The sequence below is a fragment of the Myotis daubentonii genome, chromosome 5 (assembly GCF_963259705.1).
Source record: "Myotis daubentonii chromosome 5, mMyoDau2.1, whole genome shotgun sequence".
Lineage (NCBI taxonomy): Eukaryota > Metazoa > Chordata > Mammalia > Chiroptera > Vespertilionidae > Myotis > Myotis daubentonii.
In genome coordinates, this window is record NC_081844.1 from 97,913,938 (window position 1) to 98,202,295 (window position 288,358).

Consider the following 288,358-nt stretch of genomic DNA (forward strand, 5'->3'; position numbering starts at 1 on the left):
GCAGCCATTTGATGATTTTCTCTCATCATTGATGTTTCTATCTCTTCCTCTTTGAAATCAATAAAAATATATTTTATTAAAAAAACAACAACCTCATACAGTTCATACCAAAAAACCAAACAATGCAATTAAAACGTGAGCAGAGGACCTGAATAGACACTTCTCCAAAGAGGGCTTCTAGATGGTCAATAGACATATGAAAAGATGCTCCACCTCACCAATCATCAGAGAAATGCAAATTAAAACCACAATGCGATATTACCTCACACCTGTCAGAATGGCTGTCATCAGTGAAGCAACAAACAACAAGAGTTGGCTAGGATGTGGAGAAAAGGAAGCCCTTAGTCACCATTGATGGGAATGTAGATTGGTGCAGCCACTGTGGAAAACAATGGAGGTTCCTCAAAACATTAAACATGGAACTGCCTTATGACCCAGTGATTCCACTTCTGGGTATATATTTGAAGAAACCCAAAATACTAATTTGAAAGAATAATGCATACCTATGTTCACTGCAGCATTATTTGCAATAGCCAAGATATGGAAAGTAACCCAAATGCCTATCAATGGAGGAGTGGGTAAAAAAGTGATACAAATATACAATTGAATTGCTTGACCATGAGAAAGAATGAAATCTTACCATTTGGGACAGCATGCATGGACCTAGAAGGTATTGTGCTAAGTGAAATAAGTCAGAGAAAAAGACAAATACCCTGTGATTTCACTTAAATGTGGAATCTAAAGAACAAAAACAAACAAACAAAGCAGACTCATAAACACAGAGATGGTTACCAGAGGGGGGGCGGGGGGTTGGTGAGACTGGCGAAAAAGATGAAAAGAAGTGCAATTTGGTAGTTGGAAAATAGTCATGGGGACATAAAGTATGGCAGAGGGAATATAATCAATAATCTTGTAGTAGCTATGCATGGTACCAGGTGGGTACTTGAAATATCGGGGATCACTATAAAGCATATGATGGTTTAACCACTGTGGGGTACACCCAAAACTCATACAAAATAATACTGCTTGTAAACTGTAGTTGGAAAATAAAATAAGTTATCTATAATAGAAGTTCAAACAAACCCTTTGGGAGGCCAGCAAGGTGAGCAACAAATATCTTCTGGGAAGGTCAGGAAAGGCTAACTCTGCCTGGAAGCAGAAATCTGGGAACTGCTATTTTCTGGCCGTGGGTAAATTTCCAGGGTCTGAGGGAGGTTTTATTTATCTTGTCTGGGCATCTTCATTTGCAGTGCACATTCCACCGGCCTCCTAAATCCTTCCCAGTTTGGGGAAAAGAGCAGCAAAGGGCCCTCATGAAAGCAGTTACTAAATTGTGTGACCTTGGGCAAGTCACCCACCCTGGTGGGAGATAAAATTCCTGTATCAGCCAAATGGAGATCATAATACTCGCTACCTGACACGCTTGCTGTGGGATTAGGAAAGACCTTGCCTGTGAAACAAGTAGCAGAGTGCCTGGCCCAGAGTAAGTGCCCATTCAAATGTAGCTACAGTGGGGCCTTGACTTACGAGTGTCCCGACTAACGAGTTTTTTGAGATACCAGCTGCCTCTCAGCCGATTTTTTGCATTGAGTTGACAGAGTAATTGGAGTTAAGGAGCTCCTTAACGAGCTCGGTCTCGAATTAAACTCGTAAGTCAAGGCCCCCCTGTATTACTGTTATCATGAGCTGAGTGAGACACAAGGCTGCTTTGAATAGCCGCATTTTAGAGAAGAGCACTGGGAAGGAAATTTCTGCATCTCTCGCCTACCCTGGTCGGCGCTCGCTTCAAGCAGCTTGTGTACAGATCACAGCATCTGTGTGTTCACACGCGGAGCAGATCCAGGCCTCTTGGATCTGCAGCAAGAAAAAGGGCTTTCTGCCTGACCCTCACCCTTCCCCAAGGCCGATTCTTTTTAAAATTAAAAAAAAAAAACCCCACAATATATAGAAATGCATGCGCACATGCTATTTATTTATTTTTGGCGAACGTTACATTGAGGTTCTGACCGAAACTCGGCCTGCGCACACTTGAAAAGCCTCCAGGGTCGTTGGGCAGTGAACGCAGGTCTCGGGATTTCCCCGCGGGGCTGCGGAGAGTACAGACAGGAAGCCTGGGACCCAGCGCCTGACCAGAACTTCCTCGGGGGAGGCTGGAGCCCAGCGCGGGCATCCTGCCCAGAGCGCGCCAGAGCGCACGGGCCCGCGCAGACCTGTGCTCCCGGGGGCGCCCTGGGGGAGGGTCCCTGGTCTGACCCCTGTGTCCGCACCCGGCCGGCAGCCGGAGGGGGTGGGAGGCCTCCCCCAGGGAGACGCTGACACACTGTCAGGCTGGGACCTTCTATTTCGGTCCAGCCTCTCCCCTCCCCCTGCCCTCCCCGCCCCCCCCCCCCCCCCCTCGGTGCGCCCAGGAGGGAATTCAGAAGGGACTTTCCAGAGAGCGTTTGCGGGCAGGGTGTGGAAATGGAATAAAAGCGTATGCAAATAGGCCTTCGAGTGCCTTCCTCCGCCCCGTCGAGCTAGAGCCTGTCTCCAGAAGGATGCTCTTGCTCCAGACTCTTGACTGCTCTCCTTCCCTGGACGGCACCGCGGGCGGAGTGCGGTGGTAAAACCCCAAACCCGGGCAGGGAGCCATGCCAACGGGGTGGGCTGGATGGGCAGGAGGACGTAGCAGAACGAGGAGGGGAGGACTGCTGAGGCATTGGGAAAGACAAAGTAAAATGAAATTTTAGCAGCTCGCTGTGCGCATGAGCTGGGAAAAATAATCACTGCCGGCTGATTTATGATGCACTTATCGGAGAGGCAGCAGGCTTTTGTACAGCGGATTATTGCCGAGCAAATGGCACATTAAAGATATAGTCAAGATGTTTAAGGTGTATGAGTGAGTTAGAGTTAAAGGAGGTGAGAGGCTTGCCATGGGCTATACCTATAACAGTGTCAGTGGGTTGGAGATATTTTTAGTGCCTTAGTGGAGACCTGGCTCCATTTCCAAAAGGGAAATATTTTCAATCTCTTGTTATTTTCAGGGTGGGGCAGGGTGTGGCCAGGAAGTAGTGTAGAACATATACTGATGATAAAAAAATATGCTTTAAACCCTGGAGTTGTAGGCTGTGGCCTCTATTTAGCCAGTCGTAAACATTTTGCAGTGATGGGTGTATGAAAATATTGCACAGGACATATGGTGTAATCTGGGGGCTAGGGGTTGGGGATTATGGCTGTTTATTGTGTTTCTATTCTTGATCTCATCCAATCTTGTCTTTAAATATATGAGTTTTGTTGGTTTCTTTTGAAAATACCACCCCCCCCCCCTTTTGTTTTTTTTTACAAACTGAACTTGATTTGTATATCCATTGGGCAATAGCATAGCTTTTCTTTCTTGAAGACTTAATTATTGCATTTTCTTGTCATTCGGGATATTCATGTTCTATATCCATTATTTCATTGGCCTGCTGGGGGTGGGGGTGGGGGTGGGGGTAGGAGTGGGGGTGGGGGTGGGGGGTTCCAGTGGGTTTTGCCCCAAACCATTCCAATTGCAGCTCCTGCTGGTATTTGTCCCCAGGTTGCTAACAATGGCTTTGAGAACAGAATGGGTTTCTCTTCAGGTGTTTGTTTTCAATAAAAATCTCCTTGCTGTCCTGATGCATAGCACTCCTCGGAACAGATAAACAACAGGACGTGAGCTCACAGAGGGAGAAGAAGGTAGAAACCTTGGCTTGGGGTTTGCTGGGAGGGTTTGCAGCAGCCTGGATCCTTAGCGTGGGGTAGGTGCCGAGTCTTCTCTTCAGGAGCCACCAGGCCGGGCGTGGGAGGGGGCACTTGGTCATCTTCTTCTGTCTGAATTCCCATCACCCCACTTTCTCCATGGGCCCTGCGGACACCCAGGGTTCTCTTCTCAGTGTAACCTTAGGGCTAAATCTATAGCAAATATACGTTTTCTGTGGCAGCAATTTATAGTCTTGGGTGTGGTCCCTACAAACCAGCCTTTAGGCCCTTTTTGAGTTCAAATGGTGATTTTTCCCTATAGTTGTTCTATTTTCTGGCAAAATTTTCCTTATTTTGGTCTTGGCCTCAGTCTTAATAACAACTACTAGTCTTTTTTTTTTTTTTTTTAAACAATAACTAATGAAGTCTTTATACTATGATTTATAATTTTCAAGGCATTTTCATGGGCCATTTCATGTAATTCTTCCATAAAATTTGTGAGGCTTTTAGAGACTGTAGATTTGGCACATAATGGGAGCTTATTAAAAAGTTGTTGAATGAATAAATTATACCCATTTTACTGCTAAGGAAATTGAGATTCAAAGAGGTCAAGCGACCTACCCAAGGCCGCGCTGCCCAGGTGGGACTCAAACTCAGGTCTTCTGACTTTTTCCACTCCAGACCGGCTCTGATATAGGAGGGCTTTACATGGCTTTGGTTATCCTTCTCAAGGAAAGTGTCTTTGATTCCATAAAAAGAGATACTGGGAGCATGCAACCAGGTGGCTATGCTATCAAACGGGTGGCAGAGAGCATTGCCTAGCCCTTCCTATAGATTTTTCTTAGGTTCCTTACTCTATAAGAAATGTATATTCTTAGGACATGACTATTTGGATACATTCCTTATTGGAGATAGAAACGCAAGGTCATGCTGAAAAAAAAAACACAGGCTATCCTAATTTCTTTTTTAAAATCCTCACCTGAGGATATTTTCCCATTGATTTTCAGAGTGGAAGAGAGAGGGAAAGACAGAAATATCGATGTGAGAGAAACGTATCAATTGGTTGCCTCCTGCATGTGCTCCGGACCAGGGCCCATGGTCCAGGGCCCAGGGCCGGGGAGGAGCCTGCAGCCGAGGTATGTGTCCTTGGCCAGAATTGAACCTGGGATCCTTCGGTCCTCAGGCCAATGTCTGTCCACTGAGCCAAACTGGCTAGGGCTTGAATTTTTAATATTCCTTGGAGGTTTGGCCATAAAACTACATACATCTCAAGGGAAGCTAAATACCAGAGTTTTGGGTGTGGCGCTGAAAATTTTTCTCTAGCTCTGTCTCTTGAGGTACCAGAGAGAGCCACACGGTACCACCGTTTTGACAGGGGATGGGTGGCTGGTGCGCAGGGACCAGCAGCTGCCTGGCCGGCAATAGCTGCTCCCAGCTGCTCCCATCTCTGTAGGAAATGTCACGCAGGTCAGCTCAGATATGAAAATCACAAGAAAAGAGCCCCTTGTTCTTCCGCCAAGACTAGGCTCCAGGGCTGTACCGAGGCACCAATAACAGCATTCCCTCTGCCTGCCAGAGACTTCCTCATCCTGCCACACCAGGAACAGCGGGGAGGAAGGAGGAATTCCCTCCCCAATCTAAAGCTCATTAGAGAGGGCTGCCAATGGGACTCGGCCTAAGGCCCCTTCACTTTGACTTCTGTAATCCGAGAGTCAGAGAGTCGGAGCTTTGGCTGCGAGATTTCTCCAGAGGAAAGCTGCACAAACAATTCTGATTATTTCCTTCCTGACCCGATGCTCCTTCCCTCTTCCAAATGCAATCGTCTCGCCACCAACGTGGTCTCAGACCTGCCAGTCTTTCCCTTCCTGGCTTTTGTGCCTTGTTGAGAAAGGCCTTTCCCCAGTGAAGGTTATAAAGATCGTTTCTTACATTTACTTATGAAACTTCTGTAGTTTTACTTGTTATCACATTGTTTGCAGTTAGTCCTTTCGTTCACCTGAAGTTGTATTTTTTACGTGGTGCGAGGCAGATGTTATAATTTTTTTTACTCAACAGATGCCAGTCTTTCCCTCTGCTATTTTTAAAAACAAGCTTTTAATTTCAGGCTAGTTTTAAAAATATGTTTTTATTGTGTGTGTGTGTGTTTGTTTTCTAGAGAGAGAAGAAGGGAGAGGGAGAGAGAGAAATATCGATGTGAGAGAGTAACATTGACTGGTTGCCTCTCTTATGTACCTTGACCAGGGATCTAGCCCACAACCCAGGCATGTGCCCTGATAGGGAATTGAATCGGCGACCCTTCGGTGCATGGGACGAAGGATGCTCAACCAACTGAGCCACACCGGCCAGGGCCAAGCTAGCTTTAGACTTATAGAAGAGTTGCACAGATAGTACAGAGGGACCCTGTATCCCCCTCTCAGCTGCTTTATGATTTGGAAGGATAACTTCGCATGGCCCTACATTCCCACTTATACACAGATGTCTCTCTGGAATCACACTTCTCTTCTACCCATGGATTTGCTATTGTTGCCCCACTGTCATGTGTTTAATTGATTTTATTTAGGCCTCACAGGACTTTTCAGAGGTCCCATCCTGACTTCAGACAAGTAAAACATTATTAACCTTGTTTACGGGTATTGCTGCTGCTGAGGTGACTGGCCAAGAAGGGGCACAAGTATTGCTCCAGTTCATAGGGATGGAGGTCAGCATTGGTGACCTGCCTCTCATACAGAATGCCTATTCTCTGAGCACAATCTTTGGACACAATGGCAAGGATGAGGCTCTGGAGTAGACTCTCTCTTCCCAGTTCTATTGAGCCTTTGGGACTGATTAATTCTTTGCTGTGGGACTGCCCTGTGCCGTTATAAGATGTTTAGTAGCATCCCTGGCCTCTACCCCCTAGATGCCATTAGCACTCCTGACAACTCATGACAATCAAAATGATCTGCAAACATTGCAAATACCTGCTGGGGGTCAACTCATCCTCATTGAGGAACCCCCCACCCCCAACCTGCGATCTGGAGTCAAGCTACCTGAACGTGTCCCTGGCTCCACTGTTTAGTAGCTGTGTACCTCCATTTCCTCCTGTATAAAATGCAAATAAGGGTGCCTGTCTCCTAGGATGGTCCTGTTAAAGAACAAAATTCAACTGAGTGGATTTGAAGATGTAATTGGCTTTATTAAGTGATTTGTGAATCGGGCAGCATCCCATCTAGCAACTAGACGGGTGCTCCAAGGGGTTGTACCAAATGGAAGGTCTTTGTAGGAGGAAGGGTGGGCAGGGGAATTATTAGCAAAAAAAGAGAAAGGTTTATTTTTAGTCCAGGTCATCTTCTTTTGGAGGGAAGGGAATGGCAGGGGTTTTATCTAGCAGGTTCCCTCACTAGTATGGATCAGGAAGATTCTGGACTGATTGCTTTAACATTCTACTCTAGGGAAAGGCTAAAACTGTAATTAGGTTAGTTATTAAGTCTTGTCTTGGTGAGGTGGCTTAGCAAAAGTGACTTCATTTTGGCCTGTTGTTTATTTTTATTTTATTTTTTTAAAAATATGCTTTTATTGATTTCAGAGAGAGGAAGGGAGTGGGACAGAAAGAAACATCGATAAGAGAGAATCATTGATTGGCTGCCTCCTGCACACCCACTACTGGGGCTCGAGCCTGAAACCTGGGCATGTGCCCCTACCGGGAATTGAACTGTGACCTCCTGGTTCATTGGTGGACACTAACAACCACTGAGCCACACCGGCTGCTGTCGTGTGTTTTTTTTTTTAAACAGTCCTGAAGACCAAATGAGCAAATACACATGCACGAAACACTCAGAATAGACCCTGGTAGTTCAGACCTAGCTCAATTACTTTTACTAATTGTAATAATAGCTATTACTGTTATTTAAAAAATTCTTTAATTTGATATCACTCCTAATAAACACACAGCCCTCCCATTTTTTTGCTATCTCCATGTCTTCCCCAGCATGGAACAAATGTGTGTAAATCTTAACAATATTCACCAAAGAATTACATGTTCATGAAATGGAACTCTATATCCAGGGCTCCAGAACTGTTAATTAATCAGCTCCCACGATAAGCTCATCCAGGCTGTGTGTGAATTTTATTTGCGGCTACAGAAGAGCAACTCCACCTAGTTAACAGGCCTTTAAGTGACAGTCCAGCTCCATGGAGCCACAGAAAGGCCCAGACATGATTTTCACAGCAAGACGGTAGCGGCAGGGGGAAGATGGAAACCCGGGTAAGGAGAGACTGAGCATTTGCTGGATTCATTCAGTCGACAGCTTTGGGAACGCTGTGTTCATTTGCTGTGGACACAAGCCATCATCTTGCAGTGCAGAGGGGGTAGATGGAAGACTTGTCTCCCAACAATTCATGTTACTTAGTCACCCAGAAAAATTTTCCCCCTTTTGTAGCAGCAGCTTTTGCAAAAACAGTGTTTGCTATCAAGCTTGCCCAAGAGCCTCTCTGGTGCAGATGATGATCTTTTTTTCTTTTAATTGAATTTATTGGGGGTGACATTGGTTAATAAAAGTATATAGGTTTCATGAGTGTGTGTGGGGGGAGAGATTAACCAGTGAACTTATATGCATATATGCATAACCCATGGACACAGACAATAGTGTGATGAAGGCCTGGGGAGGTGATGGGAGAGGGGTGGAGGGGTTCAATGGGGGGCAAGGGGGGGATCTGTAATACTTTCCACAATAAAGATAAAATTTTTAAGAATTATATAGGTTTCAGGTGTACAATTCTATAATATATCATCTGTATATATTATGGGTTCACCATCCTAAATCAAGTCTCCTTCCGTCACCATGTATCCCCCCTTTACTCTCTTCTACCTCCCCTCCCCCTTTCCCTCTGTTCGCAGATGATGATTTTTAATAATATTATTGCATGTCCAAAGGGCTCGCTTCCTCCACTGAAACCAGAACTTGGTTTGAAGAGGAGCGCGCAGTGCCCTGGCCTGAGCTGGAGGGGCTGGAGGCTGGGCGGGGCTCCTTGGTTTGATGGCCTTGGTGAGGCTTGGGTGGTTAATTCACTTAGCCGGTGCAGTTAGGTGGTTTCGAGCCTGGGTTCAGGTTTAAATCTCAGTTCTCTAACTTGCTGGCCCTGTGGCCTTGGGCAAGTCACTTACCTGTTCTCATCTATAAAATCATGTTGCTGATAGTAACTACTTCATAGCCTTGGTGTGAAATTTAAGTGAGATAATTCACGTAGCCCAGTGGCTGGCACCTAGTAAGTACTTAGTACATCTTAGCTATCATGATCACTGTTATAATTATTGTTTTACTTCAGTGTCCTCCATTAGGGGCATTGTGCTAGAGGTGTGGTGGGGGGAGACGTTCAGGTCAAATATGACACTTTTGTGCCTCCAAAGGGAAATTAGAGTGTTTTGACAGGTGAGCATTGAAGGCTGTGGAAGTGGGAGAAGTCAGAGAAATCTCCAGAGACTGGTAGCTTAGTGACCACAAAAGGCATGGACCCTAGACCCAAGCAGAGCCTATGCACAGAGGGAGAGACAGTCAAGGCCGTGGACATAGGGCTGTGGAGCTTAGAATTTGTTTTCCCCAAATAGGAAGCCATTACCAAGTTTGAAGTGAATGAACTGGAAGACAGAGAGGAAAGTATGACCTACCTCTGCCAAGTGAATCCAGCTGTCACAGATTTTGCAGACTTTAAGCGTATTTTGTATTAGGCTCTGACTGATTGTTGGCCGACTGGGTCCCAGAGCCCAGAGATGCTGGGTGCCCGGTGCCTGGCTGCAATCATTTGTTTGGTGAGTTGTGTTTTATTAAGTCTCTTTTCTCCTTGCAAGACCCACTCATGGTTGCAAGGGGATTTTGTTTTACAAAAAGGGCTAGTGAAGTTCAACACCAAGATAACCCTGTAGTTTCTTACTGGCAAAGACTTGTTGACCCTGTGTCTTTAATGTCGCCATGTCTACTCCAGCCTTCCTCCTAAGGCAGAGATCTAAATGAGATAATTATTTAAAAGTTAAAAGAAAAATGAAGTGCTATGTAAGGGACTTAAAAATTTTTTTTATAGCAAGCATATAAAACAATTTGGATATATTTCCTTTACACCTTCTGGGAGTAAACTGGAAGACTAGGACTAATTTAGCTTTGAAAGGATTTTAGATTTGCAAATTTCTACTAAATTAGTAATTTTCCTAAAGGCCCTGCATACTAGAAACCCACTCTTTTATTCTAACTCCATATAGCAAGAGCAAAGTGCCGCAGTAATATTTTCTTTTGGCAAAAATCAGATTTATAATAACTTTTGGGTTAGTTTTTATTTCCCCCTCAAATGGTGGGAAAAATAAAAGAGAAGGGATGAACCGCTGGAAATAGAAATGAATAGCTTCATTATCATAATGCACCAAGACCAAATCAGGTGTGCTATTGCTTTTCAAAGAATAAATTATACATTTTCCCAACAGAGTTACACAATAGTATTGTCTTGAAAGAGAATTCAGCTTTTTATTGATTTAATCAGCCTGAGTTCCCCTGGGCTCTGCACTGGGAGATGCCAATAACGGATACAGCAGCAGTGTTGATAAATGTAAATGGTCAATGGGTAAAAGGCCTTCCTATGGTTCTTTTGTTTTCACGGTTTCTGAGGACAAATCTCATGAAGTTGACACAATGGTTCATAGCACCAAGTTCGTCCTGGTAAACAGAAAGTGATTGCTTTGCCGAGTTGCTCTGTCCTGTTCTCCATTCCGGCTGAGAAATGGTTCTGCCTGTGCAGCTTGAGTTCATTTGGACCTGACTGTTTCAGCCGCACAGCAGCGAACCACTCATTGGCAATGCAGACGGAGGAACCTGAGGTTGGAGGGTCTGGGTAACCAGGTACAGGTGGGGATTAGGTGCAGGGAGCAGACCACGATGGTGGAAACGGCCCACCATTCATATCCTCGTGGCCTCTGATGTCCCCTGTCCATGCCCTGTAGTGCAGAGAACTCATAAGGACCTCATTGGAAGTGATGGTGGTCTTTAGAACCAGACATGTCACGGGGCAGAGAGTGGGAGAGTAATTGTCTGAATCAGAGAAGGAAGAGGATCTTTCAGAGGGCGAAGGAAGGAGTGATTAATTATAAGAAGAGCATAGAATTATCGCAAAATAACTACTCAGAAACATTTCTTAATCATCTGCCATGTGCAGTGCACCGCTGTTATGGGGAGCGGGTCAAGAGGTTGAAAATATAGCTGCTTTGAGAATTTCACAGTCTCACATGACTTGAACTGATGGACTCAAGACCAGATCAATTGTCACGTTGTGTGACCAGATGATGGATACTTGGGACTATTTCTTACCCTCCTCCCACCACCCCCAGCCAGAAAATTTAAAAAATGCCATGGGGATCACATCCCTTCCCTGCTCCTTCTGTTTTCTGTTAAGGTCAACTCCAAATTTCTAGCAAGGCTGATGCGAACTGGCTTGTGGCTGCCTGAGCCTCCCTCACCTCTGTGCCAGCCCTGGTCTTGTCATGGACCTTACCAGCCCCTACTTGTGTGGCCAGCCACATCCTATTTCAGAGTGTTTGAACAGAGTCCTTTCTCCCTTTTGCCTGCTCCCGACCAGACCACAGCCTATTTATCTTTCAGGCTCTCTCCTGAAATGTATCCTCTTCCTAACCACCAGTGCTTCTCAGGGTCCTGTGCTCTTTCTTTGGTGGCACTTCTCACTCTTGAGCACACTTGTTTTGTGTGATTATCAATGAGATCTCGGTCTTCTCCTGTTACTTGGTGATCCCCCTGAAGATGACGGTAAGGGCCAAGGTTGTCTTATTCCCTGCTGTGTCCCCGGCATCTATCCCAGGCCTGACTCATGCTCTGTGAATGAGGGATGGCTGGTGAATGGATGGATGAATGAATGGATGTGGAAGGAGAGATTCCACTGAGTTGATGCAGTTGTCCCTTCAAAGCATCTCCTCCTACTAGGGCACTCGGTGTGTGGTACTAAGCATTCTGTTCGTCTACCCTCACCTTCCCATAAGCTTCTAGCGGGCAGGGGTTGGATCATAATAATCTTTTCATCTCCAGAGTTGGGCACACATAGAAACTCCATACAGGTCTGTGGGATGAAGAATGAATTGTGCAAGAATGGAGGGGCTTACCTGGATTTTAAATCATGCTTGGGGATGAGGGTGAAGAAAAAGCAAATTTAAGTATTCAAAACCGCAGTTAAGAGTTGGGATGCAAAACAAGATTAGGGTTAAAAAAAATAAAGAAAAGCTGAGAACCTGAATTAGAAAAATACCCGCTAGTCACCAGATACAGCTTGACAGGATGTACTCACACTACAGATGGGAGGGCTGGGCTGCGGAGGGCGCTTGGAATTTCCCCAGCTGAACTTAGTGTCTTGAATGATGTCTGTCTTTCAATGTGCTGTTCACCTCAGGAGTGTTGTGCATTCAATAAATATTTATTAAGCACTATTCCATAAATTCCCAATGTTGGGAATGATCATTAAAGGGCACAGAAATTGGCTCTTGGTGGTGAAAAAAAAATCTTACTCTTAAAAAAAATATTTTTATTGATTTCAGAGAGGATGCAAAAGGGAGAGAGAGATAGAAACATCAATGATGAGAAGCATCAGTCAGCTGCTTCATGTACCCACTGGGGATTGAGCCTGCAACCTGGCCATGTGCCCTGACCAGAAAGCAAACAGTGACCTCTTGGTTGATGCTCGATCACTGAGTCTCACCAGCTGAGCAAAAAAATCTTACTCTTTTTGTGTAAAGCACAGATATACATCTAATACATAAACAGGTGCATATATACCTATGGTATAACATTTCGTAGTGGAGGTGATTCGGGAAATGGGCGGGCTCTTTCAGGGGATGATAATGAAAAAAAGATTGAGAACCAACCTACACTATGTCAGGCACTATTCTGGTCAATTGCCCACCCCCATGGAGCTTTCATTTCTGTGAGGCAGATGGGCAATAAATAACCACAAGTGTCAAAGAATAAGAAATTTACCAAGAAAAGCAGGGCAAGGGGACAGAATGCATGGGGTCAAGTGTGGGGATATCTGTGATTATTTTACGGAGGGGTCAGGGGATACTTGAGAAGCATCTGGAAGAAGTGAGGGGTGAGTATTGCGGGGATGGGGGACTGAGACCTCAAGGAGACCACTTGAGCAGGATGCGTGAGGGAAGGATGGTAGGAAATGAGCCTGCAGACAGGACAGGGGCCAGATTGCACAGGCCTTGTAGGCTATGTAAGGGGGTTGGGTTTTGCTCTGAGTATGATGAAAACTGTTGGGGAATGACACGATCTGATTGACTTTGGATTAGATCCCTCTGGCTGCTGTTTGGAGGATGGACTGTAGAGGTGGGAGTGGAATCAGGGGACCAGCAAGGAGGCTGGTGCTGGGGTCTAAATGGGAAGTGATGGTGGCTTGGGGGATGGTGGCTTGGGGGAGGGGGAGGTTAGGCTCCTGTGTATGGTGAAGGTGGAGCTCGCAGGACTTGCAGAGGGGATTGGATGGAGGCTGTGAAAAGAGTCACTTATGCCCAGGTTTTAGTCGGGGCCAATGGGTTCAATTGAGACCTTGAGACGAAGTTGACAGTGGGAGGAACCTGCCTTCCCAGGGACCAATCCTAGAGTGACATTTTCCTCCTACCAGCTGCTGGCCTCTGTCGTTGACACCAGGCTTAGCATACATTTATTTTATACTAGAGGCCTGGTGCACGAATTTGTGCACTGGTGGGGTCCCTTGGCCCAGCCAGTGATCGGGGCTGATTTGGGCCAGCCGGCTGGGGGGAGGGCCTGCGGGAGGTTGGCTGGCCACAGGAGGTTGGCTTTGGAAGCACACTGACCACCAAGGGGCAGCTCCTGTGTTCAGCGTCTGCCCCCTGGTGGTCAGTGCATGCCATAGTGACCAGTCCTAATGGTTGTTTAGGCTTTTATACATATAGATTGCCTTCTTTTATTACTTATTTTTCTACCGTATCTAGTCTTTAAATGCATTTAGGAAAGAAACTATTTCTTTTTTAACTTTTACAAGAGACAGGCAATGGAGCAGAATGGTCAAAATTAGTTGTATGTGCTAGGGTGAGTGTTTTATTTATTAAATTTTTTTAGGGTAAGTATTTTAACTGCTTAACTTCTCCCCTTTCGCTTCGTCTTCATCCTCTCCATTCTCCTTTTTCTCCTTCCCCTCTTCCTTTTTCTTCTCCCCCTTCTCCTCCTCCTTAATTTAAGTCATTAAAGTTTCATTGTTTGGTCAAATGGAGATGGCAGCATTATCTTCTTCCTGTGGCTCTGTGAGAGCGAAGTGAGTTTTGCATGTAAAGTGCCTCTTGTGGGTCTGACAGGCTGTTGGCACTTGGTGATCTTTATGTGTGTGGCTCCCCTTGCTCCAGGCTACACTTAGTGGATGCATCACTTCTTGTCTAGGACTTTCAGTGGAAAGACTCAGAATTTTTATGAGTTGGGACTAGGTTAGTGCTCCCTTCCCTGTGTTGAACCAGAAAGTATCCGAATTGATGATGGAAATCAGCAACAATCTGAAAAATGAATTATGATGCCCCAGCACCTGGACCAGAAATTGGGTCACCTGTCACCTTTTACTGACTGGACTAATTTGACCTTGGGCCTCAATTATAACTCAAGGTCAAGCATTAGTTCTCTTTGCTGCTTCTAATACCTGATTGGACAGAGAGGTCTCTGATGTGCAGAGAGATTATGTGACCTGCCCAGTTCTCATAGCTGGTAAGAGGCAAGCTGGGACTAGAACCCAGTCTAACTTCTAGCTTCTTGTTTTTTTTTTTTTAAATATATTTTATTGATTTTTTACAGAGAGGAAGGGAGAGAGATAGAGAGTTAGAAACATTGATGAGAGAGAAATATCGATCAGCTGCCTCCTACACATCTCCTACTAGGGATGTGCCCGCAACCAAGGTACATGCCCTTGACCAGAATCGAACCTGGGACCCTTCAGTCCGCAGGCCGATGCTCTGTCCACTGAGCCAAACTGGTTTCGGCAAGCTTCTTGTTTTTATTATCTCATCATGCTGGCATCCAGAACTTAGTTCCTTGAGGCCAGGGAATGATGTCATGTAGCAGGTGTCCATGTGCCCAGGTTAAACTTTGGGGTTCCATTACTATAGAAGGAGGAACAGACAGATGTTGGGTGAACAGTTAGCAGTGTCTACCATAGATGGCCTCTCTGAGGAAGTGACATTGAAAGTGAGAACCTAAGGATGAGTAGATGTTAAAGAGAGAGAAGAGTTTTCTGGGCCGGGGGATAGCATGTGCAAGGGCCACGAGGTGGGAAAGACCAGCTCTGATGTTTAATGATGTTTCACGAGGCACGTGCCTACCATGCACATACCTCCAGGTGCTCAGGACTAGACCTGGCGCCAGGAGGCAACTGCTCTGGGCTCACCTGGCTTTTCTCTTGTATCTTGCAGGGCTGGGCCGGGCCTGGACTGCAAGGAGGGGGGCTTTGTGCTGACTCTGGAAGGCCTCTGTGTATCCTCAGCTTTGAGAACTGAATTCCATGGGTTGTGTCAGTGTCAGACCTGTGAAGTTCAGTTCTTCAGCTGGGATAGCTCTGTCATCGTGGACCCAAGGGACACTGGAGAGAGCAGCGGAAGAACTTGGAAGACTGGAGATGGAAGGGCCAAGCCTCGGCTATGAAGGAACAGGGGAGGGTGGGTTCAGGGGAAAAGCACTCAGCCAATTTCGAGAAGACTTGAATTCTATGCTAAGCAGGGCTCCAACTAGCTAAACTGATGCTCCTGGCGAGTCATTCTTACTGTTGCTGCTGTTCCAACTAGTTTACATTTATCGAGTTGTTGCAACGAGCCAGGTACTGTACTAACTGCTTTCCACGCTGTTGCAGGAGACTCCTGGGGGCGGAGACACCCAGCACTGCCATGCAGTGATTTTTCTCCTCTTCATGGGATTAGACGGGATTCGTGGAATGTGACCAGTGTTCTTTAGTATACATTGCTGAGGTTACTGGTTCCTTTTTAAGATGTGAAACATAGGTACATCCCTGTTATGGTCCCCTCTCATCCTTTATTTGAATCTCAACTTTCTTGCCTTCTATCAATACATTTGGGCTACTTTGCCAAACAAGGCAAAAGGATTGTCACTAGCTTTTACCCCACTTTCTCCCAGGGTTGTGACGGCCCCTCCATTTGCTGGCATGGTCAGCTGTGTGCTGTGGGTCAGGCCCTTCTGTTGTCCTCTGTCACCAAGTCAGCTGGGTCTGATCCGAGCCTGGGTCTTGCTGTGACGATGACGATTTCCACCTTTATAGGGTTGGGGGCTGTGTATGTGCTCTTTGGACTTCATTAGGCTTTAGCTTGGATGGGGAACTCATCTTTGATTCTGCACTATCTCTTGGTGCCCTGAAATGCCCATCTCATTATAGTCTACAGAGTGGAAGTGTGGCCTGCCCCAGAGACCCTCCAGCATGTGGATTCTCACTCTGCCTTCTCAGTGACATGTTTATTGAGTGGGTACTATATGCCGGGCACAGTGCTCAGGGCATTTTGTGAGTGATCACAGGGAATCCCACATCAAACCTCACCTGGGAAATGAGGATGGATTGGCAAAAGGATGTCCTGTAAAACAGTGTACCTACATTCTACTGATGCAAAGCGGTGCTTGGTCCTTCTGAGAGCCCCCAGCCTGGGTGTGGGATGTGGGTGTGCTCTCTGGGCTGTGCTGATCACATCACCGCCCCCACCCGTCTCACTCTGCCCACTTCCACCCTTTGCTTACTACACCCTTAGCCAGTGACTCATTCTAGAACCAGAACACCGGTGAGACTCAACCGAGACCGGAGATTAGTGCCATTAGTCCTAGGCCACTAGGGGAAGTTCAGAGTTTACACCAGAGGCTTCAACACTCTGTGTTTGGGACCATCTCTGCTCTGAACACTGACTTAGACCCAGAACTCTGACTTACTCCAAAAGACTCGTTCTTATTGCAGGCAAACTCTTCCTGAAGCAAGCCTGATAAGTGAGATGGGGGGTGTGCACACGTGTGCACATGTGTGCGTGCACACGCATACACACACACACACATACAATAACTCTGTGGATCTGTGGGGAGTCAGCAAAAATTCACGACATAAAAATAAGCTTCATTTCCTAAGAGGATTTGTGCTAAGATTCCACTAAGTAATGCATTTTCCGAGTATTTTTGAGGTTGTATGAGCTTTATCTAAACTTATTTTATACAAGTTTAAAAAATAGAATACAAACTAGTTTGGATTATACATAAAATTTATGGAAGTATATAGGATTATGTGCATTGAAAGATGTACATCAATTTATTAATGGGGATTGTCTCCAGGGCAGTGAAAATTGAGATGCCTTTTCCTTTCTTTGTATTTTTCTCTATTGTTTGATTCTTACGCTGAGCATATTTATTTAAAACAATAAAGTTATTGAAGGATGTTGTGTATACAATTGTGATGACTCTAGACAGTGTTGGTGCCATGTGTGGGTTAGAAGCTATGTTGTGGGGATGTGTTGTGGACGAGTGGGGGAGGTTCCTGGTGTGTTCGGTGAAGGAGGTAGGCATAGTGCAACATGCAGTGGAATCTTATTTTTTAAGAGGTGTGTGTGTGTGTGTGTGTGTGTGTTGGTCCAGTGGGTAGTGGGCGGTAAGGTAGCCGGTGATTTTTTCTCTCCTTTAGTTATACTTCTCTGCCTAAATAAGAAAGAAATAAAAAAAGAACCCTCAGTATATATGCTACTTTCCAAGAATTCATCCATTGTGTAAATCAGTGGTTTTCAAAGTGTGTTTCCTGGATGAACAACATCACTAGATGTTGCTCTAACGGGAACTTGTTAGAAATGTAAACTCTCAGGCTCCTCCCACGACCTGTTGAATAAGAAACACTGGGAGCGGGGCCCAGCAATTTGTTTGAACAAGCCCTCCGGCTGACGGAGGGCACAGTAAGGTTGTGGAATTGGTGTCAGTCACGGGACTGAAGTGTGACTGATGATATGGAAGAGGCCCGCCCTCTCTTAAGTGCATGGGCAGGTATTCTACAGCACTTAACTCTGAAATGCTGATGGACAGCAGGACCACAAAACCCCAAGCCAACAACCAGTGTCCATTTCCACCACTGAGCAGTGGGTCTCCACGCTTTTAAAGTGCAAACTTTAGGTGCATAGAGTCACCTGAAGAGGTTGTTGGTTATGGCAGACTCCTGAGCATCTCCGTCACCCCTAAGGATTCCCAGCAAGGAATTCTAAGACAACACTTTGAGGCTTTTTTAGACTTTCTTTTTTACCTGTAACCCCTTCCCTCCGTTTCTTCATCTTTCCTCCTCATCCTTTCCCTTCCTGCTTTGATTGATGAGGTCTCAGAAACAGGGACCTCATCATCCTTTTGGCTTTGTGCTTGGCAGAAGACAGGTCAGATGCTCCTGGAGAGGTGCCTTGAGAGTCGTCATCGTCATCATGATGGACGTATTGCTTTGCCATCTTCAGATAACTAGGGGAAGGCCATGGCTTATCAGCTCACATTGATGGGACACGGTGGGAAGTTGGACACACTACTCAATAGTCGCTGCCTATCCATGTTCGAGGCAGCTGAGAGTCAGTGACTTACGGGACACAGTGGCTTCCTAAGTTCTCCTAGCAGTCAAACCATTGTTAGGTGGAGAGTTCTGGGGTAGGGTTCTCTGGAGAAATGGAACTAAGAAAGAGAGAGAGAAAGAGAGAGAGAGAGAGAGAGAGAGAGAGAGAGAGAGAGAGAGAGAGAGAGAGAGATGATAGGGAATTGGCTCATGTGAATACGGAGTCCCACTGGACAAGTCCCAGGATCTGCAGGTGAGTTGTCTGGGTGGAGACCCAGGAGAGCTGATGTTTCACTTTGAATCCAAAAGCAGAGGAAAAATCAGTGTCCCAGCTCAATAGTCAGGAAAGAGGTGGCCCTCTTACCAGCAGGGGTCAGCCTTTTTGCTCTATTCATGCCTTCAGTTGGGTGCATGGGGCCCACCCACATTAGGGAGGGCAATCTGCTTTATTCAACCTACTGATTTAAATGTTAAACTCATCAAAAAGCATCCTCAGAGACACTCCCAAAATACTGTTTGACCAAATATCCAGGCACCTTGTGACCTAGTCAGGCTGACATGTAAAATTAGCCTTCACAATTATTATTTTTTATTGATTTCATTTATTTATTTTTAAATATTTTTATTGATTTCAGAGAGGAAGGGAGAGAGAGTGAGAGAGTTAGAAACAGCAACGAGAATCATTGATCTCATTGATTGGCTGCCTCCTGCAGAGCCCCCACGGGGGATCAAGCCCATAACCCTGGCATGTGCCCTTGACTGGAATTGAAACTGGGACTCTTCAGTCCACAGGCTAATGCTCTGTCCACTGACCCAACCAGCTAGGGCACAATTATTATTATTATTTTTAAATATATTTTTTATTGCTAGGCTCTCTTGCCCTCTTATTTTTATAGTAGAGGCCCGGTGCATGAAATTTGTGCACTTGGGGGGGGGTCCCTCAACCCGGATTGCGAGAGGGCAAAGGCCAGGCAAAGGGACCCCACCAGTGCATGATCATGGCTGGGGAGGGATGTAGGAGATTGGCCAGCTGGGAAGGGACTGCAAGAGGGCTCCCAGGCATGTCTGGCCTGTCTCGTCTTGCTCAGTTCTGATTGGCCGGACCCCAGCAGCAAGCTAACCTACCTGAGGGGCGTCTGCCCCCTGGTGGTCAGTGCACATCATAGCGAGCGGTTGAACGACCTTAGCATATCATTAGCATATTACTCTTTGGTTGAATGGATGACCGAATGACTGGACACTTAGCATATTAGCTTTTTATTATATAGGATTTCAGAGAGGCAGTTCAGAGCTTGGGTATCTGGGTGGTAGAGAGTCTGGAAAAATGCTTTGGGGTTGTGGGTAGGGAATTGGGCATTTTACCCACTTCCTGTTTGGTCTTCACGGAACTAAGGTGCTTTGGGGAACTGTTTTTTTTTTTTTTAATTTTTATCTATGTATATAAAAGGCTAATATGCAAAGTGTCCCCTCAGGAGTTTGACTGGGAGACCGGGAGTTCGATCGCTCAGTATGATGTGCACTGAATACCAGGGAATGGCACGGAATGAAGGAAGGCCCTGGCCGGCAGCTGGGGAAGGAAGGCCCTGATTGTCCCTGATCGCTGGGCAGGCCTAGGGACCCTACCCGTGCACGAATTTCATGCACCAGGCCTCTAGTTTAAGTATAGTTGGTATACAATCTTATATTGGTTATATTGGTTTCAGGTGTACAATATAGTGATTTGACATCTGTATATGTTACAGTGTGATCACCCCACTAATTCTAGTAATCATCTTTCACCGTATGAACTTATTGCAATATTATTGACTATATTCCCCTTTCCTTCTCACTCATCCTCTCTGTTTTTGAAGGAAAGTCCTGCTCCTCTCTCCTGGGGCAGCTCTTCCAAGTAGAAGAGCTAACTGGTTATTCCTGGGAAAGCACAGACAATATCATTACAACCTTCCTATATTAGGTGTTTACAGTGCTCCAGGTGTCTTATCTATAAGGAAAGATATTATCTCCATTTTCTGGATGAGGAAACTGAAGCTCAGGGAGGCTGTGTATACTTTGCTTAAATTTCACACACTATTAAGTGTCACAGCCGGGATGTTAATGGAGGTCGTCTAATCAGAGCCCGAGTTCTTCTCACTCCAAGTTTGCACTGGGCTTTAGTTAATAAAGCACTTTAACATACATTATTATATTTGCTGACCATAGCGTTCCCCAGTGAAGTAGGTGTTGTGACCGTCATTTTAGAGATGGGAAAATGGAGTTTTCAAAAGGTTATGCAGCTTGTCCTCAGTGTCATACAGCTAGTGACGGGTGAAGCTGAGCCTCAAACCCAAAACCTGTATAATAAAAAGAGAATTTCATCTAAAAACCTCATCGGATGTGCATACACTTAGAAGGAATGAAAGAAAAAAAATCCCGTCTTAGTTTCTCCAGTGTGTCTGAAAATGGAAGAATGGACATGGAGGCCCACTCGGACTTACTCTCCTGCCGGTGTCTTTGATAAGCCAGAGTGAGCCCTTATGTACAACCAAGGCCACCCTCTGGGGCACAGTCATACTATTAATAAAAAAATTTGGGTAATTTTACATTTTTTCCTCATTTATATGTTTCTGCATTTTTAAAATCCTTTGCAGTAAACCCATATTACTTATCTAAGAAAATAAGTTTGTAAAACAAGAACATACATTTGTTGTCCAGAGATAGATGCATCTGGCCAGTCTTAGTAGCATCACAAGACCCAGAGCAAAAATACATATGGTTTCTTAAAAGCTACCAATATTGCAATTTTAATGTATTTCAAGTCAGACTCTGCACCAGAGGGTGGTCTTTTATACAGATTTTGGGTTTGAGGCTTAGCTCTACCAGTCATTAGCTGTATGACACAAGAGACAGACAAGCTGCGTAAACGTTATTCTCCAAGTTCCCTCCCTGCGGGGCCTCCAACAGCTGGCTTCATCCAGAGGTTTCAGCTCAAGTAAGGTAGCCCTCTCCTCAGTTCTGTCTCCCCAATTCCTGTACGCCACTCCCTCAGCCCTGGCCGGTGTTCTCAGTGGTTAGAGCATCAGTGGTTAGTGGCAACCAATTGATGTGTCTCACTCACGTCAATATTTCTCTCTCTCTCTCTCTCTCTCTCTCTCTCTCTCTCTCTCTCTCTCTCTCTCTCTCTCTCTCCCCTAACCCCATCCAATCTCTCAGAACCCTTTACTCCCCTCAGCAGAATCCCACTCATGAATCATTGTGTTTTAATGACCACTACCAGCTGCAGACACAGCTGGGAAATGTTTCCAACCTCTGCAGTGTTAGTTGACTAGAAGAGAGGGATTTGGGAATGACTGTTGCGTCAGCCAACCGATACTTGCCAAGGTCAAGTGCTGGTCTGAATTTGACCCAGCCAGCCTGTTTCACACGGGGGCTAATACCCATCAGCTGGGAATTGCTGTTTCTCACATCTCTGGCTGAGACGAGAAGTGGCCTGGAGCCTGTCACACCTCATCTCTCATGGAATATAACACCATCTAACACATGCTAACATTTTTCATCAATATTAGTGTCACCGCAAAGTGCTATTGAAATAGAAGTGGTTTCATACATTATTTATCTGCAATGTGTCCACCGGGCCATTCTTCTGCTGGAGAGCACTTCCTTGGCATTTATAAACTGAGTGACAAATCTGCAGCTCCCTGGCTCCGTACCCTTAGGCCAGTGGTCGGCAAACTCATTAGTCAACAGAGCCAAATATCAACAGTACAACGATTGAAATTTCTTTTGAGAGCCAAATTTTTTAAACTTAAACTATATAGGTAGGTACATTGTTATTAACTTAATTAGGGTACTCCTAAGGCTTAGGAAGAGCCACACTCAAGGGACCAAAGAGCCGCATGTGGCTCGCAAGCCGCAGTTTGCAGACCACGGCCTTAGGCTGTGGCAGAGGGAGGGGAGGGTCGTCGAGCTGTTTGGGCTGAAACAAGTTGCTATATCTCAGCGGTTCTCAACCTGTGGGTCCCAACCTGTGGGTCGCGACCCCTTTGGGGGTCGAACGACCCTTTCACAGGGGTCGCCTAAGATCATCGGAAAACACATATATAATTATATATTGTTTTTGTGATTAATCACTATGCTTTAATTATGTTCAATTTGTAATAATGAAAATACATCCTGCATATCAGATATTTACATTACGATTCATAACAGTAGCAAAATTACAGTTATGAAGTAGCAACGAAAATAAGTTTATGGTTGGGGGTCACCACAACATGAGGAACTGTATTAAAGGGTCGCGGCATTAGGAAGGTTGGGAACCACTGCTGTATCTCCTCTTGGCCCTGAGCACATTCATTACATTCCTGGTTGCAGGTGAGCGGGGCTAGAAGCTGAGCAGTGGACATTCTGAAAATGATGGCTGTACCCCACTTCATGAAAATCTTCCATTAAGTAGGAGGGGCCCCAAATGATCCATCATTTATTAGCACCTTTCAATTGTGGTTACCTCCAGAGAAGAACTCTAACGTATCAATTCATAGGAGTATTTTGTTCAGGGCTGGGACTAGGGTGGGGTGAGGGGGAGACCTCGGATCCAAAATGCGAGGAGTTGTTCAATCTCATGGTTGTGAAGCTCTTGCATGGTTCTGTTTTTTATTAAACAATTTTTTAACACCATTTATTTATTTTTTAAAGTTTCCAGACATATATATTTTATTTAAAAAATTTTTAATTGAATTTATTGGGGTGACATTGGTTAAATTATATAGGTTTCAGGTGCACAAGTCTATAATACATCATCTGCATAGTGTATTGTGTGTTCGCCACCCAGGTCCTGGTTTTGTTTTGGAATATTTAAAAATTGGGATAAGTCAACGATTTTTTTCTAGTCACTATTCTAGTCACTGGGGATACAGTAATGAATAAAATAGTCAGTTCTGTTCTCATGATACTGACATTGTAGTAAAGGGGAGATTTCATATAAAAATCTAGACCTCAGCCCTATTCTCAATTGTTAGAGCGCCAGCCAAAGGATTGTGACAACCAATTGATGTGTCCCTCTTACACTGATGTTCCCCCCACCCCCCTCTCTCAAATTCAATGGAAAAAATCTCCTCAGGTGAGGATAAAAGAAAGAAATCTGGATGTCTAGCTTCCTGAAGTAACAGAGGAACAAGACTCTGGGCTGGGTTTTCTTCATGACAATTATCACTTGGGTCTGGGGAGCCTCTGCTTCCCTTTTAGATGTGGCATGAGCTCTGTAGTTCACCACACTCCCCACCACTCCCTATTGTCTCATTTGATCCTCAGGGGATCTCTGTGGAGTGCATTTATTATTATTATTGCCACTTTTCAAATGAAGAAACTGAGGCTCAAAAAGGTAAAATGACTGGCCTGAGGTCTTCTAGCTACAGAAGGGCGAGTGGGATATAAACCCAATTCTATGTGACTTCAGAAGCTGAGGTTTAGGTCATTGTGCAGAGCAGATTCAGGTGGCGGGCACACAGAAATGCCAGCGAGCAGAAACATTCAACCCATATAAGATCAAATTTGCGAGGCATATGAGCAGGAAACAGATGGCACCCTATTTACAAAGGTGTGGGCAGAGTGTAGGGGAACAGCAAGGCATAGTGCAGAACCCCAGATTAGTAATAATAAGGCTCCATTACCACCCCTAAGCCTTTCGGGGCAGTTGAGGGAGTAGGTTACAGGAATTGGGGAGACAACTGAGGAGAGGGCTGCCTTACTTGAGCTGAGACCTCTGGATGCAGCCAGCCCTTGGGGACCCCACAGGGAGGGAACTTGGAGAATAAATACCCCAACCTCACCAAGTTCTCTCTATTCCTTCCTATTGATCTCCTGCCAGTGCCCAACCCACCTAGAAGTCAGAGGGCCAGGACCCACTGATACATTTCTACAAGCTCTGGGGGGCACAAAGCAGGGAGAAGAATGGAGAGCATCTCACTGGGGGCAAATAAAGGCATCTAGCACAAGAGGCAAGTCAAAGCCAAGGGCATTTTAGGGGACCGACAGATTGTGATGATGGATAGGGGAAGAAATTAAAATAATGGTGAATTCAAGGTCCAGCTTTTTAAAAAAATATATTTTTATTGAGAGAGAGAGAGGGAGAGGGATAGAGAGATAGAAACATCGATGAGAGAGGAACATCATTGATCAGCTACCTCCTGCATGTCCCCTACTAGGGATTGAACCCACAACCCACACATGTGCCCTGACCAGGACTTGAACCGGCGAACTCTTGGTTCCTGATCAATGGTCAACTGCTGAGCCACAAAGGCCAGGCCAAGGTCCAGCTTTGATGGGGCTGGGGAAGCACGTCTCTCCCTGGCAGACACATTTGGCCACCTCATCTACCAGAAAAATCATTGATTCTATATCAGAGATTCCTCATATTTGTAACATGGGGCTTGAAATCTATGTCGTGATGAGTTTGCAAGTGGACAAAAGGCTGACATGTATAGGGTAATACTTTCTTCCAGTTTTTTCAGAGGAGCGGCAGAGTGCATTAAACCCCATCTCTAGAAATTTGTATTTTAAACATCTAAGACAGGTCTATTTTTTTCTTTTAATTGAAGCATTATTGACATATACATTTGTTTCAGGTGTGTAACATAATGATTCAATATTTATGTATACTATGAAATGATTATCACAATAAGTCTAGTTACCATCTGTCACCATACAGAGTTACAAAATTTTTTTCTTCTGGTAAGAACTTTCAAGATTTACTCTCTTACCAACTTACGATACAATATTATTGACTATAGTCGCCATGCTGTATATTACATTCCTATGACTTATTTGTTTTATAACGGGAAGTTTGTGCTTCTTGATCCCATTCACCCATTTTGCCCAGCCCTATACCCCACCTCCCCTCTGGCAGCCACCAATTTGTTCTCTTTATCTATGAGTTTTGTTTTTTTTGTTAATTTCTTTTTGTGTTTTATATTCCACATATAAGTTAAATCACATGGTATTTGTCTTTCCCCTGTCTGACTTATTTCACTTGTTAAAATACTCTCACGGTCCATCAAGGTTGTCACCATGGCAGGATTTCATTATTTCTTTTTATGGCTGCGTAGTATTCCATTGTATATATGTGCCACACTCTCTTTATCCCTTCACCCACTGATGTTTAAGTTGGTAGTTTGTTTCCATATCTTGGATATTGTACATAATGCTGCATATATCTTTTCAAATTAGTGTTTTTGTTTTCTTCAAATAAATGAACAGAAGTGGAATTGCTGGATCATGTGGTAGTTCTGTTCTCAATCTTTTGAGGAACCTCCATACTGTTTTCCACAGTGGCTGCACCAGTGGCTGCACATTTACACCAACAGTGCACAAGGGTTCCCCTTTCTCCACATCCTTGCCAACAGTTGTTGTTTCTTGTCTTTTTGATAATAGCCATTCTGACAGGTGAGGTGGTATCTCATTGTAGTTTTGATTTGTATTTTCTTGATGATTAGTGATTGAGCATCTTTTCATGTGACTGTTGGCCATCTGCATGTCTTCTCTGGAAAAATGTCTATTCAGATCCTCTGCCCATTGGTTTTTATTTGTTATTGAGATGTATGAGTTCTTTATATATATCAGGCATTAACCCCTTATCTTTAGTTTGATGTAGTCCCACTTATTTTTATTTTTGCTTTAGTTGCCCTTGCCTGTGGAGTCATATCCAAGAAATCATTGCTAAGACTGATTTCCAGGGGCTTACCACCTACGTTTTCTTTGAGGAGTTTTACGGTTTTGGTTCTTACATTGAAGTCTTTGACCAATTTTGAGTTAATGTTAGCAGGGGTGTGGAATGCAGTTCTGACTAATAGGATGTGAGAAGTCCACCAGGGATGTTTGTAGAACAGGTTCTCTTGCTGCTAAAAAGAGTCCCATAGGAAGAAATAGCTGTCTCTCCTTTCGCTGGACAGTATCCTAGCAGCTTGTGATGCCTTGAATGGTGACAGCCAGGTAACAATGTGAAGGAAGCCAAGTCTCATGCTGAGGATGGGAGAGAACAAGAATGCTTTAGGATGTCATAATTCAGTTAACCACTGACTTAACCAACCCAAGTGCCTCAGTTGTCTCATCCCAAAAAAAAGGGGATAATAAAAACTCACCTCTTAAAGTCGTTGTGAGGGATAGAAATAATGTAGTGAAACATCCACCACCAGAATGGCTGTTCACTAAGTGACAGGGATTGTTCTAGAAAAGGAACCGCCTCCATGGGCTAGTTTAACTATCTTTGATTGTCCTCACTGTGGACACAATGGACAGATATACATGTGTACTCAGTACTCAAAATAATGTCTTGAAGTTATTAAGCAATTATCCACCAAATGGTACAAAGTAGGTGCATGGGAAACTTAATTTAAGTTCACCTTGTTTCAATCCTGTAAAAAGAGTAAACAGTTAACCTCCATTCATGGGCAGATGCCTACAGACAGAGTTTGAGCAATTCATCAAATAGGCTGGAAAAAGACCTCATTTAATCATAGAAGATCTCCATAGGCTGGAGTGATGGGCTAAAGTAAACAAGGTAAAGTTTATTAGGGAAAAATGTAAAATTTAACTGTTTGGCTCCTTTTCTTTCCTTTTTTGCACAATATAGAATAGGAGAGGTGTGATGTAACAGCACGCATGAGAAAGGCTTGGGGGTTTTCTGTGGCTGATGGTCCATGTGAAGCCATAAGGTGCTCTAGCTGTCAAAGAAGTGAGTGTAACTTAGTCCTCATAGAGAGAAGCTGGGATTCAGAATGAGGACGGTGATGCCTCCACTTTGTTTGTCCTCATCAGCCCACATGCTCTAACATGAAGATGGCAAGTACCGGCATGCAGGCTGAGGATTCTTATTTGCTTACCCATGGCAGATATCCTTAGTTAATCATATTCCATGGAGATTAGATGTAGTCTCTGAATCCCCTTCTCAACACAGTCTTTAAAGTAGCCAGTGTCCTTTGAATGGAGTTGGCATGCAAGCTGAAACCTACCGGTAGCCAATGGACTGCCTGCTCTTCCTGTGACCTCTTTCTAATGGGGCAGCTCAAGCTTATATCATGTGGCCCAGCCTTTTACCAGCTGCCAAAGATTGGCTATAGGCCCAAGGGCTACCGATCTACAGGTTGCTTTGAAGAGCGTTATCCAAACAGGAATAAGCTCGCTCACTCTGATTCTCTCTTTGGGGTGAGGGTGGGAGTGGGGTTGAAGAGCAATTCAGGTAGTTGGTGGCAGGCCCAGAAGCTGAAATGTTCATGGAGAGAGGCCATGCTATTGGAGAGGCCAAGAGAGAACATAAGGAACATAAGAAAACAGAATCAAGAATGAGGAAGCAGAAGCTATGGGGTAGAGAACATGAACAAGAGGAGAGGGTTTAAGGAATTGGTGGTGGCAGCAGAAATAGTGGACAGAGAGGCAGAGAGCACTGAGAAGAAATGTCACATGGCTGCTAAAGGACTTGCAAGATCTCTCGTCCTCTGGGTAGATATTCAACTACATTGTCATCTGTACTGTTCCCAAGAGGCCTCATCAGCCCAGCGTCCAATCAGGCAGGCCATGAACTTGAGGTTCCTTTTTTCTTAAGTCCACAATCAACACTTCCTATCCCTTGTGGTACTTGAGGTAGCCTGAGGGAATCTTTGTTCCTGGTAACCCAAACCGTCTACTTAAGGTTCTTTGTCTAGTTCTGGCCACCACATTGGTAAACGGGAGCAGGTCCCAAGGAGAGAGGCCAGAATGGGAAGGAAGCCTGGGAACTTCCCACAGAAGGAATTTTCAAAGGAATGAGGAGGGTTGATCTAGGGCAGTGATGGCGAACCTTTTGAGCCCGGCGTGTCAGCATTTTGAAAAACCCTAACTTAACTCTGGTGCCGTGTCACATATAGAAATTTTTTGATATTTGCAACCACAGTAAAACAAAGACTTATATTTTTGATATTTATTTTATACATGTAAATGCCATTTAACAAAGAAAAATCAACCAAAAAAATGAGTTCGCGTGTCACCTCTGACACGCGTGTCATAGGTTTGCCATCACTGATCTAGAGCAAAGGTTCTCATGGTTTGAGCTCCAAGTAGCAGCAGTAGCAGTGGCCACTGAGAGATGTAAATTTCTGCCCCTCCCCTGCAACCTACTGAATCAGAAAGTCTGTGGTTTAGCCAGGTCTCCACTTGTGATGCACCCTCAACTCCGAGAACCACAGGCCTGGAGGAGACCTAGGCAGAACACAAGCACCATCTCCAGTTATTTGAGGGGCTGTCAGGGGGAGGTGTGAGCTAGAGCTTGACCAAACTGGGGAGACAGATTTCAGGACAAGAGAAGGGAGTCTTTGCAAGCAGTCAAGGTGGTTTGGGCCTGGTGGATAGGGAGCTGCCTGTCCCAGTTGGTGGATATTATAAAGGGTTGTGAGGTCCACAGGAGAGAGAAGAGGAGATCGAAAGGGGAAGTGTGCATTAGGAAGACTGTAAATCCGGAGCAATGATTGAGGACTGGCATCCTAGGTCCCTCGTTGCCATGGTGACAGTGGGGGTGGGGAAGTAACAAGCTAATGGTGTGTATAGGAGCCTCAAGTGGGGCTATTAGAGGCAGATTCACCATTCTGGCCTCTGCTCATATCTTTATCTCTACATACCCCTCATTAAACTGGTGGAGGCAATCTGATCATACCCCAGCCACTTGGGACAGGAAGCTGCATGTGGAATAATGAATACTAATGTCAAACTGACATACTGTGTCTAATGGGTAGAAGTGTTGGCTGCAGACTCAGCAGGCCAGGTGTGTGATTGCATGAGCTTGAAAAAGTTAATCCTCTCTGCTTTATGTATGCATGTATGTATGTATGTCTCTTAAAATGAGGTGTATACCAGTTGCTATCTGATGGGATTGTTTTAGGATTGAGATAATAGTACTGTGCCCAGTCCATATTTTGAACTATTATCATTGCTATTATTATTGGGTCTCATCAAACTCCTGATGAGTTTATTAGGGTGGGCTTTATTACCCCATTTTAAGGCTCTAGGAATGAGGCAAAGGACGGTGAGACCCAGGCTGGCATCACAATGCTTCCGTAGTATTGGCCAAATGGAACTGGGACTGTGTCTTCCAGACTTCAAGTGGCCAGGACAGAGGGCAGATTCAGTATGTGTGCCCTGGAAAGAGGAAATCTTTTTTTTCAAAGACAACTTATGCGTGTGAGGAAAAGTCTACAAAAAGGTGTATGGGGGGAAAAATAAGTCCCCTTCCTATCTCCTGGAGTCCTTCCGTGGATGGATTCTGGGCCTCCGTCAGGAGCCGTTTTATGTGTGTACAATCCTAGTGTGTGTAGATGCCCGAACACACGCTGCTCCTGGCCCTGGTCCAGGCTTGTGTGTGTGTGTGTGTGAATGCCCATGTACGTGCAAGGCAGGTAGGGCTGACTTTACGAGGACGGATGGTGGTGGTTTGGGATCTAAGCTTGCCCTCGGAAAGAGAGGCCAATGGGTCATAGGTGGTGCCAATGTAGGCCAAGGCCAGCGCTGGGTGGCCACTTTTCGCCTCCCTCAGGGCTGGGGGCCTTGGAGTTCCTGACTCTGTTCAGGAAGACTCAGGAGGGGTGCTGATGGGGACTTCTAGGCCCCATGTTGCTAAATCGTCAGGCCTAGGCACAGGGCAGGGGTGGGGACTCAGGTCATGGAGGTGCAGGTCACAGGCCCAGGGCCCCCATCTCTTTGGATCTTCCCCTTTCTCCTGGGGCCTCTCTGCTCACCCAGCTTCTGGGGGAAATGTCAGACTCATTCCATTTTAAAAATCCTACCACTTTCCCAGCTTAGAGGAACAATCATTGTGTATATTGTTATTATTACTATTATTTTTAACTTTCAGAAGGTGTTCTTTGACAAATACTGAATGGTCTTTGCTGTCTGCCATTTTGCTCAGGAGACAAGGCTGGAACCACCCAAGATTGCAAACCCTTTCTGGGGTGAGTGGGGGCTAGCAGGGAAAGGATGGTGAGAGGAGACCATCCAGGACAGACAGACGGACAGTCTAGTCCCCACAAGCATTTAGGCGTCACAGCAGGTTTCCCGGCCTCCTGGTTGCTGGTTCTCTCCAGCTTCAGTTTCTGGTTTCCCTTTCCCAGGTCTGGGGTCTGAAAGGTCCCGATGAAGGAGATGAGGCCGTGGTGGCACGTCTCTGATACTCGTTGGCAGGGTCCTGCCTCTCTGATGCTGGAACTATGTAAAAACATCCCTGTCAGTCAGCCCCTGGCCGGCCTGTCCTGGATTCTGTTCAGTCATGGGGAGCTCACCACTTCACGAACTCTCCATTTCATTCTCAGGTGGTTCTGGAAAGAAGAGCAGAACTGGAGTTTGTGGCTAGACCTGTTTAATTTGGCAGCTACTGTGCTCATACCCTCAAATTCCTCTCATTTAAAAATCCCATGAGCTTGCCCTGGCCAGGTACTCAGTGGTTAGAGCACTGTCCCGATACACCAAGATTGTGGGTTCAGTCCCCAGTCAGGGCACATTCAAGAATCAACCAATGAATAATAAATAAGTGGAACAACAACTCTCTCTCTCGCTCTCAAATCAATAGAAAAAAATCCTCTGGGCTCTTGCTCTCAGGGTCTCTAGGTCTTGTAACATTTCTCTTAGGGCCAGGTTTCCAGTAGCCCATCTAAAACTTGGGTGGACTGGGCCTATTGTTCATGGGAAGGGTGTAAATGTAGGAAAAATCCATCTGACACAAGAGCAAATCGAGTAGGGGATGGACAAAGGGGCTTTTAAGGCGTCGTCCTTATGCATCGGGGCTCCATACTCTCTTATTCTATGAAGAAACCAGAGCCTGCGATTTTGGGGCCTTATCCTCAGAGGCAGGTGAACGGGTTGGAGAAGTTACAGTGTCCTGGGCTGAGCCCAGCAGCTTTCTTCCTTTCCTCTCTTTGCCTCTCTCCTTCCCCCCATCATTTCCTGCCTGGGGCGGTACCGCCAGCAGCCAGAGCTCCTGAGCCCTGTTATTTAAAATTCAGCCGTCACCATGGCAACCTGCATCCTGCTCCATTTCAACCAGAGATACAAAGAAGCAGTGAAAGGGAAAGTTTAATGAGATTTATTTTTTATTTTTTTTTTTATGAATCGTACTGACAGTGTCTGTCTTTTTGGGAAATAGCAATGTTCCATTTTCGTGGCGTTATCGAAATTACCATTCATTGTATGCCCAAGGCTTCCAGAGGGTCAGGGTTCACTGCTGCCTTCCAGGGCTGCTGATGTCACCCCTTCTTTCCCTTCAGGATGGGTGAGGGCTCTTAGTTGGCATTTAGGCCTTTTGAAAGGGTGCAGGGCCGGGCTAATGCTAGAGCATGTCCATGGCTTTCTTCTCACTTCCATTCCCCTGGCATCAAATCAGAGTCATATCAGCATATTCCATAGTGCTGTGTGCTGTGTGTGTGTGTGTGTGTGTGTGTGTGTGTGTCCAGCAACTATTCCCCCGCATTCTGAGAGTGCCCCCCGGTCACCGGTGCTTGGCCTATTTCCGTGTGTACATGTGATTCAGGTGGAGCCCAGAACTTCCTTTGACCACAGCATCTGGCTCATGGATGAGCATGTGGCCCCAAAGGCATCGATGGGGCAGTCCGGGGCTTTTGTCTGATCCTGTTGTGAGAAAGCCCCTCCATTTTTCTGTTGGAGGGGCGGGGGGTGAAAGCCTGGAGCTGCTGGAGACTCCGCTGACAAGGACATGCCCACATGGGGACTAACACGGTGGGAAACAGAGCTGAGGGGTGAAGTGCAATCAGGGGCAGGTGATGTGACTTGATCTCCTGGAGGGAGTCAACCCCAAATCCATGGCTTCTTAGTTTCACGAGCAGATATGTGTCCCCCTTTTACCAAAGGCAGTTTAAGCTGGGTTTTCTGGCACCTGACAACCAGTGGCTCCGATGTTACATACTCCAAGGTCTGATTTTACAAATGGGGCGACGGAGGGCCAGTGCAGGGGGCTCCACCCAGGGCGACAGAGAGAGGCAGCCCTGGAGGTCAGGCTGCAGCCTGCCTGTCCTTCAGTTCTCAGGCAGTTTCCTACCAGGCAGGGATGAAAGCAGAGCCTGTGGAGGCTGACTGTCAAAAAGTGTAGTTATGGCAAGGACACTTGCCCAACTACCCACCCTGAGGGCCATGGAGAGCATTTGGGGTGGTATTCAAGGGCGGTCTCCACCCTGAGAAGATTTTTGACTCGGCCACAGTGGGTGCTGCACTGCCCTGAAGTCTCCAGTGGCAGTTCACCTGCTTGATCTGTTGGATGAGATGTTTTTTAGTTCTCTAAACTGATGTGATTCAGTCATTCAACTGACACTTGTGATTTTATTAATTCCACTGAAAAGTATTGATTGAGGGCTTCCTGGATGCTAATGACCTTTAGGGACACAGATTCAGTAGTCAACAACGCAGCCTCGGAGCCTGCCCTATAGGAGCTTACGTTTTAGTGTGAAAATAACCAGAGAAGCAGAGAATCAGAGACTGTGGAAATCTCATGAAGGGCAAGTACTGGGTGCCATGCGAGCATGTGATGAGGGCCAGTCTTATCTGCTGAGACAAGGGAGGCTCAAGCTGAGCTGGCCAGAGGACCAGGAGTTAGCTGAGAAAGAGTGGGAACCAGTGCTTTGAACATTGGGCACAGCCTGTGCAGAGTTGGGGGGCAGAAGTTTGAATTCATCGATGCTAGCGGTTTGTTGGGCAACATATGCCAGCATCCCCTGTTTTGCAATTTTAGGTTGACCTGTGCCTGCTCCCATCTGATTCTCAGAGCCCATTTGTCCCACGAGTCCCTGAGGCAGCTATATAATTTATTTTCAACCCAGGATCCTTGATACTCTAGCCTCACCTCTCCGCAGGTTCAAATCTGCGGCGGGCTAATGTCTATTTAGTTGCATTTTTTTGGTGTGAGATTAAAATATTTCCCATTATAACCAAGCCTATTGTTATAGAGAAGGATGCGGGTTGCCTCTATCCCTCTTCAAGAGTCTCTTCCTATTTCGCTTTCATTTGTCTGTAGATGAATTGCTGCAGTAAAGTGTTCTGCCACTAGGGGGCAGGAGCGCCAAGGCAAAGGACTAAAGCCCGCAGTTAACACGCAAGGCAGTCCCATAGGGCTTGCGCTGGTGTAGGTCAAATTCCCAAGCCCAAATCCTTCGAGTCTCGATTCGGATACATAAATCTATTTACAATGATGATCCCATTCTTCACACTACTGACGGCTACAGATGCTAGAAGATACATTTTAAAAGAGGGCTTTTGGTGGAAGAGGTTCTTATTGTCTGTAAAGCAAAGGAACGGGGTCCTGGATTAGAATATAACTGTCCGGAGTCCTTCAGAATGTGCAAAGGAGCCAGGGGGCCCCGGTCCGGGTCCGCAGTGTGCTGCTGTGTGACCTTGCTTAAGAGACATAACCCCTCTGGGCCTCACTGCTCCTCCATGAAAAGATGGGATGATGTGACAAGTCCCTTCTGGTTCAAAGAATCCAAGCGGTGAGCACAGTCGAGCCTGGAGGATGGTCTGCATGGATGCCTGCTAGTGTGATTTTTAATTTGGGGGCTCTTTCATAGGAGGGGACTTTGTTTTCCTGTTTCAGACCTCCTTTCATTTGAGCGGGTGAATATATTTAACACGAAGGAATGAAGAGCTACGGGTGGTTTTGGCAAGTGGTGAGAGAGAGAGATACTCGTGGCTCTTTCAAATCACACCATGACAGTCAGACCCTCTTCGCCTTTGTGGGCTAGACTTTTGGATCTGATATGGGAGACTGACTGGGTAGATATTTTCGAGAAGCAAGTCTCGTCCTGAGACTCAAGTGAAACCCTTTGTTATCCTGGAACTCGGCTTTATTGAGCAAGCTCGCCAGGCCGCCCCCTGGAGAACAGCGTGGGAGCAGGCCTGCTCTGGGGTTGAGGGGTGACCTTTCCGGCCCCTTTCTGCCGTGTCATTCTAGAACTAGGAGACTTATGCCCAGATAAGACGGTCTCTAGGAGGCTGGTTCCCACTGCCGTCTTGTTGGAAGAGGAGCCCCCAGGGACTGGGTTCCTGAGGACCTGAGGTCCCCTCTGCGCACCCCCTGCTGGCTCAGGCTGGGGGAAGATGGTGGATTGAGCTCTCCCTTCGAGTTCTTTATTATGAAACATCACAGAGACAAAAACAAAACAAAACAAAAACCCAAACTAGCAACCACAAAACCCCTGTATAAAAACCTCTTTTGCCTCAGCCGGCTGGCTCAGTTGGTTGGAGCGTGGTCTCATATTCCAATAGGTTGCGGGTTTGACTCCAGGTCAGGACACATACCTAGGTTGTGGGTTTGATCCCCGATGGGGCATGTAGAGGAGGCAACCTATTGATGCTTCTCTCTTACATTGTTTCCTTCTCTTTCTCCCCCTTCCTCTTCCTCTAGAAAAAACATATCCTTGAGTAAAAATTAGAAAAAACAAAACTATTTTCTCTGGCAGCATCAGTTTCTGGGATTCACATTCCCAGACAAGTTAGTCCCAAAATACAGAGTGAGCGGGGCCAGCAGAGGTGAGGCTCCGCCCCATTTGGGGGTCTCCTCTTGAGAACCTTCTCAGCCCCTTCCACCTTCGATGATCACTTTCTTCCATCCCACCGCTGCCTGACTGACAATAGATAGCATCTTCACGCCATGTACAATAGTCTCACTCAGGAAGATATTATAAGTACCGTCAGTCTCAATTAATATAGATTAGCACCATCACTTTTTTCTTAAAGATTATTTTAATTTTGAGATACATTTTAATGGAAGTTTGTTTTTTTTGTAGGGTGGCATCAGCATCACAATTAAATTTTTTTAAATTTATTGATTTGCGAGAGAGAGATGTCAATTTGTTGTTACACTTATTTATGCATTCATTAGTTGATTCTCTCTTTTTTAAATCCTCACCTGAGGATACATATCTATTGATTTTAGAGAGAGAGGAAAGGAGAGAGCGAAACATTGATCAGTTGCCTTCCACCTGGGATGGAAACCACAACCTAGGTATGTGCCCTGACCAGAATTGAACCTGCAACCTATTGGTGTATAGGACGACGCTCCAACCAACCGAGCCACTTGGCCAGGGCCCAGCATTACAATTTTTAAAGATTGCAGAATATTCCATTATGATTGCCCCATGGTTTTTAACCAGCAGGTTCCCACCCACCCCACCCATTCTACATCCCATGGGTGGCCTGGCTTTAGCTTGTCATGGCTGAATGACAGCATCTCAGGGATCATCCTCTCTGTTACGTTACTGGCAGAGAGGTGGCTTCTAGCTGATGGCAGACGAGGACTAGAAGTCGGTTTTCTGACTTTCTGAGCTGCCAGGCTTACCCAGGGCTGCCGTGAAGAGCAGAGGAAGGACCCTGCACTCCTGTGCTTGGCAAGCTACAGCTTGTTAGGAAAAATATTCCCTCTCACACATCTTTACATTCTCTCCCATGTTTTTATAAGATAAGTGTCCAGCTGATGGTTAATTGGACAGATTTGGTCTGATCTTGTTTCCTGTGCCCCAAAGTGGCATTTTTTAAATTTTAATTTTTATTATTGATTTTAGAGCGTGAGAGGGGGAGAAGGAGAAAGAAAAGGAGAGGGAGGGAGGGAGCGGGAGAAAGGGAGAGAGAGATACATCGATGTGAGGGAGAAACATCAATCAGTTGCCCCGGACCAGGGATTGAACCTGAAACCTGGGTATGTGCCCTGAAGGGGGATTGAACCCGCAATGTTTTGGTGTACAGAACAAAGCTCCAACCAACTGAAACACTTGGCCAGGGCCCGAAGCAGCATTCTAAAGCCCCTCTTACCCTCTCCCTGGTCTGTCCCACCTCTGCATCCCCCAGGATTGAATTTCCCAAGGACAGTCATCACATGGAGCCTGCAACCCAGTCACAGGATGGCTAAATATAAACTGTGCAGACTGCAAATAACCTCCGAGCTCATCTGCTCCTTTGTGTAACTTATCAGCCTCTCACATCACACTGGCAAGAAGGCACGCGCTGCGTCCGTGCTGGGCAGGACCTGGTGGGTGCTCATGTCCCACAGGCCTGGCCAAACAATCCCCACTTTGCTGGGAGCCACCTCATTCTTTCTCCAGCAGAGCAGGGCCCGCTTTTCAGATAAAGCCGACAATCTCCAGGCTGTGATTTCCAAAGCAAATCACTGCGAATCACATCACTATTGGGAACAGATGAAACTGTCTGGCTGAGGGCTTTGTGTAGCCAGTCGGCCAGAGACGTGGAACCGGGGACAGAGACATGGTGTGGCGTGGAATGTGTCTCACGTCTGTCTCCTCTGTTGTCTTACCTGCCTCGGGGGAGGGTGGAGAATGGCGTAAATGAGGTGGGCGGGGGATCCAGGGTTCTGGGCTGTCTGACCATCCTGGAACACATGTGGAGACAGTGACCACAGAAGCACATGTTTTTAGGTGGAGACTTCTCATCGATTAGAGATGTTTGATGTGACTCAGGTGTGCTGGGTGTTGGTAGGCATGCTGCGTATTAGCCATCTGGGAGCTAGAGGAAACCCAATCTCAGTTTTTGGATTTCTTAGCATGTAGGGTGAAGTGGGGCCTCCAGGAAATTACAGGCATAGCCGAAGCCCCAAACTGTTCTATTGAAACAGCCATGCTAGTCAGGACCCTAGGGACCGTAGGTTTTCCCAGAGATTTGAGGTCTGTTTTGAATGTTGCATGGTAATGGGGGCAAGGAACAGGAAAGAACCTATCTTGGGAAGAGACCTAGAGTTCAATCTCTATCAAGAAAGGGCACCAATGACCTCTGTTACTAATCTAATGAATATTTATGAGTCTTAAGTTAATCCTTATCAGCACTTGGTTCTAGTGATCATTTCTTCCTTCTCGGATTGTGCTCTACCCTAGGTGTAAAACACGATTCTGCTTTTCCTTCTGTCTCTCTGGTCTCTCCTTGGTTTCTCTCTCTCTCTCTCTTTAAAAAAAAAAAATTTTTTTTTATTGATTTTTTACAGAGAGGAAGGGAGAGGGATAGAGAGTCAGAAACATCAATGAGAGAGAAACATTGATTAACTGTCTCCTGCACATCCCCTACTAGGGATGTGCCACAACCAAGGTACATGCCCTTGACCGGAATCGAACCTGGGCCCCTTCATTCTGCAGGCCGACGCTCTATCCACTGAGCCAAACCGGTTAGGGCTCCTTGGTTTCTCTTGAGGTTCATCCTCCTCTGCATTCAGTATTATGCTTATTGATATTATGAAATATTAAGAGTCATCCCAAGCTCACTTCTTTGCCCATCCCATATTTTCTCCCTTTGTGATTTCATACTAGACGATTACTTCGATTCCCACCTTCATGGATACATTGAACATTTTATATCCCCTCAGCTCCGATGGCCTATTTGACATTTCTAACTTGGATGTCTGAAAACATTTGATGCCCATGATAAAATGAGTACAGAAATGGTAAGTAAGCATTTAGAAACTTCTAAAGCAACTTGACTTTGCTGTCTCATCCAAGTGTATAATTTCTGTATTTTATCAAGTATTGATCAGTAATGGATTAAAAATAAAAATAAAACCTGGCCCTTTACCAGAGATAGTTAGAGAAGCATTGACCCAGAGGACTGTAGTGACCCCATTAGTTCCTGTTGAAGAATTTGAAATGCCCTGGACTTGGGGAGCTTATGGATGCAGCCAGAGGCCTCATTAACTGAGTAGAGGTGTTTGCCAGCTTTCCTCCTCTTGCTTGGCAGAAGAATTAAGATAATAACTACTCAGAGATTGCCAGAAATGCCTTCCTGGCCTTCTCTGCCCATTTCTACTTTCCATTTATTCCATAAAGGCTTTGCTCACATTGATTTCTTCCAGTCAGTGGAGAGGCAGCGAGGCCAGCAAAATTGTTATGTCATTGAAGGGACTGGAGGGAGATCAGAGAGACAGCCTGCATGGCCACTGGGGTCATTCATTCATTCACTGATTCATCTATCCATCCATTCATTTCCCTATTTATGCATTTTTACTCATTCATTCTGTAATCCAACAGCTCTTGGTGGAACATCCACTATGAGAGTACAGTGCCAGGTACTGGGGATATAATGGTGACCAGAATAGGTAAGTTCTTTTACTTTTGTGAAATGGACAGTCTGAGAGGGGAGACAGACAGCAAATCAACAATGTATGCAAGTTGTGATGAAAATCCTGGTAGGTGCTTTGGTAGGGAAGCATTGATTGCACTGAGAATATCGAGCAGTTGTGCTATCTATAAGTCAGGGCTTCTTGGAAGGTCCCTAAGGAAGTGAGATGTCTGCCTGTATGGTTGGACCATGACAGGTGACTGTAGAGAAAAAGAGGCAACTTGAGATGATTCTGGAGAGGTGGGCAAGGGATAGATGGTACAAGGTCTTGCAGACCACAATAAGAGTTTGCACTAGCTCCCAAGAGCAGTAGGGAGCTGGTCTCTGCACTTAAGAGGTCATCAGCCTTGTCGGGGAGAAAGATACCTAAGCAACTAGATACAACATGATCTGGGTTACATAGGGGAATACACACAGGTGGGAAATGATGGGGCTTGGAGACTGGAATGGATTAACAGATAAAATTTGACCCTGTCATTCTCCTGCTGTAAACTTTTCTAGTTGCCTGTTGTTCTTAGGATACAGACAAAATTTTTTCATATCATCCCATATGATTCAGTAGCTCCCTCCCTCCTCAGACCATTCTGAAGTTCTCTCTTTTCTGCTTTCTGCACTCCCAGCATTCTTCCCCATCTTTCTTTAGGTGCCCAGATACCATACACTTTCTTCCTATTGTGTGGCCTTTTGGTTGGGATACGCTCCCTGTGCCCCCACCCTACCCTTGCAGGCCTCATTAATTCTGTAATTTTTTAGATGTCAGCTTAAATATCCCTGACTTCTCAGAGGACCTGAAGTTCTCTCTCCTAATGCTTATGACAAGTGGAGTTCTTTACTTCTATGATTAGTTTTTAAAATGTCTGTCTCCTCTGATTCAGCAAGCACTCTACATATCGAATAAATGCATGCATGCATGAATGAATGAGGTTAGAGGATGGCTGGCCTGGCCTGAGGGGATAGCAGCTTTGGTGTGAGACAGTGGTCATGGGGTGTGGATTTGTGCCGAGCTAAGAGGAGTGGGCACGACCCATCCCAGAACATAGCCATTTCTTCTCTGTTGGTTTTTATTTCTCCCAAGCATGTGTGAAATAAGTCACATTATGGGACTCTCTGAATGTTCACATTCAAGAGATTATCAATGCCAATCCTTAGCTCTTTAGGAAAACCAAGGATACCAGGTTGATCAACTGTGCTTAGTCTCTCTATGAATTATAAGAAAACCCTTCAATCTTAAAATTGCTCTAGGCCAGTGGTCGGCAAACTGCGGCTCGTGAGCCACAGGCGGCTCTTTGGCCCCTTGAGTGTGGCTCTTCCACAAAATACCGACTTCTACGCATGGGCCACGAAGTTTCAATCGCACTGTATGTGCGTGCCTGCACGTGGTACTTTGTGGAATAACCACACTCAAGGGGCCAAAGAGCCGCATGTGGCTCGCGAGCCGCAGTTTGCTGACTACTGCTCTAGGCTAAAGAGCTTCTTTTGAGGTAAGTCACTCTGCAGAGTCACAGGCATGTTGGAAGGCTAGTGGCCGGGGCATAGCTAAGCCTTCGCTCTGTATTCCCATCGCTCCTGGCTGGATGAGCCCTTCCTGGCCTTAAGGTTTTGGTTCAAGAACCAGAAAGCCCAATATCTGTCAACTTTCCTGTAGCAGTCACCTCTTACTTATCCCCAAATTTTGTGGTTTAAGACCATGATTATTGTTTAATATCTCATGGTTTCTGTGGGTTGGGAATTCAGAACAAAGGACACATGGCTTGAGTCTGTTCCACCATGCACAGGGCCTCAGCTGGGGTGAGTCGAAGGCTGGGTGCTGGCATCACCTAAAGACGCATTCACTCATGAGTCTGGTGGTTGATGCTGGTGTTGGATGAGGGCCCAGCTGGGTCTATTGGCCGGGACACCCAAGTGTGGCTTTTCATGCACTTGGGCTTCCTCCCAACATGGTGGCTGGATTCCAAGGCCAAGCATCTCAAAAGAGAGAGCCAGGTAGAAGCTGAAGTCCTTTTAGAAGCTACTTCTGAAGTCACCAAAGTCACTTCTGCCACATTTTATTTGTTAGGAGAGAATCACTAAATCCTACCCATGTTCAAGGGAAAGGAAATTACACTCCACTTTTTTTTAATAGGCATATTTAAAAACCACCACATTTCCTTAAACAAAGGCCCAGAGAGGACTCTGGAATAGCAATATAAGCTCACTTGTAAAAGAATGGCCTTATAGCAAACACTTCATTTTGTGGGATTCTACACTTGGCAGTGTTTTGGCCCCCAACCCCGATCTCCCTTTAAGGCAGCGGTTCTCAACCTGTGAGTCGCGACCCCTTTGGGGTCGAACGACCCTTTCATAGGGGCCGCCCAAGACCATCGGAAAACACATATATAATTACATATTGTTTTTGTGATTAAGCACTATGCTTTAATTATGTTCAATTTGTAATAATGAAAATACATCCTGCATATCAGATATTTACATTACGATTCATAACAGTAGCAAAATTACAGTTATGAAGTAGCAACGAAAATAATTTTATGGTTGGGGGTCACCACAAAATGAGGAACTGTATTAAAGGGTTGAGGTATTAGGAAGGTTGAGAACCACTGCTTTAGGGAGATGCACTGGCTTGTGAGAAGCCTCTCTACTCTTGTTAAAAAAATGCAGGGCAATCAGATTTTATTGGGTGTGGTGGGGTACCATCCACTTTTCAACCTAAACACTGTAGGCTCTCTAGTCACTGTCCTGGGACACTGGGCAGCTTCTCAAAGTTCAGTAATAATTTGTGATATTTTAGAGCCACCCAAAGAGAAAATACATCAATAAGCCACACTAATCATGAAGAGTTATAGTTAAGGGAAGGTTCTTTGACTGAACTAGTTTAAATGTTAATTTTATTACTCAAGAGAGCACTTTGGAACTCCCTGTCATTATCAAACAATTAAACTGTAGTTCCTTATTAATTTTTACTGCCTTCCTAAGGTAATTAGTGGCACATAATGTGAATTGCATCCCATTAATGAATAGATTTTTGAATGTGAGTGGGCAGAGCCTTTTATTTGGCTCTCCAACAAGACCTATGAAAGGAGGGGTGGGTCCTTCCCAGAGCAGAGGGCCCCGGCACAGCTCCCTGAGTATTGGGCTCACCCTAGCGATGCCCGACATAAAACACACGGTCCTCAAACTTCCAGGAAGGACTGATGGTGCTGGTGCCTTCCCTGAACCTAAAGTTGCTAGTCAGAAAATGGACAATCCTTTTGCAACAAAGATCTGGAAGCCAAAACCAGGATTTTGAGATTCCTGAAGTCCCAAAGGATGACTCTTGTTTGAGAATTCATCTTTTTGGTTTGTCCAAGGGACCTTTTATGAAGCACTTTACTAGGCAACATGAGCAAATTATTTAATTCTCAACACTACTTCATGAGATGGCTGTTATTATTTCTATTTTATAGATAAGTAAAATTCATCTCAGGCTGAAAAACAGGGGACCATACAGTAAATGACAGATGTTGGACTGAAGCCTCGGTCTGGCCGAGTCTAGAGCCTGAATCTTATTGTCTGTTGGTGGGGCCATATCTTTATTCAGATCCTCAGTCCAGTTGCTCTGATTTATTTCAACCTTTTTCTTGTGTGTTGATTCTTTAACGACAAAATAGAATACCAGTGTTGAGAGGACCTTAGGTATGTTATGTTGTCTCTTCATCTTATGAATGAGGAAATTAAGGACCCCAGGAGGAGAAGGGACCATCTCAACCAGTGAGAGAGAAGTGAATCTTGCTCCCTGTGTAGCCTGGAAGCAGTGGGAGCCCAGTGGTTCCCCTGAATCCCACTCTGTTGGCATCATCCTCACATCCTAATAGGGAAGTCCAGCTCTGGCTTCCCAGGTAGGCTTCTTACCAGTGGTGTCACCTGCTCTGAAAAGCTAGATGGACCACACTCCTCTATATGAAGAACTGTAGCCAACTCTGCCTTGTCCATTTGCAAGTCAAATGTCACCAGCCTGGAAATACAAATTATGTTGGCACAAGCCCCCACCTGCTTGGCTGACAGCCTTACCCCCCCACCCCCCAAGTATTCCCTGGTGATTTCTGGGATCGCCAAGGCTTGCCTCGTGCTCCCAGAGCCAGTCTGTTCTCTGCACTGTCTGCACAGCCTCTCCTCTCCTCTCTTCTGCTCCCACTGCCTGGGGAGCTGCCTGCTGAAGCCCCCTGCTGCCCATCTTGAGGATTTGTTGGCTTTCCATGCCAGTGGTCTCTCTGGGTGCTCCCAGAGCTTCCAGTTTCTCATGGGCAGAGCTTTGCTGGGTTATGTGGTGGCCCAGCCTCATGCCCTGTTGTCACTGAGCTCTTGTGAACAGTTCCCTGAGCCCCTGGCCATCACCCCTTATCCCAAATATCACTAGTCTACTCATGACTTGTGGTACCATCAGTGTCTGGCCTTCACTCCCTGACTCATAGGAGCTCAAACCCATTCCAAGAATAGATGGGAAGCAGAGGTCATCTACTCCTTCCACCCTCCTCTATCCTACTCTTCAACTTTGCTCCTCAATCCACACTCCTCCCTTCATCCTCAGCTACAGAACAAAGGTGCTCATTGCTTCATTGAATATGTGCTTTCACGGAGCACTTGCTGTGCGCTGGGCCTTCTGCTCCGTGCTGAGTGTACAGTGTGACTGATGGTTATTTGCCAAACCCTCTTTTCTTCTTTTCTCATAGAACCTCGATTGGGGATGGGAGGGTAAAAATTTGACCCACTCCATTGATGACTTAATGACTGTTCTAAACTGATCAGGAGACTATCCATCCACCTACCTCCTTTTGCCCCATCTGCAGGCTGTGATCCTGAGCTGGAGAAGGCACAAGGGAAAGAATGGCTGCTTCTGGGGAAGGATCTGCTGCGCAGACAAGAAACGAAAGGGTTTCTGGTGGTGCCACCCCCTTTCCTGTTTCCCTGCCTTAAGTGGGGAGGTGATGGCTGGAGCTTGAGAGCCTGGAGCAATAAGGGTGGGTAGAAGGAGCCAACAGAATTTTGGCAGAGCAGAAAAATAGGGGGTAGGGCAGGTCCTGATGACTTGGTTGAGCTGTCTGTCAGACCAACTTGAGGCTGCCTTCCTCTGGGCTTCTCATTAGAAAACCATTAGTGCACAATGATAAAGAACTCTTAACCTCTTTATCAGCCCTACCAGCTATCAGCATGGTGAGTGACAGGACACAATCCCCACCCCGACAAAGCTTATACACAATCAACGAATGACAGAGATCCGGGAAGGGAGCAGACCAGGGCTGTCAACTCAGGCAATACCTGGGTGCCAACTCAGCCATTCTCTTGCTTATCAGAGGAGAAGAACAGCATCCCTTGCCTGCTGTGTCTTTGCTCACTGTAATTAAAGTCCCTCTCTATTTGCTTTTACTTCTAACTTGTAATTTCTCAGAGTAAATATGAGCCAGGAAGAGCTGATCAGAGAAGCAGCTGCTCCTAGGAGCCTGGCTGTCTGCAGGCGATGGTAGATTGTGAGCTCATTTATAGAGAAAACTGGATCGATAATGATTTCTGTTACACCAGAGGCAGCGTGTTTGAAGCCAGTGACTCTTGGAGGAGCGATGGTTGCATTCGGAGTCCCTGGGCAAAGGAGGAGTCTCTTTCCTTCTCGCCTCCTCTGCGCAGGGAGAAGCGACCTCTTGTTTTGGCCCTGGGGGTGCCAGGTCAGCCAGCCCTGGGATTTGGTGATTCACAGCTTGGCTTTTTCCTCTCACAGGTGGCAAATTCTGCCAAGGGAGAGGCTGTGGAGGGTGGCGGTTAGGAGCTCCAGGTCTGAGAATCCAGATTCAGTCTCTTTAGATGCTGTGTGACCTTGGGCAAGCTACTCAGCCTGGCTTAGCCTCGATTTCTTCATCAGGACCCTGTGGATAATCACAGTAGACAAGGCTTTCGTTGGCCCTCGCAGGCCTTTCACACATCTGAGAAGCAGGATCACCAAGGGCTGGAACGTGAGGAGGTGAATTTGCAGAATGCCTGGAAATGAAAACTTCCCAAACAGCTGGGGGTGTAGCATAAGTAAAGATGTAAAAACAGAACAACAAAAAATGAAAACACAAAACAATCCAAAATATATAGAGGGAGAGGCATGGGGGAGTTTCCCCAGAGCTGTCGGGAGGAGCTGTGTCTTTCCAATTCTTTGTCCACTGTATGGCCAGGACTCTGCCCTGTGAGAAGTGCCCCTGTTAGAAAAGAACGAAAACACACCCACCCCTAAACATGGCAGCCACAAATTTATATTTTTAATGGCACTTAAAGTGCTTGTATTTTATAACAGGATAATAGGCACCTTTATGCTGCTGTGGCTGCGTATGTTATTACAATATTTTAGGACAATTTGATATGAATCCAGAGCCCCCCAAAATGTTCATATCCTTTAGAAGGGGCTTGGTAATTCCATTTTTTCAGAAATTGATTCTATGGAGATAAAAATATGGTTATGGGAAAATTCAGTTAACATCCTCTTTACACAGCATGGTAAGAACAGAGAGGAACTGCTCAGTAATTTCTCAGGTTCTGCTGGTATGCGCAGTAGAATACCATGTTGCCCTTTGACAGATGTAGAACAGTATCGAGAACCTAAGAAGAGGTTCGAGACGGAGGAAGATGTGAAGCGTGAAGACTGGATTTATGGTCTTGGAGTTCAAACCTGCTCTCCCCTCCTCCATGAAATCAATAAAAAAATATTAAAATAATGTTTTCGTACTATTAGAAGAAAGAAACCACTTTGTATGTATAAACTATTCAGCAGCGACGCCCCTCCAGTCTGCTTTCCCCCAGGCTCAGTGCCATCCTCATTTCTTCCTCAGGCACTGAAACACATCGCCTGGACTCCAGATTGGGAGAGGCCTCTGGGAATGGATGGAGGTGGGGAGGGGGGAGTGGTGAGGGGGCTGTGATTCTCAGCTGCAATATCACAAAGGGGAGGTGGACAATTTATTTCTTGTCCAAATCATCTGCTTTTGTTTGAATGCACTCCAGGAGGACCTCTTTAACGGAGCATTCGTTTGCTTTCTTTTCCCTGCAAATTCTCCTGACCTTGAGCTTTATCCAGTGGCTCTGGTAATTGGTGCAGTTTCCAGAGTCATTTGTATGGATGCTGTGTAATGTGGAGGTAGGGGGAGAACTCTCCATAGTCATCCCGTGTTTGTATCAGGTGAATTTATATTTTATGGGTTTTGGTCAAAACTCAAATTGATTTTTGTGAAACACACTGAAATGTTTGCAAATATGAAAGTTCTTGTCGTGCTAGTCATTCGTTTGCATTCACAGGAAGAATATAAAGAAGGAAAAATAATTGCTCTCTCTGCCGACAAACTCCCTGGTTCCCAGGAGTGTGGTAGGGAAGGAGACGAAGGGCTTCTAACAGGAGAGAAAATTAGAGGCAGGGAGATCAAAGATCAGGGGGAAAGCTGCCAGGGAGGGCTGATCCACTCCAGGAATCATTGGCGGGTGTGGGCTGCAGGTTTTCAAGTACTGGGTAGGTCTCACCAAAATAACGGGTTAAGATAAACACAACTGCTTTGATTAAAGGCTTTAAAATACCTCAGCTCTTGTATGAATGGGCTTTGTGCTCCTGCCTTGAGCTCATTCTGGCCTGATCTTAGTACATAGATGCACAGAAAGATAACAGCCAACTTGGTTATATAATAACCAAGTTTTTAATGGTCTGAAAAACATATTTTCCCTAACCCCAAACTAAGCAAACCAAACCAAACAAGAATGCCTAACTTCTTGTATCAGTTGGTACTGATGCCTGAAATACTGTCAGTGTGGTATTTTGGTAAAGGTAGGCATAGTTGGTATGTAGCATGCATAGCATTCCTTCTTTCTTCTGAGCCCATGACAGGCATCACTAATCAATTGCAGTACTCTCTACCACTGAGGACAGATGTCAGCCTAAATATTCACACTGATAGTCTGGGGCAGAACTGTCTTTGGGGGTTGGTCTAAAGCAGTGGTCGGCAAACTCATTAGTCAACAGAGCCAAATATCAACAGTACAATGATTGAAATTTCTTTTGAGAGCCAAATTTTTTAAACTTAACTATATAGGTAGGTACATTGTTATTAACTTAATTAGGGTACTCCTAAGGCTTAGGAAGAGCCACACTCAAGGGGCCAAAGAGCCGCATGTGGCTTTCGAGCTGCAGTTTGCCGACCACGGGTCTAAAGCATAGAGTTGGTAGTTCCCCTAAGTAGCAGAAATTGTGAGACCTTCCCTACTCCACAGTACTTTTCCCATAAGCAACCTGGCTGCCTGAATTTCTTACCGTGGTACCCATCCCTTTTGGATAAAGTACAGTTAGCAAATCCAAAGCATCTACACTGTTGACCTTACTGCAGTTCCTCCCTGTTTTGTCCTTGACAGGCACCAATTATAAATCACAACACTCACAGGAGCTCAGGTGTGGCCTTAGGATCTTTCTCAACAGAATTCTCCTTGCAGCTTCTACCAACTGATGGGATTTGCATGGAAGAGCAAAGGTATGTGCCACACCTGGGTTTCTGAGAGTGAGGAGGCGAGGCATCTGCCACTGAGTGCTGTTTGTGAATTAGTTCATCAGGGTAGTGTCACTGAGAATGGAGGGTATGTAAGACCTTTTAGAGTTTGGCCTCAGTTTCTCTAATCAATAGCCTATGTCTGCTCAGAGAAGCCTTCCCACTTGCTCCCATACATCTGTCTTTTTCTTTTTATGGGGTAGGGTCTCTGTTCACTGTTGCCCCCACCTAGAACACCTTCTATCCTGAACGTCCAATTCTTATTTTTATTTCAGGCTTAGTTTATGGCTCATTTTTTTTTTTTAAATACTAGCAATGATTTCTTCGTGGTTTAAATTCCCATGGCTTTTCAATTCATTCAGCTTGCTTGGCATTGAACATTTCCCCCTGAAATGTCTGTTTCCTTTTACTGTCTATGTGCTTGAAATTTTAAACCACTGGACAGTAAACCTTGCAGCAGGGGCTGGGCCTTCACCATCCTTTGTGTTGTGTGTACGTGTTGGGCCCAGAGGTGATAGAGGAGGAGATGCTGATGGAGGGGAGTGGGCCCCACTTCCTCTGCTCTGTGCTCTAGTGCAAGCCCCACTCTGTTTCCATTTGAGGCCTCTTAAGTAGGATTCAAAACATAGACTAGATTGTGTGTGGGTTTTTCCATGAAAAGCTCATGCAGTCTTGAGAGAGATTTAAATGGAGGGCCTGCTCTACAGCAAACTGTCAACCCCTAGTAGTGTGAGATAGAGCACTTGCCTTTGGTTGTCCCACCCTGGTAGGAAGTTATGAAGACAACCCATCTTCAAAATTACTTCATCTTCAGTCCTGTCATTAGGCAAAAATTGCATCTAATCACAGCAGCCCATTTCACTGCCACTCTGCCCGGCTCAGGATCGGGTGTCAGAGCAAGTGGAGCTTATTTTCTGTATCTGAACTATTTCTTAGTAAGTTTTCAAGAATACAGCTTCAGTGCTACATAAAAATGGTATAAATTTCATTGCAGCACAGAGAAAGATTGCAGAAATCAGGCTTAAAAGTACTTGCTTTCAGAGCTTTTCCTGTGTATTTCCAAATTACAGAATGTTTTATTCAAAACTCTTTTCCTCAATTACAGTGCCAACATATTTTGTATTTTTATTTTACTTAGGGAATAAATGCCTAACAAATCCATGAATTCATAAAAATATCCAATGAAAAATTGGTGGAAGTCCCTGGGCATGTAAGTGACTTTCCTTTCATGGTAATGGATACTTTGGTAATGGATAACTTATTAAGAACAGAAAGTTCAATTGAAAAACCGAGACCCAAAGGGCAAGGGACTTGGCCAAAGCCCATGGTTTGTTAATACAACTTGAAAAACCGAGCCCAAATTTTCTTCCACATGCCTGTCTCTATATATCTTGTCTCCATAGCTAGTTGGTAAATTCCTTGGTATCAGAGATTCAGCTTCTAGCCCAGGCAGTCTGTCTCTGATGAACTGTGTGGCCTTGGACAATCAATTAGACCAGCCGTGGGCAAACTACGGCCCGCGGGCCAGACCCGGCCCGTTTGAAATGAATAAAACTAAAATAAAAAAAGACCGTACCCTTTTATGTAATGATGTTTACTTTGAATTTATATTAGTTCACACAAACACTCCATCCATGCTTTTGTTCTGGCCCTCGGGTCCAGTTTAAGAACCCATTGTGGCCCTCGAGTCAAAAAGTTTGCCCACCCCTGAATTAGACCATTAAGTCCCACAGTCCTCATCTGTAAGATGAAGAGGTTGAATGGGCTGTGGTTTTCAAACTGTGCTCCGCAGTGCCCTAGGGTTCCCTGGTTATGTCCCAGGGAAGGGCAGGTTTCCACTTACCAGCCTCTCCAATGAGAGCAGCTGTGTTTTTAATGACTGTTTTTTGGTGTTACAATTAAGTTTTGAGTTGGAAAAAATGGACTGGATGATATCTAAGTTACTGTTTAGCTTTAAAATATTCTAATTCTAGGTCCAATTTTTTATACTCAAGAAAGGGCTAGTTCCGTGAACACAAAGAGCTTAATACATTTTATTGACAGTTAGTTAACAGTACATGACTGAGGGAATAAGTGAATAGGCAAGTAAGTGAATAAATGAGTGTATAAATAAATGATTGTCATGTAAGTGTTAAGGTGGTCTAGGTCTAGTACCCACTGAGACTGTGTGCAAAATTTTGTGTATACATGGGTTTTCTGAAGAAGGGGTCTGACTTTCAGTAGAATATCATTGGGACATTTGACCCCAAAGTGCTTAAAACCACTGGTGTAGAGATAAAGACATTATGGGTGGACTAGAGGATTCCCTAGTGTTAGCCCTTGGCAAGTATTTCAAACAGATCAAATATAGTGAGTAGCAGACAACCTGACAAGATGACATATCACAATGTTTTTGTAAAATCAGAGAACTGGTGGACCTCAAGGACTCAAAGAAGTATGGTCAGTTGCCATACAGTAAACTTTGATTTCCTCTCTTGTTTGTCCACATGTGTTTTATTCTTATACTAGAGGCCCAGTGCACGAATTCGTGCACTGGTGGGGTCCCTCAGCCTGGCCTGTGCCCTCTCACAATCTGGGACCCCTCGGGGAATGTCGGACTGCCAGTTTCAGCCCAATCCCCACTGGCCTGTGGGGATTGGGCCGAAACTGGCAGCCAAACATCCCCTGAGGGATATAGTACTGTGCGAAATGGCAGGCAGCTGAGGAGGAGCTGGAGCCTGGGCCGGTCACCACGCTGCTCCTGCTCATCCTAGCCCCACTGCGCCAGCTGCCGTCACCACACAGTAGCACTGCCACAAAGGCAGGAGAGGCTTGAGTGGCCGCGGCTGTGCTTGCCAGCAGTAAGCCCAGCGTCTGGCACCTGTCGGTCAGCTGAGTGGCGCTCCCGCTGTGGGAGTGCACTGACCACCAGGGGGCAGCTCCTGCGTTGAGTGTCTTCCCCCTGGTGGTCAGTGTGCATCATAGTGACCGGTCAACAGGTTGATCTGTCGTTTGGTCGCTTAGGCTTTTATATATATAGATTTTGTAATCAACATTTTTTTCAGGTCTTTAACATTTTTATAGGCTTCCCCAAAACTCAATTATTGTGCCCAAGGCATCGATGGAGAGAATGGCTTTGCCCAACACCTATAGATTTGCCTTATTAAAAAACACACACGACAAGGACTGCTAAGTATCCCATTGTGTGGGTACATTACAACTTAATTACTTGTACCCAATGAATAAACTTTAAGTTGTTTGCATTGTCTTCCTTCTACATGCACAGCTTCATACATCAGGGCTTCCCATGTCAGCTACATGCTGGAATCACCTGTAGAGCTTTTCTATTCCTAGGCTTGGACCTCCCTCCTAGAGGTTCTGATTTTTTTGGTTTGAGTGCTGTTTAGGCCGGAGGCTTTTTAAAGGTCTTCAGACCGTTCTAACCAGCAGCCTGGGTGGGGGCCATTGTTCCACATGCACCTTTGACTGCTTGTGCCGTGTCTTGTTTGGGCAGGATATTCTTTTGAGATCTGATGCTAACCCAGGAGAAGGCTCACCATTATCTTTGTAAAAAACATTGAAATGATTCTCCCACAAGTCAAGACATGCCATATTGTTATAGCATCGGTGGTGGCAAAACTGTCCTACTGTTCACCTCTGCTCTGAAACTCGCACATGCACACGCACACCCTTCCCCAGCACAGATGCTTGTCTTTTAATTGCCTGGGAGAAGGGAAAAAGAGCATTAAAAAGACAAGCATCATTGAGGGGATCAGGATGGTGGTTCATTCTTTATCCTTAATAGAGTTTCTGCATTCGTTGTTTTCATTATTTAAATTCTTTGCATTGAAGAAGTATTCAGTGTAGAAACGTTAGGACAGATTAATAAGTGAAAAGAAAAATACGTAAGCATTCATTTTCTATTTAAAGAAGAATAATGAGAATCAAGTCTAATTTTAAAAATATATATTTTTATTGATTTCAGAGAGGAAGGGAGAGGGAGGGAGAGATAGAAACGTCAATGGATGAGAGAGAATTATTGATTGGCTGCCTCCTGCACGTCCCCCACTGGAGATAGAGCCCCACAACCTGGGCATGTGGCCTGACCTGAAATCGAACCGTGACCTCCTGATTCATAGGTCAATGCTCAACCACTGAGCCATACTGGCCGGGCAAGTCTATTCTTAACAGTAGTGTTTGGATGCAAGTGTTACATTTTGGGTTGGAAAAGATGAATGACTGGAAACAGATGCAGAGACTTTGAAGGTTAGGACAGGCACTTTTAAACATTTTTTTTTAAATTGATTTCAGAGAGGCAGGGAGATGTGAAGAGGGATAGAAATATCAGTGATGAGAGAGAATCATTGATTGGCTGCCTCCTGCACATTCCCCACTGAGGATTGAGCCTGCAACCCGGGCATGTGTCCTGACTGGGAATCAAACTGTGACCTTCTGGTTCATAGGTTGATGCTCAACCACTGAGCAACACCAGCTGGGCAGGACAGATACCTTATTAAGGAGAGTATGTGTGGATGTGTGTATGTGTATATGCATGAGACCTTAATCTCTTTTTTTTCTGTTTTTTTTTTTTTTTTGAGACCTAATCTCTTAATTGCCTTTACTCTTAGTATTGATTACGTTATAGTTTATAGCCTGAGCAGAAACCCTGTTGGAAAGGTTCCTTGGTGGATGGGACATAGGTAGGTCAGTGTTAATGGGTGAAGAGAAAATTCAGGGCCATGGGCTTCTGCCTGGGAGAAAAGGCCTCACTCGGGAGGTGACATCATTAGGGATGGGCGTGGAATGGGAAGAGGACTTGAAGATCAGTCTGGCATGCTTTTTAATTTTCCAAGTACTTACCTTTACCAGAGATCTGCAAGGAACTGTAGAGATCATTTCTTGTACCTGCCCCAATTTACGTCTGAGGAAACAGCCCAGAGAGGGACAGCGACTTGGCCAAGGCCACACAGTGATTGAATTTGGCAAGAACTTCGGTGTCAGAACTGGTTTTGAGGTCTGGCTCTGATCCTATTGAGGTGTGGGTCTCCTGGTACCCTTGAGACTTAAAGATCTCCACATCTGCAAAATGGGGAATAAGCTGCAAAAACGTTGAAACATGTGAAGGGATGTAAAGGTCCAAAATATGCCACTGTGGTATAAAAATTATTTTGAGTGAAGGCATTTGAGATTCTGAATCTATTATCTGCCTAAAAGTCTAAAAGTAGAATCTTCTGAAAGAACTCAAAATTACTCAGCTCTCCCTCTTGGGAGCACACCCTCCCTTTCCCCGTCCCTCTCTTCTTCCCCCAGGCGCCTTACTTTTCCCCTTCCCTCTCCTAAGCTCCCAGGGCTCTTCTGCCTCTGTAACTTGCTTCCAGAGCCCACGCAGCCCAGCTGGCTCACTTCTACTACCTATGTAACTTTCTAAATAAATTTTCTCTTATTAAACTTTAAAAATAAAAAACCCAAACCCAAACCCAAACCCAAACCCAAATGAACTCAGTTGTCATAAATCCCTTTCTTGGGAGCAACTCTAATTTCCTTGGAGATCCGAAGTCAGCACCACACCAACACAGACATTGTCAAAACACTGTCATCTCCATTTCCCTGGGAAGAACCTGAGGGACAGAGAAGTTAAGCAACTTGCCCAAGATCACACAGTAAGGAGAGCCTGGTTTTTCACCTTGGTGGTTTCCTTCAACTACCTCCCTCAGCCACTTAGAGACTGGGGTCACCTTGTACTTGCCACTGTGTTAGCAGATAAGAATTTAAAATGTAACCTCTCTACATCTACACAATGGAATACTATGCTGCTGTGAAAAAGAAGGAACTCTTACCATTTGCAACAGCATGGATGGAACTGGAGAGCCTTATGCTAAGTGAAATAAGCCAGTCAATGAAAGAAAAATACCACATGATCTCACTCATTTATGGATAATAAAGACCATTATAAACTGGTGAACAAAAATAGATACAGAGGCAGAGCAGCATCGAACAGATTGTCAAACTATAGCCGGAAGACTGGGGAGGGTTGGGGGGGTGGGTGGGTAGGGGGGTAAGAGATCAACCGAAGGACTTGTATGCATGCATATAAGCATAACCAATGGACACAAGACACTGGGGGGTAGTGGAGGCCAGGGGAATGTCAAGGGGGGGGGGAAGGAGACATATGTAATACTCTTTGTAATACTTTAAGCAATAAAACAAAATATTAAAAAAATAAAATAAAATGTAACCTCTCCACAAGCAGAATTAGAATTTTACTTCTGTGGATTCTCTTCCTGAGGAAGTCAATCCATTCTGTATGATTTAATTCATCTTTTATCTTCTCAGTAAAACTTGAACCCATCCATCTCATTTTCCTTTTTAATACCCAATGGACTGTAGGATACAAAGGATACATCTCTGAGAGGGATGTGGGAGGTGTTGTGGCAGTCCATGTATACACCCTGCGAGGCTTGATTCTCAGCTCCCTCACTTAGTAGCTAGAGAACATGGACTGATCTCTGAATTTATCCAAGCCTCAGTTTCCAAATCTATAAATGGGGATGATAATAAGATACTGCCTATCCTATAAAGATGAGCATAAAGACTGAAATAACAGACATAAAGCATGATGCCAGGCAGATGGCAAGTGCTCAATGTGAATTAAAGTGCAAATGCTCTTAGGAACTCTTTCCTATGGCCTTAACTAACAATGTAGAAAGTGGGAATTTGAATTGTCAACAATTTGGGTTGGAAAGGGAAGGGAGAAAACTCTTTTTCAAAAATTGTCTGGGAAACCGTGGCTGGATAGCTCAGTTGGTTAGAGTGTCGTCTGATTTGCCAAAGTTGTGGGTTTGATCCCCAGTTAGGGTACATACAAGAATTGACCAATGAAAGCATATACAAGTGGAACAAAAAAATCAATGTTTTTCTCTCTCTTCCTCTCTGTCTCTATAATCAATCAATAAAATAATAATAAAAAAACACATCACACATACACACACAAAACTGGGAAAAGAGCCCCGGTGGCTCAGCTGGTTAGAGCATCATTCTGATATGCCAAGGTTGTGGGTTCAATCTCTGGTCATTGCACATATAAGAAGGAACCAATGAATGCATAAATAAAGTGGAACAGCAAATCAATGTTTTTTAAAAAATGAGGAAGGTTAAGACTCAAAAAAAAAAGTTGACAAAAAATGGCATTTCTCCTTATCCACTCCACCACCACTCGTACCTCCCACCCCGTAAATGATTCACTTTTGAGATCCTCCGCAAAGATTACAAGAGAAAAAGACTGAAGACAACTTTATTTTTACTAATGGAATTGAACAATTGGTCTTTGTAAATCCCATTAAACACACAACACACTAAGGACTCCAAATCCTATTTTATGTGTCTTCTCTGGGTCATTGCACTTGAAATAAGTAAGCGACCCCTCTCCCTCCATAAATAGGCATCCACAGTAAGAACAATAGCGATGCCTAGCCTTTGTTGGTTGAAATAATAGCATATCAAGGGCCTTATCTTTTACTTGGGAACAAAGCACAAAAGAATAATTTAAATTTCCAATTTGACAAAAGAGATCTACACCCCATCACAGTTTATTTTCTGTCTCTGTGGTATCATTCAATCTAGCAGAGCTAGAGAATTTGGTACCAAGAGGGCAGAATGTTGGTTTAGTGGTGCCGCAGGGTCTGGGATCCCTGGGCGGCCAGATGGGAAGACCTCACAGCCATGGGAGGGCCTGTGAGACCCTGGGCACAGATGCAGAAGAGTAAAGTGAAGAAAGAAAGTTGTGGAAGTTCCTATCTGATTGCCTTTATTTCCTTACGATTTGGAGAAGCAAAGTCAAGAGCTGAAAATGGGGAAGGGGATTTGAGGTTTGCAATGATAGGATAAGGCATGGAAGAATCATTTGGGAGGGTGGGAGAGTGCATGGAGTCTGAGCTGCTTGAGGTTCATGGTCACGATTTCACAGTGACCAGTTGGTGTGGCTATGTTTTTCTTCAGTGCCTTTAAGCTCTCAGGGTGCAAGTGCAGAGCAGGCAGAGACTTGGTTTGAACTGAAAATGTGTGGGTTAGCCAAGTGAGTATGACAAGGTGAGAAGAGGCCAGGGGGTTGGGGGAGAGGGAGTGATGATAACAATGGACCAGGGAATCTGAGCTTCTGGTCTCTGTCTCTCCCTCTGTCTCCAGTGCCATATACTCACTTGGAGAGAAGGATGCTTGAAAGTGAGATTTTGGAGAGAATTCCCTCCTCTTCCCTTCTTGGGCTCTTATGGCTGGACTGATAATACTATGGACACATGGTCAGGTTAACAGAAGAATGAACAGTTGAGTGTGTGCACACGGGAGACCAGAGATGATACTCCCTGAAGTGATGAATCAGCCAACTTTTTATGTGTTTTAGACAAAGATAAAATACATTTCTGAAGAACTGACAGGATACTTGGACTTGGGTGCCCATGAGTAGGAATCTACACAAAGTTTGGGCTTGGGTAGTATATTAGTAACAAGGCTTATTTATGCCGACTTTGAGCCTGGATCCTTCACTCAGGTGAGAAGGGTGTCTATCTCAGCCTCCAGGGGCAGGGAAGGCACCTTTCATGTGGCAGATTTACCTCCTGCTTTCAGGGTGACAGATGGAGAGAGGTCAGATGGCAGTTTTGCATTGGCAGTTTTTAAAGTAACTCTAATTCACAGTAACCAGTATGTCATGGGGGGGGGGATATCTTGGGACAGCCTGCCCTGGGCCTCCATAGCAATGACAAGGTCTAGGTCTGGGGTGAAGTGGGATGGAGAACAAGCTCATTGGAGGCAGGAAAATCAAGGAGCTGAGGGAACAGGACATTGGAAGGGTCAAATGTAATATTCTGGATGTTGCTGACTGCATCCACTTGGCATTGTTTAACATGCTCTAGCTGTTTTTTGTATTTTCTATAAATTGGTAGTGATAGAGACTTGTTCAGATTAAGGTTTGATTTTTTTTTGTGGGGGAGGGGAGGTAACATCATAAGTGTTCCTTTTAAATTTTGAATCATGTGACTATATTGACTATTTAAAATAAATGAACATAAAAATTTTAACCCCCCCCTCCTCAAAAGAGTAGAACTTGAAATCACCAATAATGAAGACAGAACTACAATTAGAGAGAGGGACAGTGAGCCAGGAGATAAATATCCCAGAAGTGAAGTGTGGGAGGCTGGGAGTAGGACTGTAAGGGGAGGGATGGTGGTGGTGTAATCTGGTAGCATGAAGATTAAAAACTGCTGGCGTTTTACGGGGGAAGGAAGGAGAATGTTCTGGAGGAGAGGAAGAAGGATACTACCCTATCTCCAGGCCTAGTGGATGGGAGAGTGTACAGTCTTTACCTGATAGATCTTCAGGGAAAGTCTCATTCTCAGGACAGAGCCAGGATTCTGTTTAAAAGGCTGGGCAAGAGGGAGTGATGATAGCAATGGGCCAGGGAATCTGAGCTTCAGGTTAAGGCAGTGGTCGGCAAACTCATTAGTCAACAGAGCCAAATATCAACAGTACAACGATTGAAATTTCTTTTGGGAGCCAAATTTTTTAAACTTAAACTATATAGGTAGGTACATTGTTATTAACTTAATTAGGGTACTCCTAAGGCTTAGGAAGAGCCACACTCAAGGGGCCAAAGAGCCGCATGTGGCTTGAGAGCTGCAGTTTGCCGACCACTGGGTTAAGGGTATAGGGAGTGAAAAATAGAAACAATACAATGGAACAGGATACAGGTGCCACTGTGACTGCTCAGAGGAAGGCACTGGGGAGGACAATGGAGAGCAGGTGTTAGTCAATTTGAGTCTAACGGTGAGTAGAAAGAAGTTCTCTAAGCAGACAAGGAAGGAGGAAGGAGAAAGAAGAACGCTGACAAAGGCATGGTGATGGTTGGATTTGGAGAACTGAAAGTAGATGGGTGAGAACAGAGGAGGAAGAATGAGGGGCTGGAGAGTCCAAGGCAGGGGTCCCATTATCAAGGAACTGGAATGCCACATTATGGTTTGGACTTTTCCTTGAAGTGATTATGAGCCATCAAAGGGGTATAGGCAGGACAGTGGCTGGATTTTAAGAAAAGTATTGAACTCATTAAAACAACCATTCTGTGATTTGCATTTGTTCATTTATGTATGTGTCTATGAATGCAGATATCTATCTATCTATCTATCTATCTATCTATCTATCTATCTATCTATCTATCTATCTATCATCTATCGACAAATATGAAGCTGATTCCAGTTGTTCCAGCCCAGATTGTTGGCATCTGGGGTCCACAAAGTAAGGTTTAAGGCAGAGACAGAGCACTAAGAGGCTACAGCCCTCTAGTGATTAGGAGTCTTCAGGCAGATAGAGACATAAAATGGATTCCCAGGTTGTCACTTACCAGTTTATGGCCTAGGACAAATTACTTCATTTCTGACTCTCCTTATCAGCAACATGGGAATAGAAGTCCCTGCTAGAAAGATTCCTATGTGTATTAAATGGGATCATGCAGTAATTTACTCAGCAAAGTGAGTGTTTTATGGTAAGTGTTCAATAAATATTAGCTGTTATTTTCATGGCTATGAACTTCAAGCCTATATATGCTCGCCTACTTAGTTCCTCTCTGGTTTGGCTGCACATTGGAATCAGCTGGTCCCAGTTTTCAAAAACACTCATACCCTGGTCCCGCCCCCAGGGTTTTGGTCAGAGGTACGGCCTGGGTGTTTTCATAAACCTCAAGGTGATTCTAATATGCAATGAAGGTTGATTGTTATCGGTTCTCCAAGTGCTAGAGACCCTGAACCAGGAACATTAGCATCACCTGGGAATTATTTAAAAAGGCAAAATTTCCCTGATCCACTGAATCAGAAACTCAGGGTGAGTCAGCAACCTGTGTTTTAACAAGCTCCCCTGGTGATTCTAATGAACACTCAAGTTTCACAGGTACTGACCTAGGTGTAGCAATTCAAGGTGGCCATTTCAGATGTCGGAGTCTCCCATCTGAACCAAAGGATATCTCAGATCCTCCCACCCACCTCCTCCATGTGCCCCAGCTGCTCTCTCTCTCTCTCTCTCTCTCTCTCTCTCTGCCTTCAGGGGAAAATGGTTAGATTTAGAGTTGAGATTTCTTGTTCTTTGGATTACTTAATTTTATATATGTTCTTTTTCTTTTTTAAGGTGCTCTTCCATTCTCCCAACAAAATGTAGGTGCCAGATACTGGTTATTTAGAGCTGAATAAGAAAGACACAGCTTCTAATCCCACGAAATGCCCAGTGTGATATTGTGATTTATAATAACCACAGGGTGTCCCCCCAAAATGTACACACAATTTAACAGCTGATAGCTCAATTAATGTTTCGTTCTTTTCAGATTTAACCCATTGGAATTAATAATTGTTCAAAGTGTGTGTATATTTTTGGAGGACACCCTGTACATGTTTGGTTTTCTTCCGCATTTCTGGCACACAGCTCCTCAAACCCTTACATTTCCTGTGATGAAAACGATCAAGGCGTTTTTGTTATGTAAATGAGCGACCTTTGAAAAGCACCGAAGGCCAGGGGCTGATTGGCAGGAGAAACCACCTGGATTAGAGGCTGGAATTTTCAGGCCCACCTCCTCCCTGACCTCCGTGGAGGAGAAGGTGGGAGAGATTGAGCTCCTTCACCGATGGGCCAGTGATTTCATCCTTCACGCCTGTTGCGAAGCCTCCATAAAACCCCCACGGACGGGTTTCAGAGAGCTTCCGGGTCAGTGATCACGTGGACATTCGGGGACTGTTAGGTGCCCAGAGAGCATGGGACACTGCACCCCTGCCACCTGGCTGTTCCTGACCTCTAGCCTTTCATAACCAACCCGTGACCTAGTAAGTGAAATGTTTCTTTGAGTTTTGTGAGCTGCTCTAGCAAATTAACTGAGTTTAAGGAGGAGGTTGTTGGAACCTCTGATCTTAGCTGGACAGTCAGAAAACCTGGGCCTGCAACTGGCATCTGAAGTGGGGACACGGGGTGGGCCCTGATGTGGGACTGAGCCCTTAGCCTGTGGAATCCGATGCTACCTCTGGGTACATAGTGACAAACTGAGTTGAACTGTAGAATGCCAGGCCGGCGTGGAAGTGCTTGGTATGGGACAGAACCTAGCCCCAACCTCTCTTCCCCAACATTGGAAGTGCAGTCAAGAATTTTATCAGTGTTAAAGGAAAGAAAGCAGCTCACTGGGCCTGTCCTGGGCAGACATGTGAAGGGTGGCTTTTTGGTGACCCTCCTTTTGCCCAGTTCACATCCTCCTCTTCTTGTCATCTGATTTGCTCTGCTCTGCTCATGTGAAAACCTGCTCTCAGGTTTAAATCTGACCTCAGTCATTTGTAATTTAGTCTGAGTGTCAGTCATGAGTGCTGACCAGACTGTATGCACCTGAGGAAAGGGACTGTCTTTATTTCTTTGTATCCACACGCTTCTCCCAGTTTGGATTCCTGCTGCAACATGCCACTTGCATTTCTAAGTGGCATCGTGCTGAAAAGTGCAACTTGCTGGGTAACCTGGGGCAAGTCGGGGCACTTCTTGGCATCTCAGTTTTCTTATCTATAAAATGGGCTTAATGATTTTTTAATAAATTTTAAATTGTTTACTATAGTATTTTTTTACATAAAGAAAAAGTACAAATCAGTACAGAAAAACATGGGGCGCTTCACGAATTTGCATTTCATCCTTGCACAGGGACCATGCTAATCTCTGGATCGTTCCAATTTTAGTACATATATGTGCTGCCCAAACAAGCACTGGGCTTGATTTTTAACCTCATACCATTGTGAACACTATATGCGATAGTCTGAAAAGGGCTTAGGTCAGCACCCCACGTGGACTATAGAGGGCGCTTGTGAGTGGTTCTCGTTAATGATTGTTATTAACCTTCATTTCGTGCTATGGAAGGATAGGCTTTATCTTTTGAGCTGCTGGGAAGCTCTGGGGCAGGGCAGTCTTTTCCTAAGAGTTATATCTCCCACGCTGACGGCCTCCTTTCCAAGCAGCCTGACTGCAACTCACCTCTAGAAAGACCCCAAATGAGCTCTTACACTTTCCCGTGGTCTCCCCAACACTGCTTTGAGGACTTCCTAAATCTTCTCTTCAGGACGTTTAATACCTTGCAAAAGCCTCAGCCTATTTTAATTGAATTATTTCATTCCGTGTCAGGCTTAAAGAGCACCCTACAGGCTTTCAGCTCTGACTGAATGCATTCAAAAAAAATCAAATGGTTTAGATTATGGCCTAATCCTCGAGGGAGATATAAATAGAATCCCTTCTGCTCTCCTTTCATTTTCTTATGTTAGTTAAAAAACACTTATAGCATCTGCTTTTTCTTTTCCTCCCTGAATGCTCATTAGTTGCCTTAGTAGGAGAGAGAATAAAACTCAGACTATAACTAGATGTTGGGGAAGAATTTATCAGCTTAATTTTCAGGGCTGGAAGGGATTTTCAACTTTACCTGGTCTAACCTGCATAGTTTCCCTGCTGGGGGGCAGAGGTTTAGAGCAGGAGACGGCTTGGCCAAGGCCACAGGACTTGACCTCCAATGAGCGCAGCTTCCAAAGGACATGTTCTGCCCTGGCTGGTGTTGCTCAGTTGGTTGGGCATCATCCTATGCACCAAAAGGTTGTTTCAATTCCCAGTTAGGGCATATGCCTGGGTTGCAGGTTCGAACCCAGTAGGGGGCATGTGGAAGGCAGCCGATGGATGTGTTACTCTGAGGTAGATGTTTCTCTCCCTCCCTCTCTCTTTGTCTCTAAAAATCTCTCTCTATATATATGTATACATATATGCATATGTTTATATATATTTTTAGTCCTGGACAAGTATTGGGAGCCACAGTGAAATGTGGCAAGGGACATTCAAGTGCGTTTGGCCAGGGCGGTGGTTAAGTCTGGGCTCAGACTACCAGGTATTGAAGCCCGGGCCACATCACACCATCTGTCCCCGGACAAGTTTCTTAATATCGCTGGGGCTTCAGTTTCCTTACCTCAAACTAGGGATAGTCATAGTACCTGCCTCAGAGTGCTGTTGAGGCAGACTGCAATTCACTAAAAGCTGAGTACTACACCTGGCACTTAGTAAGTATTCAATAAATTTTAGCAATTATTGTTGTTACTGAAGAATTTTTTGAAAGGCTCGTATTGGGATGGTGATGGGAAAGCCCTTCGTCTTAGCAGTGGTTGTGTGTTCCCCATAAGGAGTGAATTTCTGGTCCTTCAAAAAGAAAGTCCCAGAGCTCCTTTATTTAAGGGCAGACCTGTCTTCTCATGCGAATAGAAGGGCAGGTGTTAAAGGATCAGTTCTATCAGAGAGGGATGGAAATGATACTGTCTGAGCCGCTGAGAGGTTCAAATACAAAGGAATTTAAGTGCTTAGAAAATGTGGGAGCTCAGAGAAAGGGAGGTGCTAGTAACAATAATAAAAACTACTATTTACCAAGTATATTAACATCCATGATCTCATTTGATTCTCAACATTATTTGTGAGTATATATTTTATGGATATTACATAGTAGGACAACAATAGCTTTGTTGGATAAACAAACTAATAGCTGGGTAGGCATTTTCATCTCACTTGAATGAGAAAATAGGGACTCAGTTAGCCTTTGCTATGTAACAAACAACCCCAAAGCTCAAGGCAACACGGCTCGTTCTTCATGCTTTTCTAGGTTTGCAAGGTGCATCTGCTGGTTTTGCCCGGACTCAGAATGCTGGATTCCGGTGGGTCATTGGATTGGAAGGTAGGAGAAGGCATCTTTTGTCTCTTTGGCATTTGATGCCAGATGCGGGCTCTGCCTTGCTTTTCCCTACGTGGCTTCTCGAGTCTTTGAGATTAGCTTTCTCACACTGTGGTCTCAGGGAAGCATTCCAAGAAGGTGGAGACAGAAGCCACAGAGCTTTGGGGACTTACACAATGTTGAGTCCGCTACATTCTATTAGTCAAAGCAGGTCACAGGCCAGCTAAGAGTCAAAGGTTGGAGAAGCTCCCCTATTGATGACAGACGCTGTGAAGAATTTGCAGCTACATTAATTTGCTCGGAGATCAGCAAGTATAGTTTTTTTTTTTTTTAAAATATATTTTTATTGATTTTTTACAGAGAGGAAGGGAGAGAGATAGAGAGCTAGAAACATCGATGAGAGAGAAACATCGATCAGCTGCCTCCTGCACATCTCCCACTGGGGATATGCCCGCAACCCAGGTACATGCCCTTGACCGGAATCGAACCTGGGACCTTTCAGTCCGCAGGCCGACGCTCTATCCACTGAGCCAAACCGGTTTCGGCAGCAAGTATAGTTTTTTACTAGCATTTGGCCGAGGTCCCAGAACCCATGCGAGTCAGGGTCAGGACTTGAACTTGATGCCTGTGATTCCAGGGATTGTGACCTTTCTTCTATAGCAAGACCACTTTGCGGCAAAGCTAAACTTAGCTCAGGATGAGGCAAAGGTTTTCCTGCCCTTTGACATCGGGGACATTGGGCACCAGGTGTGTCTGTTGAATAATGTCATGCTCTTGAGACACTGTGATTTAGATGTAACATAGTTTTTCATTTGTATATGAGAATTTCATTTTTTGGGTATTGTAATTCAGTGTTGATGCTTTAAAATGAGAACCTAACAATGGTTTCCCTTCCAGGAGAACCACTGTGCCCAGGTGTGTCTTAATTTAGGTGTCATCCTCTCAATTGTTCATGGAAACCCAGGCCTACGAAAATAAGCCCTTTACAAAAGGGGAGGTTTGAGTGATGGTCATGTGCTTTCCAAGCATTTGGCTGAGGCTTGAAAAGATGAAATAAGAAACACAAAGCAAAAAAAAAAAAAGATTAAATTTCAAGCAACAAGAGCCCCTTTAAAACCTTAGAAAGACAGAACAGTCTGTTGAATATAAAACCTGTAGGAGAAGGTGTCCAAATAGCTTCCCAAACTGTAGAGATCTTTTCTGGGCAACAGGAGGAGAAAGCGATTCAGAAAACCAGTTGCTGGTTTCCAGTGCTTGCGATGAACTTTAGAACTTTACTGTGGCCCGAAGATGTACTTAATGGAACTAAAAATGGTTTCTTACAAGGGAAAGTGAAGAACCAATATTCAGTCTCCCATTCTTGCCTGCTAAGGAGGAGGGGAATCACTTCAGAGCCACCAGCCTCTGTGGTGCTGACACAGGCAGCGGACGCAGCAGCGGATGGGGCAGGGGACCTGTAGAAAGTGTGAGGAGGTGGGCGCTCTGCGGGAGGCAGGGCCTGAGGTCACGGAGGAGAGAGGACTGGGGATGGGACACACCTGGAGGCTGCAGTGCACAGGACACCTCTGGGCGAAGGAGGGTGGCTGGCCAGGGAGGATTTTGGGGAGTTCATTGTTCTCTAGTTGTGATGTAGTTAACTCCCCTTTTGTGCATCTTTAAGACTACTTTTCTAAAGACTTGGTTACTCTTCGAGGCTTTTGGAGAATGATTTGTGTTTATTTTGAACCTGACCTTACTTCAGAGAGCAGCCACAAAGCAGGACTGGAAGACCTAGTTTTATTTGGGTTATCCTAGCTTTCTCCTAATCTTATTCTTTCCAGGAGATTTTGGCCTTTCCAACCACGAATCTTTTTCAGTTGGTGGGGTTTTATCCATTGCACAGATTTTAATTTTATTTCCTAATGAAGTTCATTTTGTTGTTAGGATGTTTTACTGGTGGTGAGTCGACAAGACTCTCGCTGAGAAGTGTTCCCTGGGCTGACAGTGAGATGTTAGGATATCGCTAACCCAAGAGCAGGCTCTTCCAGGTCCCAGCCCGGCTGCTTTGAGCTGTGTGTGCCTGCTGGCCTGCTTTCCTGAGCACAATTTTGCAAGTAATGTAGAAACCATGATGGTGCCCCAGAGCCACCCTGACATTGGAGCCAGCAGGTATTAAAGTCATGGCCATCGGTATTGCTCTGTGTACCTAGACAAGCTTTGTTACTCATATTAAGAGTCCACTGTCATCTTGTTCATTTCCCACTTCCCTTTTTATACTTTTTTTAATATAATTCTTTTCTTTCTTGATTAAGGTATTGTTTCCTTGCTATAGGCAAGTGATATTTGGATTAGGACAAGAAAATAGGGCATTTCCCTGGAGTACTAGTCAAAACCATGATAATGAGAATCAGAATATATATAAGCATGCACACATTCATAGGTTCATTGAGTTTTTTAACAACCTCAGGACTTAGGAGTATACATTTTGCAGAGGCTGGAAGAAATGAAACAATTAAGGTCATAGCTAGTAAGTGGCAAAGCTGAAATTCAGACCTACATCTCTGCGCATAAATTCTTTTTCTTTGTGTGTGTGTGTGTGTGTGTGTTTGTGTGTTTCTCACTTCTTAAAAAAATTTAAATTCTTTATTGTTTAAAGTATTACATAAGTCTCCCTTTCCCCCCATTGACCTCTCCACAGCCACTCCCACCCCCCAGCACTTGCTCTGCATAAATTCTTAACCCTCATGCTACAGTGTCCTTCCTAAGTGACAGACAGGAGGTCTGAGTTCTAACCAAAGCTGGCTGCTCTTGTACAAGTCCGTTCCCCTGCCCAGATCTCAGCTTTTTCATGGGTCAAGTGAAACATGGACCCGACCTGTAAAGTCCATTCCAACTGTGTGAATCTGGGATTCATGTATTTGCAGACACTTCCTGTGTGCTAGCATGTTACCTTATCATAGGAGGGAAGGCATGCTGCAGTCTGGGTGGGCAATGGAATGGGTCAGACGCTAACGGGAGAGAGAAGTACAGGAGTAAAGAAGTTTATACTGCACCTGGCACACACAGGTGATGCTCAAAAGAGTTAATAACTTGTTTGGTAATATAAACCAAAATATAAAATAATATGAAACTCCTTTTAGTCTACATACTATATATATTTAAAACTCTTTGGCAAATGATATAAGTTGTAGTGCATATCGTGGGTCAAATTACTCTAATTTCCAAATCACTTGTTGAGTTGTAGATTTCTTTTAGCTTTATCCTATCTAATAAAAGAGAAACATGGTAATTAGCATACAACCGCTACCCTTCCCATTGGCTAATCAGCAAGATATGCAAATTAACTGCCAGCCAAGATGGTGGCCAGCAGCCAGGCAGCTTAAACTGAACATGAGGCTTGCTTGCTTCAGTGACGGAGGACTCCAACATTCCCGCCTGCCTTGCCGGCCTCTGAGCCTGCAGTTTAAGAAACATTGTAACAAATATAGAAGCTAAACAAAACCCCAGAAACCAGCTTTCAGCCGGCCGGGATCTCAGAGCTGGAGTTGATACAGAGTTTCGATTATAGAACCCAAACAAACCAGATACCTGCTTTCAGCAGTGGAAGCCTCAGAGCTGGAGCCTCAGAGCTAAAGCTGGCCCAGAATAAAAAAAAAAAGAAAAAAAGGAGCAGTTGGGAGCTTCCGTCACCCGCCAGCCTGAAAACAGCCCTCAGCCCCTCACCCACACTGGCCAGGCACCCCAGTGGGGACCCCCACCCTGAAAGGGCTGTGACTAGCTGCAAACAGCCATCATCCCCTCATCCAGGCTGGCCAGGCACCCCAGTGGGGACCCCCACCCTGGTCCAGGACACCCTTCAGGGCAAACCAGCTAGCCCCCACCCATGCACCAGGCCTCTATTCTATATAGTAAAAGGGTAATATGCCTCCCAGCACCAGGATCAGTGGAGCCGCGAGGCCTCCCGGCACCGGGATCAGCGTGACAGAAGGCAGTGCCCAAACCCCCTGATTGCCCTGAGGCTCTGTGTGTGACAGGGGGCGGGGCCGCAACCTCCCTATCGGCCCTTCTCTGTTCCTGTCAGGGGAAGGCGCCCCAACCCCCTGATCGGCCCTGCTCTGTGCCTGATAGGGGCAGCTCCCCAACCCTCTGATTGTCCTGTGGCTCTGTGTGTGATAGGGTGCGGCGCCCCAACCCCCCCACCCCATGGGCCCTGCTCTGTGTGTGACGGGGTAGAGCCATAACCTCCCCATCGGCCCTGCCCTGAGTGTGAGAGTGGTGGCGCCCCAACCCCCTAATTGGCCCTGCTCTGTGGGTGATAGAGGGCGGCGCCCCAACCCCCTGATCCGCCCTGCTCTGTGTGTGACAGGGGGTGGTGCCCCAACTCCCCTATCGGCCCTACTCTGTGTGTGACAGGGGGGAGCTACCCAACCTCCTGATGGGCCCTGCTCTGTGTGTGACAGGGGGGAGCTCCCCAACCCCCTGATCGACCCTGCTCTGTGCATGACAGGGGGGAGCTCCCCAACCCCCCGATTGACCCTGCTCTGTGCGTGACAGGGGGGAGCTCCCCAACCCCCTGATCGGCCCTGCTCTGTGCGTGACAGGGTAAGGAGCCCCAACCCCCCTGATGGGCCCTGCTCTGTGCATGACAGGGGGCAGCGCCCCAACCCCCTGATTGGCCCTGCTCTGTGCGTGACAGGTGGTGGCGCCACAACCTCCCCATCGACCCTGCCTTGAGTGTGACAGGGGACGGTGCCCCAACCCCCCAATCGGCCCTACCCTGAGCGTGACTGAGGGTGGCATCACAACCTCCCGATCCACCCTGCTCTGTGCATGACAGGGGACGGCGCCCCAACTCCCCAATCGGCCCTGCTCTGAGCCTGACCAGGGGCTGCACCTAAGGATTAGGCCTGCCCTCTGCCACCCGGGAGCAGGCCTAAGCCAGCAGGTCGTTATCTCCCGAGGGGTCCCAGACTGCGAGAGGGCACAGGCCGGGCTGAGGGACCCCCGCCCTCCCCCCCAAGTGCACAAATATTTGTGTACCAGGCCTCTAGTTGAGCTATAATTGACATATAACATTGTGTAAGTTTAAGATGTACAGGGTGTTGACTTGCTATGCTTCTGTCTTGTGAAATGATTGCCACCATAAGGTTCCCAACACCTTCATCACGTCACATAATTACCATTTCATTTTTGTGATGAGAATGCTGAAGCTGTACTCTCGGCAACTTTCAAGTATATAAACCACAATATAAACTATAATCACTGTGCTGTACCTCAGATCCCTAGAACTTACTAATCTCATAACTGGAAGTTTATACTATTGGGTCTTATGTGTTCATGCAAATTTTATGGTTGTTTTTTCTGTTTCTGTGAACTATGCCATTGGAATTTTGATAGGGATGGCTTTGAACTGTAGATTGCTTTGGACACTGTGGACATTTTAACATTAATTAATTCTTCTCATCCATGAGCATGGGATATCTATTTTTTGCTTTCACTTTCTTTCATTAATGTCATAGTTTTCAGTGTGCAGATCTCTCAACTCCTTGCTTGAATTTATTCCTAAGTATTTGATTTTTTGATAATATATATGGGAAATTGTTTTCTTAATTTCTTTCTGATAATTTATTAGTGTATAGAAATGTACCTAAATTATATATCTTAATTTTGTATATTGCAACTTTATTGAGTTTGTTTATTCTAAGAGTTGTTTTTTTTTTTTTTTGGCAGAGTCTTTAAGGTTTCCTCTAATATCATGTTCTCTGCAAATAGAGACACTTTGACTTCTTTAAGATTAGGATGCCTTTTATTTCTATTGCTTACATAATTGCTCTGGCTTGGACTTCCAGTGCTATGTTAAACAGGAGTGCTGAAAGTGGGCATCCTTGTCTCATTCATATTAGAGAAAAAGCTTTCAGCATTTACCATTGAATATGATGTTAGCTGTGGGCTTGTCACATATGCCCTCTATTATGTTGAAGTACTTTCTCTCCATACTCAGTTACTGTAGTTGAGAGTTTTTATCATGAACAGATGTTGAATTTTGTCACATGTTCTCTCTTGGGGAGCACACACTATGTCTTTAAGAGAAATACAATGGTTATGAATGGTGTATGAATCCAGAATAATAATAAAAATTTGAAATAACCCCAAATAGCTGCTAACTTGCCCCAGATAGTAAAGGAGTGTTTTGGAGGGAGGCAGGTTCCAACAAGTCTGGATATTTCATATGGGAAGGAAGAGAAACTCTATATTCTTCCTTGGCCTCCCTCCACCTCACTTCTTCCCTCCTCTGCCCCAGCACAGCCTAGGAGGGACTTTAAGGGAACAGAGAGCTGATAGGGGAAGTAGAAGGGACTTCTGTGGAATGCATGATGTAATCTACTTCCATCCTCTTCCTCTGAGATCCACAGTCTCATCCACACTGTCCCCTGCCTGTGTGGTTGACTGTGGCCTTTTTTGGGAGGGCTTGAAGTGGAGGTTGAAGGAACAGCTCACAAAGTGTGGAAAAATATACTTCAAGTATTGACAGTGATTGTTTTGGGCAATAGGAATCTAACTTCTATTGTTTCTTTGTTGTATATATTAGCTTATATTAAAAAAACCTCTTTTTGTTGCTTGGGTAAATTCAGAAGAACTGATCAGCCTCTTTGGGGGTCTTCCATTGAGACAGGGTGTCCATGGGGCAGGGGAGGGTGGTTGGCTTAAGCCTAGTCCCCACATTGGTAGCCATAGGTATGGTTGCCTTTTGGCTGTCATTATGGGAGAGTCTATTCATATGCTCTGTTAAGTCTGGGATTTGGGGATTTGGATCCATGTCAGATTCTAAGGTTTTCATTTTTTACTCTGCAGTTCTACCTTAGAGAAATGAAAGCCAAGCCCTAGCACATTAAGTTTTTACAAACTCTGTTTCATTTATTTCTCATAACAGATCTTTTAACAGTTGAGAAAATTGAGGTTCAGAGAGATTAATGGCTTGTGGAAAATCACACAGTAGATTTGGGTTATCTAAAATCAGTCTGAGACTAAAGGTTTTTTTTTTTCTTCTTCATTTTATTTAAAGTATCTGGTTGGGACTATTTAACCTAGTGGGTAAAAAGTGTTTTACTTATAGAAAATGTCTACCAACCCCTATATTTTTTTTCTCTGAGCAGGAAATAAGAGGAAAGAGACAAAAACCACAGCTTGAGGGAATAAGGCTAGCGATTACTATAGAGAAAGAATCCTTGACAGGGATGACATTTCTTGGACACAGGAATTTGTTACTAAGTATTTACTTAATCACCCTGGGCTTTTTCTTAAATGTGATCTTATCTGTAAACTGCCCGAGAGGGCACAGTATAGACAAAATGATCTCAATAGCCCCTTGAAAGCAAGCTGTGTTTGGCAAAGAATATTCTAGAGACACATATGTCAAAATTGCCTGGGGTGTTCATTGGGGATTTGCATTTTTAAGAAGTTTCCTTTATCCATCATGGTCCCGTCAGAGAAACAGCAATAGAAGAGAGATTTAATGTAAGGAATTAGTTATTGCATCAGTTACCTGCTATGGGGTAACAAAACCCCCTAAAACTAAAAGCTTAAAAGAACAACTCTTTATTATTGCTTACCAGTCTATTAGCCACCTGGATTGTTTTTCTGGTCTTGGCTGGGCTCCTTCATGTATCTGTGGTGGGTGTGGCTCTGATTCTGGGGTCTGGCTGATGATTGGCTGGGGCAGTTGGCATTCCTTCATGAGGTCTCCCATGATTGACTGGGACCTTGGCTTTCCTCCATGAGGTCTTTCACGTTCCAGTGGGCTGGCCCGGGTTCATTGACATAGAAGCTCAGTGGGATTCCAAAAGGAAGCATGCAAGGTCTTTAGGTCTAGAATTGGAACTGGTACAACATTGCTTTGCTGCCATTTATTGGCTAAAGCAAGTCATCAGGCCAGCCCAGATTCAAGATGGGGAAATAGACTCTACCTTTTGATGGGAGGAGCTTTATAGTGACATCGCAAAGGGGAGTAGGTAGATTGAGGCCATTTTGCCAACACTATCCTAGTGATAATGGTGGAGTTAAAAGAAGAAGGGGTGTGCGAAGGACTAAACAGGATTGGGGAGTTCACTTGTGGAAGCTGCTGGACTGGAGCCCACACAGGCAATGCTGGGACCTCTGAGGGAGGTTTGCCAGGCTGCTGCTGCTGGATGCTATACAGGCACCACCTGTGCTCATGTGGGGACCAGGACGACTTCTCCTTTCTGCCTGCCAGGGACTCACATTGGCCAAACCTAAGCAAAAGTCTCTGGCAAGAGAATCTGGGAAATGCAGTGTGCAGGCTTCTAGGCCTTGCAGCATGGAGGAGGGAATAGAAGGGAGAGTGTGGGGTTGCCACAACCCTATGGAATTCTTATCCCATGAAAGTTTTTTTAAAAAAATATATTTTTATTGATTTTTGAGAGAGGAAGGGAGAGGAAGAGAGAGATTGAAACATCAGTGATGAGAGAGAATCATTGATTAGCTGCCTCCTGCACACCTCCCTACTGGGGATCGAGCTCACAACCCGGGCATGTGTCCTTGACTGGAATTGAACCCAGGACCCTTCAGTCTGCAAGCCGACGCTCTATCCATTGAGCCAAACTGAGTAGGGCCATGGAAGTTTTGAGACCTGTTCTCCTATGCTTTGAGCCCAGCCAAGACCAGAAAAACAATCCAGTTGGCTAATAGACTGGTAAGCAATAATAAAGAGTTGTTCTTTTAAGCTTTTAGTTTTAGGGGGTTTTGTTACCCCACAGTAGGGAAATATAAGCCCCGTTCCATAGGTGAACACTGGCCGAGTCAAGTGGGAACAGGTGAAGAATTCCCAGGGAATTACTCTTGCTGGTTTTGAGCGATAATGTGGCTGGAGATAGGGGTGTGGAAAAAATAATTAGCTTGAATGGGCAAGAAAGCCAGATTTCAGTCCCATTCATCAAAGGAAATGATCTGTCTAGAGCGTAATAGGTATAAAAATCTCGATGTTTGCCACTTGATTTGTTGCTTAGCCATCAGCACAGAGTATTTGCCTGCAGGTGTTCATGAGTTCAGAGAGGCAGGTGATCAGAATGAAAAAGTGCAAGAATATTAGTTACATGGAGATGATCAGGCAAAAAGTCAGTCTGTTACAGGGGTGTAAGAAGACACAACTCTGAATTCTTTAATGAAGAGATGGAATTTACAGAAAATGTTTCTAGAGAAATCTAGAAGCTTCCACTTAAGAGTCAGACAATAAGTACTATGGCTGTAGGGACATCCAAAAGATGGGGCAAGAGATGGGAAGGCAGAAGGCAGGGTGACAGAGTCCAAGGGTGACTGCTCCTGGGAGGTTTATAAACTTTCCACACTGAACACCTCAGAGGCTTAATTATGACATTTAAATATGCAATGGACTGATCTGGCACAAATGTGTTTTTAAATATGCATTACTTTCCTGTAAGAACTATTTAACAATGATTATTTATACGGGGCTTAATCAATTAGTGTTGGAAATTGGCCTGCAAATGTGAAAAAACATAACTGCATAATCTCAGCTCTTTAAGATGCTCTAGAAGTCATTTCTGCACTGACCGGTTTTTCTCAGTGGATAGACCATCGGTCTGTGGACTGAAGGGTCCTGGTTCGATTCTGGTCAAGGGCATGTACCTTGGTTGCGGGCACATCCCCAGTAGGGAGTGTGCAGGAGGCAGCTGAATTGATGTTTCTCTCTCATCGATGTTTCTAACTCTCTATCCCTCTCCCTTCCTCTCTGTAAAAAATCAATAAAATATTAAAAAAATATATTTATAAAAACAAAAAAGTCATTTCTTCCTTCTCCTATCATGGGCATCTAATGAAATGGGGCTCAGAGTGCGTAAGGGCCTTGCCTGAGGTCACACAGCAGATTAAAGATGAAATGAGGACTAGAACTCTAGTAGAGTGGGTTTCTATGCCCTTTACTATAAATTGAACCTTGTATTTTGACAGAGGCCAGGCCTGTATCTGAATGAAGCAGTGTTTCCTAAATTGACCAGAATCACCCATGGGTACTTTTTCAACATAGATCTGTCTGATGCCCAGCACAGAACTTCAGAGGCAGATTCTGGGGTGTCAGAACAAAGCCATGGGGTATGTATTTTCAGAAAGCTTCCTAATGCATTTCTGATGTCCTGCTCCCTTTTCCTTTGTCCAATCCTGTGTAAGAACATGGTTTTAGGTATTGATTGTCAGAAGAGTGAACTATTTCTAGATCTCCACACAATTCCAGTTAGGGAAGGCTTTTGCCTGAGGTCCCTGGACTGAGCGACTTCCTGCGGGGCTCATGTGCTGTACACCCTTGTTAGAAATTTCCATGGGCTGCCCAGCTGGTGTGGCTCAGTTGGTTGAGCATCATCTCATGCACTGGGAGGCCACCAGTTGATTCCTGGTCGGGGCACATCCCCAGGAGGGCTCGATCCCCAGTGGGCGTTGTACAGTCAATCAATGTTTCTCTCTCATCCATGTTTCTATCTCTCTCCCTTTCCCTTCCTCTCTCTGAAATCAATGAAAACATATTTTAAAAAAGAAATTTTCATGGGCCCATAATAATGATGAAAGTGTAGCATTAACTATTGTTTGGTTGGCTGCTCCAAGTACCTGTCATTCAGAAAATTGTAGGATGATGTCTTGTTCGGGCCACGTCAAATATTGATCCCCAGGCACCAGGCTGTTGGCTTGTTTACCCAGTGTTGAGTGTAAGTTCTAATTGGGGAGAGGAGGCAGGTCTAGGGATGAGTGAGCCTCTCTTGCCCAGTGTGGTATCTGCAGCTCCTCAAACAGCACCTGGCACGTGGTAGATGCTCACTAACTGTTTGTTGACTGACAATGAAAGGGAGCTGTTATTGGGTGCCAACTTGAAGTAGCTGTACTTAACATATCCCAAGTCACCCAGGGTCCTCTTTCCAGGGGTGTGGCTGGATCTGAGTGTCGTTGGGACTCATCCAGTGAAGCTCCACGGGGCCTAATGTATGATGATAAATCATAACCCTCCTAGGTGCTCGGAATCAATTTCACACCTCATCTGTTATCCTGAGCCGAATGCGTGAGAGCGTCCCCTCACCATGGTAATACATCAGCTCACAGAAATGAAAACGCCTGAAGATCAGAAGAGGGAACACTGTTATAGTCCATGGTGCTTCATCAGCTACCCAGACATTGATGGATTTCAGGGGATATTTACATCTGACTCATGGCATCCACAAGGTCTCAAGCAGAACCTAGAGTTACGGGCAGCATGGAGGAATGATTTTTAAAAAAATCATTTCTCATTATCTCTCGTCAGAAACTAGGTCTTTCTTTTTAGAAATATTCTCTAAAAAAAATAAGAGAAAACGGAGGACAGAGTACTGTCTAGAGCAGTGTTACGTTGGCCACCAGAGTCCTCACTGTGTCCATGACAGACGGTGCTAATCTACCACCTTGCATTTTCCTGTTGTGCCTGTTACAGTCTCGTTGCTTCTTAACCTGAGGCTCTAACAAGCCACTGCTTGTTGGTCAGAGATCTCATGTTAAACTGAAACTCACTGACCGGCACCTATCTGGAGTTTGTCTTTGACTGTGCTTTGTCTCGAAAGCTAGTATTAGTAAGTAAGAAGAGGATGAAGGGAAAAGAAATGAAATACCATAGGTTTGGAAGTCAGCTGGTATACTCCCTTCTAGGTATGGTAATATTCAAAGCCATTGGCCAGAGGTGATTTCCCTCAAGAGGGAAAGTACTTTGTACAAGGTCATTCAATGGGTTAATCTAGGATTTGAATCACAGCCCCCTTACACTTGACCACTTTCTCCACAAATAATGACGCCTAAAGTGTGACTGTGGAGATTCTCAAGTGAGTGGCCCATCAGGGGCTGGCTCCTGTCTGCCTGACCACCCCCTTTCCCAAAACTTCACCTCCCCATCTCATCCATAGCCTTGTATGAAAAACCATAAATCACAATTCTTCCTGAAATGGCTTCCTTTCCGCCGTTTGTATTTGTGTCCTGCTGCCTTGTTAATTTCGGTTTGGGAGTCGGAGACCTGGTGACAGTGGCTATTGTGCCAGGCTCCTTTGCTGTTCAATAAATGCTAATAAACCACAATCTGCAGTCTTAATAATTGCTGCTGCTCAGACCAAAATGCAAGGGCAAAGATTACTTTGGGCTGAATAGGATTTGAAAAGGCTGAGAGCACAGGCCTGGAGTGCGCAGTGGAAATGCCAGTTGAATGTTAATTGTAGTGGCCCTGCTGGCCAGCGGATGGTGCGCTGGTTTCCACCCCGAGAGCCGGAGAGGGAGGATGGAAGCCTGTGGAATCCAAGAGGATGGCTTCAAATGGTCCAGGAGCCTTGGGCGTTTTTCTGCAGCTCTTTCTATTTACTCCTCAGAATTGCCAGAATGACTGGCCAGGAGCTGTCTTAGGGGCAGGTTTTAATGAGTGGCTTGGGGATTCAGAGAGTGGCAGGGAGGTAGGTACCCCATTGATTTATTTCCCGTAGTCCAGGAATGGAATGCTCGGGTCTACAGTGATCCAGACACTGGATAATTACAACCATTCTCTGCACGCGGTAGGCATCTACACACAAACACTCAGAGCACTCATAGCATGGGGGCGGGGTGGGCAACCATAGAGGTTTGCTCACGGTCCTATTGAGCCAAAGGCAAGAGATCATCTCCATGTATCTCGACCCCTGGCAAACTCATGTGTACTGAATAATTTCCTACAGATTTAACTGCTCGATAGATTGTGTGACTAATTGTTTCTTTCCCTTAACAATGGGCGCCTCCTGGTAGACTGTATGTTTTGGTGTAATTATGTCGGCTCAGACCAGGGCCCAGGCCATTTTAGCAACCTGAGGAGTGTGCTAATTGTCCTGGAGTGTGCCTCATTGCTGTAGTGGTTTTAATGGAACTTCTAATTAAAAATAAGAAGAGAGGCAGGGCTGGGGGCATTCCTCCATGTCAGGGGTGCAGGCAGGGGCTTCTGAGCATGCTGATGTGAGCCTGCCCATGGTGGGAGCCAGCTGGGGCAGAAATTAATGTGTCTCTGCTATGGTTTGTCTACTAGGCATAGTGCAGGCTGTGGGAGCTGCAATTAGAGCTTGGCCAATGGCAACAGGCCTTTTAGGGTGCCAATCTTTCTCCCAGGCTCCATGCAGTGTTTGGAGGGTGTGCCTGTAGAGATGCTGGGAGGGAAGGAGGCTAGAACATTTAAGTTGCTGGAGGTACAGTTTGAAACCTTGAGGGAGGTCATGAGATAGGACTGTTCTGGAAAATCACAGGGACTGCTGCTTCCCAAAGACGAGGCTGTCCTGCTTGCTAATTACAGTGAGCTGGGAATTTGATCTGGGTTTGGAACACTGGTCTACCTCTTATGAATAGTGCATCTCTGGGTAAATTACTTTTCTGAGTCTCGGTTTGCGTACCTCTAAAATGGGGATAAAAAGAGTGTTGGAATTTTGATGGTATTTTCGTGGCATCATGGAGAACTCAGGCATGTCTACCCCATGTGGACAGTCACTTCTCCCCTCTCTGGGCCTCCACTTCCCCATTCTTCTGCTTCCCTCTGTCCAGACTAGTGCCATAAGAAACATTAGCAGAATGGGAAAATTGTTTTATTTATAACTGAGTCCAATGGTTCAAAGTAGAAGAGAGAAAAGTGAGCAAAAGAGAGGTTGGCTTCCTCCTGAGGTGAGTCTCAGCCTAGTTGTGGTGGCTGACCCATGGAAGGAAGAGATCTGAGATAGAGACAAGAGCACGGCATGCATGGAACCCTTTGAAGATAGGTTGTCAAGAACTAATGATGTTCCTGCAACTTGGCTCATTGGATCACCATCTGGTATCTGCCTATGGCAGCGGTTCTCAACCTATGGGTTGCGACCCCATTGACGGTCGAACAGCCCTTTCACATGGGTCGCCTAAGACCATCCTGCATATCAGATATTTACATTATCATAACAGTAGCAACATTACAGTTATGAAGTAGCAACGAAAATAATTTTATGGTTGGGTCACAACATGAGGAACTGTATTTAAAGGGCCAGAAGGTTGAGAACCACTGGCCTATGGGGAAGAAAAGTTGGGTGACTGAGGCAGAGACTTCCTGGTATAGGAAAGCAGAGGAAATGTTCCCACTTTTTTTCTTCTGGGTTTGTGGTCAGGACTAGATGAGAAAAAACACTCTTTGAGCCAGCCCGCTACTACCATTGGCCAAGGCTTGATTCTAGCCCAGGGTGACCTACAGGGGAATCAATCATTCATGGCCTGTGACTTCAGGTTCTAACATTCTAGGAGTGATTAAAAAAGAAAAAAGAAAAATAGATGAGTAACAAGCAGGCTCATGGGACAATTGAGAGTAGCAGAACCTCCTGCAACTTCATATCCCCTTTCTGGGTCTTGCATCTCCTCTCTGCTTTCTTCGCTCCTTAAAAAGAGGATGGCTTCACTTGAAGCCTAGCAAGCATTAAGCTGCCCAGGGTTCTTTTTTTAAAATTTCATTTTTCAGTTACAGTTGACGTACAATATTTTATTAGTTTCGGGTATACAACATAGTGATCAGACATTTATATAACTTACAAAGTGATCATCCCGCTAATTCTCATACCCATTTGGCACCATACATAGTTATTACAATATTATTATCTATATTCCCTATGCTGTATTTTATATCCCCATGACTATTTTTATATCTGGCAATTTGTACTTCTTAAACTCTTCTCCCTTTTCACCCATCTTCCCACCCCTTCCTATCTGGCAACCATCAATTTATTTTCGGTATCTGTGTTTGTTTCTGTTTTGTTTCTTCATTTATTTTTGTTTTTTAGATTCCACATATAAACGAAAACATATAGATTTTATCTTTCTGACTTATGTCACTTAGCATAATACCCTTTAGGTCCTTTCATGTTGTCATAAATAGCAAGGTTTTTAAAAAATTGTTTTATGGTTGAGTAATATTACATTATAAATATGTACCACATCTTCTTTATCTATTTTGTTTCTCAGTGGACACTTAGGTTACTTCCATATCTTGGCTATTGTAAATGATGTTGTAATGAATATAGGGGTGCATATATTTTAACCATTAGCATTGTAATTATAATGTGTTTTGGTTTGGGCCTCTTTGGGTTCATCTTGCTTGGGACTCTGTATCTGCTGGACTTATATTTCTATTAGCTTTACCCGGTTAGGGAAGTTTTCAGTCATTATTTCTTCAAATATGATTTCAATCCCTTGCTTGCTCTCTCCTCCTTCTGGTACCCCTATGATGTGAATGTTGGGATGCTTGATGTTATCCAGAAGGCCTCTTAACCTATCCTCATATTTTAAAATTCTTTTTTCTTTTTTACTGTCCCACTTGGGTGTTTTCTGCTACTTTGCTGAATCAATCTCTGCCTCATCTGGTCTGCTGTTGATTACCTCTAATGTATTCTTCTGTGTTCTTCATTTTAGTTAATATATTCTTCACTTATAATTAGTTCCTTTTTATGTTTTCTATCTCTGTGTTGAAGTTCTCACTGAGTTCATCTATTTTTCCCCTAAGTTCACTGAGCATTCTTCTAACCAGTGTTTTGAATTCTGTATCTGGTAGATTTCTTGCCTCCATTTCGTTTAGTTCTTTTTCTAGAGCTTTGTCCTGTTCTTTCATTTGAGGCATGTTTGTCTCTTCATTTTGGTTGTCTTCCTGTGTTTGTTTCTATGTAATAGGTAGATCTGCTATGTTCCTCACTCTTGGTAGAATGACATTATGTAGTAGGTGCCCTGTGAGGCCCCGTGGTGCAGTCTGCCTATTCATCTGAGCCAGGTGTTACAGGGGTGTCCCATGTGTGGGTTGTGTATGCTCTCCTGTTGCAGTTGAGCTTTGATTGCTGTTGGCATGTCAGTGGCTGGGATTGACCATCAGGTTGACTGGCTGTGAAGGCTGGATGTGACTACATTGGACAAGCTATTATTTGGGGGTTGACCCCATGGAGCTGGAGTCACTTAACTTTAGCAGGGCTCTGGTGTCAACAGAGTCTGCACTTTGGTTTGTCATTTGTGGAGCTGATTGGGTGGTGCCTGGTGTGATCTGAAGCTGGCCATTGGGTGTTTTTGTTCTGGAGTGTCTTGGGAGTGGCTCCTGTGCAGGCTAAGGTCATCGTTTCTTGTGCTGGGCTTAGTGGCACTTGGGAGAGGCTATGCTGAGAGTCAAGGCTGGCTTCCACTAGTGCTGGTCTTGGGACCTTTCGGTGGGCACCACATTGTGAGCTGAGGCCAGCTGCCATGCGTGCCTGGTTTGTGGCTGCTTAGTTGAAGCTATGTTCTAAGACAGTGATGGCGAACCTATGACACACGTGTCAGAGGTGACACGCAAACTCATTTTTTTGGTTGATTTTTCTTTGTTAAATGGCATTTAAATATATAAAATATCAAAAATATAAGTCTTTGTTTTATTATGGTTGCAAATATCAAAAAATTTCTATATGTGACACGGCACCAGAGTTAAGTTAGGGTTTTTCAAAGTGCTGACACGCCGAGCTCAAAAGGTTCGCCATTACTATTCTAAGACAACACTGGCTGCAGCTCATGCCAGGCTTGGTGCCACCAAGTTACAGAAAAAATTGGGACTGGTCTCTGCTTATGCTAGGCTTGGGGCTGCTTAACAAGAGGTATAGGGCACACTGAGGCCAGCTGCTCCTGGTTTGGGGTTTATGGGAAATTTTAGGAAAGTCCTCAGCATGAGCCGATGCATGCCACTTGTGTGGAAAAGCTGCTGGAAGTGGCCCACTGCCCAGGGTTCTTGTGCTCTCTTTTAGAAAAAGAACTCACTGTCCAACGTACCAGTCTGTTATAAATGGGGAAAGCAAATGTATGCTTCTGTTCACATTTTTGTCTTTTGTATCCAATAAAAGGGACAAATATGTATTATATATATATATGGTGTGTGTGTGTGTGTGTGTGTGTGTGTGTGTGTGTGTGTGAGAGAGAGAGAGAGAGAGAGAGAGAGAGAGAGAGAGAGAGAGAGAGAGAGAGATGAGTTATTTTAAAGGCAGGATTGGAGGCTCAGAAGTAGCAGTTGTTGGGGCTTCAAAATTCATTTTCACCTCTGCAGGTGGAGACTCTGAGAGGTGACTTCTTACTGGTATAGCCCCAGCCTCACCCGCAGGCTGCCCTTTGCAAAGAGGGTGACCTGAGGAGCTCTGGAAGCGCTCCATAGTCACACAGATCTCTGACTCACTTGCCATGTGGCCTATTTTAAAATGTTACCCATTTGTGTTAATCTTCTCATTTGTAAATGTCCACACAGCTCCGGGAATGATTACTAGTTCATCTCTGGCTGATGAGGTGGCTGAAGAGCCCTCACTGAGGGGTGTCATTCTAGACTCAGCTCTAAATCTAAATTATTGAGTGACCTTGAGCTCCTCTGCTTATCTCTTCTCTGAGTTTTGTCATCTTCAGGAATATCTTTCACCTCATCTTGTGGGAACATAGGTTAGTTGGGATGAGAAGGGCTCATACTACTGAAAAAACAAACAAACAAAAAACTCCAAAATCCCAACAATTTTTTTTCTAAAAATTCAGTCAGCTAGCCCTCCCTTTGGTGAACTGGGGTCTGAGGACAGGCTCTGAGAATACTGCTGGGTCCAGGTGGTCTTGGTTCCTGAGGTGCCTGGGCTTACCTATCCCCGGGTGTGACCTGCGTGGAGCTGCCCCTCTAGTAGACTGACTGGCATCTAATTGTGGGCACAGGAGGGGCTAGGGGAAGTGCTGTGCAGGGAGGGGAACTGGAGACTTGTCTCAGTGCTTTATTTAGGTGGTGAGCAGCTGTTCTTTTTGGGGGTGGTTGGAGATGTTGATGGAGATTGTAGGAGATTAAAGCTCCTCTTCCCCAACTCCTTACACAGTTTAGCACCTGGAATGAATCCAAGCCTGTGTCAGGGAAGGAGGCGTCCTAGCACCAGCTCCCTTTGACTGCTGGAGATGGGGCGCCCTGCCCTGCCTCTCTGTAGGTACTTAAACTCCTTAATATCTACTGATCTGAAAAAGGCAATCTGGGGCCTCCTAAAGGGGAGTTGGGGTCCATTATCTCCCCTGATGCGAGTACTGCCCTCCTGCCTTCTTATGCTTCTGCTGAGACCAGCCCCCATTTATGATTTTTCTTTTTAAAAAATATTTTTATTGATTTCAGAGAATAAGGGAGAGGAAGAGAGAGATAGAAACATCAATGATGAGGGAGAATCATCAATTGGCTGCATGCCCCCAATGGTGATTGAGCCCACAACTCGGGCATGTACCTTGACTGGAATTGAACTGTAATCTAGTTCATGGGTCAATGCTCAACCACTGAGCCACACGGGCCGGGCCCTATGATTTTTCTTTAACAGCAAGAACACAACCTTGTTGAGCACTGCAGTGAGCCCAGCACTGGGAACACAGCAGAGAACAGATGGCAGGTCCCTCCCTCATGGGATCTTCCACTGTGTGTGCGCGCACGTGTGTGTGTGTGTGTGTGTGTGTGTGTGTGTGTGTGTGTGTGTTTATGCACGCACGTGTGAGAATCTAACAATAAATTGATTTACTAGGGGTTATTCCTATACTGGAACCAGCCTCCCCAAAATAGCTTTCAGAACCACAGGATGTTAGAACAGCCCAGCTCCCACCTTGAGCATTTGGGGAAACTAGACCTCAGTTTGAAGTTGAAACCTGGTGAAGGGATTTGTCTAGTGTCACAGCAGAAACCCCGGGCTGAGCCAGACTTGAAATCTGGCCTGCTGACTCCTGGCTTGGTTCCCCCTGCCCTGATTCCCTGCTCTGGCTGCAGGAAGAGTCCTCAGGTGTCGCTGCTCCTCCACGGCGGCTAGGTGGCACCAGAACGCCTTTGAACAATAGGCTGCTGGTCTCAGCTCTTGTCTGAAAATGCTCCAATCCTTGCAGGAGTCCTGAAGTTTGACTGGGTGGTTCTTGTGCCCTCTAAGACCTACCTTGGGCATTACCCCAGCTCATGGTCCTCACTTTCTGGATCCCACCCCTCCATCCTCCTTTGGTTCTCTGGTTACCTGGGGGAATTCACTTCCATGGGATTGATTTATCCTTGGGCTGTGTGTGCAGAATGGAAAGTTCTGGCTGGGTGATCAGCTAACGGGAGATAGTGGCATTCCGGTTCTCCTGAGGCTGCTTTCTTCCTTACTTTCTGAAGCTTTTGTCTGGGTGAACAACCCAGCTGAACAGTGTGGGCTAGGTCACTGTGCCAGCCTGTGACAGAGTTGGGATGGAGTTCAGGCTAGCTAAGCACTGTGCTTACCTTGTCTCTCAAAGGAATATCGAGAAGACAAGCCCCTCTGGTGTCTGGCCCCTGTCTCACATTTGTGTAGCTCAGTGGCTAAGAGTATAGGCTCTGGTTTCAGACTTCTGGGGTTAGAATGCTGCCTCCCCACTTGTTCATGGTGTGACTGTGCCAAATTCATGTAATCTCTCTCTGCCTCAGTTTCTCCTTCTGTAAATGGGATGTGGTAGATAACAAATGGCCTCAAATTTCTTTGTAACGCCTCCCACTAAAGGTGCGGTATATTTTCCCACCCCTCTGTAACTGGGCTGGCCTTGCGGCTTGTTTTGAGAGAATGTGGTGGAAAGATGATGTGTGAGTTCTGAGCCTCAGTGTTAAGAGACTTTGCAGCTTCTGTTCTTACTTCCAGAACATTGCTGCCATGTGACAAGGCTGGCTGATGTCTTTGAGGATGGAGACCTTGTGGAGGGAGGTCCCAACCCAAATTGCCCGGGTACAGCATCGTGAGCACATGAATAATTGTGTTAATCTACTAAATCTTGGGGGTGGGTCATTATGTCACCAACGCTAAATGAAATAGGGGAGAATAATGGTACTGACTTGCTGGGTGGCTGTGAGGTTCTGTGGTGATGTGTGCTTAGATTGGCGCCTAGCCCACAGTAATCTCATGCAGTTACGATTACTAACATTGTTATGGGGCATTTCCTCCTGCTCACTGGATTCTAGTCACACTGACCTCTTTTCTCTCTTAACTTTTTGAATCCAGCAAACTGTGTTCCTTTTTCAGGGCTTTCATACTTAATTCTCTCATGGTTAAGGTGGCAGCTGGAACCTCTCCTTCTTGGAGCAGCCTTCTCTGATTGCCATGGGAACTACCTCCTCCCCTCCTCCCTGTCGCCCCTTCTAGACTGTAAATCCCTGGAGGTCAGGAGCTGAACCTCTCTTTGTCCCCTCTTTTATGCTTGCTGCCTGCCACAATGCTGTGGGTGGCAGGCACTGTGTGACATCTGCTGAATGAGTGAATGAGAAAGGGCGCCTAATCAACCTGGGTTTGAGGTTGGCGCAGGCTTCCAGGAGAGGGGAGTAGCTAGGGTAGAGTTTCAGAGAGAGAGGGGGCAGTGTGTGCTGCTTCTAATGCTTGTACCCAGTTTGGTTTGTGTCACACTCTTACATTGGATCAAATCTGTTTTGACACTCTATGCCCAACAAGGCTATGAGCTTCTTTAAGTCAGGGATGAGTTCCTTGCAGCTCCCAGCACATCACAGGCATCTAGCAGGGGCTTAATAGAAGTTTATTGGGTAGATAAGTGAATGGATGGGTGGATAAATGAATGAACAGATGAGTGAATGCAAAGAAGGATGGATAGATGAGAGAGGACTCAGAACTGCAAGAAATTCTGAAAAATCGTGTTTATTTTTTTTCTGCTAATAAAGGACAGCACATTTCCAGCCAATCAGTAAAAGGTCATAAAAGTATAAAAATGTATTAAGTACAATCATTAGGATTATGTCATAGGAAAAGAGCTGTTATAACTTTCCCCCTAAGGTGGCATGTTGGATAGTCACAGTTGATTTGGTTTACAAAGAAGGGCAGGAGTAGGTGACCAGTTGACCCAGGACTGAGTAGTTTCCCAGGATGTGGGGTTTTCAGTGCTAAAACTGGGAAAATCCCAGGCTAACTGGGCTGGTTGGTCATGCAAGAAAGAGAGCAGCATCACAGTGATGGGTATGGTTTGGCATTTAGGGGTCAAGATCAGACATTTCCTCAACTTCTCCATCACCTCTTTTCCTTTAAGCTCTGAAATAAATATCCCTGTGTTATTATTGAGGGTGTTAACAGCTTTCAAAGGGTTTTCTCTCCCTCACCTCCTATGTATGTAACTTCGACTTGTTCCTATGCCAAGCCTGGGAGGTAGGGCAGTTATACCCTAATTTGTAGGTGTGGCATCCTGCTTCAAGGTTTCTGGCTCTAGAAAACAAAGATCTATGCCTCGGATCTCCTGAGGCTAGCGGTCTTCCCACGCCTTTGTTCTTTTCGGAAGCATCCTTTCTCATCTGGCTTTCAGGACTGGGCAGGAATCATACAGAGAAAGGGACCCTGAAATCTGAGTTTTGGCTTAGTCCTCTTATTTGGGACAAAGTCATTACTTCTTTGCCTGCTGTGTTTCCCCTTTAGCAATCCTCTTGTAGAATTCCCCTGAATACCTACCAGCTGGCCAGTGCCCGTGTCGTTATGTGGCAGAGTCAGTGAATGAGACCTAGTATTTTGGCTCCAGGAAGGTGCTCCAAATGGCTTCTCCAGTTCAGGTTTGTCAGTAGGGTGGTCAGAGGACCAGCTCAGTCTGCCATTTGCCAACTTGAGATCTTTTGGGGGCTTTGTTGCTGAAGTTACTCAAATGAGGTGGCTATGACACCTAGGCTCAAAGACTTGTTGCATTCATTCCTAACCTATAAGGATTTTGCTTAATATATAGGTACTGCCTATATATTAAAATAAAATATAAGGCTTAGTAGCCCTCCCTGACTTATCTTAAAAGACTAGGGATAGGCTATCCTTGCCCATAGTAAACATAGTTTCTCCTGACAGCCTATTAAAATTCTATCATCCATTCTTTTATTTCAACAGTGTTTTTGAGCTCTTATATTTTTGGTATTTACTATCTCTAGGGGTAAGAAGCCTATGTAAACTTTCTTTTCCCTGTGAAGTGAGACTTCCTATGACTCTCCCTTTAATGGAAGCATGTGCCAGTATCCTCCCGGCAGCACTCCTCTCTGGGTTACGCTTAATGAACAGGATTTAACATTGGCCCTACCCTTGAAGATGTCATTGTTTGGGCTCAGAGTTGCTTGCATCATATGGGTCTATTCTGTGGGCAGGTTTGCTAAGATCTATTCATCTTAGAGTTTTCCTGTTCTGAGAGCTGAATATAAAAACAAATAAAATAAATAGCTTTTTAAAAAAGTAGGTTCCCCAGGCTGTGGGACATGTGGTCTGTCAGCGAAAGCATGGGGCTTCTGGTATACCCATTTCTCTTAGAATGCTTCTGTTCTTCCTGCCTCTTACACCAGCTGTGGCCCCACAACCCTCTGAAGTATCGGTGGCACTGAGTTCAAGTCTAGTTTTAATATTTAGATGTAGTTTTATTTGACTTAGAGACAAACAGCATCCTTACTCTTTGTGAGTGAAAGGGATGTTAACCCCCACATGGCCATCTCTGCAATACAATCAAGATGAAGCACCTACATGTCTGGGTCTCTTCTGAAATTTAAACTCTGGCACCCGTGCGGTGAAGTGACGGTGTGGCAAGACCAGAAACTTCCACAGCCTGAGGGATTGTCTGGGTTTATACATTTCTTGGAATCTTGGAAACGTATGTATTGGGTTGTAGGCTGTACTTATCTAGAGGATCAGAAGAATGTCTCTGAGGACTTGATGCCATAGAAACATAGCCTCTTTATGAAACTCTGTTTGCAAGATATGCTGCCTGGCAGCAGGAGAAAACTGGAGGTTGAGTGGTTTCCAGCCTTTTTTGGTCAACACCCTTAGGGCCAGTACTTCCTCTAAGGAAGTCAAGCCTGGCGGGGAGAAAAGAGTAAGACTGGCTCATTCTTTCCTCCATGGAGAGGGAGAGTCTTGGGTTAATTAGGCCGGCGATTGGGCGGCCTCCCCTAAGTTTGTACAGATTTCTGCAGGCCCCTCAGATGGTCAGTGAACTCTGGGATCGGCGATGGCTGCCCCTGCTCGAGCGCTGGTATTCATCAGTCTGCTCGCTGGGGTAGGCCCCGGATGCCATCCTGCTATTGGGCCCCAGAAGGAGGTGATCTTTGGATGAGAGTTTAGCTGAGGAGTCTGCTGAGCTTGGGTTGTCCCTCCTGTGGTCTCTGCTGCTTCTCTCTCCGTGCACCCCCTGGTTCTCTGTGCACTTCTGCTTGGGAGGGCGGGAGCTCTTTGGGGTGCTGGCTCTGAAGTCCTGTTCAGGGACAGGTGGCACTGGACGGTGGGTACGCTGAGCCTCTCCAGGGACCGGCATTTGTCTGCTTCTCCAACTCTGGATTTTCAGGTCTCTTTTGTCCTTGGGGAGTTTGTCAATTTTCTGAGCTTTTGCGATCAGGGACTCCCCATATGTCCCTTGTAGAGATAAGAAAAAGTACCTGGTGGGGAAGGAGAAACAACAATAAATCTTTTTTCTGATTTTTGTTGACGTCTTGAACTTTAGCATTGAAAGGGACCTTCGAATCCAACGCCCCACCCATGGCAAGATCCTTTTCACTGTGCTCCTGGCTGTGGTTATTAAATCTATGCCTGGGCACCTCTGGGATTTGGAAGTTCAATAACAATATGTAATAACTAACATTTATCATGAACCAGAACGTTTCTAATGCTTTAGTATTATTAACTCATCTTTCCCAACAATCCCATGTGGCTGGTACTTTTGCTTCCCCCATGTTCCACACGAGGAAACTGAGGCAGTGACTTGTCCAGAGCCACACAGTGGTCTTGCTGTGGTTAGAACCAAGCACTCTGGATCCCTATAATTTTCTCTTATCTACCATGTAAAGGGCAGTCCTTTCTCTTTCTGGGCTATTCTGATTTAGGCAAATTTACTTGCTTTGCAATATCAACCCTTTGTGGAACTTAAGTAGTTTCTAAATACATATTCTCTTGAATCTGTGGGCCATACTAATTTCCCAGCATTGCTGTATTTGCACCATTTTCCAGATGAAGAAACTGAGGCCCCAAGAGATGAGATAGGGTTTCCAAGGTCACCTGAGCAGTTGCTAGGTTTCCCTGATGGTTAACCCAGGGTTCCTTTCCCCGGCCAAGCCTGTACTGGACTCTGGGTATTGGAAGTCTCTACCTGTTCCTGGAGTCTTTTCTATTCCACATTTGGGGAAAGAATAGGAAGGTGAATACAATTGTGTGGTCTATGGAGAAAGCATATCCCATCTTGTGATACTGGGCTCTGGGTATCAATTTTTTTTTTTTTATCTAAAAAGTAGACATCCAGAATCTTTCTCCCAAATAATCCTTTTTAAAATGTTTATTTCTAAAGCCTTATAAGCAGAGACTCCCATCCTTCCACTGTGTCTGAAAGCTTTAGGCAGCCTCACAGTGCACAGGGGTTTCTGAAGACGCCCACGGCATCAGGTAAACTTTGCCCTATTCTTTCTCATCTCACCCAGAAAGGCAGTACAGGTGGGCATGTTTATTTCAGGAAAGACTCAACCTCCTGCCTGAAAGCTGGAATTTGCTCAGTTTAAACCTTTCCACCAAGATGCTACTTTCCTTCTCCATCCATTTATTCAACAGATACTTAACAAGTTTCTATACTGGGCCACTCCCCCGAGAGATTAACCTGAGAACAGGATAGACAGGGTCTTGCTTTCCTATGGCACCTGAACAGAGTTATAAGCAGAAGGAGCAGTGAGAGTGTCGGACACCTGATCTGGTATGAGACACCTTCCTTGAGGGAGAGACATGCAGAGGAGGTGAGAACCAAATCCATGCACAATGGCTGAAATGTAGAGAGCAGACAAGAGGGGAAATGACACAGAGGGGTTGGCAGGGCCAGAGCAGGCAAGGACGGAGAGCCGTGTTTTGTTTTTTGTGCTTTATTGTAAAAGCCTTGGGAAGCCCTGGTAGGGTAATAAGCATATGACATGATTACACTTTGACTCAGTGATAGTGGATTAGAGTGAAATCTAATTATTAAGATACTTTTGCAGTAATTTGGGAAGAAAGGATATAATCTATTCATGGTGGTGGCTGTAGATATGAAAATAGCAGATGGATTTGAGAAAGATAGAGCATATAGAATTGTCAGGTCTTGGTAATGAGCTAGATGTGGGCAAGGATAACTTGCAGGGGTCTGCCTTGGTCCTAATTGGATAGTATTTGATAGAAGAAACTCTGGAAGAGACCTAGGTATGTTAGATGGTGGTGGTGATAAGGGGAGGATTGTGACTTAAATCATAGATGTCTCCCAATTTCTTTGAACTTAGATGCCTCGTGGAAGTGGTGAATAGGTAGCTAGAAAGATGTATCTGGAATTCAGAAGAGAGGTCTGGGTTGGGAATTTGGAGATTCATATGTTCAAAATATCTATCTTCACACTAGTGGTTGCTATGTCTACGGAGAGACTATAAAGTTAGAAGACAAAAGAACCTAAGACCAAGGCTTGACCTACACCATGTCAAGGACATGCAGTAGGAGAAAAACTGACAGTGTCCAAAAATTGGTATCCTCTATTTAAGGTGCTAATTAAAGTGCTCATTATGTTTTAAGGTTTGTGTGTGCTAGCTTCTTTTGTTTTTATCTGCAAAACAATGTACATGTTCTTGGCTTTAAGAAACTCTGTACAGTTCTTTTGTACTGGTTGAATTAATTAGACCAAGATTAGTGAGGTCATGGTTAGGGGACTAATTATCACAAGGTTGGTGAGTGAAATCTACCTCCATCATGATAAATACAGCTTATAACCTTAAGTGAACAAATAGTTCTCTGCAGCAGACATTCTATCATGTAGATTTCTATAACAAACATTAATTTTTTCAAGGTTACAAGCCAACAGTCCTTGGAACTATTACAATAATCCTTTCTCAGAAGAAACCTCTTTGCTTTTCTTAGTAAACAGAATTAAACAGAAATTCAACCTTATGATGATAATGTAGAATAAGCAAAAAGATTTAACTTATGTGCTATGGTAACTAACAAGTAAATATTTGCTAAGTTGTTTCTGTTTAACAAGCTGTACTGTTCAGCACTGTCTATTCAAAGCATGTGTCAACAATCTTTTATTCTTTTCAAGTATTCTCATCAGGCTGGTAGCTTTTGGCTCCAAGTGTGTTTTCTAGCCAAGGGTACGACCAAGAATACGGGGCTGATAAATTTCTATTTCTACACCCCAAAAAAGACACAGAACAGAGGAGCTCAGTCCTTGGTCAGTAGTGATCACAACCGTGCTTAACCCCAAAACTGTGGACAAAAGTATTTAACACACATTCCAATCCTCATGGTCTCTCTCAGGGTCCATCTCTCAAGGGGTTGGGCTGCAGAAGGGCTGTGGTGGGAAATATATCCTCTGAGACTTGTGCTTATTCGAAATTTGTAAGGCTGGAGGACAGGAATTATCACTCCCATTTTACAGATGTCACAACTGAGGCCATGCCCGCTTTGGTGACTTGGCTCCTCTGTGGCATTTTTCTCCAAGTTCATTGTTCTTTCTGTCCTAGGACCCTATCTTTGAGATTATATCTTCAAGGATCCCAACCAGGAGTGAAATTACTGAGCCCCGGGCTATGAAAACGGCTCATCGAGGGGAGATTGGTAGTTCTAGGAAGAAAGGGCTCCTGTGCTCAAACCTTGGTAGAAGAGCTGCGACTGGTGTGAGGAGGCAGACGAGGTAGAAAGTGGGGTCTGAGAGCTGGACTTCCATCACCCTGTAGGGGTTGGTGGGACTGTTGCAGGTGACGCAGGTGGCGTTGTACACTAGGGATACCACAAAGTACATCAGGAAGCTGCCTACGAGAACCAGCCCGTGGATGATGGTCTGTGGAAGGGAAGAAATAAACACTGTTGAGGGTATAACTTTGTTTTAAGCTGCTGCTGCTTTTTTTTTTTTTGAAAATGCAACACAAAATTTGAACACACATACCCCAAGCACCCCTCAATCTTCTGTCTCAGCCTTGACTTTGGTGATAATTTCCAAGCTGTCTTAGGATGTTTTACCACCTTTCTCTGTTTCCCTATGCAGACTGTTTTTTGAAATGTTAGCAAATAGAATCATGTCTGGTGTGATGAATCCATCTTTTCCACATGTGGCTGTAGTTTGTTTTCAGAGTTCAGTGATGTTGTCTAATCTTGTTTTGTCCTGCCTGTCTCGTGCTGCTTTCTTTCCCTATTTGTATCCTTTTAAAAAACATATTGACTATTTTGCATAACTTTATTGCCACCCTTTACTAGTTTGAAAGTTATGTACTCCATTTCTATTCTTTCAGTGATGACTCAATAAATGATAATAAGCAATCTTAACTTACCGCAGTCTAAAGTTTAGAACTGCTTTCTCTCTTCCTGAATTATACAAGGGCTTTAGAGCACTTTACTCTAACCTCTTTTCCAACATATCTTATTGCTACTGCATATTTTAATTGTCTCATCTTTTTATTTATTTTTTTAAAGATATATTTTACGTTTTGATTTCAGAGAGGAAGGGAGAGGGAGAGAGATAGAAACATCAATGATGAGAGAGAATCAGATTGGTTGCCTCCTGCACGCCCCCTACTGGGGATGGAGGCCGCAACCCCGGCATATGCCCTTGATGGGAATCAAACCCACCACCCTTCAGTCTGTAGGCCGATGCTCTATCCACTGAGCCAAGCCGGCTAGTTCTGTCTCATCTTTTTAAAGCACACATGTCATTATAGTGTAATATGGTCAATATTCAGGTTTAGTTATGTTTCCCACTTTCTATGTCTTAATTCCTTCTCATGGAACTCCCATGAGAGATTTTTTTCCTCTATAAGTGCAGCCTTTAGTGGGAGTGAGCTGGTGAACTATTCTCTTAGGCTTTATTTCATTCTCATTTTTGATGGATATAGCATTCTTGTTGGAAGTTATTTTCATTCGGCATATCTGAGGTAACATTCCACCGTCTTCTGGCTTCCATTTTTGCTACTGAGAAGTTAACAACTCTTCACCTGTTGTTCCTTAGAAGGAAATCTGTCACTTCAAACCTGGCCTGCTTTTATCATTTTTATTTTGTCTTTAGTTACCTTATGATATAATAAGTGTGAATTTCTTTTTATCTTGTTTGGGTTTTGCTGACTTTCTTGAAACTCTGGATTGATGTATTTCATCACTTCTATAAAATTTTCAAGTTACTAAGAATTTGACCAAATGGATATTAGACCTTTTAAGATACCATCCTATTTTCTATATATTTAATACCTCTTCCATAATTTTCTTTTCCCCCACTCTGTTTTATATTCTGGATAATTTCTTTTGTCCACTAATTCTCCCCTTTAGCTGTATCTAATTTGCTGTTAAGCCAGCCATGAAAATAAATTGCATTTGTTGTATTTTTTTTATTTCTAAATGTTTTATTAGGTCTATTTTCCAGTCTGCTGGGTTGCTTTATATAGTTTACCAATCTGTAGATATTTTTAAAGCGTAGTCTTTATTTATTTAAATATAGTAAACATAGCTTTTCTATAATTTATATCCGGTAATACCATCTCTTGCAATATTGGTTTCTGACTTTTTTTTTTTTATCCTCACTAATGAGTTCTTGTTTCCTTGAGAGCTTGGTTATTTTTGAATACGTGGTGCTTATTGCCCTGGAAAAGTTAGTAGGGACAATTTGAGACTTAGTTTGAGATACTTTTCTCTCGAGTTTGGCTCACCAGGTGATACGAGCCTGGGCTGCAAATCTGTCCGAGGCAGCTGTTAGTTTCCTATGACAGGTCCTTTATCAACGTCCAGCTTTATCAATTTTAACCTTATGTAATATTTGTCTCAGATTTTTGTTGAAAGGTTACAGATTACAGATATAATCAAAGCATCCATATATCCCCTGTAAATGCTTTGTTTAATCTTGAACATAAATTCAGTGTTCATCATTCCAATGCGTATTTTATTCATACATGTTTGTGCAGCCACGTTTATGGTTGCTCTATTACTTTATCATGTATGGATATCCTTCTGTACCTTTTAAAACTACACATTATACTTTGGAGTTTTACTACATTGATAGATACAGCTCTAGTTTATTCATTTTAACTGTTCTATTGTATAAATATGCCACAATTTGGCATATTTTCCAGTCGATGAACATTTAGGCTCTTTGCTTTTTTTTTTTTTTGCTATTAAGAACAATGGTGTAATTCTTATACACGTCTCTGTATACACAGATGCAAGATTATTTCCAGGGTGCACACTTAGAAGTAGAACCGTGTCATAGTATATGAACATTAACTCCTGGCTATTTTCAGATTGTTCTCCAGAGTGCTGGTATCAGTTTATGATCTACTAAGAGGATATGAAAGTTCCTTGGTTGGCCTTTATTGTTTCTAACAAACTGCTGAGTTGCTTTGCCAGGAATTTATTTAGAATTTTTACTTCTATGTTCATTTAGTGAGACTGGTCTATAATTTTCTTTCCTCGATCTGTCCATCTTGATTTTGGTGTCAGGATTATGCTAGCCATGAAAAAATGCCGATTTTTTTCTAATCTGTGAAATAATTGGTATAAGGTAGAGATTATCTGCCCCGTATAAGTTTGATCACAGGATTATAAATTCAGGTTTGCTGAATGATTTTGACTATGTTTTGGTAAATTTTACATTTAAAAATATGTTTAAAAATTGATCATATCTACAATTACAGCCCCTTTTATTCTGAGTATCATTTCTGTGGTCTTTTTGTGTCTTCTCCTAGATGGGTTTTGCCAGAGATTAGTTTTCATTACATTTTCGGGAGCTCAATTTTGGTTTTATTGATTCTATTGTTTCCTTGATTTTTACCTTTGTTTTAAATAATAAAACTTTAGGTACTCTCACAAATTTGTATATATTTTTATAGTCATTTAGTAACAAGTATAATTTCCCTCATGAGTTATTTTGAAATGCATTTTAAATTTCCAAGCACGTTGAGTTTGGCTATATTTTATTGTTTATGATACTGTTTCTCTCAAATTCCCTAGTGATTCAGAATTTGGTCTTTTAAATTTTTGGTAAATGGTCTGTGTGTTTAAATAGATGCATGTTTGGAGCATGATTTTATATATTAGGTCAAGTGTGATAATTCAATGCTTCTATATCCCGTTTTTTCCCAAATGATCTAGTCTCTTTATGATGGAATTATATCAAAATCTCATAGTAGCATTGTGAACTTGTCCATTTCTCCTTATATTTTTCTGGATAAAAAAAATCTAGTCTGATAAATTTTGCTTTTAATAGGTAAATTGAATACTGATATATTTGGATTTATTTTGAACACATATGTAATACTTTCAACACTAAAGATTAAAAAAAACCCCACTTAACACATACATGTATTTATCCATCACTTTGTGATATATGTACGCCAAGTTATCACGCTGTACACTTAAACTTACACAATGCTGTAAGTCAGTTAAGTCTCAAAACAAAACCTACTGAACACAAAGGACTCTGGGAAGTTAAATGAGATACTACATTAAAAAATCATGTAGATAGGTACCTTTAGATAGGCATATAATTTTAAGAAGAACTTAATGAAAAAGCTGGCAGTGCCCTTTTAGATACTAAAGTGTGATATTTGGGCTTGAAATGTAGTTACGTAGAGGCAGTTTTCTAATCTTTTATCCTGAAATTAAATGAGGAGCATATCCCCTAACAGCATAGTTCTCCTTGCCTCTGAAAACACCCCTCAATTTTTTTATTAATATCTTTTTTTGCAACTAATTGTTTCATTGTTTTATATATGTTAGTTTTATCATCCTGGCTAGATGATAAGCAAGTTGAGGCCAGGAATTTTTTTCTTCTACACCTCTTTCATCCTTGCACAGGACAGACACAGGTAAAAGCTCAATATGTATTAATCGAGTAGGTCAGTGACATAAAGTACAACTCAGAAATCTGAATGTGGTCAATAATCAGGAACACAAATTTTAAGCCAAACAAGCACTTACCCAGGTCTTCATTTCCATTGCCTGGTGCAAGAGGATTGTGGCGAGGGAGATGGTGTTGATGGGTGTCCCAAAGGTGAAGACATCGATGTCAGAGTCCTTGTAGGTCTGCAGAGGAGGAACAAATAGGTACCCTCAGATGTGCCTGTGGACTCAAGGCCTTGGCTTTTTTTTTTTTTAAATAATTCTTTATTGTTGAAAGTATTACATATGTCCCCTTCCCCCTTCCCTGCCTTCAGCTGAGACCGTAAGGAGGAGTTAATCTCTTGAGGAGAGGGGAGGGAAGGCAGTCCAGCCAAAGGCCAGAACTGAGGGTGGATGTGGTGGGCTGTGGAACGTCAAATAGTTCTAGATGGTGGGTGTGTTGAGCTCAAAATAGGAGCAAATGATTCAGCAGGAAAGACTAGCAGAGGTCTGACCAGGGAGGGTATTGTAAGCTAGGAAATGAAAAGAAAGCATAAAATGCCTGCTTTATCGACCCTCGTGTTGATAACTGCAAAAGGATATGAGCCCCGAGGCTGTGTAGACACTACCATACCTGATAGCAGTTAACCCACATTATGGTTCCCTGTCCAGGAGAAATAGATACCCTTCACTATCTAAATTCTCACTCTCCACTGAGGAACCAGATTGAGGTGGGGCTGGTATCCTTGCTGTATGTATTCCTGCTTTTATTTCAGGTAATGTAGTATTCTTCATTATCAGAACTTGCTGCCTGAATGCTTGAAGCACAAATCTAAATGAAGGGTTGTAAATACAGATACGTTTAGTGCTCAAATAAGAAACAGTAAATGAGTGAAGAAGGCCTGGGATAAGACAAAAGGGAGTGGTGGGGACTATGGCAAACGAGAATATGGGCCCCATCTAAGCAGGGCTATGAGTCAATTTTGGACTTCTGCCATGAGGGAAAAATGATCCCATGTAATGATAGCTTTCAGTTTTCCAAAACCTGGCAGAAAGTAAAATGTTTGGGCAAAGCTTTCTGACTTGTCAAACACACTAGGTTGGAGGTAGTCACAGGCTACCTGTTTTGAGCCTCTGCTCTGAAGTGTCTAGAAAGACATTACTAGTCTAGGATTTCCTATAAACAGGACCAGTGTCACCCTGTGATTTGTATGGTTAGAATGGAATGATTGATATGACTTACCAGGTAAGGGATAAAGAAACAGATGAGGCTCTGGTAGAAAGCATCCATCATGGAAACCCAGAAAGTCATCAGGTTATAGCACTGCCAAGAAAGAATACACAAGCAGTTACCACCACCAGAATGGCTCTCATCAGTGAACCCACAAACAACGAGCTGTGGTGAGCACGTGGAGAAAAGGGAGCCCCCAGACACTGTTGTTAGGAATGCACATTGCTGCAGCCACTGTGGGAAAGAGTATGGAGGTTCCTCACAACATTAAAAATGGAACTGCCACGTGATCTAGAAATTCCACTTCTGGATATGATTTGAAGAAAACAAAACATTAATTTGAAAAGAAATATGTACCCCTATGTTGATTGTATATACCTGTACAGGGTATCCCAAAACATGTATACATTCTTTTAACAGCTGATAGCTCAATTGATATTTCTCTCTTTTCAGATTTAACCCATTGGAATTAATAATGGCAGCCAAAGGGTATATATTTTTGATAGATACATATATTACTAGTATATATATATATTAGAGTCCATGCTTTTGCAACATTAACTCTGAATGAGAGGTACCTATGGAATACATCATCCCGCCAGCGTGCCTGTGGGGAGGGGGCTGGTGGAGAGCCTAGGATGCACCTGCGCCATCGCATGTCCCCCTCGCCTGCGGTGCGGGGCTGCTGTGCTCTCCTGCCTTCGGGTTAGGACTGCACTTGCCTCTTCGCTGGCTGTCCACAATGTATCACCAGCCCTCAGGCACCTACCTGGCTGTGCTCTCCTCCCTCCCAGGTGCCAAGGATCCTTTTCCCAGAGCTCCTCCTGCATCCCACCTCCTGACCACCTGTCTTACTTCTCCAAATCAGTCAGGTGCCACTGTGGCCGCTCTGTGTCCTTTAAGAAACCATGCTGATGGTGCCCCAGGCCTTCTTTAGTCTACTTCATACCAGTAAGTTCTAGACCACCTGTAGTTGTAGTTTCGCCTTTCCTGACCTGTGGTGGAAGCCCTTGCCTCACCCGTGGATGAGTTAACTGTTTTTTACTCCCAGGGGTTCTGTGGAAGGCCTGAGAGGGGGGCTGGCTCAGGGGGATCTTTCTGCATGCCCTCTCCCTCTTCAACTCGGGCAGTCCCATAATGGGTGATATAATTAAGAAATATCTAAAAGAAACATACTGGTCTGGTTCGTCAAGTCATCCTCACAGCAAATGCTTGGCCACGTGGGAGGTGAGGGGCAGAGTGGTGACTGAATGCGGGGCTCCTGATCCCCAGCCCCGTGGTCATGCCCTGACACCTCCAGGGAGAAGCCGAGCCCCTTACCTCGGAGTCCTGGCCGCTCCTGTACAGCTCGGGCAGCGCCAGGAGTGTCTCCGCAGAGATGTCTTTATCGAGGATCCCGAAGACGAGAGGAGGCAGTGAGGTGAAGAAGAGATTGAAGAAGATCATCTGCCAGTAGTCGATCATGGTGGAGCCCGAGAAACCACAGAAGAACTGGTACCAGAAGAGCAGGTTGACGTAGCACTGCAGGTGGACAACGTGGGTTGGGTAAGGACTGGAGATACTCAAACCCTTAGAGCAGGGGCTCCTGACCCTATTATCACTACCTACTGCTGCTAACGACAGTAATGTCTTCAGGACCTTGTTAAGGTAAGTGTAGTTTGATGGTTAAGAACACAGGTTTTGGAGGCAGAGAGGGTTTTGAATCCCTAGTTCTGTCACTTACCAGCTGTGTGACCTTGGGCAAGTTGCTCAACCTTTCTGAACATGACCTTGCGACTTTTCAGATGAGGGTAGTAGTAGTACCTACACCAGCCGTGGGCAAACTATGGCCTGCGGGCCGGATCCGGCCCGTTTGAAATGAATAAAACTAAAAAAAAAAAAGACCGTACCCTTTTATGTAATGATGTTTACTTTGAATTTATGTTAGTTCACACAAACACTCCATCCATGCTTTTGTTCTGGCCCTCTGGTCCAGTTTAAGAACCCATTGTGGCCCTCGAGTCAAAAAGTTTGCCCACCCCTGACCTAGACTATGGTACCTGGCCTGAGAGGCAGCAGTTAGTAGTAGTAGGGTGGAAAGAGAAAGGGATGGCCCTGAGGCAGGCATGATGGAAAGACTGGACTGTGGGCAGGAAGCCTGGCAGGAAGAGGATTTCATGAGATGGTTCCTCTCTCACACTGTGCTAATGGTCACGCAGCTGAGAAGGGTGAAAGAGGAAATCTGCTTAACTGTTGCTTTCTGCTTTCTGAAGCTCTCTCACTCCAGTCCTCCCACCTGGGCTGGGCTCTTACTGCTTGAGAATAGTGATCCAGGTTGTGACGTGGTTTGGTGACCTGAGCAAGGTCATGTAAGTAAGCAGTTAGCCCTGGAGTTAGGACTGGACCTTCTCTGCTGTGTGTGGCTGAGGCCCCGAGGGGCAAAGAGTATTGTGAGAAATCGCTCAGCAGGTTGGAATTCTCATTCCCTAACTGCCATGCCAGGGTTATTTTGAAGAGCCTGGCTATGTATTATTATTATAATAATATAAACATGTTAATACTATAGACACATTAATACTATTAGTAATACCATTAATTGTTATTTGACCTTCTATTTGTGCAACATAGCATATGAGTACATTGTACATTATTAGATGTGATATACATTATAATTTGTCCCAACAACTTGGCAAGATTAATACTAGAGGCCCAGTGCACGAAATTCGTGCCTGGGGGCTGGGTGTGTGTCCCTCAGCCCAGCCTGCACCCTCTCCAATCTGGGACATCGCTCTCACAATCTGGGACTGCTGGCTCCCAACAGCTCGCCTGCCTGCCTGCCTGATTGCCCCTAACTGCTTCTGCCTGCCAGCCCTGTTGCCCCCAACTGTCCTCCCCTGCAGGCCATCTTGTGGTGGCCATCTTTGACCACACGGGGGCGGCCATCTTGTGTGTTGGAGTGATGGTCAATTTGTATATTACCTCTTTATTATATAGGATGTTAATAATATTCCTAGCCCCACTCTATAGATGAAGAATCAGAGGCTCTAAGATAATCGGTTACCCCTTGCCCAAGTTCAGAGCTAGAAAGTGCTACAACCAGCATGTGAGTTTTCAAAATTCTTTCTCATCAACCCCCCTCAAGCCTTCTCAGTCCACTTTTGGGTTATTCTTCCTGGTTTCTACCTGACCCTACACGTCACTCTCAACAGGGAGTTCACAGAGGTCAGGACACTAAATAAAATATCTAGTGACAAACATGTTTAGAGTAGGGGGTCATCTGGGTTTTGATCTTGCCCGACTCCAGCAGGCTGTGTGAATGTGGGAGAGTTACTAAACCTCTCTGAGCCTTGGCTTCTTTGTCTCCTAGAGATATGCCCATAGCACCCTGACCTTCCTCCAGGCAGATATTTTAAAAATTAACTTTTTTCCCCCTATACTAGTTCTTATCCATCTTTAAGGTTCGTAGGAATCATATTGGGATTGTATTAAAAATGCAGAATGCAGATTGAGTTAGCAGGCCTGGGGTGGACCTCAAGGATCGAGGATCTGCATTTCTAAAAGTGTCTAGGTAATGCTAATGCTGCTGGTCCCCAAACAATATCTCAAGAAGCAATGATTACTGAGACCAGGAGATGACAAGCCAATCCAACCACAAATGCCAGGACACAGCCACCTCAATTCATTTGCACAGTGTCTATAACTGCTTTCATGGGACCACAGAGGAGGTGAGCAGTTGTGACAGAGGCTAGGTGGTCCACAAAGCTGAAAATATTTATTACATGGCCCTTTGCAGAGTTAAGTTTGCTGAGCCCTGATTTAGACTGTAGGCATCTATACCACATGTCTCTATGCCCAGTGCCTGATATTGTTCCCCACATAGTAGGTGTTCGATAATGATTTGAATAATCATTTGCTTATCTTAGTTGTTCTTTTCTCCTAACACTCATGCTGGAGTTTTAACATTAAAGAGGGTTTTCTTCTTCTGAGGCCCTGGGAGGACCTTGCTTTTCTCCACTTCCTCTGTCAGGAGTCTTGGCACCTTGGAGGGAGTGCATTGAACCTGGTGATGGCGTCGCCAGATTGGGCGCCTGCCTTTCCTTCCCAGAAGCCAGGGTGAGGTAATTAATTCATTGTTCGCATTGCAGAGCAGGCTGGGCTTTAATCCCCTCTAAAATTGGTTTCGGATGTGGAACTCATAGTTCTCCACCCTCTAATTGCAAAGGGAGATAATGCGCGTCAGTATCTCCGTTTGTGAGCGAGGCATCGGGCTGGAAATAAATATCATTTAAGTTTTGAAAGCATGGCTGGCTGGCAAGGTTGCCTTTTCTATTTCACAAATTTATGCAGAGAAGAGATTGGGCTCATTCAGAAGAACTATTCCCTTAGAGGCCAAGAGGGAAAAAAAAATTAAACAGAGGTATGCTGAATTCTAACTAAACAGTCTTTCATGCACAAAGTGGGTTCAAGTCAACTTGTGACTTTGCATAAACTTGCTGAAATAGTACCATCCAGCTTATCAAATTAACATTTTTTTTGCCATTCTGTTGATATATTGAATTCTGCACAAAAATGCTCACTCCTGAGCAAGGGTAACTATGAGGGCGCTCACAAACAAGACTGGGGGATGGAGCAAGAGGGGGAAAATGCAATTTTGAGGCAGCTACTTGGCTAATGTTATTCTCTTCCATCCTCTTCTGGTCCCAGTCCTCTCTCTTCCCTTATGCAAACAGGAGTGGAATCTATTTGGACACTCTTGGGGATTAGTCAAAGGTCCTTGAACTAGATAATGAAAAACTCAGGCCCTTGCTTTCTCCCTATACCCCTTGTTAATCCAGGGCTTTTCAAACAAGGGCCTCCGACAGTTTTAATACCTCAGCTGGTGTGTGCCTGCTTTGGACCTTTATCAACAAGACAGAAATGAACATTTTTTTAGGAGAAACAAATTCTTGTATTTGTAAAGTGCTACGTGCATTCCAGAGCTCTGACACTAAAGCTGCTTGATAAGACTCCTAGGGACAGAGAGGGTGATAGTCTTCCTGTTATTGATGAGGAAACCAAGGCTCAGAGAGGTTAAGTGACTCTTCCACATTCACACAGCATGCTGGATCAGGCAAGACTGAAACTCAGATGACCTCCCTAGTCTAAACATTTTTTCCGATAGATATTTTATTTAGTGTCTTGACCTCTGTGAACCCCCTGTTGGGAAGTGACATTTGGGTCGGGTGGAAGTCACAGACTTCATCTTAAACCGTTACCTTGGCTCTTGCATTAGAGTGGCTCTATCTGGGGAGGAAATCTAAGAGAAAAGCCACACTAGTGAACCCAAATCCACAAATAATTCAGCCCACACTAGTTGTTCTTCAGATCCTTCTCTTCCTTGCAGTCAGAAAATAAATCTCTTTTATGGAGCCTGTCTGAGAGTAACAGCAGCAGCAACAATGATGAAAAATAATGGCTAACTCTACTGTGTAATTACTACATGCCAATCATTTTATACACAAGCTCTCGTTTAATCTACTGGGCAAATATATGAGAAAGGTACTTTTATCAGCCCCATTTTACAGATGGAAAAACTAAGGCATAGGGCCATTGCCAAATACAGGAGCCTAGACTTGAACCAATTATGTCTGACTCCATAGTCCATGTTTGTAACTACTCATGCTGCCTCCCAGGTACCAGATGCTTTAACCCATATTGTCAAAGACAAAACCGAGGCCCAGAGAAGTGCATTGTCTTGCCCAAGGTCACAGAGCTGGTAAGGGACTGTATCAGGATTCAAAATCCAGGTGAGCCTGACTCCTCCCCTCCTGCTGAGATGCTTTGTCTAATGTGGGGACAGCTGGTCCCCAGGCCCGGGTGGGAGGTTGCCGCAGGCCACTCACCACGTTCTTGTAGAAGTAGTACACCACCATCCTGGCCAGCCGGGAGTAGCACCAGTGGCCATGCACCAGCAGCAGCTTCTTGAGGTGTCTGAAGCGGGAGATGGCGAAGTCGCTGGACATGACGGCCTACAAGGGCAGAACAGAGACAGCGTGTCCATCATTGCTGCCCGTGCACCAAGAGGCTCCCCGAGGGCAGGCCTTTGCTCTAGGTCCATAGCTAGTAGAGTCTGAAAGGCCTTTTGGCCTCATGTGGTGCCCTTGGGTGGCTCTTTCTCACTAGAATCCAAAAAGGGCAGGGCAGAAGGGGCCAGGGGTCTAGTTTGGCCTTTTGTCTCCTTCTATTTGTTCAACAAGCGTTTATTATGGCCCAGTGTGTTTCGGGCACCATGCTAGGGGTTTGATGGTTACCCAGAGAGTAGGGGCTTCCAGGCAAATAATCCTCAAACCCCTGGCCACCTCCTGAGGCAGGCCATTCGCTCCAAGCTCAGATGGCATGTGTCTTCTGCCCTTGGGGTCACTCAGAACGAGACACAGTTCCTAGAACTCTTAAGACTGTGAGGTTTAGACAAGCTTAGTTATAATTCCTGGCATGAATCTAGGGAGGAAGCATGCAGTCAGAGGAAGGCTTACGCTTCTGAAACTGGGGGTCCTTATGACTGATTAAATTGAACTTTAAATTCTTACTCTAGAAACCTCTCTCTCTCCCCTAGCCTCTCTTCCAGAGATTCAGCAACCCCCAAGGCAGCGGAAGACAGTACCCCAGACCTGACTAACATGGCAGACTAATGATAACATCTTGACCTATTTATGTTTCAGTTCCTGAGCCCTAAGGTGGAAGGACCCCTTAACTCCTTTCCCATGAGACAGGACAGAGGGACCGGAAAAGATCTCAGAGCTGTCCTCAAGACCTGAAGAATGGATTCATCACCCTTGCTTCACCTCTGACAATCGGCTCCCAGCTGGACCCCTGAACCATGGTGTCTTGTGATTTTTCCCTGTACAGTCTGTAACCTATATGCTTTTTGGGAGTCCGGCTTTCACATTAGCTCTCTGTCCCTGGCCAATTCAGTATTACACTTTCTATACTGCAAACTCCTGCTGGTGCATATCTTTGGGCCCATGCATGCAGGCAGATGGACTTAAGGAAAAACATTAGGTTTTGGTGGTAATGCTTCCCTGAATGGTTGGGCACTATTTGGCTTTAGAACATAAGTATCACCAGCTGTTTGTAAAAAGCCAAGCATCCTTTGATCTCCTTTGTGTTCTGAAGGACTGGGCACGAGGGAGCTGATGATGGAGGCTTATGACACAGATGCCTCCTGACTTTCAAATGATAATTCTGCAAAATTCTCAGGGAGAAGGTCACCCAACTGCGAAGAATGCCCTAACTCTCCAACAGTGACCAAGGAGAGCAAGGAAGAAACAAGAACAGTTAATGGGAACAGTACCTGCATGCCTTCCTGTCCAGATATTCCAATCCCAATGTCAGCAGCTTGAATCATGCTTACGTCATTTGCTCCGTCACCTGAAAGAAGAGCGGTCATAAGGTATCTTTATTCCTGGTCTAACTGATGTGGGACACAGAAGGGTTTTTATACCAGTAGCTCTAAAGTGTTCCATTTGTACTTAATTGAATCCTTTTAACATTCTCTAGTTTTACAGGAAAAGTCAATTGCTATGGTGTTTGGCCTGAGAGATGTCTATTCTTCTTTGGACAAGAAGCCCTACTTTTTATCATTCAACAAATATTTGTGTCCTTTTTCTAGGCACAGTATTAGCTATTGGGAATACAATGGGGAGTGAGTGGGACTTGAACTGTGCTTATAGTTTACACAAAAGGCCTTCACAAATGTTACAATGGGCTTTACTGAAGAGCAAATGGAGAATTTGAGCAACTTAGGGACTTGGCAAGAGTAATGCAAGACAAGTGCTAGTGAAGACACTTAGGAAAATTGAGATCTTTCCAATTCCAAAGCTGGCATACCTTCCCGAATTCACTATGACATGAAATACTGGCCATATTAAGACAACTGGTATGTTTGGACAGCTAACTCATCAGATTGTCAATGGTATTCAAGGACCGGGACAGTGTTTAGTTTTGTTTTTGAATATAGACAAATGAGATCGACTACTTTTTTGGTTGAGGTACATTTAGTCACATTGAGTTCTCATTCAATGAAAATTCAGGAAACTGGAGGTTGTTAGGGCCTGTACTACCAAATAGATTTTTCTGTAATGATGGAAATGTCTTATGTCTTTACTGTCCAACATGGAAACCACTAGCCACATGGGACTATTGAAATGTGGCTCATGAAATTCTATTTAATTTTAATTTTAAATGTAAATAGCCACAAATAGCTAGGGGGCAACTGTCTTGGACAGCACAGCTCTACACATTGAGTTGTATAGATCATAAGCCTCTTCCTAATGCTTTATCTATTACAGGAGAGTTTAGCAAACTTTTTCTGTAAAGGGCCAGATAGTAAATATTTTAGGCTTTGTCAGCCAAGATGCAAAATTGAACAACTGTCCTTACATTTAGAAAAATAAAAACCATTCTCAGCATCCCTACATAAAAGCATGCAGTGGGCTGGATTCAGCCTGTGGGCCGTGGTTTGTACACTATACTGCCTTCACCTCCTGACCCTCTTTTCCCAGAAGGTTCTCATAATCTGCAATTAACTCTCTATTAGACATCATAGAAAATATGTCATTGGGGGAGAGAATTTTATTCCCCTAATTATGGGGCAACAAAATGTACTGATCTTAAAAATTTTATCATTATTAGTAGCCATTATTCTTATGATGATTTTTTTTTCCTTGATAGCAGAGCAGCACATAATTTTAATCTTCCCCCATGGCAGAACAAATCCACCCTTTCACCTCTTCCCGTAGCAAACCAGTGGGAGTGGAGGTGTATAATCATGCTCTTTCTCACCCTGCTGATGTTGTCTCTGTTGCTATGGGAATGAAGCCAATCTCATACTTCAGGGAATCAGTCTCAGGTGATTGCCTTGTGTGTGTCTAAAGTTTTGAAGAGGACAATTCAGGGGAATAAAATTAGAATGCAGTGGCTAACGCTATGCTCCCTATATTCTTTCCGCCCACTTCCTCTTTTTTTTTTTTTTTTTTTTTAGGGGGGTGTTGTTTTTACTTGAATACCAGGAGAAAAACAACAACATATAATAGGTTTCTTATTTGGAATGCCAGGAAGGACAATCTCTTCCCATGTCTGTGTAAGAAGAAGAGAACCTGGAACCGTTTTCAAGAATGTCCCTAAATAAATACAATATTTACTATTTGTATGGTATGTGCTGGGCTTGGGATGAAATGGTGGGTAAGAATGACATTGTCCCTCTACTCAGGGACTCATGGTCTCCCAAGCAGGCAGGCCATCATAGAAAGCATACCAGCAGTTTGGAGCTAGGAGGGCTGTGTGCCATGGGAGCTCCCAGAGAAAAGGGAAGTTAGGAGGGACTGGAAGCAGGAGGGTTTTACAGAGGAAATAGCTTGTGCAAAGGCATGGGAAAGGGAGGGGAAGAGAGAGAAAAGGGGTGAGGGAGAGTGTAGGAGAATGGAAGGGAGGGTGGGAGGGAGGGAGAGAAAGAGAGGATGAGGCTTTTGGGGAATGGGAAGTAGTTTCTCTTGATTGAAACCTAGAGTGCTGGGGAGAGGAAAGTGGCTGCAGAGAGGAAGGTGGCTGGAGGGCTAATGGAGACCAGTAAGATTCTTGTAAACCAGGATTGGTTGTTCCTGGAAGGTTTGAAGTAAGTACAAGCTTTACTTCTCTACCTCAACCTTGATTAGAGTGTAGTCTCCTATGAGGAATTCTTCATCAAACAACAAGCCAGCATTTAATTGAGTGTGTGCTTTGTGCTGGGTCTTGTATATAGCAAGGAACATACAAAATTAAATATGGGACAGGCCCAACTTTTAAATTTCCCCACCAGCCATCAGCACTCAACAGAGTATCAAATCCACAAACACCCGACGTTCATCGCATTGTGCCTCGTGTTAAGTATTGAAGGGGAAATGGTCTACATCCCAGAATTGAGTTGGCCTGGGTGTAGATGAGCTACCTGGATTTGAGGCCCCTCTTGGCTTTGGCCTCCATCCCAGTCCTGATTTTTCTGTTGCTGACTTTCTAATCCTGAGAACTTTGATTCACTCTCCATCTCGGCTTCATCTCCTGGCTTCCACATTTGTCACTTTGACCTCTCTCCCTTTAAGACAATGACCTTCAGCCTAAGCATGTTGACTTTGACACCTGACAACCCCCCCCTCCCCCAACCTGGTCCAGGCCTCTCATCAGATTAGCCCTATAAAACTGCCACCCACATCTCAGCATGATGGGTACCTATGGAAAGGGTCATGACGCTCAACTTGTCTCGCACCAGCTTGACGATCATGCTCTTCTGCAGCGGCGTGGAGCGGCAGCACAGGACAGACCGGCAGTACTGGGTCAACTCCAGAAATTTGTTCTCCAGCTTTCCCTGGAAAATGGCGTTCAGTGTCTTCCCATCGATGACCAATCCAACTGCTGGCACCGCGGCTCCTGAGGCGGGGGGAGGTGTCTCAGAAGGTAGGCGCAACCCAAAGAGCTTGCGCTCTGGCTTCCGGGGTCCATGAAATTGCTTCACTTCTTCCAGGGCACAGTTGAGGATGGATTCACAAGTTTCCTGTAAAGAGTCGGAATAACGCATTTGGTGTTAGTAAGCAACATTGGAAACGTGGGTTTAAAATCTCACTTTATCCTTCAGTAAAATAGTTACCAAACTCTACCACCATACAGATCGCTTACCTGAGAAACATTCTCTGATTTTTACATTGCCCTGCAATATTTCAAACAACATCAAAGCTATATTAATTTGGAATCAAAACGAATGGCCAAAATAGGAGATACTGCTCCGGAATGGGCATGGCAATAGTTCAGCAAGATCGGGACTGATATGGGGATGGTATGAGATACTAATGTGATGGTAAATAGGACAATATGTGCTAGAACAATGCTTTGTGTGTGTCAGTCATTTTAGCTCTCCTTTGTTCCTCAGAACAGTCCTGTGTGTAGGTAGGGTGGTTATTACCAATGTTAGTTTAGAGAAGAAGAAATAGAAACTGAAATTTTAGTAACTTGCTCAAGGTCATCCAATTTAGTAGTGGAGGCAGACCAATACTACTCAAATTGTGGCTTCCTAATTGAAAAAATACATGAACTGTGTGTTTATCTGTTGGTATGAATGTGTTGGTCACTGTACATGGATGTGAAAGTCTTATTGGTTTAAAGAAACTTATTTTTTCTGCCCTAAGTTTACCTTGAAACATAGTGAAGAAGTTTATTTCCTCTATCAATTCTTCTCCATTCCTTTTGGTTATGTCAGATTTTGGTTCTAAATATATTCTTCATCCTCTTTATGTTCCATGAACATCATTTTAAAATAAAGCTAGAGAAAAACTGTGGCAGTCAATTGTATTATCGATTTTAATAGCATTGTGCCGTTCACATGGTCTTTTCTTAGCAGTATTTTTCATTTACTGCTGTGCCAAAAATTTCTTCCAAAAATGAATTTAAAAATGCTCAAAGTGAGTCAATTTAAATGAAGTCATTAAATAAAAAATAGTACAGGCAATACGTGGATTTTTAAAAATTGTGGAAGTTGTTCTAAAATGACAGGTTTGGGAACCATTGATCTAGAAGCTTCTGAAAATGTTATAATTTTTCTGGAGGCAGTAGGACTGCAGCTCATTATTCCCGAGCCTTCCTTTAGGAAACACTAAAGAGGCAGTCAGTGTGCACAGACCCTAAAGCGCCACAGGAAGTAGTTCAAGGAGCTACTGGTTACACCTGAAATACTTGGGAAAGAGATCAAGATAGTCCTTGCTGGAAGTTGGGATTAGCATACATTTTAAAAATTCCTCCAGCATAGGACCGCAGCAAGTCATTGAATACGTAAGCTTCCAAGTAAAAACCCCAAATTTTGAATTTTCTATGTAATAATCCCAATAGTTACTGTTCATTTAACATTTGGTATGTCAGATACTGTGGTAGGCAGCCCCTTAGCTGGTTCTCAGTGATCTCCACCTCCCAGGATTCATGCCCTTGTGCAATCTCGTGAGGGCTAGGACTAAGTGACTCCTTTCTATCGAAGAGAATTCTGCAGAAGTGATGGGATGCCACTTCCAGGTTAGTTTGAAAGACTGGCTACCAATGCTGCATTCTTTCCCACTGTGCCCTGGATGGCTTGGCTTGCCTGGGGAAAGCCAGCGGTCAGGCTGCAGAGCACTCTGTGGAGATGCCCACACAGCAAGAACCAGGCCTGCTAACAATTATGGTCCATGAGCTTGGAAGAAGGACTCTCCTCCATCCCCAAACGACCCATCCCATTGAGCATCTAGCTGAACACACAACCCTGACTGACAGCTTGACTGAAACCTCAAGAGAGACCTTGAACCAGAGGTACATACCCAGCTAGGCCACTCCTGGACTCCTAACCCACAGAAACTGTGTGATAATAAATGTTTCTCCTCTTTTAGTGGCTAAGTTTTGATATAATTTGTTAACAAATACAAATCCTATGCTAATAAATATTTTCCTTCTATGATCTTAAATCTTTTCTAAATGAAGTTCAGAGTTATGGTATCTGCACAATATTAAGCTTTCAAATATGTAGTTAATAATAACAGCAATAGCTGCTATTATTAGTTTCCATTTAATACTATAGTCCCTTCTAAGATCCCTTAACAGATCAACACTTCCAGTGATGGGTTATTAATTCTCTCATCTTATGGCTGAAAACCCTGAGGTCTAGACAGGTCCCCTAACTTGCTTATGGCTTTAAGATGCATAACGAAGAAACAGTAGCTCTAAATCAATTTATAATGAATTAGGCAGATAAAAACCCTTGGAGAAAATATCCACTGAATATGTAATTACATTAAACGGGGGTTGAAATAAATCCGAGATTTAGAATGGATTTCCCCAGGGTCTCTCTTGACATATCCAGGCATCCACTCCTTTTCCCCAGACAAGAAGATGAGAAAGACTCGTAGGTTTAGCACATCCGGGGGTGTGGGTAGAAATTAACAACCAGGCATCATCATGGAAGGTCCCAGACAACTTTAAAGAGTTGATAGTGACTGAAAACATGGAGTGTGGCCCACTGCTCCTTTGGACCTTTCACTAATTAATCAGCAAACATCTGCTTCCTGCAGGGATGCATTGCATTTAACAGAACCCACAGACGCTGCCCCCTCAACCCCCAACACACACAGGCTGGCTCACAGGTCTGAGATGTTGTCAGGTCCTTTTAGAATCACCTTGAGTGAAATGATCTTTTCGAACATTTCCATTGTCAGCAGAGTAGGGTGACATCGACACGATTACAGGGATCAAGCACTCAAGCAAGCTGCAAATTACTTTCTCTCCTAAGCATCACCTTAATGCCAGATATTTCCCTGAGATTATTTTCATTTAGACAATTCTTTGGGGTTTCATCTAATCATAGCATCATCTGTGCACCTCACAAGAAAGTAAATGGGTTTTCCAACTCATCTCAAGAGCCTCAGGCACTTTCATAGTGTACACTACCTTTTTTTTTTTGTTGTTAAATATATTTTATTGATTTTTTTACAGAGAGGAAGGGAGAGGGATAGAGAGTTAGAAACATCGATGAGAGAGAAACATCAATCAGCTGCACACCCGCTACTGGGGATGTGCCCGCAACCAAGGTACATGCCCTTGACTGGAATCGGACCTGGGACACTTCAGTCCGCAGGCCGACACTCTATCCACCGAGCCAAACTGGTCAGGGCTGTACACTACCTTTAAAAAAGGTGCATATGTGGATTCTTCATGAAATAAATGACAAATTCGAACCTCACAAACATCTGGGTCCTGATCAGCTTCAGGCAACAATGAAAGTCCGAGATTCCATCCTCCTCCTGCCTTTTTCCTGTGGTCTTTCTTTCCCACCTCCCTCCCTCTGCTCCACCCTTCTCCCCGTGCCATGCTCTAGGTCTCCAGGTCCCCTGCACTCACCACCCCTGCAACACAGTGCTTTCCTTGTTAACACCCACATCTAATGCCATCCCTGCCTCCTTCTGATAGCGTACAAGTCAGCGCCCACATCCCATATTCCCAACAAGACTGGAAGTTCACTTTCTGCAGTTTGCGTTGTGAAAATAAACTTAAATATAAAATCGCATTACAACTTTGAATATTCTTCTTCAGACTGTACACAGCCCTCTCTCCAAACCTTGCTCTCTGCCACCCATAACCTGGTTGGGTTGGAAAAAAAAAATTCACAGTTTTAGAACTGTGCTTCTCTCTCTCCCCTAACCCATTAAAATGGACTCATCTCGTGTGTCATTCCCTCCAGGATGTATTCTGTGGCAAACCAAAGTGACTTACAGATTGGAGCTGAAATTGTAAACTCAGAATAATTTCAATTTAACTGAGGCTTTTTTCAATGGAGGGTTCATCCAAGGTATAACCAACCAACCACGGAGGCTCTGAGAGCAAACAGCATGGTGTCATGCAGTCCGCACTGGCCTGCAGGAGAGCAGCATTCTAGACTTACTCTGTCAGAACCACAAGGTGACCCTGGGCAGGTGACAGCCTCAGTGATCGTCAGTTTCTTCATCTGTAGAACGAGGAGGCTGGGCCAAGGGTAGAATTCAGGAGAGGTAGGACTTTTGCGTATGTGCTGTTAGACATACTGTAAATACACTGGCCCACCAGATGTGGGGATGAGGTTAGAGGACACTGGGCTGCTTGATGTCAGGGCCCTCAGAGCTCCAAGATGTTGGGAGAGTGGCTTCCTCAAATACCCCAGTACCACCCATAAGCCCGTCCTCTGTTGGGCCAAGCTACTCTGCACTTGGACATTGGGCCCTACTGTGGCCTCACCTGGCTTTCTGTGTTAATGGAGTAAACAGTGTCGGTCTGATCCAACAGTCTGCAGGAGTAGGCGATGTTGACCGCTGTTTCCTGCTTATCTCCAGTCAAGACCCAGAGCTGGATCCCAGCTTCCCGCAGAGCTGCGATTGTGTCTGGAACTCCTTCCTGCAGCCGGTCTTCGATCCCAGTGGCTCCTGGAGTGATTAGAGACAACGGAGATCACATTCACACGGAAAAGCAGCTGCCTGGTTTCCGTGAAGGCCTATCGAGCCAGGCAGTAATTATTACGTATCCTCCACATTCTAGGCTGTACTAAGCACCCAGGATTTAGTAGCGAAATACACAGAGCTGGCCCCTACCCTCCAAGCTCCAGGCCCTGCTGAATAAGGGTTTATAACTGAGCTATATGAGAAGCCCAGGATGAAACCTATGCCAGGAGACCCGAACTTCATCTGGAAGGTCAGAGAAGGCCTTGCTGAGAAAGTGTACTTTAAGCTCAGGCCTGGAAGATAAAGCCAAGGGGTGGAGGAGAAAATGAATTCCAAGCAGAAGGATCAGCATGTGTCAAGGCCCTGAGGCCAGAGTAAGAGAAGACACAGAAAAGAAGGCAGAGTGGGGTGAGAAATGAGGCCAGGAGATAGGCTTTGCTGAGCAGGGCATTAAAACATTGGGATTTATTTGGTAGCCGAGAAAACTATTAAACAGACTTAAGTTGGAAAGTGGCAGGATTAGTTTTGAGTTAGAAGAACATCATTCTAGAGAACGGATTGGAGTTTGCAGCAAGCCGCATGAATAATTTGGGGCTAACAGTTAGAAGCCAAGCAGGAGTGCAGACAGCTGCCGGCATAGTGGCAGTGGGAGTGGAGAGAAACAAAGAGGCTGAAATCTTGGCTATGCAACCGCTCCCAGCAGAATTCATAGAGACCCAGGTTTTTGCTCATTTTCTTGGAGAGAATTAAACATGCAGCTTCCATACATTTTGAATCATCTCCAGCTTTGCATCAACCTAAATATTGAATAACAGTGATTAAGCAAAAATAAACCGGCATTGAAATTGAGATGCATTTCAGAGCACAGGCCCATTTCACTCTGGGCAGGAGCAAGGCATTCATTTCTCTCAATGATTCCGAGTGACAACAGGCTGGCAAAGCAGCTAAGCTGGATGCATAGGGAAGAGATCGCCCTCCTCGGGGGCGAGCGAGCATGCCAGGCAGCTTCGCAAGGGCAGGGCGGTTTCTTGGGGGCCAGCTGAGCTCTCTGCCTGGCCCCAGCCCTCTCCTTCCCGAGCCGCCTGGAGGGAAGAAAAACAGCCTCGCTGTCAAGAAATGTGCCTGTTTGGTATCTGAGGCCCAAACAGCCAGGTAAACAACCCTGGGAAGAGTGATGGCCCCGCCTCAGCTTTCCCTCCCAGGGTCCGCTTGGAAGGTGGGCCTCTGAAGCTGATGGATGTTGTGGGGAGGCAGAGCGAAGGCGAGAGGAGGAAACACACATTTTTTTTTTTTTTGGTGTGTGTGAAAGAGAAAATGAAAGAGGAAGGCACGAAGGCCTTTCCCAGCCAAGGGGGCCGACGGGCCCTGGCAAGTGTGTTCTCTCTTGTGGAACCAGCCGGGTAGCGCTGCTCACCAACAGAGACCAGTGCTCCCGAAACAAGGAACCTCAGGGGCGAGGAGGGTCAGCGCCCTGGTGGGATGACCCTCCGGTGACCTTGTGTGGTGGGTGGAGCTGTCTGGCCTAGAGACCTCTGGCGCCTGTTGAAATGAGTTCTCGTGACCAGCTTTCAAGGGGGCCTTGGGAGGCAGCAAACAAAACACAGAAACGAAACACAGAAGCGAAAGGCTGGAGGAGGGGTGGAGCAGGATTCCGACCCGGCTGGCCACCCACCTGTCCAAATCCTGCTGCTGCTTTTATATAGAAAGGCTTCCTGCAGCAGCGCTGGGCCTTCCTGTGCCCTCGCACCTGGCCTGGCTGAGCAGCCTGGGGTGTGGGTTTTATCCAGAGAAGAAGCGAGGCTCGGAGGCTGTGGGGATGTGTCCCTGGGCACACAGCAAGGTCCGGCAGAGCCACGCCTTGGCCCTTGTGCCCAGGTCAGCATCGCCTTCTGAGGTGGAAGAAAGCGGCCCTGTGGCCCGTGTGTGTGCATGCTGGGCCCGCATGGCCTTTCCTAGATCTGACTCCTGAGCTGTGAGACGAATCCGGATAAATGAAGCCTCCCCTGCTCTCTCAGCAATGCTTTTCGTTCACCAGGAATCCATCGCTGGCTCTTAACTGTGGCCTCCATGCCGCTCCTCTTTCCCCCAGCGTACCAATCTCACTTCTGTGCAGAAAGCACAGGTCTGTCCCTGCTTTCCCTCCCGTCCCCTCTCCAAACGTTCAGCATGTGATGTGCAGGGCCCTTCCTAATCTGGGTCCTGCTGACCTCTCTCCCCCACACTCCATGGGCTAGCCATAGCAGACCTGAGTTACCAGCCGGCCCCTTCCTATTGCTGGAACACTCTCCCCCTTGGCCTGACCAAGTCCTCTTCTCCACTCAGTCCAGCCTTCCTGCACCTCCTTGGCCCCAGGCCAGGTTAGCACCTTTTACTCTGTGTTTCTATCCCATCTGGTAAGTCTTCCAGCTCAGCCCTCATCACACTGTTTAATTACTTGTTTAGTCCGTTTCCTCACTAGACTCTGGGAGCCCAGGTCCCTGTGGCTCTTATTCCCTGTTGTAGCCCCAATGCCTCGCATGCTACTTGATACACAGTAGGTGCTCAACAAACATTTGAACAAATAGAGGGAGAAGCAACCAGACTCCTAAGCCTCACCCAGCAGGGAGTGCAGGAATGCTCCCGGGCACCCTCAGGAGGCTGCATGTGGAATCTGGGTTGCATGTTGGCACAGTCTGTGCCAAATCTCTTGAAAGGCACCCCGGGGAAGGCTCCTAATTGAGACACATTTGTAGCAGTGTCAGAATCAGGGCCAAGAACTCCCTTTCCAGCTTGCAGCATTCCTATTTTTCATTTAATGAGGGCTTATTTTTAGCTACCCAGTAAGGTGAGTCGATTCTCCAGATGCTGGGCGGTCTCCATCAGAAGCTCATCTCTGTTGTCGAGGGATGCCTCGGCCTCATGCCGGAAACTGGCCCATCGCCGGAAGTCCTCTTCACTTAGGACCTACGGGATAGGAATAGGCTCGTTCACAACTCTCAGTGGATCCCTTCTCTTTCCCATGTGCCTGTTTGAGCTTCTCTACACAATTAGATGGGGCCTTCTCCTCAATGATTGCTTTCTTGAGTATACAAATCAATGGAGGATTGATCCTCATGTTCCATTATCACCAAACATCTGTTGAGCTCTTGCCCTGCTCTGGGCACTGAAGGTATAGCAATGATCAAGACAGACGAGATCCCTGCATGCCTGGGCTTATGTGCTACTGGAGGGTGAGAGACGTTGTCCAAGTAAATAATTTAAAATAATAGGTCATTTCAAGGAATTCTATGCAGAAATTAAAGAGTGTGATCTGAAGATGTGTGTGTGTGTGTGTGTGTGTGTGTGTGTGTGTGTGTGTGTGTGAGAGAGAGAGAGAGAGAGAGAGAGAGAGAGAGAGAGAGAGAGAGACTGAGACTGGGTAGAGGGATAGCTGTGGGAAGAAAGGCTATTTCATTTGAATCTTCAGGTCTCTTAGACAAGGCGACATACAAGTTGAGAGCCAATGAAGAGAAGGGTTCAGTCATGGGGAGGGGCAAGTGCAAAGGCTGTGAAAAAGCAATGAACTTGGTTTCATCTATTCCTTGTAAACACCAGTTGGCCGAAGGATGGAGAGTCAGGAAGAGAAGAGCCAGCAATGAGGCTGGACAGGTAAGCAGCATCCAGATCTCGCACAGCCTGGTAGAATTCTCCACCAGTTATTGGAGGTGGTACCCCAAAGCCGGAAGAATACAACTAGAGGACATATCTTCCTCCCTTGGAGTCCCATAGTACTTTAGACCCCAGTGCTGGAATTGCATGAATACAGCAATGAATAGTCCTAGATTTTCTCTCTGTGAATGGCACATAGGAAAAACCAAGGGGACATGAGTAGGTCTTTTGCTCTTGTGAAATTCACAGTTTTATTAGAGGAGACAAAATAGGCACAAATAATTTCAACGGAAAATAGAAGATAGTATAATTACAGCTATAGAGTAGTAAGCACTAGTTGCTGTCCCATGTATACATGTTAATCTTCATGACAACTGTATGAGGTAAGGAGCACTGACACCATTTCATAGATAAGAAAATCCAAAACTCTAAGAGATGAAGAAATTTGCCCAATGTCACTCAACAGATAAGTGGCGAGATTGAGACTTGTACCCAGGTAGGTCTGGCTTTAAAGTGGGTGCTCATAAACTCTTACATTTTTATGGTTGCCTAAGGACCATGAAAGAGATGAGCTCTGTGGATTTATGGAGAAATAAATCCAGCCATCTAGAAATATATGTCCACCATAGCTCCCTCCCTGATTTTAGGTGCTCTGGGACTCTTAACTCTCTGTCTGCCTCACCTGCAGGGGCTGCCAAGTTAAAGACCTGCAGGAGGTGAGGTAGGTAATCTACATGACTATAACTGGGCCAAGGGAAACAATAGGGAATAGTGGGGACTGTGGCCAACCACAACACAGCAGAATACATTTCTCCTCAGGGATCAGCTGCTATGTGGCTGTAGCTATTTGCTTCCATTCGAGAATGGAGACCCACTTTGACAGCTCCTCTAAAGTTTTGGGAGAAACCAGAAATCTAGACTTTTAGGTGATCACATAAAATCTCCCAAATTCCCAATCTAGGCAAATAATGCAGATTTTAAAAGAAGGCAAAATTATAACATTAAACATTATTTTATGAGTTAGAGGTAACCAATTACATATACAAATAGCCACACTGATAAGGAACCTTGCCATTCAGATTCTGCCCCAGCAAAACTGTCAAAAGTCCTGGGTCTTTGTGGTGAGTCAAAATAGCTAAGTTTGAAAATGTTAAAGCAACCCACATTAAGGGTCTTCTAAAAAGAAGTAGAAAAGATAAAATCAGGGTTGCGGCCCTGCACGTACTTAACGAGGAATCTGTTCTCACCTTCTTGGCGATGCACAGTGTTCGAAGACCATCTCTTGCATACAAGTCTAGATGCTTCTGTGTCCGGGCTCGGATTTTCCTCAGCTTCTTTTCCACATCAGTGTCAGTCACTGTGAAGGAGTCATTGTCCCGCATGAGGTCATATACAAATGCTCAGGGATCCCCATTCTTAACATCCTGGAATCTTTAGTGGAGAAATCCCCTCCCAGCCCTCCACAGAACCAGAGGGACTCTCCTGGCTGTCAGGGTGCCCAGGAAGGTGATCTCTGGGAGTCCTTCCATTGTCTGCTCTCTACAGCTGATCATCACAAGCTTGGCTGAGAAATGCACTACTTAGGAGGGTAGGTGGTCCAAGGTGTTCTTACCAAACACCTGTCTGCATCAGAATTATCTGAGAACATAAACAAAAAAGAGAGATTCCCAAGTCCAGTTGAAGCTCTGCTGAATCAGGGACCAGACAGTGGATCTTTATTGTGACCCCAGGTGCTTTCCTTGTAGCCACTTTAGCCCTGGATGACCAACGGTTTGCTAAGTGTTGGACATCCTATCCATCACCTTCTCTGTCATCTACTTCAGTCCTTATATCCAGTTAGGTTCCAAGACAGCTTTGGACTTGAATCTCATTGCTAAGTTCACCACACTGCAAGAAATGGTCTTAGAAAAAAAAATTGTTTGCATTTCCTACCAACATAGTGTTTAGAATGAAAAAGACTTCATTGTGTTGCTCAAAGTCCCCTTTATGAAGTCCTACATAATACATTTCTTTTAGAAAAAAATTAAACTTTTTCTCTTGAATTCTAGTACTTTTATCTACCAGATAAAAGGAATTTTTCATCCTGGGTTTGTGGGTATGGGGCAGGATTGATGCTATCGCCACTTACTTTATCGAAGATGTCCCAGACATCTCTAATCAATTGCAGCACTTTATAAAGTTAAGTTTGGAAAAAGCTTCAGTCATTTTTTTTAAACCAGGGCTACATTGAGATCTTCAGAGGCCCTAAGTAGTAAACAGGTTTCGGGCACCTCATCCATCCCTTCATATAATGCAAAATTAAAAATACAATGTTTAACAGTAAGATAAGTATAAGAAAGCACAATGAGCTCTGAATTCCCCCGTGATACTATTCTATGGCTGTTTTTATATACTGCAAAAATTCTTTCAAAGATTACTTTCTCTTTTTTCAGAAGGTGTGACTGTTTTCTTAGTGCCCGAAGCACAGTCTTTATGCATTGTCTTATTGAGCACTATTTGAAGTATTTTATTCTCAAAGACATCAGTTCCTAAGATTAAACCCTTTTGCCTTCTATCTGGTTACCTTCGAATTGACCTTTTTTTTGCTCAGGCTAACAGAAACCTCATGGTCAAATTGAACGTTCAAACACCATAAATATGTTACACCTAGGGTTAGTTCCCCCCTTCCTTTTCAAAGCTTTAGTCCTCAATTCTTAATAGTAACATTGCTCATGTGTCTTTTATTGGAAACATCTCTAATCCATTTTGCATTCAGGTGAGGAACAAATAAAAAACCATCTCCAGGGCAGCGTTGATGGCTGTTGCCCAGGGACAGAATACTGTGGCTCCCTTGACTCCAAAACACGGAATTCACTCCTCTGCCAGAGTCTGGGAATAAAGAAACCTAATCAGCTCCCTTCCCATTCTAAACGCTCATCCATCCTCATGAACCTCTTGGCTTTGATCCATAGCTGGTAATGCAGGAGGCACAGGGCTGCCTGGCAATTCTAAAGCTTGGCTGGAACCAGCTACCCTGAGAGAATCATAGCCCCATAACCATCTTCTCCTTGTTAGCCATCAAGAAGCGTCTGTGCACTAATTCATGCTGCTCCAAAACTAGACACTGATAGCTAGGGACCATGGAACATTTTTCTGGCTTGGTGCAAGTTTATGGAAATCCATTTGGGAGAGGCTGGGGGAAAGGATGATAAAGAGGGCCACCTGAGCCTTCCCAGGGTGCACTGAGCCTGGCAGGGAAGTCTGGCAGCATGGAAGGCCTCAGGGTACCCGGGCCGAGGATGTGTCACTGGTTACCTCACCTCCTCTCTGAGGTCACTTCCCTCTCTGGGTTCAGTTGGTCTCTCTCCAAAACTAAGAATGAGGACCACAGTATTTTCTAGGATATGTTAATGGATGTCCTGCTAAAATATAGTGTATGGATAATCCATGTTTAAATGAGTTTAGAAAACTAGAAATGGGGATAAAGGAGTTAAAGAGACTTGCTCTTTTAAGACCTCCCCAAGTCTAGCTCCCAAGCTCTGTCATTCTCCAGGTCGAGGGCACGTGGAATGAAAGAAGCGAGTGTTAGGAACCGCTGTGAGGAGAGCAGCTTGTGGCCCGTGTTCCTGGGGATCTGCTGGGCTGAGTGGCGCTGTAACTTGAACTCATCATTCCCCTCCCACGCTGCCTCCTAAACCACGGAGCCCTCTCTCCCTGGAGCCCTGGTGAGGGGGGACTCACCGCGGGCCGGGTCTTCCAGCAGGTCCATGATAACCGAGTCGGCGCCCTTGGTATAGAGGATGATCTCGCTCGTCAGCGGGTGCCTCACAATGACGGACATCCTCTTCCTGACAGAGTCAAAGCCCAGGGTGCAGAGGACATCGAAGGTGAGGCAGGTGCCCTGGGGCAAGCGCACAGTCACCTGCTCCGGCGTCCGGGACACCAGTGTGAAGCTGTAGGCATGGGCGGCGTGCACCAGGGCAGCCTCGTCGGGGCTCTCGGCCTCGTAGCAGAGCTCAGGGCTGGCCGGGCCGAGGGCCGGGTCCTCCAGCACCTCCTCCAAGGAAGTGCCCGACCCAGACGCCAGGGCCTCACCTTGGTCCCATGTGCTGCTCCTGTAGCCGCCGTCAGTATCAGTCGAGTAGCCTCCACTGCACACAGACGCGTCGTCTCTGTCTTCCGAGTCCGTGGTGGGCATGGTGGTCCCCAAACTGTCCCCCAGGTCGGTGTCGGAGGGCGCGGTGGAGGAGAATGATTGGCTGAGGCTGGAAAACTTCAACTTCTGGAAGAGCTGGTGGATCTTCTCCAGGGAGGTCCCCAGAGCCTTGGTCGAGGGTGGCATGGTGACCTTGGGATCGAAGGAGGGAAGAAGAACATTACTCTCAATATTGGGAAAAAAAGTCACGTGGTCTGTGGTAGAATCTACAGGTCATTTTGCAAGAAATGGATTACTTGGGCCCTCTGTGGTCATGGGCAAGTCATCTCCTCTAGGTGAGCCTCAATTTACCCACCTGTATAATGAGAGCATCAGGCCAGATGTTCCCTCTAGCCCTGACATGCCTGGGATTGGTAATGACCATCCCATTCTAATCAGAGATAAAGGAAAGAAAAGGAGACAAAAGCCAGACCCATAGTAAGAGTTCACATTCCCACACCCTTACCAGAGCCTTTATTTTGCACGCGTCATTTCATTTCATCTTCCCTAACTTTATAGGATACTATCATTATCCCAACTTATGGACGAGGAAACTGAGGCACAAAGAGGTTAAATAAATTGGCCATCACCACCCAGTGTATAGGGAGTACAGCTGGGCCTCAGGCCTGGTTCTCTCCGACTCCAGAGGTTGGAACCTCCAGCGGCCAGCCAGCTGAAGCCTCCCTGTTTACTTAAAGATTAAGAGGCAGATGCTGTCCTCCCCAGAATGGTGCTCCTTCCTCTTGAAAACAGAGTTCTCAGGTAACGCTACCTTCTCTCAAAGCTCCCTGAAGACTTCTGATAACCTGGTGGCTTTAAGATGGCTGAAGTGACTTCTCAGGGTGGTTTGGGATCAGGATATAAGAAAGGGGGGCTCTGAGTTGGTGCCTGGGTGAACCTTTTTCTTAATTTCATAGCCACAAATTATAACACCCAATTATTCTCATCAGGTACTCACAGGGGAGCCTGGGTGAGAGTCAGTGGATAATTAAAGACACAGCTAATTTCAGTACTAAAAAATAATTCAGAGTCTAATCTCCTATAAATGGCCATCCAGCTGCATTATCTCCCAATTGGCAGAACATCACACATGGCGGTATTTCTTCTAAACCCCATATAAAAGCAGAGGCCAGTGTAATATGCTGTTATGGAGTCATACAGATGGTTCTGTCATGTATTAACCATATATCTTTTGTTGAATTACTCAAGCTCTCTGAGCCTGTTCACTATTTTTTTTTTAACTTTGGTGGAATCTCTGTTATTCTTTCTTTTGTAAAAATATATTTTTATTGATTTCAAAGAGGAAGGGAGAGGGAGAGAGAAAGAAACATCAATGATGAGAAACTCATTGATTGGCTGCCTCCTACATGCCCCCTACTGGGGATTGAGCCTGCAACTCTGGCCTGTGCCCTTGACCGAATTGAACCTGGGACCCACTGAGCCAAACTGGCTAGCATTGTTTCTTCACTTGTTAAATGCAAAGCCAAACAGCGTAGGATTGTTGGATAATGAGGATTAAAAGATAACGTAGCCAAAGTGTTTGGCATGGAGCCTGGCATGTAGCAAGTGCTCAGTAAATATTAACTCTTTTTAAAAAATATATATATTTTATTGATTTTTTACAGAGAGGAAGAGAGAGGGATAGAGAGTTAGAAACATCGATGAGAGAGAAACATCGATCAGCTGCCTCCTGCACACCCCCTACTGGGGATGTCCCCGCAACCAAGGTACATGCCCTTGACCGGAATCAAACCTGGGACCCTTCAGTCTGCAGGCTGATGCTCTATCCATTGAGCCAAACCGGTTAGGGCGATATTAACTCTTACTATCTACCCTGCAGACAGATAGACACAAAATTTGAAAGCTACATTGAGAGTTCATATATAACTTTTTCTATTTTATTTAAAAATGAGGAAACTGAGGCCCAGAAAGGGTAAGAGTTCAAGGTCTCAGAGGGATGAAATGGCGATACTGTGGCTAGGGCCCAAGTGTCTTGTCTTCCTGTTCAGGGTGTCACCCCTTGCCCTTCCACTTCCCCCCCTCCCCTGCCACTCCCTCCGTCACCGATCCTTACCCTCTGCCTGGGCTCAGTGGTTGTGGAGACCATGACGGAGTTGCAGATGGTTAGGGCGAGGAAGAAGTCAGCGATGGAGGCGGTGGTGGAGAGGGGAGCCTTGGCAGGTCTGGAGTCCGGCAAGCTCTCCAGCCACAGGGCAGCATCTTGTGCCTTGGTCAGTAGGTTTTTATCTGGAGTCACATCTTTTTCCTGAGAGAGAAAGAACTTGGTGAGTCTTTCCTAAAGGGACTCGGAGGAAGCCTTCCCCCAAACCCCAAACACACCAGGTTCTTTGCATGCCTGGGGAGATGATAACAGTCTTCCCTGTACTCTTGAATCCAGACAACGCCCCCTCTGCCAGCCCAGTCACTACCGATTCTTATTTGGTTCCTCCCTCTCCCTCACCTTACATGTCCATCAGTTATGAGGTCTGGCAATTCTTTCATTACGTTGTCTCCCCACCATTTGTCCCTCAGTCCCGATGCTACCAACAGGCTCAGATCCTGTGGCCTCACTCCTGGATTTCTGCATCACCTCTAAGCTGATGTTGCTGCCTCTCACCTCTTTTCCTTCTAACCCTTCACATGTATCTCCCGCGCATCTTTCTAAACACCTTTTCCCTCAGGTACTCTTGAGCTCAGTAGACCTTCAGGAGATCTTCATCGCTGGCACAATCAACTTACTCTATCATCTAAATTTTTTTCGCAGTCTCTGTTCCCACCACTTCTCAACACAGACCATTAGCTTAGCCGGGAGGTGTGTTTGCTGTCTCCTGGATGAATACTCCCATTCTATGCCTGTGATCTTCCCTTGTTTGTAAGTCCCCTCCTGTCTACCAAATTTTACCTGGACTTCAGTAACCACGAAAAACACATGGATTGTTATGGTGAGCTTTTCCCAAATGCGACACATGCCGCAAGGGCGGGGAGGTGGGGATGGGGGTGGGGGGGACGGACCTCCATCGGCTAGCAAGAAGGGAGTTTTCCAACTCTTAGGAATAGGATCACTGCAGCCATGCGTCTCTAATAGGGACCCTGGGGGCCAAGGGAAGCACAGTTGAGATGGCCTTCATATGTCCCTGCCTGTGTGGTCACATCACTTTCAAAAGATTTTTCTGTGCTTGGCTGATTAAATCAGTACCTAGCCATCCAGCGTGTGTGTGTGTGTGTCGGGGGTGTGTGGCAGCGTGGGTATGTGGGCTGTCCACCCACAGGAACAGACTGGAGTGCTGCACCAGTCTCTTCCAAAGGAAAAAAGGAAAACCAAGACGAAGGACGAGGCAGAGGGCCAGGGTGTTCTTTCTGGAGGGGCTGCGCCCACAGAAGGGAGTGCTGATATGTTCGGAGACTGGACAGTCCCCAATGCAAATTTTATGACCAGGAAGATATTCTTTGGTCTGATGGTTCTGGAAAACTTTTGCAAGTGGCACCTTTAAACAAAGACTCTCTGCTCAAATCTTGGCTGCTTGCAGACCAAGAAAAAAAAAAAAAGGCATTTCATTTTCTATCTGCCAGTCTATTAAACACTGGCTCAGCCCTCACCCTGTCATAAGTGTGCTACCCCACCCTCAGACCACAGCTTTTATAGCAGCCTATTAGGCAAAAATGACCCATGCTTCCTTGTTCTTTGTAGTAAAAGAAAGAAGCCAGCTTTTGTTGTTAATGTTGATACTCATTTTGTTTTTGGTTTAGAGCCAAGAGCCAAGGAGACCAAGAATGGGCTCCTTTAGAATGTGGCCTGGTGCTCCATCACGACTTGGCACCCCGGGGGATTCAGAGGCAAGTTCTGATGGTGTTTACAAAGGGAAGTACAGACCTGGCGGTGCCAGGAGATGATGGGACCAGCTGACTGCCAGATGGGCAGGTGGCAGAGAGGCAAGTTCAGGAACCTGCCAAGAAGTGGGTGGGGGCAGGAACCAGGAGATCCTCTGGGGCTGCCCCCAACATGGTCCATGGACTCATTCCAGGATCTGCCACTCCAGCTACAGATATTTTACAGGTAGTTAGAGCCCTTGAAGGAAACATAAACCACCCTCTCAGCCAATGACTTCCAAGCTGGAGAAGGAGCCTATTTGAGATAAAGGTAGATGATTTCCTAGTGGGGGGCTGGTATGCTTACAGAGGTCCTCATCTTGGTTGCTCACTAGAACATCAGAAATAAAAATATGAGTGCTCGGGCCCTACCATAGACCAAATAGGCTAGCATCTCAGGGGAGAGGGCTCAGCATTGCATTTTACAAAGATGCCCATGTCCCCAGAGACGGGATCATTTGTCCAAAACAGAGAGCTTTCTTTCAGAAAGATGACTTAAAACTTCGATTAGTTACCTATCCATCTAGAATGCATGATTTGAATAATTAGATCATCCAAAGAAGCTCAAGAGGCAGAACAATGACGGGAATGTGGAGACTTCCAGCTGGGCAAGTTGACTGAAGCCACAGAGCTAATAATGGTAGAGCCGAGATGACCCCAAATGTGTCTGACTCGTAGCTGGAAGGGATCTTGCAGGTCAGCACCAACATTATGTTATTTGAGTTTTAGAACAGCTGGTGAGAGTTGTAAGTAAAGTATTTTCAGGTAATGAAAGGGATAGAAAGGGGTCTGACGTGTTGCTATGGTTACCCAGCAAGCCAGTAGCACAGCTGAAATGAGAACCTACGTTTCCTGACTCTTAGCCCAGTGCCTTTCCTTCCTGGGGATGCTATTGTCCCACTAACCCCAGATCTTCAAGCAAACAGAATGACACGTGGCAGTTCGTAAAGAGAACACGTCACCATCTGCATCTGCCTAGACAACAAGGATTTGCTGTTGATCTATGTGTCAATTTGCTTATTGCTCTGGAATGAACTTAGAATTGCCTTTAGAAGTGCCAGTGAGGGCGGAAGGTGACATCCAGGATCTGGATATAGCTCAGAGGTTAATGTGTCCCTTTCACTGACCAGCAAGCAGCGAAGGGCCCCGAATAGAAGTTAGACTGGGTTGGCTCAGGGCTGCAGTTTTTCTGGGTGACTGAGATTTGTCAGGTTGAACAGGGGGCAGTGAATCTGTGAGCCCCAACTGAGATCTACCAAGGAAAGGCTCCTTTCTCTCCCCCCGGGTCCTGGCGGAGACATTCTCAGGCACATGGGCCACCTGTGGTGTCTAGAAATGGAAAGTGCCAAAGACACACAAATGCAAGATCTACAACCCATGCCTAATGAGAATTCACTAATTCATGGTTCAAATATCTAGGTAAAGAGCTGGGGGAAAGGCATTCCATTCAGAGGGGACAGAATTAAATAAGAGAAAGACTTGGCAATATGTAAGTCCTGTTGTTATCTCATTTTGGGGGAAAAAAACCACAGGAAAAAAAACACACCAAATCAAAAGGCTTCCTAAAGGCGTCTATGGATCATTCGTCTTGGGAGTTTATGAACATCAGATGTCTTAACACATTGTTTTCATTTGATCCTTGCTAATGTTGCATGTCTGTGCATAATAACAACATAGAGTTAACTCAACTTTATTGATTTTAGAGAGAGAGAGAGGGGAAGAGAGAGAAACATTGATTTGTTGTTCCACTTATTTATGCATTCATTGGTTGCTTCTTGTATGTGCCCTGACCGAAAATCAAACCTACAACCTTGGTGTAGCAGGATGACGCTCAAACCAACTGAGCTTCCTGGCCAGGGCAGAGTTAACTCAATGTTGTACTCAGAGTTACAGAAGTAACAACCCAGAACACACAGACTTGCAGCGTTTTTTCCTTGTTGCAGTCAGAAAGCACAGTCCTGGGTTAGGAATCCAAGGCAGCAATATGGACAACGCTTCTGACATCTTGTCAGATCCAAAAAACCTAGAACCTATAATTATATGTATTATGATTGCAAAAATCTTAAATAGATGGAGTTATGCATGTGTATTAATGGGGGAAATAAAAGCTTGGAAGGAAATTCACCGAAAGGATCATTTTGAAATCGTATTTTCTAATTACGGAATACTAGCACTTCAGGTTCCTCTTTAAGTTTGTGACTTGTTCAAGACAAGCTGGAGCTCCCTGTGGCCTTTCTGTGAGAACAGAAGATTCTAGATCACGTGTCTCTTAGAGAAAGAGCAAGGTGCAGAGGAAAGCAGACAGGCAGGAGCCAGAGGCCCGGTTCTGGCTTTCACTCCCAGGGAATGTTGGAGATCTTGTAAAAGAAACTCAATTTCTTCACCCGCTCCCTGGACAGTTAGTGATGGGTGTCCCTGTGGATCAAATGTGAAGGGACCACATGCAGAAAGCTGCAGGGGTGCAGGACCACAGGGGCCAGGCAGTTGACCTAAGGGAGTGAATGTGCTGGGTAATTTTGACATTGATGTTTTTGCTTCATAACAATTGGAGACTCTCTTTGATGATCACAAAAAAGATATTCTCCCATTTTTCTTGAAATGCATAAGCCCATAGGCTTATCTTTTGTTTTTCCACTTTATAGAAACAGGGGGATGGCAAATGTTTCTCTTTCCTCTTAACTGTATTATTGTAAAAACAAGCATAATGGACATGCCTCTGGCCCTCGGCTCAGTGATGCAAGTGAGGCAAGGACTGTGATGAACTAGAGATTACATGCCCAGACTAAATGGCGTCGACTCTTTAACTCAAGCCAATTTCTTCCTCAGGGAAATGCTAGCTTAATGTGAAGGATTTTCCCAATTCCATTTTTAAAAAACAGAAGCCAGAAATCTATGTTTATGTGAAATCTCCTAATTTCTAAATACTAAACATCGGAAATGAACAAGAAGTGTGCATGCCCAATAAAACGCGTATGAAGATTGCATACAAGACCAAGGGCTGGCATTTGGAGAGCCCTTCAGGGTTTTTATTGTCTTTTGTCCCTCACACCCCAGAGCCCCCTCCCATCTCTCCCCAGTAGAGGCCACTTGCAATTCAAAGAGGAAAAGGCAGGGACTTACGATGGAGCTGCTGAAGGCCACAGAAGACTGTGTGTTTTCCCAGCGCCCCTCGGACCTCTGTCGGGAGTGGCCCTGGATGGGTACCCGGGCACTCTGGCATCTCCTCAGAGGCTGGACGCCTCCTGGGATCCTCACTGCTGCTGGGCCCTGGGCCCATCTGGCCGGGAAGGACAGGCACTGGTATTGGGTCCACTCTTCACTGTCTGAGTCCAGCTCCTTTGGGACCTCCAGTCGCTTGGCTGCGGGAAAGGAGTCGTTATTGCCCCCGTCATACCTGGGCTGGACTATGGCTGGGGAAATCCCAGACTCGGAGTGGGGGTGAAGAACACCGAAGAAGAACACTGTTGCTCTGGCAAGCAGGGAGCTGGCTACCCTGACTGGAGAAAGGGGTGCAACCAAGTGACACAAGGTGCAGATCCTGGCTCTACTACCTCCTCGGTATGTGGCTCTGAGCTTTGGCTAAACCTTGTGCCTCTATTTCCTTAGATAGGGGTTAAAAAAAGTACTGAACTCTATGGGTTGTTTGGGAGACTTAGAATACTCTAAGTACTGATGATGGTAGCTGCTTTTATTATTAAAAAGGATCAGAAGGAACCAGCCGGTGTGGCTTAGTTGAGTATTGACCTATGAACCAGGTGGTCATGGTTCAATTCCTGGTCAGGGCATATGCCCGGGGTTGTAGGCTCCATCCCCAGTGTTTCTATCTCTCTCTTCCTCTCCCTTCCTCTCTGAAATCAATAAAAAATATTTTTTTAAAAAGGATCAGAAGTTCCCACATAAATAGTTACCATCATGGTAAAGGGAATTGGGTTCCCTATATCACTTTCTTTCTCTTTCTCCATCCCTCCCATTTAAAAGAATGAATGCTGCTCTTTTGAGAGTTTCTTCTCTTAGTTAAAAAGTGTGTGTGTGTGTGTGTGGGGGTGGGGGGGTGGGGATGGGGTGTGGGGGGTAGGGGTGGGGAGGGGATGGAGCTGAGGGGATCAGGTCAGCTTTACAGGCCATCTTTAGTCCATTCAGGGTGACAGTCTGGGCACTTAATAGCCATATCTGCTAAGCTGAAGCTTTCAAGAGATCACGGAGCATGGAAGGCATTTCCCGGGTGTATCAAATCTGACCATGCGCCTAGACCTGGCCTGTCCTCTCTGGTAAGGTGACCCTGGGCACATCATTGGGACATGTCCCCAGGCCTCTCCTGACAGGTAAAAATGTTGTGTGTAAATGGCACAGGACAAAGCGGACTGGAGGGCAACACACAGATCACTGACAGCCTTGTGAACACATGAAGGTTCCCAGGTGATGAAAACAGCACTGCTCTGTGACCAGGAAGCCCCAGGGACACAGGAAACTACTTTCCACAAACCACACAGCCTCTGTGGGCAGCCAGCATGATGTCTTTAATCACCAGCCTCTAGGAGAGCAGGTGATTCTTTCAGGAAGAAAGGTGGGGGCTCCCGGGGGGCCTCGTACCGTTTTCTTGGTGTGAGTACTCGCTGCCCACGATGGTGCAGCGCCGAAACACCATCTTGTTCTCGGTCAGTGTCCCTGTCTTGTCGGAGAAGATGTACTGGATCTGGCCCAGGTCCTCCGTGATGTTGAGGGCTCGACATTGGATGGACAGATCGGTCTCCTCATCATACAGGTCGAGGTCGTTGTGCAGGAAGAAGACTTGCCCGAGCTTCACCAGCTCAATGGACACGTACAGGGAGATGGGGATCAGCACCTGCAAGAGACCGAGTCCCATGGAGTCAGAAGCCAGGCCGGTTCCCTGTGTCAGGACCCTCTCTCAGGACCCTCTCTGATGGGAGGCAAAGGCATTGAATGGAAAGCTGATGTCCGCTCGCGTGATGGGCTTTCTCTGGGAAATCAAAGGTCAGTGCCTCATGCCTCCCTTGACATTCTTAAAGGATATGCCTTCTTCAGGCAGGGGTGTCGGAATGAGGCAGGCACTCACCATTGGTTGTTCAATGCAGAGCGGGAAGTGGGTGAGGAACAGTCGTTCCTCTGTCTGGAGTCCCCCGAATCCCCCCGGATCTCGGTGCCATGGAGGATGGCCTCCCACTTTTACAGGTGTTCAGACCCATTGTTGATTACTGGCCACTGATTCAATATCTAATATCTATTGAGCGTTTTGTGTGAGTCACATATTATTCTAGGTCCTGGACATGGCAGTGAGCAGAACAGAATTCCTGGCCTTGAAGACCTCAAATTCCAACAAACAAATAAATATACACCGGGTAGTGGTAAGTCTCATAAAGAAAAAGTAAAGAAGGTAGAGGGTGATGGTTGGGAAGGGCTCTTATCAACCATGACCTTTGAGCAGACACCTGAAGACGGGGTGTGTCCTGAGGATATCTGTAGGAGGAGGAGCATTCCGAGCAGCTGCTGGGCAGTGGGAGTGGGCAGGGTGAGAGTAAGTATGTGAGTGAACAGGACAGGGAGGGTGTCAGGATCCAGATCATTGAGGGCTTGTTGGTGGCAGTAAGGACTTTGGACTTCACTTTGAGAGGATATGAAATCACTGGCGGGTCTGTGCAGAGCAGGGGTATGACCTGATTCACACGTAAAAAAGGATTACTCTGCTAAACAAATGAATGAACAAATGACTGATTCAAAAGAGTTCACCAGTAAAAGGACAATGAAACACCTTCAAGTAGTACAAGGAATTGAGTGTAGATGAAGCTGTGTCATCTTTTCATAGATTAGTTTCTTATAGAGCCTGCACATTTTTTCCTCCTTCTCTCATGTAGGTTCTCTGTGTTTTCATTTCTTTCTCCTTATAGGGTCAATAGCCTGCTCCCCACCACCTTGTGTTTTTAAATCTCAAGTGATAAAATACTAAAACACTAATCTGTGGTTTCTTCCTCTCAGTATTCAGGGTTTGACAGTTCTCTGTGCTAGTTTACCTTATTTTATACCCCAGTTATTAGGTTTCACCTGTTCAGTATCTGGCAAAGGGCCAGGCACACATGGGTCACTGCTGTAATCTTACTCTTATATAGAAAAGCCTAATAAATATTCTTCTCCACAATTATCTGGGAGGAGGGTCCCCTCACAAAGCAGGGCTGGTCCTGACGTGACCCCGAATGGGAATACTTTCAAAGGCCCCCACAAGAAAGCCACGAACATTTCCCCATCTCAGTCCAGTCAGTTCCTTCTTGGGACCAGCACTGAATTTTCCTTCACAGAGTGGTATGGTATTGGCCACAGGCCTTCTTAGCCATTAGTGAGAGAGGAGCTCCTACCTGGAGCAGGATGATCATTGTGAGGAACATGTAGAAGCCCCCAAGGGCAAGGGGAGGGAAGCTGCCCTTGGCATCCGGTACATCGAAGGGAGGGTGTTCCCTAAACGTCCCGTTCCAGAGGCTGTGACCTGAGAGGAGGCAAAGCCAGGATGAGACAGAAGCTCCACTTAATTTCAAGGTTGGTCAATTACATCAGCCCTTGACCTATTCCTGGACATGAGTATGCTTTGGAGGAGTCCACCCTTATCCTATATAATAAAAAGATAATATGCAAATTGACCCTAATGGTGGAATGATCAGAATGACTGCTTGACCAGTCACTATGAGGTGCACTGACCACCTCTTGGTCCCTTCCCCTGGCCATCAGGCTCTGATCGCCGATGGAGAACAGGGAACTGGGGGTTGGTGACAGTGGGGGATGGGGCTGGCAAGAGGGCAGAACGGTCAACCTCTTGGTTCCTCCCCGCAGCCGGCAGGCTCTGATCACCTGATGGCAAACAGGGAACTGGGGGTGGGTGGCAGTGGAGGATGAGGCTGACTGTGGGCAGCTGGGGAAGATAGCCCTGATCGCAGGCCAGGCCTAGAGACTGTACCCGCACATGAATTTCGTGTGCTAAGCCTCTAGTTCTATATAATATAGCTGTGTGTGTGTGTGTGTGTGTGTGTGTGCGCGCTGAAGTAGTCCTTCATACAGCCTATGTATCAGTCTCTTGGTAGGCATTAAGTCTGACCTGCCAGAGGAGAGTATCATGGGAATTGCTTACATTTTGATGAAATTCTGTGATATAGGGGTTGGAAATAGAGAAAGGGACACATGTTCTTTCCAGTTGTGTGATTGGAAGTGCATGGCTTGGGAGTCCTGACAACCTTTACCTACCCTCTATACTCCCCTCATGCATTCTGGGCTAAGAAAAAAGAGCCACTACCTTCACACAGTCCAAGTAAATGTGTGATAAAGAACCCGGAAGGGAGTTCGCTGAGAGCTTTCACCTCCTGCAGGGGCCCATCGCTGTGTGTGAGTCATTATTCTCAAAAAGAACAGGATTCTGCCCCTCCCATAACTCCCAATTTATGTATCATTTGGGCAATCTGCCAAGCTGATTCTGGCTTGCCTGCGCCTTATCTCCCTGTGTGACCTTTTAACCATTAACTTCCTTTCTCTGGGGACATAGTGAGATGATCTCAAATGTCCTTTCCAGTCCTGACATTCCTTAAACAAACCTGTCCTGAAGCAAAGGCAGCCAGCGGTTCCTGCAACTTAAACATTAGCCTGCTCAATTTAGTCAAACATTTAATGAACTCACCCCCAATGCCTTGGCAGGACCAGACCAAATGATTTCTTAGTCCCTATATGGCCTAAGGGCCAGTTCCCCACTCCTGGTAAACTAGTAAGTTCATGTTAATTTTCTGTGCACAGCCCTTCCTGAGAGGACAGACAGTCAGGGATCCTGTCCACGTGCTGGCTCCTTCCTGCTGGACCAGGAGCTGGGACGGGCTCGCCTTGTTATCCTTCACGCTCAGAGAGTATCTGACTCCTGACAGTATTTCTTGAACAAATAAATGATAGATGATATTTCTGATATTTTGCGTAATTAATACTTACAAGAGATTTCACATTGGCATCCTGTGATCATATAGGGGAGGCCTTAGTTTTTATGAACTCTATTTTACAGATGAGGAAACCGAGGCTCAGAGAGTTGAAGCAACTTGTCCAAAAAAAAAAGATTACTGTGGCACTGTGCATTGTTCTTTCCAGAACATTCCATACCTACAGCTCCGATGAGGCACATGAGGAAGAGGAGCCCGATGCAGAAGAAAATGTCCGTGTTCATGCGGCGCTCGATCTTGCTGCGTTTGTACCGCGGGCCGCTGTTGTTCAGCATGGCTTTTGTCTCGTGGCCTGCAAGCGAAAATGAGATTATCAGTCTCTTGTCCCCCGTTTGCCTCTGGTCTGGACCATAGCCTTGGCTCTGCTCACAGGAGCCCAGTAACAGAGGGGCCTCCTGCCCTCACCTGCCTCTGTCCTGCCTCAGGGAGGCTGCTGAGAACTGCTGGAGAGGCCTCTCACAATTGGTCAGCAGGTACTTATTGAGCATCCCCGACATGCCAGCCACTGGTGGGCATGGACAGAGCTACCATGCTCTGGTTGTGCCCTGCACAGACCTAGTGGTATCCCTCATTTTGTAGTTGTCATAGGTTTGTAAGTTTATTATGACACATTTCTGGCAAATGACAGTAAACTGTTTTGAGGGCTTTTTCTAATTTGCACAAAGGCACTGTTATGGGCTAGTGGTGGTATAATACACTGCTAAGACAGATGACTCACATGTTGGTGAAAATATACAAGGAAACAAATACATGAGATAACTGCAGTCAGTAATACGTCCCATGAAATAAACAATAAACAAAAGGCTAATAATAAGAGATGGTTTTGGAAAGCATAGTCAGGGAAGGCTTCTCAGAAGAGGTGACATTTAAGGAAGACTTGAAGGGAGAGAAGAGTTGGGAGAAGAAGGTTTTAGGCTGGGGGAATAGTGGGTGCCAAGGCCCTGGGGCAGGACACTGCTTGGGGCCAGTAATTTTCATATTTGTCTCTTGGTGACAAATATGTTGGTGTTGCTTGGGTAAGAGTGGTCAGGGCCAAAGGCCTCTACCCCAACATTAAATCTGTACAGCTCCACTCCTGTCTCAGAATTCTGTATGCATAATGTGTTGTTCAAAGAAAGGACAGCAAAATTTGAAAACTACTAATCTCACTCAACCACCCCTTTTTTTTAGTTGGAGAAAAGTAGAAGGGACCTGTCCGTAAAGAAAGAATAAATGACCGCCAGAGCCACACTGAGAACCCTGGATTCTAATTCCCAGCCTATTTCTCCTTCCAAGCAGCCCCGGGTAGTACCCAAACCACACAGCCAGCTGCTGAGTCAAGCTGAGACTCTGTCTTTGGGCAGAGCCTGTCCTCTAGGGCTGCTAACTTTTAACTACCATGCTGTACTCCTTAGCAGTCAAATTAAAAAACACCAATCACATGTTTTCTGTGCAAAATTAAAGAAAACGAATACATCAGCTCCAGCGGTGAATGGGCTTAATGCTGTTTAGCTAGTTGCCCTGTGGATTTAAAGTGGCAACAAAACAGCAGGACCGGCAAACTCTAGGCTTATTAAATTAGACTCAAGTCACTGCAGTTGTGAGGGCGTTTGTATGGCACAGCGAGCACAGCCTGACTGTGCTGATGACACTGCCTTCCTGACTTCCTTAGGGTCACCCCATACAAGGGGTCCCAGGACTACTCTCTTCAAATATCTGCTCCTCACCATTGAGATCCCTCTGTTCTTTTGGCAAGAGCTGAACTCAAGGGGGAAGGCTGCATGGTGTAGCAGTTAGAACGTGAGCTCTAGAGTCAGAGCTAGACTCTGCCGATGCTTGACCTTGGGTTACATACAATTAATACCAGGAGACAAGTGACCTTGAGTGAATGATTCCCTTTGCACTTCAATTCCTTGTCTGCAAAATGGGAGATAATGGTTGTGTATGCATTTGGGGCGAGGGAGTGGATTAATATACACAAAGTACCTCAACGCGTTCCTTGTACACAGTAGGGGTACACACCTCCACACTTGATCTCTTCCACTACAAAGCTCAGTTTGGCTTTTTGGGGCCTTAGATACTGAGGATACTCCTGTTTTGTCCATCCATATTGCCCAGGGAGAGACTCTAGACCAGTCGTTCTCAACCAGGGGGATTTTACTCCCCAGGTGACATTTGGCAATGGCTTGAGAAGGTGGTGCTAAGAGCATCTAGTACAGTGGTTCTCAACCTTCTGGCCCTTTAAATACAGTTCCTCATGTTGTGACCCAACCATAAAATTATTTTCGTTGCTACTTCATAACTGTAATGTTGCTACTATTATGAATTATAATGTAAATATCTGATATGCAGGATGGTCTTAGGCAACCCCTGTGAAAGGGTTGTTCGACTGCCAAAGGGGTCACGACCCACAGGTTGAGAACCGCTGATAGTGCGTAGAGGCCAGGGATGCTGCTCAACATCCCATAGGCAGCTCCCACCACCAACAGCCCGGACCTGTAAGTCAATCGTGCCAAGATTGAGCACCCGTGCTCTAGATGATAACACTCTTTTTGCTCACATTTTTTTGAGAACCTAATATGTGTTGGGCATTGTGCTAGCTAGCCCATTTCACAGGTCATTTCATTTGAACCTCATGCCCCTACAAGATAGAACTCTTAGTGCACCCATGTTGAAAGCTTAGCCAGCTAGCACTGGAATGTGCAGCTGGTGAGTGGATTTGAACCCAGGCAGCCTGACCCCCCAGAGCCACAGGGAGCTCTCTCTAAACCTGTCCCCTCATACAGCATTCCCATCATTCACATAGAGTTTTTTCTTTGTTTCTGGTCACTCAGAAAAGCAAACTCTAAGTCCATGAGGGTTTTCTTGCTGGGGCAGGGATTGCTACACAGCCCACCTTTAGTGGGTCTACCAGATGGCACTGAACTCATTACCAAAAACCCTTAAAAACAGTCACCTGAACTGACAAATACAACCTCCTTTCCCCCAAATTAGGGAAAGCTAGCTAGATTGTGTCATTATTTGTTTAAAAACCTGTTTTTGTGGGGTTTTTTTTGATAGTCCCAAAAAGTGAATCTTAGGGTAGATTGATGTTTAGAATGCTCTTCTATGCCCATCAAAAGTGGGTTTCTACTCAGACCAAAACAAATCAAACAAAACAAGCAAACAAAATACTACAAGGTATCCTAGTGAATACAAGACCCAGAGACATGTATTCTGGAGTCCTCCTGTGAGAGTAGACACCTCGGGGAGACCGTGTTTCCCCTACAGAGGAAGAAGTCTGCAGTTGTCAACGTTACAACCGATATTTATCGAGAACCCGTGGAGCACCAGGTTCTAGGTACCAGGGATACAGTAGTCGTAAGACTTTAGATTTCATTGTAAGATGTGTTGCTATCTTTTTAATTGGGAAGCAAAATGGCCGTGGCAAGGTCAGATACACCATCATAACTGCAGCCATAACATGAATAAAGATAAATAATAATAACTGCAAAACACAATGAAAAACCATCACATTTTTACGTGCTAGATGCAGTGCTTTTCATGTGTTGGGTCATTTGACCCTCACAAGTACAAAGGCAGATACAAATGTTTTCCCCAGTGGATAGATGAGGAAGCTGAGGCACAAAAGGTGAAGTTAGTACTTTTGGTGAGGTTATTCCTCAGGCTCAATAAGGTATACTTCATCTTGCCTATATAGTTAGTGTCACAAAACCATTGGAGGTAAAGGAGCAGGAATCTCCCTCCCTGTCTTGTTCAGTTGAGTGACAGGAAGTTGGAATCTAATTTATGTCTCCTGTGGACCGAGTGAGCAGCTGTGATTCCAGCCTCAGTTTGCTTAGCTGAGAAATGGGAAGTTACGTGACTCTACCCCTTAGAACTGATGTGAGTTTCCCCTGGTGGAGATGGATTTGGAGGAGGGGATAGAGGAGGGAAGGTAGGGAGGGACCAAAGTAACTGTCCAGGGACAATGACCTGCATAGATGACAATGCCAACAGCCACCTCGGTGTTTCTGATGGTGCAGCCTCGGAGCAAAAGACTCTCACTGCCAAAGCCGGTCCTGGTCTGGTCAGGATGCTCCCTGGGGATGAGGAAAGACAGGGAGTAGTTTGATGGCTTCTCCATGCCGTCACTAGGCACAATGGTATCTCCATGGCATCCCAGAACTAGAAGCAGTGAGTGAACATGATCCCTACCCTCCCTCTTTTTCAGAAGAGGGATATTAACTCAGAATCTACTCTCCATGTTCAAGTGCAACTCCTGATTGTCCTGGGAAGCTGGGCCCTGAGAGGGAAGGACCCACCCGAAGGAAATCCTCATCCCCCACCTGAAGGGGATCTGGCTTCTGGACCTACAGGGACGCATGTGTTCCCTCCAGGCTGTGGTCTCGTGCTTGCTGTCACCTGGCTGCAGGGACAGAACTGCACAAGCTGACCGTCCGAGTCCACAGCCAACACCAGGCAGTCCTGCCTCTTGGACGTGAGCCGGGTCAGGAAGGGCAGCTGGCGGGCTCCTCTCCTCCAGCTCCTTCTCTCGCTGGCCTCGCTCCTGTACCATCCTCCTCTGGCTGTGCCTCATAAAATAAACAGACCTCAAGGGAGGTGGGCAGGGGCCTTGGTGCGATGTAGGGGAGGTGACTTCTTAGAGCGGGATTGAGTTTTTTCTCCTCGCTCCAGGCTCAGGGAAATTGCACTTTTTTTGTTGCACACTAGAAAATTCTGAGTCCAACTAACACCAGCTTTTACCCCGTGTCTGGCCCTTCTTCCACCCTGATACCTTTCCTTTGGGAGTTTTCAGAAGTTTAAACATAACTTCCCCACAACATTGGGGTGAAGAAAAATAATAATCAGAACCTTTAGGGCTTTTTCTCCTTCTAGGTCTTCAATACTTCCTTTTCCAGGGCTGGTATATGTGTTTTTTTTTTTAATGTATTAACTCAATCATCATGACAGCCTTGTAAGATAGGATCATGTAATTGTACCCACTTTATAGATAGGGAAACTGAGGCAAGTTCAGAGAGATAGTAAGGGGCAGAGCAGGATTCAAACCCAGGAAGCCTGGCTCCAGAGTGCTCTATTGTAACTCAAAATATCTTTTAATACAAATTATTCCTTACTGTGTTTACAAACTGCATTGTCTGATGTTATTTTATTTGACTTTTCAAGGCTCTGGGAAGTAAGCAGGGTGGTCATCCTTCCTCGTGAAAAAGGTGAAGCTCAGAGAGGATGACAGAGTTTTCCAAAGCCACACACCTGGGACACAGGGCATCTTAGGACTTGGGAACCCGGGCCACAGACACCAAACCTCCTGTGGGTTTCACTCAGGTTTCTCTAGCTGTTCTTTGTGATAAAAAAGAAAGAAATTTCCTCAGGACCCGAATGCTGATTTGTTTGGCCATTTTAAGGAAAAAATGTTTCTTGCTGAAGAGGAGCTATTTACTAGCAGCACATGGGCATGAGATACTTACATGTAACCCTTAAATTTGTTGAGGCGGTTGTTGGGTTTCTCACACACGATGGTGTTGTGGAAGTGTTCTGGTTTGAACTGGGCCTCCTGTGAGAGAGAGGATGTCACAAGATTATTAAGAGGGATCTGCCGAAACTGGTTTGGCTCAGTGGATAGAGCGTCGGCCTGTGGACTGAAGGGTCCTAGGTTCGATTCCGGTCGAGGGCATGTACCTGGGTTGCGGGCACATCCCCAGTGGGAGATGTGCAGGAGGCGGCTGATCAATGTTTCTCTCCCATCGATGTTTCTAACTCTCTATCTCTCTCCCTTCCTCTCTGTAAAAAAATCATTAAAATATATTTAAAAAAATCTATAAAAAAAAGAGGGATCTACTTTTCATAGATCATTGGGGCGCTAATTGTTGCGAACAAGATAATCCCTGCTTTGTCGCAATGTGATAGTTGTCATGTATTAGAAGAAAAAGTTAAATCCTCATGAAAGAGGAAAACCTAGATGCAAATAAAATTTGGATTGACAGCAGAGAAAAGGGAGTGAATTTACGGCTGAAAGCTCCAAGGTACAGCTAGCTGTTCAAAGGGGCAAATTGATTAGAAGAAATGATAGCATTTTCTGGCTTGGTCCATTGGATCTGTGGAGGCATCGGCAGACTGTCTGGTGTTATTTGCACAGCACACTGTCCTGGTGAACATTCTTGGAGCCAAGTACTTGAAACACTTCCTTGACTCTCCACTTTTTCTCTTTCATGAGGTATTTTAGATATATAATCTTTTCTGGTCCAGTGGGGGTGGGGATACAACTAGGGGTGGGGAAATCTTGCTTTCTAATTCTAGGACTACTACTATGTTCAACTCCTGAGCCTCAGTTTCCCCATTGTAGAATGGGACTAGTGCCACCCCCCGTGTCCATCTCATTTGCGCCCCAAGAGACAGAATCCATGTGGGAGAGGAGTGAGAGCAGCGTGCTAAGCAAATGGAAGAAATGCTAGGGGCGGGACTGGAAACGGTTGCTTGGGTAGAGCTCTTAGCACAGGGAGCGAATTTATGGCTGAAAGCTCCAAGGTACAGCTGTTCAAAGGGGCAAATTGATTAGAAGAAATGATAGCATTTTCTGGCTTCGTGTAAATATACTGTCCATTGGATCTGTGGAGGCACCAGCATAAATAAACTCTCCAGTCACTTGAAATAAATTACCCATCCAGGAGTTTCTAAAAATATGGCCCTTTTCCCTCCAGGTATCGATTCTTTCAGGGACAAACACTTGCCGAGTTCTGAGATGATGACAAATCATGCTGTAATTTGTCAGCTGCTTTCGTGCCCTGATTAAGCTGTGTGCTTCACTCTGATCCATCCACTCGGCTCGCCGCTGGCTTTCTGAGTCCAAACACAGTTCAGGAAGGAGTGGCCTCAGAGTCTGAGAGCTAAAGATCTTGCTGCAGCGAGTCCCCGATGTCTGTTAAATGGGACCTGGTGGATCCCTGGTAATGGCCAAGTTTCCCTTTCTTGTCCCAGTGACCATCCTCTTAAAGTGCCCCTTGCTTTGCTTTGCTTCTGGGCCTTGGCCTTGGGTCCTCTGTCTGACTCCCTCTCCTCTTGGAGAAGTGACCTTACCCTTTCTAACCACCTGTCCCCTGGGCCACCTTCCTTCCCTCCCCAAGATGGGCTGTGGAGAGGAGTGTGTGGGCCCGGCTGCATCCAAAGACAACCCCTCAGGCCCTGCTTCCTTTGAAGCATTTGCCGAAACTTACTCTTGGGAGCTGTGAGGAGAGACCAAGGACAGGAGGGCATCGCCATGCCTTCCAACCCCGCCAGGCCCTTAATTGAATCAGGAGTTTGGATTGCCTTCTGATTCCCTGCCTCACAGCTTGTGGATGAAGCTCACCTAAGCAACTTCTCTTCCCACCCAGCCTTCTACCGAAGGCACTGACCCTGGTGGAAGTCTCCCTAACAGCAAAATGGCCAGGAAAAGACAAACTCTTCCCAGAAAGAAAAGCGCATGTCTCTGCATTCTCTGGGCCAAGCCTACCTACCTACCCTGAGCATGTAGTATGTTCCAGGAACCTGCCACTAAGTCCTCACAGCAGCCTTAAGAGGTTTTGACAGATGTGCAAATGGAGACTGAACTAAAGCCATTGCTTTACAGTTTGTAAGTGGCAGAGCCAGGATTGCAATGGATATGATTGGAATCCAAAGCCAACCGTGATCATACTCACTATCATCATCAATCATCATCATCATCGTCATCATATTTATTCCTCTTCCTTCTGTTAGTGTGATAACCATTGCTCTAGCATCTATTGGATGCTTATTTTGTGTCAAGAACCAACTATGTATTTTATACATGCTATTTCCTTTAATTCCCTGAAAAGGATCTAACTAGTCTCACTCATTCATTCATGCATGCAAGCTTTATTGAATGCTATCTGAACCAGAGTGAGGGAGAATCAGAGAGAAGAGGTGATTGACACAAATCAGTTATTGCAGCTGTAACACCACTCAAAGTTCCCAGTTCAACTTATGTATCAATATCGGTATCTATGAAAGTAGAGGAAAATCAGCCAAGGCCAAGGGTCAGTGTGTAATGACTCTCCAGGTGAACGTACTCCTCACTGACCTATGGCCCAGAAACAGCCAGCTGCCTCCTCCCAGCCCCACTGGGAAGGCCACGGGGAAGCAAACAGCCTGAAATATATACCAGTAACTGGAACAGGCCATTTCACTTGCACAAGTCTTAACTGTTACTTTTCTAGGCTGAGTTTCCACTATTCTTCACAGTTGAATTTCAAGTTGGTCTATACATATAATTGCATAAAGGCCTGAACGCTCTTTTGAAATACTTTGTAGTTTTCTGGTGATCACTGACCACTCTACTCCTCTCTCATGAAGAACCATTTAACTTCCTTATGGGAAACTATCTCCCCTCCATGGTTTCACAGTTTCAATGGGAATTAAGTCAAGATGCCCTGCCCCTTGACTCTCCCACTGTGGGACTTTTACTTGAGTGGAATGACGCAAGAAGGAAAAAACAAATGAGACGATTAAGTAATTGCTGCTACCCATCTATCCCACTGCACTGTTTCCTGGTTCTTGTTTCTGAGCCTGAGTCTTCAGCTTTCCTTTGATTCTGTGAGCTATATTGTGTGCTTCTTCCCGTCCATCCCATCCCCCACCACATTTTTTTTTTTTGCAATAATTCTGTTTTGCTTAGTTAGATCATTTCTGTTGCTTGCAGACCGAGAATCCTAACCAACACAGTGACCTACTCAGCTGCATGGGCATATCTGGGCCTTTAAAAGATAATGATGTTTATTAATTTGGTAATGTTACAGTTCAGAAAATGCTGCCTCTTACTTATTTGACATTATTTGATCTTCACAACTCTCCCGTGACATGTTCAGGACAGGTTATTCTGTTTTATTGAAGATAAAACGAAACGTTGATTACTCTCAAGTAATTTACCCAAGGTCTCACAGCTCATGAGCACAGAGGTTTGTCTGGTTCTAAAATATGCACTGTTCTTTGCTTGATTTAACTAATTAATGCTGTTTGCCAACAGAGCAAACCCTCTTGGCCCATTTCATGATTTCTTTGCAAGTTTTCCATATTGATAATTCACTTAAACTTTCATAGCCAAGCTCAAGAGTTACACCTCTTAAGGACCCTCTGTTCACCACATACCATTGCACTCTCTCCTTCCTTTGAACCTAGACAATTCTTAAATATCTATGCCACTCACTTTAAATTTGTCTTATACTTTTAAGTGGCAAATACCAAGCTGTTTCTATAAGCCTATCGGTAGATTAAATATGGCAACTGGTCCACAGATTTCCATATACACCCAAATGTCATCTGTAGACAGAGTAAAAATAAGTCTCACTTATACATGGTTTTCTAATTTCTACAAGAATTTCTGAAATCAATAAATTACAAATCCATTTTAAGAAGTCATCAAATTCATAGTAACTCTTTGTTATTCTTTTCCTAAATAAAGGACTCTGAAAGGACAACTACTTTCAGGAAGGAGAGCTTAGAGGGGGTGGGTTAAGATTTCAAAAAATTTTTGATAGACACAGGGATTTAAATTTAAAGAAAAATGGAGCCCTAGCTCTGAGAGTCTGTTACCCATACAACCCTCAGGTTAGAACCACCCCTACCACCCCACCACCCCCACACCACACAGGGGTTAGGGTGGCAAAGCAGCAGTGGTAACTCATTTGTAGTGCATGCCTGTGGACTCTGCAGGGACCAGGGTTACAGGGTACACAATCTTCACCAACCCTGGCAGCTATTAGAAGGAGGTACACTGCAATCTTGCAAGAATGCTATTTAAAGTTTTTTTTTTTTTTTTTTTGCATATTAGCTTGGATAAATTGTAGAAGCAAATGTTCTTCATGCCTCAGCTGCTGAGCCAGGTGACAGAGGTTTCCTTCCTGGCATACAAATTAACCCGCTGATTTCTGGGAATCCTCTTTGAAAACTAATGACAGTTACCAGCACTTGATAACCTTCTTGCTCCCTGGTGGGATAGAAGTCCTTTTCAAGATCAACCACCAAAGGCTGACTGGCAGCTACTGTCCCCTCTGATCTGGGTGAGGAAATGGTCTGCATATTCAATGACTCTGGGTCCCTCCTACAAAAGCACACAGATTGATTGATCTGGAGGGCTCTGCCTTATAGTCCATGTGCCCTTTTCTCAAGTGGACAAATGTTGACTAAATGTAATCTTGAAATCTTTTCTTTAAAAAATTATTTATTTTATTAATATTTTTAAAAATATATTTTTATTGATTTCAGAGAGGGAGGGAGAGGGAGAGATAGAAACCTCAATGATGAGAGAGAGCCACTGATCAGCTGCCTCCTGCGCTCCCCACGCTTGGAATGGAGCTCACAACCCGGGTACGTGCCTTAACCGGGTATTGAACCATGATCTCCTGGTTCATAGGTCAACACTCAACCACTGAGCCATAGCAGCTGGGCTTGAAATATTTCTTTTTAAATTGACTTAAAATTATATTAGTTTTAGGTGTCAACATAAGAGTACTGAGGTCATGGCAAAAGAAGTCAGGAGTCAATTTGAAGACGTTCCCACTGAGTGAGACAATCAACAAAGGTAATAACTGCACTGATTTGACATCCACCAATATGATTAAATCCACAAGTTCATACGGGTAATAAAAAGGAAAAAACCTCATCAGTCACCTCTGGAGGATGCTAGGGAGTCAGCTTATCTAACATTGACATAAACATGCACAGACACAAATCTAACCAGAATCCGATTTAGGCAGGAGATCTAACTACCAATGTTAGAAATACGTCGCACGGGGAAGCATGTTAAATGTCACCACAGGGAGACAGTGCAATCAGCAAAATGAAGACTATCGGAGATTTTACAGGACAAATAACCTGGTTTACTCAGAAACAAAAACGAAGTATGCAAGAAAAAAAAGCAGAATAGGCAATCTATAGAGCAAGAGGTTTAATAATCTAATCTCAATATTTGAATACTGATTCAGACAAATTAAAAATATCCAACACTGACCTGAAAGTTGTTATCAAGGAATTACCTTTAATATTTTAGGTATGACAATGATATAATGGTACATTTAAAAGATCATATTTTTAAGAGACAGATATTGAAATATTTATGGGTGAAATTATGCGATATGGAAGATTTCCTTCCAAACAGTTTGCAGAGAGAACAGGGAGGGAATAAAGATAAAACAGGATTGATCATGAGTTGATTATTGAAATTAGGTGGGTACCTAAAAATTATCATATTATTCTCTCTGCTTTTGTATATACTTGAACATTTCCATAATAAAAAGAAAAAAAGAAAGAAAGAAAAAAGGAACTCTGCCCAAGTTTAAATCTGAGTTCAGCCAATTGTGAAATGCGAATAACCAAAGTGCTAATCTCATAGAATTATCTCTGAGGAGTGGAAAGAGATGACAGGTATACAACACTTAGAAGAATTGTCTATCTATGCCTATTGTTTGTGCTCAATCAAGTTATTTAGTGATACTACTTATTATGATATATTATTATGTAGATCCTATATTAAAAGAACCCTAAACAACATGATCTCAGCTCAACATTTAAGCAGTTATCAACAGGTAAAATGACAGTATTCTTCTTTTTTTTTTTAAATATATTTTATTGATTTTTTACAGAGAGAAAGGGAGAGAGATAGAGAGGTAGAAACATCGATGAAAGAGAAACATCGATCAGCTGCCTCCTGCACATCTCCTACTGGGGATGTGCCCGCAACCCAGGTACATGCCCTTGACTGGAATCGAACCTGGGACCTTTCAGTCTGCAGGCCGACGCTCTATCCACTGAGCCAAACCGGTTTCGGCATATTCTTAACAGAAATATGGAACAGCCTGTTAGGGGCAGGAAAGAGGATTTTTCCCTGGTTCTCAAGGCAGGCGAGGTTGAGGTGACAGGCTGCCACCTTTTGCTTTACTTAAGGTGCAGCATCACTGAACTGGGATGGCCATAAATGACTCCTACCCCACCTCAAGTCTGTTAGAAAAGTGCTCCTCTGCCTAAATACAGGGTGGGCAAGAGCAGGTTTACGGTTGTTCGTATGGAAAGTAATATGATCATTAATTAATAATAGAAGAGTAAAGTTAGTGTTTCACGCACACACAACTGTAAACCTACTTTGGCCCACTCCTGTATGTTAGTCAGCACACTCTTGCAATGCAGAGGGTCCAAGCTACAATGGCTGTTCCCAATTGAGCAAATGGGTTAAAAACACTAACCATCGGTGGAATGCAAGCTAATTAAAAGGGAGAGCCAAGTAAGACTCTTAAACCTGGGCAATACACAGGTAAGCACAATTAGTGCAATAATCAATGAAGCCGAGGCCAGTGCTTCCAAACTTTAATGTGCACATAAATCACATGGGAATCTTGTTAAAATGCAGACTCTGGTTCTATTTGGGGGTAGGGCATGAGATTCTACATTTATCACAAACTCTCAAGTATGTTGAAGAGGCTAGTTCGCGTCTCACTTGGCGTCACAAATTCTTGGTTGGCACCAGGAAATAATCTGACACACGCTTCCATAAAAATTAGGATCTGATGATTTGAATGACAGGTACCAATTGGTCCAAAATGGCATCGCTCCTGCTAAAGCCCATGATACCAAACCTAGATTTAATACCTGACCTAATTGCTGTTTCAACCGTTCCCACTAATGCAACCTTAATCAACCAGTATAAAATTTTCTGGCCAACATCAATGAGGTAATCTATTATGTCGGGGTCTCTCCATTAATCCCCCCCCCCAACTAAAGGAAGAGGCAATCAGAACAATAAAAACCCTCACCACTCCTTTCTCTCCAAAAGATGTCATAGTCTAAAATTAACCTTTTTTTTCTTTTGTTAATAGCTCTCTTGCCAACACTTCTTCCTATAAAAACTTTCCACATTTTACAACTCCTCAGAGCGCCATTTTAGTTACTAGATGGGATTCCGCCTGATTTGTGAATCCCTTAATAAAGCCAATTACACCTTCAATTTACTCAGGAATGTGTTTGATGTGAAATACTAATTGGAAGAATTCATTTCTGATTCTTTGGTTTGATAACTGCCCAATTTCCCAAAATGAATGGCACACACTCATTTCCAGATGTTAAATGCCTAGTGTCCATCTTGGAAATCCTTTTAAAGAAGAAGAATTAGGTATCAGAATGTCACCAAAGAGAAAACTGTACATTTAATTCTCTAATGATGTTCTCTTAACATAATCCTAATTTTAGATTCCCTCCCTTTTGGCCTTTTTCCCAGCAATGGGATTTGGGAATAAATATTTCATGAAAAATCAATAGTTTTGTAAATTCAAAGATGGTTCACCACAATAAAAGTTCCAACTGAGAAAAAATTGGGCTAGGTTGAGTTACATTCTGAAAAGAGGATTTTGAAACCAACTCTTTGGCGACCTTGAGGATGACTTGCTATGTCATAGAAGGAAGACTCTTTTGAAAAGCTCTTTCATATCTTAGAATTTCATTTGAATTTCACTTCTCACCTGTTGTGATCATGGGTGTTCCACAGCCCAGCTTAACATTTTCCCTCAAATTTGCACAGGAATGTTAAAAATTATTGTGCTGAAAATGGTTCAGCGGTTAAATAAGTTTGGAAAGCTCAGAGTTAGGGAGTTGAACCAGCCTCTGGACTCCAATTCTTCTCAGAGACCTTAGTATGTTAATGTATATTGGAATGCCCAAGAGGACTCCATAGGACACAGGCTTCCCAATCAGATTTGATCATGAATCTTGCTTCTCAAGAATTATCTCTTAAGCTAAGGGCTTGGCAGATTCCACCTTGAGAAATACTGGTCGTAGGGGGCTGAAAAAAAGTTTGTTTTATTGACTTCAGATTAGCAGAATATAGTAATCTCTCATCATCTGTAAGATGGTGAAAATGGGTGTGGGTACATGTGTTGGGTGGGAGGTTTCCAGAAGTCTCAGTGGCTAGTAAAAACCCTTTTGGCAAGGTGAAGGTCTCATAGACATTAGGGATTGAGAGGGAAAACAGGCTAACAAAAACGATTAATACTTATTATTTAAGATATTAAATTTCTAAAAAAAAACTATATGTAGGTGTTCAAAATTTTCTCTGAGACAACTGATCAAATTTGCCCTTTCTGTACCTCAGCATTTTCATCTGTAAAATGGGAATAGTAATGTCCACCTCACACGGAGGTTGCAAGGACTAAAAGAGACAATGCATGGAAAAACACTAGTATAGGTGAGAAGCTCAAGATGGCAGCTTTGTTCTCATTGCTGTTAGGGTTTTGTTTTTTTTAAGTACTTGAGGTACATCTTCCCTTTGTTGTATAGCTTCTCAAGAAGATAGCCCTGCTGGCATGGTTCAGTGGTTGAGTATTGACCTATGAACCAGGAGGTCACGAGATGGGCAGGACACATGCTCAGGTTATAGGCTCAATCCCCAGTAGGGGGTGTGCAGGAGGCAGCTAATCAATGATTTTCTTATTATTGACTAGAGGCCAGGTGCAGGAATTCATGCACAGGTGGGGTCCCTCTGCCTGGCTGGCGATTGGGCCCATCTCGTCCAGTGGGGGGGGGGGGGGCGGCGGGGGGGGGACCATGGGAGGTTGACTGGCTGGGGGAGGTTGGCTGTGGGAGCGCACTGACCACCAGGGGGCAGCTCCGGCATTGAGTGTCTGCGTCCTGGTGGTCAGAGCATGTCATAGCTACCAGCCCGTAGTCCAGTTGTAATAGTCACTTAGGCTTTTATATATACAGAGATAGATAGATGTTTCTCTCTCTCTCTCTCTCTCTCTCTCTCTCTCTCTCTCTCTCTCTCTCTCTCTCTCTCTCCCCCCTTTTTCCAGTCCTCTCTGAAATTAATAAAAATATATTTAAAAAAGGTGGTGACAGGTTCATATAAAGATAATTTGGGGAAACATTTTAAAAATATGCATGTCCAGACCTGGGGCATGTACATTAAAAAACACACAAATCCCTGTAATGTAACTGGGGGCAAATCCTGAAATTGTAGTCTCACCTCTTTTGCAGTAGTCCTGGAATATGTTCCTTGGAATAAAAGGTTTCTGTGGTTAAATGTTTAAAAAGATTACACACTAGTAGCTGCCCCAGCAGTTTCCTGGGTTTTTTGGAAGTATCTGAGAAGTCCTTCAGTGCACAATATTTGCAAACTTTTCCTTCTGAATTTATCTGACTTTGCAACATGTATGTTTATTGCAACTCTCATCAATGTCTTTGTTCAATATATTTGAGAAAAACTATATAATACAGAGTTAAACAGAAGAGAATTCTACCCATTTCAGAAATCTTTTTATACTAAAGGCATAAGGGAAAATCAAGGTAACAAAGAGCAGCCAATTCCTCTTCCCCAGGCAGCTAAGCCTAGTTTTATTCCCACTGCTTATATGTGGAAAGATTATTGAAAACTAGAGGCCCGGTGAATGAATTTGCGCACGGATGGGGTCCCTTGGCCTGGCCGGCAATCAGGGCCGATTGGGACTGGTTGGCCGGGGGGAGGGACCGTGGGATGTTGGCTGTGGGAGTGCACTGACCACCAGGGGCAGCTCCTGTCTTGAGTGTCTGCCCCCTGGTAGTCAGTGTGTCATCATAGCGACTGGTCGACCAGTCGTTCAGTCGACTGATTGTAACGGTTGCTTAGGCTTTTATATACTATATAGAATGATAAATGGGTACTTTCAAGTAAGCATCTCTGGGTAACCTCAGGGTAATAAAGGGCCAGGGAGATGAGCTACTGAAAACCTCAAGAGCTGGGACAATGGGCAAACCTGGCTTTGAAATCTGGTTCTGATACTTCCCAGCTCAGTGACCTTGGGCAACTTACTTAACCTTCTATGCCTCGGTCTCATGTATATAATGGGGACAATAATAGCACCCATCTCACTGTTTTATTGCCAGGATAAATGAGGTAATCATGCAAAGCCCTTAGTAAGGGCTTAATAAAAGCATATTATTATTATTACTACTCTTATTACCCATAAAGGGAAAAAGATACACTTGAGCGAAGTCAGGGAGGGAGAATCAATAATTAAAACAGAAGAGGGAATGCTAAAAAACTTCAAGCTCAAGTAAACCTTCCTCCCTTCACAAATGAATTTACCTTTTTTGTAAGTCATTACGCCCAGTACCCTGTGAGGATTCAGGGTTAGAGTTTGAGAGATGTTATTAAATTGGCCGGTCTATGGCACTGGAGTGTGAATGACCCTTTCATCTGGCTCTTCACTCTAGTCAAATCCCACACTTCCTGACTAATTAATATACAAGAAACAGCTTGGGAGCTGCTGCCAAGACAGAGAGAAAAACAAAACTGCCTGGTGAAACTCAACAACACTGGCATAACTTCCCGAGAGAGAGTTAAAGAGGACTCCGAATTGTGATGAGGATGTTGGGGTGAGGAGGCCGACAGGGAGATTTGTAAGCAAATACAAGTTTCACTGTTCCCAGAACTTAAACAAAAAGAAATAGGATAGAAATTCTCAAAATGCTTTGCATGTAGCTCGAGTGAGGTGGCAGTTTTACACACTTACATATTCACACGTGTGTGTGCATGTGCACGCATGCGTGTATGTAATTGTCATGGTGGATTCATTCCAAGTGTAGTGACTGCAGCCAAGGTAGCAGCGATAGACCATTTACTGTGGGTCTACTTTGAATCAAACCCTGTATTTTCTTCTTTACTTTTTTTTATCTCATAGGAATCTCATGGCCAAATTATGGGACAGTTATCATTCCCATTGCCAGGACGAGAGAACAGACTTCTGAGGACGGGATTAATCATAGGAAAGGGCTTTGATGAAAACTGTTCATTCAGTACTTTGAGAGGCAGAGTGAGCGATGATGGGTGGTCTCTTCTCGAAAAGTTTCACTAGAGATAACTGAATGCGTGGGCATCTCTGAGGAGGGAAGCACCTGCCCTCTTTATCCTAAATCTCCTGCCTCATCCACTTTCTCCCCAGCCACAGACTGACAGAGTGAGGAAAAGAGACATAATTTTATTCTTTTCCATGGGCAGAGAAAGGTACCAGATTGGAAATCAACTCTTTCAAGGGGAATTTTATTTGAAAATTAGAATATCACACTCAATTTCAATCAATCACAACATTTATTGCCTATGAACATCATTGACATTTACTGCCAACTATTTACTGGCCTCTAACTACGTGCCTTTACCTTCATGTTAAATAATTCATGTACATATCATTTAGTCTTTAGAATTATCCTGTGGAGACGGTACTACTTTTCTACCCATTTTCCAGATGAGGGAATGAAGGTGTGAGAGCAGTAACTTGCCTAAGGTGAGGCAGCTAATAAACGGTGAGGTTGGGCTTACAGATGAGCTCTGGGCATTTAACCACCAAACAATAAAGACTTGGCCATGATGTCCGAAGTACCATATATGTAAGTGTGGGGATTAAACAAAAGTGTCAATGATTGCTCCCTGTCCTCAGAGAGGTTTCAGGACTGTCGAGAAGGTAAAACACACACAAATAGAAACAGTTAGCAATGCCTCACTGCAGTTCATGTTGGGGTCAAAGGGATGTGAGAGAAGATTCATGGAGGGAGAGGTTGCTGGAGCTGAGCTGGGCAGGATGAGCAGGGATTAGATAAACACAGCAAAGCAGGTTGGTCCCAGGGTAACTGAACAAATATTAGACTCCTGGGTTTAGAGCAGAGAGCATAGTGTCATCAGATGAACAGGGTGGGCCCCATTTAGGAATTCTGAGGCCTTCAGCAAGTTATTTAACATTCCTATGCCTCAGCTTCCTCATCTGTGGTAAGGGGAGAATACCCATTTCAGAGGGAAAAGGAGGCAGTCACTACCTTCCCCTCTACCCACCTGATTACGTTCAACTTTCCAGCAGAGTTGCCTTTGCCTGCAAAGAAGATGTTAGGAAGAGCCCTACCTGCTGAGAGAAGCCCTTCACCACACGCCTTTGCTTGAGGTTTGTCTCTCCGTCCAAGTTGGCAGTTTCCAGGTGACAGATCCCACTGGGGTCCGAGGAAAAGAGGAGGAGGATGTCGGCCGGGATGATCTCATTGCATCGCATCTGGATGAAGTCTCCCACACGCACATCCCTCCAGCGCTTCTGCACGTAGCTCTGCTCCTTTCTTGGGTGGGAGAAACACAGGGGTCAGCCTGAGTCCTGAGCTTCTCCAGAAACTTGATGAGTGAATGGAGGAAAGTTCTACTTGCACTGAAATATCTCCCAGGCAGCCTGTGACATGACTGCTCTGTATTTGACCTTGCCCCTAATGACTACCACCAGAATCTCTCTAGAAAAGCTAAGCATGATCTCTCAAATCCCACCAGTACAAGATCCATCCTTATAATCATCTAGAGTTTTCATTGACTGTTGTTTGTTGACTGGGGACTGTGCTCAGCTTTTGCTTCTGCCAAGGAAAGGAGAAGGTAACGCAGTCATATTAGCATATACTTTGAATATACATTTTTTCCCCAGAATAGCCAGCTATCACCGTATAACCCAGTTATCACCGGGTTGCAAGGAACTGGGGTGTAGGAAAGACCATTTTTGATTACAGGAAGAGAGTGGTCATAGGAAAGGTGAGGATATAGGCCTGTGTATGGGAAGATCTGAGTGGTTCTGAAATAGAGAACTCTGGGTCATTAGGGAAGTAGGAAGATGGCACCAGGAACTTTGATTGGATAGAACCCATGTGGTAATAAAATCAGAGGACTACAGAAATCTAAGGATATTATATACTTCCTTTTCCCATCCAATTTATCAAGCTCAGATAATAGCAGTGGCAGCAATAATAGCAAATTTAGCATTTCTACTGTGCCAAGTACTGGTGTTAATTAATGCTTCACTTACCTGCATAATAATCCAATGGAGTAGACACTACTGTATCCATTACACAAATGAGGAAATTGAGAGTCCAAGAAAAATTTCCCCAGGTCTTACCAAGACGGAGCTGGAACCTGAGCCTGGGTCCAACGTGACACCAAATCCCAGAGTTTGTACTGCTTGGACAGCCCCCTCCTCAAACACATGCCCCGTCTCCTCTCAGAGGAAGGGCAGCCTCAGCTGGTCCACCGCCAGCAAAAGGACTTGCTATTACCCAAGGCCACACACTCCACTTCAAGGAGCTCTCATATACCATTTTAAAAATAACTTAAGGTGTTCATATGCGTCCCATGAAGTCTTCTGGACATGTCAAGTTGAATTTAACTTCCCAAGGGCCCTCAATTTTTCTTTCAAGATCTGTCCTGCAGGTATGGGCTCTTCGGTCTCAGGCTGCGTTTAGAAAGTCCCTCTTTAAATGTGGGAGTTGGAAACAAACCACTAACCCACAAGGCCTTTTTAACGGAGCCCAGCTGGCCCGGAGAGGCAGGTTCTCCTTGCTGTTTTTCTCTCCTGACACCGAGCCCCTCGGGGCATGTTATTGCTCCTGTTTCTACTGGAATCCGGGCTGCCCTGGGCAGGACAAGTCCACTCTTCCAGAGAAAGAGGCATGACTGGAATTTCCCTTTTGACTTCACAAACATCCCGAGGAGGATAAGGGGTTTGATGTCTGCCTCCCTTTTCTGGGGGCCCTCTGGAGAACCCCAGGCAAGCCTTCCTAGGACCCCATTTTCCTTGTCATAAAAGACCGGCCCAGAGACTCTCTCAGTCCCCTGACGTGAATGTGCTTCCCTTCGGAAGTCCAAGGGGAGCTCTCATTAGAGTCTGGGAAGCAATTGGGGCCCTCGGAACTGGAGAGCAAGCAGCCTTGCAACTTTCAAGCCCCTCAGAATTCTGGGGAAGTACCCATGTTCCCAGAGAGCTCGGTGCTTAAGTCCACCCATGGATTTTGAGACCGCTTCTGAGGAGTGGGGGCAATGCTCCTGTAGCATTTTACTAAAAATTCTTTTTAGGGAAAAGCATGTCACAGGGTTTGAAGCACTCTCAGCCCATCAGCTTCTTTTATGCTTCCTCTCTTCCCCACATCATGTTTCCCTCCTGCATGAAGAACAGACAGTCACCCCAGATTTGTTTCTCAATATCATTTCAGAAATACATGCATCTGTTTATTGATGTATTTAGGGTGGATACGCCTCCATTGGGAGTGTCGGCGTTGCTGTCAAATAATCCATTTGGGGAAGGATCCAGGGAAATATTGGCCTCTCTTCAGATCAGCCCTAGGAGCACCTATTAAATGCCCAAATATAAGGCTGCTTAAAGGAACTGGAATGGGTTCATAGGGTAATGGAGTGATGGCTTTCTCTATTGCTTTTTTCCCCTTTTTGAGAGCATGCCTTAAGAAAGTAGTCTTAAATATTAACAGCAAAATTTCTCCAAGAAACAAAGATTTATCATTTGACTTTCTACCTTCTTCCTCACTTCCTCTCTTCACCATCTGTGTCCTATGGGATAAAGCCTTTGGGGATGCTGGGGTATCTGTTGATTGCTATAATCTCAGCATTCTGCCTGGCATTTGAAGTAGGATTTAAGGAGAACACTTTGACTCTGAGCAATCCCCTGATTGCCAGCGCTTTCAGAGCACACTGACACAGGTTTGCAAATGCTAGTTGGGAGTGCTGCATACATAGGCTTATCAAAGGCAAGTCCAACACACCTCTACCGATTAACACTGGATCTTACTCTTCTCCTTTCTTATAAAGGACTGATAGCTTATTATGGGATGTGGGCTACTAAGGTGATGGAAGATGGAAGGTTATGGAGATGAGCTTATGGTATACATTTTTTTTTTTTAATGAAGAGTCTCTTCTGCGAGTTGGGCTGTAGTGTTCTTTTGTCAATTGCCACCATGATGACAGGTATCGCGTGTCCATGGAGCCGCCCAAGAAGTTGTAAGTCAGACCAATCTCCGTCTTCTTTCCATTATTCTTTGGATCCCAGGGAGGTCACTGCGACACTGGTAACAGTCGCCTCTGTCCTTTCTTTAGACATAGGCCTCTCTCCTTTACGATGGTATGTGGTGGTGAAGAAACATGCTCATTGTAGGCTTCCCTCCCCAAGCCAGGGTGCCCATCTCCCGGATGTGCTTCTCCAACAGAGGCACGCATACCTCCAGGCACACAGCCCATTGTGCATGTCTAGGAGTCACGAAGGTATGAAATCAACATGATTTTGGGGTGTTAGTTCTTAAAAAAGAATTTTTTTGGTGGGGGATATGGCTTAGTAATTTAGCTGCCACATAATTTAAAGAATTATATGAACTCAAATATATTATGTTATGAAATCAGAGGATTTTTAGGGATAAAAAAAGGAGACATCAAGGACACTGCCTTCTTGCACTGAGCCACTCTGTGTCGTTCTCCTGAGCCTCTGGGTCCACTCTGTCTCTTCAACTGTCAGGAGCATGAACGTGGAAAAGGCAAGGATGCACAGCCCGTGGGGCTCCAGCCAGAGGAGGTGATGACTGGCTGAGTCCAGCTGAGGCGGAAAAGCGTGCTCCTGCATTGAGTGACAGCCAGATGCGGCCAGCTGCAGGCTGGCAGCCACCTGAGAAAGTCATTCCCTGGCTAATCCAGCCCATTTGGAACAGCTGACCCAGGTGGACAGGCCCACCCCCACCCCCCCTCCACTCAGTGAGTCCACACCTGGGAACTGACTGCTATTTTAATTTCATGGAATGTTCACTGATGTTTAAAAATGAGACAAATCAACAATGTGGCCTGGGACAAAGACTCCATCTGGCAGATTCTGCCTCCAGGAGAAATTAAGTGGCGTCATGTTAAATGGCTTTCCGAGAGGAGATAGGGCTTATTAAGAGGTAAATAAACAGCAAGAGAGATTTGTAACCAACCAGATGTCATGGGGAAGCAGATACAAGGGTGGGGAGGGATGGGGGAGAAGAGGATGCTTAAGGTTTCATTTCTCAAATACGTGGGTTTTAGAAAAAAGGGTTTCAAGGAACTGGAGTTGAGGGAATTTATCAGGAGGATTAGTTGTCTGTGGGACTTTTAATTTAACAGAGGATGATGCACGGGCCTGGGCTATCCTCCAGGAAGCTTGACAGTCAAGCCCAGAATGGCCAGTGCTGCTGCCCAGGGTAAAAGGAAATGTCAGGGAGAATGAGTGCAGGGCAGGGATTAAGAGCGGCTTGAATTCCAGCTTCACCGCCTACTCCCTGTGTGATCTTGGGCAAGTTACTTAACCGCTCGGTGCCTCTGTTTTGTTCTGTTTTTTTTTTTTTTTCAATTGAAGGTAATATATGCACTCGCCCCAGAAGGATGGGTGATGTGACAGGTAAAGTGCTGAGCTCAGGGTTTTGCACTTAGTGCTCAATAAATACAAGCTTCTGTTTTGATGATAAGGAGGACAAATGGCTGTTAGTGTTCTGGCAAAGGCTAAGCACTATGACGCCAGCCCCAGGGTGTTCTTCATGCTGTAGGGACAGCCATTTTAGGCCCTTGGTTACATTCTATGGCTTGGGCCCACGCACACAATGTACAAACACAAGGGACTCTAAAAATCCAAATCTTTTCTCTAAGCCCAGAAAAGAATGACCCAAACTCAGCAGATTGAAGGCTTAAGATGCTGGCTACTGAGACAAACTCCCAGAAAAGGGGACCCTTAAAACCAGGGATGCCTAGCAAGTCCTTTTGTGGACCCTGACACACTGATTCTAAAGTTTCTATGGAGAAGCAAAGGACCCAGGAGAGTCAACACACTATTGAAGGAGAAGAACAAAGCTGGAGGACTGACTTCAAGACTTACTATAAAGCTATAGCAATCAAGACAGTGTGGTATTGACAAAAGAACAGACAAATAAATAGATCGATGGCACAGATGAGAGAGCCAAGAAGCAAACCCACATAAATATAGTCAGCTGCTCCTAATTGCTTCATGTGCTTTCTATTTTCAAATGTATAAGAAGCTTGCTGAGAGCTGGGATGACCTTTAGCCATTTTAACATCTAGTCTATCTATTCTTGTTATGGCCTCACCAATAGAGACTTCCAACAATGATAATATATTATAATAGAATATACTATGATATAAGTAATATTATACATAATGTATATCTTATATAAATCTAATATAATAAATATAACGAGCTTATATCTATTGAGTGCCTGTAATGAACCCAGCACTTAACCTATATTACCACTTAGCTATCTAATAATGAAACAACTTTTGTTATTACCATTATATCTGTATTTCATAGATGAGAAACTTAGGCCCCAAAAGGTTATCTTGTAAGGTCAAGGTTATCTTTATAGCTGTGTCTATCAGGACGTATGAGTGACAGCTGTAAGAGCTTCATGGCTTGTTGGGGTCTCCTGGTTCTGTTTGGGAGGGAGGTGCAAAGCAGAGGAGGCCTCAGAAGGTGGTGTCATAGGCATCAAGGAGGCTGGCTTGAGGACAGAAGCCTCACCTTTCCATATTGTGAGCTCCTTAGTGGCAAACAGAGGCCATAAATCCTCATCTGCTGAAATACTCATCATGCTGACACAGTGCAGAGCTTTGGTGACGCTTGAGTTCTTGCTTTATGACTCTTCCACCCATTGAGTTTCAGGGAAGACCTCATGCACCCTATCCGGGAATGACAAGCTGAATTGGCCCAAATAGTTTATGGCCTTCTGTGAGCACAGGGCCCAGCAGTGGGAGGAGGGCAGGCACTTGCAAAATTAACGCTTCCCAAGAGGAGCTTAGTTTGCAGCTGACCTGTGGGATGGATGCACTGGTCTGCTGGTCCACAAACTCCAGCCAATGGTGCTTTTCACAGTCATGCTTCAAATGACTGATGTTCCTTTGTTGTCTGCATTTTTTAGATTCTTTCCCCAGGCCCATTTTACTATGTTATTTCAGCTTGCAGTCCGGTTCTATGGCAAAGAGTTTGTATTTTCTCCTCTGGTTCCAAGTCCCAGCCAATGGTCTTTCTTTCTTACTCCCCTAGCGTCAAGCTCATGATGACTGCTGGCTATCAAGGTTATAGAATCCTCCTTAGCAATATTTTAGCTAACATTTTCTGAGTGCTACTGAATGCCAGGTACTGTGCTAAGCATTTTACATGCATTATCTCATTTAATACCTGCAGCGACCCAAGATGTAATTTTAGGGGGAAAATGGATTTATGATTGTATTTAGATGTTAGAGTAGCCCTGGAAAAACCTAAATTCTTCCCTGTCCATCATCTCATTTCTTTGGGTTCCCCAGAGAGCTGCTATTTGGAAGAAATAATAGCAGCATGCGTCCAAACAGCTGCTTTATTAATAGCTGCTCAAGAAGGATATCCTAATACATACTCTATGTTAGATGTTGGCTTAAATGAAGTGGCTTAGGCTCTGGGCTAAATGAGAGCAACTACATCCCTCGCCTGAATCGAAATCTTGGTATGAATATACTCAGGTGTGGTGTAGTGTGGAAGGGGCAGGAGCAAGTGGGGAAGACAGGCCACAGAGGGATTTCCTGCATTCAGATTGCAAATTCTGCTCCTAGAATAGATGAGAAATGAGAGAACAGAGCACAGGATTTTGCTGTTAAAACATTGTAACCCTGCCCACTGGGAAATGTGGCTTTGTGAATCTATTTGATTTTTACTAATAAAATAAGCAATTCCTCTCTTGTGTGTGGGGGGGATGTAGCAAGAAAAATGAAGGCTCAGGCTGGGCCTGTCATTGATAAAATTAGAGTTGAAGTGCCTGGAATAAAAAAAAAAAATTACTTGGTGCTACTACTTAGGGTGCAGGCACTGAGTTAAATGGTTTATAAGGATTATCTCATTCAATACATAGATAGGTGCTAGTATTGTTCCCATTTTACAGATATTGAAATGGAGGCTCAAGTGATCTAGCAATTACATAGATCCACACATCGAGTTCTGACAATCCCAGGTCTGCTGCCAAAGTCCTTGATGCCAACCATACAGTAAGATGTCACATGTTAAATGTCATTGTTTAGACATTTAAAAGACTGCTTTACACTTTGCATTGTGTACTTTGCTTCTGCATGACTTTCAAGCCCTCTCGCATGTCACTTGTACACCTTTTCACAAATGTACCGTAGAGAGATTATGATCACCATTTAAAGACGAGACCAATGGGGCCCCAACTGCTTAAGCAGCCTCATCCAGGTCATGCGGTTAATTAGTGACAGACCCAGGAGCAGGACCTCTGCTTCCTCAAGCTCAGGCTTTCCAATGGGGGCACTGACACAGGAAATCAGGCCTGCACTCCTGCAGCACCTGCAATTATTTCTATGTAACAGCAGCCACCACGCTTATAGAAAATACAATCTCCACGTCTTGGTAAAGTGTCAGAATTTAAGAAATTTTCATCTGAGTCATTCCTCTCCTCGGTTTCTGACATTTCTCGATTCTGGTCCTTTTGATAGCAGCCTAGGCCACACACACAGCCTTTAGTTGACATGTGAACAGACTGTGACCCGAAAGGTGTTCCCTCTGCCTGGCTAAATGCTGCTCATCCTTCAATCCCTCTTGAAATGTCACCTCTTCAGGGAAGGCTTCCCTCGGCCTGGATGTTTGTCACATGAAGATGAGTCACCATATCCCCTGCGTGACCGTGGCCCTTTATACACAAGCTGCCAATGCACATGGTGCCTCCTGACCCCCGGACCACTGAGAGCCCCTCGAGGGCACCCAGGGCCCACGGTGGTGCATACACACTCAGTCCTGAATTAATATTTGCTAAACAGAGGAATAAATGGAGCACCTGCCCCCCTAAGCACTTTTGCTACATTATAATACACAAAATACAAAAACTGGCCTGCATTCTCTTGGTTCCCACTCCTGCCTCCTTACTGCATGTGTTCTAAATACAAATAAAAAATTTACTAAACTGGATGAAAAAAATCTCTTGCTGGGTACGGTCTCTGGATTCATTAAACTGAGCTCTGGGAGAAACAAAGCTAATCCAATTCCAAAGCTCATCTCTCCTTTAAGTCATTCCACGAATCTGATTAATGGGTCACCTTTAGACCACAAGCACAGTGGCTATATTAAAAGAAAATGCTCTAACAGGACTGTGAGTTTGTTAACAAGGCTGCTGGCGTTTGCGAGAAGATTCCCTCACAGCCTAAACATGTCTAGGCTGGATGATGCATGGGGTTAGGTTGAGCAAAAGTCGAAGGGCCCTAGAATTCAATTGCACAAAAATGAAAATAACTCCCCGCAAAAGGACATCAGTTTCTCAAATGTGTGAATCTGAGACAAAAGGGATAGAGCTAGTGCTTGATATATAATCTTTTCTGATGCTTCTCAGAAAAAAGAAATTATCCTCTCTGATCTTGCATTCCTTGCCTGACATCCTGCATCTACTTGAGAAAAGGAAGTGCCGTTGAGCATCCGTCAGTTAACATAATAACTAACACTACCTGGCATTTCCTTCTCTGGGGTCTTTCATAGAATGAAACTACTTCAGAGTTGGAAGAACTTTAGGGATATGCAGTCCACATTGTCCCAAAATGTATGTTCCAGTCTGTTAATATGTGGAAAGCAATTTATAGAGTCTAGGCTCAAAAGAATTTTAAGGTGATGAGAGCAATTTTAAGGACATGAAGGTGGCCTCTCTAACATCTGTTCCCCCTTCTCAGATACTATCTCATTTCCTCTCCACCCCCATTATGGTTTCCCATCTTCTCTGGGTAGCTCAGATGTTTTCAGGGAAGCAGACTGCATGTTGGAGTCTGTGGCTCAGATATAACCTAATTAGCGTAATCCTACCTCCTGCTCACAGGGATTGGTTTAGGGATGGGCATGTGACCCACTGTGGTCACTGACGTGTGAGGAGGGACTCAATCTTCCAAGAATGTTTTCAGAGTGCCCTTCTTTCTCCCTTTGTGAATTATCCTATGTAGATGTGAAGGCTGGAGCTGCTGCAGCCATCTTATTGCCATGAGGGGAGTTTGCCTAAGAATAATGATGATACAGGGGGACTCAATGAAAAGGACAGCTAAATGCAGGATATGGAATGCAGATTGAACTGTTTCTGATCACCTGCCCATCTCAGAATGTTTGTAGTGACTTAAACCAAGTCTCTTTGTCATCTAAACTTGTTTGAGTTGAGCTTTCTGCTGCTTGCAGCAGAAAACATTTCAACTGACACAACGGAGTCAAACAAAGTTGGTTAGGTTACTTAAGGAGAGTCCACTAGAAACTTTATCCTATATAATAAAAGGCTAATATGCAAATTGACCGAACAGCAGAATGACCAGTCACTATGATGCACACCACCAGGGGGCAGACGCTCAATGCAGGAGCTGCTCCCTGGTTGTCAGTGTGCTTACACAGGGGGAGTGCCGCTCAGCCAGAAGCTGGGCTCACAGCTGGTGAGCGCAGTGGTGGTGGCGGGAGCCTCTCCCACCTCCGCAGCAGCACTATGGATGTCTAACTGCAGGCTTAGGCCCACTCCCCGCGTCAGTTGGACATCCCCTGAGGGCTCCCAGACTGTGAGAGGGCATGGGCCGGGCTGAGGGCCTCTCTCACGCCCCTCCACCGAGTGCACGAATTTCGTGCACTGGGACTCTAGTTATGTTAATAAGCATTTTTGTACTATCTCCCAAATTTCTTTGGCTGTGCATTTCATTCTTTCACAGTGCATCTCACAACACAAGACCTAGTGTGACTCCTAAATTTTACAAAAGTATGAACTAAGACCTAGAGATTTAAATGTCTTTTCTAAGTTATTACCACTGACTCTTCAACAACTCAAGTTTGAACTGTGTGGGTAACTTCTACGTGGATTTCTGTGCTGTACAAGATCACACTGTTCAAGAGTTGACTGTATTGGTAGGTAGTCACAGATCTGGACCTAGAGTATAGGCTTCCTGGCTCCTAGGCCTGCATTCTCCCTTGAAGATCACACCCCCGCTCTACCCAAAGAGGTTAAGAGGTTCCCTCATTGAAGATTAATATCAAAAGAAGAAACTAATTATTCTTTTGCAGAGACTTCAGATTCCTATGATATTATAATGCAAAAGTTGCGAGTTAGGGGGCTCATAGGCAACATAAAAACTTTATGTCAAATAAAATAGGTCTGAAGTATTTGAAAAAAATCAACCAGTTACAATGTAAAAATCAGGTTATTTCAAATAAAAATATTAATTCTAGCTTCCCCAATAAAACTCAGGCAATCCTGCAACACCAGGCCTATACAGGGTGGGGCAAAAGTAGGCTTATAATTGTCCATATGGAAAATAACACAATAAATTAAGAAATAATAATACAAGAATAAACTCTTTGTTCTGTATGCTCACAACTGTAAACCTACTTTTGCTTCACCCTGTATTTCCACATAGGAACCAGCTAGAGCCGAGTGGCCATCTTTGCCTCCTGAGATGAACACATGGGCATCTCCTTTTGCCACAGTCCCTGCCACTCTCAATTGTACCCTAACGCTAATGCTAAGTGTCAGTGGTCATTTATAACTACACAAAAAATATTGCTTTCCTCTTTGTAACCAGTCTATTTCATTCAATTACCTTCCTGGCCCAATAGTCAATTATTTTGCTATCCTGGAAAAAGTAATAAATATTAAAAAATATTTCCAAGGTTCAGTAATTTTGCAACAACTACGTTACAAAGTTGAGACACACAATAACTCTCTTTTCTTCCCTTACTGACCAAGACCATGTCCTTTTCTGAACAACTGAGTGAGTCGATGATGAACAAGTTTCTTTACTGTGCATCTTTTTTTAGTCCTTCATGGGCCAGGGGGTTAAGAGGGCCAGCATGTATTATTTTTGGGAAGGGGGCATGAAAATCTTTTTTCAGAGACCATGTCTTTGTCCCTATTATCAACTAAATATACCTTGGGAAATACTGTCACAATGTCCCTCCCTGTCAGTGAGCCTGTGGACTAATGCCTCTTGTTGCTGGAATTATTCTCTGCTATTCCCTGGAAGTTGTTTTGAGAGAGAACAGAACTATAGCAGCCTGGTCTCCATCAGGCCAGCACCCAGCACAGGCCAGTCTGTGATCTGATCGACACTGACGCTATCCCGAAGAATAGCCCCATTATTCTAGGGTGCCCAGGACAGAGGATTTCTGGCAGAGCAGGGAGAACAGGACCAGCCTAACTGAGGTCCACAGGCATCCCTCCCCAAGAAGTCAGCTTCCTGGCTCCCTATCTTCTCTGAAACAACAACAAAGGGGAAAGGTGGAAAACAAAGCGATGGGGTGGATTGGTGACAGGTGAAACCTGTGCTTTCTTCAAAGCCAGTCTCTTCGCAGAAAGGCATCGGACCCCAGCAGTCATCTTTCCTTCTCTTTACAATTCCTATTCACAGGTGAGGAATGACTAATCTCAACCCTAGGTTGTGCCAACAACATTCAGGACAACTGGGTCTAGCTGAGAAAACAACAACAAACCCAAACCAAAAGCCTTGAGATTAATTTTTTTAGACGTAGGTGTGGCTGGAAGCTCATCTGAAGCTGAGGGAGAAAGTGGAGCTTCTCTTGGGGGTGTCCTGGGGACGAATGAGTCCCCTATGTTACATGTCTCCTTAGAAGTTTCCCTGGCGACAACTTTCCAGGTGAAGCTGGGCTCAGAAACGCTCCAAATTGAGGAAGAGGACCCCCCCCCTTAGCAGGAAGCAGACCTTACACTTACACGTACGGCTGCAGTGCACACCTTGCAGCAAGAATGGTCAGAGCGACTGTGGAACTTCTACTGAATTCAGGTTGATAAAGCCAGAGGGAAAACGTCAGACAGATAGTGCTCCTTGAACGAGACATGTTCCTAATTTGCCAACAAGTCAAGTCCTCACCTGCCGGTGAGTCAATCAGCTAAGGCGTCTACCTGCTAGCCCAGCATGCACTCGGTCCGGCAGTCTCTGCAAGCCCAGGCTCGGCTGCCTTGCTTCTTCCAGGCTACGTTACAAAGTTGAGACACACAATAACTATTTCCTTCCCTTACTGACCAAGACTGTGTCCTTTTCCAAACAACCGAGTTTGGTCACTTGCTCGATAGAACCTCTATAAAACAATGACATGCATAAGAGAACAATGTGGCAAGACAGGTGGTGTGCAGTTTTTGCTTTGGGTGGGACAACATCAGAGAGAAAGCTTAAGGACAGGCCTAATGATGGAGCTAATATGAGTATTACATTCTCAAAATAAAGCAGTCACAGCTTACATGTTGAGCATTTATTATAGGTCGGGCATAGCGCTAAGAACTTTCTAAGGATTATCTTGTGCAATTATGGGGACCACCCCGGAAGTGTTCCGATTTTATGAATGCAGAAATGAGGCTCAGAGAGATTAGGTTAGGTGCCCAAGGTCACGTAGTTCCCTAGTGGCAGAGACAGTGTTCAACCCAGGCATTGTGTCTCCGATGCTGCTTCTCCTAAAACAACCCTCCACTGCTCCCCAAACAGCCATGCCTCTTGCCCTGGAAGGGCTCTGAACTCTAATGTGCTCATGGCCACACAGGACTAAGAATACACGAGAGTTGATGCAAAATTCTTAGATACTGAACACATTTGATACAGCAAAGAAAATGTCACATAATAAAGGCCAAATTTTAATAAACAACTGAACAATTGAGTCAAGCCTCTATTTTAATTTTTGTTTCCTGTTTTTTGTTTTGTTTGTTTTAGACTATAATCTTCACTGTGAAGAACTGAACAGCTTCACCGAGATAAAATAATGTTATCTCCCTACTCCATCCCTTCTCTAAACAGTAGCCCAGAGGGGCAGCAGCCACAGACAGAACAGACCTGGGCCCACGAGACTTCCCTGAAGGGTTTTTGCTTTACCTGCTGTAGACGAGGCATTCTCGGTTGTTGATCACTTTGTCGGATTGGTACCTCTGGAAGTCTTCCCAAGCATCCTTGATGGCAGTGACCCCCAGGATGATACAGATGGGTATCAGGTTCACCTCAGGCTGGAAAGCATTGACCACGGGGGCAAAATTCAGAACAGCAATGCCCACGAAATAGATATTGGCAAACCGGTGTAGCTGCTCAAAGACGTTCTTGGGAACGAAGGACAGCACAGTGTACTTGCTTGTCTTAATTTGATTCCCACGGTAATGCCTGTTGGGGTTCTCTTTGTGGGCACATCCTTCGAAGGGCAGGTTGGAGACCACCACTCGTTTCTTGTCTTCTTTCCTCTTCCGCCGTCCCTTCCCTTCCTTTTTCATCTCTGCTCAATCCCGTCTCTTTGATTCTCACGTGAGTTCCACAGGAAGGAGGTTTTCCCCTGGTCAGTTTCATTGTTCAGCAGCCAGCCAGTCACGTCCCTGACATTGTTTACCTCCCTTCTCTGCTGAAAATTTCTCTCTTCTTTTACAAGGCATATTAAAAATAAAGAGCTGGTCCACAGACACCCGGGGAGAAATCTGACAAGGAAAGAGCTTGCTAAGAGCAGGTGTCCACCTGCCAGGCCACTTCCTCCTACTTGTTGAGACTCCACCTGTTGGAATGTAGACGTCACCCACAGGTATCTTTCGTTTCCAGTCCTCCAGTCCGGGCAGCTGAGAACAGGTGTGTCTACTCTGGGTCCTAAAACCTATCTGGTTAAGTTCCAAAGGTAAGGATTTTTAACCAAGAGGCTCAAATGCTGGAAAACTGGTATTCATTTTCTTGTTTGGGAGACATTGCCTGTCACTCTCTAAGATCTGCTCCTCAGTTTGGTCTCCTGAGATGATCCAGTCAATACGAGAGTTTGATTTTTGAGCTCTTAGCCCTATTTCTAATAATATAACATCGCTATGTTTAAGTAGGTGAGAGTTTATACAAGTGAAATGAAGGTTTCTAAGTCTCAGCACTTTTGACACTTGAGGTTGGATAATAATTGTTTGCTGTGGGGGCTGTCTCATATATTGGAAGATGTTTAACATGATCCTTTAGTAAGACCAACTAGATAGATACCGGTAGCAACTTCCTTTCCCAAAATGACAACCACAAATGTCTCCAGACATTGTCAAATGTCCCCTGCAGGGCAAACGTGCCCTGGTTGAGAATCACTGAATTAAGTGAATGTAAGAAAATGTATGAGAAGAGAGACCCACCTTTTGAAAGTGCAGATGAGTCTGCATGACCTCTTTACAAGAGAGACGGCAGGAGAATGATTCCTCTTACCTTTCATATATCTGGATGCGGGAGCAGTTTATCTCTCTATCGAAGCAGTACCGCTTGAAGTCCTCCATGCCGTCCTTGACCATGATGATGAACAGCACAGTGGCCAATGGTAACATGGTGATTTCCCTGTGGAAAACTTCCATGGTGGGCATCCAGTTCAGAATCACCAGGAACAGGAAATAGAGGTTGGCCCACCTGGAAGGGGCAAGCAAGGTGTGAGTGAATATCACGGAGGAGAAAAATATACTTCCCACACTATTTCTACTATTGGCCTTTAACCAACTAAAATGACATCCTTTCTCAGTGTCACCTCGAACATTATGGTAAGGGCTGTGAAGCCAGATCTATCTAGATTCAAACTGGGCTCCTATTGTTTACTAGTTGTGTGATCTCCCGAGCCTGCTTCGTCTTGTGTAAAATAGGGATAGTACTGCCTATTGTAAAGGGCTCTTATAGATATTACATGAGCTAATATTTACGTACACAAGAGAGGGTTTTGGAGCATGGCAGTTGCTCAATAAATGGTAGCTTATAATAATAATTACAAAGGTTAGGATGATATCGAAGTGCACATTTTGCTTTACAAAATAAAAAGATGATTTTGTATATGTTATCTCTAAAGAGTGGGCTGTATTTTTAAGTTCTCCAAGTGCATCTTGCTCCCCCTTGCCACAGTGCCTTTGTACATGAAGATCCATCTGCAGAAACAGTCTTCTGGCTCCCTTCTCTGACTCCTCTCTGCCTTTATCCACCTACTTAACACATTCTCTTCTTTCAGGTTATACTTCAATGATCAGTTCCTCCTGGAAGTCTTCCTGGATTTCTTTAATGAGGCCAGCTTTCCCTCTTCCTCCAACAGCACCATAGGTCTCTCCTTGGGGAATATATGAGTTATAATTTTACATCGATTTATATAATTAGTAAAATTAATGTCTCTTTCACTGGACAATATACTCAGGACAGTCTCTTTCTGTTCCTCCTATATTTCTAGAACTCAACAGATGGCCTAATACAGAGTAGAATCTGTATAGAATCTCTAATATTTGAGCAGAATCTGTGTAAATATTTACTGAATGAATGAATGACAAGACTTCCAATGTACACGCATTTAGATTTTAAAGGAAAGGTGGCCCATAGTGCACACCTCTGAGGTTCTCTGAGTGGCAGATATGCGCTTCAAGTGAGTATTGGCCAAGTGTACCTGTGAAACTGCTCCACGAGATTCCGGGGCAGGAAGGTGAGGAGGGTGTACTTGGTTGTGCAGATTCTGTTGCCTGAGTATCTCTTGGAGACCTCTGCCCAATCTTGGTGGAATATGTTGTTGTTGGGGAACACAACCCGTTGCCGCGTCAGGTTGTAGCTCTGACTCTCCTTCTCTGGGGACAGCAGTGGTGTGGCTTCTGATGGGGACTGGAGGAGGCCATCTCGGATACGCCACTGCCACCGGTGCCAGGATGAGTCCACTGACAGGGCCATTTCTGGCAGCAAGCTACGTGCTGAAAACAGACACATGAGGTCTCCATGGTCAGAAGAAATATGTGGTATATCAGCTCAAATCCACCCTCTGACCTCCCATCCATCCAAGGAAGGCACTGGGATACAATGTGAGGAAACTAGATTCAATCCCCATAATCCATTTTTGTTTTAGGCTGAGAGACATTGAGCAAATAATCTCTCTATATAAAAACCTAAGCGACCATTCAACCATTCAACTGGTCAACCAGTTGCTATGATGTGCACTCACCACCAGGGGGCAGATGCTCAACATACAAGATTGAGCTCCCTCCTGTCTGGGTCAGGCCTGTGGGGATCGGGCCAAAACTGGCTCTCTGACATCCCCAAGTGGTCCTGGATTGTGAGAGGGCACAGGCCAGGCCAAGGGACTCCACCAGTGCACGAATCCATGCACCGGGCCTCTAGTCATATAAATAATACACAACTAACACTGTGATAAGTGCCATGAAAGCATTTAAGGGGAAGAGATTCTGATGACCGAGTTGCAGCTATCAGTAAAAGTATGGCCTGGTGGGCTATGACCCCAGAGGTCAGAACTCTAGGTCTGGTTCATTGCTAACCCTGAACTGTCCCTTTACCTGGCTGGTCTTCAGTTTCCTCACCATAATATGAGGAAAACTATTCTTACTCGACTTTTCTCACAAGCTTTTAGTGAGGAACAAATTGAATAGTACATAAAAGTACATTCAGACATGTCTTGAAGGGAAAGGTGTCTATTTTTTAGGTTTTCTCCAGCTCTAAATTTTTCTGACACCGAAGATATTTCGAAGAACCCCAGTTGTGGCCAGAACCTCAAAGGACAGTGACAGGTGGGCCAGAAGAGAGAGGTTCTTTTTCAGGACATTCTAGGATGTGCTATGTGGTGTCCCAGGAACGCCAGTTGGCTTTTTCAGATCTTGTTGACCGGGGTTGGGAGGCGGGAGATCCCTTCCTTCCTCTCCACTCCACTTGGTGGTTTCAGAAACTGAGTGCTTGTCAAGCAGCCAATCTCCCTAGACAGTGGACAAATATTGCTTGATCTGGGATATTTCTATTTCTGAGGTCGTTCAGTGAAACTTATGGGCAATTCTTCAAGGTTCCTTTTAGCCAAATCTTGCTTAAAGACCCAGAAGGATGTTATGCAAAGATATCCTCGGTAAAGTTAAAAGTTGTATATAATGGTGCTTCGCACAGGATAATTTTCTTTTGAATAAATGGATGAGTGAATATCAGGTATTATTAATCTTATAAGGAGCTACCCCACCTGTCACTGTAAATATGATTCACTTAAGGAGAAAAAAAAAATCCCATTTCTCGTTTAAATGGTAATATTTTCCCTTCCTGGTGCCCATGTGATCTGACCCTTATCATAATTCTCCTCATGACTTTAATCAATCCAAATGATTTTCAATCCACAAACCCCACGGCTACAAGAAGCTCTTCAGAGTCCTAAGTGAGTCCTTGTAGCAAGCATGAAAAAATAAATGCAATTACTGATGCCCATCATAATGTGACCAGAAGCTGTATTATGACATGTGACAAGCCAGAAATAATAATGTATATCTTCTTTCTCATTATAAAAAATATGCCTCTTTTTATGAATTCTTTTTTTATTGCAAAGGAAAAGGAAATGAAAAGATAATTCAAGAATAGAGTGGAAAATGCAAATGAGAAATACTGCCTTGGCTAGTATGCATATGAGTCTTCTCACAACTTTAGGTGATAAGATCTTCATAAATGAACAGATTAGGTTGATATGGGAGATGCAGGTATTTTATGTGGGGTGGTTTAAAGAGCCCATTTATCATCATCCTATTCTTTATTAACAATGTAAAATGAGCTTCCTTAAAAATTAAGCAGATATAAAATGAATGCCAGATCAATGGATGAGACTCTGATGAACAGCTAGACATTTCCATCATTTCAAAGTATCTACCCCCCAGCTAGGCCCCCCCCCCCAAATAATTACTTACAATGTTAAAAAAGAATCACTTTGTAGTAAAGAAACCTGGCAGGTACCACCTTCCCCAAAAGATCAAAGCAAATATCAAAAGCAAATATCATTGATACCCAGATAACATGACATCTTGGGCCTCTTGATATGATGTACTTAGAAGGGCATGGCATCACGTCTGTGGTAGGCACAAGGAAACACTGAAAAAACTCAAATTGGGGGCTATTCTACAAAACAACTAGCTTACATTTTTCAAATGTCTAAGGTCAAAGAAAGGCAGAGGGACTGTGTCTGATTTAAAAAGACTAAAAAGAGTTGACAACTAAATGTAATGTATGATGCTGGATAGGATCCTGAACTTGTGGGAAATTAAAAAAAAAATAGGTATAATGACACTACGTATTGGGCAATGGGCAAGATTTGAATATCAATGCAAATTAGGGAATAGTATTTTAATAATATTGAATTTCCTGATTTTAATAATTCTATGGTGGTTACATAAGAAAATGTTCTTGTTCCTAGGAAATCTATTCTAAAGTAGATATGGGTAAAGAAGCAAGACATCCCAATGGTTAAGAAAATAATGTATATATTTACTGGTATATGTATGCATACATGTGTATACACAGACTCCTTCCCCCCCAACACACAAGGTGGCAGAGTAAGGAAGACTTCCTGGGAAAGGAGTATTTATTTACACAGTCTCCTAAAGAAACCCATACCAGTTAGCTAGGTAGGGTGGTTGTGGAAGGTTGTTCCAGGTAGAAGAACTGATTCTAGAAAAAGAAAGTTCACAGGTGTGTCCAATGGAGTACATAGACGTGAGGGGCAAAGGGTGGTGAAGGGTGAGGCTGGAGAGACAGACAAGGGCCAGCTGGCTTGGGAAGACTGCTTCCCGCAGAGTTTTAGGCAGGGAAGTGACATGATTGATCAGAGCCCTTCTGGCCCGAGTACATGAGAATGGGCTGCAGGGGCCAAGACCAGCCACAGGGAGGCAGCTTCTTAATCTATCCTCCTATCTTTCTCCAAATAAATGACTTCTTTCCCAAAGCAGAACAGAAGGCAAAGGGGGACTGTGTAATCCTTTTATTGTGCAAACCTATTACTTTCAGAGAGGGAGGAGCATGCCAGAAGCAACCCTTGCTGAATAGCTGTTGGTTGAAGTCAGATGAATTATCAAATAAAAAACAGGGGTTTACAACCAGGGCCTGGAATTGTAGGAGGCCTTCCAGAGAGCCATATATACAGAGCCAGCTTGTTTGAAAATGATCCCAAACCTCTAGAAACATCCTTGTCGTCATTGTCAAAAACAAAATAACTATGGCCACCACTTATCACCACTTATCTGGTCTGTCCTGTGTGCCAGGCGCTGTGGAGTGGATGCTCTTTACAACTTAGATTTTATGTTACCATTTCACAATGAAGAGACCCAGCCCCGGGAGGTTCAGTGACCCCCTGAGGACCAAACGGATCCTAAATGGACCAGTTAGGAGTTAAGTGCAAGTCTCTCAGGCTCCCAAGTTAATGGCGAGGTTGGAATTTTTTCCTCTTGCAGCAGCAACAAAGGGCACTAAAGAAGTTGCCCGTCTCCTTGAGAAAAGTTCTGCAATGTCCTGTAACTCCTCCCAAGGCACTGGCGAGCTGATGGCTACTCTGAATGTACTTGAGCTGCAACTACAAACCTAATTGTTTTCGGCTGGCACATTTAGTTGACTTAATGTAAGCCCTTATTTCCCACAGGAGTGATGTTATGAATAGGTATTACCCTGTGGAAACCTTATGTACATAAAAATACTAACACTATTTATGAAAACATATGAAGGGAAAAATACATGCTTTTGCAAACACAAATACTGAATGGGAAGGCTACATTATAATTTTTATTCTGTTCTTTTCTTCTTTCTCTCTTTTTAAAGAGGCTTTAAAAAAATCTGAGTGCAATGAAGTTTGAAATGAAAATGTTGGCTTTCTTTCCTGGCAAATCTCTCTCTAACAAGCCTCTGAAGCCCTCTTCTTTGCTCCAGGGATCTTTAAACTAAATTAAAATTAAAGTTAACTCGCTTAAAAACTTTCCTTTGGAGCTGAGATGTCTGAAAACCTCTGCAAGCTGACTTTGGCCATGAAACCCTGGTTCTTGTTTTGCGATGTAAAATACTCTGCAATTACCAGCCTTGAACCCCAACAGTTTCAGCCCAGTTCCTTGCTGCTTTTCTGCATGGGTGGTTCCCTCTGAGTTTAGAGCCTTTACTCAGGCTGAAAACTCCTTCCTTAACGTGTCACCATGTCGGTTAGCTTGGTCAAAATTGTAGCTCTGATGGATAAGCATATGATTTGCATGTTTGCTCAGGAAGCCACATGGTCAGAAGTCATTCTACCTCTTGACTGGGCACACTGCCTTTTGATATGTGGGTGGTGTCAGCTCACGCAGCTGACAACTGGGCGACACTGGTTGCAGTAAGTAGGCCAGTGTTAGTGCCGAGGAGTGTGTGAGGGAATGTGTGTCAGTATGGGTGCGAATGTTATGACTGAAAGAGTATGAAGGTGAGAAGTTGCAGGCGGGCCTTCCTAGGCTGGGGACATTGTACACTCATGCTTTTTTGGAAGCAGGACGCCTAGGGATTCGTGGACAGTGCTGCTCTGTCCCGATGGAATGCTCACGCCTCCTGAGCTGTGAGGATTCAGAGGTCATTGGGGTGAGGCTGACCTGCTTGACCATATTCATTCTATCAAAGGGGAAAAGCAAAGTTTATAAAAAGGGTTTGCTGCCTGGGTCTCACACTGATAGGGTTAGCTAGCTAGCTTAATTAGGAAGGTTTAGGGAGTGAGGAGGGTCCATGGGTGAGGAATACATAGATGGAGACTTGCAAATGCCAGGGTGCTTATCTTATTTGTGCAGAGGATAGAGAAATGCCACGGGAAGAGGGGATCCAGGAGATGGAAACATTTTTAGTCTGAGCAATGAAAACAGCCATAAACCAAAGAAAGACGGACAGGGGTATTTCTGGCCTGAGCAATTAAAACAGCTATAAACCCAGGACAGAGGCATCTCTGGTCTGAGCAGTTGGGAGATCTAAGCCAATTCCAACCAGAAAGATAAGGGGGAGAGAAACAGCTTTGAAAACTAATTCTATGTAGCAGAATGACCAATGAGGAAAACATAGAGGTCCCAAATTCAGGAAAGGGACCAATAAGAAAAGGTCAGATTTAGACAAAGAACTGCAGCATATATAAGCTGGAGACAAAGGGACACGAGGTGGGGATTTTTTGATTTTCCTGTTAAAGAGAGAGAGCAGGCTTTTCCCATTGGCGGGGGGGGGGGGGGGGCTTCCGCATGGGGTCCCCTTTGGAGACACCCCTGCCCAGATGGAGTTTGTATCTGCTTCCAATAAACGTCTACATTTTTTATTAAAGGAGACTTCTTGTCTGTGAGTTTATTCTTCAAACTTCATGAGGACAAGCACTCATGGGAAGAAAAGTCTGCACCCCGAACCCCACATTTCAACACCATGAAGGAAGGAGCAGGGGATGGGGTGGGGTTGGGAATAGGCTGCTGCAGTACAACTCCGAATGTCCGACGACACATCTGGAAATTAAACTTTTTAACTGTCCATTTAGGCCAGTTGTTATTATCTTTAGAGTCACTGATGAGAGGTTAATGTGAGAGTGAGACGGAGCTGGGGCTGTATGTTGGTTAGCTGTGATGGGCCACGTTCAGGCTGATGGGTGGGTTCGCAGGTCAGTTTTGCAGAGATAGTGCAGAGAAGCACTAAGACACCAGAGAGACGCCGTGAAGGCTCCTGATGACCTGGCGTGCTCTGGTTCTGCTCCCTTTTGTGGGCGGCTGCTCTGCTTGGATTCTATGAGATGCGCTGATTCCTCTCAGCATACCCTCCTTAATAAAACACAACCGAAGAGCAGCTCCACATCCAGGCCCTCGCCTTGACCTATCATGACACTGTACATGCAGTTAGATCCAAACTTCCTGAGCTGAAACCCTGGCTCCGCCACTTATTAGCTGTGAGTCCTAGTTATCCGCTTAGTCTCTCGGTGCTCTTACTTGTGTGAGGATAGTGATGCTTACTCCCTCGGGCTATGGGGGTTTCATGAGATAATAGTTCTAAAACATTACAATGACTGCCCCATCGGAAGTGCTTTCTTTGACTAAATACATTTCAAGCAATTCATGGATACTTATGGACGTGTGTTAAAAAGTCCCTGATTTGGATTAAAATTTGTGTTTATACTCAGAATGGGTTATTATTTATTTGAAGATTACATTTCATGGAATATAACCCACATAAACACTAAATTTACACAGGCCAACAACATAAAGACTAAATATTATAATTTAGTTTACTTTCTCTCCTCGTAGCTCAAATCAGAGGAAATAATTTCGGAGGCTTCACTCATTTACTCATTCATCCATGCATCTACTTACTTATTATGCATCTACTTATTCATCCATTTATTAATTCATTGGTGCATTCATTCATTCATCTATTCACTCATTCATTCATGCATTTACTCATGCATGCATGCATGCATCCATCCATCCATCCCACCAGTGATTCCCCCTTTTCTCTTCCCATTGGTCGTTTTAGCTCCCTGTGAGCTGATGGCTGGTGTACTCACTGAACCTGACTAACTGTTGGTTGCTACTTCAGTTGTTCCCAAGGATTGAAATATTCACTTCAGATGAAAGAACCTTTCTTCTGCAGGCAAACATGTCAAAACACAGAGAAAAAGACTCGGGGACTAAAAAAAAACTAAGGCATGTAGAACAGGACTTGCCATACTAAATAGAGCAAATCTTATTTACAAATGACCTCTCACCCCTGAGATCAGGCCAAATATAGAAGCATCTGTCATCTTTGGGAACATCCAATACTCCTCACCTTGACAAGAGGCCTCCAAAGACCAGATTCCATTTCAATCTAATTGGCTCCTTGCCCTTTGCCTGCCTTTCTCCAGCCATGCACAGCAAGATACACCATCGTGGGATGGAAAGCCAGCCCAGAGATGAGAGGCATCCTGCCAGTGCAACCAGGGGATGGAGGCAGGGCAGAGGCTCTGCTAATTAAAGAACAAGCTGGTGCATTGATTTCAGCCATAGGCTATGTTGCCTGAATCTCAGATCGCCTGCTAATGGCTGCATTTAGGCAGAACTTTCCCCTCCATTGAGGCACTGCACAGAGAGACCTTTCTGAGTGAACTAACCTATGTGTGGACCTCCTGGTAAAGCCCTCCTTAATGTTAGTGAGCCAATTTTCTAAGCTGCAAGTGAGCAAGAATGAGTGTATGAGATGGACAGTACATATACCAAGCAGAGATGTCATGGGAAATTCAGACTAAGTGTTATATCCTTTCATGCTTCTCCTCATAAGTATTCATCAAGTATATATTAAGGTTGAAACACCATTGTAGAAGCTGATGACACAGCATGAATGTGCAGATGAGATTCTTGACTGCATGAAGCTTTATTTTGTGGAGGAGAGAGAGGACAATGAAAAACAAGCTAGATCCTATCCGATGGTGCTCAGTTCTCTGAAGGAATTAAGCACAGAGAGGACCATACTCATGAGAATAGTAGCTAACACTTGCTTTTTATGCACCAGGCATAAATCTAAGCATTGGCTTATAACAACTTGTTTAACTTTCACAACCTTATCATTTTGATGAGAAAACTGAGGCAGAGAGAAGATAATCAAGATTTGTTCTCATCCTTGATTGCAACTCCATCCTTCTATTGTTGGTCAAAAATTGTCATGTCATTTTTACTTCTCTTTGTCCCTCTGCCTCTCTGTTGGACCCTATCCTATATAATAAAAGCCTAATATGCAAATTGACCAAATGGAGGAACAACCAGTGAAATGACTGGTCACTATGACACACACTGACCACCAGGGGGCAGACACTCAATGCAGAAGCTACCCCCAACCCGCAGGCCTCAGGCGGTAGCCCCACAGATGGGCCCTGATCGCTGGCCAGGCCTAGGGACCCTACCTGTGCATGAATTTTGTGCACCAGGCCTCTAGTATCCAATAATATACAATTAATCAGGAAATATCACCTTCTTTACCTCAGTATATGTATACAGAGTTTGACCACTGCTCCCCTCCTCCACTGATACATCCTGGTCCGAGCCACCATCATCTATCTCTCAATAAACTCCACATGCTCACTCTTGCTCCTTACAGTCTATTCTTAAAAGAATAACCATAGCTTAAAAATATGTCATTTCACAGCACTGCTCAACATGCCCCAATGGCTTCCTAGATGCTCAGAGGAGAAGTCCTTCATGTTGGGATTCCTTAGTCACTCTCTTCTCTGACCACCTGTCTAAGCTCACTCCCCTCCTGCTTGCTCTACTGCAGCCACACTGCCCTCCTACTTGCTCCAAGGGCACAACAGGCAGGTGCCACCTCAAAGCCCAAGGACCTGCAGTTACCTCTGTCTTGATCCCCACCAGGCTCCCTTGATCCGGCTTGAATGTCATTTTTTATTGGGAATATCCCTGACCACCCTATTTTCCAACATTCTTTATCATTCTTCCTTACATTTTTTCCCAAAGTGTTTATCACATCTGATATATATATATATATATATATATATATATATATATATATATATATATATATATATATATATATGTTACTATTTTTGTTGTTGTTGTTTATTGCTTGCTTTCCACTACTACAATATAAACTACAGGAGGGTAGGGATTTTTGTCTGTTTCATCCATCCTATTTTTTAGATTGCTTACAATAGTTCCTTGTGTGTAGGAGGCACTTAATAAATAACTATTTAATCAATGAATTAAGGAAGAGGACCTGTTTTTCTGACATTATAATGAAAAGAAATTAAGATTGAAGCCTGATGAAAGAGGAAGATGACGAGAAATGACTACACATACGATAAAGAAATGAAGGAATGCTCACAGGGGATGTATCTTTTGAAGCTAAGTAAGAGAGGGCAGGCATAAAAATAGCCTGAACATATGCAAAAAATAAAATAAAATAAAATAAAGCCTGAAAGTATGCTTTAGTTCACTTCAGTTCACTAATTCCTGAGATTAATCAGTTACCTGCTCAGCTCACTAAGAATGCCTGTGATCTTGGAGAAGCGACTTTCTCTCTCTAGACCTTGCAGGTAAGATAAGGGCAGTGCACCAGCTCCAACTGCCTTGGACTGTGTCACAGGCTTATCAAGGAATTCTCAGAGAATGTACCAGCTCCTTATCACAGATCCTCCCAGTTGCCACGTTGGTGGGAAGAGGTGCTGGGAAGGAAATGGCCTAATCTATGAGTCAGCTCATAAATATAAAAAAAATATATTTTATTGATTTCAGAGAGAAGAGAGAGGGAGAGATAGAAACATCAATGATGAGAGAGAATCATTGATCAGCTGCCTCCTGCATGGCCCCCACAACCTGAGCATGTGTCCTTGACTGGAATCGAACCTGGGACCCTTGAGTCCACAGGCTGACGCTCTATCCACTGAGCAAACCAGCCAGGGTTGAGTCAGATCTTTACCAGACTGAAAAAACAGGCCCTACACCAGGATGTTTTTCCTCTCCTTCATTTTTGGAGCTCGGTAGGAGAGGTATTTTGAGGGGAAGTGTATGCAGAAGACTGATCTCAACCACAGAATATGGGTCTGAGGAAGGTTTCCTTTCCCCCAAACCACAGAACAATGCCAGGCAGTGTCAGGAGTGCTGAACGAGTCTAACTCAGATGGCGTGAGCTCTGGGTCTCGGTCTCAGGACGTGGTCAATATTACTCGTGGGTGCTTTAGACTCTTACTCTGTGCAGTGGGTGCACTGATTGTTAACGCTAGGGAGGAGTGCAGGGCTTTTCTTAGGAAAGTTTCCTAGCATGTGAGCCCAGACGTCCCGGAGAGCCCAGAAGAAAAACCCAGGCAAGACGATTGTGTAACCAAAGGTGAAACAGGCTCAGACGCCTGTAGCAGCCGAGGTATATTTGGAAACACGTTTTCAACTTCAATTTACACCAGATCTGGAGTGGAGTTAAATCATTACAACGTGTTAGCTCTTGTTCATTCAGCCCCGGACAGCTGGCTTTGTTCCTCTGACACCGTCAGGGAATGTCTCTAGGACTGGGGTATCCTAAGGCTGCTGCTAGAATGTGGCTCCCTAGAGTTTGGGATTTCCTTAGTCACAGCACACTGAAGTGCCATCCTCCATCCTGTGTGGAGAAGGAAGGTTGGAAAAGGAAACAGAACAAGTAAGGGGGGGAGGCGGGGGGAGGTTGAGAGGGGGGAGGAGAGGATGAAGAAAAGATGAAAGATAGAAGTCAATTTAATTAATTGGGTACCTATTATACATCAGCATTATATTAAATACATTAAAAGCCTCAACTCCTATGTGGTCTGGCCCGGCCTTCTGTCATAAAGACCAGCCAGGCCTATGTGGGCTGGTCCTCTGTAAGTTTGACTGCACAGGGATGTTCTCCGACAAGCGAGCAGGTGGCTACTCCTCACACCTTTGCGCGTGTTTGACTTGGGGGTAAGGTAACATGAAGAGGGTCTTTCCCAAGAATGAAGCAATGACTTTCCAGGCACCTAGCATTGGGATGAATCTGGTAAAGTGGTATTAGGAGAGATGTAAGATCAAGAGGCAGATGGTGAACCTGGCTCAATATAATGTTCTTGTTGCTACTTTTGAACAAATTCATTCATTCATTCAACACATATTTATCAAGTGCTGATAATGAAGCCTATGATTTATTAAATGCTAACTATACTCCAGGCACTGTGATTAGACCTCCGTTAGTATTATCCATGTATCTGCCCATCTGCCCATTCACCCAATAACAAATGATTACTGAGTGCTTGTTATATGTCAGGCATTGCTTTAGGCATTGGGGAGACAGTAGTGAAGACAAAACAATACAAAAGAAAACAAAACCCCTGTCTCCAAGTGTGCATGTGTGTGTTTAATAAGTATATATAATTCAGTGATGATAAGTGCTGTGAAGAAAAAATCAAGCAGGTAAGGGAACTAGGTAATGGGGTGTGGTTGCTATTTATGCAGCGAGGTCAGAAAGGCCTCTCAGACAAGCTGGTATCTGGACAGGGATTGGAAGGAAGGGAGCAAAGCCACGAGTATATCTTGGGGAGAATTCTGGAAAAAGAAAAGAGCCAGTGGAAAGCCTAGAGCAGTGATGGCGAACCTATGACACGTGTGTCAGAGGTGACACGCGAAGTCATTTTTTTGGTTGATTTTTCTTTGTTAAATGGCATTTAAATATATAAAATAAATATCAAAAATATAAGTCTTTGTTTTACTATGGTTGCAAATATCAAAAAATTTCTATATGTGACACGGCACCAGAGTTAAGTTAGGATTTTTCAAAATGCTGGCACGCCGAGCTCAAAAGGTTCGCTATCACTGGCCTAGAGGCAGAAGCATGCTTCTCATTTTTGAGAAGAACAGGAGACCAGTGTAGCTGGAGCAAAGAGTGGAAGTAGGATGACTGGTTTGGAGGTCACTGAAGTAATATTACTGCTTGAGAAATCATGGTGGTTTTAGTAAAAAATCAGTTACGCATACACATTAAGTTAACTCAGAGTAAAACGAGTGACAATATCAAGTATTGGGAAAGATTTGGAAAAACGGGGACTCTCATAGAATGCCAATGCCATTGCAAAATACAACAGCTGGCTTGAAAACCAGTTTGTCAGTTTCTTATAAAGTTAAATAAATACCCTGCAACCCAACAATCCCACCTCTGTTATTTACCCAAGAGAAAAGAAAACATATGGTCACACGAAGAACCCAAATGCACGTATTTACAGTAGCATTCTTCATACTAGTAAAATAGCTGTCATAGATTTACATTATGGACTGTTAGCCATAAAAAGGAAAGAACTCCTAATAAACTCAACAATGTGATTGTGTTTCAGAAGCACTACGCTGTGTAAAAGAAGTCAAACACGTAAGACTCATATATACTATATGATTTCACTTATAGGCAATTCCAAAATAGGGAATAGTGTGGTGAGAGAAATCAGATCAGTAGTTTCCAGTGGCCAAGAGCAAGTTCAAGGGGAAGGGGCTGACTGCAAAGGGGTCTGGGTATGACAGAACTATTGGAGGTGATAGAAATGTTCTAGATCTGGACTCTGGTAATGGTTCTAGAACTATATACGATTGTCAAAACTCAGACTATACATCTAAAAATGGTTATTATATTCAAATTACACCCTAACGAAACTGGAGGAAAAAAACACACCTCTAACATGTAAGACAGATATCAGAAGAGCCTTTGAAATTGTGGCAAAAATGGGTAGGCCCAGATGTCACTCCAACCTCATCCTGTGAGATTCATAAACCAGCATATCTCATCTTCAATTGGCACACTCAACTGTATGTGCCACACACTCGCACACATATCAAAAGTTAACTTGGACCAAAGGTGACTTTTATCTCCAGGCCAACTGCCACAGCTAATCCTGCATGTGCTGTGACTGTATGGAACGTTAGGAGAACCCTCAGGCTATGCCTGAAAGTGTGAAAACCATTCTGGGCCTGAATACAACTTGTCCTCTTACAAGGCACCTCTTTCCATTGTCAGTTTTCCAGATGTGGGGGGTTATCTCCCCATGGCGTCCACTCACAGGACAGTAAAAAAAAAGCTGTCATCCTTTCCCCAAGCATCTGAGTCAAGTATCTGAAGGGCTGCTGGGGTTACCTCTGTTTTTCGTTCTTTCTAATACCAAACAATTCCAGTTCTAGACGGACGTTTCTTCCCTTCTGTAATCCGTCCTGCAATGGCCTGTGGCCTCCCCGGAAAAAATGCTGAATTAGCACTATCTGTCCTCGGGTTACATAACAGTTTTGGTGACTGCAAAGTACAGGAGGCCCTGACTACCAGGAATTCCTGCGCAGGTTCTGTGTTTCCGACTGAGTTCTGCAGGAAGCAGAGGTGGAAGCCTCCCGATCGGTGCGCGACCTCCTTCCCCAGCAAGTCCCGGTCTGCTTTGGGAGATCACCATCCCTGTGTAGCCCTCTAACCAAGGTGGCTCCCATTTCAAGGGAACTTTATAAGTTCGAGGAATGGAATCGGCCTCCCTAATCCTCACTTCCCTGGCCCCAGCCTCCATCGGGGAGCTATTCAATCTAGAGTAATGATCTTGAAGAGGTTGTGTGCTTATTCTGCAGGCAATCTCTGCTGACTCCGTGAGTGGATTGAGCCCTCTCCGACGGTTGTGCAACTTGTGCAAACAGCTCTCCAGGAAGCAGTCGTGCTTTATGAACTGCCGGGGGTGGGGGGAAGAGGGGAGAGGTAGCCACATCACCGGCTGTCAGCAGCTGCACACTCTTTTACCTGGAAGGACTAGACAAGGAAGGAGGGACAAACAGCTCTGAAGAAATGCTTCTGGAAATTTAGCAAACAGTGGCTACACATAACCACCTGATGCCTCTCATTTTGCTAATACCATGAGTCAAATTACCCAGCTTCCCTAAGAGGTCCAGAGAACAGAGAGGAGGCCCCTTTCCCATGAGTGAGAAAGAAATGAGGGGTCAGAGGCTTGGATTCCAACCCTGACTCTGCCTTGAGCTCCCGCCAGCAATGGTCTCTAGCAGTCTCTTCCTGTATAGAAATGTGCTGGGAGAGCCTGTGGGGTAACCAGCCATTCCCTGCAACAAAATCACCAGGGCAGCATGCAAAGGGTGAGAAAATGGTTACCACTCAAATATATCTCACACTTGACATTTTTCAAGGATACCTTCTTCTCTTTAGCTGAGTGGGGCCTTTCACCATCTTTCTACGCAATTAGAGACAGGTAATATTTTCATCTGAGCCCGATGGAAAACTGTGCTGCAGCAGTTGAGATGAGAGTAACTCAAGAAAACAATTAGGGACAGATCTAGGGACTCAGATAGGTCAGGTCCCCTAATTGCTCGTGCAGGGGTCTTTCCATATGTACTGCTCTGCACTGACCACCATTATCGTCATCGAAATAACCATTATTTCCAGTGCTATTTATTGAGCACTTATTAGATGCCAGGCTTTGGGCTATGTGTGTCACAAACACTGCTTACAAACTGAATCATTAGAGCAACTCTGTGCAGAAGAAATACAGACATGAACACTGAAGCTCAAACAGGTCAAAGACCTTGCCAGAGTTATTCTCTGATTCACAACAAACTGATAGGGAATCTTGAGCTGCTGACCACCTCTGGGACTCTTGGTTTAATGGGGTTAATGGCATCTACTCCTGGTCTCCCAAGGGCTAGTTAGCATGGGGAGCATCTGGATCATGGGTAGGAGAGCGCCTTGAAATGTGTGAGAGGACAGTCTTTTCTTCAGCCAGTAGGTGGCGGAGCTGGGATTCAAACCCAGGCCTGTGCATTTTCTGACTGAGGGTGTGAGCACAATGCTATTTATACAGCATACTAATTATATATATAAAAAGACCCCTCATTGCTGGTCGCCTACACAGCAGAACGAGGACTCCAGGGTAAACACTCAAGTCTTTGTTGATTTTTAAAAAAGGCCAATAAGTCTTTTGAACCCTTAAATCCCAAAGGGCCGTTTTTCATGCTCGGCCCACAGGCAGCGAGGAGGACTTAACGCTGGGCCGTGAGAAAGAGGCAGCGGCTACTTGGGCTGCACCTGAGATTCACCTCTTTCTTGCAAGCTGAGCAAATGTAAGCATCACCAAGGAAACAAGATCTTTTTGCTCCTGTCATTCTGAACTCAAGTGCAGCCACTTCAAATGATGACAGTAGCCACAGTTGGAAAGATGGAAGGAGCAGAGGAGGCCTTGTAGGAGCCCAAGAAGAGAAAGAAAGGAAGAGGGATTTGGGGGACTTTGCAGGCGTCTTTGGTGACTTCCCAATTTCTGCTTCCGAGTTCATGACAGACATGCTATGGATGTCTTCACTGGTAATCTCATAGAGATGGAGAGGTCTGATGAAATAAGTTTTAATTGCTTTTCTAAAGAATGTTTATTTCTACAAAGCTCCCTAAAGCAATCCTCTGGCTGCCTGAACTCATTACGCCCAGATCCTTCCAACTGAAATAGGAGGAGAGGGAATGAGTGAAAATGAAAAGTAATTATAATGGTGATGATAGTGGTCATAGCGTGTACGCAAAGGCTTACTGTATGCACAGCATTTTGCCAAACACTTTACGCATTGTATTTGATTAAACCCTCACAGCTACCCTGTGGGGCTGCACTGCTATCCCCGTTGTGTAGATAATGAAACTGAAGCTAAGAGTTTCAGGAGTAAATTTTTAAAAATTAAATTAATAATTTTTACTGTTTCATCAAGGGTACTTTTAAATGAAATTGGCTTTCTTTTTGTTGTTTTTTTTTTTAACCACAAGTCATGGTGGAAAAGATAAAAAGACCATGGCTTGGCCGGTTTGGCTCAGTGGTTGAGCGTCGACCTATGAACCAGGAGGTCATGGTTCGATTCCAGGTCAGGGCACATGCCTGGGTTGTGGGCTCAATCTCCAGTGTGGGGGTGTGCAGCGTGTGGCAGGCAGCCGATCAATGATTCTCTCTCATCACTGATGTTTCTATCTCTTTTTCCCTCTTTCTTCCTCTCTGAAATTAATAAAAATATATTTTAAAAAATCATTAAAAGAAAAAAATCATTGGTACCCCTGCCTTGATTCATGCTATAGTTTTACTCACCATCAGTGATGACAGATAACAACGTAGCGCTACAATAATGTAGTGTTCACCTTGCAGACACCCTGGACGGGTCTCAGAGATCCCCAGGGGTCCACGAACCACGCTTTGAGAATTGCTGTACGAGGCTCAACATCTGGGTCTGGCAAAAATAATTAGCTGGGGACAAAGAGGAAAGTTCTCATCGTCACTTTATATATAGCTCATCCCCGGGCGTGTGCGTGCACCAGTGCTGTGTGGCAGATCCACATTTTCCTGCAACGTTCACTATTGTGTCCTTAGACCTGAAAACTGGTTGGTCCCTCTCAGGATCCCACTCACGGGTGCAGCAGCAACGCCTCTTCCACAGGCTCAAGCCTGAGAAGAACCTGTTTGACAGGCTCACGGGCAAGGAGCCTGTGCCTCGCAGGAGTAAACTTTCTAAGTAACTGACATGAGGTGAAGTAGCCAGGAGCAATTATGCAGATGGCAAACCACTGTGATCTGGGCCCTAACCTATGAACCAGGGCAGCTGGACGATGGACAAGTCTAGCAGTAGGAAAAATATATTGAGTTAAACTTTTTATTTAAAATGGATTTAAAGCCCTAGCTGGTTTGGCATCAATCCATGGATAGAGCATCAGCCTGCGGACCGAAGGGTCCTGGGTTTGATTCCCGTCAAGGGCATGTACCTTGGTTGCAGGTTCCTCCTCCCTGGCCCAGGCCCTGGTCAGGGCTCGTGCAGGAAGCAACCAATAGATGTGTTTCTCTCACATTGATGTTTCTCTCTGTCTTTCCCTCTCTCTTCCACTCTCTCTAAAAATCAATGGAAAAATATCCTTAGGTGATGGTTAACAAAAAATATATATATATCGCAGGGCTCATAGGACCCTAGCTAAACGGTACCTCTGAAATCATCTCAGTGTTCTCACTGGAATTTATTTTGCCCTCCAGGGGACGTTTGGCCATGTCTGGAGAGATTTTGGATTGTCACAGACCAGGGGAGAGGAGGGTCATGCTCCTGGTGTGTAGTGGGTAGTGGCCAGGAATGCTCCTCTTGGTCCTCCAATGCCCAGGACAGCTCCCAGGAGAAAGTACCATCTAGCTCGATGTCAGTCATGCTGAAGCTAGAAGCCTCCCATGGTTCCACTCTCCAGAAGCTTGGTGTTTAAGTTTCATGTGTTATTTCAAAGTCATATTTTAACAGTAGAGTGTAGAGCAAAGAAAGCTCAAGAGAGGTTTAACTTGTTAGTTGTACCATCAGCCCAGACTCATGCCACTTAAGCAACGTGTTTGGTCCCAGACAAGCCAGATGCCAGCAGTGCCTCTGCAAAGCCGAGGGCAGCCCTGACCAAGGTCTCAGAGGGGCCGCAAAGCTCGTGGGCCCGCGGGTCAGGCCGGGCATGGCTGTGTCTCCCCACCGCGCCCTCCCATGAGCTGAGTCTACTTCCAGGGCTGGTTTTCCTCCCCGGCCCAGGACACTGTTCTCTGCCTTTCCTGGACAGCAGACAAGCCTGTTTCTTCCCGGCTAGAACCAGGGCTTCCCGACCAGGTGACCACAACCTGAGGTTCCCTGAAGGTGTCCCTCGGACTGCGGCTGGTCCCCTTCTCCCTTGGATCAGGCCAGTGTTTTTTTTTTTTTTTTTTTTTTTTTAAATCTATACAAATACAGTGAATTTGGTGCCTGTTTGTTCCTATTCACTCCAAAGGCTAGACAGATTTTCACCAACTTTGGAGACTCACATTTGGGATATTCTGACTTACACTGTCCTCTCTGAGGCGGATGTGAATATCTCTTTGAAAGGCCCTATGAAACAGCTCAAGGACAGACGTCCTAGACTGACAGGCCTGTGCAGCTGTCATCGTGTATGAAGTCCCCGTGGCTATAAGCTCAAACCGTGGTTTCAATCTGACCCCAAGTCAGAAGCCACAAAGGCCTGCCTCTATTGTTGGCTTTCATTCGCAGTCAGCTGGTTCTTCTGCGAGTAGTGAACTGGGATAAACAGCAGAGCAGTAGGGTGGGAAAGGTCATGGGCAGCCTGAGGCAGCCCGACCGACTCTCACACTGAGCTCTGTGACCTTGAGCAAATGACCTAACATCTCTGAGCCTTAGTTCCCTCCTCGGGTAGGTCTTAGGGTGAATAGTGGCCCGCATGCAGGCAAGTGCTCAGCAAGGATTAGCTGTGGCGATTACTACCACCCTCATTATCAGTGTGCCTTAGCAGCATGTAAGGGACACCAGCTGATTTCATTTCAGACGCTGACATTCTCTGTAGGTTGCATTTTACTTTTCTGAAAAAGGTTGTTTTTTTTTTTTTTTGCTAAAAATAAATATGAAAAGCCATTGGGAAGCGTCATTTTCACATCAAGCGCTTTTAAGACTAAATGTCACCCAATATTAAAACTAGATTTCTCTTATTCAGAAGCCTGAATCAAAATTGTCATATGACAGGGGGGAAAAAGCTCAGTGATGCAATCTTAGGTCAAATAATGCGGTGACAAGGAGGGGCCTTCCTGCCCCCACTTTGCCCTTCACCTTCAAAGAAGTTTCTGCAGTCCTCCAGGCACAAACCATTCCCCCCATCCTTCATGGGAGTCTGTGCGAGGTATCAGCCAGTGCAAGGGGTTGGCATTCCAGGATGAAAAGGTCGTTGAGCCTGGTTCGGATTTGGGCAAATAGGGAGGCGACAAAGGGGAGTGACTGTTTGCAGGCATTCATAGGGCTCACAGCTGGGTGGCACTGCTGCCAGGCTGCTGGAAACAGCTTCAGGAACCTGAGACATGTCCACTGGAGTACCACCTTTGGGGGCTGTGAGAACAAGCTTGCCCAGGACTGTGTGACTTGGCCCAGACACCTCCTCTCTCCCCAGCATCTCCAGTAGCTTCTTAGCATTCAGCACAGCCCTCGCCGGTGAAGCTTGGACAGGCCGCCTGCTCCCTGCAAAGCAGGCTGCTGACAGCTTTTCCCTTCCCCATTGCTTAATCCGCTCACTTCCTGATACTAATGGATTTTTAAATGAGCCTAGGACAATGGATAGCATTTCCCAATTAAAACCAAATACCCTTCATCCACCCTTTCCACAGCCACTGAGTAAGGAGCAGTGGTGACAGCACAGGCCCAGTTGGACATCTCTCCCCATCGCCTGTCCACTCTGCTCACTCCTGCCACCCCCCCCGCCGCTCACTCCAACCCCCCCCCCCCCCCCCCCCCAGGATCTGGCTCTGCAGAGGTGCTCTGAGATGTTGGAGAGACTTTTAGATACCAGCTAGAGTGATGCTGGCCGAGATTTTCAAGCAGGAATTGGAGACATGATTTTTCCCAATCCTTTCTCATGCCAACTCTTTTCATAACCACTGAATTCAGATGCTTTTCTCAGGATGAAGCAATCCTTATACAGCCATAGTAAATCACAGCAAGTCTGAGAGAGGGTGGGCTAAGGGTCTGGGGAAGCATATACTCTTATTTTGTTACTAGAGGCCCAGTGCACGAATTCATGCATGGGTGGGAGCCAGCTGGATGGGAAGAAGAGGCTGCGAGAGATTGGCTGGCTGGCCCCACCCCCATCGGGCCGGTTGGCCGGCCTCAGTGTGAGTCATAGCGACTGGTCATTCCAGTCATTCTGGTCGTTCTGGTTGCTTGGCTTTTATATATATATACAGATTATTAAAAATTATTATAAATGAAAGAATATAGCTACTGCTTATTCAGTGCCTGCTCTGTGCTGGGTCCCTTACATAAATGATCCCTAATCATTGTGAGAACATTGGGGAAGGATAATCTCTGTTTCACAGATGAGGAAACAGACACATGAGTTCAATGACTTGTCCAGGATCACACATCTAGTAAATGTCAGCACTGAATCGAGGTAGTCTGACTCCACGAGAGCCAAGTTCCTGGATATCTGCCAATAGCAACAGGGGAATTAAATCTCCTCCTCCCTCCAAGGCTAAGGATGCCCTCCTGTCGCTCATATGCTGGTAGCAGTAATGAAGGAAGCAAAGAGATGCAGGCTGTCATTGAAGACGGAGAGTAGGAAGATATTCTGAGGATGCTCTTATGCACCTGGTGGTGGGGTCAACACGAGATCCCTCCTGTCATGTTCTAAGCTAAACTTGTCACCTTCTTGTGGTGTTCCAGGAGGTCTGCTTTAAACTCAGAGCACACCCACCCACAGTCTCATACAAAAGCTTGACAGGTGACACGCTAAAGGCCTAACACAACATAGCCAATCTGGCTTCTTTGTAACTAGACAAAATAACACCAAACCCTCTCCTTCATCACTGACCCCCATGCAGCAGATGGCTCTGTCAGTAACTCAGTTGCCCAGCAACCTGGGCTGCATTTTTTACTTCTTTATCTTTCATCCCCAATACTTTTGTTGGTTCTAATTCTTAGAATTTCTAGACTCCACCCATGCCTGTCCACTGCCACTAGTCTTGTCTAATGCAACCCTCACACTTGTAACTTCACATAATGAACTTCCTGCAGTCCCCAGGTCCCTAGTTTCTCTCTCCTCAAGGCCTTGGAAAATTTCACACTTTTAACCAGGATTTCCCAGGACCTTTTCACCTGCTCTCCCCTCATCAGTCTTCCAATGTGGACAGACATTTCCTGTGGGAAATCTACTGTACCCCAAACCTGTGTCAGCACCATCTGCCTCCTGTGCCCATCACCCCTTGCACTTATGCCCTGGAAGAACATGCAATCACTTTAGTTGTTTTTCTTTTCCAGACAGAGAGCTCTGAGAGCTTGCAGACGGTTCATTATTAGGCATAGCATCAGGCATGTGGTGGGTCCTCAATAAATATTTATTGCTTTCTTTTCCTTCCCACTCAGTTTCATTGGTACCAGCCACACCAGCCACAGTTCATTCCTCACAAACATGTCCCCAGGATCTTCACGCCTCTTCTATCCTCTCCCCATCTCGTTCTCCTCTCCTTTCTGTTCATAAAAAGTGGTTTCAGGTTCATGCCATGAAATGTCACTACAAAATATTTGACAAAAAACAAACAAACAACCCTGCAAAACAGAGAGAAACTTAATGTTGTTTTCTTTTTCTCCTCCAGTTTTCCATAGTGACAGGATGAACCCTGAATGTAGTGCACCCAAGTTGCCATGGCAACCTGTAACATTCTCGTCCTTTCACAGTGTTTATAGGGGGAAGCTATATGTCTGTTTTCTATAACTAAGCAAGAGATGAGGATTTATCTTACTGTCTGCTAGATACCTACTAGCCCAAAGGACTCATTCTCAATTACCTAGTACTTTTGGATCATTCTGGAAACTCTTTGCTGCTGGTCAAAATGGTCCATCAGAACTAATGCTGTCACTGGTGCCTTCCCTCTGGTTATCATTGTGGAGTCTCAACACCTTGGCAGGAGGAGTTCTGAAATGTTTGACACAAGGGGTCTGGAGAAAGGAGTAAGTGTGAGTGTGAGTGTGTGTGAGTGTGAATATGTGAGTGTGAATGTGTGTATACATGTGCATATGTGTCTGCTTGTGATGGGAGGGGCAGGTAAAAGGGAAGATGTGTTTTACATTTTGGTCCTGGCTGAACTAGACCATTAGATGGAATAGCTCAGGGACTCTGAACACGAAGTCTTCACTCTAAGCTCAGAAGCAGGTTCTCTGGGGCCAAGATCAGTCTGCATCCTCTCCCTGGCTGTACATGGGGGTTAAAGATGCTGCTCAGAGACATTTTTGACTCTAAGTAGGGCAGCCACCGTTCCAATCAAGTAAAATAAAAATCTTCAGATAAAAAGACATTTGTGTATGCAAGAGAATAAAGATAAACTAGAGCTGATTCTAACTCCAGGGGGCAGATCTCACCCAATTTTTTTTTTTTTTTTTGTCCAGGGAAAAGACAAAAATACAATTCCTTCCATTTGTAGAGTCTTTAGATTTCCCTGGGTCATTTCTCATCTGGATCACCCATGCTGTGAGGTAGGCATGGTGGATTACCCTGAAGTCCAGAGAGGTTAAATGACCTCCCAGAGGTCAGAGAGCAAGCTCAGGGCAGGCTCAGTGAGAATCCAGGTTTGCACACTTGCCATCCAATGACTGTCCTGCTCACCAAGCAAAGACTCCCTCTCAAGAGTGAGCTGGGCCTTCTGACAGTGTCCATCTCCTTTGCACTCTACCACCATAGCAATAACAAATATTCATGAAAAAAGCCTCTGGGACTGGACACTTAAGTCCAGGCAATCTGGTTAGCCTTCTAGAAGATTCTGGGTCCAGAGCCCATACCAATGTTGAGTTGAGTTTGCTACTACTGCTGCTGTAATTCCATTTTCTCCTAACAGCAACCCAGTATGATCAGTACTAACATGATCCTGATTTTTTAAGTAAAGAAAGAGGTGCAGAAAGGCTAAGTTTCTTGCCCAAGGTCAAGAAGGTAATAACTTTTGGAGCCACATTAAAGGAGAAGAGAAAAGGAAAGAAGGGAGTTCTGGGCCATGTGCTAGGCACTTTTACATACAGGATCTGATGTAGTCTCATAGCATCCCTCCGAAGGGGTATTTATTCTGTGCGTGAGGAAACCAAGATTCAAAGAGGTTAGACTGCATTCTGGAGACCATGCAGCAAGTATGTGGCTAAGCAGGACTATCAGGTAAAACCTGTGGTCAGGTAAAGTCTGCGCCCTTCATCTTTATAAGATGCTATCTCCCACATGTAGCATAAGTCACATCAATTGACAGAGGAACAAACATGGTAAAACAACTTTAAGACTAAAAGAAGGCCATGAAATGCTTCTAGCTCTGTATATATTGCTGTGAGAAATAAGAACACAGGAATTCTCAGATAGGGTCCAATACGTGTTCTAGCATGTGCAGTGCAATGGACCAAGAGTTGTTTGGTGGAAGGCCATGGCTATCTGCCATTCATTAGCTGTGTGACATTGAGCAAATTGTCCACCCTCTGGTCTGCTATTTCCCATATGTAAGATCTGGTGATTGGCCCAGATTAGTATTGGCCGAAGGGCTTCAAATCACACGCCAATGCTGGTTAACTAACTGGTAGTGGCTGCCTAGAACTCTGTGTTGTGAAGGACTCAGAGGTTGCACCTACGCCATGATCATTTAGCGATCTACGCCTTGTGGGTTCTAGAGGGCATTGGAGATGGGAATAGGCGCATGCATGTCATAGATTTGCCCTCACAAGACTGCTGAGTAACAAACACCGATAGTTTTATGTATCATCTTTGTTGGTCTCTTAAAAAGTGGCTTCAATTTTTTATCTGTTTGCTTTAGTAATAAGTTCTCATACTCTGTGTGGATCTGTAATGTCAAGCTATAAGAAAGAAGCCCCGAGGTCCATTAGTGAAGAATTTGCTGAAAGAACCCATCTTCTTCCTTTCCAGCCCCAAGATGATTTAAGGACTTCAAGCATTCCAAAGTTTCACTTGTGTTTTTTCCAGAGTAAAATTTTTTTTTTTTGGAAAATTTCAGTCTATTTTCTTTTTCTTAATCATTGCAATGATTAGAAAATGGACGGTAGGATAGGAAGAGTAATTTTTTGATTTATAGAAAAATTTAGGATTTTTCACCTTGGAAAGTAGGCAGCTTAAAGGCAATGTGGTTGAAGTGGATAAAAGCACAACCAATGAAGTCAGAGGGATTATGGGCTTTCTGTGAAATATACAAATATGAAGATGAGGAAGCTTCTTTTGAAAACTGAGTGAAGAAAAGTATGTTAGAGCAGAGGTTTTGAAAGTGTGATCTGAAGAACATTTTGGATTTTTTTTGAAGTCCTTTGGGGACAGTTGTAGGAGACAGGAATGCATATGGCAATTGGTGGCGGGGCTGGGGGGCGGGGGGCGCACTGGCTTCATTTCTCAACCTATACCCCTTGGCTCCTCTCCTTTTTTGCTTTATGAATTACATGTACATGCAAGATTCAGTGTGAGCAAACATAACTAGGGTAAAAAGCATGCATTTAGATAAATAAAAGAGAGTACTGTTTCACATAATGGTCCAATAAATGACTGAACCCATTACATTAAGGAGTGCTCCTGGGGGCTAAGACAAAATCATCAATTCAAAATGTTTGCACCATTTTCTGATGGATAAGCCCAATGGTAACTAATATTGCAGTGAGTAAATATCCTGCCCCCTTCTAGGATATATACTTTGGGTGGAACTCAGTATGATAAGTCTAAATTCCCAGCCTTATAATTGCTCCTGCGTAGATAGCATCCTGCTTGTTTCCAATGTTCTTTCTAGACTCACCTTGGCTGTTTACATATTTCTATTTATTACATACTAGAGGCCCAATGCATGAAATTTGTGCAAGAGTAGGCCTTCCTTTCCCCGACTGGCGGCATCAGCTTCCCTCCAGCCATGGGATTCGGGACCCGGGCTTCCCTCCAGCTGCTGGCAGGCACCTGGGACCCGGGCTTCCCTTGCAGCCCTAGCTTTGTTCGGAAGGTTATCTGGAAGGACATCTGGTCTAATTAGCATATTATGCTTTTATTATTATAGATTATTATAGATTACATATTTCTAGCATGCTTGCTCCTGAGCTGGTAGAAGGATTGAAGAAGTAGCAAGTACTCAGAATTAATTACATTTGATTTGCAAAGCAGCAGCACTGACATGCATGATAATTAAAATCTCGCATTAGTTATTATTCTATTTGCTTTGCCGAACAACACACACACACACACACACACACACACACACACACACACACACACGAGGGGGAAAAGTGTCCTTCTTACTGTGATCTCAAGAATGTTTGGGTTTTCCTGGAAGTACTTCAGGGATGGCTATAGGGGACAGAGTTGTTTTGAAAACCAAGATGGACAGCGGGTCTTAAATGAACAATGCCTGCCATTTATCTGACACCTATTATGTGGCACATGTCATAACAAATGACTGTGATAATCACGCGGATGGCAGCTAACATGTAATGAGTCCTCATCTTGTGCCGGGTACTGTTGTAAATGTTTTATATGTATTAACTAATTTAACCCATATACCAGCATTGTGAAGTAGGTGTTTTTGTTATCCCCATTTTGACAGATGAGGAAACTGACACAATTAAGTAAGTGGCAAGGTCAAGATTAACTAAAGGTGGTCTGGTTTGAGATCCCATGATCTGAATGACTACACTATGGTTTCTTCTTATTAAACTTCTCCAAAGAATATATCTTATTAAACCCTTACAACAATATCCCACTTTATAGAAGAGAACTGAGGTTCACAGAAGTTAAGAAACTTGGCCAACATCATGTAGCTAGGAAATTATACAAATAGTCTCGGAGTCCAGGTTTGAGTCCAAAGTTTGTGGTAATTTCTATAATAGCAGGCAGCTTTTCATTATAATATAAATTATAGCCACTTTCTGTTTAATATATACAGAATAGAGATGGTTAGGTGATAGAAATTGTTAAAAGCATCCTCAAACACCACCCATGCAAATTCCTAATTCATGAACATGGTTTACCCATCCCCAAGAAGAAGGTTGCTGGGAAATAAATCTGATTTTGTTTCTTGGTCAGGAAAGAAACATTGAAAAATTGAAGTAAAAACCAATAAACTTTCAAAGACATATAATCAGTGGTACAAATAAAGATGTGAAATGAAACGCAAGGATGATGTATTGCTAGGATCTGTGGAAGAAGTGTCCAGACACTGTTTTAGCAGATGGGGACTTATATGACCTCCGAGCTTCAAAGTATAACTTGCTCCCTACTTATTGATGCAGATTGCCCAAAAGGAGGCCACTGATGTCACCTGTGTGCAATTTCTAAGCAAATGCTGTCTTTTAAGTTCTTTGTGTGTGTGCTGGCTGCACCAGTAGAACCTTCCTAGAGATGACAGAGGTCAGCAGATCTCACGGGGCTGGCACTAAAGGACACAGACAGTTGTGTGGCCACTGTAGTTAGCACCACAGGGATAGCAACACGTGCCACCCATTGGGGAATGGGAGCTAAAGGACCCACAGACCCACCTTATTTGACCTTATTTCATTTCATTTTTTCTACATTTTTATTGAGGTATATTTGATGTACGATAAACAACTCATATTTAAAGTGTCATTAAAGCTTGATGAGTTTGACACAAGTATAGTCATGAAATCATTATTGCAATAAAGAGAATTAATGTATCCATCACCCCAAAAGTTTCCTTTGTCCCTTTATAAGTCCCCATCCTTTGCCACCCCTGTCCTCCACACAACCACTGATGTGCTTTCTGACCTATAGATTATGTACATTTTTTAGAAAAATTTATAAACAAAATCATATGGAATATGTACTTTTTTGGTGTGTGTGTGTTTGTGTGTGTGTGTTTTCTGGCTTCTTTTACTTAGCATAAATATTTTGTTGTATAGATATATGCAATTTATATATTTACCTGTTGGTGGACATTGGGGCTGTTTCTAGTTTTTGGCTATTACAAATAAAACTGCTTTGAACATTTGTCTATAATTCTTTGTATAAACATATTATTTCTCTTTCTCCTTGGGTAAATTCTTAAGAGGGGAATGGCTACACAAGTAAGCCTGGTAACTTATTCCAAGGCTCTAACCTTGATAATAAGAGAATAGATTTGTCTCCCATTAAAGATGCATGGGTAATTATCTTTCACTGAATATTAAAAAGAAAACAGCAGCTTTTTAAAAACAAAGATCCTTGCTTCACCATGTGTTTTACTGAATGCAGGAAGGCCTGGGTGAACGTCTCAGGTCTTTCTAAATGTAGTCTTTCCAAACATCAGAGCGTATGTTTTGTAGACACCTCTAGCAATAGGCTGTGCAAGAACAGCCAATGCGTCTGTTCCCAAAGGAATACCCATCTGTCTGCTCTCTCCTACACTCCCTCCTATCATCTCTCCTCACCAACTTCATGTGAACATTTCTTTCTTCACCTCCATCTTCACCAAAGGTGAATTGTTTTCTTAACTCTGCTTCGGGTGTGACTGCAGTAATGCCTGCCCCCCTGGTTGCTTGGGCTCCTCTCCAGGATTGGCTTGTTAACAGTGAAGCAGGGAATGTAAACCCGATGTGTCCCCATTGTTAGCTGCTTTCTACATCCTTTCCTCTTCATCTGGAAGACTTTGCCCAATTTCTCTGACTACCCACACTCAAGACCTAAAGCAAGGTCTTTCTCATTTTCTTGGGCCACAGGAAGTCCCTCCCCTCTGAACTCCTCAGCATGTAACCAGCACTGCTCCATGGAGCGTTATTCTGTTGTATCATTTGCCACTCTGCTGCAAATGCTCCTCTCCTCAGCTAAAATGTAAGCTAGCTGGGATGCCAAGGGCCTGCAAGAGATGATTAGGAAACAATGTAAGAGCAGCCAGTTTCATAGCCAGTGAATACACAGACAGGTGGAATTTTTCCAGCAAGTTACCCAAGATGGGCCCAGAGCTTTGAGAACATCCAGAGGGATGCATTCCAGAAGCTAATGGGTCTTAGTGGAAATACTACCTCAGTGGGCTTATTAATCATCCTGTCTTCCCATAAATGCATATTGAGCACGGAAGCTGTGTCGGACACTGGGAGAGGTACTGGGGACACAGTGGGAACTAAAACCAGTGTTACAGGTAAGGTTCCATGAAACAGGAGCCTCAGTCTTGAGTTGGTGCTCCAGGCATGGGAAAGTAAGGGGTCATCTCAATGTCATGGAAACACAGGAGGCCACTCTGACCATCTCCTGCCACACTGGCTCCCTTTGGGTGCCAGATGCTCCCTTCCTGATGCACATTGAAGACGGAGGCTCATTAGATGCGGTTGGAGTGGTACATGGCACATTTGTTTAACAGACGAGGGAAGATTATCATTTAAAACCTTGGCAAATTTCATTGTCTTGATAAATTCAAATCCTTCCCAGAGACACTCCCCTCCCCCTTTTCCTTGTCCCTGGGAAGGTTTCCAAGGCTGCCCTTCTCACTGACTGTATTCGTTATGGAGATTGACAGAGGAGGTGAAATGCTCCTTATATGAGGAACAGCGCAGAGAACCTGAAATTGAGGTGGGGCCCGCATTTCACAATCACAGCACATTTGACAAGGCCCACACAATGGTTCTATTAAATTAAATGACTACAGTCTCCATCTGCACTACTAATCTCCAGATAGGCTGGGCTCCTTTACAGCCAATAGCCTGAAGGTGTGCAAATAAGCACCCACAGTTCATACCAGATGTCAGGGCCTAATTCAAATCTAGAATGAAAGTGCTCTTCCCCAGGTACTTGTTGGGACAGGCAGTGGCAAGGCAGAGAATTGAATTCTAGTTGTAGAAGCAAATGGCTATGAGAAAATCCATCTCCCGAGAACCACTTAGCAACGAGTGGAAAGTCAGAAGGAAACACTGCAATCATCCCATTCTCCTGTTCGACATTCTCCTGTTGGACATCAGTTTCTATTGGTTACCACAATGCAATTAGTGTGGCTGTTCTTTCGACCAAACAGGGACTCAGAGTTAAGAATCTCAGTTTGATTTTCAGATCCTGGAGTCATACTGGCCTGATCATGAGCATGTTGTATAGTTTATAATTCTGCCCTGTGTGCAGCCATGCCATGTGGATTTTGAGAGGGGTTCTAAAGGCAGAAGAGTTGTCAACCACCTAAATAACTTACAAATAGAAGTGATAGGAGGGAACTGCACTTTGTTACCGAGAATGGGTAACAAGAAAGGTTTTGCCAAATCATCCCCACCCCAACTTCTTTCCTAATGCTCTCTCTCTCTCCTCCCCACCATTTGCCAGCCTCTCTTCCTCTGCATTTCTAGCTTTCCTTCTCTATTTCCCCTGCCCCTGCTACACCCAACACACACTTCCTCAGCTAACTCCTTCCCATTGCCCCCATTTCTTGTGATTTTTTAAAGAAGTGGACCTTAGAATGAAAAAGATCTGAGCGTAAGTTCTGGCCCTGGAATATTTTCATTTTTGTTTTAACTGAATATGTTCTCCCCTGACCCCCTATTTCCTGGGCTTACTTTAAACATCAAATGAATCCAATTCAAAGGCACTCTTTCAAAGAAACAAAATGAAGTTGTTTAAAGTCTGTGTAGCCCTCAATTCATTTCCTCTGAGACCTCAAGGAGCACTGTCTTCCATTTAGAAGGGGGCTTTTCATGTCCTCACTACAGTGCTTCTCAGCATGAGCAATTTTTTTCCTTTAAAAAATATTTTTATTGATTTCAGGGAGGAAGGGAGAGGGAGAGAGAAATAGAAACATCAATGAGAGAGAATCATTGATTGGCTGCTTTCTGTACACCCCCTATTGGGGATTGAGCCCATAACCTGGGCATGTGCCCTGAATGGGAATTGAAGCATGACCTTCTGGTTCATAGGTTGACGCTCAACCACTGAGTCATGCGAGCTGGGCAACATGCACAATTTAAATCTCTAGTGTGGTACATTTCAATAGTTATGCATTTATTTTAGCATGAATTTAGAAAAACAAAACAAGTATATAAAAACTATGATTTCACAGATAAGAAAAACATTGATTTAAAAGAATATATAGCATGCAGGTAGTATGAACAGATGGTATGCATTTAGGCAAAAATCATTAAGGTGGTATTAAAATGAATACAGTTTTAGGAAAAAAAGTATGGCTGTTGGGTCAGTATTGACATAATCACCACATATTGGGTGAATACCACATACTGCATCCTCACTTACACTGGGGACCATTATCTATCCTTTATTATTACCCTCTGTCTGTGCATTTAGTCACCACTCTCTAAAGTTACGGAGTTGTTAGAAAGTTCACCCAAGGAGATAGAGCTGGGACTGAACCATGACTCTGGCTCAGTTCTGGAGCCACACACCTTCCATTATAGGACAAGGCCCCTAGGTGTACGTGCGGTGCTTGAATTTGGTAAGCTTGCAAGAAATGACAGCTGGCTGTCAGCATTATCATTCATGTAAAACATATTCTTAAACATTTATGTCAATGTTCATCTCTTTCTTTTGTAGGTGATAAAATAGGCATTAAAAGGTTAAGTGACAGCCAGTATTGAGGTGTAATTGGGATTCCTAGAGGGGCTAATAATACATCACCAGTAGCATCTTGAACCCTTGTTTCTGCTAAGTGCTGGCCAAGGGTCTTGGGTGTCCCACATGTGGGGTATGGTTATAAAACAACAAGAACAGCCTTTAACGAGTTGTTACAAGCTGTACACAAAAAGGAGTCACTCCCATTTTTTCACTGTCTCATCTGATTTTGATCCAAGCTAGAGTGGTTGAGAATGTGCATCTGTTGTAGGAAGAACTCTAACAGAGTCCCCAAGTACACAAGCCTTCTCTCATTCAAATACTATTCTAGGTTTTGCTGGGAAGGGGTTTGGCAGATGTAATTCAGGTCCTGGGTAAGTCTGACTCATCAGGTGAGCTCCTCAAAGGGACTGTGTTCCTCCTGGCAAGTGTGAGAGGGATTGGATGAGAGATTTCTCTTTGCTGGCTTTGAAGATGGATGGGTGGAGGGGGCCACATGACAAGGAATGCAGGTGACCTCAAAGGACAACTGGCAAGGAAATGGGACTACAGAGCTACAAATGCAAGGAACTGAATTTGGCCAACACCTTGAATGGCTCTGGAAGGGAACTCAGCCTGTTAATACCTTGATTGATAAATCCCGGAGGAGAGGACCCACCCATGCCTTGCCTGGACCTACAGAAAATGTAACATAATGAATAGGCACTGCTTTAAGCTAAGTTTCTGGTAACTTGTTACACAGCAATAAAAAGCGAATACAGTATTGAAAGCCCTAAGTGGAAGTCATATAATAAAAACGTATTATCAGCACATATAAGTGCACTCACCTGAATTGTTCACTGTATTTCCCACCCTTAGACTGGAATAAATTTTACTGCTTCTAAAAACCAAATCACAGTATAATAGTAATGATAACAATATCTAACATTCACTGAACAATTTCGAGTTGTTCATGGTGCTAAGTGCTTTTCATGCATTAAATCATTTAATCTTTACAACCTTAGGATGTGGGCACATTATGAATCTACTTTACAACGGAGGGGGAAATGGACCATAGAGAAATATTGAGGGCAACAAATATTGTTATTGAAAAAAAGTCATGATTAACAATTATGGTGTTGGTGAACAATAACTTTTGCTCCCTTTAGTAAACATAGGAATCTTTCATCTTTCTTTTTTTAATGCCTTTCTGCTCATCTCAAACATGAGATCTCGCCCCAAGCGTACAGTTCCTCATTCTTACAATGGTGATAAATACCTCAGTGATCAATAAGAATAAAGGATTAACAAGAGCATTCTCCTCCTAGGGCTGCTGCAAGAAATTATTTCAATACTCCGCACATATCTTGGCTCAGCGTCAGCTCTCAGGTCATGGTAGGGCTCCTTCATACTATCCCCAGGTTACATCTACAGCTAGCGCCATCCCCTACGCACTGTGGGCCAGGTTTGCTCTTCTGATGTGATCCTTTCCTCCTGGGCACAATGTCCATCCTCCAGATGGAGCCTTGTGTAGATGCCTGGGCTGTGGCTTTGTGTCCTAAAAAGCCAGCCTTCCCTAAGGCAAGTCAGTGATGCTTTAACACCCAGACAGAGCCCCCAATTTCCCTGCACCACAGAGGAAATCCGTAGGCAGAAATCTGTTGAGGGCTCTAAAGAGTCACTAACACATCATAGACCAGGACTACATGGACCTCAAATAGAGATGACATCCTATCTGTCTGGTTCTCTCAACTATGCTCGCCTTCTCAGCAGTCCCGGGCTGTACTCTCTGTTTTCCAATGGTGATTGCTCACCTTGAGGGGGCAGCTGGGGAGTCCATCCTGGAAGATCTTGTTGCTTTACATTCCTTAATTCCAGATTGCAAACAAGAAGACAGACCTGGCCTCGGTTTTGGTGGTGTGTTCTCTTCTATGAGGAACACAGACCCAAACTCAGGCTTCAGCCAAGCTTGGCTTTGTTTATGAAGGGCAAGGCCTCTCGGTTTTCTGCAGGAAGTCCCGCTTCTCTGCCTTGTTTTTTACTCTTCAACAATCTCATGGTGCCTTAGGGTTGGGCAGACCCTCGCCTTCGAGGGCTGGTAACTGTGAGCCATGAAGAAAGCCAGCAAACGGGGAGGAAATTATGCTGGCCGCACTTCACTCATTGCCAGCATCATCGGCTCCCTGGATCCCCCAGGCGCCTGAAGACAAGCAGATGAATCCTCAGAATCGGGGAGGCAGAACTGCGTTTGTTCAGCTCCTCTGAACACAGTCCTCTTTGCGACCTACCATTCTGCAGAAGTCACCAGGCTGTGGCTGCGTCTATCAGCCAGACTCCAGGCTCTGCCTCTGCCCATCCCTTCTCAGCCATGCCTGTCTGCACCCAGACAAGCCAAACTCCATTTCCACAGGCTGCAGGGGGCCAGGATCTGCTATGGGCTGACCTAATGGTGCCTGCCCCTGGGTGCTGGGGTCCTCAAAAATGCAACTAAGTAGAGCTCAGGGGAGCACAGTTCATTTAAATCCTGCTACCTGATTTCTCTGTTTTCATGGCTAAATGTCTCTTCTAGTATTCAACCCTTGGAGGTAATTACAGGGACTCAGGGCACAAAGAATGGGACACTCCTTAAATGTCATTACATGGGGGCTGTAGCAGTGACATAGCTTTTTGTTTTAGCTCTGATCCTAGTCCACAAGCCACCTGACTTCTTGGACTGTGCTGAGCTCAAATCCCTGCTCCATCATTTTCTAGCAACATGACCTTGACAAGTCATTCTGCCTTCTGCAAGCCTCAGATTTCTAATCTGTAAAATGACAATAGAAGCTACCTCACAGAGCTACAGTAGAGATAAGTGAGCACCCAATAGCACCCAATAAATATTAGCTATTGCAATTACTGTCAAGAGTATCCAGGGGGGATTTTAACAAGGTGCCCGGGGCAGCTTTGCAAAGGCAGTGAACGAGAGGTATGTCAGGGAGCTCCATCCATCTCCTTAGACCAGTGGTTCCCAACCTTCTGGCCCTTTAAATACAGTTCCTCATGTTGTGACCCAACCATAAAATTATTTTCATTGCTACTTCATAACTGTAATGTTGCTACTGTTATGAATTGTAATGTAAATATCTGATATGCAGGATGGTCTTAGGCGACCCCTGTGAAAAGGTCGTTCGACTGCCAAAGGGGTCGCGACCCACAAGTTGAGAACCGCTGCCTTAGACTGTCAGCTTCATGAGGACCAAGACTGTCTTCCGCACTTGCAGCTCTATTCCTAGTGCTTAGAACTGGGCTGTGGCCTTATGTCCTAATAAATCGCTGAAGAATTAGTGAGACAGACAGACCTAAGTTTAAATCCCAATTTGAAGCCCAGTTCTGCTACTTGTGGTCTTGGGCAGTGATTGACCTTCTGTGCTTCTGAGTCAGCACATTTAGGAAGTTGGAAGAAACAATCTTGCAGAGACAGTGCCAGAACAGCTAACTGGTACTGCGAGCCTACTAGGTGCCAGGCACTGGGCTACGTGTTCTCCGTGGGCTGCCTGGTTGATCTTCACAAAGCCCTGTTGAGGCTGGTGTGGTTATGGTTTATAACACCGTTTTTTGTAGATCGTGTAATTAATGTTCAGAGAGGTCAAGGGTGTGCTTTGGTGCTTCTGAGAGATGGAGATGGGGTTCCCAACCAGTTAGACTGATGTCAGGTCCCGTATTCTTCAGCACAATGTCCATTGTCTCATACAGACCCCAGGATAAAATAGGGGCTCAAATGTAGCTTCTGCTGCTGGGGTTGTTATTAAGGGTTAGCTGGCCCCCTTCACTCCCCATGACACCTGGCAGCAGGGAACGGTATAGTCAGCCCTGTCACCTGTATGCTTATAACAATTGGTCCACATGTAAAAAATCCTGCCCAGTCAGAATTCCGCGGCTGTGATTTCAGTGAATGTGCCTGTCGGCCAGAATACTGATTTGAAAAGCAAAGCAAACACATGCGTTCGGAAGGCATTTCAGCTGAGCAACTGTGAATAGTTCCCATTTGCAGCTGGTCAGGAAGGCAAGAGGAAGAGGCGGGTTTCCACATCTGGCGAGTTCTGAGTGATGGGGCAACATGGGGACTGAACAAAATAAGGCAGATGCCTGAGCCTGGCACCGCCCCCTCCCTTACATGATGGCAAATCACAAACTTGGGGAAAGCTGGAGATGGAGGGCATCTCAGAAGGCATCTAGTATTTCTGAGGAAAGAGGACCAGAGCAGCAGGGTCAGGCGGAGCTATAAAAGTAATGGTGACAAAGGGACTCCTTGAACATTCCCGAGAATGGGCACTTACGGTTTATGCCTGGCCAGCATCCAGTCCCCCATTTTCTGGGGGCAGTTTCTTGGTTTGGAGAACTACCAGCACAGTTCAAGGACACTGACCTGAAAGCTGGCACTCACCCACCAACCATGCTGCCTCCGTTCAAGGCCCCCGGTACCCCCCTGGATAAATCCTGTTAGCTAGCCCCTGACAGAGTTCCCACACTCGTTTCCCAGGACTGCACTGGAGAATCCGGAGATAGGAGATGAAGCCTTGGTTTCTTTAGTCTTCCAGGAAAGTCACACACTATTCATCTCTTAGCAGCACCATGGGGCTTGCTCAGTGGAGGTACCAGGTATTGGAGCAAGGGGAGCACTGTCAGAGAATTAACAGGAGGAGCGCAGAAGGCTGTTACAAGACCCTGCTATTCAGTGTCACTCCCCTTCCTGGCCTGAACAATGACTACGTGGTTCTTAAGTGGTCAGACACCAACACTGAAAGCCAAATGCTTTCCAATACAATTCTCTAAAGGATATAGCTGTTGCAGTACTGTTTATAAGAGCAAAAGATGTAATCAACCTAATATCCATCTATAGAGGACTGGTTACATAAGTTTTGGTGCAATCATGCTACAGGATACTATAGGGTCATTCAAATGAACAAGAAAGTGCTGTGTGTTCAGTACAATACCATCTCCAAGAACTATTAAGTGAAAAAAGACCAAGGTGTAGAACAATGTGTATACCATTTGGGTTACCAAAATATGGGGGGAGGGGCATCCACATGTGTATTTGGATGGATACCGACTAAGTGGAAGGATACACACAAACAAAGTAGTTATTTTAGGGGAGGAGGGCAGAGAGTTCAGACAGTCTCTGCAGAAAGCTTAATTGTCACTAAATATCCACAATGCAGTAAACATTTTTTTTTCAATCACATGCACGAATTACCTACTTAAAAATAAACGCATGCAAAATCTTTAGATGATAACAGTTCTTCATGAAGTATAGCGCCCCACTTGGAAATTGCATGTGAACTTTTCTCCGTACCTTAAGCCTAATCAGGAGGTAGCTGGAAAGACATTTTTCTTTTCTCCCATAATGAAGCCCCATGGCTCTGAGGCTGGACGAAGACTGCTCCAATTCTGCCTTTAGGGACTTGACGAAACCAAGTGAGAGGAAGGAGTTGTCCTAACTCCTACTCACTCATTATTTCTCCTAACATCCATCATGGGATGAGGACAAGGCTGACAGTTTCTCCTGTTTTAAGTGGTTAGGCAGCAGAAGTTTCCAACTGTATCTTCAATCAGCCCACCTGACTGGCCATCAGGGACTCATGGATCATAGAATGTCACAGCTAGAAGGGTGCTAGATCGGTAGTCTCCCACGTGGGAGTTATCCCAGGGGAGGGCAAAGCAATCCATTATGGTGTGAATAAAGTAATTTATAAATAATTTTTAGAAATGAAAAGTAAGCTTTCCTCAATTTAATTTCGGATTAAGAAGCACTTTATAAATGCTTCTGCATATAGAAAAGGTGTATTCTGAAAGATTTTGCTAATAGAAGTTCATGATCAAAACATTTTGAAGACCATTCAATAGAATAATTCCAGAGATGGCAAAAGGCAAGTGACAATAATATCAGCCTTAAAGGCAGATGGATGTGGCTCAAAATCCCAGCTGCCCTGTATTTAGCTATGTCATCTTGAATAATGACTGCCTCTTTATGCTGCCTTCTCACTTGTGAAAATGAGACAATAAATAGCCTGGACCTTAAGAGGTCATGATGAAGATCAGATGGGATAAGACATGTACGGTGAGTTGCTTGTAAGGTGGCTCCCAATGATTCCCACCTACTAGTACTTACACTCTTGTGTAATCTCTTCCCCTTGAGTGGACATAGTTAGTTGCATCCAATGAATGCAATAGGCAAAGGCGATGGGATTACGCTTCTATAACTAGGTTATAAAAGGCTGTGACTTCCCTCTTGCTAACATTCTCTCTCATTCTTTTTGCAGACCGGCCCTCTTAAGAGGGCAACCTGGCAAGTAACTGAGGGCAGTTTCTGGATGATGGCCAGTAAGGCACTGAGACCCTCAGAGCTACAGCCTTCGAGAAACTCAATGCTACTACCAATAACCACATGAGCGAGCTTGGAAGTGGAACCTTCCCCAGTCCAGCCTTTGAGTAAGACTGCAGGTATGGCTGATACCTCGATTGTGTCCTGGTGGGAAACTCTGAGACAGAGAACCAGGAAAGCTGTTCAAAGGTTTCTGATTCACAGAAGCTGTGAGATAATAAATATTATTCTTCAAACCACTAAATTTTGGGGGGTAATTTGCCATTCAGCAAAAGATAACCAAGCCAGCATGCAACTGACTTGACATTGCCTACCATGCAAAGATTTAGTGAATGTTAGGCGAACGTGATAACCACTACACTACGGAAACCGGGGTATAGTGAATGTTGATATAAACCATTTTATGGCTGCATCTCCACCTTTATTCAAGGTTATTATCAGACATCACTGATAAATGATGAAATATACTTCCCTGGTGAACCAAGTGCAGGCTCAGAATCCTTACTAACACAGAACTCCAGGATGCTATCGAATGCAAGATGAAACTTATTTGCTAATTCTGATATAGTCAATACTTCTTATGGCTTCACTCTTCCTCATGTGCAATATTCCTTTAATGATAAACCATGATGTTCTTTCATTATGAGAGGTTATGACTACAAATTACTAGAACAAATTTGTAAAAGTATATAAAATAGAAACAGCTGGCATTCTATATTTTACCAAGAGTATATTTTGCTTGAGATGAGAGAGATTCTAAGAGTATTGGAAACCTTAAGGAAATAGAGAAGATTAGCCCAGAAGGAGGGGCTGGGAGCACCAAAGGTCACCTTATCCTAACCTTCATTTTTACCATGGTTTGGTTTCATTATAGGGCTGCCATTTTGAACAAATGAGAGAATAGAGGGAAAGTTGATTTGGAAATGATAAAATGCTCTAAGGAGTAAACAGTTGATTTTAAATGGAGAAAATGTCCTTCAAATTGGCATGAAAGATTTTTTTTTTCTTTTCTCAACATGATAATAATGTAAACCAAGCATGTCAAACTCGTGGGCCACAGGCCGTGAGTTTGACATGCTTGGTGTAAGCTACTGAAGTAATGCGTGTTTAGTTATTATTTATTTCACATGAGCTTCATTTTGTTGGTTCAAGCAATGAGATATTTTGGAAATAAGAAAATAGTGAGAATGACTCCAAGGGATTGTCCTTTAGATCTATAATGTGTATGCCAAATACCCAAGGGTCTTGAAATATATATATTATGACTCAGTAGGTCTGGGAGTCTGCATTCCTAAGGAACGACCAGGTGATTCGAATGCTATTGGCCTCCAGACTTCACTTTGATTAGCCCACTAGAAAGGAAGGATGAGTGGTTATGGCAAAGGCAACCAGCAGTATCTGCTATGAGGTGATGCTATGCAAATCTCAGTGGTGCTTTTTCCAAGTCAAAAGCTCGTACAGACACCTAAGTTCCAAGGCATCATATATTAAATCACTGAAGAAAAAGCAGGCTCCTAGCCTGGGCTAACCTCCCTCCAAGTCATGGATAAAACTGAAGAAATGTTCAGAAATACTTTAGACTCTGGATGTAACACCCAAGGCATTATCATAAACCATATGCAGACTGTGCCTCCGATTTGCATAATTATAAACTCCCCTCAAAGAGTAAACATTGCTGCCAGCTTTTTAAAAAACAAACTACAAAGCAGTATTAAATATGCATTGCTAATTTGACTTTTTAATTTGTCTGGGATCTTCACAAAGACGTGCACAGCTTTATAGATAATACTGAGTGCTTAATAAAACCTTCCACCTGTCTGAAAAGAAATCAGCAAGAATAGTAAAGATAAAACCCAGGTTTTTTTTTTTTTTTTTTTAGTTAAAGCATTGGGTTGATGCCTGAAAATTACCAATAGGAGTTCATTGTATTAAAACGACTCTCAGATTTCTTATTCATTGTGTGCTGGCTACCATCACTCAGGTACTGGCAGCTGCTTTGTGCAGCCAAAGGAAGATCACATTTCCCCAATGTCTCCATTTGGTTTTGAGAGTCACCTGTGAGCTTATATTTGAATATTTATAGGAAGTGATTGAAGAGGCACAGAAAGACTTTCTTGCCCCAAATCTCTCTTTTATCTGCTTAAAATAGCCACACCAATCCCTGATGTGGGCCTTGAAGGTCCCAGCTACAGCACAAATATATGCTCCCTGGCTAAAGTGGACTGTTTTTATACACCTCCGTTTTATTTTATTCTTAGCCTTAATGATGACTGATACAGAAGATTCAGATTTGTAAATGCATAGAGAGAAGTCTTCCTAGACTTATATTACTAATTATATTTATATAGTTGCTCTCATCAGAACAAGTGTCACTAGTTCCAATCCTCTTGTTGAAGCAAGCCTGCAAGACACGAGAGAGAAAATAGATACAAAATGCACCGTCTCATTTTGGTATCAGGCCGTAATCAAGCATTTTGCCCTTTCCTCTCCAGCTGGATGGCTCCAGCTTTCAACAAACTCTACAGATCAGGCTGAACATTTTTCCAGGAAGTTGTCTCAACTGGAACGATTTATTCCTACCAGGGAATCAGGTCTCTTACTCGAACCACTGCCCTCCACAATGCACATCATGTTCCCATAGATAGACTCTAGCTAAATGCCTGATTGCTCTACGGAATGCACACTGGCCCAGCTACTAGGTGCATTTTATCTCCTTTGCCACTTCACCTGGTTCAGGAACAGGCATAGGACCGGATTGGGGCCAACAAAAGTCAGTCCTGAAACTCGTGTTGCAAAGGTAGGGGATGAGAAGATCTCTTTCTACTGCACCTAGGAGGGTTAGGATGCACACCTGGTGTGGCTGGCAGCCAACATGGGAAATCATGACCGCAATTTTGAGTGAGAGGTACCAAACCCTACTGTTAGCTGGGCACCTGGCTCCAGTTACTAGTATAATGGAAAGGCTTGAACTTTCCAGTTGTGTGAATCAATACTCTTTTTGCTTTAGCCAGATGGGTTTTCTGTCACTTCCAAACAAAATTCCTCACTACTACAGGGAGGTAGGGCAGGTGCCGTGGTTCTCACTTTACAAAGTATGAAATGGAGACTCAGAGAAAGGCAAGGACAGGAGGTCAAGATCTCCTTCCTTGCAGTCTCCAACCTACTCATTCCGTGATTCATTGCAGTAAAGTGGAAACAACTGACATGCATTTTTATCATACAGACCTGAACATTTCTGCACTGGAGAAAATGGAGAAGTCTCCCATAGGGCTATCAAGGGAGGTGATAGATGATCTGTACTATTTTAGCAAAGTAAAGGTGGTAACATGCGTGTGCACTCACACATTCATGCACCCCCCACACACATACTATATAAGGCCGCACAGTAGGTGCTTTATATTTGCACAGATGTTCTCCCCCAAGAACCTGTCCCGGCTGCAGGTGGGATCTGGTTGCAGCCCTCTCCCATGGGACTGTAGCTCTAGGTCCACGGTTGACCTCTCCTGCCTCAGTCTATCTTCCTGACTCTGATGTCTTTGTGCCAGCCCTGTCTGCTGGTCTGTGGCTGAACTAATCAGAAACACCTCTCCACCCAGCCGTCTGCCCTGGCCAGTGCCTGGGCCACCTGCAGCGAGTCACTAAGCAGAGGTCACAGAGAGGAAGCCCGCAACCCAAATCCTGCTCCTCTGTGTGTTTTCTTTGACTCACATTTTTTTTTAATTGAGTTACATTGGAAAATGTTACAGAAAAGCTTAGATTGCAAGCGCTGTGTGCCTTCCCACAGGATGACACAGGCTGAAGCTGATGGCATCTGAGTCCTTTAGACATGTTTGCTTCCTTCACTGCAATCCCTATCTATCTGGCCTCCTTGATTTCTGCCCACTGCCTGGCTGGCTGTGCACATCTTCAACCCCATCCTACCTTTTCCAAACTTACCTGGGGCTAACCCAGGTGAGATGCCACCTCGCCCTCCCGTGGCTGTGTCTGGAAGCATCCTGTCTCCAGCCAGGTTCCCACCCCAGCTTCCCACCCCAGCTTCCCATATCTCCCCAAATAAAATCAAGTGGCACCACTGTGCAATTTTATTTTATGTTTTCTTACTAGAGGCCCAGTGCATGAAATTCATGCACGGGTAGGGTCCCTAGCAGCTGCCAGCTGCTGGTTGGGGCCTCCCTTCCCCTTCCCCCAGCTGCTGCTGCTGCCGGCTGGGGCGGGGCCGGCCGGGGGGAAGAGCTGTGGGTGGTTGGCTGGCTGGCCGGCTGGCCCTGCCCCCTTGTCAAACTCCGGTCGAGGGGACAATTTGCATATTAGGCTTTTATTATATAGGACTAGAGGCCTGGTGCATGAAATTTCCTGCACTGGGGGAGGAGTCCCTCAGCCCAGCCTGTGCCCTCTTGCAGTCCAGGACTCGTCAGGAGATGTCCGCCTGCTGGCTTAGGCCTGCTCCTCTTGGGCCTAAGCCAGCAGTCAGACATCCCTCTCGCAGTCTGGGACGCCTTGCTCCTTACCGCCTGCTGGCAGTGGAGGCGGGAGAGGCTCCCGCCACCGCCACTGCGCTAGCCAGCCATGAGCCCAGCTTCTGGATGAGTGGATATCCCCCTGTGGGAGCGCACTGACCACCATGGGGCAGCTCCTGCATTGAACATCTGCCCCCTGGTGGTCAGTGCGCATCATAGCGGCCGGTCGTTCTGCTGTTCAGTCAATTTGCATATTAGACTTTTATTCTATAGGATTCTTGCTCTGTCTTCTAGATTCTCTATAAAACCAGGAATTATTTATTTGAAGCAGAAAAAAAGGTTTTATAAATGCACTTGTGAAAATAAAGCTACCCTGTGTCCTGCAGGGGATGGGGACTTGAGAGAAGCTGTGTGGTGTAGCCAGCTAGCCACTGGATGAGAAGTCAGAAGAGTGTGACTTTGGGACCTTTTATAAAAGATTTCCTTCACCCTGCCTCAGTTTCCTTATCTATCAAGAGAGGAAGTTGAAATAGAGACCATTATAAACTTTTGAACAATAATAGATACAGAGGCAGAGCTGCCTCAAACAGATTGTCAAACTGCAGCGGGAAGGCCGGGGAGGGTTGGGGGGCAGGGGGGAGGGGGGTAAGAGATCAACCGAAGGACTTGTATGCATGCATATAAGCATAACCAATGGACATAAGACACTGGGGTTAGGGGAGGCCAGGGGATTGTCAAGGGCAGGAAAAAAAAAAGGACACATATGTAATACCCTTTGTAATACTTTAAGCAATTAAAAAAAACCCCCAAAAACACAACCCAATAATAAATAAATAAATAAATAAATAAATAAATAAATAATAGAAAAAGAGAAGAAGTTGAGCTATTGGCTCAACTGCTGGCCACAATCCATACCTAGCCAATAGATGGTACTTTAAAAATTGTATCAATTATATGCCAACAGCAAAAAGAATATTTTAGGTAAGAATTCAGATTTAAGACTTGTCAAAACTACCTAACAACAACAGGCAATGGTCCAGCATCCCCACATGACAACGATGGTTCGATGGGGCTTGTGAATTCACCCCAGTCCTCACCCACTTCCTAGGGGATGCAGACAGGTACCCTGACCAGCTGCTTTATTCATTTAATCCTTGCCTGCCCTCCTAAGCATTTTCTCTTGTTGCCCATGAAAGAGATGACCTCTAGGCACCCATCAGCCCCAATTCTGGGAGTGGAGACAGGTGATCTGAGAGTCAGAGACTATTTGGAGAAGAGAAAATGTTCTGAGCAAAAAGACATGCTGTAGCATTCTGGTAAAGCTTAATGAGTCACCACCCCTCCTCACCAGCTGGCCCACAGTTGAAAAAGCAAGCCACCCAAGCCTTTGTGAATGTCCCATTACATGGTTAAATCTGCAAGGGCAACAGCCAGGTTTTGAAAGTAGCAGAAATATTCTTCCATTAGGGTTGCTAGCTGATTTTCTAAGTAATTTGCAATTCAAGTGTCTCTTTGTTTTGTATGAAAATTTGCTGCTATTTGGAAAGTGGGGGAAGAGCTAAATTGCATCCTGCTGGTTTTACTTCCACTGTGTCAAAAAAGAAACTGTTAATCTGGTTCCATAATTAACTTTCGTGTGCTAAAAAGGCCCTAGGAGAGAGTCCAGAGACTGGCTGTCACCTCCTTGCTTCTCTTCTCAATAACTCCTTTCAATAGAAAGGAGAATGGGTCCAGTTGGGCATTGGTCTTGATTTTCCCTTTTACTGATTTTTTCTTCCCCTTTAACCCTATCCAAACAACACTCAGTGAGCCCTTACTGTGGGTAAGGCGATGGGCTGACCAGGGAGGATATAAAGGTAAACAAATTCATGTGGAACTGCCAGAGAATATTAAGTTAACTTTCCATCCATCCATCCATCCATCCATCCATCCATCCATCCATCCATCCATCCAAAATATGTTAGGTTTCTATATTACATGCCAGACACTGTGCTAGGTATTTACACGTGATAAATGGGGGAAAAAGAGAGTAAATCATCATCCAACAATTATAAAGATAAATTCTCGATTAGGGCCATAATATCTGGCTTCATGGGGAAATAGCATTTAAATTTGTTTTGGCTCTGATAAAATTTGTATGTGTATGAGTGTGTGAACACACCCATACATGTGCATAAAATGTTGGCAGGACAAGATAGCTGATGCAAGCAAGGGCATGTAGACTGGAATTAAGTTTGACTTGAGACTACTTTGGCATGAGCAGAGGGTCTGAGTCTAGACCAGTGGTTCTCAACCTTCCTAATGCCACAACCCTTTAATACAGTTCCTCATGTTGTGGTGACCCCAATTTCATTGTTACAAATTGAACATAATTAAAGCATAGTGATTAATCACAAAAACAATATGTAATTATATATGTGTTTTCTGATGGTCTTAGGCGACCCCTATGAAGGGGTCGTTTGACCCCCCAAAGGGGTCGCGACCCACAGGTTGAGAACTGCTGGTCTAGACTAACATTAAGAGCATACACTCATTGACTACTTAGAACTTTGCTAAGCACTTTTTATCTACTACTAGGGGCCCAGTGCAGGAATTTGTGCACCTTGAAAGGAACTGTGGGCTGTGAGGCTGCAGTAGGCACAGGAATGGGTCTCAGCCCATCCTCTGCACCCCTGTCTGGCTCCTCCCACAGTGGCTCCCAGGCCCCTGCCTGCTGGCAGCCCCGCTCCCACCACCACTGCTCCCACACGCTGACGGCGCTGGTCCCACTCGCACTCACTGATGGTGCAGAGCGATTGGGGCCACGAGGCAGAGCGATTAGAGCCGGCACCGGCAGTGGGTGTGAGCGGTGGCTCCAGCACCCGATGTGAGTGCGAGCGCTGGGTGGGACTGCAGCTCACGGGAGCGAAGAATTTTCAGTAACCACCAGAGAGAGGCTCGTCCCGATGACAGCGACCAGCGCCCTGCCTTGGTCTGGTGCCCTGCTCAACTGCTCCACCATCCCGCCGCAGCTGATGCCCACCATGTTCTGCGCTCTGCTGACTGCTGCCAATGCTCACCATGTTCCACGCGTGCCCCCTGGTGGTCAGTGCATGTCATAGCAACCGGTTGTTCTGCCATTTGGTATATTTGCATATTAGCCTTTTATTATATAGGATACAAATAAAACCTCACAACACCAAGTAGTAATTACTGATTACATGTTATAGAAAGGACTTGTGTGTGACTTCAGAGAATAAGCTTTTAACCATGGGCCATACTGTCCCAGTGGGAAAACAACTGAAGAAGGACTTGGGTGCCTACCACTCACTCATTCATTCATTCATTGACATACATATTTGTTGATATTCTGTGCAAAGCAGCACTCTGAGAGCTGGGGCTAAAGAAAACAGGGCAGACAAGGTCCTTGGCTCTTGGAGCTTACGTTTCAATGACCCCACACTTCCCTCCACCAAAGGGCACAAGAAACAAAGTGCAATGGTCAAGCCATACTGGGTCCTGAAGGAGAACACCACCACTCAGGTGACCTTTCCCCAGCTTCACCCGATAATTTGGGTGGTAAATCAGCTTAGCATTTCCTTCACAGGGTATTTGTTTCCTCTTTTCTTTTCCCTCTGGAATTACTGTGCCTTGGGTGTGAAGCACTCATTCTCCAATCTTACCTTCAACCCCAACCTGAAAGATTCTGTAAAGAACACACTCTTTGCAACCAACTCCACTGTCCTAAGCCCTTCTTCTAAGTTGGTCAGGCTTTTTCAGGTTCTGGCTTTGAGGAAAGAGGCAAACCCCAATCTTAACCCTGGTCCCCAGCCCACATCTACCTGAGAAAACTGCCAGCATTTATAATATTGGGCCTTCAATCTGGCCCCTCAACCATCTGCTGCTTCCCAGTCCTTGTTCTTATCTCTGATTCCCAGTTTGCACTGGTCCTACCCAATCTTAAGGGCCCACTTCAAATCTTATCCCCTCCAAGAATTTTCCTAAATTCCACTCAGAGGAAGTAATCTCCCCTTCCTTACACATTTATAACACTGGGTTTGTATTTACTCTTTGTCACACTCCACCTGGTGGCGAGTTGTTGCCGTGAGCGTGTCTCTTGCCTTCTAGGATGAGGGCCACTGTCTTACTCACAGGCGAAAGCTGCAAACATGGCATGAACTCAACACATGCACCACAGAGCAGACACTGCTAGTTTGTCCCCAGGACCCCAAGTCCTTTTTTCCTATTATAACCAACCACCCCTCACCCCAGCCCTAAGTGTTACCTGTGCACATGGTTTTCCAACTAGATATTTCAGTGCCGGTCTCCCTTGGGGTTATGTGGGACTATGTGACTGAATTAGGGCCAATGGAATATAAATGGGAGTAATATATGCAAATTCTGGGTTAGCTTCATAAAAATAAATCTTCTTGCCAGGACTCTTCCTCCTATCTGCCTTCCTGTTGACTGGAAAACAGTACAGCACCAAATATACAACTGAACATACATATGCTGTGCCTTCAAAGCAGCCAGAAGCACTTCATGGGAGGAGGTGTGAGCTCAGGCTCTCATCCTGGTTACCTAGGAGAGTGAATAGACTCTCCTGGCATTTTATTATTTCTGCTGGAGTCATTGAAACTATCTTTAATCAGAAGAATGTCCAGACTTTCTAAATAATGTTTTGCACTGGAATTCATTCCTGATTCATTATTTTCAAACCCATCATTTTAGAAAATTGTCTTTTGCTGTCTAAGTATTTCTTGCCAATTGAAACTTTTACAAACTTCTGTGTTTTTTTTTTTTGCCATTCCCCTTTAAGAGCCTATTTTGATAATTCTGCTGAGCATTCATTTTCTAGCTGACTATATTAATAACAAATGCCTTGTGTTTGTATGTTGTTCAATACTTTTCAAAGGCCTTTCACAATCTAATAGCATTTAATCATCAGGGAAGCCTGATAAGTTATGTAGCATAAGTATTAGTATTCCTAGACCCTAGCTCTTCAGTCCTCAGCAATAGTGTGGCATAACAGTGATATTTAGTTATTCTTTTAATTCATTCTGTGAATACAATGGGCAGTTTTTGAGGAGCTAATATGCTCTAGGAACCGTCTTCAGCATGGAGAAAACAGTGACAATATCCCTGCTCCTAAGGATCTGAGCAAGCAGGAGGCAGTTAAACACTAAACATGATAGAAGTGTATTTCAGGTGAGTATACCATCATGTACAAATCCCATCTTCGTGAGCCCCAGACATATTTTGGAGGAGAGGAAGTGATGGGAAAACCCATGAGAACGCCAAGTGCAGAGTTAAACACCATTCTTGTGAAAGACTGCACTACAAGTCAGGCCCAAGCACTTTACACATTGACCGTCCTTAAACACATTTTCTGATTTCTCTCCGTAAAGTCATTTGTGGGTATTGTTATGTTTTATTCATGTGAACTTTGAAGGTCCAGAGGGCTCAGAGCAGCAGAGGAAATTTATCTATAAGCTAGAAAAGCATAGAATACAAAATTGATCAGAACACAGACTTATATCAGGGCAGAGTGAGATTTCCATCCATTTTCTGCAGAATACCTGATCCTTCTCTCCCTGGGCGGCCTTATGCAATCCCGTTGCTTTAATACCATCTGTAGGCTGTTGATTCTTAAATTATATCCCCGGCTCAGACCATGCCCGTGGCTCTAGTCTAGACTCATGTATCCAATGTCTGACTTGACATCTCCATTTGGATGCTTCATAGGCTTCTCCAACTTAACATGACTCTACAATAACTCTTCAGAATCTGATCTCACTTGCCCTCCCTAGCGTTTTGTTATTTCCTTGTTCTATACCTTCTCTCTAAATGGCACCTCCATTCACCCTTTGCTCCTGATCTATTTTTTTAATCCTCATGTTCAACATTTAATATATTAGCCAAGTCTTATAGGATCCACCTTCAAATGATATCTCAGACCCCTCCTCTCATTTTTATATGCATAGTTACTACCCAAGTCCAAATCTGTACCATCTGCTGCCTACACGAGGCTTCAAACTCCTAAGAGATTCTTCCTTCATCCTTGTACTGTAATAATCTGCTCTCCAGACAAATCTTGAAAAATGCATATTTGATCCCCATATACACACACACATGCACACCCATCTCTTTAATTCATTGTATTTATTTGTACTTTTTTCCTAGACTACTTTTTTTCCTGGATTGCCTACCTCTGCAATCTCATACCACTTGCCTTCTTCATCCAGGTCTAACTTCCAGCCACAATCGCCTTCTGACTGTTCCAAGAACATGCCAAGTCTGCTGGCCCCTTAGGGTGTCATGTTTAGAAAGCAAATCTCACCTAAATTTTATAGAGGCCTTTTCTAATTTCTCCACCAAAGCAGCATCATCAGCAGTAGAATCTCTCACGACACTGTTTATTTTATTCAAGCCGTTTTCAAATGTCAAAATAGCAGTCTTCGTGGTTTTCTTAGGCTGGGGACTGGAGGGGAAGGAGGGAGGCAGAAACCTAAACAAAATGCCACGCAGACCTGTGTCAGCTGCCAGGGGCACTGGGGGTGGCCCGGGGAGCTTCCCCTGAGTCTCTGATGTGTCAGAACTCATTCAACACCTATGGCTTCCAGGCCTCTGGGGGCCCAGGCACCAGAGCCCCAGGGACCTGCAGTGGGAAAGGCCTCCTTCTTGCATCTTCCCCCTGACTGCCCTGCAGCTGGGCTCAGATACCCACTCCCCATGGCTCCACCATGTCCAGTCCCCAGATGCGCCGAATGCCCTGGAGGTTACCCACGGTGCATGAACCCTGAATTACTCTCACTTTTTTGCATCAATACCAGCTCCCTTTTTGCTCTGAAGGCAACCTTCCAAGTCTGTCTCCACCTGTGTCCCTCTACTCCCCTGAGACTGCCAGCTTCGCTAAACTGTTTGCTCTGAGTTGCGCCCTCAGCACTTTTTCAGTCTCTCCCTGCTTGGACTTAACACTTATCAAATCTCAGAATTCTTTGTGTCGGCCTCTGACCTCACCCCCAGCTGAAATTCTTCAGAGGCAGGGATTACATTTCACATACTCCACGCATAGCATAGATACTCCAGTGGTTTCTTCAATGAACAGCTATTCATTTAGCACATGATAGGTGTCAGAGACTTCATTGGTGCTGGGTGAACAAACTAGGAGGGAACGGATTAATTGTGCAACTCACATGTTAGGGAGAAAGCTAGGAAAACACACACAACACACACAGCGCTGGCACAGGCTGCATACTAGAACGGAGACAAGTGTGGAGACTGAGAGAAGGCAATGGGATCAAGGAGCTCAGATAGGTGGGCAAAGGGAGGTTTCTTTGAGGTGGTGACATTTAAACTGAATCTTAAGAGGCAAGAAGCAGCTTGCCAGCCCTAGAGATGGCAGCCAGGGAGTCTTCTAGGCAGAGAGGACTTGCAAGTGCACAGGGCTAAGGTGGGAGAAACTCAGACACCCTCAGAGGTGAGGTGAGACCGCTATGGCTAGAGCTCAGCGGGAGCACATGGGGTACATTGTCGCCCTAAAATTCAAGTCCACCAGGAACCTCAGAATGTGACCTTGCTTGGAAACAGGGTCTTTGTTGGTGTAATAGTTGAACTGAGGTCCTACAGGAGGAACATGAGCCCTGATCCAATGACTGGTGTCCTTACTAGAAAGGAAAATGGGGACACGCAAAGTCACATACAGGGGAGGAGGCCACGGGAAGACAGAGGCAGGGACTGGAGTGATCTGTCTATAACAGTGGTTCTCAACCTTCCTAATGTCGCGACCCTTTAATACAGTTCCTCATGTTGTGGTGACCCCCAATTTCATTGTTACAAATTGAACATAATTAAAGCATAGTGATTAATCACAAAAACAATATGTAATTATATATGTGTTTTCCGATGATCTTAGGCGACTCCTGTGAAAGGGTTGTTTGACCCCCGAAGGGGTCGTGACCCACAGGTTGAGAACTGCTGGTCTACAAGATAAGGAATGCCAAGGATTGTCACCAGGAGCAAGGGAGGGAGCGAGAAAGCATCCCAGAGAGTCATCAGAGAGACAACGGTCCTCACGACACCTCCACTAGGATGGCCAGCCTCCAGAACTGTGAGAGGATAAGTTTCTGGTGTTTAAAGATAACAAACATGGTCATTTGTTACGGTACCCCAGGGCAGTGCCTCGGCGGCAAGGAAAAGACAGCGTTTCATTACTAGTGAAATGGGGATTCATCAAAGGGTGTTGGTAGGCAGGGACAAGAATGAATTTTTTTTTTTTAAGGTTTGTTTTTTAAAAAGGTGCGTCGAATGAATGAAAGAAGTCCTCATGCTCAGAACACTTTTCCACGTCTGGCCTTCAGGCTAAGCTGCCTGCGCCGCTCACAGTGTCTTCAACAAGGTAACGGCCCACTGACCAGGCACAGCGTGTCTCTTGGAAGACCCACCGCCTGGGTTAACTGACTCCATGTTAACCGCTAGAGCAGTGGTTCTCAACCTTCTGGCCCTTTAAATACAGTTCCTCATGTTGTGACCCAACCATAAAATTATTTTCGTTGCTACTTCATAACTGTAATGTTGTTACTGTTATGAATCATAATGTAAATATCTGATATGCAGGATGGTCTTAGGCGACCCCTGTGAAAGGGTCGTGCGACCCCCAAAGGGGTCGCGACCCACAGGTTGAGAACCACTGCACTAGAGTTTCTAACCATTTCTCTGATGTTTTTAGGCCAACAGGAGATTCCTTCTGCATCTGAATGTAGCTCTTTTTTCCCCCAGACACGTGTGTTGTCCTTTGTCCGCCTCCCTCTAGCCCCCTTCAGATCTAGTGGAAAACATTACACATTCCAAAGTCACTGTTAATTAATGCTGATGTGTGCTTTGCTGACATTGCTGTAAAAAAATGCTTATTTGTGGAACGAAGGGTTCTTCTAATTCTGAACACAAATTTCAGTATGAGCCTAAAAAAAAAATCAATGGATGACTGGATCCAGGTGCCCAATTACAGCCCGAATTAAGCCATTCATGAGCGCTAGCTGTCTGCTGCTTGTGCAAAAACACATAACTTGGGGGGAAGAATGGCCAAATGGGGAAATGGGGCAGATGACAGAAAGTTCTGGAGTGTACAGTTTTAGGCAGCCTGGTAAAATCTGGAGTTCTCAGCTTCTAAAAGTCTGCGAGAAAATTATTTTCCTTCTTCTCTTACAACGGATAGTTTCACCCATAATTCTCATCCATTTGAGATGCAAAGTTTTCTGATTAGGAATTTGGACCTCACTCTTTGCCAGTTGTAATAAGGCCTTTTGCACTGGAACCCTAACAACTGGTAACAGATCTTATACATTCATGATCTCATTTAAGAAGGAAGTTGTGTGCCATTGGTAATAATGAGCACACCAGTTTCATCAATAAATGATCATAGATGTCATATATAGAGTGTCAAAAATCTTGGTTAGCACTTCATAGACATTATTTATTATAATCCTATCGTTGTAGGAGGGTGGTTGAAAGTATGAACTTAAAGTCTGTCACCCTCCTTTTAATCCTGGCTCTGCATTTTTTTAGTAGTTAAGTGACTTTGACTAGTTGCTTGGTCTTTCTAGGCCTCAGTTTCTTCATCTGTAAAATGGAAACCATACAAGTGTCTATTTTATAAGGATTAAGTGAAATCCTGTAATACAATATGGCCTATAATAATGATGATGATAAAACTAAAATAATGATAGTAACAATTATATAGCATTTACTACATGCATTGTTTAATTGCCCTGGCTGCTTTGTCAAAAAACAGTTGATCACAAATGTGTGTGTGCATGCATGTGTGTGTGCTTATGTGTGTGTGTCTATTTCTGGTGTCTCTGTTCTATTGATCTGTGTCCATAAGTTTGTCAATACTACATTATCCCAACTACAACAACTTTATAGTAATTCTTCAAGTGAGAAGTACAAGTTCTCCAACTTTATTCTTCATTTTAACAGTTTCTTTGGCAATATTAGCTCTTTACATGTCCATATAAATTGTAGAATCATCTTTTTAATTTCTATAATAAAGTCTGCTTGGATTTTCATTGAGAATGTGTGAAATCCATAGACACATTTTGATAGAACTGACATCTTAACTACAGTTTTCCAATTCATGAATTTAACATGTCTATATCTTAAAAAATTTATCTCAGCAAAGAGTTTTGGTAACATATTTGGTTTAACGGTTTTTTAAAATGCTTGTAAACAATATTTTAAATTTTATATTGAATCCTTTTTTTTCAGTTTAGAAAGGGGAACTGACTATATCAAGGTAAACAAATAATCATTTGTGAAGGAAGATTTTCATATATTTACCTTGTGACCTTCCTAAGTTTACTTATAGTTCCAGTAGCTTCTTTGAGGATTTTCCATGTACATGATTATATTTTCCATCAATAACAATTCTCTTCTTGCTTCCTGTCTAGGTAACACATCTGTCCCCCTCCCCCGAAGTTGCAGTTCTCTGAAGTTTCTGGTTTTATATAGGCAACTTAATTAGTATTTCTAATGGCTTTTAAAGTTTACCAAATGATCTAATATACCTAACTTGTCTCCACTATTTGAAAGGCACAGTGTCTGCATAATTTTGACTGTTATAACCAGTTGTATTAAAAGTGTCTTTAATACAATGAATCTTTTTTTTTTTTTCATCTGAGTAACCTTTCTCAGACAAACTCTAAGGAGCAGCATTTTGGGGCTGGACCTGCTTAAGATTCCCATCCAGTTTCTACAAAGCTTCCTTGTCTTTATATCACGCAGTCTAATGGAAAAAACCCGAAAGGGGGATTTAGGCAGAATCTCAGCTGCACACTGGTTTTCCAGTTTTTATTATTTAATGAATAATAAAGGGCATTACGCTAATTCCCGAAAAAGCCGCTTTTCATGGCCTAGAGACGCATCCAACACAAACAAGAGAGACAAGAGGTGCTTCCACACACCTCCCAGCAGTGAGATTGCAGAAATACGGTCGCTGTTTAATTCCATTCCTGTTACACCAAGAAGGGGCTTTTCCCAGCAAACGCCAGCCTTTCCCACTTGGCTCTAATGTAAGATAGTCCATTGAAAAGTAGCCCCTGTCACACTGTGTAATGAAATGTTTATTTCAAACTGTTGGCATTTTGCTGTGGTTTCTGGCAAGTGCTTGGGCACGCTCACAGACGTTTATTCTAACCACGAAGCTCAGGAGAACAGCAGTAGGTACAGCTGTGTGGCAGGTGAGACGTGGGCCAGAAAAGGTTACGTGTCTTCTCAACTGTATGGGAGAGGGCACTAGCCTGTGTCAAGGATTTTGCTAGTCCCACTCTGCCAATTGCTAGCTTTGGGCAGGCCAGCTTCTCTCTCTGGGACTGGCTTTCTCTTTGGGAAAATAGGGCATCAGCCTATGATTCCCCAAATGTTTTTAACGTTTCAGGAAGCTAAATGTACTGTCAACTAGTTTTAATGCGTTTTCATGTCTGGTCATTAATTCTTTAAGATTTTTCTTCACTTTTTTGTTTATGCCATTATTAAACACCTTAATAAGTTGTGTTTCTCTTTCCCACTTAGCTGCAAGAAGTTTGAGGTCAAAAATTGTCCCACGTGCCCCCCTCATTCCTAGGACCTAGCGCATATCTAGTCTGTAAGAGTTCCTCAGCAAATATTTGTTGAATGGATATGAGATTTTGAATATAAAATTCATTTCACCAATTCCACTGAAATGATTTCCTGCCAACATTTATTTGTATGTCAGAAGTTAGTAGCACACATTTTTATACATTTTAAAATCTTCTAAATCTTCTATGTCATATAATCTTCCCATATGCACTCAAGCAATTCACTCCTTAATTTTTTTTCCCAATTACTGTGTTTGTGTAGGCATTGTGACCATCAGCGTGGCACTGGGAAGTCAAATGCTCTAATACATGTTTACTGAATAAATATGTTTTCTTCATGTGACAAATTATAATCATGACACTAGATCAAATAGGCCTAAGGTTTTTCAAGCTTTGAAAACCTGTGCTTTGTTTTCTCCACAGTGCTTCTAGCTGCAGATTAATCTCAGCCTTCTTTTGTACATGTATTGATTGGTTATCCACAGAGAAAATAGTGTTGACTGCATGCAATGCAGATTCGTTTGGAATTGAATCAAATTCCTATATGTATGACACTCTCTCTGGACTGTTTTTCCCCTCCTTAGCTTAGAGATGCCCTCTAGTCCCTTTATCTGCAATGCAGAATTCTAATGCATATTCTCCAACTGATGTCCGTGGAAGCTGCAGAGGAGAAATGAGGACAGCACATAGAATGGGATTCTGATAGATAACTGACAGGTGGAAATTTTCCCCAGCTTGGCTTGGCCTTCAATCTCTGACTCTCATTCTAGTCAATCCGACAAATCAGAACAACAGCTTTGGTTAGTTTCATTCTCTGTCTCTGTGTCTCTGTCTACACACACACACAAGCAAACACACACACACACACACTCTCACAGTGGACAGAATAGTGCAGTAGTTAAAGACAGACTTTGAAATCCGGCAGACTTGGTCCTGCCACTTACTATTTTCTTTGTGACTTTAAATGAATTATTTAAAAAATTTTATTGGGACCAAGTTTGTTTATCTGTTCCATGAAGATAATGATAGTTATTTTAAAAAATATATTTTATTGATTTTATAGAGAAAGAAAGGAGAGGGATAGAGAGTTAGAAATATCGATGAAAGAGAAACATTGATTAGTTGCCTCCTGCACACCCTCTACTGGGGATTGAGCCTGCAACCAAAGTACATGTCCTTGACAAGAATCGAACCTGGGACCCTTCAGTCGGTGAGCTGATGCTCTATCCACTGAGCCAAACCGGTTAGGGCAATGGTAGTTATTTTACTAGTCTGTTATTGAGTTAAGTAAATAAGATGGTTCAAGTAAACTTAGCATCATGGCAGACATACAGTAAGTTCACAATTAATTGTGATTCTATCTAGCATATGGTCTCTCTTGTTTAACTACACAGCTCTCTTCTGATACCTTAGAATAAATAAGATTACTGAAAATTTCTCCTTTTTCTCTCTGATAGGATACACTCCTCCTGCCTAAGCCTTAAGTAAATAAGAGACTTTCCTAAATTAGGACTTCAGAAGACAGACAAGGACATCACACTTCACTAAGGGGAAAACACAGGTGAGAATCCTGAAAGAAAAACAGAAGAGTTATAGGAAGACCAAATAAGTGCAATAGAGTTTGGGCATTTGAAGTTTTCACTATTGACTCATGGGGGAGCTCATCAGGCTCTTTCTGAAACTCTGCTTCTTTCCAGTTTATAGAGAATTCTAACAGGCACATAGCTTCTCCATCTCTACGGAAAAATAGCCCTTCTGGACAAGGAGATTCAGAGATCAAGAGAAAAGGGCAACTCATTGTGAAGAGTGCTGAAAGCCCAATCATGAGGGAAGAGATAGAAGAAACAGGAACAATTGGATTTATTGTTAAAGGAACACAATTATTTAAAGCAACATTTCCCAAAATGTGTTCTGTCCATAGGATGTCACTATATAATTAGGCAATGGATGAGTTCCTTGATTAATAGGTATGGAAAACACTGGATAAGTTAAATAGATTACTCTATGTATGGCTTCACAAACTCTTTAATATATTGAAGTACATTCCAAATCTTTAAGGGGGGGGAGGGTGTGTAGGTATGATATATAGGGTTTCCTAATCTAACTTGACAACAGAACTCCTTTTTATGAAATATTCATGCCACTAGTGTTCTATAGAACCTACTTTGGATGCAAGGAGTCAAGTACCCAAACACTTGTCAACAAGTAATCAGGGCATCCAAGTAGTATAGTGGTAACAGTCATAAGGATGTCACAGAGTGATATGAAAAGATTGCATTGTATTTAATGTCATCTTTTAAAAGAAGTAAATACCTTCTAACTAAGTACTTTACTTTTAGGAATTCAACCCTAGAATACCCATAAAACTCTAAATATCATTATAAAGATTGTTAATAGATATTTTATTTAATATTAAAACACTTAATGATGAAATGTCCATCAATAAGAAATTCCTTGGATAAATGATGGCTCAGCCAATATGATGACATACTATTCAAGTGTTCAAAAGGTTAATATGAGATGAGAAGTCCCTGTGAACACATGCTCAGTGGGAGAATATTCAAAAGAGATGTTGTAGAACTGAAGGAAAGATCATTCCTCAGCAAGACTCTTTTCTTTCTATGGCAGCCCTGTTCCTTATACCTTGGATTAAGGTCTGGCAAAAAATTAATTTGAGATTAAGAGAGAGGGAAGTGAATCTATTGGGTCGAATTGTCACTTCAAATTCCAAACACTGGCTCAGATCAGAAACACACTGTGCTTGATGAAGAACAAGCTGAGAAGGGTATAGTTTGTGGATTTTTTTTTTTTTAAGGAAAGTTAAGCTTTTGCTTATCAGTCACCTGCAGGGGGAAGGGGAGTGGAAAATGACAAGTAGAAATGGCAAGAGGAGCATATGGTCATCTCTCCCTGCTGCCCAAGGTGTTACAGAACATGCTGTTCTCTGGGACCTCCTACCTGCATCGGGAACAAGCTTATGTGCTACGTTTGGATCCTGACCCACTGGCTTGAATCCAGTTTATTTCCCTCCTTGGGGGTTAAGGATGAAGGCAAGCTTGGGGCATACACGGCATTGTGAAGATAAATATCACGATGCCATTTTTGACCAAAAAGTCTTTTCCTCTTCCTTGATTCCAAATCCCTATCTGTCAAGCAGCTGTTGCCTACACTTCACATGTTAGAATAATGTTTAAAAAGCAAGTTGGACTTAGGGTGCTTGGCTTCTAGTTAGGGATTTTTTCTCCATGCACTGGAAATATACAAAAAGAAGGCGGCTCTGATTGCTCCCCTATAGACAGGTCTATTTTTCATTTTAGTCTCTTAGATAACATTTCAATTTCTGTGGAAATAAACCAGTAAAATCAATGTGGAGATGCAATAAGAGAGCCAAGTTTGATTATTTCATGCAATTTATAAGAGCTTGGTCCTAACTATTAAAATACCCTTGAGAGTGGAATGCAAACCATTTCAAAATAGTTGGGCAACTGAACCTTGGATGACCCCCCAAGACCTTGCAAATTCATGAATAACCAAAAAAAAAAAATTTAAATTTCTTGGGAACAATGGAACATTTCTCTAGCCTCCACAGATGCTTATATGTGGTAGACATGCCAGATTCAAGCACTGAGTGAATAAAATATTTGTGGAATGCCTTCCATATGCTTGATAATATGCTAGTTATTTGTAGAGGACAAAATGAGATAGGGTTCTCTCTGGTCTGGACTGTCACATGTACTTATCCTTTGTTCCTCCAGTTATCGTTCTAAAACCCTGATTGCACTGTGTTCTTCTTCACACCCAACATTTTCTTTATTGTTTATTGAACAAAGTTCAAATGAACACCCTCTGTGAACTAGTTGCAAACTATCTTTGCTTCTTCGACTCTTACCAACCCAGCAGAGAAATTATTTTCCCTCACAAGATTTCTAGCAAATTCAGGGTTTCATGTTTGCTCACTCTGGTTCATCTGACTCAGTCATTCTTTGCAATGGATTTGTCCCATCTGCATCCTTCAAGCCTGAGATTAAATGCCACCTCCTCCAAGGATCCTTCCTTCAGACCCCATTTCTGTTCCGCATTTCCTCCTCCTTTTTGTATTCCACAGTGCCATTATTCCTTTCAGTTTTCCCCTGAACTAGGAGGTTATGCAATAGATTCTCTTCCTGGAGTGATCAAATAGTCTCTTGTTCTAACTAAAAATATCTTTCTTTAATGTCTCATTTTCTTTCTTTGTGAGTTTTTCAGCACAACAATCCTTTGGAAAATTTATCACTTGGCTTCTAAAGCTATGGATTCACTGTCTTATCACACACCCAGACAATCAAAAGCCTTTCCACCTCATCAGTCAGTCTGTCATGTTTTCTCCTCACGACTGATTGCATTCGTCTAACACTGCAAGTAGTTTGGCTGTTCTAAGAAAGAGTTTTATGGAGTTTCTTTCTTTCTTTCTTTCTTCTTTCTTTCTTTCTTTCTTTCTTTCTTTCTTTCTTTCTTTCTTTCTTTCTTTCTTTCTTTCTTTCTTTCTTTCTTCTTTCTTTCTTTCTTTCTTTCTTTCTTTCTTTCTTTCTTTCTTTCTTTCTTTCTTTCTTTCTTTCTTTCTTTCTTTCTTTCTTTCTTTCTTTCTTTTTTTAAAACTAGAAAGGTCCATTTAAAGCAGGAATAAAAAAATCAGTTGCTATAAATGTGGGTGAGGTGGCTCATTTACATATTGTTTCTATCTCTTATCATATACTACAGAAGCTTTTGCTGCTGAAATATTTTTCACAAAATCATAAATGCACTCAATGGATATATCTTATTCCTCTTTAGATCCCCTTGGTACCTAGTACAGTGCCATGAACAGAGCAAGAGCTTGTTAAACACTTGTGGAGTTGAATCATTTCTGAAAGATAAGTCCATATTAGTGTTTCTCTTCCTGAAATGTCACTATTTTATTTCATGAGAAAGACCCAATAGAGCTTCTAAAATAGGACCAAAGTTTCTCTTTGCAAAAAAACCAAGATATGGGTTGTTGTTTTTCAGTGAAATCACAGCAAAAGTAACACATTTTTTATGCTGGCCATTAAAATATCATTTGGTGGTAGTTCTCCCCACTCAAGTTAATAGTTCTTAACAAAGAAGCCATCCTATATAAAATACAGGCATTACCTTCAGAGCAGAAATGTAAAGAGCTATAATTTGTTTTCTCCCATTTTAAAAATACAGTACCATCTGGTTTATGCCTTAGCCCTGGAGAACCCTTGTTAGAATTCTTTCCTCAATCCATTCTCCATCCCATTCTTACCCTGGATATATTCCATTAATTAGCTCATAAAAGGATGCAATAACCATTATTGTTTATAAAGATATTTATTACCTCATAGAAGTTTTAGCAACATTATCAGAACCAAGTTTATCTACATCAGGATTCTTCAATGTAGCCTCAGATTGCAGGCACCATTTGGGATTAGGATAGCTCTCACTCAAGACTTCTGCCAGAATTACGAGATTGTGCTGATACTTAGAAGTCTATTCCAATTGGCTTCTCATCTGGCACAGATCTGGAAGCCCCAGGTTACTATGCTGTACCTCATCAGTTCATGATGGCTCTCGTCTCTGCTTTATGCAGCGTGAAGTTGGAAAACTGCACTGGACAGCTGGTGCTAGACTTCCATTCTAGGAGCTTTCGCGTTGTCCAGTTTTACTCATGGGTTCAGAATGGACTCTGACTCTGAATTCCTACTAACATAGTCCAGGGAACATAAGAAAACAGGTCCACCTGTGACTTATATTAATAATGGCAAGTGGTAGCACATACTTTGAAGGAAACTTGCAAGCATGTCTGCTTGCCTCGAGGCATGCAACCCGCCCCCTGGCAGCGAGTTTGGCATGCTTGATAGGGTATGGGGCTAGGATTGAAGTAGCGGTGTTCTTTTAAACATGAGGGTCAAGAGCTCTTTGAAAGATGGGCTAAAATTTGAGCGCAGACAGGAATGAAGTAAAGGAGTGAATAGTGTAAAAATTTGGCAGAAAGATATTCAGATAGAGAAAACCTAACTGCAAAGGTCTTGAGACAGGAAAATGTTTAAGGAAGACCAAGAAAGTCATATTGCTAAAGTTAAGAGAGAGTCATAAGAAAAAATTCAAGAGAAGTAATAGAAAACAGATTGGGGAAAACCTTGGATATTGGATTTTATTTTTAGATAGGGGAACCGTTGAAAGCTTTGAGTTGATGAAAGTTTGAGTGAGACAACAGGGAATCAAGAATACTGTTGATACAAAACTAAACACTATGGCAAAAATATAAAATTTTATAAATAGCCATAGGGGGTGGGATCAGAAAAGAAGATACATCAAACAGAGAAAGAAACACAGTAAATATTATGCTCACAGAAATTACAATAGTACAGACTTTACCAAACCTAAGTTATATCAATACATATGAATGAGCTTAACTCATTAAAATTATTCTCAAATAGATCCATTAATGAAAATCCAAACCCTATGTTGTATATAGCAAATATATCTAAAATGCAGTAATTCAAAAAGGCTAAAAGTAAAGGAATGCACAGATTTTCCAGGCAGATGAAAACAATGAGAAAGCAGGAATTAAAATCCTCAAATCAAAGTAGAATTCAAGCCAAAAGCATAAAATGAGTCCAAGACATTTTATAATGTTAGAAACCATATTTTGCAATGAAACTATAACAAAACTTAGTAGCATTTATATATGCAAATAATAGCCAGTTAGAAGATATAATGAATGAGAAAAATCTTATAATAACAATGAAAAAGGGAAAATATTTAGGAACAAACATCATAAGAAATGATAAAAATCTATATGAAGAAAAATATAAACACTCTTGAAAGACACAAAAGTAGATTTGAACAAGTTGGAAGATAATCCTTTTTCTTGCTGAGGATGCCTCAACATAATCAACAACTAATTTTTCAGCATGTTAATATAAATTAATATTACCCAATGAAAATATTACAAGCTTTATTATCAAGCTATTTATATATTGAGACTAAAGTTCATATAAAAATAAATACATATGTTTATCAAGTCATTATGTCATCACATTATACTTTAAATATCTTATAATTTTTTTGTCAATGATGCCTCACACTATTTATATATATAAAAGCCTAAGCGACCAAACAACCAGTCGACTGGCTGCTATGCTGTGCACTAACCACCAGGGGGAAGCTGCTCAATGCAGGAGCTGCTCCCACAGCCAACCTCCCGTGGTCAGCTAATCTCCCCCGGTCCCTCCTCTCAGCCGGCTTGCCCTGATCAGAGCGGGTCAGCTGGCCAACCTCCCATGGGTGGGAGACAGCCCGATTGGCCCCGATCGCCAGCCAGGCCGAGGAACCCCACCCATGCACAAATTCGTGCACCGGGCCTATAGTCTAATAAATAAAAGAAAAAGTAAATACACAAGGGAAGATAGGAAAAGAGTGAGTAGGAAGAGCTATAGGTGGAGAGCAGGGTCTAGTTCTCTGGATATTAATACTATAAAGCCTCTATAATTAAAACAGTATAGTACTGGCGTATGAGATAGAATGACCAAATAGAGTAGAAATCTATACAAGTACAGTATAGTTTAAAAGTGGTATCTCAAATCACTTGGGAAAAGTGATCTTCTTAATAAATGATGTTGGGCTAACCATTTTTTTTTTTTTAATAAATGAGTAAAAAACCCAGATCAATTCTCCATGTCATATACAAAAGACACTCTAAATGGATCAGAAATACAAATTTGAAAAATAAAATTTTAGGAGTATTAGAAGAAAATAATGGCACATTCATCTATAATCCGGATTTAGGGAAATGTTTTTAACTGTGACTAAAAATTCCAGATGTGATAAAGGATTGACAAATTGACTATACATTACAAAATCATCATAAGCAAAGTAAAAATGCAAATGACAAAGAGAAAGTGATTGCAGTTTATATTACAGGATAAGGGCCAACATTCTTAATACACACAGAGAAAACTTTTAACGCTTGGAGAAAAAAAGAATAGAAACAATCCTACAGAAAAATGGATAAAAGACAGGAAATGGCGAAGATATATAAACATGAGCCTTGAACATATGAGTATATATATTCAACTTCACTCATATTAAGATAAAACTCACTGAGATTCTATACCTCACTCATCAGATTGGCAAAAATCCAAAAGCTTGACAATGCACTTTGTTCCCATGGCAATAGAAAAACAGACAGTCTTTGCATTACTGGCTGATAGGCATACAAAATGGTAGGAATGCAAAATCCTTAGAGGGCAATTTGGCAAAACATAATAAAACACATATTTACATCTATCTTCAGCCCAGCAATCCCACTTCTAGGGTTTTATCATGAAGATACACCCCAGCAGCACAAAAATAAATATGCACAGGCTATTTATTACAGTATCAGTTTTAGGAAACTAGTCAAATATCTAAGCATAGGAGGTTGTAAAGGATTTCAAGTGCATATGGAACATTTTATAAAAACAGACTCTATCCTGGCCAGAAAGCAAGTCTCAACAAATTTCAAAATAACTCAAATCATATTATGTTCTCAAACCACAGTGGATATAAGCTAGAAATAAATAACTGAAAGGTAACTAGAAAACATTTCTCCCAATCTGAAAACTAAGCAACACACCGCTAATGACCTATGGACCGAAGAAGAAATCATAATGGAAGTTTAGAAAATATTTTGAACCGAATGAAAATATTTTGAACTGAATTGTAATGACTATAACATATCAAAGTTTCTGGAATATAGCTAACGCCATGCTTAGAGAGAAATCATGGCCTTGAGTGCATCTATTAGAAAAGAACAAAGACTAAAAATCAATTAGCTAAGTATCTTTCTCAAAGAGATAAGGTGGGGGAAAAAAGCAAATGAAACCCAAAGAATGCAAATGGAAGAACGTTAGTGAAATTTTAAGAATAATGTACTGTAGCTAGAATTTTTAAGATCCCAAAGTTGCCACTCAGAAAAACCTAATAAAACTGTTATACCCTTGGGAAGGCTAATCTAAAAAAGAAAGAGAAGGCACAAATAGCCAGTAGTATGAAGGGAATGAAAAAAGTATCATTAAAGCTTCAACTGACAAAAAATACCATTGGAAAATATTATGAACGACATTAGATGAATAAATTAAAAATTTAGATGGTATGGACATGTTCCTATAAAAATAAAACCTATCAATTGATATAAGAAGAAAAAATCTAAATTGCCCTATATCTATTAAAGCAATTGAATTCATTATTTAAAACATTCCAATTTAGGGGCCATGTGGCTTCACTCATGATTCCTTTGAAAAAAACAAGGAGTGTATAACACTGATCATATACAGATTGTTCTATTTCTCTATCAAGTGGTGATTTCTTGACCAACTGACCATGTGGGCATGTTCACTTTGTTATAATTCATCATGTTGTGTGCTGAAGATTAGTCTATTGTATGTAAGTTATTCATTAATCAGAATATTTTTAAATAAAGAAAAAAGCATTCTAAACAATAAAATATTAAAAAAAATACACCTTACAAGTGAAGTCCCTGCTGACACCCAGGCCAAATTAAATACTTCTTCCTTGATTTTTCTTCCGAGCATTATCTACTATTTTACAACTATGTGTTGTATGCTGGCATCTTTGGCTAGATCGTGGGCTTCTGTAGGATAGGGCCATGTTTCATTTACCTCCATTTCCCTACTGTTTCAAACATGACAACATGCAAGGTGGTTAGTTATTGTTTAAATTTAAAAATTTTTTAAAAATAGATGTACTAACAGACTTTGGTACGCATATTGCTTTTCAGATCTTATTCAAATGCCCCAAGTAATATTATCACTATCACACATCTGTGGCCTTTCTTTATAAAATTCCCTACGTTTTTCGTTATATTCATTTCTGATCTCTAAATAATAGATTTTTAAAGGGGTGAAGATATGTGCGTGTATACGCGAGCGCACATGTGCACACGTGCATGTGTGCAGACACACACACACTGCCTTTTCTTTAAGAGTTTACTTATATTTATCATAGAATTCCAAGGTTACTCAATGTATAGTTCATGGACCAGTGTGTCAGTTCAGGGACACTATTACGAGTTTACAACTGTTACATACAGAAGTTGAGAATGTGTACTGAGAAATGGGTACATTGATTTGACCCTACCGCAATATCCAAGCATGTGGTGGATGATAATGTACTTATTCATTGATAATAGAACTAGGTATTGGTCCAAGATGATTGGACAAAAAAATAGCTATTTTCATAGGTAATTTTTAAAGCTCTGCTATTGACTATTAGAGCTAAAAAAAGGCCAATCCTATTATTTTATTTATTTTTCCGACCCCATTCTTTTAAATGAGGAAACTGAGACCTAGAATTCACCTAATTCCTGATTGCCAAGCTAATGAACTTTACACTATAATGCCACCTGCATTACTTATATTAAGGATATTCAAAGATAAAATCAATGTTATTATTGATACTATTATTAGCCATTGCAGTTATAGCTACTGCTAATCCATATTCAATACTTACCAGGCTGAACCACATGAACTTGCTATTTATATAGGTAATTTCACATGGTTCAACTCAAATGCTGAGAACAATGTCAAGTGTTTTAAAGCCTTAAAAGAAGAGGCACCTGGAGCCAGACTACATGATGTCTTGCAAAGTTAATTAAGTCCTTTCTGGGGTCTGTTCCCACATCCATAACCTGGTGCTAATGGTAGTACCTACCTCAGAGATTTATTGGGGCTCAAATGGTCCTTGCCATTGGCATGCACCTGGCAGATAGTAAGTGCTCAGTGAATATGAGCTCTTCTGGTTATTTCCAGCATTACCTCCTTAATTAAATTAATCCTCAGATCAGTCTTGTGAAGTAGGAATATTTTATCCTCAGTTTATAGATAAAGAGGCTGGAACTTAAAGAGATAGTTAAGTCAGTAACTTGAACCCTTGTCTGTTTAGCTCCAAGCACATTCCCTATGCCTTATATAGTCATTTGCAATTAAGTGACAGCTACATTAAACACCCACTGGGGTGTTTCATCAGAATCGCCAATATCAGAGAGGATCTGGTTTCTGGGATACTTCGATGGCCAGGTTATGTAAGAGACAGTGCAAGCTATTTTATATGTTGATTAAGAGAAACTGATTTCACCATTTCTTAAATTTAAGTCTCCTGATTGTTAAGAATGCTATGAGCAATAAATAAGTTGATAGCTATCACCTCTGATTTCATAACAGTGCAATCTGGTAGCAACCCCTTAGGTATTGCTTTTCCCTCCTAAAGCGCCCCCAAGTTCCAGCAGCACCACCCTGGGATGCTCAGAAGGGACAACAGCATGGTGCCTGCTAGCTAGGACCTGAGCTATTAAACTTGTTCAGTGTTTGGTACAAGACCAAAAAATGTCTTCTCTTTTACTCCTTAAATAGAGTAAGTAGTCAAGAAATTCCCTCAAGAAGCAACAAGATCTGATTGAATTTTTCAGGATCTTCTATTATTCTATCAAGTTCAGTTGACAGCAAAGGACAAACTGCCTTTCAAATGCTATGAGTAAATGCATCAGCAATGCAGAGGGGAAAATGTGGTTATTAAGTGGGAACAAGTCTCTGAATATATTTACACCAGCTCATGGAAACCACTGCCATCATACACCTCCATGACAATCTGTTTTCTAGGCTCTGTCTTGCTTTGAGTTTGACAGATGATAATAAAACACAATGGAACTACCTTTGAGCTCTCACATGTACATCAGCTCACACATTCCTTGTAACCTGATTTTTTTTTCTATTTCATATATATATATATATATATATATATATATATATATATATATATATATATTTCAGAGAGGAAGGGGGAGGGAAAGAGAGATAGAAGCATCAATGATGAGAGAGAATCATTGATTGGTTGCCTCCTTCACGCCCCCTATCGAGCCCACAACCCCAGGTATGTGCCCTTGGCCGGAATCGAACCCAGGACCCTTCAGTCTGCAGGCCAACGCTCTATCCACTGGGCCAGAACAGCTAGGGCCACTTTCAATATTATTCCCAGGTACTCAAGGTTTATGTCTAGGAAATACAGAATTTATTACATATGCAGTATATGTATGTTATACACATAACATATGTGTTTATAAATACATATTAGTTAAGAAGAGCTAGATGGCCCCTTTGAGATCATTAAGTCTTTTTTGCCTTACAAACAAGAACTCTAAACCTCAGGCAAAAATGGTATTCGGAAGGCCACACGGCTATGTTGCTTCCAAGTAAAGCTTCAGAAATAAGCATGCAGCAAGTGCCTACTGTTTTCTGAGGACTGCAGTCATACCTCCATTATTACTTACTACCCACTTACTCATCTCTCAATAAGCATGTATTTCATAGAGAACTAAAAGATAAGAAGGAAAAAGTGCTCCAGATGCTTGAGCTGTTTAGAAGAAAATTTTAAAACAATGTCACTGAATAAAGGACAAATCGGCGATATTTAATCAGCCATGAAGATAGAGCTTCCTAGGTTTAAACCAGGATTAAACCAGGTCTGGCCAAAGTTTTGCTTTTAGGAGAGTAAGTGGGTAGAACCAGTCTCAGAAAGCAACCTGTTTTAGTTTGCGCTTGAGCCAGATAGAGTTTTAGTCCCTTCTGGTATGGCAAGGACTTTCAGAAGTGTGCTAGAGAAACCAACACCGAGCAGCAGCTATGAGCCTTGGATTCTGGTCATTGCTTTGTCTCAGTAACTCCGACTTCATTTCTCTGGGTCCCAGCCTCACCCTCTGCAAACCCGACAGCCGCACTAAGTTCCTGCCTGGCTCTGCCTTTGAGAACGCACATTCCTTCAACTGATTTATGAGCACCATATGCCTCAGAACGAGCACACCCATCTTTTAGCATAAGGAGACTATCGTTTGCTTGCAAACTCGGCATGTGAGTTTCAACCTCCAGTGTCTCCAGAGCCTTTGAATCTACCCATGTGTGAGGTTACCCTGCTACATCCTTTAAGAACTACGTGCTGACAACTGGAGGACAAATCCCAACCCTCCAAGGTACAAATACAACTGAAATCCATACAGATGGACTTGAAGAAATAAGTCATCTGATGTAATTTTTAAAAGTCATCAGTGGCAATAAAATGACAAATTCAGTAGGTGTTATTAGGAGTCATTATAGGAACATCTTGAAAGAAAACAACATCTGTGATTTGCCTGATTAATGGCCTCATGTAAGTGTGCATCTGTTAATGGAATAACACTCCTAGCCCTCTCGACTGTGCGTTTGCAAGATCTGGAAACAGAGAAAGGGCTGTTGAAGAAGAAAGGAGCAGGCTGCTCTATGGACTCTTGGAGGTCAAGTTCCTCCCCAGAAGTTTGAATTCCGCTCTGCTGCCTGGACCAGAATTATGCAGCACATTCAGAGCACAAATGAGTTCTACCAGGGATGTGAACATTTGCAGGCTAAACAACAACCTGTGCAGGGATTTACAAAACCTGACTTTTCACCTTGTGGTTGGAGACATTTGACCCCAACCCGAACAGTGTGCCATAGGAGGACTGTCCATAGGTGCTCATCACGGACCTCCCTGTGTGCATGGGGCTTTTCCTGGAGCGAGTAGTTAATATTCAGAGAGTAAATACATTTTCCTCTAAGCATCAGTTTTCTCTTTTGAGCTCAAAAGACCAAAGTTCCCACCTACCGCTGAAAACTACTGCCGTGTGCCAGCTTCAGTTAATCAAGATGAAATTGGGAAGCCACACAATGATCTCACTCTCCTCCCCAAAGCTGTAGTTTCTTTCTGTTTTGAGAACACGACACTAACTCCATCTGCTCCCTCGGGCCACACTGGATGATGCAGGATAGATTATTTGTTATAAAAGGTATTCAGGTACATAGAGGGTTGCAAGCTCCCTTGTATAAGGAAGTAGCCTTTGCTATCAGCTTATCCCAATGAAATCAACTGAAGAAAATGACAACATTCTGTTACAAAAGGGATGTGGATCTCACACCCAGCAAGCCACATGAAATTCCAAATGTGGCATAAAGAAAAGTAGTTCTGCCCTGGGCCTGATTAAAACCTTAGAATCGGCGGTAGCTACCCTACGGTATAGGAGGGGCCAAGTTGCTTTACTCACCCCAGCAAAGCCGGCATCCCTTCTGAGCCGGCTCCAAGAGAAGCTACGGAAAACAAGGCTTGAACGCGGCATCATGTCTCTTGTACATCTCAGCTAAAATATCACTTCTCTTCCTATGGCGTTTTTCATTTCTCTGATTATAGCTGATGGTGTCGAGGCCAGGCCTTAAGCTAACACTCGCTTGGAAATTCAGAGAAAAAGATGGCCCCGAAAGAAACAACTGTGACCAGTAAAGGAAAAGGGGAAAGTAAGCCGCCACTCTTGGGTTGCGAGAGAAAGAGAAGAATAGCATGTCTGTGAGGGTGGGCCCCAGGCCCAGACAGCAAGGCACTTGTTCTCGGCTGGGCTGCGTGTTCACACAGCACCATCACTGTTAGACATGGTTCGTGCATCCGTTTCTACTTTCTGTAATTCAATGAGCCGGCGATATCAAAATTCAGAAGCAATTTTGTTCTCTACAAATGGTACAGAAATGACTTTGCCCATCCACCTTTGGCAATGCATGTAATTAAGTGTGACACAATTATAACCTTGTAGCTCTCCTGGGGGGCCTGGAATAGAAGCCAGTTGCTGGGTTTCAAGGGCACTTAAGAAAACGCCCTCTGCAGGGACTTTTGCATGCGCTCTGGTGATGAATTTGCCTCAAAGCTTCAAAAGTCCCACTTCACAGTAGTCATAGTTTTTATTGATTACTTTTTGATTAAACAAAATAAGTAGGAACAACGTATTATACTTATGGATTATGTGAATGCTTCAAACATACAGAAAATCACGATTATTAATGGGCTTAATGAGAGCTTTGATTCCTGCCCTAAAAGGAAATTTTCATGTATAATCTTTTATTCTGAGTTTCCTGTAACTCTTGTAGTTGGGGTAAATGTCATGAGTCAGTTGCTCTATTGATGGGTAGTTATTGGTGGGTCCATAAATTCAAGAAAAGGTAGAACAAGCAGCAAGCCTATTTTCTGAGGGAAGCAAGAGGGGTATTTTCCCAAGTTTGGGAATAAGGGAGGTGGGAAGAAATTAATATAATTTCATGATAATCCTTCTCCATGATCTTGGTTGGTTGCTAGGGTAACTGTGAATTTATGAGTACTATCGGATCCTATCAGACTACTCAGAAGAAACACGGATACAGAAAACATTTTAGAAAAGATAAATCACCCACAACATCTAAACATCTGAAGAGCTGAAAGACACAAGCTAGCGGTTTTTAAGAACATGAAATTTTCCTAACGCTTTCGATAGTCTGGAGGTTTTAAAAAGGCACTTGGCATTTCACATTTCTCCATCTGCTAGAGAGGGGCATGTTGCAAGTCCTTGTTCCTTTCCTCCCTTTTCTCAGTATCCTGTGGCTTCTTGGCACAAGTGTGACCAGACTCAGACTTGGTTAATCACAGAAAGTTGGCCCCCAAAGGTAATTAGAGGTCATTTAGTGCCGCTTCTTTGTGCTGTGGGTGAGGCCACAGACACCTAGAGAAGTTCATGTCTCAAGGCCACACAGGAAGTTGGTGGCAGAGATGGGACCACAGACCCCATGACCCCACTCCTGAGACCAGTGCTCTTTCCCTCGCCACTTCCCCAGTCAAAAGGGAAACACACATCATTTTGGGACAAGAGTCTGGAGTCTCTCTCAGGCTGTCATGCTGACCAATGATTATGGAGTCCTCAAAGCACAGGCCCATTTCCCGACCTGCTTAGTAAGTATAAATAATAACAGGCATGTTATTATCTACTAGTACATAATTCAACTCATTTAATTCTTCAACAACTTTAACAAATTACCATAATTATTCCCATTAAAAATATTAAGATTAGTGGGGTGATCACATTACAAGATATAAAAATATCAAATGCCAATATTGTACACCTGGGACTAATATAACTGACAGTATTACATACCAACTATACTTAAATAAATAAGTACTCATGAAACTTTTCCCACTTCAAAAAAAGTTAATAAACAAAAGGAGACAAAACAGGGTTATAAAATTCTTCAAACAAACTGAAAGATAATGGAAGAGGTTGTAGAGAAAAATCTTCTTATGATGACTTTGATAAGTCAGTGATATTTGTCTGAATTTTAGCCATGAGAAATCAAGGGTCTCGGTGAATCTTCACTAAACAAGCAAAATGAAAGTGATGCAAAAGAAATGCAGGGGTTTGTTTTATGCTCAAGGAGTTTATTGTACTTTACCTGGAAGAAATAAGATTATTTACCACTGAAATTATTAGACTCGATTTAATAGAGATTAGACTTTAATCCTTTCCCAATACTTTTGAGCACTAGGCAGTTTTCCAGCTATTTTTATTATGGAATAGATCCCCCTCCATATTTGATGCCCTCAGGAGTGAGTTTATGACAGACAGAGATAATGACCAATCAGTAGGTGCTTAATAATAACCTGTTTATTGAATGACTGACTGAGGTCACAGAAGATGGGGACAATACCTAAAGGCAAAAAGGAAGAACACAGGTGGAAAAGTTGGGAGGAATAAAAAACACATGCACTAAAGAATTAAAAGATGGAATATGACTTTTAAAGACAATTAAAAAGAAAACAGCTGGAGAAGAGGATATGCGTTACAGAGTATTAAGACATTTATGAGACAAATGAAGGGTTTCCATTTTTATGAAAAATGAGCCAAGGAACCTGGGTTCACTAGGAAGAAGAGTCAGAATAGTATCATGGCTATGAGTATGAACTTCATCAGACAGATCTGAGTTTGAATTCTGGTTCCATCATGTACTAGCTATGTAATCTTGGATAGATTACCTAACCTCTATTGAGCCTCAGTTTCCACAACCATAAGATTTTGGAGAGTTACTATAAAAATTAAATGATAAAATGTATGTAAAGTATATTACATAGTGTCTAGCTAGCTTAGAGTAAATCCAAAAAGTTCTGGTTCCCATAATTATTAATGTTACTATCATTATTACTCCTCTAGGCAACAAGTAGTCAATCAGAGGTCTTGAATTGGGATGGTGATTTGGGGTCAGGTATTAGTTGGCAAAATGCATTTGATGTTAGTTAGAATGAGTCATTATAATGGAGCCAGAGCAATAAGTTAAAAGGCCCCGCTCACAGTCCAAGCACAAAGAAGTGGCAGGGGAAGAGACATCCTACCCAGTGCTTTTCTCACTGGATCATCACACACACTGTAGATTTGACATTAGTGGTTTATCCTAAACAGAATCAAAAGGTCTGTCCTTAAGGGAAACTATAAATGTGTATAGGCATATTTAAAGTATGTTCATTGATTAGATTTAGAAAAGAATTTTAGAAATCGAGAGTTGTAACTTTTAAAGAATGTCAAGGCCCCTGACATAGCTGTTAGGCTTTTAAGATCTCTCTGCTGACATGGCAAATTAAATAGAGGTTTCCAGAACAGTAATCATGAAGGAGGCACCAATCGAGGACCAAAAACAAACAAACAAACAAACAAACAAACAAACTGTATACGTTGCATAAATATCTCTGTGTATGTCTAGGATCTTATAAGAGTCATATAAAACAATATAAAAGCATCTACAGAACTGAAATTTCAGAGAAAAAGACAGAGAGAGAGTGAGAGAGATAGAAACATCAACGACGAGAGAGAATCATTGATTGGCTGCCTCCTGCATGCCCCATACTGGGGATCGAGCCTGCAACCCAGGCATGTGCCTTGACCAGGAATCGCACTGTGACCTCCTGGTTTATAGGTTGATGCTCAACCAATGAGCCACACCTATTTTAAATAGAAACAAGCTCTTGGCTTTAGTGTGAGGCTTCTTTATTGTAAAAAACACACAGAACTGAGATTTTTTTTCCTGAGCAGCTAGCCACACAGGAGGTCAATAGGATGAATCTCAGGTGTTTCTAAAATTGTATAATTTTAATAACCTGTACACAAATCCAAAACACAGGCCAATCTCCATATATAATACTCCTCTTGGTTCAGGAGGTCAATGACAAAGAGTGGAGAACATTCAGAGTTATGCTATCGCTACTAGTTTAAAGTGGAATTTTTAGTCGCAGAGTCTATGATGCATATGTGTTTGTGTTTGAATGGAATAGATGTGAATCCCCTTTCCAAAGAATGAGAAGTTTTTCATGTGCATCTGTGCAGAAATTATTCATCAGAATAGGTGCTAGTGCAATTTTAGTTCCTAAACACCTTCAAACCTCCCTTGTAACACAAATGAAGATAGTACAGCTTAGGGTTTTAAGTAGATATATACCAGTGATGACGAACCTATGACACGCGTGTTAGAGGTGACACGCGAACTCATTATTTGGTTGATTTTTCTTTGTTAAATGGCATTTAAATATATAAAATAAATATCAAAAATATAAGTCTTTGTTTTACTATGGTTGCAAATATCAAAAAATTTCTCTATGTGACACGGCACCAGAGTTAAGTTAGGGTTTTTCAAAATGCTGACACGCCGAGCTCAAAAGGTTCACCATCACTGATATATACCATTGTTTACTTGGAAAGGGATGCTAATTTTTATTACGTTTATTTTATCATTACTTTCTAGTTATGACAATCGATATAAATATTCCATTGATGAAAAGCACAAGTTTTTAAAGAATAAACTTAAAAGCTAATTTAAATAACTATAAAATAAATAACAGTCATGTAGTTAAGTGAAAATTTGAAAAGTAGAAGGCAAATGACTAAAATTTGAGAACCAGTGAATCAATTCTTTCATTTATTATGAAGGTATTTGCATATAAGAACAAAGTACTCCACTAAATGTTCACTAAATGCTCAATAAACCTATTCACTTAGGGGGAAAAAATTATACACTGCACACAAATTTGCATGTTTTGGTTGGATAGAAAGCAAAAACCCGAAATCTGACAAATCTCTCTTTTGCTGAAATAGAGCTATGGCCAAACTCCAAGCACCTTTGGAGGTGGTGGCAACGCCTCCTGCTCCTTTTCTGTTTTAAATCCTGGCTACCCTGTTTTGCATTATGTTTGATTCCCTAGGCCACCTCTGATCCTTTTGGGAATAGGCAGAGTATACAAAAAGGGAGGTGCTTAATCAGTATTTGTTGAATAAATGAATACATAAGTGAATGACTAAGTAAGCAGAAAAGAGACGAACTGAGAATTGCAAAGCTCCAACTGTTCTCAGCTCTCCTGTTCTAATAAGGAGAGAGGGTGCAAGGAGCACACTGTGATTCTAACAAGGAAGGTAGCACCCTGCACAGCCCAGATGGGAAATGGCAAGTCAGAACCAGCAGGAAATTAGAGAAAAGGCAGTTCTTTAGTGAGTGTCTTTCTTCCCCCAGATGTGTGTGCAGGGCTGGCGATAAACCCACACAGACAATGGACCCAGAAAACGTTCAGGCAAGTTGGAGGAAGCCAGAGTGTGTGGTCACCTTGGCTAAACCTCCGGACTAACTGCATTGATTCCTGTTTTATAGGAATCATGAAAATAAAAGTCTTGGTTGCTGGTAGAAAATTATAAAATCCCATTGGAGTGGCAACCCAGCCTGCATTAACGAGTGAGCAAAAACATGACCTGTCTTTGTTCTCTGCTCAGGAAGGACATCGGGATGACACTGAAAGCTCTAGTGGGGACAAGAGAAAGTCCCTGGTGGCCTAGTGAAAGTTGTTTTCATCCTTGTTGGTGGGATGAGTCAGAGACCGTCGGAGAAAGTATCAGAGACAAAGAGAAACACCAGAGTGAATCCGACCATTGTTCTTGACTCTAGCTGTTTGCACTTCTTATTTTGTCATTAGCAATGTACTAGTACATACATGTCCTCTCTCTCCTTCTAAGTTGGAGTCTCCCAGAAGGCAGGATCTACTTTCTGGTTCACTTTTGTACTGTCCACGGCCCTGGTTGAGACACAACAGATGCTCCGTAGGTGCTGGCTAAATGCATGAAGGAAAGCAGACCTTTGAATATTGCTACAGCTGCTGTGTAAATTCTTTCCAGGAATGTGTGAGCACTTACTATGAACCAGACACTACTTGTAGCCACTGGGAAAAATGGAAAGCATCAGAGCAACAGCCTCACTTCTGAAGACATTTGTAAACCGGCAGCTGAGATAACCATGAACACTAGTAACTTCCATTTGACTGAGAGCATGAGAAACAAAGTGAGAGCGGGGAAGACAGGGGATGTGGGTGTGCAGAAGAAGAGGAAACAGATTTCAGCTTTGGGGTTGCTGAGGGTGGGGATGAGGGAAGGCGCATTTGATGGAGGCTTTGAAGGATGAAGTTCAACAGGAATAGAAAACTGGAGAAGGATGTCCCAAGAGAAAATTGTACCAGCGATAAAATCAGGGGGCAATTATAGCATAGACAAAATTGGGAGGTGGGACAGAAAAGAGTCTTTTGGCTTTTAGGGTACTGGGTAGTTTAGAGGGGCTACAATAATATCTAGGATGTAGGTAGGGGTATGTGTGTGTGTGTAGGGAGACAGGAAAAGAATCAAGGAGTTAAAAGATCACCTTGGCACAGATTTCGAAGAGTCTGTAAAACCGGGTGAAGCTATTTGAGTGCAACTAAAGAATGAAGATTGTCAAGAAGAAGCATGGTACCCCCTAAGCTGCCCTTTAGGATCTGGACACAGCAATCCACCCGTCTGACCAACAAATCTAGGGAAGCGTTATCAACATCCTCTCCTCTGGGGTCTTCCAGGTGTCATGGGTGCACCACCCACAAGGGAACTCCCGAAGATAACAGCTCACACAAGGAATGGCTCCCAGCTGAAATGTCATCCCCGGTAAAAAGAAATAATGTAAAAGGGAGAGTCCTTCTAAAGCACGAGGCACATAGGTCTCCATTTTAGGTGGCAATTTATTTATTTTATTTTATTTTTTAAAAAGCTATCCTTGAAAGTTTGCCATTTAAGCCAATGACCTAAGCATTTATTTTACCTTCTAGCAGGAAATGTATTCCTAGACAATCAAATACCCAGAGTTGATGAGAGAAAGCTCCACTTCACAAAGGAATGTCAGCCAGCGAGGGTAGATGAGTGACAAAATTAGAGAAAGCTGTGCAAGCTCTAATGTCATTGATTCAGGAATATTAAAACTATCAGGTGAATAGAAACAAACAAGTAATGAATAAAACACAAGTGAGATCCCATTGCTCCTCTGCTCAGAACTCGGCATTGGCCCCCATGGTACTGAGTCAGAGCCCAAGCCCTCACCCAGGTCCCCAAGATCTCACGCTATCTGCCCCATTACTTCTCAGATCTCAACCTCACCATGACCTCCTCACACTTGTTACTAGTTTTTGGACATATCAGTCATGCACCCTTCCTAGGGTCTTCTACTCACTCTCCCCAAGGTCTGTATCGCTCTTCCCCCATATATCTGCATGGCCAGATATCCTCAAACAGTCCCTGTTAAGGGTCAATTTCTCAACACCCTATTTACAAACACTCGGTACCCTGTTGCCACTAGCACTCCTGGCCTCTATTCCCCCACTCTTTGCTTCTTCCCCCTCAGCACTTACGAACTGCTAACCTATGATATGGTTTACTTATGCTGGGAGGCAGAGATATTTGCCTTCTGTTCTCTGCAAAAATCTCTGGCATCTACAATAGCACCTGGAATGCAGTAATAGCTCAAATATTTGTTTGATGCATTGAATAAAAGGCTCTGGGTGACTCACACTTGACAAGTAGCTCCCCAACTGTCCGTGCATCACTCAGCGCAAATCACAGGTGTGGACTGGCTTGTGCATGAAGGGGCACCCATGGCCCGTGGGCATTCACTACCATAAGTATGTGAGAGGTGGCACCTCATTAGAGGACACAGGGAATGTATTAATGCTGAGAAATTAATGAGCTCGGAGACAAGAAAATCAGTCTTCTGACAAAGGAACCTGTTAGAAAAAACACAAACGCAGCAGAGGCCAAGAGAGAGGGTGACACCACTGCCCCACTTGGTCACTCTGCTTGGAAGACCCAGGAGTTCTGCTTCTGAGAAACTTCATTAAGTAGCCAACAGAATTCCCTCAAGGCCAGGCAGTGTGTTTCAAATTTCCTCATTTTAGGAGCCATTCTAAAAACCAGCCCAGGGTCTGCATGCTGGTGAAAGTTATGACCGTATTTTTATAAGTTTCTGTAAGTTTTTGAGGACTTTTGTGTGAAGAACAGATGCCCGTGTTTGTGCGGTGCTGAGCCTGTTCCTCTTTTCCAAATGTTTCATTTTGCCGAGACTGTCTGGGTCCCTGACTTGTCTCTCAAGTTCCTTTGCCAAGTGGAGAGGAGCCCACCACACTCTGGGTGACCCTCGTGGGCTCTCTGTCCCTGGCCCGGGAGTCCCACCAGCACGTGTTCTCCACCCCGTGACTTTCCTCCATCTCCTCCTCCTTTCCTTGGGTGACCTATTTCCTTTGCAAAGGCCATTAGCTTAGAGCTGGGACACAGGTCTAAACATGCCCTGAGGGCCAAAAGTTGCAGATGAGTTTTGCTAGAAAGAGACGTGTCCATTGGTCCTATTGATTTCCTTAGGAAGCTAGTCTCACAGTTTTGTAAACCTGGGGAAATTATCGAACCTCTGAGTCAATTTCTCATCTGTAAAATAGGGATAACACTTGTTTTGTAGAGGCAAGTGCCCGGACTTGTGCCTGATAACACGCTTCATTATAAAATTGTCATTTGTTATTTTTCTCTAATAACAAATAATATATAGAGAATTTTATTGTAATAATTATTTTATAGCTATTCATAATAATTTGTCTTAATCAGAAAGTTAACCTTTTAAAAATTTAGGTGTCCGTTAATGAGACACAGTAATCTTTAACGAATCAAATTGTGTCACTTCTCTGGTTGAGGCTTCCCTATGGCTTCTCATTACATTCAGAGTAAAACCCCAAATCTGTCCAAGTCCTTTATGGACTCTGTGATCTGGCCCCTGCCCACCCCTCCAGCTGTGTCCTCAGGCCTCTCTCCATGTCTCTCCTGATCCAGCCACCCTGGCCCGGCCCGCTGTTCCCCTGAGGCCCCAATTTCTTTCCAGCCTAGAACCTTATTCCCCAGGCTTCCCCAAGCTGTCGGCTAAGAAAGAACCTGCTATCAACTTAGTTATCTGCTTCCATCCAAGCCCATGCTTTATGCTTTATATTAACAAGGAAAACCAAAACACAACTTTTGTCACTGCATGCTTTCTGTCTTCCTTCATAAGTAATTATTTACTTATCTGGATATAGTCAGTCCCCCTTTCTAAATGGTGAGCTTTGGGGAGGCATGGAGCCTGGGCTGTCCAGCCCTCCCCTGCACACAGCCACCCACACAGAACCTCCCTTTGTTGGCTGTGTGAAGCCAGCATTTCTCTTCAGCGGTGGTGCCAAATATCATCCCCAGCGAGCCTCATTTCCAGTTCTACAAGGAAGTTAAAGTGATAGAGTTGATATGGAAACGTTTGTATTACATGAAGAAATATTGAGAGTCAGTTGCTTTGTCAGAAGTGGCTTAGGGCTGGGGCTGCATCACAGTTTTTAGTGAGAAATGGAAAAAGAAACCATGAACACCCACTCCCAGAAGGCACTCAACAAAACCCTGTTACACCAGGAAGGAAATACACAAGGTGACACTATAATGAGTCATTAGGGGCTGGTTTTAGATATGGCAGAAGGGAAGGCCTCTCTACAGAGATGATATCTGAGCTGAGACTTGGAAGTCTGGGGATTGGGTAGGAAGCCACATATTAAATATTGGTTTTGGAAATGAGTCAGCTGGCTCAGTCCTCTTCTGCATCCATCAACAGGCCTTGCACATTCAGGAGACCAATAAATTGTTGAACTTGATTCAGACAGTAGGTTAGGGAGCTTCAAGTTATCTGCAAAGCATTACGTTTTATAGACTCCACCTCACTCAATCTCCCCAACAACCACAGGCCATAGTCCTTTAAATAAAGAACCCACATTCTGCTGGTGAAAATGTTCAGTGAACTTGCCTCAGGTAACATGGCTGGTGAGTAACAGAATCGAGCTCAAAGCCCATCTGTGTTGGGCAAGCTCCAAAATGCACCTGCTTCCACTCATTCTTGAAGGAGCAAAGGTATGAGCTCATGTACAACAGGGTTCAATGTGAGAAGTAACTAAACATTAAGCATATCACTGTTTCTATAATGAAAATTCATAATCAAATGTTAGTTTTACAGAAAAATGTTCCTCTCTTTTAAGTGTATGGTGAAATTCTATTTAAAAAAAAGACCATTTTTATAAGATAAAAGAGAAGTCTTGTTGCTTCAGTAATAGCTCAGAGACAGGCTAAGATGTCCAGAAAACGTCCTTATGGTCAGGAGAATCAAGAGCATGGACTGGGTGGGCTGGGCATTGTATTTCCTAGGCTGGCCTTGTGATTGATGTGCTACGTGACCTCAGAGAAATGAACTCACCACTTTTGACCCCAGGGTCTCTAATGGTGCCCTTGCTCTTGAACTCTCAGCAACGTGAGAAATTGTGGCAAATGTGTGGGTGAGAACCTGTGGGGTCAAAGTTCCCTGAAAATGAGACACCCTGGGCATTTGAAGAGATAAAGAATGGCACTGTGGAACATGGCTTTGAAGTCTGCTGTGGGGGAAAGGAATGGAGCTCATAGTGGAGAAGAAAAAAATAATAACAGGGTAAGAACTGAGGATGACAAAGAGAAAAATGGATGCATCTTTGCTTTTCCCAGATGGCCACAGACTCCTTGATGGCCAGTTTTTCCTAATTTATTTTTTTCCTGTAGAACCTGTCAGAGGGTCCTAGCATAGAGTTGATAATTAGATGACTGATGGATTAATATTTTGGAATATTCTGAGAGATGGGAAAGGACACTGTAACTGCAAAGACATGGTAACTGATAAGTGACAGACTAAACTAGGACACAGAGCCAGAGGACTAAAGGGATCCACTGCGTAAGCTCCAGGGAGTTTGTCACCAGCAATTAGCACAGACACACTTCACGTGCGGGAGTATACACAGAAGGGTGAGCCGACATCTGATGGGTGCATGTGAGTACAGGCTATGGTTGTCCATGGGAGGCAATGTTTAATTCAGAAGAGAAACTGCACCCACCCAACTACTTTCCACCTGACATTCATTAAGCACCCACTTCGTGTCCCCTTGGACACAGGAGACAGAATCTCAAAACAAAACAAGTCTGCCTTCTCGGAGCCGAGAACCTATTAGATCAACGACCTTGCCCCCCAAACTAATAATATGAGTTAACGATATTAATAGCAGCAGAAAATGGCCGAGAGTTCTTTATTTGCCATGTGACATTCTAAAAAGGAAGGAGTCTCAGAGACCTTCTAGTCTAAACATTATATCCGTATCTTACAGATAGGAAGGCGGAGGCTCACCACCTGGCTCAGGGTTATGTAGATTCATTGTGTCAGACCCAAGACCTGAACCTGGTCTGCTGACTCAAAGTTTCTAAGTCACTAGACTGGGTCCAGCAAAGCCAGTCCTTTTCTAACTGTAGTGAGACCGAGGTGGTGGCAGGCACCGGGCTTTGAAGGGATCCCACGTGTGGTCCCCAGCTCACCACTCAGGAAACACAGAAAGACCTCTCCAGCGGGCCCTGGTGCACAAGCTCTCACAGGCTCAAACACATTTTTTTTTTTTTTGTCTCCATGGCAAGTGGGCACCACAGAGCCCTCGATGGACCAGAACCACAGAGCCGCCCCCTCCTGGTAAATAGAAGACTTGCATTACCATGAATCTGCTCTTTCCTGTTGCACAAAAGACTAACTACCTAACCATCTGACGGCCGGCCCACTGCACATGAAATATTACAGACGTCTTGATGAAATTTTAATATCCCTATTGTTCTCCCAGTTGGCTCACTGCAGAATGCTGCCAGTCATCATCTAAGGAGTCACTGTCACATGCCTGACAAAGTTATAGCCTGGCTGCTCCCTGCAGGGATCACACTTGCAACAACAGCAAAATAGGAGCAGAGTATGGCCCTGTCTTCCCTCTCTGTGTTCCTTGTGCAGAAAGGAGTGCAGGTGTGCAGAGTCGCTGTAAGCCTCAGCTCTATGGGCATCCTAAGTCAGTGAGGTCTGCAGCAGGTGTGGGGGGCTGTGTCTTTAGACCAGAAGGTCATCCCCAACTAGTGATGCAGTTAGTGTCTGCAGGGTGACATGTGGAAGTCAGAATATCCATGGGGTGGAATCACCTGGTTGCTTTTGTCACCAAAGGCATGAAGACTGAGGGCCTCAGACAGCACTCTTGCACTTCTTTCCAGGACCAGGAAAGACCCCAGTTCTCTTATTACTATTCAGGACGCTAGACATGGTTACCTTTTTTTTTTTTTTTTAAAGGAGCTTAAGTTTAGAAACTTAATAGTATAAAGGCTCTGGAGTTAAATTGCCAGGTAGGGGTCTAGCCTCCTAGCTGAGCATGCTACTTAATCTCTTTGTGTCTTATGTATTTATCTACAAATAAATATACGAGTAGTACCTACACACAGGGTTACTGTGAGGAGTAGATGAGGCAGCCTATGTGAGATGCCTGGAACTTAGTTGTTATCCAATAGACATTAGCTTTTCCTCTCCTGGGTCCTCACCATCTAGACATGAAAGATGGGCAGACAGCCCTGAAAGGTAATTACATTATCCTCTCTCTCTCTCTCTCTCTCTCTCTCTCTCTCTCTCTCTCTCTCTCACACACACACACACACACACACACACACACACACACACACACGTATATACTGGGTAGGGCAAATATAGGCTTACAGTTGTAAGTATGCAAAATCTTGCATTACTACTTATTAATTATTGTATTATTTTCCATGTGAACAATTGTAAACCTACATTTGCCCCATCCTGTATATACATGTATACATATGTATTTGTATATATATGGGTGTGTTTGTGTATCAGTCACATTAGCTGTGATATATATTTTAGCTAATGTGATACCTCATCAAGCCTGCCAGCCCAAATTGCCATATATATTTTGCCAACATCAGCAAGAGAGAAGGAAAGGGATGAGTTGATTCTTGAATTGCCCACAATAATGTGTCTATAATGTTCTTAGGAGCGGTTGGCACGTAGCAAGCACTTTGCAAATGATAGCTATTATCATCTTAAGAACCTGGGGGCTGCTGGCACTTCTGTTGCCAACATTAACCACGTGTTTATTTTCATGGAGACCTTATGCTTCCTTTAGGTGCCCATGCAAGACAGCGTTGTATCATATGGCGTCTGACTGTGCAGTGTGAGAGGCGTGGAATGCCACCTATAGGGGGCCTTGGGGGGTACTGAGACAACTTTCTTCTTTCACAAATGGGACAACTGGGGCCTAGAGAGAGGGGGAGATTCCCAAGGCTATACAAAAAGTTGGTAAATGGATGAAATTCCAACAGGCTAGAAGAAAAATAACAACTAACAGTTATTGAACAGTAACTCTCGACTGGGTATTATACCAAGTGCTTATAACAAACCATTCAGGTTGGACCCTTGTAACTAGTGCTGGCCAATGGCCTGTGAGTGGCAGTGTGACATGTGCCACTAGGAGGCTGAGGCAGTTAAGAGCTGTGAATCTCCTCTATTCCTTGCCACCTGCCTCAGTGACCTTGAAGACCTTGGAGGATGGCCTGGCTACGGGTCGAAGAATGGTCTCCCAGCCCACACTGGATTGTGATATGAGAGAGAAGTAAGTTATTACCCATGAAGCCACTGAAAATTCATGGTTTATTTGTTGTGCGCTTACAGTTAATTATCCTGCCCAAAGCGTTGACAGAGTGAATTGAAATCATTTCTGGTTCACTTCTCGAGGTTTTATCTTTTAACAAAACAATACAGAACTAAGAGAGGAGATAAAAAGGATACGTACTAAAAAATGACCCCTTTCGAGCTCTCTGGTCCTTGCCTGGGCCTCTCTGGAAGACATGCCCTTCTGTTTTCTTGATCTGCAGTATGAGGATTGCCATAGGAGGTGATAACTACCTCTACCCTTTACTGAATGTTCCCTTGCTATTGGCGACTGAAATAGTAAATGGAAGATGTTGGATTCAAACCTTGGAATATCTAATTTCAAAGCCCAGACTCAGGCTCCAAATCTCAGTGCTCCTAAGTGAGGCTCACTTGCCTCCAAAGAAGAGAAGACTGGAGTCAGCTTTGTACTTTTTCTCTCCCTCACCTTTCCCCCATTTCCCCCCCAGAGATCTCATGACAGAGGGGACCCTGGGGCCTGCCCGGTTTGAGCATCCTTTACTCTGTCTCCACAGGAAAGCAACAGTGATCTATCTGGAAGGCTTGGCGGCCCAGAGCAGAGAACACCTCTGGTTACCTCCCAGCTCCCAGCATGAGGGGACTCTGGTTATTACCCTGCTAATGATTTTGCTAATTTTATTCCATTCATCCCCATGAAAGGCTCTGCTGAGAAGGGGGCAGGCAGTGCAGGTTGATGCTTACTATTTACTTCCTTCCTCTTCTGGCCAATCCTCTCCTGAACTCTCATCAGATCCAACCTTTTGTCAGGCCCAATGTGCTCTAAGTTCTGACCCCAACTTCTTTCTAGCCCACCCACCACCCTCAGCTTCAGGAAAGCTGGTCTCAGTTTAATATATTAAATACGAATCAAATCTCTACTAAGTGCCTGGTACTGTGCAAGGCTCTGGGGATTGAATGTTGGACATAAAAACAAATATGGGACCTGCTCACCTCAAATGGCCTGTGGTCTTGTGGGGGTCAGACACAGACAGGCAATGGCACTAAACTCTGATGGGGGAGTCTGAGGGGGCTTGGGGACCAGCATAGAGTCACTGTAACCAGAACTGTCAGGAAGCCTTTCTCAGCTTTCTAAAGAGTCAATTTACTTGTCAAAGAACTCAGAAAAATTGTTGGGAGAGGTGAGTAGAGTAAGATGCAGTATATATTCTTTTTGAAATCCTAGTTCCCAAACAGGACAGGTAGCTGCTAGGGACTCCTCTGTACAGATAATGTGGCAAGAGAGGATTCTGCCACATCCCTGCCTTTTTATCTCTGGGGCTTTTTATGAACCTTCAACAGGAACTATGAGACATTTAAAAGTATCAGTGTTTCTGGGCTCTTCAGCTTGGAAGCACCAAGGCCACATTCACATCACAGGGACAAAGCAGCATCGGTACCCAAATTTCCTGCACCAGCTCCTCACAATGCCCCTTTCCTCACAAGGCATCTAATCCAGGTAGGGTCAGAGGTCACTACCTCCTCACCATCCTCTCCCCTTCTCACCTGCCCTATGTCCAGCCCATGCCTACATTGCTCTTAGTCCCCTGGCCTGGAGGGCCACCACCCCATCTCTTCTAGGTTTACCCCAATCCTACCCAGTTCAGGCCTCTACTCTCCCCTCAGCTTTTCCCACAAAGCCTTCTGGTTGCTCCAGTTTCATCCTTCCCTCCTCTCTCTCTCTTCCTCCCAAAGACATACATTCTGGCATCTAGAAAATATAAAACCCTAAGAATATCCTCCTTGAAAATTATCCCTGTGAGTATCCCTTATGCTCTTTAAGGCAAAACTACGTCTCACTGAACCTCCTGTAAACTTCACAATGCTTGGTACAATGATTGTCACTTAGTAGACACTCCTGAAATATTAACTAGTTGGGCACACATGGCACACACAGTTCAAGGCGTTCAGTGGGTGCTCAGTAAATAGCATGTGATGTATAGAGCACAAAGAGGCAGACTGATCTGGGGCACAAATTGCCCTCGATTCTCACATGTGGGAAGGAAAAGGACATTATGGCACCAGATACCTAGATGGGCACTTTGTCTAGTTTTGTATGCAAAGTACTTTTTTGTGTACACTGTCTCATGAATACAGTAACAACCCTCTGAGTTCTCTACTATTATCTTGATATAATAGATGAAGAAAAATAATGACACTGAAGAATGATTCCATGTCAGCTGTGATACCAGAGCCCACTGCAGGGCGACCCATCAGGTCATTGTTTCCATCTTGACTATTTCAATATTTTAGTAACTAATGTTAACTTACATGGTTCATAATCACTTCTATTTTTTGCTTTTGTTCATAAGACAGCTAAGCTATGCACACATACTCATCTCTAATTAGGAGGAAAAGAATGTTATCAGGAAAACTAGAAAAAAAAATCACATAGGAGTGCAGGGGAGTGTCGGGTTCCATCTCGGAGGCCTTAGCTGACCAGTCAAAGCTGCCGTATGCCCCCTTAAGCAGAACAGCTGTCAGAAAGTGAAGAGATCTCATGTCCAAAACCACAGAGTATTTCAGTGACCTGGAACAAGTCACTTCACCTTTGGGCTTCGGTTCCTACGTTTGTGAAAAGCAGGGACTGGGTCAATTAAAGTCCAAACTCATTAGAGCCTAGGAGGCCCGATATGATGTGGCCTTGGCCATTTCTCTCTAGGCCCCTCCTTTGTCCTGTCCACTGTGCTCTGGCCACACTCTTTCTCCTCTGACCCTTGACAAGCCTGTACCATGGTCTTTGTGGTTTGCTCTTCTCTCGTTCTGAAATGCTTTCTCAGCCTCTTCCCTTCAAGATGAGACTGGTTCCTTTTTGACATTTAGGTTTCAGCCCAGACAGGCTTCTCCTGACTCTGTGAGCTAGTGCCATCCTCCATTCCCTTGTGTTACTCACAGGATTCCTCACTTTCTAAAATCTCCCTTCTCTGTGTGTATGTTCCCAATCTCTTTCCAATAAGGAAAGCTCTAGGAGAGGAGGGACTTTGTCATTATTTTTTCTTCTTCCACGCTCCAGTCCCTATCCTGAGAACAAAGTCTGCTACACAGCATATGCTCAGTAAATACCAAGTCGCCGATGCATTGTAATAATACAATGACAACCACCAGTGCGTGTATAGGTCTCTCTCGTTTTCAAAATACTCTGCCAAGTTTAGTCTCCTCAAGAATTCACTATCCTGGAAACAATGTCCCGCATACAACAGCCAACCTGCACATTATGACAAAATTCTTTTCTTTTTAAAATATATTTTATTGATGATTTTTTTACAGAGAGGAAGGGAGAGAGATAGAGAGTTAGAAACATCGATGAGAGAGAAACATCGATCAGCCACCTCCTGCACATCTCCCACTGGGGATGTGCCCGCAACCCAGGTACATGCCCTTGACCAGAATCGAACCTGGGACCCTTCAGTCCGCAGGCCGACGCTCTATCCACTGAGCCAAACCGGTTTCGGCACAAAATTCTCTATGTGATTGAAACGCTTCACTCCATTAAACAAGGCAACCAAGAACCCCTTCTCCAGGGTCTCTAGAGGATACACAGATAGGAGATCTCTTCCTCCTCTTTCCATGGAACTGGCAGGAGAATGAGAATGAGGAGATCCAAGTTCAAGTTCCAGCCCCAGCTCCGTGCTGTTTGCACCCTGCAGGACTCTTAACCACCCTCTACAACTCAGCGGAACCAGCTGCCCCTGGTGCCCTTCTGTGACTGATGGGGACAGTGGATGCTGGAGGGATCCCCCTGGCTCCTTTTATTTCCTCCCCGCCTCAGCACTTTGTTGGACCACGGAGGACGAGTGGGCACCAGAGGCGCCTGCCATGGGAACGCGGCCTCCCAAGCTTAGCTTCAGAAGAATGAGAGCTGCACATCCCCAGTTTCAGTATTCGCACGCTGGTCTCTGAGCTCATCATCCCAGTCCATCTATTGCCTCCCTCACCTCAGTGCACACATCTCTTATCCTAATTTCTCTTATGTACAACTCACTTCTTTTATTTCTCCCTCGCTAAAGGCCCCGGAGAAGAGAGCGCTGGTATAAACCTGAGGGAATGTGAAGAACCTGCATATTCTTCCCCTTTTCTATATTCTTTATGCTCTTGCGCCTATTATGTGGCTGACACCTTGCACTGATCGTAATGAGTTATTCATGACATGCCGTGTTACGGGGCCTGGGTGTAAGGTAAATGGAATTATTTGCCGTGGAAATCCCCAGTCCAATCTCTTAGTAAATTGCAATCTATGAAACCAGGTCCCTTTGGAAGGTGCTTAAATAAATGTATACCTTGTTTGAGAGATTTGCAGCAATTCAAGAGATGTGCTTTCTAATATAAATGTAGATTGGCTTTGCTCTATTTGCCATAAAATTTAATTAGCCATCATTTATCAGAACCTGTTAATTGCCTGGTTATTTATTATTTGATAGGTTGTGTTGAGTCACCAAAATACTCCCCCCCCCCCCAAAAAAAGCCAGCTATGTGCCACTTACATATACATGCATGTATATGTGTGTCTTTATTTACATATGCATGCATTTATTTCTGAAAGAAAAGTAAGCAGCCCATTGTGTTTTGCTTGGTTAGGTTAAAAGAAGGATCTCTTATCCTTTGAGGCAGCATGGAGGGACCTGGAAAGTATTATGCTAAGCTAAATAAGCCAGTCAGAGAAAGACAAGTATCACATGATCTCACACATATGTGGAATCTAACGAACAAAAGAAACCAATGAACAAAATAGATCCAGAGACACAGACGCACGGAACAGACTGTTGAATCTCAGAAGGAAGGCTGGGTTGGGCGGGCGGGAAGAGATCAACCAAAGAACTTGTATGCATATATGCCTAACCCATACACACAGGCAATTGTGTGGCAAAGTTCCTGGGGCAGGTGGCGGAGGTAGGCTAGAAGAGTTTAATGGGGGGAAAGAAGGGAACATATGTAATACTTTCAACAATAAATATTTAAAAAACCCCACCAAATTGTTCAACTATGCTTTCTTGTATATTCAGAACCAGGCTAGACCCACTGGCAAAGAGGTGGTAAAACGCTCCTCTCCTCTCTAGGCCTTTTACAAGCCAGTCTGGGGAATGAGGACATAAACTACAGGAAAATGCAAGGCTCTATGCAGCCACAATGATATACAGTCCAGGCACTAATCATACAGCTGTTCAGGGAAAGATGTTACCAACATGGGATGAAGGAGGGGGGCTTGCTATGATTTTTATAAAATGCTCCCCTGGAAAGGACCATGGGAACACTTCCTTTCAGGGTTGAGACCTTGGGCACAGCTGCCTCTCTCCCGAGAAGCAGCATGATGGCCAGGATCCCGGCCACTACCGGCAGAGGTGTCTGTAAAGACTGGGACAGGGTTCTGGGGAGGCTGGTGCCCCAGCACAAGCCTGCAAACAGCTTCAGGGCCCCAGGGCGACATTCCGTAAAGACCAAGGTACATGCGATAACAAAGGAAGGGTCCTGAATTCAGAATATAAATGCTTGGGTTCCCCTGCCAGCCTCACAAGTAGCTCCCTCCTTGAACGATTCACACTTTTACAAGTTTTTGAAGTAGGATGAGATGGCCTGTGAAGTGAGGAGGGACCCTGGTTTGGAGGTCACCTCTTGAGAGAACCATCTGCCTGGATCTCTAGCCAAGGGGCCATCATAAAAAGACAGAATGAGGCGTTAGCCTCCCCGCTTTGGCGCGGGGCCATGCCTGAAGTGCGCCAACTTACTTTCCATTACCACCGCATTTTGCAGAGGAGATCCTCCCCATTCCCTTAGCCTGCCATCTGTGTGGAGGCGAGTCTTCACTTCCCAGAGCATCCTTCTGTTACCATAGAAACGGGGGTTAGGATGTAGTAGCTCACCTATTTTGTGCTCTCACTGAAGTGGGGCTGGAACAACACCCCTCAGGTACAGTATGTCTCTACCAACAAGCAAACTGAGGCTCACAGATATTCAGAAACGTGCCAAAGTCACACAGCTCACAGCGGGGAGAGCAGCACTGGAATCCAAATCTTTGTGGCTGCCTCAGGCATCTGCATTTGCAAGAAAAGAACTCTAGGCTGCAAACTGGGGAAGCTGGGCTCTGGTCCCTGCTCCACTGCTACTGTACTGCATGATCCTGGCAAAGCCTTCCTGCTGGGGGCCTCAGTTTTCCAATGAAGACACACACCCGCTGCTCTCTGAACTGAATTCACAAGATATTTTGGTATCTGGTTTTTCCAAGGTAAGGGTTCTCAGCTGTAACAAATTTACAGAGGGATTCACGATCCCCCAAACGTTAAGAGCCACTAGTTTAAAGACGCTAAGCAATAAAATCATAATAGCCCATACTTATATTTACTGTATGTTAGCATGATTCTAAGCATTTTACCTGTTAACCTATTTAATCCTCACAACAACTCTACTGCTTTAGATCCATTTTAGAGATGAGGACATGAAAGCACAGAGAGGTTAAGTAACTTTCCCAAGGACACACAGTAATTGGTAGAAGCCAGATTTGAACCCACGCAGTCTGGCTGTAGCGCCCATTGTCTTTAACGCTCTCGTTACTTTCTAATAGACATCTGAAACAGGACTGTGCATCCCAGTGACAGCTGAAGGTTCAAGGGGCTGGTACAGTTCAGAGGTCATCTGGTTCAGTGGCTTCCAAACCTTTGCATACTCTACTGGACCCTACTTCCTTGTCACCTACAGTGCCACGTGTCCTGTACAGCATGCTGGCACATCAAACAGATGGCAGCATCTCTGAGAAAAGAACAGAGTGCATATCATGGTTACATGGGGTGTATGAATATGCATGTGTGTGAGATGTAGAGGTTAGTGTGTGGGATGAATGCCTCAAAGTCTGGCCCCTCTGCTCTCCACGGTAGCTCCAAACCATCTCTTCCAAACCCTGCAGCTCCACAGAACACAGGGTGGAAATCGTTCCCACTGCCCTGCGCATTGCTTTACGGTGGGAAATGAGGCACGAAGGGCAGGTAGCTGGGTGTGGGCCCCAGGATCCTGGGCCCAGTGCACTTTCTGCCTCATCTCCATCTCCTTGTTGTAACCAGGCCACTGCCCGTGGCCATGGGGCTGTTACCACACTTAACATAGCTATCTTCTAAGCCTCTCCCTGGATGTTTGAATGCGTCTAACCTTCTAGCTGGCTGGGGACAGCCACCGTAAGGATTTCTAGGGCAGGACAAATGGAAGAAGAGCTTTGGGGTGGTTTGGTGATGTCAAGAAAATGTTCAGCTAGAAGTGATGTAATTGGGGGGGGGGGTGGTGTCATCTAGAACATACTCATACTCCTCAAGTCAAATCACACCATCTGTCTGCTTGAGTGGGGTAGCCAGGGGTGGGAGGAAGGAAGGTCACAGCCCCTCCCCTGCCAGCCCCCCTAATCTGGTGAGGCTCAGTCTCTGGACAGAATGTGTCTGGGGCTGTCAGACCTACTTATAAGACACAACTTTGCTGTCCTCCCTGCCAACTGCCTTCCCTCTGGGTTTGCCATCATGGCCCTCTGCTGCCTCAGCAGTTGGCAGCTGGACCTGGCTGAGTGTTCCAAGGAGCAAGGGCTCAGGAGAGCTGTGGCCTGATTTAAGCAGGGAGGGGAGCCCTGCGGGGCAGGGTGGGGATCGGCAGCCACAATGCTTCCTGGCAGGTCCCCTGGCTACTGAGTGACTGGGCGTGGTTACTATGCATAGTCATTGAGGAACACCCTCCCGGGACCACAGTGAGGGGGAAGCTGGGCATTCTCCTCTGCCCACACACTCTCTCTCTACACTCAGGGTTTTCACAAGGGCTGCAGCTGATCCACCATTCATTTCAGGGAGCATCTACAGGGTGCCAGGCACTATGCTAGGTGCTGGGGGGAAATGGATATAAAGCAAGGCCTCATGAAGCAGCCAGTATAAAGGGAAAAGCAAACTGAAATAAAATAAAAACACAGTTTAGAAGTAGAATTGGTAAGAAGCTTTATAAAGAAAAGACAAGGAGTGAAAACATACAGCTGGGAGTTTGAGTCTAGGCATTGGGGCAAGGAAAACTTCCGTGTGGCCGTGATAAAATTGGACTGAAGAACAGGTAAAATGACTAGGAGAAGAGGTGGGAACAGCAAGTGCAAAGCACTGAGGCTACAGGGCACCCTTCTTTATTTGCCATGAAGTGTCAGTGACCCATTCACATGCACACACACACCACAATCCTATCTACTCATCGCCTACCATCCCACACACAGTGAGTGCACTTGTTCTCATTTCTCTTTCTCAGAGTGCTGGAGAAGCCGACACAAACATGGAACAGAGTTAAGTGAAATGAGAGGTCCTATATGGAGCACATGTGGACACAGCCAGAGTAGCTTAGAAGGTTGGAGAGCCAGGGAAGTTTATTGGAGGAGATAACCCTTGCTTAAGAGTAAGATTTCTAGGCATAGAAAAGTGAGGACTAAGATGATTAGGCAGAGGGTAGACTTAAGCAAAAGCTGACGTGTGGAAAATAGCATGGTACCTTTATAGGTAACTACCAGCATTTTGGTGGTACTGGGAGGCACATTGTAAAGCGGGGGCGTGGGGGTGGGGAAGGGGTGGGGTGGTGGCAGATTAGGCAGGAAGTCCTTGTGTGACATCCTTGCATGCATATATTTTTTCCATGAACATTTATTGGGCATCGGCTACAAACCAGACTTTGGGGCTATGATATTGCACAGAATCAGACCTGGCCCATGGCCTGGGATTTAGAGTTCACACGCAGCAAGGACTCCATCAAGTGAGGAAGACAACCCATCAGTCAGACAAAGGGAGGTGCGAAGGTGCCTGGGAGGAGGGGCTAGAAGGCCAACTTTGTAGACCCCATTAAGAATGTTGGTCTTCTCATCCCCCTGTTGTCCATGTCCATTGGTTTGGCTTATATGCATGCATACAAGTCCTTTGGTTGATCTCTTTCCCTTACCCCCTCCCTCCCTTACTTTCCCTGGGGGGGGGGGGAGGGTTAATGGGGGGGGGGATAAGGACATATTTGTAATACCTTAACTAATAAAGAATTAAAAAAAAAAGAATGTTGGTATTCATTCTAAGTAGTAAGAAGCTCTTGAGAGTTATAAGCAGGTTTTAAACATGCTCGGATTTGCATTTGGAGAGATGATTCTGGTGCTGTGAGAGGAGAGCGTCTGTTCTCTGACTTGGACACCCTGTGCCTCTGCAAGCAGCAACAGTCACGGCAATGGAAGGGAACCGTGAAATGTACTCTGTATGTAGCATCATCTATCCATGCAGAAATCCTAGCAGCTTCCTCTCACTCTCTCTGCACTGGGAACCATGGGGGGGGGGGGGGGGGGACAGGGGGCAAGCAATGACTCCTTCACGACTGTGTCTGAGGCCAACTTCGATGTCTCCGCAACAATTATATTAACATCAGAGCTGGAAACGAGCTGATAGAAAGCTGCTCAGCCATGTAATGAGGTCTCGGTTGTATTTGAGAAATGTGTCAGGTAATCTGGTAAGAGACAGTAGATATTTGCTTCTGTTTGTCAGGAGATGGGGGAGGTGGGACTCAAGTTCCATGACTTCAACTGCAATGTGACAAATGTCATCTGTGCATGACATGCTCAAGGCAGAATAAGCAAATGTGAAAGGAGCAGTGACGGTGAGTGGGGCCCAGGACAATATGTGGGGTGTGTGCACATGAACATCAAAATTATCATCTAACAGTGATGAAGCACTTCTTGGATCGAGCATCACCTACACCATCTCATTTCAAATGATGATTCTATGGGGTCGGTACTAACCTCATTTGATACGGGGCTCAGAGAGGTGAATTCAAATCTGTATCTCTCTCACTCCAAAATCTGATTTTATGATGTCCTGATAATTTGCTCCATCTCTGGATCAAAAGAGCCCTGAATCGGTATGTGTTTTGCTGTAGAACTATATCATCTATTTTATTTTAGAGGGAAATATGGTCAAAGCTAGTAGAGAGGAACATCTGTCCTATCAAACTTAGGCACGTCTCACTATTGTATGTTTCTGTAACGTTCGTGAGATCTGAGCTAGCCATCCTGGCCACTGCTCCCACGCGTGGGATATGCAATGACTTTTAAGAGGCACACGGAGCCCACATTGATTACAACAGAATCGCATAGTAATATTGGCCCTATTTCAACCCTTTCAATTTTCCCAATTATGCTGTCAGTGGGTCTCAGACTCAACTGCTCCAGGGAATCATCCCAGGAGCTTTAACAAATCCCCAGGCTCAAGCCCACCTCAGAGACACGCCCCCCGCCCGCCCGCCTGCCCCCCCCCCCTCCCCGCCATTGAATCAGCCCTGGGCAGTGCTTCTCACACTTTCATGTCCTATAAATGACTTGGGGGATTTTGGTCAAGTGCAGATTCCAATTTCGTGGGTCTGGGTAGGGCTTGGGACCCTGTGTTTTTAACCAGGTGGTGCTCACTGCTGGTTGGGGGACCTTACTCTTAGCAGCTCCAGTCGAGGGAGCAGCCGAGGCTGAGAACCACTGCTTTAGGGAGACAGTTTCCATTTGATGCTCACTACTCTTTGGTTTTAGGCTTGAAAAATTGATTATCCATTAGAATGAGTCATACCTACACATGAAACACAAATCAAATAGCCAACATGACCCTCCCTCCTTCACTCTCTATCCCAAATGCCAGAAGCCCTTTTCCTGCAGATTCAAATACTATCATCCCCTCAGAGGGATCCATTCATATACAAGCACAGACGTATGCGTGTATATATCCTTAAAAACCAGCAAATGGCAGCATTCTAATTGCACCATTTAGCACTTTGCTTTTTTCACGTAATATATCTTGGGGAGAGTTTCATACTGCATGTAGACTTGCCCGATTTTTAAATTGTGGCAAAGTATATATAAAATTTACTAAGTTAAACCATTTTTTAAGTGCAGAGCTCAGTGGCATCAGTAGGCGCACTCACATTGCACAACCATCACTGCCACCAGCTTCAGAAAGTCCCATATGGAAACTGCATACCCAGGAAATGGAGCCAGTTAATGTCCAGTCTCCTTTTCAACAGAGCAAGACTCTGGCCTCAGGGCCCCAGGTTTCAGCAGACAGCAGTGGTGTCTGCTAGCGTTTACTCCTTGTTCTTAATTTCCGTTACTCCGTTTGTGATAAGAAATACTAATTTCCCACTTAAAGAAGTTTCCTTTCCAAACAAATCTAATTGCTACTGAAATAACAATGTCCGGTAGGGATCAGTGAAGGCTGTCCCTGGCTGAGCCACAAGATATGAAGCTGCTACCATGAAGGACGGGAGCAGGGGACACTCCACCTGTCCATTTGCTGAGCCCAGCTGCCTTTGCTGTGCACAAGAGAAAGACTGGTGATATTGTGGTGGAAAAGGAAGAATTTCATATCAAACCATCAGCCTGTGCATTAAGCTGGTCCGGGGAAGGGATTGCTGCCACTGAAAGCACTGGGTTCAAATCCCACTTCCATAACTTACTTAACAGGTGCTTAACCTTACCAGCCTTAGTCGCCTAATCTGCAACGTGATGATCCCAGTACTTATGTCATTAGGTTGGTGGGAGAATTGAGTGAAATGCTATGCATACAGGGGTCAATGTAGAAGTATTATCGATGAATGTTTGCAGAGCTGAACAAAATGAAAGCAGTGTCATGCCACCGTGGAGAATAAACAATTTGTGCAATATCACATAGGCATTAAGGGGTGTGATATTCAAGAACCAACTAGATTTTTCCAAGTCCTTTCTGCATCCCTTGCTGGGAACAGCCCAGCTACACAAGTCCCTCCTTGTGAGGGACAGCACTTTCTAGATACACAGCCACAGTGTCGACCAAGATTTTATCTGCCTTTGTAAATGACAGAATTCACAGGCCAGTCCTCAGGCTAAGATGCCAATGACTGAACTATCTCACAACATTGAAAATGTGCTTTATCGGCTTGCTCTTAAACCAGGCTAAAAGAAAACAAACAAGGGAAGAAAAATTGGCAAACACAAAAGGGTTACTTTTGAAAAGGGTAAGGACTGGACTGAGGGTGACTTGGAGAGAGGCAACTTCACCCTCATGCTTTCCTTCTGTGACTTTCCGAAATTAAAGGGTTCCGGGGGGTGGGGGGAGGGTGGGTAGGGGAAGCCAAGCTGAGTAGTTATGGAGCTCAGCTGCATCTGGATAAGATGAGGCAAAAGAAAAACAAACAGGCTCAGCACCCATAGTGGGAAGGACCAGGGAAACCGGGCAAGGCAGGTTTGCCCACATCCCTTGTGGGCTGGCCCAGCTGGACGGGTTTTTCCACAGCTAATCAGTAACGTGTTATCAAACCATCTCAGAGAGGGTGGTTCAGGCAGGAGGAGTTTGGGGCAGTGGGGCACAGAGGTGAGGACTGGGTCATGGTGGTGCCTCTTTTAGCAGAGGACCCTGGCCAAGTGTGTAGCCCCCCAAATGCCACCTTCCTCTTCCCTAAAGTAGGAAGGACACTACTGGAACCTACTTGAGAGGGTTGTTATGTTAGGATTACATGAGCTCATTAAATAAGCTCACACGTAGCAAGTACTCAATAAAAGGAAGCTGTTAATTATTAATTACTGTCATTATTTGAGAGGCATATCAGAGCCACGCCCCCTCAGAGCAGGCAGCAGCAGGATGACTGCTTTTCAGGGGTCATGCTGGTCTTACGTTGTGGGCTGGATTCTTGGCAGAAGCAAGTCCCCATCCAAAGGGGAATGGACCCAGAAAATAACTCCAATACCCAACTGGGTATCACAGCCTAGAGACTGCAAATGCTGGCATCTGTCTTTGCCCAGCCCAGGACAGACCTCTGCACAATTTTTTCTGGTTCTTTATCCCAACACTGATGCTAACTTAAGAGACTATCAGCAGATGGAAGCCAGCACAGGACAATGTTACTGCAGAGCTGGAAGACGCCCTGGACCAGCCAGCTCAGCTCTCTGTCTGGGGGAACAGCAGCACCATTGATTGCTTTTAATCAGCAAACTTCACACCTCAAGGGCAGTGCAGTTGACTGCCCACAAAAGAATCCCGAAGAGAGAAAGTTCTGGCTGGTTGGGCGATATCCCAGAGATGTAAGTCATTTTCAACAAGGCCCTTCACTCACCAGCCTAAAGGTATCAGCTTAGGAACACGCACGGAGAGAAAGTAGCCTGGGTCTTGGAGTATCAGCTCCCATCCCACTGTGAGTTCCCAGAGGAATGTGTGTTTCCTTGAGAGTTTATTAGGGAAACATGACATAGAAGAGAGCAGGCTCTAGAGAGCACAGTTGAAGCATCAAATCGTGAATCCAGCCATGCGATCAGACCCTCCCTCAGTTTCTATATCGATTGGATGGACGGCAGTAAGAGCAGTGAGAGGACCTCGCTCATAGAAGCGCGGAGGGAACTGAAGCAGGGCAGCAAACATTTGAGAGAACATGACACAGCGAGCACTGTTTCAGCCCTTTATGCGTATTCACGTATACCATGCTCACTGGGAGGAAAGCTTGGGAATGTTCTCATGTATAGATGGGGAATATTCAATAGCGTGGATGAGAAACGTGTCCAGCGTCACACAGCTAGCAGCTGACAGAGCCAGGCACTCTACACCAGTGATGGCGAACCTATGACACGCGTGTCAGAGGTGATACGCGAACTCATTTTTTTGGTTGATTTTTCTTTGTTAAAGGCATTTAAATATATAAAATAAATATCAAAAATTTAAGTCTTTGTTTTACTATGGTTGCAAATATCAAAAAATTTCTATATGTGACACGGCACCAGAGTTAAGGTGTTTCAAAATGCTGACACGCCAAGCTCAAAAGGTTTGCCATCACTGCTCTACACCATGAGCCCACCCTCTTTACCACTGTGATGAACTGCTTCTTGCACATGCGATAATATGAGGAAAATGCTCCTATCAGTGCTGAGTATGAAGACTTAGTTAATAAATGTTGACTGCCATCATTGTATCATTAGTCCCTGGCACAGCCTATAGTACCTGCAAGCTCTCCTACCTACAGATTTTAAGAATTTAAAACAGTTTGGGTTCCGGCAAGTATCCAGTGTATGCTCTGGAATAGGTCTGATGGTTTTCATATTCCCTTTTGGCAAGATGCACAATTTTGCTTTATGAAAATATTTGTCATTTTCTTCAAAGGCCACTTGGAGAAAAGAAATAAATCCATCAGCATCAGCATGCATCAAAACTGGGTTCTATCACTCACTACCTGAGGGCCTCCTATCTTCTAAGGCTCATTGGCTTATTTCCAAAAACAGAGACAGTCAGCACAAACATTTAAATGAGATTATCCAAGGAATCCTTTAAGCACTTAGGAAGTTCTCAATAAAAGCCCACTGTCAATATTGTTATTATTCCCAGCATGGCCCAAGGAATCGGAAGAGGGTTAGTGACAAGCGTGGCCAGAACTCAAGCCCATGTCTTCAGGCACTTAATGCGATTCTCTTTCCATAATACCACTTTGCTTGTGAGCCTCTTCCTCCCCAGAAAACAACCAGGACTCTGTCGCTTGGCTCCTGATTCAAAATATATTTTTGATAAAAGGCGATAAAAAATCTAGAATAGCATGAGGGAATAGAACAGATAAGGAGTGTCTTTAAAAAAAAATCACAGAACAACCTGAGGATTAGAAATAAAAATCAGATGTCTCTTAAATCAAATAGGGCCAGCGCTGATGCCAGGAAGGCTCCACACACATTACAATGAAGAGCACATAAGTGCAGGAAGGGACTCATAAAACCACCAGCTTGTAAAATACTGCCAAATGCTGCGTGCTTGCCAAGGAAGAAGCATCGCCAGGCTGGGTTCTACTGCTCCTGCTCCTCGCTGCAAAGCGAATACTGGGTGTTAATTACAGCGCCTAAGTCGATTCTTGAGGAAGGTAGCTGCCGGAGAAAAGGATTCCTGCAGAGAAGTCTCTTCCTCTGATAGATTTCTTTGGAATTGTGGATTCCCTCCAAAATTTTCTGCAATTGTATCCTCTGCCACCCATTGCTCGCAGGGCTGGCTGCTTGTGAGCCAGAGGTAACGGCTCTGGTGTTGACATCACTGTCACAAAGAACACAGGCATGATGTGGGTTTGAGTCTAGACACCCCCAATAAAGCGAGTGCTATAATCAAGCGAGTCCTAATCTTTTTGCTGGTGGAGGGTCTTGCCTTCAATTTGTAAAAAATGCAACATCTGTCAAGCACAATAAAGCTAAGCACAATAGAACGACATATGCCTATGCTCCGCGAGGACTGCTATCACAGGTGCACCTCCTAGTCTCACCGGCATAAAGGTCAGCTGTTAGCCTTCTATTTGATTGAGGATAAATGTGAGATGAGGCTCCAAGGGACTTGCCCACAGTGGCAGAGTGGTAGAGCCCATAGAAGCACATTGGATCCCCTGATTGCAAATATGGGGCCCTTCTTATCCTATAAATGGATGACACCCAAAATAGCACAGCCTGGTGAGAATATGAATGAGTGGCTTGATAAAGCAGGGCTAGAAGGGTGCACTCTGAGCTTTCTGAGGCCGTATTGGCATGGCGAGTACCCCAGGCATGGCGAGTACCCTACGTGCTAAGATCAAGACCAGGTTTGGTGTCCAGAAGAACATGCTGGGGTGAGTCGCAGGCAGCAGAGGCAGCCTTATCATACATACCCTGCTATTTACTAGGAAACTAAATCCATTTGATGCCATTTAGCCTTGTTCCCTATGTTACCCCCCAAATGAAATCATCCCCCCCATCGAATACCTGAAAACTCAGGTAGCTCTTTACTTTCTAGAACAAGATGTTTGCCTTCCCAAGGGAGATTGAGTGGAGGTGTTGGATGAGCAGGAGACAAACAGGTGGTCATGCTCTCTCCTGATCCCTTTTATTTTTCTTTCCCTTGACAACTATTAACTGAGCCCCTGTTATTATTGGGGAATCTGCAAAACCCTGGAGGCCCAGCAGTGTCCAGCAGGCAGAAGACAGGGAAGGTCCCCACCCTAAGTTACAATCAAGAATCCAGAACTTCAGATTGTCGCCAGCTTTACGAAATTAACCAACACTGCAAGGGAAGATAATGGGGCTGGAAGTGGTTTTGGGGGGTCCATTTTAGATTCTGTGGTCTGGGAAGCCCCCTTGAACAGGCAACATTTGAGCTGCGACTTGGTTGAAGACAGGAAAAGCCCTGGGAATGTGTCCCAAGCAGAGGGGAGGAACAGAGATAGCTCATGGTCCTGGCTCAGCATGAACTGAGGGGCCTGGTATAGGCCAGCTTGGAAGCTGGGTGAGGGCTAGAGACAGGGGAGGCCTGATAAACCATTTTGGGATTGGATTTAATTCTAAGCGGCCACAGTGCACTGATCCAGTATCCAGCTCTCAAACACATTCCCTTTCCTCTCCATTGCTGGCTCCAGTGTTTGAAAGACTAACTCCATTGCTCAGCTGATAGTCTCTGATTCTTAATGCACAGACCATGTGGGTTACGTACTGCTGACAGTGAGACTTTAACAGTGAGTCTCTAAATCCATACGAAGGGGCTACCGAGTCCTGAGAAGTAGACACCCAAGTCTAAATTAGTGCCCCAACGTGCAATGGGAACAGTGGCTCAGCTAACCTCCCCAAGCCTCAGCATCCTCATCTGTAATTGTACGTAATACTGACACTTGCCTCACGGGTTTGCAACAAGATGTATAGTATTTCAACCTCATGTTTTGCAAATCATAAGCTATACTATTTTCATGAGTCACCATCATCAAAAACCCAACTCCATCTCACTCTCTCTCTTCCTCACACACACATACTTCTTTCAAAGTCCTGCATAATGGTTTTGTAAGTTTTTGGAAAGAGGCCCTGACATAGTACAGGTAATGACCAATGCTCACATATTATGGGCCCTCCATACAGGTAACTCATTCCAAGCTAAGGCAGCAAAGGCTGAGGCTGCCTGCTCGTCAGTGCGTGGAAGAAGCCTCGACCACGTAGAGTGGTCACCATCACCATCCACAGCTACCATTGTAACCCAGTCAACTGCACACACAGGGCCCTCCATCATGAGCAGAGAGCTCCCCAAATAAACAGAGGAATGAGGTTCCCGGAAGCCTGTGGCTGATGGTGGACCCAGCTGCAGCCCCAGGACCTAGGGTACCTCAGAGGCTCCCTTTAAGTAGCATCCCTGCTCCACGCCAGCAAGCAGGAAGGAGAGCTCAGGGGAAAAGACCACCCTCCCTTCCCAGCATCAAGCAGGGTGCTTACCTCCTCCTCCTCGGTGCAGGCTCCGAAGCTCTCCGGGGTAGTCAACACTCCTTGGGCGGTTTTATTCTGGTGGGGCCACTGGGGAGGGAGGCTGGGTTGCCACAGCCTCCAGTTATCCCATCAAAGGGGAGGGACAGCCAGTGAGAGCTTCCTTCTCATCTCTGACCTGAGAAGGCAGCCCCAAGCCCTTTCAGAAGCCCAGCCTTCAATGTCACAGACCTGCACACAATTCCTCCACCCCATTTCCTCCTCTCCCGGCCTGCTTAGCCCCGCCCTGCCCAAGGCCTTCGGGCTCCTCCTCCAAGCTCTGCATCTCCACCCTTCTCCTCCTCCTCCTCTTCCTTCTGAGGCTGCCTGGCAGGGCTGGCCTAACCAGCTCTGGAGCCTGAGCTAACCCCAGAGAGGCTGCTGTGCTGCTAACTGGTGAGTGGTTGGCCTGCCCCCCACTCCACCCCAGTTTATGCTCCTGGGTTAATTAGAGCCAGAACTTGGGAACTTGGCCCAGCTGTGGGCACATGGAGTTTCCATTTTCTGGTGATTAACTGAAAACTGTAGGATTTTGAAGGCCAAGTGTCAGGAGATGGGGATTCAGCTGAGCTGCTTCACAGGGTGACCTCAGTCCAGGCCAGACCTGACTATACTGCACCCTTCCCTTAGGGGCCCGGCTTTTCTTACAGCAGATGAGGAGCTACCTTTATTCCCAGTGGGAGGTGAGAGAGGCTGAAAGGAGAGCCCACTTCTTCCTCTGGGAGGGGTTGGGAGATCAGCGAGGAAAGCTGGGTCAGGCAGGCATGTCTGTTATTAAAGGGCACTTAGTCATCCCAGGTGATGGCTCTTCCACTGAACACACAGGTGGTCTTAAAGATAAGGAGTTAAGTTATCCTTGAAATAAGACAATGGCGTAGGTCCCAAACAGAAGCATTTGGGACATTATTTCCCTACCCTAGCAAGTAAGCATTATCTCTTCCGGTCAGATTTTAGGATTCAAAGGAATTATCTGGGGTATTAAAAACGTAGATTTCTATGTGAAACTCCCAGATTCCAGAAAGGCTCAGGAATGAGCATTTTAAAAATTTCCCAGGTGATTTGATGTGGGTGGTCTGGCACCCGTGGTTCAAGGACTCCGGCCCTAGAGGAGGTCTGTCCCCTTTATTCTCAGCCTGACATTGGTGCCTTTAAAACTCAGCTGAAGACCAGCTCTTCTCCATTGTTTTCTACTGGCTCTTCTAACCTGCTCTCAGCTGACTCCAATATCTTCCTCTTTCCTTTAACTCCCAAATAAACTTTGAAAGAGGGCAGAGTGTTAGCTTCAGAGATAGTCCAGCTCTAAGGGGCCCTTGAAATGATGTCACTGAACTCTTTCTTATCACACCAGAGAAGACAGTGAATCCTAGAGTCCCACCTTTCTCCCACCGGAGACCCAGACCTCACACTGTTGCCACTTCTACACCCTCTGTCTCAAAGTGAATTCTCCCCATGCTAGCCCCTTCCAGGGCTTTCTCTCTGTCTTAGTACCACTGTGGCCAGAGAAGAAGCCAAGAGCAAAGGTCCCACAATCAGTTCCTCTCCTTGCTCCATGGCTAAGGCAACCTGTGTTCAGGTTCCTTATTTCTTGAGTCCAATTTAGTTTAGAATGAGATTCTCAGCCTGCTCCCTCAAATGGAGTTATTATAAAGTCGACTAGATCTCATGACTACCCAAGTCAGTGACTTAATCATAGGCAAGAACTATAGGACCCATTTGATTCAAAACACATTTACTAAGCACCTAATATGTGCAGGGACTTGTGATAGGTACAGCAAAGGGGTAAAGAAGACCCAAAGGTGTTGATGATGACACTGTTATTGACATTGTTCTACAAGTGAACTGGGCAGAGGGCACTGAATAGGAATCAAATAATGAGAGTGATGTGGGAAAATGTGTGCTTGGTTTGCCCAAGGGGAAATGCTCTCTTGCTGCCAGCCACCACCCTAGTAGGAACTCAGGTGATCCCAAGTGATAAGATAGGGAAATTAAACATAAAATTTTTCTTGCCTTGCCAGTGCAGTTCCACAACTTTCCCAGTATTCATAGCTTTCAGATCACATGAATGCAGCACAGTCCAGAGGTTATAAACACACAAGTGGGTCCCAGACTGTTTGGATTCAAGCCCTGTCTCCACCAGCTCACATCTTGTGGTTTTGGGCAAAGGGCTGACCTTCCCTCTGGGATAATAATAGTACTCACATCACAGGGCTGATACAGGCTGATAGGATACTGGCACTAATGTGTATAAAGTGCTTTGAACAGTGATAGTGCTTAAATATTTTTACTCAGGAGATCCTGAACATGGTTACCGTGTATTTATTTGCACTATAAAAGACTCATGTTTTCTCACCTGAAGACCAATAATGTCTTCCAAATATTTGCTCCATTTGACTTACGTTTCTCAGCTCTGTGTTCAAGGATATTTATTAGTTTATCCATGCTTTTCTTCATGTATTCATTTAACTTTTTTTTTTTTTTTTACTAGGATTACAATGTGCCAACAACTCTTCCAGGTATGGGGGATACAGATGAATGGATAGCAACTATCCCTGCTCTGAAGGAGTCTACAGTCCATTGGCATACCAGGGAGTGATTTTAAAAAATCACACAAAAACTGTGAAGTTATGATTGTGATGAGTGTTAAGAACAAGTAGTACCTGTGCTGAGAAAGTGTGTGCAGAGGAACTTGACCTGGTCAAGGCGTGAGAGCAGAGCTGGGATATGAATGAAAAGATGGAGTTAAACCTCTGCAGTGAGGGTGGCCTGTCAGAATATTCCAGATAAAGAGATAGCATGTGCCATGTGTATTAGTCAGTTTTGCTGCAGTAACAAATGACCTCTGAATCTCGGTCACTTACACCATGAAGGTTCATTAATCACTTATGTCACAGGTAGGCTGTAGGTTGACCACAGCTCTGCTTGGGCTGTGACTCTGCTTCTCATTCAGAGGCTCAAACTGAGTCCCTATGTGAGACATGCCATTCTGGTAGCAGACAGAAAGGTCAAGAGCATTGATGGAAGTTTGCCATGACTCTGAAAGCTTCTGCTTCAATATAGCCTTGTTGTGACTGCTTACATTCCTTTTAATGACAGTGAACTCTTGAACAGTCTCCAAATCCAAAAGAAGGGGCCACTGAGGCCTGAGTAGTAGAGACCAAGGCCAAAGTCCAAAGTTAATGTGACAGGGATGTATGGTTCTCAACACTGGGGACATGGCAAGGTATATGTCAGTGGCTGGGACATAATCCTCTTACATGGAAGGGGTGGGGATGAATATTTGCAAAGGTAATACAATCTACTGTATGAAGGCTTTGTGATAAAAGGCAAATGGCAAAAGACGTGGAGGCCTGTATGGTTAATGCTAAAGACATTGGTGGGAACATACTGATAGACAAGACCAGAGCTCTAGGGGGAGGGGTCGGGGGTCATGTAAGGGAATCTGACCTTTATACTGTGAGCAATGGGGAAACACTGACCTTTACCCATATAACCTCTTTCCTTAGTTATTAAAAGAACACTTTTATGTTTTTCTGGTTTGTGAAGTAATACATGTTCATTAAAGAAAATATGAAAATGACAGATATGTAAAAAATACAATTAAATTCACCCTTTACCATTCAGAGAGAACCATTTTTGATTGCTATTTTTATTAACAGATTTCTGGAATTTTAGATGCTTTTTAATATATATAAAGTATTTTTAAGACCAAAATTGGATCATATTCTTTTTCAGTTGTTATAAAAATTTTCCAGTTTATTAAATAGTCTCCCAATTATCATCTTATGGATACACTATAATTTCACTAATTCTAAATTATTAGACACTAGAGGCCTGGTGCAAGAAATTTTGTGCACGGGGGAGGGGTGTCCCTCAGCTCAGCCTGCGCCCTCTCACAATCCAGGACCCCTCAGTTAGGGTCCCTAGGCCTGGCTGGTGATCAGGGCCTATTGGGGCTTTCCTTCCCTTGGCTGCTGGCAGCTGGCCCCGCCCCCACCGCTGCCACTGCTTGCCATCTGTGCGGCATTACCTCCTTCCCCTGCCACTGGTCGCCTCCTTCTGCGGGCGACAGGCATGGGGTGCAATCGCTTGGCTGGCCTGGGCCCCCCTCTGCTGAGCGATCGCTGGATGGCCCCGCACACCTGACACAGCATCGCTGGCCAGTGGCCTGGGCCTCCCTCTGTGGGGCAATCGATCATGGGGCCCCCAGATTGATCACCCCACCCAGCTCGGGCTCCATGATTGATCACCATGCAGAGGGTGGCCTGGCCTCCCTCTTTGGGGTGATCAATTGCAGAGCCCCCCTCCCCCCCCCATTGATTGACCTGGAGAGGTTGGTCTGGGCCTCCCTCTGTGGGATGATCGTGGGGCAATGGCAGGGCCCCCCCACCAATTGCATCGCACCCGCCTTGGCTGGCCTGGCACCAGTGTGTGTCATAGCGTGGTCGTCCAGAAGGTTGTCTGGATGGTCATTCTGCTGGTTGGTCATTTGGTCAATTTGCATATTATGCTTTTATTATTATAGGTAGAGGTTTTTGTAATTTTTTCATTTTGTAAAAATTCTGCAATGAAGTTTCTTTTTTTAATATATTTTTTATTGATTAAGATATTACATATGTGTCCTTGTCCCCACGTTACCCTCTACCCCGCCCCCCCCCCCCCCGGCTCATGCCCTCACCCCCCCGTTGTCCGTGTCCATTGGTTAGGCCTATATGCTTGCATATAAGTCCTTTGGTTGATCTTTCCCCCTTACCCCTACCCTCCCCTACCTTCCCTCCAAGGCCCGACAGTCCAATCAATGCCTCTCCGTCTCTGGATCAGCCCTTGTTCATCAGTTTATGTTGTTCATTATATTCCACAAATGAGTGAGATCCTGTGGTATTTATCTGCTCTCCAGTTCCATCCATGCTGTGGCAAATGGTAAGAGTTCCTTTTTCTTCTTCCTCTTCTTAAAGAATACCTCTCAGCATTTCATATAATGCTGGTTTGGTGGTGATGAACTCCTTTAGCTTTTTCTTATCCGTGAAGCTCTTTATCGGACCTTCTATTCTGAATGATAGCTTTGCTGGATAAAGTAATCTTGGTTGTAGGTTCTTGCTATTCATCACTTTGAATATTTCTTGCCACTCTCTTCTGGCCTGCATGGTTTCTGTTGAGAAATCAGCTGACAGTCGTATGGGTACTCCCTTGTAGGTAACTGACTGTCTTTCTCTTGCTGCTTTTAAGATTCTCTCTTTATCTTTTGCTCTTGGCATTCTAATTATGATGTGTCTTGGTGTGGTCCTCTTTGGATTCCTTTTGTTTGGGGTTCTCTGCGCTTCCTGGACTTGTTAGTCCATTTCTTTCACCAGGTAGGGGAAGTTTTCTGTCATTATTTCTTCAAAAAGGTTTTCAATATCTTGCCCTCTCTCTCCTTCTGGTACCCCTATAATTCTGATGTTGGTATGCTTGAAGTTGTCCCAGAGGTTCCTTACACTATCTTCATATTTTTGGAATCTCTTTTCTTTTTTCTTTTTTGGTTGGGTATTTTTTGTTTCTTTGTATTTCAAATCTTTGACTTGATTCTTGGGATCCTCTTGTCTGCTGTTGGATCTCTGTAAATTATTCTTTATTTCAGTCAGTGTATGATTAATTTCTAGTTGGTCCTTTTTCATGTCCTCCATGGTCTCACTATACTTATTGAGGGATTCATTAAATTTATCGGCGGTTTCCATAAAATTCTTGAAAAACCTTATAAACGTGGCCTTGAACTCTATATCCAGTCGTTTGCTTTCCTCCATTTCTGCCATTTGTGACCTGTTTCTTTGTCTCCGCATTTTGGCTGCTTTCCTGTATTGATAGAGTGGCCCTGCGTGCCAGGTGTCCTGTAGGGCCCAGTGGCTCAGCCTCCCCAGTTACCTGAGGTGGACACTCTTGGTGCCTTGGTTGTTGTAGGATCACTGGGAGGAATTGACCTCCAGGCCAATTGGCTGTGCGAATCAGCTGTGTCTGAAGTGGGAGAACTTCTGTGCTGAAGACACCCTTCTGGGGCAAGACTTGCTTCAGTGGGGCTTTGGTGCTCACTGAGTCTGCTCCCTGAGTGTGTCCCTTATGGATCTGAGGAGTTGCAATCTGGATGGTCCCCCTCTGACCACTGGGTGCAGTGGCTCCTGGATCTAAGGAGGTGCTAATTCAGCCTCTTCCTGAGGCCACACAGCAGGAGCCACGAAGAGGCTCAGCTGTGAAGCAATGCAAGCCGCTGCGGGGCCTTGGGCCTTCTCTTGGAAGTTCCGGGTCTGCCTGGCTTGGCTGCAGTTAGGTACATTCACATGCAAAAGCCTCTGCCGCAGTCTCAGGGAATCAAAGGGCGGAGCAAGCCGCTATGGCTGATTCTCTGCCCAGCCCTAAGGAGTCCCGCATCTCAGTGACCCGATAATTACTGCAAGTACCTCTGAGGGAAAGCCACCCTCAAGTTCGCCCGCTGCCCGACCGTCCAGCTTCTCCCTGTATGAGTCCTGGGTCCCCAGAGACTTCCCAGAACCAGAGTTCAGAGCAGTCGGGAGCTTGTGATTCAAAAAGACAGCTGAGTCCTCAGGTGCCACCCGCTTTCCTCGAGAGCGCGAGCCGCCGTACCTCTGCACTTCACCTCCGCCGCTCCTCTGGCTCTCAGCACGCTTTTCTTTCCTTCTAGTTGTAGAATTTACACTCAGCCAGCCTTCCTGTTGTTCTGGATGATGTCCACTCTGTCCTTTGTGGTATTTTTCAATTGTTGTGGGAGGCGGCAATTTCCCGGTGTTTATCTATGCCGCCATCTTAGTTTCTCTGAAGTTTCTTATATTTAGCAATGTGGATGTCATTTCATTGACATGGCATTTCTATCCTAAAGGGTATGACAAGTGTAAAGGACATCGCCAGTTTTCCCTCAAGAAAAGTTGAAGCATTTCACACATGACCCCAGAGGAGGATTTGCCAATCCTGTTGATAATTATTTTATATGGCCAATTTAATTGTGGAGTTTATTGCTTTATTTTTTCATTTATTTGAGCATTAAGGATGGACCATTTTTCTATAATTTCAGGTGCTTTCACCAAGAAAAGACTTACTTGATTAAAAATCTGGCCTTTTGGATCTTCTGTGGAGAGTGAACTCTTGCTTTCTCCTCAACAAACTGCAATTACTCTGTCCCTTATAACTCCTTACATGATTTTCTTCTGCTTCCTACAGGAAGCCTGCTCTGATTGCCCCCAGCCCTGATCATCGCCTCACTGTGGGAGCTGCCAGTGAGGATATGGACAGTTGATTCTACAATATGGTGGAATGATAGGGTTCACATGAACCTTGTCTCCCCTAATGGAGAGGGTGCTCCCCTGTGATTGAATTTTGTGCCCTCCCACAGTCTTTCACTCTGTGCTCTGCATGTGTTATGGTCCACAAATATTTGTGAGTGCATGCTAAAAAAAAAGGCATAATGGTGCAATGGGTGGGTCACTTTTGACTTGAAGAATGACCCAATTGTGGAGACTCACACGTGGCTATATTAATAAAGGATGATGGGCCACCACTCACTGTGAATGCCACTAGGGATCTCTTTTTAGATTGCAATCTAACACCAATTTTTCAACTTTCATAATATAGGTTAGCAACACAGGGCATTTGGATCTGATAGCAGCCCAATTACTTTATCTCTCTCTATTATCTTTTCCTCTTGGCCAGAGTCCTCCATTTGATATGTGGTGTGGTTTCCAGTTAATTTTTATGAAAAGTTGGAGGTTTCTTCTCTTCTGTTACATGTTGTGCTAATGTCTTGTCGAGAGAACCTGACAGTGAAACTGTACCCTTGTGCTCCCATCTCATGTTCCTGGGAGGGGACAAAGCCTCATGACAGGGAAGGGCCATTAATAGAGCATTCCACTTGCTTCCTGGGGTGTGGACTGTTTGCTCCTAAGTCTCTCAGAGGCCAATTTGGGTTTATGATGATTTATGTCTGTATTGGCTTCCTTCTAAAACTGCCTCTGCTTTAGCTGTGTTCTGCTGTTCATGTGCACTCTGGTCCTGAAGGCACAGAAACTAAAGCCTGCTATGCATTTGTGCCACTGAACCCAGAAGTAATTGAGGATTGCTCGCTCACATAGGTCCACACAGCGACCCCTTCAGTAATTGGAATGGTTATGTGAGATGAGACCTATTTGCACTGTCTATGCACATCAGGATTATCAGAAGGTGTTTGAATGTAAAGTCTACCATACAGTCTCACGTTCTCTCCCATTTTACAAATATTATCTATGCCTTCAAACAAACAGATGCACATCTTGTAGTAGAAGTAGTGAGATTTTGGTTTTTAATCATTGTTTTCCACATAAAGCCAAGGCACACCTGAGCAGGTGTTCTCTGCATGAATTACCTAATTAAAACAGCTCCCGGAATGCTGTTGGAATACCAGAGGGAGAGACTGAAGCATATAAATGTAATTTTGAGTAATTCCTTTATTAAAAGAGAAGGAAATACAATCTGGTCTATCCTAACATAAGAGACTGCATTAAAAATGAACCATTGAACAGGCTGTCAGACTTCAGAGGGAAAATAGGGAGGGGCGGGTAAGAGATCAACCAAAGGACTTATATGCAAGCATATAAGCATAACCAATGGACACAGTAGGGGAGTGAGGGCATGTGCTGGGGGGTGGGAATGGCCAGGGAGAGGTCAATGGGGGGAAAAAAGAGACATACGCAATACTTTCAACAATAAAGAACTAACAAATAAAACAAACAAACAAAAATACATCAACAAGAAATGATGGCCTTTAATAAAGCAGTGTTTCTGGAGTGGGGGATAAAGACCATGTACTTTAGGGTGACTTGGGGAGCTTGTGTAAAATTCAGGTTCCTGGCTCCACCCCAGACCTACTGACCGCTCTGAAGTGGAGCCTGATATTTGCATCTTAACACTCACCCACCGCCCCAGATCATGTCTATGCACACCAAAATTGGAGAACCAACAGAGCATTTAACGATATTCTGGGAGGCGTCAGCACGTGGTATTGTCTTCTTAAAACTCCATGTGTCAGAACATTGTTTAATGTCCACCTCATCCATTAAACAGTCACGTCTGTGAAGATAGAGACCAGTGAGCTCATTCTCACACCCCCAGGGCCCAGTGCTGTCCTGGCCAATCCATACCTGCTGGATTGGAAACTTGGGGCTCAGGCCCATTGACCTTTATTTTAATGGGCCTGATGCATAAGAATCTTTTTAGAAAAGCCATTTGCTTCTTAAGAGTAGCAACCTGCTGCCCTTATTTTTCCCTGCCTATTTTAAGTGGGATATTCGTTGGGCTATATGCTACCATATAGCTTTTAAGATCAGGATGTACGAATTAAGTTCCAGGTGTGGTTACAAGAGAAGTAAATGCTACCCAACTTGGCAGCCGAGGAGAATGAGGCTCCAAGAATGCGACTTGTGTGAGGACCTGCAGCTGATAACGGACAAGCCTGGGGTTTAATGTTCTTACATCTCTCAGAGGCAAATGCTACATTCTCTCTTATTCTCCTGCTGGCTCCTGGGCCCTGGCTTTTGTTTTCCTGAGCTGCATGAGGATTATTCTGAGAGTTTTATTAGCGCATCATCAATAGCATCATCCCGAGGACATCTGCCCTGTGGGACCCTGAAGTCTGAGTAGTGCCCTGGACGCAGATCACCCAGAAGTGATTTGGAGGGATTCACTGGGATTATTGTGGGATTGTCTCCCCTTACATCCACCAGTCTTAAACACCACGTGTTTCTTCATTATGTTCCAGTAACCAAAATAAGTCAGATTTCATGAAATGGAAAAAATCAGAACAATACTAATTGGGAATAAATATACATTTATGCTGGAGGGAGATCTGTGTTGTTGTGTTTTTTTTTTTTTTTTTTTTTTTTTTAAAAAAAAACAAAAACAAAAAAACAGTCATGGGGAAGATCATGCCTGGTTGGCCCAGAGCAAAGTAGGCAACATCATAAACTCATTCATTCACTCATTTATTTATTTACCCTCTATGCCCATTTTGAACTCAGGTCCCACACATCCTAAAAAACAGGCAGTTCAAGTATAGCAAGATGAAGCAAAGGCAGTAAGCTGCGGAAACACATAAGATGGCAAGCCAATCAGGCCTGGGAGTTGAGGAAGGCTTCCTGGAAGAAGTGGTATCCAGGATAGGACTGGAAAATTTCATAGGCACTGCCAGCTGGGACAAGAAGAGAAATATAAAGAAGGGGAAAGGGTTTCTTGGCAGAAGAAACTACATGTAAAGAATATACTGCAGATTCAGGTGACCTAGGCCTTGTATCTTCCCCAACCTATCCCTGTTCTCGGGGGAACCCAAACCAAGATAGAGGTGGAATAGACTTTAGTCCAGGCATTCAAAGTCTTGGCGTTCTCATTGTTTTTGTTTCTCACCACCATCCTTATAATCATCATGATTATTATATTATAACTAAAGCCAATGGGATCATAGGCTTTATTAATGTATTCGGAACAGAGAGCATGAAGAACCCTGTTCCCCTCTTCTCAGATTAGATACATCTGGGGTTCACTTCTGATGGCCCCACTTAAAGAGGACCCTGATAACTATATGCATTCTGGGGTAGGAAGTGGGAAATTTCTCATAGGGGGACTATGTAAAATAGCCAGAAGGTCTAGGAAAGACAGGACAGCTATCTGTAATTCTCAATTGCTGTCTTTAAGGGAGGGCTTCTCTGACATTCAACTCTAGGTTCTCGCCTATGAAACCGTCATAGAAACCTCTAAGCTGTAAGCATCACTGGGACATGGACCAAGTTTGTCTTACTACTGCGTCCCCAGTGCTTAGCACAGTGCCTGTACACAACTGATGTTCAATAGATATTTATTGAATGGATGCGCGACTGAGACAGAGGCAGCCCCGTGCCAACCGCAGGCTCTGTATTATGCCCTCAATGTCCAAAGGTCTGAGCCTAGTTGTACTCCCTCTCAAGCAGAAATATGGCCCATTTGAAGTGCTCACATCACATCACATCACATCACATCACATCACATCACATCACATCACATCACATCACATCACATTGTTATGGTTGGTTTTCATGGTGTATCTGTATGACAAACCCTTTAAGAAACTTGACCTGCAGATGAGATGCAGTGTCTAAGGTTCTGTAGCACAGCTTGGAGAGTTTATTTTTCATAGTCTTTTATACATCATAAGCCAAAATACATAATTGGAATCAAAGATGAGAACGTGACACCTCGTTTTTCAGATCCAAAGGCCTGGGAATTGATCCGTCTACCTAATCAGCGGCCAAGTATCCTGAGATTGCACCAGAGGAAAGTGGGCCTCAGTGAAAATGTTAATCATGGAGCTGATAGGCTCAAAGCTCCCCACGCAATTTTCTGAACTTGCACATCACAGCTTGCTTCCAAGGGACTCGGGAGTTCATTTGGTCCAACATCTTCATTTCTAATCTGGGTCAACTTGGTCCCATGGAAACATCCTATATAGTGACAGAGCAGGTGTCTTTATTCAAAGACCTGCTTTTCCCACCGTGCTTTGCTACTTCTCTGCTATTCTTTCTTCTCCCTCTGTGTTAAGTATTCATCTTCCTCTCAAAATTGAAGATGGGCTAAAACATTAAGCTGTCTTTCTTCAAATTCCCCCACCTAGAATCATGTCCTTCACAGTCGCCTCTTTTCCTATACAGCCTATAGTAGAACCTCCCCAACTCCTCCCCCTCTCCCCCCGCACCCTCTGTTATCTTCCCTTTGGGTTTTCTCTTTAGCCAAAACAGCCTATTTAACATGTAATGATCATTTACAGCTTGGCATCCTGGCAGCCTACAGCAAAACAGCAGATGCAAGAAACTAAAGAGGAGGAGGACACCCTGAAGGTCTGGACTTCCACAGATAAGAAACCCCCAGCCTCCCTGCCTGCTTGTTAATTTTCCCAAGATTAATGCATTTAAACACATAAAATACAATGCTCCTCTCCAGCAGCTGCTCCTCTAGGAGGCTTTTGGCGCGTCACCTAGACGTGAGTTTTTGAAAACAGAATGATTTATGCTCTCTTTAATCTTAATTTTTCACATTCATCCTTTGGATGCTTCTGCCTCACTACATCTGGGTTGCAAGCTGTGTGATGTGAAGATTAGAAAGCTTGTCCACTCCAGATTATATTTCCATTGGCCTATCAAACAATCTGGAATCAGACATAGAATTCCTTTTATGAAGGCATTTGTCTCCAAGAACCTCCAAAAACATAGTCAGGACTAGTACACCTAGGGTACCAGGAGTCATCAGCTAGTTCACCAGAAAACCAGTTTTTACATTAAAAAGTGAAAATACAGTTGTCCCCTCTAATCTGTTGGGGATTCATTCAAAGACCCCAAGTAGATGCCTGAAACCACAGATAGTACCAATTTTTTCTGTACTTACATACCTATGATAAAGTTTAATATATAAATTAGGCACAGTAAGAGATTAACAACAGTAGCAATAAAATAAAATAATGATAGCAATATACTGTAATAAAATTATGTGAATGTGACATTATTAAGAAAAATAAAGGTGACTTGAACACAAGCTCTGAGATACCACGACAGTTGGTAACCTGCATGGCTACTAATAACCTGGACCAAGGGATGGTTCATGTCCCAGAAGGGACGGAGCAGGATGGTGCGAGATTTCATCGTGTCACTCAGAAGGGCACACAGTTTAAAACTTCTATTTCTGGAATTTTCTGTTTAATAGTTTTGGACCATGGTTGACTACGAGTAACTGAAAGCGTGGAAAGTGAAAACATGGATAAGAGGTGTTGTTTTTTGTCCAAATATATCTAAGGAATTGACACTGGTTTTCTGAGCATTGGGCCTAGGATTTCTAAAGTTTAGTTTTCTATCTCATATGTGATTCCAGATATGCCACCTGGATGTGAACACATTGGTCACTATTATATTCATTAGGGGAAAAATGTATTTTTATTCAGGCAGAGAGATTTTAACTCGGTTGCCTCCAGCGATGGTAGGTGAAAGGGGCTGCCCCATGAGCTGAGAGTGCTGCTGTGCTTTGTGAAAGACGAGATGTGAAAAATAAACCTTGCTGCAATGCCTCGAAGGGCTTGTTCCTCACATTTGCTTTGGAATGTTTTAGTTTAGAGCTATGTTTCAGTTTGAAAACTATTCAACCTTGATGCTTGAAATATTAACATTTTATCTTCGAACCTACTTACAAATCACAAATCATGCTGGTAAATAGTCATGGTTCATGCTCTTTGGCCTCCTAGCAAAGTATGAAGAGTAGAAAAAAACCTTATGCGGTCAGAGAGTGGGGTGTGTTGAAAGATAAGATTGAACATCAGCAGAGTCAAGCTGGAAATAAGTGTGGGTTTCCATTTGTGGGGCTTGGTTGCAAAATAACTCCAGCTCTGGCAAGGATGAATGATGCTGGGAACAGGGGAAGCCACACTTTCTGGCCCCAATCCAAGCTCACACAGGCTGGGATCCCAGGGAACTGACAGCAATGGCCTTACGAGATACCTTGCATCTCGCCTTGTAGAATGCTTTAGAATTTGCCAATCACTTGCACACGTTTGCTACCTGATTCTGTGAGATGGATAATTATCCCCATTTCCAAGATTAAGAGACTGGTGTTCTTTGATTTTAAATGATTTGCTCATGTTTACAAGGCTAATAACTCAAAAACTGGGACCTGGATCCCAGATCCACAGACTTCTGGTTCAGGATTCTTCCAGGTATATTCTGTTATTCAGGATTCAGATTAAGATACTTCTTCCTTGAACTCTTGCCTTTTGTAACAGCATGGATGGAACTGGAGAGCATTATGCTAAGTGAAATAAGCCAGTCAGAGAAAGATAAATACCACATGATCTCACTCATTTGTGGATTATAGAGAACAACATAGACTGATGAAAAGGGAGAGACCCAAAGACTGAGAAACAGCGATCAGGCTATCAATCCCCAGAAGGAAAGTAGGGGAGGGCGGGGATAAGGGGAAGAGATCAACCGAAGGACTTGTATACATGTATATAAGCCAAACCAATGGACATGGACAACAGGGGGATGGGAGCATGAGTTTGTGTGTGGGGGGGAGGTTGGGGGTTAATGGGGGGGATGAGGACACATTTGTAATACCTTAACTAATAATTAAAAAAAAGTTTATATTTCTATAAAGTTTAATGTTAATTTGCACAGATTTGTAATTTAGGTGGACAAAAACAAAAGAATAAATTATACTTTTATTTAGAAAAAAAAAAAAAGATACTTCTTCCTTGGACAGGTTTTTCTGTCTACCTAAGTCTAGATTAGGTAAATATCTCTGGGTTACAAAAAGTAGCCTAGCTCTCATCACATTTTCTTGATTTTTAAAAAATACATTTTATTGATTTTGGAGAGAAAGGGAGAGGAAGAGAGAGATAGAAACATCAGCTGTGTCTTGCACACCCCACATTGGGGATCGAGCCCGCAAATCGGGCATGTGCCCCGACCGGGAATTAAACCATGATTTCCTGGTTCATAGGTTGATGCTCAACCACCGAACCATGACAGCTGGGCCATTTCCTTGATTTTATTTTCCACCTGACTCTGAGCTCCATGAGAGAAGTGACTTGTTTTCCATGGTAACATCAACACCTAGGGCCTGGCACACAGTACATGTTCTCTAAATCTTTGAACTGAATTCTGACATTTACTTTGCCAAAACAGGGAGGATGGTCGGGCCGGGCTACTAGACTGACTGGCTCTAAGTCTGGTTAGAATGGGTGTTTTTAAGGAAGAGCAAGTTACTGGTTCTTCCCTCTTGAAAATCTCATTGCAGATGCCCAGAGAGGACTCAGAACTGCCAACACAGACCGTGGTTCCACTCTGGGAATTACTCTGTTTCGGTTTCAGTTGAAGGACATTTCTGCTCAGTTGCTGATTCAAGGTAGTGAAGGAATAAGAAATCCTAAAAGTTCTCTGGATACACAGACCTTCCCTGTTGTTCCCTCACCAATGCCCACCAGCCTGCAGAAGAGAAATGGGTATGTTTGAACTTTCTAGAGAAGCTGTATATGTCCCCCAAACCAGCCATCCTCTGCCAGGCAAATAGTTATGGTAATGAGGCTGGCAGAGGGGCCCGATGTGTCTCATCATCCCAATGTAAAAGGAGCAAACATTCAGTGAAGTGAAATAATGAAGAGGCCCATTTAAAACCCATAATCTGCGTGATTCAAAAATGGAAGTGGGACTTAGGACCTCACCCCCCTTTGGAAATTTGCAAATCCTACCCCGTTTCTGTGAGATTCTCCAACGCGGCCAGCACCGCCAGAGTTGGCTGGACTCCCAGGTGCAATGCAGAGTCCATCTGCTCGGTCGCTCTGTCTGGTGTGGACTTGGAGAATGAGTTGTGTGTTTGGGATGGGTTCCAGTCAAATCAGAATTTCCTAAATATATTGAAAATGTGGTTGTGAGTCCAGAATTCAAAGAGCCCTTAGAGTCAGAGATTCTCATTGTGTCCCATTGTGTCCCCTGCAACTTTTCCAGTCCATACACAGCAGTGGGTTAGAGGGCTATATGGATATACTCCGCTGTAAAGCTGATAAATCTAGCTCTGCACAATGCCTGGCTTAGAGTAGGTATTTAATAACTATTTGTTGAATAATAATAGTAGTATGTTTTTAGTATTTCTACACAACAGGTGATATGCTAAGTCCTTTCATTTCTTTTATTTCTCTCTCCCTTTCTTTCTTCCTTGCTACAACTATCCATTGAGTTCCTTGTACATATCAGGTACTCATCTAAGAGCTCAGGCTATCCGTAGTGAACAAGTGATCTTATGTGCCTTAAATTCCATTTGGAGGGATACTAATAATAATCAAGTAAACAAATAAATAATACATCTTCAAAGAGTAATACCTACTAGGAAATGATAAATAAAACAGAGTAATATGATGGTGACCCAGGGATAACAAACTACTTTCCATTACACGTAAGGGAGAACTTCTCTATGGGAAACACATTTAAACTGACATTAAAAAACAAACCAACCACAAACCTTGCCCTGTCACAGTTTGTGGGGGCAGTTTTCTTAGCAGACAAGAATCCCAAGGGAAGCATCCCAAATGAAGCAGCCTTACTTGTGGAGCAAGAAGAAGCCAGCATCTCTGAAGCAAGAGGTACAATGGGAGAGAGTGGGACAGACAGAGGTTGGAGAGGGAAGCAGATGGCAGGCCACACTGAGATGTTGTATTGTAGGCCATTGTGAATAAGACTTCCATGTGTTACCTTTTTAACCATCACAGTCACTCTGTGGTGCATGTGCTACTTTATCCCCACTTTCAGAGAACAGTGAGCCTTAGAGAGATGAGATAGCAGGGTCAGGGTCATGTCACTGGCAAGTGGCAGAATCCACATTTGATTGAACCCTGTCAACCTGGCTTTAGAACTCAAGCTACATAATCCAGACATTATCAATTGAACCAGATACCCTTTCACACACCCAACCACTCATCAATCAGTCCATGTTCCCATCCCAATACAGAATGTCGGGTTCCAGCGTAAATGTGGGAGTCAGGCAAACAATCCAGCTTAAAATCTCAGCTCTGCATTGACGGGCTATGTGATCTGGGAAAGTCGGCTAATTTCTTAGGGCTTCAGTTTCTCATCTGCACCAGGAGACTAGTAATAGTACAGTCTTCTTAGGGCAGTGGTTCTCAACCTTCCTAATGCTGTGACCCTTTAATACAGTTCCTCATGTTGTGGTGACCCCCAACCATAACATTATTTTCGTCGCTACTTCAGAACTGTAATTTTGCTACTGTTATGAATCATAATGTAAATATCTGATATGCAGGATGTACTTAGGTGACCCCTGTGAAAGGGTCATTTGACCCCCAAAGGGGTCGCGACCCACAGGTTGAGAACCGTTGTCTTAGGGTGTTGTGAGAATAAAGTGATATCATACCTCCCCATGGTAAGTACTCAATGAATTCTTAACAAAACCCCACCACATATACTCATTGCCACAATCTATCTGTCCTTTCTCTCTCCTTGAAAATTGCAACTATATTTTAAAAATACAGTGTTTAGGGTTAAATGGGATTTTTGGTCTCTTCCATGCTATTTTGATGATATTACAACCAGAGTTTTGGGAGTATATGAGTCCTGCCCTGCGATTGCCCACCTTCCATGTTCTCCTGCTCTCAGTGTTCCCATGTGTATTACATGCAAAGCATAATAGCTAAAGGGTTTTTAAAGTACAATGTGTAATAACCCTCAGTGCACAATTCTGGTAAAGGCTATTTTGATTCACCTGTTTAGGTTAAAGTCCTACGATTTAATTCAAATGTTGACATCTCGATTTGAATCTTCAATACACATTTCAAATATAATATGTACAAAACCAAACTCATTATCTTTCCTCTAAATCTGTTTTCTCACTTTGGGAAGAAGCATATCTATCCTTCTAATTGCTCAGACAAAAACTTGGAGGGATCAGTTTCTCTTCTATTTTTCTCATGACCCATATCAGCAAATCATGTTGGTTTTGTCTTCAAAACATGTCCAAGGTATGACTTAACAACCCTGCTGCCACCACCCTGAGCCCTCATCATCTTTTCCCTGAGGTATTGCAAGAGCCATCCAACTGGTTTCCTTGTTTCTGTCCTTGCACATCCAAAAGTCTATTCTAAAGAACCCTTTAGAAACCTGAGTCAAATCAGGGTCTCTAGGGTATGCTGAACAGTGGCCTCCATGTTATTTTGTATAGCGAAAGAGATGTTGCAGGTTTGGTTAAGGATCTTAAGACAAAGAGATCCCCTAGGTGGGTCTGATGTAACTACAATGATCTTTATAAAAGGATGCTGGGACAGTCGGGGCCAGAGAAGAAGGTGATATGACAACAGAGGCAGAGATTGGAGTGGTGGGCTTTGCTTGAAGATGGACGAAGGGGCCACTACACCCTGAAAAAGGCAAGGAAATAGATTCTTTCCCCACAGCCTCCAAAAGGAACCACCCCTGCTAACACCTTGACAGCAGTCCACAGAAACTGATTTTGGACTTCTGACTTCCAGAACTGTAAAAGAATAAATTTGTATTGTTTTAAGCTGTTACGATTGTGGTCCTTTTTAACAACAGGAAACTAAGACAGCTCCTATTTATTCCCTCTCATCCTGAATAAAATACAAAGTTATCACAATGACCTACAAGGCCCCCCACAATGTGGTCCCCTCAATCCATTTTATAACTCTGACCTTACCTCCTATCACTCTTTCCTTTGCTCACTCTATTCCAGTCACTTGGCCTCCTTGCTTCTCCTCACACACCCAGGCACACCCCCTGCTTTTTGCCTTTGATCTTTCCATACCTGTAGGGTTCTTCTCCCAAAACAATAATCCTCATTTCTTTGGGTGCTGTTCCACTGTCACCTTCTCAGTGACCATTTCACTTGAAATCAGAACACATCTCCTTCGCACCCCTCCTTTGCATCCCTTGTCCCACTTTCCTGCCTTATTGTTTTCCAAAGTACTTATCACCATCTGGCAAACTCTAGGTTTTTCTTACTAATTGACTAGGATGTAAATCTATTTTTCTTTGCTTTGTACACTGCTATATGCTCACCCTCTACCTTGATGCTTGCACATAGCAGATGTTTAAAACATTTTTGTTACTTGTAAAGAATTGAAGCGAATGAGACGCTAACCCAGGGCAATGTCCAGCATGACTTGTCATGCACAGAGTGATGCTAGGGCTCCAGGGAGAACCCTGACTCAGCATCTGAGTGTTTCCTGAAGTTTAAGAAGGGGTGAGGCAGCTGACAAGTCCTGCCAAGGACAAGTCCTGATTTGACTTACCAAACTGTGCGTAATGGAAGGAAGGCATGGAGAGAGGAGCAGAACTTGGGGTGAGGTCTTTTAATGCAATGGCCCCAACCACTAATATTCACGGCACAATTAATTCTTGATCTCTGACCAATTATGTTAGTCATTCTCCCCCCTTCCCTTGAAAGGAGTGGATAGAAAAGACAGTTAAAATTCCTTCCCCCTTTATTGGGTTATTTTTCAACTCTTCAGAAAGTCTCCAGGAAATGATTTAATGAGGAACCCATAAATTTCCAGACATTCTCTCAATGACAGAGGATGATACATGAGCAAGTTTAGCTTCCTTTCCAGCATAAGGATGTATTATCTGCAAATTACAAGCTCCTCAGCCATCATCCATAGCTAATGGCATGAATGCTACACTACACACACACATCACACTGCACAAATGCAAGGGAAATTGACACCTCTGGGACCAAAACCATGGGTAGGATTCAAAGAAAAAGCCTGGTCAGAGCAGCTGCAGGGATAGCAGAGAATCTAGCTCACTTGTCAGTTCTAATGCACAGTAGTTGCCTGAAGCTCTGAGACCTCATCTAGAAGCATTTGAAGAAAGTACCATTGTGTTGGGTTAGTGAGGCTGGCCATGGGCACAGGAAAGCCATACCTGTGACAACCTTGCTTGCTTTGAGTTAGAGAAAACATTTTAAAGATTAGAATTTGCAAAGCAAACTTTAATGGGAGCCACTGTGCATCCCTTCCTCTTCCATGGATTGCCACCCCTGCATAATATCCCCTGTTAGGGACAAAGAAACCAAATTAGAAAGAGGTTAAAGGACCTGGTTGAACCCAAAGAGTTAATGTATAAAACAGTAAAAAGTCTCAAGGTTTATAGCAATTCTGGTTATCATTAAGTGACTGCCTCTGACACATTGAAATATTGGCACTTACAGAGCTTGACGCTGAATGTGTGGAAGCTTCCATGGATGAACAAAAACCTATTTTCCTCCTCCTGATCTATCATTTCTCACCACATGTGCTATTTATCAGAAAACCGGCTCACTAGTCACCAAATAGGTGATGGTTATTGATAAGACAAGAAGACAGAACTGAAAAGAAAAAAAAGTCAGCCATCCAGAAAAGCGCCCTGGCACTAATCTTCATCACTATTGTAGTGGATGGTCCAACGTCCTCCTCTTGAAGTTGGCTTTGAATCAGCTTCCTTTGGAGACCTGCTGATTGTGTTACAAATATGGGTATGACATGTAGCAGATGACGATTTTTCAAAACACATGTTCAGTGAAGAGGGTGGTCAGAGCTTAAGTGAAATCAAAATGAGTTCTTGGCCTGGCTCAGATCTAAGGGCCTGGGGAGTAAAATCCCTTGAAAGGTCATGTAAGTACACCTGGACATAACCTGACAACCCCTCATCAACTTCCACATCTTCAGGGGTCCGTTGTCATGGGGGTCCTTCCTCAGGTGCCCCCATGATCTGTCAGGGTTTTAGCCTCTCCTGGCATCCTCAAGTGTTTTTTTATTTTATCATCCTCTCCCATCATCTCTGCCCTGAAATTATCTTGTGGATAATCCTGGCAGCTGGTCCCACACAAGGTTGCTCATGGTGGTTGCAGAGCTTCTGGTGGTAGAATCTTTTCCTGCAGCTTTAACTCCAATGGTGGTGGGAGTGTATGCCAGGTGACACCAGATAGAACAGATGGCCCCACTTTTTTTTTGCTGGGTTCCTAATTAAAGTCAGGTTCTTCTCCTCTGATGTTATGCATATTAAAAGCCACTCCTCTTAAGCAGTGATATTTACTTCCATTAGTTATTCCTGGATTCATATTTGCCTTGGAAGAAAATCTAGATATTAAACATTTTTCAAGGTATTTTATATATTAAAAATGTATATGGCAAAATCTATATATATATAAAAGGCTAATATGCAAAGTGTCCCCTCCAGAATTCGACCAATTTGACCACTCGCTATGACGTGTACTGACCACCACAGGCGGTGCGGAATGAAGGAAGGCCCCAGCCAGCAGCCAGAAGGCCCCGATCGGCCCTGATCACCAGCCAGATCTAGGGATCCTACCCATGCATGAATTTCGTGCACGAGGCCTCTAGTAAATTATAAAAATGTACAGAAAGGAACAAAGTGAAAGATAAAAGTCTCTTCTCTTTCTCTCTCCTAAAGGACACTGGTAAACTTTCTTACGTATCCATCCAGAAATCGTCTCTACCTATGTCTATATCCATCTATCCTTTTTCTAATTCCCAAAATTGGGATAACACTAACACTATTCTACAATCAGCTTTTATTTTTTGTTAATAATTTATCTTGGAGAAAGCATCATAAAAGCAATGTAATCTTATATTCTTGTCTTTTTATTGTCAATATAATATTCCTTCACACAAATGTATAAAAATTAATTGCATTAGGCTGTTATAGATGGACATCCAGGTAATTTGTAGCAACTATAAGTAGTTTTGCTATTAGAAACACTGTACTTGACCCACTTCCTTTTATATCAAATAGGTTTTTGTTATTTTTGTTTTGTTTTTATTATTTTTTAAATCAATTTCAGAGAGAGGAAGAGAGAGAGAAAGAGAGATTAGAAACATTGATTGGCTGCCTCCTGAATGCTCCCTACTGGGGATTAAGCCAGCAACCCTTGCATGTGACTTGACTGGAAATTGAACTGGTGACCTCCTGGTGCATGGGATGATGCTCAATCAACTGAGCCACACTGGCTGGGCTACTTTAAATAGTTTTTAAAAAACTTTTCCCTTTTCCTCCATGCTCCTAGTAATTCTTTAGCACCACACTTTATTTTCTTTACAGTATTTGGTGTCACCTAAGCTAACTCATTTACTTCTGCATTCTTCTGTTGTCCCCCCAATCAGGAAATTATTGTTATGAGAATAGGCAGGTGTTGCCTTATTCACCTCTGTATCACCAGCACCTGGAACAGTGCATAGCACAAAGTGGATCCTCAATAAATATCTATTGAATTAAAAACAAAATAAAACTCAACATATATGACAGAACAAACTTGTCTGAATATAATAGAAAACTACAACACAAACTGACTTGAGAAAAAAGGAAGTTTGTTATCTCACAAAACTAGAAGTCTAGCAATATGACAAGTTCTAGGTATTTTTGATCAGTGCCTTAATAATATCACCAAGAACTCAAATTCTTCCCATTCTTTTACTCTGTCATTACCAGCATTGGCTTCACTTTATGAGTGATTACATTCAAAGATGGCTGCTGGATTTGCAGGCTTCCCCTCCAGACCTCGGAACATCCAGAGGAAGAAGGTAGACTTTCTGTGTTTCTTTCCAAGTGACAAGGAATCCTTTAGTAGACATCCCCAGCAGACTGTCTTCTAGAATTCTATTAGCCAGATGGGTCACATGGCACATTTCAGAGTCAACCATGAGCAAGGGGTGTGGAATTACCTGGCTGGCTAGACTAGTCACCTGGAGTAGAACAGCGATAAATAGTCACCCATAAATGCCCATACCTCTTGAGCTCCAGGATCAAACTAACAGTCCTGGTGTCCTGGGGTTCTAACTCTGGCCATGGGCAAGGTAGCAGTTAGTTAAACAATATAAATGAGGCCAAAATAGGAGGTCAAGGTTGCAACTACTGAGGATTTAAGGAGCTAAACTACTCTGTAATCATTGAACACATTTTCTGTGCTGTAGGCAGAGAAATATATTTTCAGACTCCATTCCTTCGGAGGATACTTTTAACTTTCTAAGTTTGGGTTGAGACTTAAATGTGACTAAAATTGGTGGCTTGTTCTAGGGTGATGTGTGCATTTTTATCTGAACAAGTGGCCCATAGATGTCAGAGGCTGCAACAGAAAACTTCTGGAAGGTCGCAGGGGCGTAGTGGTCAAAAGCTCACTGAGAAAACCAAGATCCTGTTGGCTTAAAACATGTCATAGAACCGAACCATGCTCATTATTTCTCTCCCTCATTACCTGTCTGAACCATCTCATTACTGGCCTGGACCACTCCTGCTTGCTGTTGTGGCCTTTTCTCTTGCCTATCAGGTGTGTTTCCTCATACCATCCAATATGCTAAGTCAACCTATAGAATAAAGAGTTGGGGGAGAGAAGACAAAAAAAAGGAAAAGGAAAGAAAATCTACTTGAGTGGGAGCAGAGAAGGGATTTCTGAGGGGGAGGTTGGTGATGGGACAGCTCATGCTTAGAGAGAAGGATGGAAGAAGAAAAATAATTTCATTTCCTGTTGGTCTGGGTCCCTTTTAGTGCTATTGAGTGGAGACTAGAATTCCTTTCATGTTATTTTTGGATAGTGACTACACTTTTTCAACATAAAGTCCCTCTGAGACTGAGCCACTTGTGTCCCTGAATTATAATGGTTACATTTAAAAAAAGATACAACTTTAAAAGAATTGCCTGAAAATGGGAAAAATTGCCTGATAAAGGATTAAGGGCTTATCACATGAAATTTAAGCAGAATCTTAAAGACAATTAGTTGGAGAGTAGAGTATAGATTAATTTCTGAACTCTGCTCTAACTCCCACCAGAGCACAGCAGATCATGGCTCTAGACAACTGTCAGGTAAAAGCTTCTGGGGGTGGAACAGAGTGCACAGGTGGACTCTTGGATGAAAGTTAGCCTGTTTGGGCTTGGAAATGGGTGTGGGAATTGTTTTTCCATCGAGACTTTCATGCTGACATCACCTTGCAGGGTGAAGAAAATGAAGGTGCCAGGGGACTGTGGAGAGGACCTCACGTCAGCCGCTAACCTCCCTGTGCACTCTCTCCTGCCACCTGCACGCAAGGGACTGATAGTCTCTGTGTGTAGAGAAAACACAACCTGGTTTGAGAGCTGCTCTGACGTCAGCAAAAACCGGGCTCCTGGAATGAGCTGTGCAGGCAAAGAGGTGACGGCCCAGGCGCAGGGAACTGGCCAGAAGGACACTGGACTGAGTGTGCCTGTGTGACCTTCTGAGAGCCTTTTCCAACTCTTTATTTGTGATCAAAGGGGACCTGACAAGATACTCTGGAAGCTCTTCTCACAGTGATATTCTATTTAGCAGAGTAGCAGGTCAATGTTTTTGCTGTTGCATAATCCTCAGAAAGTTAAGGTTTAGAATAAAATTGGGATACAAAAATGAGGTAGAGGATGGAATCAAGACAGAAATAAATAGAATGGGGCAAGGAAGACAACAATTAGAGCGTGGAAAATCATAAATTTGGTTAGATGAAGTAACTTTACAAGTGGCCAGGGAAAGAAAAGCATTGTTAGAAATTCTTGGCAGATTCTCTGAGATGTGAAGATCTATAGATGAGGAATCACTTTTTTCCTTTTTCCTCACTCTTCATAGCTGGTCTTAAAATTTGAACATCTTTAATGACATCAAAGTCTCCCCAGGATCTTCCCCATCTGCCTTCTCTACATTATCTCTCTCTATATAGTCCCTCCTGACCTTCCATCATAGTGGCCACTTCAGACTCTTCTGCACAAAGACGTTGGACTTTACTGTTTGTACTAGTCAGCTCAGGCTGCAATCACAAAATACCATAAACTGTGTGGCTTAAATAAAAGACATTTTTTCCCTTGGAAGAATGGAAGACCGGAGATCCAAAGTGAAGGTGATGGCATTTTGATTTCCCCTGAGGCCTCTCGTGTTGGTTTGCAGATGGCTAGATTCTTGCTGTATCCTCACGTGTCCTTTTCTCTGTACATGTGCCTCACCAGTGTCTCTCCCTCTTCTTACAAGGACACCACCCATGTTGGATTAGGGACCCATCTCAATGGCTTTGTTTTAGCTTCACCACCTCTTTAAGGGTCCTACCTCTGAATACAGTCACATTCTCAAGCACTGGGGGGGTTAGGGCTTCAACACAAATTTTTTGTGGTGAACACAATTCAGCCCATTATATATTCTCACAAGCTTTTTTTTTCTTCAAATTTTTGCTCTCAGAATGTCTTCTCCTATTTTCTGTTTTTCAAAATGCCATGTTTCCTTTAATTCCATCTCAAAAGCTCCTTCCTTCTTTCCTTTCTTCCTTCATTGTCTTCTCCTTTCATACCTGGCTTTTCTTTTAATTGAAGGAGTGACACTTGTACGTGGTATAATAACACAAGACAACAGTGCTACCATGCAATGATAAGACTCTTTCAAAATTGTCCATCCAGAGGGCCCCTCCATGAGCAAATGGTTAATACTAGTTTTGGCTCTTGTCTGACCCTCATAACCCACAATCAGGCCACTGGCCACACTGCCTAGCAGGAAGAGGAAGTTTTTACTGAGGGATAGACAGGGATGTCATAGTTGGATGCATAAACACATAAATGCAAACCAGTTCCTGATGGTCAGGAGTGCTCCCTCTGAATGCGAGGGAGAGGGACTGCAAGAGCAGCCATGGGCATTGTCAATCACACAGACTTGGACTTGCATCCAAGCACTAGAAAGTACCAATCGTAGACTTTGGACAAATTGTTTTGTCACTGTGGCTTCTGTTTACTTGTGTATAAAACAGGAACAATAATTACCTTATTTCTTGCGAACAAACTAATTTTTGTCTTCCCCTCTGTGCTCTGAAAGTAGGACAATTTTCAGTGTTAGTTTTAATCACGTTCCACTGGGGAAGATGATGATATTGATTAAAATGTGAGCTTAAGAAAGGTATCTCTTGAAGAGGACTACATGGAAGAAGTATGTTCTGCTTCCAAGTCTCCACTAGGTGGCGTTTTATTAAAGGAGTATTGTTACTGTGCTCAATAGAGATAATTGTTCATGCTATTATTCTTAAAGGGATAATAGGGAACTTTCTGAAAATTTACACATTCATATTTCCATGGATGATTGTAGTGAGGATTTTAAAAGAAAAGCCTGTCATATTTTTAAAGACAAAATACCAGATCAATTTCTTCCAAATCTAACTTCACCTAAAGAGAGAATGGGGGGTTGAGACAAGATTTCTAAACTCAGCTCTGACACTAATTTATTATGTGGCCTTGTATACATCGTTAACTTAATTTCTTCTTTGAAATGAGAAAGGAAAGCAAATGACCATCTTCTAAGGTCTTTTTACTTCTAATACTTATAATTCCATGTCGTTCATTAATATGTTCAAATTACAAGTTTTCTAATACCCTCATCACTGAATTTGTAATAAAGACAAAATTGAAAAAATTATAACACAATTTTGTTTGTTTATAAAGTACTTTATATGAAAGATTGTTGTAATTGTAGACTTTTCTAATTTTTATTATTGAGAACGACCCGTTAGAAGTTCCTTCTTATGTTAAGTCTCAGCATTTTTAATTTCATGCCAAACAACTATGTGCCTGAAAACCTTTTTCCTACCCTTTCATGTGACTGTGGAATGAGTTTCTTAACCCAGAGAAACTCATCTGAGAGAGCAAGAGAGGTCTTCATGGATAATTATCAGCATCAGACAGGTGAAGAGCGCTCAATTCTCTCGACCAGTTCTGCAAAAGAAATCTAACATTCCATTGTCCAGATTGCTTTTCCCTGAATTATGGAAGATTCCAGTGACAAGAGACTTAGAATACTTTACAATGCCATAGCATTTCTCCCCATTGTTCTATCTCGAAGGTTTAACAAGACAGGAGAAATAGTGCCTTCAGAGCCCAAGCTCCTCTGGGCCTGTGGATTTGGGCTCCTGGGAAGGCAAGTTTAACTCTGCTGCTCTACTGCAGACATTGAATGAGGCTGCACTGACTCAGTGGTTTGGAATCTCTCTCCACCTTGGAGCTGGGGCAGGGGCTGGCCCCAGGAGCCCCTAGGAATGCCAAGACACAAGCTCCAGGAGGGGTCTTTGCTACACAATAAAGCACAGAGGACCTCTGAAAAAATAAAAAATAAACAATAAAGAAATCTGCTTCTCCTTCTCCTCCACTGCTCTCCTAAACCCAAATTTACAAAACCCAGGGCTGCTGAAGTCAGAAAGGACTTCGTTGGTTGCCTGCTTCCATGTTTTGCAAAGGTTGTTCCAAGAAATGAGCGCCACTGAGAGAAAAAGAAATGACTCTTGCATCAACGAAGTTTTACAAGGGCTGCAAAGAAAACTCCCTTCAAAAGTTGCAGCGCACATTCACATTTAAACTTCCAGGAATTTCTACAGTAAGGAAACTGCTTTGTGTAATCTGTTCTTTTGCAAACCCATGAACATTGGAAAGGTCAATGGTAGAGGTGTCATTGTGTCCTGCAAAGTTTCTGCCACCTCCCCTTCCCTCCCCTCTTCCTTTTCTCACTTTCCCTCTTAGGAACAAATTCCCCTTCCTGTCACTAGCAGGTGGCTCTGCCCTTCTGCGAAAGCTCCATGTAAGCTGACAAGCCTGCCCCAGAGCCACTCAATGACCCCAAGAGAGCCTCTCATGGCATTCATCCGAGAAATGTGGTTTGCTCCTTAAGAGAACTTCTGCAGCATCCCGCTGAGAATACATTTTTCTCTACTTGTTATGTAACCATATGTGCTTGAAAATCGCAAAATTGTGTCTCTCCTTTCAAGTTCTGTACTTCTGATTGCTCACCAATGCAGCCAACCTGTCTTCCTGGTTATTTAAGACTTTACAAAGAAAATGGCTCTATCTTTTAAAAATACTATGCCTCTAAGTCATCTATTATCTCATGTCTCCTCACCTCTCTTATGTAAGAAAAGTAGGAAGGGTGCAGCTTAATTGTCTTTAAAGATGAACAAAATCGAGGCCCTGGAAGGTAAAATGACCAGTCAAAGCTCAAAGGCCACATCTCTGGCATCAACAACATGTTCTTTTTTGATGTTCTTCCATTGCTTCTGATATGCAACCCCCAAACACAGCTTTGAGAATCATCAGTTTTGCCTGCCTGCACACACACTGTGGCAAGCTCTACAGCATAGCTCTGGTGCTGACGGCACTACAAAGAGAAAGAATAGACAAGGAGACACAGAAAGTCTCCATCATCACTGGCCTTTCAAGGGGCTTTGGCGAAGTCATCTGGAAGCAGGGTGATTTTTTCCCATCCTACAGTGGGAATGTGCTTTGAAATTTAATTTGACCATTATTAAAGTTTAGATCACTTCCGTTTACTTTGGTCATAGAGAACACTATGACTTTGACCCAAAGGCAAGAGAAGTAAAGGCAAAAATAAATGAATGGGACCATATCAAACTAAAAATCTCTTGAACTGCCAACAAAACAAAAAGTCAACCACTGGATAGAAGATGATATTTTTAAACAACAGCTCTGACAAAGGGTTAATATCCAAAATATATTAAAGAACTCATAAAACTCAACACCAAACAAACAGTATTCCAATTAAAAAAAATGGGTCAAGGACCTAAACAGACACCTTCCCAAAAGACATACAAATGGTCAGCAGATTCAGCTTCACTAGCTATTAGGGAAATGCAAATCAAAACTGTAATGAGATACTACCTCACACCTGTTAGAATGGCTATTATCAACAAGACAAATAATAACGAGTGTTGGAGAGATTGTGAAGGAAAAGGAACCCTCATTTATTGTTGGTGGGAATGTAAACTGGTACAGCCACTGTGGAAAATAGACTGGCAGTTTGTTCCTCAAAAAACTAAGAATGGAGTTATTTGAAAACCCAAAAACATTTATTTGCAAAGACATATACATCCCTCTGTTCACTGCAGCATTATTCATGGTGGCTAAGACATGGAGACAACCAGTGTCCTTCAACAGAGGATTGGATAAAGGAGATGTGGTACATATACACAATGGAATTCTAATCAGCCATGTTGTGACAACATGGATGGACCTTGAGAATATCATGCTAAGCAAAATAAGTCACTCAGAAAAAGCTGAGCACCATTTGACTTCACGCATACGTGGGATATAAAACAGAAACTCATAGACACATACCTCAGTATGGTAGTTACCAGAGAGAAGGGTGTGGGGATGGGGGGTAAAAAGGGTCAAATATATGGTGACAGAAGATGATTTAACTTTGGGTGGTGGGCACACAATGCAATATAAAGATCATGTATCATGGAAATATACACTTGGAACTTACACAATCCTGTTAGTTACTGTCACCACAATAAATTAAACAAACAAACAAACAAACAAACAAACAAACAGTTTCCTTTTGCTCTTGTGTCAAAATCCAAATTCCTGAATATGCTCCTATGTGATCTGGCCCCACTTCTTTTTTATCTTCACCTGATTTACTTCCCCCCTGCCTCTGTTTGCTCCAGCCACCTGGCCTATTTGTAGCTCTTCATATGAGCCAAGCTTCTGTCGCAGAATCCTCCGATGCACTCTTCTCCCTGCCTAAATTTACCATCTCCCTTCCTATCCCAGCTGTTACCTTTCAACCTGGTCAACTTTTTCTGATTTTATTGTTTTCACTTGTTTGTTTTCTCTTTTGAAAAGCCCACCCCACTACCCTGTGTTAAAGGGCCTGTCCCCCCCTTTGCCATATGTATTGACTTTATTCTTTATGGTTTCCAGCTCCCACTAGACCTTGTTAAGCTCTGGAGACAATACTTAGTGTAGTTTCTGGCAGATAAACTTGCAATGAATAATGTTGAATGGATGCTTGAATGAATGAATGCTTGCTAGACAGCGTGGAAAAGTGTTCTTCTGCCTGTGGTCAGCTCATTTATGTGTCCATTCCACAAGTGCCTATTGAACCTCTACCTCCTGTGTGTGTATGAAGGGGATTCAGGGTTTGACCTGACATCTGCTCTGCCATCCGTTACTTGCAACTGAGCAGGTAGCTGTCTGGGAGGCAGTGTTGGGGCACGGTACCTGAGCTCAGACTTGGTCTTTGCCAAACCTTCTTATCTATAA

The 288,358-nt window shown here is 44.1% G+C and overlaps 1 protein-coding gene, 1 long non-coding RNA gene and 1 other non-coding gene across 4 annotated transcripts; 1 reads left to right on the forward strand and 2 right to left on the reverse strand.

The window, feature by feature from the left end:
- The first annotated feature begins 2,507 nt into the window (after positions 1 to 2,507).
- Positions 2,508 to 100,612, forward strand: LOC132235929 (uncharacterized). The gene is made up of 5 exons (XR_009453126.1): positions 2,508 to 2,602; positions 46,765 to 46,880; positions 61,552 to 61,623; positions 99,321 to 99,434; positions 100,347 to 100,612. It is a non-coding gene; the product is annotated as an uncharacterized LOC132235929 (long non-coding RNA).
- Positions 59,529 to 59,630, reverse strand: LOC132236244 (U6 spliceosomal RNA). Its single transcript, XR_009453207.1, has one exon. It is a non-coding gene; the product is annotated as a U6 spliceosomal RNA (small nuclear RNA).
- Positions 82,265 to 161,758, reverse strand: ATP10B (ATPase phospholipid transporting 10B (putative)). 2 transcript variants are annotated; one of them, XM_059699112.1, is made up of 22 exons: positions 161,468 to 161,758; positions 160,267 to 160,461; positions 146,159 to 146,363; positions 133,724 to 133,809; positions 132,231 to 132,337; positions 128,437 to 128,568; positions 126,669 to 126,796; positions 124,894 to 125,146; positions 123,424 to 123,662; positions 118,511 to 118,702; positions 115,983 to 116,589; positions 113,510 to 113,619; positions 111,452 to 111,578; positions 108,436 to 108,620; positions 103,888 to 104,209; positions 100,979 to 101,055; positions 99,531 to 99,656; positions 94,990 to 95,190; positions 93,682 to 93,762; positions 92,538 to 92,642; positions 88,232 to 88,419; positions 82,265 to 85,021 (listed from the first exon to the last, which is right to left on the reverse strand). In XM_059699112.1, exons 1-22 carry the CDS (start codon positions 161,740 to 161,742, stop codon positions 84,568 to 84,570), a joined length of 4,395 nt encoding a protein of 1,464 aa, XP_059555095.1. In that variant the 5' UTR covers positions 161,743 to 161,758; the 3' UTR covers positions 82,265 to 84,567. The 2 variants fall into 2 exon arrangements, with proteins under 2 accessions (XP_059555095.1, XP_059555097.1); XM_059699114.1 differs by lacking the exons at positions 160,267 to 160,461; positions 161,468 to 161,758 and adding an exon at positions 158,941 to 159,606.
- Positions 161,759 to 288,358: the final 126,600 nt, after the last annotated feature.

Bases quoted from the DNA above. Each gene is read 5' to 3' on its own strand.
- ATP10B (XM_059699112.1), bottom strand. From the start codon at position 161,742: ATGGCCCTGTCAGTGGACTCATCCTGGCACCGGTGGCAGTGGCGTATC. The intron at 126,797-128,436 runs GTATGGAATGTT...GCCTCCTCTCAG, and splicing joins GTGCCTCATCGGAGCTGTAG to GTCACAGCCTCTGGAACGGG. The intron at 88,420-92,537 runs GTAAGTGCTTGT...TCCCTTCCACAG, and splicing joins CAATGGAAATGAAGACCTGG to ACCATCATCCACGGGCTGGT.